The 239,588-nt window shown below is 43.3% G+C and overlaps 1 protein-coding gene across 2 annotated transcripts; it reads right to left on the reverse strand.

Moving 5' to 3' along the window:
- Positions 1 to 9,934: 9,934 nt before the first annotated feature.
- LOC120929099 (regulator of G protein signaling 7 binding protein) lies at positions 9,935 to 166,154 on the reverse strand. 2 transcript variants are annotated; one of them, XM_040340319.1, is made up of 6 exons: positions 165,671 to 166,154; positions 157,254 to 157,420; positions 28,974 to 29,104; positions 26,909 to 27,053; positions 19,016 to 19,086; positions 9,935 to 10,832 (listed from the first exon to the last, which is right to left on the reverse strand). In XM_040340319.1, the coding sequence occupies exons 1-6, from the start codon at positions 165,821 to 165,823 to the stop codon at positions 10,741 to 10,743; spliced, it is 759 nt and encodes a 252-aa protein (XP_040196253.1). In that variant the 5' UTR covers positions 165,824 to 166,154; the 3' UTR covers positions 9,935 to 10,740. The 2 variants fall into 2 exon arrangements, with proteins under 2 accessions (XP_040196253.1, XP_040196262.1); XM_040340328.1 differs by lacking the exon at positions 165,671 to 166,154 and adding an exon at positions 161,307 to 161,337.
- Between the last annotated feature and the right edge of the window lie 73,434 nt (positions 166,155 to 239,588).

Below are 239,588 nucleotides of genomic sequence, written 5' to 3' on the forward strand. Positions count from 1 at the left end.
CTTGTTCCACTGAGGTAGATGACTGTGCTGTCAGATTTCTTGTCCCCCTCACCACCATCATACACTGTAAATTATCTAAAATCAGACCTTGCTATGGCACCCACTGCTTGTTTCCATTGCCAAATGTAGAAGATGGGCCAGTAGTGTCACCTCTGGGGAGTCTGCAAAGGCAAGCAAGGCAACCCAGCCAGCTCACAAGGGCTTGTGGGTAGTTTATGTTAAATTCTGAGAAAATGACTGAGCCATTGAGTCAACAATCCAAGAAGATTAATTTGCAGAAATGGATATGCTTTTTGAAATAAAGGGATGAGTGTGACTTCTGGGGGATGATATGAAGTCAACAATCGGACAAGATTAATTTGAAAAAATGTGCATGTTTTTGGAAATAAAGGAGAGAGTGTGAATTCTGGGTAGATGACCGAGTCAATATGTCCACAACGGGAAAAGATTCATTTGGAGAAGTGGGTATGTTTGTGAAAATAAAAGGAAGAGTGTGACTTGACTTCTAGTAAGATGACTGAGTCATGAAGCCAACAAATCGAGAAGATTCCTTTGGAGAAAGGGGTATATTTTTAGAAATAAATTAATGAGTGTGAACTCTGGGAAGATGACTGGGTCATGACATTAACAATCACAGAAGCTACAGAACCATAGAGATGACTGGTGACCAGATGGTCACAGTCATCTCTATGACCATCGGAGGACCGGGCGCGACGTTATGATGTCACGCCTGGTACCCGGAAGTAAACAAAGCCGCAATCGGCATGTGTCGGAGATTTTTTTTCCACCGATTTCATGCTTGTAAGCCTGGAGGAGAGATGTGGGGTCTTATTGACCCCACATCTCTCCATAAAGAGGACCTTTCATACTGATTCCTATTACAAGGGATGTTTACATTCCTTGTAATAGGAATAAAAGTGATCAAATTATTATTATTTTTTTTAAAAAGTGTAAAAATAAAAAAATTAAGTAAAATAAAAATAAAATTAAAACATTTTTTTTTTCAAAATGCCCCTGTCCCCGTTATCTCGCGCGCAGAAGCGAACACGCATGTAGGTCCTGCCCACATATGTAAACGCCATTCAAACCCCACATGTGAGGTATCGTTGCGTGCGTTAGAGCATGTGCAACAATTCTAGCACTAGACCTCCTCTGAGACTCGAAAATAGTAACCTGTAAAAAATGTTAAATCGCCACCTAGTTTTGCGCCATTCCATGAATGTGCGCAATTTTAAAGCGTGACATGTTAGGTATCTATTTACTCGGCGTAACATCATCTTTCACATTATACAAAAAAATTGGGCTAACTTTACTGTTTTGTTATTTTTTAATTCCTGAAACCGTTTTTTTCCAAAAATATGCGTTTAAAAAATTATTGCGCAAATACCGTGTGAGAAAAAAGTTGCAATGACCGCCATTTTATTCCCTAGGGTGTCTGCTAAAAAAAATATATAATGTTTGAGGGTTCTGATTAATTTTCTAGCAAAACAAATTCGATTTTTACATGAAGGAGAGAAGTGCCAAAATTAGCCCGGTGGTAAAGTGGTTAAAGGTCCTTATTTCTTCTGAGAAATCCTCACTTCCTGTTCTTCTGTCTGTAACTCAACACCGTAATGCGAGGCTTTCTCCCTGGTGTGGAGAAAGACTCTTGAGGGGGAGGGGCGAGCAGGAAAGTCAGGACACTCTCTACTTAACAGATAGAGAAAGGAGCTGTGTGTTAGTGGGCATCCTGACACTCCTGCTTGCCCCCTCCCCCCTCAAGAGGCTTTCTCCACACCGGGGAGAAAGCCTCGCATTACGGTGTTGCGTTACAGACAGAAGAACAGTAAGTGAGGATTTCTCAGAAGAAATAAGGACATTTAAAAGCAAAATGGAAGGATGAGGTAAGTGAAGGAGGACTGCACTAAGGTAAAGGAAGCTATTTAGGGAAAAAAATAATGAAAGTTTTTGTGTCTGCAGTTCACCTTAACCACGTGATGCCCGCCCACAATCAAATGACGGAGGGATGGTGCGGCTCTTGTTCTGGTTGGACGTCATATGAGGGCGCCCCAGAATGGCCGCTGTCGTGCACCCACGGGGGCGTGCAGCACGGCAACCATGGCCGCACCGTGTTGCTAGGACATGGCGCGACCCAGTTCTCTGTAAAGAGCCGCGGCTCTTTAATCATGTGATCGCCTGTGTTCAATCACAGCTGGTCACATGTAAATACGGAAGTGCCATGAATCGGCTCTCCTTGCCTCACACTGACAGAGTGTGTGGCAAGGAGTGGAAATCAGTGGCATCTCCTCGCAGGGGAGGCCTGGGCAGGTAATCAGGTCACTGATAATCAGGGCACTGATAATCAGGGCACTGATTACAGGAAGGGGCTTTCCTGTAATCAGTGCCATCAATCAGTGCCCATAAGTGATGCCAGTCAGTGCAGCCTTTTAGTGCTCATCAGTGCCTGTTCATCAGTGTTGCCCATCAATGCCAATCAGTACCGTCCATCAGTGCTGCCCATCAGTGCCACCTATTAGTGCCCATCAGTGCGGAATTTTATTGCCTCCTCATCAGTGTCACCTAATTAGTGCCCATAAGTGCCGCCTCATCAGTGCAGCCTGTCAGTGCCCATTAGTGTAGCCTCATCAGCACACCTCAGTGAAGAAATTAAATTACTTATTTACAAAATTAAGGGCCCTTTCACACTGGTTTCACACGTTTTTCCCGCATTTTTGCCGCGTTTTTGCGGTAAAAATAGCGCTATTAAAACGCCCATAAAACGCTCCCCATGCCCCCTCCATTGAAATGAATTAAAAACCGCTGTAAAAACGTGGTAAAAAGGCGGTAAAAACGGAGCGTTAAAACCCCGTTTTTACCTCGATTTTACCAAGTTTTTACCGCGTTTTTAATTCATTTAATGGAGAGGGGCATGGGGAGCGTTTTAATAGCACTATTTTTACCGCGGCAAAAACGCACCAGTGTGAAAGGGCCCTTACTGTCAGAAGCTGAAAAAAAAATTGGTATTTTTTTATTTTTTTTATTAAAAAATAAAGATCCCAGTAGTGATTAAATACCATCAAAAGAAAGCTCTATTTGTGTGAAGAAAAATATATAATTTTTTTTTGGGTACAGTGTTGCATGGCCACGCAATTATCATTCAAAGTGCGAAAGCGCTTAAAGCTGAAAAATGGCCTGGGCAGGAAGGCGGGTGAAAGTTACAGGGAATTGAGGTGGTTAAAGAGGCAGATTGGGCCCGGGGATGATACCATTGGCAAGAAGACACTTGTGGAGCAACAACAACAGGCTTCAAAGGAAACGTTACCTGAAGGTTATTTGTAAACTTTCCACCATAAACTCAACAAAATGGTTTGTAAAATGTGAAGTAAAATACGATATAATCCTTTGATTTCACAGGCAGGCACAATGGCCCACACTATTAGCCAACAATGTGAAAGCATTATGGAAAGTGTGCTGGAAAATAATTGTGACTGTCACAAAAGAATAGACACATGTGAGCTAATGTGAGCTAATGGATTTATTTAACAGCGTAATATTGAACTGAACCGCAATCACTGAGATGAATGTCGTCACATGGATTTAAAGATTGCTTAGAAAGCATCATTCCCTGGAACTCTATGATTGCCTGAATCATATTTCCTTAGAACTTGGAGCTGTCAAAAGCAACACAGCTGCTATTAAATTAATTGAGAAAAGTGAACACTAAGGTTAGTTTGGTAGGTCTATCTATACAAGTATAAAGGAGCCTCCAGCTTTATTCAAATAAATATTTGATTAACAGCAGCAGGAGCCAATGGCTCCTGCTGCTATCAATCTGCCCAATCAGGCGGGAGACATCGATAAAAGAGCCCCTGCTCTAATACACATCGCTGCATCAGATCAGGCTGAGGTAAGAATAGAGGGGGGAGAGGGGCTGATACAACACAGAAGGGTTTTTACCATAATGCATTAAAGGAGTTGTAAAGGTTCATTTTTTATTTTCTAAATAGGTTCCTTTAAGTTAGTGCATTGTTGGTTCACTTACCTTTTCCTTCGATTTCCCTTCTAAATGTTTTTTTTTCTTTGTTTTTTTTGTCTGAATTTCTCACTTCCTGTTCCTCCTCAGTAAGGTGTTCAGTAAGCTGTTCTAAATGACTTTCCACCGATCGGATGATGGTGGAAAGCTTACTGAGGAGAAACAGAAAGTGAGAAATTCAAACAGAAAGAAAAACATTTAGGGGCAGATCCACAAAGAAATTACTCCGGCGTATCTCTTGATACGCCGCGTAATTTCAAATTTTGCGCGTCGTATCTTTGTTTTGTATCCACAAAACAAGATACAACGGCATCTCGGCTAGATCCGACAGGCGTACGTCTTAGTACGCCGTCGGATCTAAGCTGCAATTTTTCGGTGGCCGCTAGGTGGCGTTTCCGTCGAATTCCGCGTTGAGTATGCAAATTAGCTATTTGCGGCGATCCACGAACGTACGTCCGGGCGGCGCATTGTTTTTACGTCGTTTGCGTTTGTCTTTTTCCGGCATATAGTTAAAGCTGCTATTATGAGGCGTACTCAATGTTAAGTATGGCCGTCGTTCCCGCATCCAATTTTGAATTTTTTACGTTGTTTGTGTAAGTCGTTCGCGAATAGGAATTTGCGTAGAATGACGTCACCGTCGTAAGCATTGGCTGGTTCCGGTTTAATTTTGAACATGCGCACTGGGATACCCCCACGGACGTCGTTTACGTCAGGTCACAACGTATTTACATAAAACACGCCATTACAGCCATTTGAATTCCACGCCCTTACGCCGCCAGAGATACACTACGCCACCGTAACTTACGGCGTAAATTCTTTGAGGATTCAAAATAAAATAAATAAGTTACGGCGGCGTAGTGTATCTTAGATACGCTGCGCCCGGCGCAAAGGTACGTAGATCTGCCCCTTAGAAGGGAAATTGAAGGAAAAGGTAAGTGAACCAACAATGCACTAGCTTAAAGGGTCACTATAGGATTTTTTTTTTTTTTTTTAGCTAAATAGCTTCCTTTACCTTACTGCAGTCCTGTTTTCATGTCCTTATTGTTCGTTTTTGCTATGATGTTGCTGTAATCCTTCTCTGTTCTGAACAGTCTGTTTCCTGATGAAAAAAGTCATGGGAGCTTTTTCTCTGTGCCACTAATCAAGGAGGTGTGATTACTGTGTGTCTTAAACCCCTCAGAACCAATCACTTTCGTTTTACAAACCATCACTGCCCTCTATTGGCTCTGTGTCTCTGTACTTCACAGAAGCATGAACAAGCATGCATAAACGAAACTGAAACTACAGGCACATTATATGATTGATTTTTATCTATTTTTAATCATTTTCAAAAGGAATCAGTTAACTATTATGTCTCTATACCCTGTAAACAGTCATTTCAGCAAAAAAAAAAATTCCTTTACAACTCCTTTAAAGGAACCTATTTAGAAAATAAAAGACAAAACCTTTACAACCCCTTTAAGGTAAAAAAAACCTTGAGGCTTTAGAACCACTTTAAATATTTGACATGGCAGTATAGCTGCTAAAATCTTTAAAAATGAGTGCTAAGTGGTGGCTTCTGCATTACTAATGCTCAGTGTTGTATTATTATGTTAATGTTAAACCCCTTAACTGCTTAGTTAATGTGGCGCCTATCACTCCAGACAGTTTCCTACACTGGAAACGTGGTTCTCTGGAGGGTCTTAGACCTTGATCTTCAGGGGTAACCAGAGCACTCAAAGACAAGCCAAGAACACATCTCACTTGCAAACAGTCCCCTGCTTGTTGCAGCCACTGACATCAGCGCTTGATCCCTCAGCCTTAACCACAGTAAACTAGAGGTGCTGCCTCAGCCCAACTGGCCTTGTTATATAAGTGAGTTTTACATTTGGGTTCCATGGCTTTGGACCTGGAAAGCGCTCAGTGGCTAACAGTACACAAAGCTCTTTTAAACGCCACAATGCACATCTATGGCTCTGCACCCAGAGAACGCTCCATGGCTAGCTAACACAGTACACCAAGTTCTGGAATGTTACTCAATATGAAGCTCAGTGCCCTTGCGTCACATTCCAGGCTAGCCTCACACGTCAAGTTCAGTGAGGTCCAGGTACAACCAACAAAGTTTATGCTAAGGAGCTGCCAGTCCAGATAGCTATAGAAACCAATTCAAGCAGCTGTGTAGCAAGGAGTTTTGATTGAGGTCATCAGGTACAAAACACCAGTGGTGCGAGACGAATCTTGATTGAAGTCACAAAGCAAAAATAATGAATTTTGATTCCTTTTGTCCTACCTCATTATACCCTTAAAGGGGTTGTAAAAACATGTTTTTTCCCTAAATAGCTTCCTTTACCTTAGTGCAGTCCTCCTTCACTTACCTCATCCTTCCATTTTGCTTTTAAATGTCCTTATTTCTTCTGAGAAATCCTCACTTCCTGTTCTTCTGAATGTAACTACACACCGTAATGCAAGGCTTTCTCCCTGGTGTGGAGAAAGCCTCTTGGGGGGGGCGAGCAGGCAAGTCAGGACACTCTCTACTTTGCAGATAGAGAAAGGAGCTGTGTGTGTTAGTGGGCGTCCTGACACTCCTGCTTGCCCCCTCCCCCCTCAAGAGGCTTTCTCCACATCAGGAAGAAAGACTCGCAATACTGTGTGGAGTTACAGAAGAACAGGTAGTGAGGATTTCTCAGGCCTTGTAAAGACGAGCGAACATGTCCGATGAAAACGGTTCGCGGACCGTTTTCATCGGACATGTCCGCTCGGAGATTTTGGTCTGATGGTTGTACACACCATCAAACCAAAATCCCCGCGGACAGACAGCGCTGTGACGTGGCAGTGACGTTGACCCCGCCACGTCCGCAAACCCAGAAGTTCAATGCTTCCACGCATGCGTCGAATCACTTTGACGCCATGCGCAGGTTCTCGGGCCAGCGGACATGTCCGATGAGTCGTACTGACCATCGGACATGTCCGACGGACAGGCTTCCAGCGGACGAGTTTCTTAGCATGCTAAGAAACTTTTGTCCGCTGGAAACCTGTCCGCTAGGCCGGAAAATTGTCCGGTCGGCCCTACACACGACCGAACATGTCCGCGGAAACTGGTCCGCGGACCAGTTTCAGCAGACATGTTCGGTCGTGTGTACGAGGCCTCAGAAGAAATAATGACATTTAAAAGCAAAATGGAAGAATGAGGTAAGTGAAGGAGGACTGCACTAAGGTAAAGGAAACTATTTAGGGGGAAAAAAAATTCCTTCACAACCCCCTTAAGGGTTATACTGTTTCGTTGGGTCCCAAGCCCTACTCGGTAGAAGTCATGGTTGTCAGCACTAACAGTGGCCAAAAAAACTGAAACAGGAGTAGTTTAAAATGAATGGCTCTAAATGTAATTCTGTGTTTGAGCTACACACCAGTGGTTCTAGATATGCATTTGGCCATTAGATTATGAGGAAATGATTGGCATGACTCTACCCATTTTCCTGAAATGAGGAAAGATTCTCTTAATTTTGGAAAGTGTGATTCATAATTCTGAAAACTGCCCTTTGGTTCTATGATTGATCTGCCTTAACCCCTCACATCTTTGTAAAAATGTATTTTTCCCTCTTTCCTCCATAAGCATAACACCTACAGTGCCTTGAAAAAGAATTCATACCTCTTGAAGTTTTCCACATTTTGTCATGTTACAACCAAAAACGTAAATGTATTTTATTGGCATTTTATGTGATAGACTAAGACTAATAGATTAATTGTGAAGTGGAAGGAAAATGATAGATGGTTTTCATTTTTTTTTACAAATAAATATCTGAAAAGTGTGGCATGCATTTGTATTCAGCCCCCTTTACTCTGATACCCCTCTAACTAAAATCTATTGGAACCAATTTCCTTCAGAAGTCATCTAATTAGTAAATAAATTCCACCTGTATGTAATTTAATCTCAATATAAATACAGCTGTTCTGTGCAGCCCTCAGCGTTTTTTTAGAGGGCCTTAGTTAATAAACAGCATCATGAAGGCCAAGAAACACACCAGACAGGTCAGGCATAAAGCTGTGGAGAGGTTTAAAGCAGGGTTAGGGTATAAAAAAATATCCCAAGCTTTGAACATCTCACAGAGCGCTGTTCAATCCATCATCTGAAAATGGAAAGAGTATGGCACAACTGCAAAGCTACCAAGACATGGCCGTCCACCTAAACAGACAGGCCGGGCAAGGAGAGCATTCATCAGAGAAGCAGCAAAGAGGCCCATGGTAGCTCTGGAGGCTGCAGAGATCCACAACTCAGGTGGGAGAATCTGTCCACAGGACAACTATTAGTCATGCACTCCACAAATCTGGCCTTTATGGAAGAGTGGCAAAAAGAAAGCCATAAATCCTGACCTAAATCCAATTGAGAGTCTAAGGCAGGACTTGCAAATTGACTTGCAAATTGATGTTCATGGACACTCCCCATCCAATCTGACAGAGTTTGAGCTTTTTTAATTGTTTGTTTAGTTATGGTGATTTTGTTACTCAGATGGTGTGGATTTTACCATAAGGCTGCCATTTCAGATGGGAACCATTTAACAGTCTAGATGAAAGTGAAGCGCTCTCCTTAATTGTATACGGCTGACTGCCCCTTACATCAGCTGGAGTTACCCAGAGACTGTTTGGATTAAGTATACTTAGGTTGGGCGTTGGTTTTTATCCATGCTTACTTTTACCCTTGTCCTTACACACAAACCTTTATCTTGTTTTGCCTTTGTAATATATTTAGATGTCTACTATCTTTATGATTAAGTACCACCAATAATAATATTTTGTATGGCTGCCCTGCTGACCACATAGATGTTATGCTGGCATCCGCCATTGCATCACTGTCTCTATACCGGGTTATTTAAAAGCAATGTGTAAGTGGCACAGATGATAAATATGATGTTAAATATGTTTTTATATTATTAGAGTCATATATTCATTTTTAACGTGTTTTTTTTTTTCAGTTCGGCCAGTTTTACTTGCTACTAGGATATAAAGGTTCTGAAGAAGCTTATGGATGTGAAACACGTCGACCTCTGTGTATATTTTAGCAAAGATGATTGTGAATTGAATTTATACAGTATATGGTGTATATTGGTCTAAAGGGATTATAATCCTGTTGTCAGAGAAACACATTGTGAAGAGTCATGTTCTACTACCATTTGAACGCTAGATGGCAGCAAAGTTGACAGTGAAACACTCACGCACCACATAACTTCCTGGCTGTCTCTAAAAGCGCAGGAAGTGCTCAGAGGGATTGCTGGTTTGTCTTTAGCTTCCTGTTTCCTGTGACTTGTTCCTGTGTTTGATTACCTGCTGTGACCCGGATTGCCTCTGACTCTGCTGATCTTCTCCTGGACCTGACCTTGGCTTGTATTACGGACTCCGCTTGTCTCCTGTGTTTGACCCTCGGCCTGTGACCTGGTCTTTGCCTCTTATCTCCTTGCCTTGACCTTTTGCCTGTGACCTGGACTTGCCTTGTATGTTCCCTACACCTCGGGCTGTGTTTGGACTATCTTGCCAGCCTGTGCTTGACCCTCAGCCTGGTTTTGGACTATCTGATTAAGTTCTTCCAGCAAGCCACGCACCTGCCAGTTTGACACAGCTGCTCGACCACTTGAAAGACCCTGATACAAGTCTACTTGAACCTGCTGGGTAGCCTGTGCGCTTAGTCGCAAATGTGAACCGCTCTCAGCCTCAGTAATTACTAGTCTGCCTGTGATACCTGTGTTGTTTTAAAAACATTTTTAAGCTTTGTAATAAAATGCTATATATTATTTATATATTTATGTGTCTGTCCTCTCTGGTACCAATACAGTCCGGCATACATGGTCTTTTGAGGTGAAAATAATAATGGACGAGGTATACCAATATAACCAATTTTCTTCTTTATATTTGTGATCTAAAAAAGAATGTTAGAGAAAAACAAGGCTCACACAGTTTAACTAAAAAATGTTTTATTAACAATGTAAAATGTAGGATATTTTACAATCAGAGCTAAGTTTGGCATGCCCTATCAGTTATAACACTATGTGCAGACACCATGCTTTAACGTTCTATTGTAACAATATATGATAAGTTGTTCTTACTAGGATATGGGGATATATTGGAGGAAGGAAGGAGGGGACTGAATACACTACCTTCATATATATGTGTAACATTTTCAAAATTGTGAAAATCACACCATTCAAATGGAAGGAAAATACTGATGATCATCATCAAGCTTACAGTAATATTTACAAGTCAGATACCTAGTTTTCATCCTCGATATAACAGGTTAGAAACTTGGCTGAAGTCTTGGACTTAATCCTGGTGCATTGTGGAAGACTAATTATGATTAAGACAAAAAAATAAAATACAAACCAAGGTACAGTTATTGGCCTTTGATAACATCAATAACAATTGCTGTCACCATCTCCATACGGAATCTTCATTGCGATGCTGATGGGATGCTTTCCCTATAGCACAATACTAGGACATCAAAGCAGTTTGCATATTTTATGCTTGAGAACTTTAAGTGTTCATAAAGTCTGTTTGGAAATGTTCCATCCAGTCACTGACAGTTTTTGGACCAGTTCATAGGTCAAACAATGTCATTTGCTTCCAGGACCATAACAAAAGTTCTGAAAAAGGCAGTTTAGGCAACACTGAATACATAATGGGTCAACCAACCTCAATACGATATATGACAGCAAAGGTCAAATTATAACGTATCTGTGGAAATAATGGCTTTTCTTTATTATTTTTTAACTGGTGATGAGGCAACACAATCCAAAGAATTTTCGCTTTCTTCTTCTGACAAGTGGGTATGGTGTTAAGTTGAGGAGGCTACTGTCGTCTGCAATAAAAACATCAATATAAGTATTAATCATCATAGTAAACACACTAGATAATAATTCCTACAAAAAAAAAAAAAAACTTTAGCCGTTAAAGTACGCTTTAAAAATTAAAATAATCTTACTTCTGGTCTGTTCCATATATTTAAAATATTCTAGAAAACATTGCAGAATCCCATCAGCTGACGTTTCTATTAAAACTCATAGGCAGAGTAGGAACATCTTCCTGCTATAGTCACATAATCGGTCTATGGTTGCCAAGTGTTCTTTATCTCACAAAACAATCGTGGGATTTCAGACCTAGGACACCGCAGAGTGGCAGTGGGGTGCTGAAATACTCTCTCTGCACTGTACTTATGCCAGACTTTTGGGCAGGAGATCACTCCATAGTCAAAGTACTATGCCAGCTTCAGCAAAGAGGCAGCATTGCAAGAGCATGTGACTGGAAAGTAAAAACTGAACACTAAGGCTTAGGCCCCATACACACGAGAGAATTTATCCGCGGATACGGTTCAGCGGACCGTTTCCACGGATAAATCCTCTCAAAGATTTCCGCAGATTTCGATGCGATGGAGTGTACACACCATCGCATTGAAGTCCGCGCGGAAATCCTCTGGCGATGACGTGTCGCGCCGTCGCCGCGATTATGGCGCGGCGACGGCGCGACGCTGTCATATAAGGAATTCCACGCATGCGTCAAATCATTACGACGCGTGCGGGGAATCCCTTTGGACGGATGGATCCGGTAAGTCTGTACAGACGAGCGGATCCATCCGTTGGAATGGATTCCAGCAGATGGATTTGTTGTGCATGTCAGCAAATATCCAATCTGCTGGAATCCATCCCAGAGGAGATTTCTCCGCGGAAACAGATCCGCTGGCGTGTACACACCATAGGATCTATCCGCAGAAACCCATTTGCTGGGATTTATCTGCGGATGGATTCTATCGTGTGTATGGGGCCTTATTCTTGCTTCCACTGACACCAACAATATGAGGCTTAGTTTATTCCACCTGACACCAACAATACAGAGCTTATTTTATCCTAGTGACACTGATTGGCTTATTTTCCTCCCACTGTCACCAATGATTGGCTTATTTTCACCCATATGAATAGGCTCCTATATCTATGATTGCCTATTTTTCATTTATAATGACATCAATCATGGGGTTAATTTTCATCCCACTGGCACCAAAGATGAGGCTTATTTTATGCCACTGATACCAACAATGGTGCTTATCTTAGCAAACTGACACCAATGATGGGGCTTATTTTTATCACCATTGACCCCAAAGATGGGGTTTAATTTTACTCTCACTGACACCAACAATGGGACCTATTTTACTCACAATAACAGCAATAATTGGACTAGTTTTACTCTCACTTTTTCTTCTGTTTTCCTTCCAGGCCTGGTTTTGATTAACACATAGAAAAACATAAGGGGACAAGAAGGGCACTGTAAGCCACACAGTTTGAAACCTCACCAATGTTATCAGGCATGTCCCAGTGTGTCTGGTGGGTCTTGAGCCACATTTACCGTATTTATTGGCGTATAACACGCACAGGTGTATAACTTTAAGTGGGAAGTTTCAGGAAAAAAACTTTCCACAGCCCCCTGCGTATAACACGCAAGCACAGTTTACCCTCTATTTTCAGGGTAAAAAGGTGAGTGTTATACACCAATAAATACAGTACCTTCTCTGACCCTTCAAGAGTCCCAGGATTCCTAACCTAGCAAAAAAATCTAGAAAGTATAAAAAGTATAAACAGCAATGAATGTGATTGCATAATCGAGCCAACTCCAGGAAAGTAAAAAAGTCCACCCTTGCAGTGTAGGTCTGGGACATGCGGTGAGGTCAGTGGCTGGTGAGGCAATGGCTAGCGAGAGCAATAATTCTAGCACTAGACCTTCTCTGTAGCTCTAAACATGTAACCTGTAAAAATGTTTACAGCGTCGCCTATGCAAATTTATAAGTAATGAAGTTTGGTGCCATTCGATAAGTGTGAGCAATTTTAAAGTGTGACATGTTAGGTATCTATTTACATGGCGTAACATCATCTTTCACATTATACAAAAAAAAAGGGCTACCTTTAGTGTTTTTTTATTTTCTTATTCATGAAACAGGTCTATAAAATTGCTGCGCAAATACCGTGTGACATAAAAAGTTGCCACAACCACCATTTTATTCTCTAGGGTGTCTACTAAAAAAATATACATATATATATATATATATAATGTTTTTGGGTTCTGAGAATTTTTCTAGCAAAAAATGATGATTTTTACATGTACTGTAGGAGAGAAGTATCAGAATTGGCAAAGGGTTAATTACCATAAGTAAGTAACATACAAATAATTATTATATATTGTTTTTAAGGTAATTTACTATATTTTCAAAAACTGTACTGAAGCAGATGGCTTAACGAACAAATTGCTGAAGTTTGAAGTTATAGCATCAAACCAGTAATTTCACAGGAAATAAATGAATAATAAATTATTATAACATATAGCATATAAATATATGATTTAGCTTGATTTCTAACAGTACCTTTTCAACAGCAGCAGATTCTCATTCTCCCTCTTAACCGTGTGAGAAAAACATGGGATTGTGGGTAAATCTTATACTCATAAACCCATGTTTTTTCCTTGTAGTTAATAGGGCGCGGGCTGGAAAGGAGCATGTGTCTTTTAGACACATGCCCCCTTCTATGACACTGCAGTGAGAGGCGTGCCTCCCCTGCAGCATTTTTATTGGACAGCTTGTTCCACTGGGGCTTTACCATTGGTCCAAGACTCCAAGCCATCCATTGAGCTCAGTGCCTCTGACAAGAAATGAGGAGAGGCACTGTGAGCTCATCCTCTCAGTCTTCTGCAGGCAGAGTGTGGCAGCTTGTATTTAAACTGACTGCTCTGTATGCAGCTTCTGACAGGCTGCGCAAGGAGCCACGTATCTCTGGAACCATTGTTTATAGGAGCCCCAAATTTTAAAAACTGTTTCTGTGGGGTTTCTGTGACCCCAGGTTGCCAAGTGACGTCCTTGGTGTAGGTGTGGGAAGAGAGGAAGAAATAGCCTCTTTCTCTTACTTTATTCCATGTTCCAGACAGCTCAGGGGCTCTCTTTCTCCACACCTTGACATCATCACACATCATACAAGGACATTAACCCTGTATAGTATGATGAGGTTGCTGGAGTATGACCATAGTCAGTAACTTACACAGAAGTTGAGGGGGTACAGTTACAGCGATGGAGAATGCCTACAGGAGCAAGGAATAAAGAATAGCTGGGTACACACAGATTGAGATTTCTCCAGTTCAGCAGGGACCGGATGAATTTCAGTCTGTGTGTAGCTCCCCCCCTGTTAGAGAGAAGCCAATTATTAAATCAGCTTCTGTCAGACATGACTGCTGGAATACCTTGTTCAATCAGCGGCTTGCAGCCAATCAGTGGCAGCACTAATCAGGGTATTCTGACTGTGGGGAGTCCCCTCTGTCAGAATACAATGTGCAGGGATGCTAGTGTGGTGGTACTACATGCAGTAGTAAGTGGCAAGTGTGTCCCATACTGGGGCACATGTCACAGGCCAGTCCAGTCCAGAGACCATTAATCATGATGGCAGACAACAGTGTGTGCATGGAACAGCTCCACCACAGACTCGCCACCTCCGAAAAAATGTCAAACAATTGCATCTGCAGGTAAAGTGAAGGCACGTGCTTTCTGGGACGAACGTGGCGTTATTTATGTGGATTTTCTTCCCTGTGGTGCCACTATCAACAGTGAATATTATTGTTGTGTTCTGAGTGATGTGCATATGGGTCTGCAGAAAAAAGCGGCCTGGTTTGATCTCTAAGGACGCCCTGTTTCTCCAGAACAATGCACAAGCTCATACTGCTCACCGCACTAGGTGTGCATTACGGCAACTTGGCTGGGAAGTATTGCCACATCCCCCTTACAACCTGTACCTCGCTCCCAGTGGGACCTGTTTGGACCCCTAAAAGAGTTCCTTAGAGGTCAGCAATTCAACACTGATGACAAAGTGACTTAGGCTGTCCTAGGATGGTTCAGGCGTACTGACAAAGCTTTCAATGCCAAAGTTTTCCAGGCATTGCATAAATATAGCAGGGGATTATTTTGAAAAATAAATGCTGTTCCCACTCCTTGAAATTTTTCCTTTTATTATATAAACTCAAAAGTCCCGGTTTCACTTGAACACCCCTAGTATTTTTATTTAAAGAAATCTAAGTACAAAAGGTGAATCGGTTGAGGCGTATAAACTGATATTTGGAGATATCCAATACAAATCTCTCTAGGTCAGATTTCAAGCCATTATTTGGTTTGCTCGGTCCACGACACCCCTCCTAATGCCGCGTACAGACGGTCGTTTTTTGTGATGAAAAAAAACGAAGTTTTTGAAAACGTCATTTAAAATGACCGTGTGTGGGAAAACGTCGTTTTATGTCTTCTGAAGAACGACAAAAAAAAAATTCGAACATGCTCGAATTTTTTGTGTCGTTTTTCAAAACGTCATTTTTTTTGTCAATTAAAATGATAGTGTGTGGGCAAAACGACGTTGAAAACAACGTTTTTAAACCCGCGCATGCTCAGAAGCAAGTTATGAAGCGAGCTTCAATGGAACAGAGTGCCGTCGTACGTGCTGAACGTAACCGCACTTTGCTAGAGCATTTTGAAAAACGATGGTGTGTAGGCAACGTCGTTTTTGAAAATGAAGTTTTTTTTCATCACATAAAACGTCATTTTGTTTCATCACAAAAAACGACCGTCTGTACGCGGCATAAGACTTATCTTAACATATTTTTTAGTCCCAAACATAGTAAAGAAAACAAACATACACAAAACACTATACATTCCCTTTCCAAGCAGTCTTAATGGGACTGTTGCTGTTATGAAGACGTACAATTGTCTTGCAATCAAAGGCTAATATCTTGCACTGAGTCCTTTCCAATGTATATTGCCAGTGCCTTACAACTTGTATAACTATATAAAAGCAGACTTAGGATTATGATTAGGATTATGAGAACATGCTGGGAATCACCACTTCCTCTGCAGTTGGGTGCCAGCAAATGAAGCCACCCTACTCATACCATAAAAAAAGCCTTTTATTCACTGGTACAAAAACCCTTTTCATGATTCTGAATGAGGATAGCAGGCGTTGCTGTCGTTTTATAGTGGCCTACCACTTAATGACCCCTTGTAGGGCAATTTCTAGTGATTTTTATATTGCACAGATTATTAGGGAAACCACAGTTCAGCCATTACTGTGCTGTTAGAACAATGTATAATGAAATCCCATTAAGAAGTAATTCACTTAGCCTACAGTTTGGGATGATGAACTATCACTGTGTACTGTGATTTATTACATGGTGTTGCAGTTTTATTCACCATTAAAAAATTCTGGAACCTCAGGTGGTAAGTGATATAATAAGATATCATTTTTATCCTTCAATCATGTAGTACTAATTTATCATTTTTTACAGTGTACATAGAACCATTCACATAAGTTCTTATTAACCTGCCTATAGTCCAACATCCTTTTTACAGCCATACATACCAGGGCTGATTGGATGAAAGCCGACCAATATTTTTTGCATAGTGGGAGAACACTGAAGTACCCACAGAAAACCCAACAAATGTAGAAGTCACAGTTAAACTTCACGACAACTCTGTCCCTGGTGGTATTTGGATCCAGAACCCTAGGAATGCAATACATTTATGGCCGGAGTCTCGATGATATCAGTCCCATGCATGTGCGTGAGCCCTTGTTTATGGCACTAGGAGGTCCGACACGTTATGACGGACCTTCAGAGTGCATGCGCTGGTGACATCACCAGCTGCATCCAGTGTGAATATCTCCGACACCAGGCATCACTAAATGGCGGACCATTAGGAGCCGGCTCTTCGTCACCACCACCGCGGTCATCACAGCAGCCACAGGACAATGCTAGACAAAGCTTGGGAGACAAATTAGCTATGGATGGAGGGCGGGGACTGCTGTAGCTTTCAAGTGTCCCAGCAGGTGATTGGATGTTAGGATGAAGGGCCATCTTAGCAATCAATCACTTGAAAAGTTAACTCTGGCTGCTCCTGCCCTTCATCCAAACTGCTGTATCTCCCATTATCTAGAGCTGCCCTGCCTCCTGCTCTCTATTCTGTGAGAAAGGTAGGAGAGTGAGGGGCAGAGCTTAGGGAGCTACAATGTGAATGGGACGACAGATTTAGTGGGAGTCTGTAATGTGAATGGAGGGCAGAGCCATATGGGCTGAGTGGAGCTGCACTGTGAATAGGGGGACAGAGCTGTGGGGGTCGGTAATGTAAATGGGGTGGCAAGGCTGAGGGGGGCTGCAATGTGAATGGGGGGGTGCAAAGCTGAGTCAATTTAAATGGAGGGGAGGACAGCTGAAGGGGGCTGCAATGTGAATGGGTGGCGTAGCCGAGGGGGGAAGGGGGGCTGCAATGTGAATGGGGCGTAGCTTAGGGAGGCTGCAATGTGAATGGGGACAGAGCTTGGGGAGGGGTAAAATGGGGGCAGAGGACCTTACTGTAGGGGGAATGTGAAGGTGGGGGCAGAGTACACGACTGAGAGGGGGTCGGTGTGAATGGAGGGGGACACTACTGTGGGGGGGGTGATGTAACGGGGCAGAGGATACCACTGTCAAGTGAAAAATTTTATGTAAAGGGGGATTGAGGAAACTGATTGAGGAAACTGATTGAGGAAAGGTTTCATAGGAGGGGCTGTGATGTGAATAATCGCACAAACAGGCGATTCATTCGGACCTTGGCTATAAGAACATTTTACAGATTGGACCTCCATGAATTTAAATTCAATACCCCTGCCCTAAACAGTGCAAGATTAGGAGATATTCACTGTACCTATAGGTAAGCTTTATTATAGGCTTTCCTGTCAGAAAAGTGACTTTACTGTTACTTTAAACCAGGCATGTCCAAAGTCCGGCCCGGGGTCCAATTGCGGCCCGCGTTCCGGTTTAATGCGGCCCCACTGGTAGTTTGGATATATATGTCTTTTGTAGCCCCCAACAAATCCGCGAGCATCGTGCATTTCGAGGCTGCATTCATGTAAATGGCGAGGCTGCATTCATGGCAATAGTGAGGCTGCATTCATGGCAATAGTGAGGCTGCATTCAGAGATTGCATTCATGCCAATGGTGAGGCTGTATACATGGCAATGGTGAGTCTGCATTCATGACAATGGTGAGTCTGCATTCATGGCAATGGTGAGTCTGCATTCATGGCAATGGTGAGTCTGCATTCAGAGGCTGCATTCATGGCAATGATGAGGCTGCAAATGGGCACTGATTAGGCTGCATTGATGGGCAATGACCCTTATTTTGCTTCACAACTCTTTATTTAAAATTACATTTTCTTCCTTAAACTTCCTTCGTGCGTGATATACGCCGATAAATATGGTATATCCAAATAACACGCCCAAGCTCATTCTTAGAATCTTGACCACACACAGCCAAAAAGGCATGACAATTCTTGTTGGGCAGTGTATTAGTTAATTTGCATTTAATTTTAATGGTTCAAAGAATGTCAGGCAAAATGGTCGACCCACACGCATGTTCACTTCATCAAATCTGGCCTTCTTTGAAAAAAGTTTGGACACACCTGCTTTAAACCCTCCATGGAACGTATGGATGGATGGAAAATACACACAGTAAAAACCCTGTGCCCTTTTCTGCAGATTGGCTATCAGTGCCAAGACATTTTGTAGCATACAATAGTATTTAGTATGAATTGTAATGTCTAATGTAGGGAGATCTTGGAATTGTACAATAGGGCTCATACTGCTGGAATATCTGAGAATAAGCCAACTTTGGCAAGTAACCTGCTGCCATCCATATACATTTGTAGAAAAGTTTATTTCGCAACAAGGAAAAAAGGTGGAATAATTCAGATCCATCCCCTCCCCTATTTTCCAACCAACAATACTGGTAAAAGTGATGCTATCGCCATCTGTTAAAATATATATGAACTAACAAGAGTATTTTTTTAAGCCAGCAATCAGTTAGAGGGAGTGGGATGAAGAAGGGTTAATATTTTCCCATAGATAGGCTTTAAGGACCTTTTGCTGCTTGTTAAGAATACTGAATGTAAATAATTTAGTGTCTGTAGTCTGGGCACAGGAGCAGATTAGGAAAGTCAAATCTTACCTTGGTTTTTTAATGGCAAAGGCATGGTCTCCCTGAGTTTGCTTAAGAGGTTTTTCATTTCCCTCATGTCTCTGAAAGAAAGGAAAATATCTCCTTGAGTTTGGAATTCCATTCATATGCAAGATGAAGATTTTCTTGACGCCATGTGGAGTTGCAAAGAATTTAAAGTAAACCTGTACTCTGTCTAATGAGTGCTTGGTAGCCTACCCTTACTCACCACCATTATAGATACTTTTAGCCAACTGTCTAAACTGGGAAAGGCTCAGATTGTGGACTGGTTAAATTGAATATACCAGCCTATAAATACCCATAATTTACTCAAGAACACCTGTCATTGCCCCCTACCCTTCTTCTCTTGTTTCATTTTCCCCAATTTTCTACTATTCCATTTACATGTATATTTCATAATATGATTTGCTAGTTGACATATGTGTTTCACATAAAAAGATATGTACATCACTCAAGATGAGTTGCTCATAACAAGTTCCACTATGAAATCCAAGGGTAATGCTCTGGCTCAGTGATCTCCAAACTGTGACCCTAGGGCCGAATGGGGCCCTTTGCTTGCTTTGGGCCCATGGGGCACTGTTCCCCCACTGACACCATTGGTGAGACACCAATCTTTCCACTGACACCAATGATAGGGCACTACTCCTGCCACTGACATAAACGATTAGGCAATATTTCTCCCACTGTCACCAATGATAGGTCACTATTCCTCCCACTGTCACCAATGATGGGTCACTATTCCTCCCACTGACACCGATAACGGAGCACTATTCTTTTCACTGACACGAATAACGGGGCTCTATTCTTCCCACTTACACAAATAACTGAGCACTATTCCTTCTACTGACACCAGTGATGGAGCACTATTCCTCTCACTGACACCAATGATGGGGCACTATTTCCCCCACTGACACTGATGGCTCGGTGGTCCCACTGACCACCAAGCCCGAGACATAGTCTATTTCCATTAATGTAGGGGCATTTTCTACCCCCACTGGCCACAGTCCAGCCCCCCGTAAAGTCTGAACAACAGTAAACTGGCCATTTGTTTAGAAAGTTTGGAGACCCCTGCTCTGGGTCATTGTATTCCAGAAAATTAGTCACAGAAATACCTCACTAAACTCCGGGCTACAGCAACTTTTCTTATTCAATAAATATTAGCAAGGGCAGCACAGTGGCTAAGTCTGCTTTCACATTGCAGCGTGGAGCCGCGGTGACGGTATAGCCGAGCTATTTGTAGCGCGGCTATACCGTCGTGTTTACCGCAATATTCGGGCGGTATTACTGCGTTTTCCCATTGATTTCAATGGGAAGGCGCGGTATAGGAGCGGTGAACACACCGCTCCTATACCGCGGTAAAGATGCGGCTAGCAGGACTTTTGGTGCGCTCCTGCTAGCGCACCGCTTCAATGTGAAAGCCTTCGGGCTTTCACATTGAACACTGCAGGGCATGATTTTTCATGCGGTATAGCAGCACTATTTTTAGCGCTGTACCACATGAAAAACGCCCCAGTGTGCAAGGGGCCTAAGTAGTTAGCACTTCAGCCTGGCAGCACTAGGGTTGTTGGTTCGAATCCCAACCACAGCACTACCTTCCTGGATATTGCATGTTCTCCATAGGCCTAAGTGGGTTTCCTCCAGGTATTCTGGTTTCATTCCACACTCCAAAGACATGCTGGTAGGTTAATTGGATCCTGTCTAAATTTGCCTTAGTATGTGTATGAATGTGAGTAATGCCACATACACACAATCGGAATTCCTGACAAGAAAAGTTTGATGTGAGCTTTTGGTTGGAAATTCCGACCGTTTGTAGACCCCATCGGACATTTTCTGTTTTCCTACGCATGCTCGGAATCACTGAACTTAGTTTTTCTCGGCTCGTCGTAGTGTTGTACGTCATTGCGTTCTTGACGTTCGGAATTTTCAACAACATTTGTGTGACCGTGTGTATGCAACACAAGTTTGAGCTAACATTCCGTCGGGAAAAAATTCACGGTTTTCTTGTGAATGTACAATATATTATATATATATATATATATATATACACACCGGTATATATATATATATATGTGTGTGTGTGTAAAGTGCTGTGTAAATTGGCAGCACTACATAAATAACTGTAATAATAATAGGGGTCACCTCCAACATGGACCGTGTCAGAGGTGATCCCTGCCACTATTTAATAGGTAAGAAAAGTTGCTGAAGCCTGCATTGCAGTGACCTATTTCACTTTCTGATTGACATATTTTCTAGTGGTTTTTCAAATACACCTACCTCTTACATTAATAAACCACGTTCCAGATAATAATCTTTTATTTTTATATTCTGGTTTCAAAATTGTAACCTTGTCACAACATGTACATAGTGGTATTGGTATATTCTCATTGAACAATATTCAAAAATTGATCATACAAATATGTTATTTGATTATATACATTTTTTATTCCCAATAAAAATTTGAAAATAAGTGCAAAATATTAACAATATTTAAAATGATTACAAAAACCATGCAAATACTAGAAAACTGCTTTTGCTTATTTGTGCCCAATGCAATTAGTGTTCCTTTGAAGCTAAAAAGTGCAACTTTCTGCACACTGTGAAAAATAAAGACCCAATATCCAACAATCAAATGTTCACTAATTTGTAAAATACAACACATTTTTATTTTTAATATGAAGCTCCATCATGTTGGATCTAAAATAACAAAGCAATTTACGCTTTCAGATTCCCAAGCTGAAGAAGATGGTAACAAAATCTTGTAAACCCAAGTGTTTTAACAGGGAAGAAAATCCTCAACCACTAAGGGCAACCGAATAAACGTCTTGATCAACATTCTACTGTGCATTTTTTCTTATAGTGTTACTAAACCCACAACAGAAAAAAAATCAGTGTGTATATGTAGTAAAGCATGCTTGTTATACTCAATGTGGAACCTAAGGGGTTAAGCCTCTGAATTATCTGATCTTCCCCTTCTTCCACAATCCCCAATCTATCTGCTGATAGTACAGCGCCTCAGGGGCAAGCTGCACATGCTCAGTTTGGTGTGTATTGCTAGGGAGGGTGCATGTGATCAGCACAAGGCCAATCGGCACTGTCCAGACAGAGGGTCAGGGGTCCTGCAGCTTCATAGGACAATCAGCTGAGAATGAAAACTACTCCTACAAGCTTTAACTAGACACTGATAGAAAGTCACAAGACTGCTGTAAACTACTGATGAGAAAAGGTGTTTAAGTTTATATTTACTAAAATAATTGCATTTCCATGTTCCGTGTACTGTGGGAGACCAGATATAGTGAATGCAGGGTGCTGGGTTTAGTAATGCTGTGTACACACGATAGGTTAGTCTGATGAAAACGGTCTGATGGACCGTTTTCATCAGATCAAACCGAACGTGTGTGGTGGGCCCCATCGGTTATTTATCCATCAGTCAAAAAAATAGGAACTTGTTTTAAAATTATCTGATGGATAAAAAACCTATAGAAAAAAACGATCGTCTGTCTGTCCATCGGTTAAAAATCCACGCATGCTCAGAATCAAGTTGACGCATGCTTGGAAGAATTGAACTTCATTTTTTTCAGCACGTCGTTGTGTTTTACGTCACAGCGTTCTGACACGATCGTTTTTTTAACTGATGGTGTGTAGGCACGACTGACCATCAGTCAGCTTCATCGGATAACTGATGGAAAAATCCATCAGACTAACCTATCGTGTGTACAGGGCATAACACTTTAAGAAGGAAAAGGAGGTGGGCTGGGGGGATTTATTTTTCTAAAGATGAACATTTACTTTGAAGTGAGTGTCACGTACAGTACACCTAAATTATTACCTGCAACAAAAGACGATACTTGCCTCTCTATATTACTATAGAGTACAGAAGTGACGTGCGGGTCAGTGGGAAGGACCACTAAACACAGCAGGGAACCAGGAGATTGATGCTCCCAGGTGTGTTGGCTTCTGAATAGACTTCAAGCAGTGACTCCTCTTTATCAGAGCAATGTTTGTCAGTGCAATCAGTGGGAGATGTAACTATTTACATTCTTTGCAGGGAACTATGGGCCAGATTCACAAAAGGGATACGACGGCGTATCTCCCGATACGCCGTCGTATCTCTGTTTCTATCTATGCGACTGATTCATAGAATCAGTTACGCATAGATATCCATAAGATCTAGTTTCCCGTCGCAAAGTTAGTCGTCGTTTTGGGTGCCCTAACTTTAGACAGCAAACGTATTGCTGTCTAAAGTATGGCCGTCGTTCCCGCGTCGAAATTTAAAAATGAACGTCGTTTGCGTAAGCTGTCCGGGAATACAGAATTACGCTACGCGCGTCACCCTTCCAAAAAATGACGTCACTGCACGCAAAGCACGACGGGAATTGCGAAACGGAGCAATCGCAGTAGGTCTGGCGCGGGAGCGCGCCTAATTTAAATGGCACACGCCCATTTGAATTGGCCCGCCTTGCGCCGGACGTATTTGCGATACACCGCCGCAAGTTTCCAGGTAAGTGCTTTGTGGATCGGGCACTAAAACTGGAAACTTGCGGCGGTGTATCGTAAACGGGTTACGTTACACCGGCGCTCTTGCATGTGAATCTGGCCCTATGGGCCATATCCACAGAGCAAGTACGCCGGCGTATCTACTGATACGCCGGCGTACTTTCAAATTTCCTGCGTCGTATCTTTAGTTTGAATCCTCAAACCAAGATACGACGGCATTTGGATAAGATCCGACAGGTGTACGTCTTCGTACGCCTTCGGATCTTAGATTCAATACTTCGGCGCCCGCTGGGTGGAGTTTGCGTCGTTTTCCGCGTCGGGTTTGCAAATTAGCGATTTACGACGATCCACGAACGTACGCATGGCCGTCGCATTTTCTAACGTCGTCTGTAGTCGGCTTTTTCCAGCGTATAGTTAAAGCTGGTATTTTGCGGCGTATAGATAGACTTGCCATGTTAAGTATGGCCGTCGTTCCCGCGTCGAAATTTTAATTTTTTTTTTTGCGTAAGTCATCCGTGAATAGGGATGGACGTAACTCACGTCTAAGTTAAAAAAATGACGTCCTAGCGACGTCATTTAGCGCAATGCACGGCGGGAAATTTTGGGACGACGCATGTGCAGTTCATTCGGCGCGGGAAAGCACTTCATTTAAATGAATCACGCCCCCTAATCGCCGTTTTGAATTCCGCCGCCAGAAATAGATATATTGTTTTATTTCAGTTTAAAGCCCAACTCTGGGAAACATAAAAATTATTACTTGCAGTTAGACATGTGCACACTGAAATATTTCCTTTTGGAATTTCGTTTTCTTCTGAAAAATAAATTTATTTAGTTACTCCCGAAATTCGTTTTTATTTATTTAGTTTTTCGTTAAAAAATGCATTTGTCCGAAAATCCTAATTAATTACGATTGAATCTGTCATTGAAGGCTTATGGTGTCTGTCGAATGTTCTAAGAAGATTCAACGTAATCTTAAAAAAAATGTCGAATCTTTTCTCTCTATGTCGACTCTTCTTCATGTCTCTATAATGTCGAATCTTTTCTCTCAATGTTGAATCTTTTCTCTTTATGTAGAATAATATTGGACAAATAGAGTTAAGGTTAGGCACATTCGACCCTAATGAAAACGAAAATAAAGCATTTGTTTATGTCGGATCTTTCGGTTTTCGTTTTCTGTGCTTTCGTTATCGTTTGTTAAAAAAATAACGAAAATACCTGAAATTCGGACGAAAATGAATGCACATGTCTACTTGCAGTTTAACTACTTGTTTAGTCTAGGGCAGTGGTCTCCAAACTGCGGCACTTTGCTTGCTTTCATCTGGCCCTTGACGTACTATTTCATCCACTGATACAAATAATGGGGCAAAGTTCCCCCCCACTGACAACGAGGGGCCCAAATCTCTCAGCTGACACCAATGAACGGTCACAATTCCTCCCAAAGACACCAATAATGGGGCAAAATTTTGCCCAATGATGGAGCACAATTTCTCCCAACGATACCAACAATAGGACATAATTCCTCCCAATTACACCAGTAATGGGGCATCATTTTTTTCCCAATGATGGGGCACAATTTCTCCCAACAACACCAACAATAGGGCCCAGTAATACCCATTGATGGCACACAATTTCTTCCAATGACACCAATTCCTTCCAATGGTATTTTGGAAGGAGTGCAATCCCTTCCACTAACACCAATGATGGTGCACAACTCCCCCACTGACACCAAAGATGGGACCTTGTTTTTTCCCACAGACGCTGGGACATTTTCTACTTCCAATGGCCACTGTCTGGCCCTCCTAAAGTCTGAAGGACTGTAAAATGGCCCTTTGTTTAGAAAGTTTGGTCTAGGGGAAAGTGTTTGCACTTTAACTTACCGATCCTTGGATCCCCCACACTCTGGTGGTGGACTGTCCCTCAGCATCATCACATCCCAATGCAGGAATATAGACCCTGCATTGAGCTTAATGAAGTCAAGGCCTTAGACCGCTGGAGCATAGGGGAGATCTTCTTGCAGCGAGGACTGGTCTAGAAGGGCGATGGAGGTAGGCAGATCTTCTTTTCCACGTCGCCTAGACCAGTGGTCATCAACCCTGTCCTCAGGGCCCACTAACAGGCCAAATGTTATGTATTACCTTGGGGAGATGCAGACTAGAATACTGCAATCACTGAGCAGCAAATGATATAACCTGTGATGTATTTCAGTTATCTTGCAGACCTGGCCTGTTAGTGGGCCCTGAGAACATGGTTGATGACCACTGCCCTAGATCTAAACAAGCAATTAAAATTGTATTAAAGGTTCTTTTCATAAAAAATAAAAAATAAATAAACATGTCATACTTACCTGCCCTGTGCAATGATTTTGCACAGAGCACCCCTGATCCTCTTCTTCTGTGGTCCCCCGCCAGTGCTCCTGGCTCCTCCTCTTCGGCAGGTGCCCCCACAGGAAGCTGTTCCTGAGCCACCTTGTCCATTGACACAGACCGGGTGGCTAGGCCCCGTCCTGCTCTTTGTCACAGTATTTGATTGACAGCAGTGGGAGCCAGTGACAAATGCTGCTATCAATCTGCCCAGCTCATCACTGGATTGTGAATGGGCTCAGGTAAATATAAGGGGGGCAGGGAGGATTCTGTCACACAGAATTTTTTTTTACCTTAATGCATAGAATCCATTAAAGTAAAAGACATTTAGGCTTTAGAACCACCTGCAGTCCAGGCACAGCCCCATGGCAATGTATAATTTTAAGTTTCCCAGAGTTGTGCTTAAAGGGGTTGTAAAGGTTCGTTTTTTATTTTCTAAATAGGTTCCTTTAAGTTAGTGCATTGTTGGTTCACTTACCTTTTCCTTCGATTTCCCTTTTTTCTTTGTCTGAATTACTCACTTCCTGTTCCTCATCAGTAAGCTGTTCTGGCTGACTAACCCCCAGCCAGAACTGCTCGGATGATGGGGGCAAGTTTACTGAGGAGAAACAGGAAGTGAGAAATTCAGACAGAGAAGGGACATCGAAGGTAAGTTAACCATCAATGCACTAGCTTAAAGGAACCTATTTAGAAAATAAAAAACAAACCTTTACAACCCCTTTAAAAGCAAACCTGTGTTTTGTCAATGTAGGAACAGAAGACTTTATATCCCCCTCCCCAGCATATACATACTTACCATTCCTCCTCATCATTCCAGATAGGAAGCAGCATGTGATATGTTCCACAAAACAGTCATGTTGCTTTACCCTGAAATAAACCTACCACAGACCTGTGTAATTCAAAATTACCAAATGATTATAAAAATATACAAACAGGTTACTTTTAATGAAAATTGCATATCAAAGGAATCCGGTATATATAGGCATTGAAAGTCATATCCAATAATTAGTGGCAAAAGCAGTCCATGTACCTCTCTGTGTTGTCAATGTCTGTGGAAATCTGCCAACACTGCTGGACATCTACTGGGGATGATGATGTGTCTTCTAAGATTGGAACTTCAGAACTCTCATCCATTTTGTAGTCTATTATCTTTGGACCAACACACTGCTCTTTTCCTTTAGAATAAGAACACAATAAAATAATATGTATTTAATGGCATATGTTTTGTGGAACATTGTGTTAGAGAACTATAGCTAATTCATCGAAGTGGAAACGTTCAAAGTTCAGAACCTGAATAGGTTTGCAAACCTGAATTAAAGCGGAGTTTCACCCAAAAGTGGAACTTCCACTCATCTTATTCCTCCCCCCCCCCCCCTACGGTGCCACAATTGGCACCTTTCAGTGGAGGAGGGACAGGATACCTGTCTATGACAGGTATCTTTTCCCACTTCTGGGAGTCCCTGCCACGGAGCTGTGACGTCACTGCGGGGCTCCCTCCTTCTCCTCTGGCCGCCGGGCCAATAGGAGGGAGAAGCGGGCCTTGCACATGCGCAATAGGGTTCCCGGCGTGAAGCCGAAAGGCTACACTGCCGGGTTTCCCTACCCGCAATGGCGGCGGAGCACCAAGTAAACATCAGCTGTGGGTGCCGACATCACTGGACTCCAGGACAGGTAAGAGTCAATTTATTAAAAGCCAGCAGCTGTGGTATGTGTAGATGCTGACTTTTAATTTTTTTCAAGGCCGAAACACGGTAAAGATAGATGAAAGAAAGAGGGCGCACAGGCCTATTACTTCATCCCACAAATTTTATTTAAGATAGAAAAAAAAGAAATTGGTACTACTCACAAACACAGATAGTATAAGCGCTCATTAGGCAACTCAACTTGGCTGCACTCCCCCAAATTCTCTGATCATTCGAGCATAGGGGAGGACTTTACTAGCGCGTTTCGAAGACACGTCCTTCTTTATCAGAGACCTCTGATGAAGGCGGTATCCCTCCGGGAATCTGACAGGCTGGGGATCGCATGGGGGGGCGGAGCGGTGTTGGTGAAATTGGGGCAAGGCTCAGAAGAGAAGGCCAATATGTGTCGAAAGGGAGGAAGAACTGTGGCTATGCTAGGTTATCAACTCTTGCCGAAGCGATCAAATTACCTACCTAGTTCAAAGGCACATTGCAAGTGAATAAAACTTGTTTATGGAAATGGGAAACTAATGCATTTAAGTAGTAAGCATCTTTAAAAATACTTGATTTTTATGTGTTTTTGCTTTTTTAAGTTGGTGACATGGGGCGAGATCCACAAAAACCCGGCGCAACGTATTTTTTTCCATTTAAGTTACACCGCCGCAAAATCTCTACCTAAGTGCCCGATCCACAAAGCACTTACCTAGAAATTTTGAGCGGTGTAACTTAAAATCGTCCGGCGCAAGGCGTTCCTAATTTCATGGGGTTAGTCCCATTTAAATTAGGCGCACTCCCACGCCGGACGTACTGCGCATGCTCCCGACGTCATTTTCCCGTCGTGGTTTGTGCGGTTTTACGTTACGCCGAGTTTTGTGAATCGCGCCGGGTAAAAAAAGTTGCGTCGGGAAAAAAAAAAGTTACGGCGGGCAAAAAAATAAATAAAATAAAAAAAAAACCAGCGTCGCGAGAAAGAAGGGTCTACTTTTACAAGGTGTAAACAGTTTACACTTTGTAAAAGCAGCCCTAATTTTACACATGCAACTTAAAACTTACAGAGTAAAAACGAAGCTGAAAAGCTTTGTGGATCTCCGTAAGTGCTAATTTGCATACCCGAAGCGGCATTTCGACTCAAAATGCCCCCAGCGGCGGATGCGGTACTGCATCCTAAGATCCGGCAGTGTAAGTCCCTTACACATGTCGGATCTTCTGCCTATCTATTGGAAACTGATTCTGTGGATCAGTTCCAAAGATAGAAACAGGGATACGCAGGCGGAACAGCAGATCCGCCTGTGTATCTCTTTTGAGGATCTGGCCCATGGTCTCTATAATAAATACACAGCCATTCTACATTCACCCCCTCCTTCACAGCTATACAGTTACTAATCTGACTACTGAGAAACGATAAGAGGTTACCTTTCCGCTGGTACTGGAGGGAGCCCAGAAGACACATAGATTTCAGCATTTCAGTTGTATACATTTCTAGGCAGCACTGAAGCTGGATATAAAGTCTGCAGATCTCTGGGTGGATCTCCCCATCTTCTGCTCTAAAAAAATATGACACATTAGAAAAGGTTACAGCATCAAATACAAGTGTCACAAGTCATATGCAGCACAACCTTTTACTGATAATGAATGGAACAGTTACCTGATACATACAGTGCTTTAAAAAAAGTATTCCTACGCCTTGAAATTTTCCACATTTTGTCATGTTACAACCAAAAACATAAATTTATTTTATTGGGATTTTATAATATAGACCACTAATGGCGAACCTTGGCACCCCAGATGTTTCGGAAATACATTTCCCATGATGCTCATGTACTCTGCAGTGTAGTCGAGCATCATGGGAAATGTAGTTCCAAAACATCTGGGGTGCCAAGGTCCACCATCACTGATATAGACCAACACATGGTGTCACATAATTGTGAAGTGGTAGGAAAATGATACATGGTTTTCATTTTTTTTTTTTACAAATAAATATCTGAAAGGCATGGCATGCATTTGAATTCACCCCCCCTTTACTCTAATGCCCCTAACTAAAATCTAGTGGAACCAAATGCCTTTTGAAGTCACCCAATTAGTAAATAGAGTCCACCTGTGTGTACTTTAATCTCAGTATAAATACAGCTGTTCTGTGAAGCCCTCAAAGGTTTGTTAGAGAACCTTAGTGACCAAACAGTATCATGAAGGCTAAGGAAGAGCTTCGGCGTGTTCGCACACTCCATGTTCAGAGCCCGCCAGGAAGTCGGCACCGTGCTGCGCTAATCACAGGCAGGGAGACATTATCCCGATGCTCGGCTGCAGAGATCGGGAAATCTCTCCCTGCCTGTGATTAGCGCAGCACGGTGCCGACTTCCTGGCAGGCTCTGCACATGGACTGTGCGAACACGCTGGAGCTCATCCTTAATGAAGGCCAAGGAACACACCAGACAGGTCAGGGATAAAGTTGGGGAGAAGTTTAAAGCGGGGTTAGGTTATAAAAATATATCCCAAGCTTTGAACATCTCACGGAGCGCTGTTCAATCCATCATCTGAAAATGGAAAGAGTATGCCACAACTGTATACTTACCAAGACATGGCCGTCCACCTAAACTGATAGGCCGAGCAAGGAGAACATTAATCAGAGAAGCAGCCAAGAGGCCCATGGTAACTCCGGTGGGAGAATCTGTTCACAGGACAACTATTAGTCGTGCACTCAACAAATCTGGTCTTTATTAAAGAGTGGCAAGAAGAAAGCCATTGTTGAAAGAAAACCATAAGAAGTCCTGTCTGCAGTTTGCGAGAAGCCATGTGGGGGACACAGCAAACATGTGAAAGAAGGTGCTCTGGTCAGATGAGACCAAAATTTACATTTTTGGCCTAAATGCAATACTCTGTGTGGCAAAAAACTAACACTGCACATCACCCTGAGCACACCATTACCATGTGAAACATGGTGGTGGTGGCAGCATCATGTTGTGGGGATGATTTTCTTCAGCAGGGACAGGGAAGCTGGTCAGAGTAGATGAGAAGATTAATGGAGCCAAATACAGGGCAATCGTAGAAGAAAACCTGTCTGCACAAATCTTGAGACTGGGGCGGAGGATCACCTTCCTGCAGGACAACAACCCTAAACATACAGCCAGAGCTACAATGGAATGGTTTAGATCAAAGCATATTCATGTGTTAGAATGGCCCAGTCAAAGTCCAGACCTAAATCCAATTGAGAATCTGTGGCAAGACTTGAAAATTGCTGTTCACAGACGCTCTCCATCCAATCTGACAGAGCTTGAGCTATTTTGCAAAAAAGAATGAAAGAATGGGCAAAAATGTCACTCTCTACATGTGAAAAGTTGGTAGAGACATCCCCAAAAAGACTTTCAGCTGTAATTGCAGTGAAAGGTGGTTCTGCAAAGTATTGACTTGGGGGGCTGAAAACAAATGCACGCCACACTTTTCAGATATAAAATATAATATAAGATACGATAAGAAAAATTAAAAAACATTTATCATTTTCCTTCCACTTCACAATTATGTGCTACTTTGTGTTGGTCTATCACATAAAATCCCAATAAAATATATTTACGCTTTTGGATGTAACATGACAAAATGTGGAAAATGTCAAGGGGTATGAATACTTTTTTAAGGCACTGCACCTGATATATAACTGGATATAACAAGAATAATGTTCCACCACTCTAAAATCCTAATGTACATGGCATAGCAAGCAAGCAATTCAGATAATAATAATAATAATAATAATAATAATAATAATATGCCATGCCATCCACCTGCCCAATGGGAGCATTCATATTGGCCACTGAGGTGCTCTTTTTTGTCAGTGGTGGAGGTGATGGGTAGGCAGAATTATGTTGAGTTGAGCCAAATAGTTCAGGATACCGAACCCTAAGGCCCCTTTCACATTGAGGAGTTTTTCAGGCGGTAAAGCGCTAAAAATAGCGCTGCTATCCCGCCTGAAAAACTCCTGCACTGCAGACTCAATGTGAAAGCCCGAGGGCTTTCACACTGAGGCGATGCGCTGGCGGGAGACAAAAAAATCTCCTGTCAGCAGCATCTTTGGAGCGGTGAGAGGAGCGGCGTGTATACCGCTCCTTCACCGCTCCTTCCCATTGAAAACAATGGGAACCGCGGCAATACCGCCTGCAATGCGCCTCTATAGAGGCGCATTGCGGGCGATATTAACTCTTTATCGGCCGCTAGCGGGGGTTAATACCGCACCGCTAGCGGCTGATACCCGCGGCAATTCCGGCGGTATAGCGCCGCTATTTTTAGCGGCGTTATACCGCCACCGCAGCTCCCGCCCCAGTCTGAAAGGGGCCTCAGTATCAAAGTCAAATCAGGACCAGGTGGGCGAACAGCAGAGGCTTTTCTGGCTAAGAAAGGTAATAGATAATTTGTGGTGCTATTTGGCTACCTGGTCTTTTTAAAGATGATCTATTAGAATTTTTATTTTAAGGTTTGTCCATGTTCTTTAGTAGTTCATAACCCTAGTTATGAGGTTTGACCTGCCCCCTTCCCTTTTGCCACGGCTGTTCTGACAACAGCTATGAAGGAGATGACTGATTAAAAGCTGTGACTTGCCCCAGCTGTGAGCACTTTCCCAAGACAAGCAACGGCAAGGGTAATGCAAAGAGAGGGAGGACATGTCAACCTCTGCATTCCTCTTGCTTTTGCTTGTCTCGGTAAAGTGCTCACAGCCAAAGCAAACTACAGCAATAATTCAGCCATCTCCTTCATAGCTGTTGCCGATCAACCATGACAGGAGGGAAGAGGGGCAGGTTGAACCACACAACTAGGGTTATAAAGCAATTAGAAACCATGGGAAAGAAGTATAAAAAACATATATAATGATAAATATTCTTTAAGGAAGCTCAAGAAAGATGAAACAGCTGTATGTGGGTCAAAACTCAAAATCCAGAAAATATATGAAGCAAAAGGTTAGAGCTGGGAGCATCACCTGCGTACACATGACCTTTGTCTCCAGTGATCTAATAACTTGACTAATGTTGGCCATAAACAAATGATCTATTTGAATGACTCTTCAAAAATTTAGACAATACGATAGAATCTAAGAATTATCAAAAAGACACTTGCTAGGGTTCATTTACTAAAACTGGAGAGTGCAAAATCTGGCGCAGCTCAGCATGGTAGCCAATCAGCTTATAACTTCATTTTGTTCAATTAAGATTTGACAAAAAAAAAAACTGGAAGCTTATTGGCTACCATGCACAGCTGCACCAGATTTTGCACTCTCCAGTTTTACAAAATCAACCTCCAAGTGTTATCAATTGATTTGAAGCAAAACTGATCAATTTAATTGAAATTATACTGTCTTGACCGACAATCTAATCGAAAAGTAGATGAATCAGTATGATTGTTAAATTTATGGTGCATCAGACCATCTCTTCGATCTTGTGAGTGTATTTTTTCACCTGGACAGTTAATCAATCGACAATATGATCATACGTATATAAAATCATTGGCCCAGATTCAAGAAGCAATTGCGCCTGTGTAACCATAGGTTACACAGCGCAATTGCTTACTTGCCCCGGCGTTACGAATGCTCCTGATTCAGGAACATCGTAACGCCGACTGCAGCCTAAAATCTGCGTGGCAATGGGCGCTCCCATTGTGCTCAGTGTATAGTATGCAAATTGCATACTAACACCGATTCACAATGTTGCGCGAGCCCTGCGTACGCAATTTACGTTGTTTCCATACGGCGTGTTTAGCGTAAGGCTGCCCCTTCTAATAGCAGGGGCAGCCAATGCTAAAGTATACCCGTCGTTCCCGCGTCGCGACGTTCGAATTTTACGTAATTTGCGTAAGTGATTCGTGAATGGCGCTGGACGCCATTCACGTTTACTTTGAAGCAAATGACGTCCTTGCGACGTCATTTGCCGCAATGCACGTCGGGAAAGTTTCCAGACGGAGCATGCGCTCTACTCTCGGCGCGGGAGCGCGCCTAATTTAAATGATTCCTGCCCCATACGGGATCATTTACATTAGGTGCCCTTACGCAGGGCAAGTTTACACAGCGCACACGCAATTTACGGAGCTACTGCTCCGTGAATCGCAGGTAGCGCAGTAAATTTGCGGGGGCGCAGGGCAAAAACACTGCCCTGCGTCTCCGCAAATAAGGGGCAAATCTACCTGAATCCGGGCCATTGTGTATATAGCCCCTATAAGACTAGGAATAGATGCAGGAAGACAGATGTACAAGATCAGATTCATAAACATACAGTAGAAAATAGAAATCAATGCAATGTTTGGGGCCCGTTTACACGTATAACTGCGATACATTTTTCACGGCACCCCAAAAGCACAGAGAAAATAGTTTCCATTATATTCTATGAAAATAATTACATCAGAGCACCGCATTACAGAAAAGGGCAGTGTGTTTTTGAAAGATCCTGCTTACATGGTCAATGGTATTGCACTAAAAATGCAACACTTGTTTTTATTATTGGACTTTTATTTGCATGACTATGATTTCAGAGGACAAAATTGAAACACGGCATAAAATCACTTGTAAAACACATGCGAAAGTTGCATATGTGTCTTCTGATGTGGTAGTGTAAACCAGGCATTAGCAATTTCAAGAACTGCACTTGGCCTATGTGGTCACATACTTGACTTTTAGCAACAACAAAAAAAAAACTCCTAGAGATCTCTAATATAGCTTCAAAATTACAAGCTACCGCAAGCAGTACATTTTGCTTTATGCAATGTCCTTTCCTAAATGTATAGGAGGAGCAGAGATGGGATTTTAAAGGTGCCAAACACATTTAAATACATAAAACAGTACATTTTATTGATGAAGAAATAGCAGCACTCTTCTGGTGTATTACACACCATACTCCCAAACAGTTCAAAGGTTTTTGCACCCTGTAACAGGCGAGTCCAATAATGAACCTTCTCCATTGAGTGTCCTTTGAGGATTTAACAGGTGTATAGCTACGCAAAGCCTACACCACAACATGTGAAACCGCACCCCTCAAAATTTGCACTTACCAGAATTCCAGAATATTTATGCCTTTGGGTTACGCTAAATTGGAATTTTCACCAGTCTCAGTATCTCGAAACAAAGGCATACAGACCTCATAGCTTAATCCAGTTAAGGCGATCCTTAGATTTCCTGTCCGTGGTGATTCCCGGGTAGAGTTCGTAGCTGCCGGCAGTCTCTGCGTGGTCACGTTCAGATGCGTTTCGTCATTCCGTCTTTGTCAACAGGATTGCCTTAACTAGGTTACACTATGGGGTCTGTTTCCCTTTGTTACAAGATACTGAGACTGGCGAAGATCCCAATCCACAGTGATTATATAATGAAAAATATATGACCAAAAGGCATATATATTTTGGAAATCTGATGAGTGCAAATTTTGAGAGGAGTAGTTTCACACGTTGTGGTGTAGGCTTTGCGTAGCTATACCAGGTGTATAGCTACGCAAAGCCTACACCACAACGTGTGAAACTACTCCTCTTAAATCCTCAAAGGACACTCAATGGGAAAGGTTTATTATTGGACTCTCCTGTTACAGGGTGCAACAACTTTTAAACTGTTTGGGAGAAGAGCGCTGCTTTTGCTTCATTGATTATAATTATTTGTGATCTTTTTAGGCATATGAGTTATTGTTTATCTATTATGATTACAGCGGCTGCTTATATGATTTTACGTGATAATTGATTTTACATACGGTAAGCGCTGGATCAGTGATTTATTTGCTTCTGGGTTCATTAGTAAATTTAATTGGGGACAATTAAAACAATGAAAATTTCATATAAAACCAACATAAAATATCCATCCATACAGTGATGATGCAGTAACTCGAATCTATCGTTTCTTAAAGAGATAAGAACTGCCTCTTTGTAATTACCACTGAAATGCAGCAATTTTTGAAAGTAATGCCGCGTACACACGATCATTTTTCGGCTTGTAAAAAAACGAAGTTTTTCAGCCTCTAGAAAAAACTTTGTTTCCAACTTCATCATTAAAACAACGTTGCCCACACATGATCGTTAAAAGAAAATGCTCTAGCAAAACGCGGCGACGTACAACAAGTACGTCGGCACTATAAAGGGGCAGTTCCATGCGGATGACGCCACCCTCGGGGCTGCTTTTGCTGATTTCGTGTTAGTAAAAGACGATTCGCGCATTTCAGTCTGTTACAGCGTGATGAATGTGCTTACTCCATTACAATCGGTAGTTTTACCAGAACGAGCGCTCCCCTCTCATAACTTGCTTCTGAGCATGCGCAGGTTTTTCACGTCGTTTAAGCCCACACACGATCATTTTTTACAACCCGAAAAACGACATAGTTTAAAACGTTGTTAAAAAATGCAGCATGTTCGAATTTTTATTTTTTGTCGTTTTTCAGAACCCGAAAAATGATGTGAAGCCCACACACGATCGTTTTAAATGACATTTTTTAAAAACGTCGTTTTTTCAATGCCGAAAAATGATCGTGTGTACGCGGCATAATACAATTATCCATTTCTTGACTGTCTTCTTTAAAGTGAGGTATATTGAACTATTGAATTCTAGTTGCAAAAACAAGAATGCTACAGAAAAAAAGAGCAAAGGACTGGAGGGTACACAATGCAATAATAAACTTCTACCACTAGATGACGATGTATGCTTGATAAACATATTACAGGCACTGCTTACAGGAAGAACATTTTCCCCCCAGAGTTGGAAATGTAAGCGTAGGCTTTATCATTGATTCATGTTCATAAAATGATTTTACAGTTTTCATATAGCAAAGATACAAGTCATACAGCTTACCCTGCAGGTACCTGCTGGTAATTGCAAAGGAACCATTAAACATGTACAATAATAAGGTAATCTGCACTTGGCATTCATTAAATATGAGCTTCATACCCCAGTCTGTTTTGTCTTTTTGTGCCAACAATTCATACAGACAGTCTCGCTGTCACTAGATTTGTACTAAATATGAAAATTAAAGTGAACTCCAGCCTCACCTTCAGTCTTGTACAGTTGCTCCTGTTAGAAACCATGGGGCCGCATACTGCCCACCTGGCAGGGCCCCGCTCCCTCCTCCTCACCCCCCCAGAAAATATCAAATTATATTTTTGCAAAAAATACACTAAAAGCATCTCCATCCTAAACAAATCCCCTCATTTGTTCACAGCAGTTCCCGGAGATAGAGAAGAGGAGGGAAACTGGAAATGCTGTGGGAAAAAGGGGTGCATGGGGGGCGGAAAGTAGGGATATGGGTTTATGGATGCTAGAACTGATCCCCCTTTAGCACAGCTGGAGGGAGAGGAGGAGAAGCCGGAAGCACTGCACAGGGAGGCAGATGAGGATCAGTGTCTGCAGCAAGGCAGTACAGCTGTCCCTCCCGTTCAGCGGGCCCCCCTTTTAAACTGATGGGGCCCAGGGTCCAGTACAGGAGGGCCTGGTTGCATAGCTCCCAACTGTCCCTGATTTTGAGGGACTGTCCCTGATTTGGAGCAATGTTCCTCTGTCCCTCTTTCCTCCTCATTTATCCCTCATTTTGGTCTGATCTATATAGTTGTATATAAAATTTACTTTTTAGTTATCAAAAAGTGTATTCCAGTGCTAAACCTTTCATCTGATTTATAAATTGCTGTATTTGTAAATTCAGAAAGCCAATATAAAAGGAATAGTAGTGGTAAAAAAAAGCACTTGTGAGTTTAACCAATCTTTTTTTGCAATTTTCCTTTAACCACTTCCGTACCGGCCCATAGTCATATGATGTCCACAGAGGGGATCTCCCATCCCTGGTGGACGTCATATGACTTCCTGGGCTTTGTGAGGGGATATCTGAATGATGCCTGCAGCTAGAGGAATCATTCAGATATCATTGTTTGCCGGCAGCGATCCTGCGCACCATAAGAATGATCATGGCGGCGGTTCCCTGGCTTGATCATTCTTATGGGCGGCGGGAGGGGACATCCCCTCTCGCCGCCATCCGGTGCTTCTCCGGGCTCCCCCGTGCCATCAGGGGCCCAGAGAAAGAATCGTCCAGCGCCTTATGGGAAGCAAAGAGATGACTGGTAACCAGATGGTCACCAGTCATCTCTATAACCGTCGGAGGCCCGGGTGCGATGTGATGTGTAGAGATGTGGGGTCCTATTGACCCTGCATCTCTCCATAAAGAGGACCTGTCACACACTATTCCTATTAGAAGGGATGTTTACATTCCTTGTAATAGGAATAAAAGTGATAAAAAAAATAAAAATGTAAAAAAAAGTGTAAAAAAATAAATAAATAAGTGAAATAAAAAAAAATATATATATTTTTTTTTAAACGCCCCTGTGCCCGGTAGCTCGTGCTCAGAAGCAAACACACACACATAAGTCCCGTGTCCCGTTCAAACCACATATGTGAGGTATCGCCGCGTGTGTTAGAGCATGTGCAACAATTCTAGCACTAGACCTCCTCTGTAACTCTAAACTATCTATTTACTCGGTGTAACATCATCTTTCATATTTTACAAAGAAATTGGGCTAACTTTACTGTTTTGTTATTTTTTAATTCATGAAACCATTTTATTTCCAAAAAAAAGGCGTTTAAAAAAACCGTGCAAGATAAAAAGTTGCAATGACCGCCATTTTATTCCCTAGGATGTCTGCTAAAAAAAAATTCTGAGAAATTTTTTAGCAAAAGAATGATGATTTGAACATGTAGGAGAGAAGTGCCAGAATAGGCCCGGTATGGAGGTGGGTATAAAAGCCCTGTATTAAAGGGGTTAAGGGGGTGTGGTAAGGGGTGTGTCCTATGCCTGCATACTTTTGCTGATAGGTGTTCCTCATTCCCATCTGAAAAAGTTGGGAAGTATGTTGGTTGTACAGGCTGTCCTCGTATACTGAAATACCATGCACTGATTTCACTGCACATTGTGAGTTCTTCACAGTGTGCTTTAGAAGCTGTACCAAGTCAGAGAGAACTTGCCTCATTTTGTGGCTGGAATCCAGCATCATCTATCGCTTTCCTTCCCAGCCTTACTGAGAATTGCCTCCAGCATACGGAACAAGAAAAGTGGTATTGTGCAACATCCATGCATACATTGTGGGACCATATACTGAAAACAACATCCATCATATAAATATTGTGGAATACACCAGAGCGTTGTCTTGGGAGCAATTCTCTTTAAATTCATAAACCATACCGAGGTTGGAATAAATAGTTCAATCTCAGTCTGCTGATAATACAAAGCTAAGCAGGGCGCTAACTTCACAGCCGGATATAACAGCTTTACATGGGGTCTAGCAGCTACATGGCAGATGAGGTTTAATATAGAAAAATGTGAAGTAATGCACTTGGGAGGTAATAATAGAAATGCAAGTTACTTGATAGAGGGAAAACCTCTGGATGGAAAAGGTGCAACAAACAAAGCCAGCGGACTATTATTGTGCATTACAAAAGGACTCAAGTGATAAAAGTAGAATTCTACCACTGTACAAAGCTCTGTTTCGGCCACGTCTTGTGTATGCTATCTGGTTCTGGTCACCAAATCTTCAGGAAGGACAACCTTAAACTTGAGAGAGTCCAGACAAGGACAACAAAGCTAATAAGGGGGATGGAGGACAGGAACCACTACAAAACATTAAAGGGCTTGTAAAGGTAATTTTTTTCCCTAAATAGCTTCCTTTACCTTAGTGCAGTCCTCCTTCACTTACCTCATCCTTCCATTTTGCTTTTAAATGTCCTTATTTCTTCTGAGAATCCCTCACTTCCTGTTCTTCTGTCTGTAACTCCACACAGTAATGCAAGGCTTTCTCCCTGGTGTGGAGTGTCATGCTCGCCGCCTCCCTTGGACTACAGGAGAGTCAGGACGCTTTCTACGTTGCAGATAGAGAAGGAGCTGTGTGTTCGTGGGCATCCTGACTCTCCTGTAGTCCAAGGGAGGGGGCGAGCACGACACTCCACACCAGGGAGAAAGCCTTCCATTACTGTGTGGAGTTATAGACAGAAGAACAGGAAGTGAGGATTTCTCAGAAGAAATAAGGACATTTAAAAGCAAAATGGAAGGATGAGGTAAGTGAAAGAGGACTGCACTAAGGTAAAGGAAGCTATTTAGGGAAAAAATTGTACCTTTACAACCCCCTTTAAACTTATTCCCCCTGGAAAAGAGACGCTTAAGAGGGGATGCGATCACAGTATACAAATCTTTAAATGATGACTCTAGCGTTTAGAGGAAACAGTTTAACCCCTTGCTGACCCTGCACGCCAATATACGTCGGCACAATGGCAGCGGTGGGCAAATGGGCGTACCTGTACATGTCCTTTAAATCGTGGCATTGTGGGCGCGCGCGTCACATGCTCCGTGAACGTGCCTGCGGACTCAATGTCTGCCGGGGGCCTGTGATCGTATCACGGAGCGGCAGAACATGGAGATTCCTATGTAACATGACAGGGATGTACTGCTCCCTGTCATCGGGAGCAGTGATCTCTGTCATGTTGTAGTGAGCCTATCCCCCTTACAGTTAGAATCACTTCCTAGGACACACTTAACCCCTTGATCACCCCCTAGTGTTTATCCCCTTCCCTTCCAGTGTCATTTACACAGTAATCAATGCATTTTTATAGCACTGATCACTGTATAAATGAAAATGGTCCCAAAAATGTGTCAAAATGTGTCCGCCATAAAGTCGCAGTCATCATAAAAATCGCAGATCGCTGCCATTACTAATAAAAATGCCATAAATCTATCGCCTATTTTGTAGACGCTATAACTTTTGCGCAAACCAATCAATATGCGCTTATTGCGATTTTTCTTTACCAAATATATGTATAAGAATACATATCGGCTTAAACTGAGAAAGAAATATGTTTTTTTATATATTTTTGGGGGATATATATTTATAGCTAAATGTAAAAAATGTTGCTTTTTTTCAAAATAGTTTTTTTGGTTTATAGCAGAAAAAATAAGAACCAGAGAGGTGATAAAATACCACCAGAAGAAAGCTCCATTTGTGGGGAAAAAAAAGGATGTAAATTTTGTTTGGGTGGCACGTAGCACGACTGCTGAATTAAAGCGACGCAGTGTCGTATTGCAAAAAGCGCTCTTGTCAGGAAGGGGGTAAATTCTTCCGGGGCTGAATTGGTTAACCTAACATCTCTAAAGAAGGCCACACAACAAAGTTATATGAGAAGAAGTTTATCCTTAAACTGCATAAGGAATCCTTGACTGTTAGAGCAGTAGGGATGTGGAACTCCCTTCTACAGTTGGTGATGTCAGTGAAGAATGTAAATGTAAAAAAAAAAATTGAGCTATGGAAAATGTAAGTGACATTAATTTAGATAGACGATGGTTAAAGATTTTAAGTTGAAAAAAGTTTGGTCTTTACCTGGATTGTAATTTTTTTTTTTGAAAGAACAGGAGAATTGGGCGCTGGCAAGCCAAGCTGGTGCACACAGCGATTGCACTGAAATGCAGTAGTTCGCACCCACGCATAGCCATTCGTTTCCCATGTGGTGCTTTTTGACAGCCCATTCATTTGAATAGGCTGCAAAATGCATTGAACCATAGGAAAAGTAGTATTAGCACTATTTTTAAAAACGCACTGCACCAAGCCGCATAGAACTGCTTTACCAGGTGAACTGGTGCCGCAAACGCACTGCATTTGCAATCTGTGTTTGGGGTGCCATTAACAATTCATTGGCACTGGCATGCAGCTCACAAGGGCAGTGGGTTTACCTGCAGTGCGGGAAACGTGCACGGAACGCGCCTTTCTCGCACTGCATTCTGGTGTGAACCAGACCTTGGTGTTTCAGAATACTATTCTGTGTCCCGCAATGTATGTCCAAGAAATGTGAGTTTACATTGTTTCATTATTCAGCCCATTTAATGCACAGTTTGTCCATAGTGAACTACTGGGGTTATATTGTATCATTATTACACTTTAAATTAGAATTTTCTGTATCTTAGTGATAGAAATTACAGAATACTGGGCCAGATTCAGGTACAAATACGTTACGCTGCGGCGGCGTAACGTATCCCATTTACGTTACACCGCCGCAGGTTTACAGCGTAAGTGCCTGATTCACAAAGCTCTTACCTGTAAACTTGCGGCGGTGTAACGTAAATCCGCTTGGCGCAAGCCTGCCTAATTCAAATGGGGCGGGCACCGTTTAAATTAGGCGCGTTCCCCCGCCGAACGTACTGTGCATGCTCCGTCCGGCAAATTACCCGACGTGCATTGCGCTAAATGACGTCGCGAGGACGTCATTGGATTTGACGTTAACGTAAATGGCGTCCAGCGCCATTCATGGACGACTTACGCAAACAACGTGAATTTTAAAATTTCGACGCGGGAACGACGGCCATACTTAACATTGGCTAGGCCACCTAGAGGGCAGCCTTAGTTTTACGCGGCGTATCTCGACGGAAACAACGGAAATTTAGAGCGACGGGTAAAGCGTACGTTCGTGAATCGCCGTAACTAGTCATTTGTATATTCTACGCCGACCGCAATGGAATCGCCACCTTGCGGCCGGCCTAGAATTACATCCTAAGATCCGATGGTGTAAGTCAATTACACCTGTCGGATCTTAGGGCTATCTATGCGTAACTGATTCTATGAATCAGCCGCATAGTTACGACGGGCGGATCACAGAGATACGACGGCGTATCAGGAGATACGCCGTCGTATCTCTTTTGTGAATCTGGCCCACTGTGTTGTGCATGTGCCTACTTGTCAGCTGCATATTGTCCTTGACTTATGCAAATCATTTGGAAGATATAGTAGTCTGATCTCTCACTTGACAAGAATCAGTGTATGAAAACTGATGTGATGAATCTGGCTACTTTATAGACATAGAAAAAGAAATATATACACACATGTACAGTGTCTTGAAAAAGTATGCATACCCCTCAAAATTTTCCACATTTAGTCATGTTAAAACCAAAAACGTAAATGTATTTTATTGGGATTTTATGTGATAGACCAACACAAAGTGGCACATAATTGTGAAGTGGAAGGAAAATGGTAAATAGTTTTCATTTTTTTTATAAATATGTGAAAAGTGTGGCGTGCATTTGTATTCAGCCCCCCCTAAATCAATACAAAGGCCCGGATTCACGTAGGAGATACGACGGCGTATCTCCAGATACGCCGTCGTGTCTCTGAGGCCCCGTACACACGACCGAGGAACTCGACGTGCCAAACACATCGAGTTCCTCGGCGAGTTCAGTGTGGAAGCCGCCGAGGAGCTCGGCGGGCCGACTTTCCTCATTGAACAACGAGGAAATAGAGAACATGTTCTCTTTTCGGCCCGAAGAGTTCCTCGACGGGTTCCTCGCTGAAAAGTGTACACACGACCGAGTTTCTCGGCAGAATCCAGCTCCGACCGAGTTTCTGGCTGAATTCTGCCGAGAAACTCGGTCGTGTGTACGGGGCCTGAGTCTGAGGCGTTGTATCTTGACGCCTGATTCAAAGAATCAGATACGCCAGAATTTGTATAAGATACGACCAGCGTAAGTCTCCTACGCCATCGTATCCTAACTGCATATTTACGCTGGCCGCTAGGGGCGTGTACGCTAATTTATACCTAGAAATATGTAAATCAGCTAGATACGCCTATTCACGAACGTACGCCCGGCTGTCGGAGTACAGATACGCCGTTTACGTGAGGCTTTTTCCGGCGTAAAGTTACCCCTGCTCTATGAGGCGTAGATGAGGCGTACCAATGTTAGGTATGGACATCGGAACAGCGTCAAATTTTTCACATTTTACGTTGTTTGCTTAAGTCGTTCGCGAATAGGCCTGGGCGTCATTTACGTTCACGTCGAAAGCATTGGCTTTTTGCGGGTTAATTTGGAGCATGCGCACTGGGATACTTTCACTGACGGCGCATGCACCGTTTGTGAAAAGCGTCATTTACGTGGGGTCACAATAAATTTACATAACACACGCCCACATCTTCCACATTTGAATTAGGCGGGCTTACACTGGCCTATTTACGCTACGCCGCCGCAACTTTGCTTTGTGAATACTGCACTTGCCTGTCAAAGTTGTGGAGGCGTAACGTAAATAGGATACGTTACGCCCGCACAAAGATGCGCTCTCCTACGTGGATCTGGCCCAAAGTCTTTTTGGGGATGTCTCTACCAGCTTTGCACATCTATAAAGTGACATTTTTGCCCATTCTTCTTTGCAAAATAGCCCAAGCTTTGTCAGATTGAATGGAGAGTGTCTGTAAACAGCCTTGCAACAGATTCTCAATTGGATTTAGGTCTGGCCTGTGACTGGGCCATTCTAACACATGAATATGCTTTGATCTAAACCATTCCATTGTAGTTCTGGCTGTATGTTTAGGGTCGTTGTCCTGCTGGAAGGAGAACCTCCGCCCCAGTCCCAAGTCTTTTGCAAACTCTAATGCCCTGTACACGCGATCGGTTCATCCGATGAAAACGGACTGATGGATTTTTTCATCAGATATCCGATGAAGCTGACTTTCATCAGTCTTGCCTACACACCATCAGTTAAAAAACCGATCGTGTCAGAACGCGGTGACGTAAAACATAACGTGCTGAGAAAAATTAAGTTCAATGCTTCCAAGCATGCGTCGACTTGATTCTGAGCATGCATGGATTTTTAACCGATGGACGTGCCCACAGACAATCGTTTTTTTCTATTGGTTTTTTAACCATCAGATCATTTTAAAACAAGTTCCTAGTTTTTTAACCGATGGGGCCCACACACGATCAGTTTGTCTGATGAAAACGGTCAATCAGATCGTGTGTACGCGGCATAACAGGATTTCTTCTAAGATTGCCCTGTATTTGGCTCCATCCATCTTCCCATCAACTCTGACCAGCTTCCCTGTCCCTGCTAAAGAAAATCATCCCCACAACATGATGCTGCCACCGCCATGTTTCACGGTGAAGATGGTGATGTGCAGTGTTAGTTTTCTGCCACACATAGCATTTGCTTTTAGGCCAAAGAGTTAAATTTGGTCTCATCTGACCAGATCACCTCCTTCCACGTATTTTCTGTGTCCCCCACATGGCTTCTCGCAAACTGCAAACAGGACTACTTACGGCTTTCTTTCACTTTTTTTCTTGCAACTCCTCCAAAAAGGCCAGATTTGTGGAGTGCACGACTAAAGCCCTGTACACACGATCGGTTTGTCTGATGAAAACGGACCGATGGCCCGTTTTCATCGGACAAGCCGATCGTGTGTGGGCCCCATCGGTTTGTTTTCCATCTGTGAAAAAAATAGAAAATTTTTATAAATTTTCCTATGGATAAAAAAAACGATAGAAAAAAACGATCGTCTGTGTGGAACTCCATCGGTCAAAAATCCACTAATGCTCAGAATCAAGTCGACGCATGCTCGGAAGCATTGAACTTAATTTTTCTCAGCACGTCGTAGTGTTTTACGCCACTGCGTTGGACACGGTCAGATTTTTGACTGATGGTGTGTAGGCAAGACTGATGAAAGTCAGCTTCAACTGATATCCGACAAAAAAATCCATCGGAATAGATATCCGATCGTGTGTACAGGGCGTAACAGTTGTCCTTCGGACAGATTCTCCCACCTGAGCTGTGGCATTCTGCAGCTCCTCCAGAGTTACCATGGGCCTCTTGGCTGCTTCTCTGATTAATGCTCTCCTTGTCCGGCATGTCAGTTTAGGTGATTGGCCATGTCTTGGTAGGTTTGCAGTTGTGCCATACTCTTTACATTTTCAGATGATGGACTGAACAGTGCTCTGTGAGATGTTCAAAGCTTGGGATATTTTTTTTATAACCGAACCCTGCTTTAAACTTCTCCACAACTTTATCCCTGACCTGTCTGGTGTGTTCCTTGGCCTTTATGATGCGATTTGTTCGGTAAGATCTCTAACAAACCTCTGAGGGCTTCACAGATCAGCTGTATTTATTCTGAGATTAAATTACACACAGGTGGACTCTAATTACTAATTAGGTGACTTCTGAAGGCAATTTGTTCCACTAGATTTGAGTTAGGGGTATCAGATTATAGGGGGGCTTTTCAGATATTTATTTGTAAAACCTTTTTTTGAAAACCATTTATCATTTTCCTTCTACTTCACAATTATGTGCCACTTAGGCCGCGTATACACGATCAGTCTAAACTGATGAAAACGGACTGAAGGACCGTTTCATCGGTCCAAACCGACCGTGTGTGCCCCATCGGTCAGTTATCCTCCGGTCCAAAAATTTAGAACTTGCTTTAAAATTCAACCGATGGACGCCTAACCGATAGGTCAAAACTGATGGTTAGTACGCAAAAGTATCGGTTTAAAACCCACGCATGCTCAGAATCAAGTCGGCGCATGCTCGGAAGCATTGAACTTGATTTTTCACTGCACGTCGTTGTGTTTTACGTCACCACGTTGGACTCGATCATTTTTTTAACTGATGGTGTGTAGGCACATCAGACCATCAGTCAGCTTCATCAGTTAACCGATGAGAACGGTCCCTTCAGGCTGTTCTCATCGGATGGACTGATCGTGTGTATAGGGCTTCAGTGTTGGTCTATCACATAAAATCCCAATATAATACATTTACCTTTTTGGCTATAACATGACAAAATGTGGAAAATTTCAAGGGGTATGAATACTTTTTCAATGCACTGTATATAGCCTTTCAGTGTTTGTTACCTTAAAATATATTGTTAGCTATGTGTCACTTAAATTATCTTTACCTTATACATGTTATTCATTTACATATTTTCTTTTTTATTTTGCTAATAAATGGTTGATCAATGGTTGTTCTTGCCAGTGCCCCTTTTTCCTTGTTCTAAACTGAACACGCAAAGCATGGAAGCCAATCCGTGCTTGCATGGTCAGTTTAGTCATAGCCATGGCTTGGCATACAGAAAGCGCACAGATTGCCTGCATCTTCTGTAGTCGGTTCTGCAGCCCAGCCTTGCACTGTTGATTGACAGCATCTTCCAGTCCTAGCCTTGCTGTCAAACTGCATCAACAAGTACAGAACTTTTTGCCATGCCCACCAGTCGTCCGTGTGCGCTATGCGTAGGAATTGTGATCACGTGACCTATGGATACAATTTAAAAAAAGGCATATAGACATTGATTTTATGATTTTTATACGTTGATTTATAAAATGTCTGTTATTACATGCTTGTCTTTTTTAGTAGGTGTTGAGCCTTTACAACCACTTTAACCATGTAGTTGGGAATCTGCATGCTGTCCTCACGAATAAAAGCCTCTTGTACATTTGTGAATGAAGAAGTTGGAATTCTTCTTTTCAGTCTGAACTCCAGAACTTTCCATAAAGATTTGTGTTCATAACTGGTGACTGGGTTGGCCATGGAATACATATGACTTCATTCAGGAGTTTAGCAGTCAGTGTGAAGATAGTTCTGAATATGGGAACATAAGGAGGGAAAGGTTTGCACCATTGCATGAAGCTGGTCTCAGAAAATGGCCTCTCAGAAAAAGATATCTGCCCATACCATTGAAAGAAATCTATGGTCACAGCATACACTTTCATTTTATGTCATCAGAATTATAACAGCAATACAAACAATAGTTATATTTGACAATCCAATATAAGCTTCCTTGAAAAATCTCATTTTATGTTGTGAGTTCTGCCTGCCTGCTTGCCATCTGCTTATCTGCAATTACTTTCAATTTCTAAGGACTATATATCCCATGGTACCTTGCTGCCTGTAGGTAGTGATTTCTGTATTGATCAGTGGCGGCCCGTCTATAGGGGGCGCTCGGGCGCGGCCCCCCCCCCCCAAGCTGTAAAAAAAATGTCTCTGTCTTTACCAGCAGAATACGAGTGAATAGCTGGGGGCAAAGGTGAAGCAGGACCCCCCCTCCCTTCACAGTCAGTTTGATCCGACATACAGACTTGAAGCTGTGTGCAGTGCTGCTCCGGAGCGGAGTGGTGCAGCGGGACTCGAGAGGAGAGCAGAAGGGAGGGGGGATGGGGGACTGCTGATCGTAGCAAATGCTTCTCCCATTCACCACTAAATATCTCTCTCTCATCTGTCTGTCTTATCTATCTATCTCTCATTCTTCCCCTTAGACCCATGGTTTATCTGTCAATCTATCTATCTATCTATCTATCTATCTATCTATCTATCTATCTATCTATCTACTTAGATGTGCCTGATTTAATTATCAACCATATGAGTTGCTAAATGTTGTACCTTCATTAAATGTCACCATATTGCTACACTTAGAGGCGCCTCGCTTCTCTTTTATACTCAGTTGTGACATGACCTACTTTTATATCAAGACGTCGCTAGTTTTTACAGTAAGTCAAAATGTATTTAAAAATGTTGCTTGTCTTGCAAAACGCTCTCAAACCAAGTTACTCTCAATCCAAGGTTTTATTGTATATGTAAACGTATAAATGTGCCAGGGCCAACATTTTGACAAAAATTTCATGGTGGGTTGGGTCATATCTGGGTAATTAGTTTAATTTAGAGGTAGGTATGGCCTACAATCTCATAAGCAAACCACACCTTTTAGTGCAAACTCTGCTTTATGGATCTTCATAATACCGGTAGTTAGCAGTTGGCAATACACATTAGAGGTAATTTGCTAAAGGAATAGGTACTTTTCATTTTGAAAACTGATTTGCTTAAACTAAAACAAGGCAATATTTACTTAGTAAATAAGGTTAAGATATTTTCACATCAATCATCACATTAAATGCAAGAAAAAAAAATGAAAATTGAATTCAACATTCATCTTTCTTTTTTACTCAGATGTAAACAGTCTTTATTGAAATGTAATATACACTTTCCTGTGAACATTCATTATAGTGGTTTAGTAGGAACGCTCTCACTAACTTCTGTAGCTGCAGGCACTGGGGAGCAATTTATCCCCAAAGTTCACAGCAGAAGCACCAAAGTCATTAATTCCTTCTTAGCAGCTCAGCTCCCCCTCCCAGTGCAGGTTGGAAGGCTTCTGAGTCACTGATTGAAGGGTAAGCCAGCCTCAAGTTCCACTTTAAATACAAACAATACACTGTTGTGTTTAACCAGACAAAGCCTCAGAACCCAAGCTGTCTTGGAAAACCAGTTTAGTTTTAAATCCTTGTGGAGACCTTGGATCAAACACTATTCACCCCCTGGTTTGGTTCACTAATTTCTCCCTGAGAGATTATAATATACAACCAGCTACTATGATTACCTTCACCTGATTCTCTAACCATTGGTCCCCCTGGACATTTCTTTCTCTCTCCCCCCGTGCTCTATCCCCGCTACTAGGTTTAGGCCGCGTACACACGGTCGTTTCAAACCGATGAGAATGGTCCGACAGGCCATTTCCTTCGGTTCACCGCTGAAGTGGCCTAATGGTCTGATGTGCATACACACCATCTTTCCAAAAACTGATCGGGTCAGAATGAGGTGACGTCAAACACACGACGTGCTGAATAAAACTAAGTTCAATGCTTGCAAGCATGCATCGACTTGATTCTGAGCATGCGCGGGTTTTGAACCGATGCTTTCTGTACTAACCATCGGTTTGGACCGATCGGGCAGCGGGCCATCGGTTCGATTTTAAAGCATGTTTTAACATTTTGGACTGAAGGACAACAGACCGATGGGCTATACACACGGTCATTTTGGACCGATGAAACTGAACCTCGGTCCATTCTCATCGGTTTTGTCTGACCGTGTGTACGGGGCCTTATTCTTGTTAATTATTATATACCAACAGTAATAGAAGATGCTTTTCATGGTTGGGATTTTTGACCTTCGCACCAGAAAAAGCCAAGCCAAGAGAAGGAACCCAAGTTTAGCCCAATTTATTCCCCCAGCTATTCTACAGCACATTAACTTGCCACCCTCCTTCAAATCATTCTCTGCAGCTATTACCTTTTGTACCACCACCCCTCCTTTTAGAATGTAAGCTCTACGAGCAGGGCTCTCCTGTCCCTTCTGTATTGAACTGTACTGTAATTGTGTTGTTCCCCCCTCATGTTACATAATCTTATCCTACAATCCGCTAGGTTATCTATTTTCATTTAAATTTATAAGAGTTACTTTCCTGAATGATTACGCCTCTTTTTACTATACTATTGTACATGTTCTGTTAATGGAATATCTATTTCTATTATATTACTGTACACGCTTTGTTAATGGGATTTTGTTGATAATTATAAAATTCAATAAAATATTTGAAACGGAAAACCAGTTTAGTCTCTCTAAAATATCACTTCTAATGAGGGGATGTGTTGAGTGTTGATGTGTTGAGCTTATTTTAGTCACTGACACTCATGTGACTGACCCAGTGACTCATTTAGGTATCTGGGTAATTTTATCTGAATACTAAAATTGCTAAATAAGCTTTGCTTCTTTTTAACACGACATGTTATATACGATTGTTGCCTTGCAAAACTCAGATTGCCTGCCTTATCATTATCTTTCTTAATCAAAGCTCTTCGGAAAAAGGAAACTGTCATCCCAATTACAACGAGTCAGCAATATAATTTAAATTTTTTTTTTTTTTTAAATGTAGCTTTGCATAAATCTCAATGTTGTATTGTTAACTGGGGGCTTAAATGGGTCTCATGAGTCATCATAAAGAATATTTTCTGCATTGAAAAGAGATCAAAGAACTAATGAATATTCAGGCATTCATTTGGTTACGCATTAGGAGGAATAAAAAAAAAACAAAAAAAAAAACATAAAGATGAAAGTATTAAATCAAACTGTATCAGCTGTGTCTGTAGGCGAAAAACTGCACAGCTGGGAAATAATTCAAACCATTGCTCTACCTACATATAGAAAGATCATAAAGTGGGCACAACAATGATATGTAGGACACAATAGATGTGTTTCTGGGCTGGTATTAGATGAAAATATGTATACAATAGGTACGAATTAAAAGGTTAGGGGTCAGTACACAGACAAAGGAGTCAAAGAAGGAGATTTATACACCTGGGTTCCTGGAAGCACCCACCTGCTAGACTTTCAATTTATTTTACTCCCTATTGTGTTCACATTTAATTTACATTGCATTGAAGGCAAAAGCAGCACTGAGACGTCTATAGAAAAAGGGGGAGTAGAAGCAATAAATGTATTAGGGGGGGGTTCATAGCAAGCCACCAGCTTACTCGATAACTAAAAGTTTGACTCTATTAAAAAAGGTCTGATTTCAGCAGGAATTTTTGGCTGAAACCGAACCTGAAACGCACCAAAAAAAGGCACACGTTTTTTCCGGCACACCGCTCCGGACCTACTGTGGAGATATGTGAACCGGCTCCATAGAGAGCCAGTCACATTCTCCTGCTATGCGAAATGAATGCGGGGAAACGCACATTCAAGTAGCATAGGTGTGAATCCGGCCTAATTCTTTGTGGCATAGATTCAACAATGTGTTGTAAACATTCACCATAGATTTTGGTCCATATTGACAAGATAGCATCACGCAGTTGATGCAGATTTGTTGGCCGCACATCCATCCACAATCCCACATTCCACCACATCCCAAAGGTGGTCTATTGGATTGAAATCTGGTGACTGTGGAGGTCATTGGATTACAGTGAACTCATTGTCATGTTCAAGAAACCAGTGGTGAGGTGATTTGAGATTTGTAACATGGTGTATTAGCCTGCTGGAAGTAGCCATCAGAAGATGGGTACACTGTAGTCATAAAGGGATGGACATGGTCAGCAATAAATCTCAGGTAGACTGTGGTGTTTAAACAATGCTCAATCGGTACTAAGGGGCCCAAAGTATGCAAAGAAAATATCCCCCACACCATTACACCACCAACCTGAACTGTTGATACAAGGCAGAATGGATCCATGCTTTTTTGTTGTTTATGCCAAATTCTGACCCTACCATCTGAATGGCACAGCTGAAATTGAGTCTCATCTGACCAGGCAACGTTTTCCCAATCTTCTATTGTCCAATTTTGGTGAGCCTGTGTGAATTGTATCCTCAGTTTTCTGTTCTTAGTTGACAGGCGTGGCACCTGGTGTGTTCTTCTGCTGTTGTAGGCCATGTGCTTCAAGATTCGATGTGTTGTGCATTCAGAGATGGTATTCTGTATACCTTGGTTTTACAAGTGGTTATTTGAGTTACTGAGTCTGCCTATTCTCCTCTAACATCAACAGTACTGGAGTGGCCTAGCCAGTCTCCAGACCTTAAGGAGAAGTCCAGCCTGGGCTTGTTTGGCTGGACTTCTCCTATGGGTCACAGGATTGCAACTAGTTTTGCACTCCTGTGACCCGTTTTCAGCGGAGAGCGGTCTGAAGTCCGCTCTCCACTGACGTCACTGGAATCAGTCCAGGCAGTGCATCATCCCAACATAGGAAGTCTGAATTCGCTAGCTGCCTGGACTGATGGCAGTCTCAGCCTCTCAGCGAGTCCGTCCCTCCACAGCTCAGTGCTCCAATGAGCATGGAGAAGCAGAGCAGGAGAGATACTTACTGACAGGCAGTGAGAACCGAGCCATAAGTGATGTTCGGTGGTTCGGTTCTCAGTGAAGAGGCAGCGGGAGATAGATGCAGCATCAGTCCAATGCTGCATCCACCTAGGGAAGTATGAATAATAAAAAAAAAAAAACATACTTCTCTTATAATTCCATAGAAAATATGTGGAGAGAGCTGAAGGTTCAGGTTACCAAATGTCAGCCTTGAAGCCTTAATGACTTGGAGAGGATCTGCAAAGAGGAGGGGGACAAAATCCCTCCTGAGATGTGTGCAAATCTGGTGGCCAATTACAAAACACTTCTGACCTCTGTGATTGCCAACAAGGGTTTTGCCACCAAGTACTAAGTTATGTTTTGCGAAGGGGTCAAATACTTATTTCACTCATTAAAATGCAAATCAATTTAGAACTTTTTTGAAATGCGTTTTTCAGGATTTTTTTGTTGTTATTCTGTCTTTCACTGTTAAAATAAACCTACCATTAAAATTATAGACTGATCTTTGTCAGTGGGCAAACGTACAAAATCAGCAGGGGATCAAAAAATTGAAGGCCATGCGTTTGAAAAAGACCTCCCTCAACAACCTCCCATATAATCACAGACACCAAACATTTTTCACATTTAACCACTTGAAATAGTACAATGGATAAGGTGTCTTCTATGGACAGGCAGTCTCTATATCAGTTTCACAGGAACAGCCAACTTCTTCAGTAGGTAAGGGGAACTAGAAAGGTAAAACATAGCAAGGCAAAGTTCAAAATAATAAGACATGGAATTTATATATATATATATATATATATATATATATATATATGGAGGGAGTAGTGACGTGCTGACGTCATCAACGAGCGGTCCTGAGAGGACGGGTGTCCGTTAGCAGGCTGGCTTCTTTCTTATGCCAATGCTTCGTTTTTTTCTATGTAAGTGCAACTTTTTATCAATAAATATTGATGTTTTATGTGATTTACACTATGGTGAGCCTTTTCTGTTTTTTTTGGTATACGTGGCTGATGCACGTCCATAAGCTCTGGAGAGACCGAGGTATACCAACTTCTAGTGCACATCTTAGTTGCAACATTCAAGTACCCCATTGTGAGCTGAAATTTCCCACATTTCCAGGATAAAGGCCCTGGTTGGGTTGATAGCCGCAAGCTCGTTATGCTTGCCTTCTGGTAAGCACGCAGTCTATGTGGTAGAGGTGCACACATCTGTTGTGGTGTAATTTGTGGTATTTTCACCGATTTCAACTATCAAGGCACATCTCTACTGTTCATTGGACTGATTATGCTTAATAGTGTGATGGTTCAGTGTTTATATGTTTTGAAGTAGTTCTCACTATTTTCATTTGTATAAATTTATTAGCGCAGCACCTTGTTGTTTAAATTGTTATTTTAGGTGTGTATTTTACCTAGAGCTAGCAACTTGTTCTTCACTAATTGAGTAGCGTGTTTTTTTTCTTTATGTATATACTTTATCACCACATAAATCAAAATTATGCTCACCAAGCTGGGACAGTTTGGCTCCCCACAAATAAGGGGGTGGGGGGGTCAAACACCCACGCTGCTTTGAACAGCAGGGGATCCCCAGCCGACAGGTCCCCTGATAATCCAAACAGAGTCCACTCCATGTACCGTTATGCCGCATACACACGATTGAGTTTTGCCGAGAAACCCGTCGGGAAAACTGAGGACCGGCTTGGTCCCTTTTCCCCCATGTATACACGGCCGGTTTTCCCAACAGGTTCTCTTGGTCGAGAAAAACAGCTGTGTGTAGGCTCCCTAGCAGTGTTTCCCTATGGGAAAACTGGCGAGCAAAAAAATGGCGCAATTCGCAACGAGAAAAATTTAGAGCATGTTCTAAATTTTCTCGTCATGATTCTCTGCGGTTTTCTCATCGGGAAAACTGCTGGAGAGCCTACACATGAGCGGTTTTCTCATCCAAGAGAAAACATGACAGTTTTCCAGACAAGAAAACTGATCATGTGTACGCGGCATAAGAAGTTGGCAGTCAGTGTATAAGGTAAGGAAATCAACATGGCGGCAACTGTCAGACTTCTGGGGACGTCTAACAGCTGATGTGTCAACTTCAGATGTAACAAAATCTAACAACATTTTTGGGTGGAGTGACCCCTAAAAGTGCATCTCTAGCTTAAAATTGTTCTTAGGACAGATGGACATTTCCAAGACTTGATCTGCATACTTCAAGGCTGTTTCAGCAGATTTGCCATGTTTTACTGGAGAGTGGTTTTAGTTCATTGATTGTTTTTACTTGGCTGGAATTGTTCTTTTAAGCTTTTCAGAGTTATATTATAAAACAAAAACTGGAGAAGAATTTACACACTGCTGAGTAAATGGCTCCCTGTCATCCCTCAGTTTCATCTGTCTCATCAGAATAATGGGGTGTAGTGACTGTCCTGATCATTTGGCTCTGTTACCCATGAACTATGCAGTAATTTCATTAGAAGTAATACAAATATATGGAGAGAGACAATTCGGAAATCTCCAAATACTTTAACTGTTCTTAGAATGGCAAACAAAAAAAAAATGGGTCACTTAGCCCGTAGCTGGGAGGGGTGAGCTTGCTGTAAAAGGAAGAAAAAAGAGAAAATGGTAAAAAAAAACAGACCCTGTTGCTGTGCATTGTGGTGCAAAGTAAGTACAACCCAAGTGTGTTGCAACTCATCTTTACAGAGAAGCATAAGCTTGGCATTTTTCATCGGCCAACACTGAAATTGCCAAGCTCAGATGGGTTAAGGGAGAAGCAGCCAATTGGTTGTGCTGACATGCAAGGAGCATGCTGACAAGAGAGCAGAGAAATGGTGAGATGACCACCAGTCACAAGAGGGACAGGACCTATACGGGCTGTCCGATCAGTTCTGTCTGTCAGTTTTTCAGGAGGACCTGATTGAACCCTCCACTTACCCCTATGGAGCCGCGGATGTCAGTAGTGTCATGTACACACAGTGAGCAGAGACAGACCTGTCATCCACCTTCTCAGCAGGGATCAGCTGAGCAAGCGGAGTCCATCAAACATAGGTGCCCGTGTGAAAGAGGCCTTACAACAGCAAAAAAATGGCTGTGCTGTCTAACAGAGCTGTGTAAAACTCAGGACTGGATGTACAGAAATATTCATCCTATGGCCGGTAAAAACACTGTCATATACTGTATGCATTTCATCTGTGCAGTTAGCTTTTGGGCTGGAGTTTAGCTTTAGGCTATAACCCCTTGTCTATCAAAGTACATTTATAAACATCCTGGTACCCAAAGGATTAAAGCAAGCTCATGGCTACATACAAGAGCTTGCTGTTGATTTTTAGAGGCAGCAAAGGACTTTAAGGTAACTGGGCGAATATAATACTTTTATGGGGCTCTGAAGGTGCATCCCACCGACAGCACCCGTTTTGGTTCTCTGGCTCTGCCATTCCTCCGAGGGGCCTGGGACTGCGATAAATGGCTGCACCATTGAGAGCAGGAGGTGATTAGGGAACATCTGTTCCTTGATCCCCCCCTGCAACTAATGAACCCAGAAGAAACATGTATTACTGTACATCACTACCAGGTAAGTCTACTGACCGCTGTCAATTCATTGCATGCTTGTAAGTGCCTCTGGATGTGTGAGCTTTCTCCAAGGCCTGTTGTGCTGCTGATTTACTGGTAAATACAACGTTCCTTGCAAATCAGGACTGTGTTTACTGCTTGCCACACCACGCTGCACCTACTTAACAGGCTTCATTGTCAATGACCACCCAAGGGCTGAAGAAGACAATGGGGACCCAAAAGAGGAGGCAGAGGTGACAGTGTGGAGAAAGGAACGCCGACTGACAGTCTGAATTGTACACCCATCATTTTAAAAGTATGTCAGGGGGAGTTTTAGTTTAGCATGTAGTTAAGAAAAAAGCTTTTTACATTTATCAGCCAGTCAAAACATTGGGGTTGTATCAGCCCCAATATATGGGATTACTTTTAGGTCTATCTGGTTCATCTTCTGAAAAACTTCACCTAGCTAATGTGATGATAACATACACAGAGGATGTGCTAATGAAAGATTGCAATTCCTCAGTTAAATTTAAATGTGAAATCAAGTTTGCACAACATTCTAACACCTTAGACTAACATGTTTTCTATATACCGTTCTCCGTGTCCAAACAGAGCATCGGAATATTTCACTTATTTAATTATATATTAGATATGCTTTTTTTTAAGGCCACAAGTACAGACATGTGCAGATTGAGTAGCAGATATAGATCTCAAGTGGTAAACAGTAGATCTAAAACTGAAAGCTGGCCAAAAATGGATCGAAATGTGGCCGATTCGGCAGGGATCGGCTAAAATTTGATCTATGTGTGGCCACCCCTATTCGATTTCTGTGGAACAGAAATTGTAACGGTAGTGGCTGCACTGCTGATCAATGCATTCTAACAGCAGAGAGTACTGCTGTCAAAATATCATAATGTACTATTGGGACCACCTCAAATGTGTGGATGGATGAATCTGTTCCTTTTTTTCTATTATTGGCTGGCTAAAAAATATTTTCATCTATGGCTAGTTTTACTGGACAACATCTAGGTGTTCATTTAAAAAGCAGCAGTATGGTCACACTGTGGCATATTAACCTCTTGCTTACCACTTGCCGGCATTCTAAATGTGGGCGCCTGACTGTGGCTTCACAGCCAGGCACGCACTGCACATGCGCGGGCCACGCTTCATGCTGTAAAAAGGCTGGGTGATCTCCTGGGACCTGTGACATGTCCCAAAAGATTGCAGGGAGGGAGGGGTGAGAGGTGAATTTCCTTCCGGAGCTGCAGAGCCAAAGGAGGAAGTGGGAGCTGGAAGCCCATAAAAACTGGGTGCCCGCTCCCTCACAAAAAAAAAATTATGAGCCAAATGTGGCATATGAGGGGGTCATCACTTATAGTGGAAGTTCCATTTTTGGGACATTTTTGAGAAATACTCCATCACATGCATAAAGCCAACCTCCACTCAAATGTGAAAGTGCCACTTATCCACACCCCCAATTTGTATTTTTTTAAATAATTTACGGTCTTGAGAACCCTTACTAAAACCAACTCATCAGGGGGGCTATTAGGTAAAATACCCCTTACATTGGTGGTCAGTAGGAAGAATGTACCATGTGACAGTGTGAGGCCTTGCCAATGTGAAAATGTATGAGAAAATGACACAGGGTTTGCACATATGAAGACTACAGTACTTCAGAATGTAATTTCTGAGTGGAGAAAGGTGGTTTTTCATCTTTCTCTGGGTTTTGTCATTTCTAAATCAGGGTATGGAGCTCGGAGACTTCAAAATGCAGGAGGGAAGGAGTTTCCAATCCTGTACCCAGGTCTTACCAGAAACCAGCAGGCTGAGTGGGCAGGTGTTCACAGCACTTATAATGTAGGACCTGACAATAGCTCAGAGGCTGAGCTCCACCTGGGACACAAGAGATCTCAGAAAAGGGCTCAGGAAGATCCCAATTCTGTCCCGGGAGTCATAGATGATGTACGGGGCAGCCAGAGCATGTATGCCTGCACAGCGCACATGCAGTCGGTGAAAGAGCAGCAAGGAACATTTATGCTCTTGTTGATGATGGGAACACCTATGTGGGAAACTGAATTTCTGTCTGAACTTTTCCATTTTATTAATAAAAGTGGGCCAGCAAGCCCTTAAACAGCATTTTTGAAGTGGATTGAACTCACTGAACTAATTGAAAAATCTGTTGTTGAGGAGAAGAGTGATGGGCAGTAGAGATTGCTGCTCTACTGACGCCAATACAAGCCTGGATTTTTCAGGTATTGCAATTGGGGGCTTATTGAGACACCATTTGATCATTTTGGTACTTTTTGAATATCTTGCTGATTTCTTTACCCTTCTTTGATGAATAGTCTGAATTTCAAAGTGCCATCCAAAAGCAATATTTCTACGCTACAAATCTGGTTATCCAATAAGCCTGTTGTCCTCTCACTAGGACACTTCAGTGTCTTCATATATTTGTAACAAATTCATATTGGGTTGATCTTTAACAATAAGCATATACGTGGTGGGGACTATCTATCCCTCAGTGGCTGGGGGTGTGGGTACTTTTGTGGGGTCCTCTTTGGTTCGCCACCCCACTGGGGATCACAGTAGCAGAGGATAAGATTTCTTTATGTAAACATCAGTGATGCGGTTTTATATGCAACCCCTCTCACCTTGACGGATAACCATCTTTTGACTTGTAATTGCGCCTGAAGGGCTAACATTTGTGTAAATTGGAAACGCGTTGAGCTAACATGATCTTCATCAAACCAAAGTGTTGATCAGATGGTTATTTGCCATGTCAGCTGCATCTTGTGTTTATAGTGTATTGTGTTATGCTATATATGTTTAACTTTGTATAATAAAATGTACTCTTTTATATAACATTGTAGTGATTTATGCCCTCAAAAGTCCCATTTAGAGGGTTTGTTTTATTGTGAACTCACTGGAAAGCACAGACACTGAGCCAAAACCCACACAACACCACGCCCCCTACAGTAGTGGCCAGAATGCCACCGTTGAATACAGAAAAATATCTTTATTGTCACGTTACTGGTTTTGCCTAGATGGGCTGTTTTTTTAATTTAAAGCCAAGCAGGTTTTTTTTTCAATAAAGTATCCTCACAGCACAACAGCAAGGAACTAAAGATAAAGATAACCCTTTTTACCCATAGTTTTCACAGATTGCAATGAGTAGCATAAATTAGTAATTCATAGTGAAGTTGCAGTTATGAATGAAACTCTATCACCTAAAGTGTTACTAATCCCACGACCCTGCATTCACTATATCTGGTCTCCAGTGGCAGCTAATTTTTTTAAGGGGGCAGCCAGTCTGGCCGGTCGGGTCCAAAGCACTTACCCCATCTATGGAGGGCAGTTATTCACCCGGGGGACAGGCGGTGTGCATTACAGGTGGTGGGCATCATGGGCGGCTTCCCCTACCCCTGCTCTTCTCCATGGGCATCACAGTGGCTTCTGTCTCCTCCTCGGCGGACAATCAGACCCCTTCTCCTATCAGCCAATTGGGAAATGGGTCCCACTTCCTGATTGTCCGGGAAAAGAATCAGTGTGAAAATAGCAAATAGTCATTTGCTATTATCACACAACTGGGTGGGCTCTGCTAACCGAGCCCACCATTTTTTAAGCCTATTATAGCCTCTGGCTCTAATCACGTGCTTCAAAAAAACACCCTCCCATTGAAATTTATGCATCCGCCATCCTACATGGGGGCCGGATGAATGAATAGGGGAGCAGGACCTGTGCACCCTTAATGGATGGTCAGCCCCTGCTGGTCTTTCATAGTACACAGAACATGGAAATGCAATTATTTTAGTAAACTGCTGAATACCTTTTCCCATCAGCCGTATGTATCATCCCTGTGACTGCTATCAGTGTCCAGCCGAGCACTTGTTAAAGCTTGTAGGAGGGGTTTTCATTCTCCTCTGACTGTCTTTTGAGGCTGAATGGGTCTTGTCTTCCTACAGTATCTGAAACCAGCTATGTTTGTAAGATGATATATCGTCATAGGTCCTCATTCACGTGTATCTATGACAGCTTCTCTAGTCTTAGCATATTGAATATCATACTAGGACATAAATCTCAAGACTTAGGGTTTTAAATCACTTAACAGACCTCACTCTAAATTGGAAATATGAACTTTTTCTTTGAATAGGATTCTAACTTGGAGAAACTTTCGAGATGGAAAGAGATTCATTACAGAAATAAGTCAAAAGAGCTTACCTAATCTAAACACACCTCAATCTTGGCAAGAGCAGTGGATAGCCGCTCATTGGTAAGTAGTGCACATTTCACCACTCCAATCAAAGGAGTTATGTGACAGGATGTAAAAGCCATCTTTGGCTCACCCATATATGACAATATTATGTTCTCTGATAACTGCATACTCTGCTGGCCTGAGCATGACAATGTATGTAGAAGAGATACGGATATTAGAATTATTAATCCCGTTTTCTCTACCTACTTCCCTCATTTATCAGGAGGCAAAAACAAAAAAAAGTATTGACTCAAAATTTTCTCCAGCAGCTAAAGGGGACAAAGATTAGCTGCTAATGCTATGAACTGCCTGATAAGGTAGGTGTTCTGAACATTTTACAGTGGAGAAACTAAACTGACCTGAGTTGAATAGATTAATGGAGAAGCAACAAGAACGACGTTCAGCAGTCCATCACACTCTCAAGGGCAGAGTATTTCCCTTTTCAGACTGGTTGTCTGTACAGACAGAATAATATATTCATTTCAATGCGGTTGCTGCATGATGATACTGCATCATGATGTAATTTAGACGTATAGGGAAATTTGGTATCTGGCTACCGTACAAAAATTACATTTGTCCAACCTCTGATGTAACCATGATGACCCGCCGTCCTATGGATCCCATTTCCCTATGTTAAGTGTGGAAGCTGAGAAAAGTGTAATATCAGACACTCTATTCATCAGAAAACAAAAAACAAAAAAACAAACACATAATGCAGGTATGATAAATGGGCCAGTCCCCCATAATTCTACAACTACTTATTACAGAAAAAAATCAATTGTCAACCATATTTTTCAGAATCCCCTCCTATAAGAGCCTGGTCATATCTAAAGAATATATTTCCTTGTGTATCTGCCTTACCCCGAAAGCTCGTCCATCAAAAATTATATGTTAGCACAAATAAAAGTATCACGGACAGTACTCAATTTTCTCTGCTAGAAATCTTAAAATATGACATTAAGTCCTACTTTGCATTGCCTTAGTACACACACTAAATGACCGTTAAAGTGCATGTATGGTCACATTTTTTTTTATCATTTTTTTGTTGATAGAGTAGGGAAGTGTCAAAACTACTAGCAGGTTATATTTTGCTGTCTGGGAGGTTTCTCTTCACTTCCAGTTTTTGTTCCCACTAGAATATTTCAATTCACTTCTTTCTCCCACGACAACTTATAAAATGTATTATAATTATTATGACTATGGTCACCAGGAAAAATATAATTGTATAGTAACCCTTCTTCAACCCTCCCAAAACCCCAAAAAAGTTTGACTGTACTTATACTTTCAACTAAAGGTTCCTATATGACAGTCTAAAAAAGTCTCATATTTAGTTAGTATGTGATGCTCAATCATCAAAAAGTAAATAAAAACGTTCTTTACCGTTCCTGACCAAGCTAAATCCTCCTTCATTTGTACTGTTTTTAAGCTCTCCCTGAGCAAGAGCTGCAGGATCAGGTTAGTAGGTAAGTATACACATCTTTTTCATACAGACTAGGAAGGCTAGGTGGGGAGAACATTTTTAAGAATAGTCAGGCTTAGGCCAATGATGGCGAACCTTGGCATCCCAGTCGTTTTGGAACTACATTTCCCATGATGCTCATGCACTCTGCAGTGTAGTTGATCATCATGGGAAAAGTAGTTCCAAAACACCTGGGATGCCAAGGTTCGCCATCAATGGCTTAGGCTTTTCTTTCTGCAGCCCTTTTATTTAATTTAATTTAATGAGGCCTTAGTTCTACTTTAAGAAACTAATCTAGAGATGGAAAAGATGGAAAAGTGACTGGGAGGAAGTATAACACTGAGCTAGTTTGTCCTAGTAGACGGTATTATTAGATGTTATTAATCTAAATTTTATTAGAGAGAACACACCTAAGGTATGGGTTCCCAAGGGGACTTTGACTCTATAATACAACCAATACAATACATTCCAGCAGACCGAAAGCTAAAACCAGCCCTTTTATCCCAAGCATCGTACACAGACCAGATGTTGGGATAAGAGCCAAAGGAATGACTGTTTATTGAACAGAAATACAGGTTTTTATACACTTCAAAAGTAGGGCAGTCACCACATGAACAATAAAACCAAATATTATCCAAAATATCACACAATGGTTAGATAATGAGGTTGAGTTGGCATAAGGCTAATCCCATCATGTAGGAACCTCCAAGAGGATTAGCCAACAGACAACAACAAGAGGTGACTCAATTAACATTGGGAATTCACACCTAGGAGGCATACAATGGGAGAGACACACTTAACAATAAACACATGACACCTTAACAAAAAGATTATAGCAGGAGACCCCACAACAACTCATACAGCCTGGCAACAATCTACAACCCTGAATACACAAAGTACATTACGCATGCTGTCTTTGGGTGTTTGGCTCTAACTTGTGTAATCTGTCCACTAGACAAGTCATCAGAAGACAAAAAATGTTCCAGCAGTCTGAAAAAGTGAGATTAATTTATCTTCATAAATTTCTTGAGGCATATTTTTGATAAATATTTCTGTCCCAAGAGAAGGGGTCTCTCCAACCCTGTCTGCAGGAGGGCCACCCTATTTTCTCTGACTATTGTTAACCTGTACAAGATTAATGTTACACCTTTCCATCTACCCTAGAAGGGAAGTTGTATTGTCCTTATTCAGAGAATTTCAGGACTTGCTCTCCGTGTTCATCACGTGGTTGTCCATCATTAGAGGCTGATCTGCTCTCCATGAGATCAGATGCTGAATTGAGCTATTTTCCATGCTCTGACTGGGAGAAGCAGACAAAATGCCTGGTCTCTTCCATGAGCTATAATCAGTGGGTAGGAGGCAAGCCCCTAGTCTCCTCCAAAAGCCCCTGTCCCGGTTTGGTCTGTCACAGGAAGCACTATTAGTTACTGTATGTAACATAAGGCATTGCCTCAAAACATGTATATGCAATAGGGGGTCACCAGTAATAATTTCTCATGTCAAGAGGTATCTAGGATGATGTAACACCTACCTAGGGACAGTTGGTACACACTGGCTTGATTCTCTAAAGGGGTACATACTTAAGGAAAGTGAAGACACGCTGTTCTATAAAATACAAAGGCAAAAGTGTGAAGAGTAACTGCTTAAACTGTGTAGGTAAGTGTTCGACAACGGCTCTGAATTCAGTAAGATGTGACTTCACACATAGGCTTCCATAGCCCAGTCATTGTTAGTGCTCCCTCCTCTCCTCTGCAGCAGCCATTCACTGACACAAGGGGGCTAGATCTGTGGGATCAAGAGACTGTAACGAATTTGATAAAAAATTGTATACAGATCTTTTTTATACAGGTTAGGCAGGAAAGGTAGGAGGAGAGGGAAGGGAACATTTTTAAGAACAACTCTAGTTAAAGTGGTTCTAAAGCCTAAGGGCCAGATTCTCAAAAGAGATACGATGGTGTATCTCAAGATACACCGTCATATCTCTGTTTTTGGCCCCGGGTATCTATGCGTATGATTCCTAGAATCATTTACGCATAGATACGGCGTAGATCCGAGAGGTGTAAGTCACTTATACCGTCGGATCTTAGATGTAATTCTACGCTGGCTGCTAGGTGGCGTTTACGGTGATTTCTCATTTGACTATGCAAATGAGCTTGATACGCCGATTCCCGAACGATTTTGCGCCGCCTCGTCGTCGTTTACGTCGTTTTCGTAAGCGTAAGGTTACCCCTGCTATATGAGGGGTAACCTTACGTCAGTCCGCCGTATGCCATGTTAAGTATGGCGTCAGGTCAGCATCATCTTTTTCCGTCATTTACGTCGTTTTACTAAGTCGTTTGCGAATAGGACTTTACGTCGGCTTCATTGATGTATTCAGTCGTGAGCTGGAGCATGCGCACTGGGCTATTTTTACGGCCGGCGCATGCACAGTTCGATCGGCGCGGGGGCACGCTTAATTTAAATACAAGCCGCCCCCTTTGAATTACGCGGCCATACGCCGGCCATTTACACTACACCGCCGCAAATTACAGAGCAAGTGCTTCGAGAATACGGCACTTGCTCCAGTAAGTTGTGGCGGCGTAGTGTAAATGGCTTACACTACGCCGCCGCGGATTCTATGTGAATCTCCCCCTAAATATATATATTTTTAAATGTTTAGGCATCAGTATTGGCCCCTAATCCCCCACCCCCTCCTTTTACTTACCTGAGCCCTCATTAGATTTATCACCGTGCACGTCTGTAGCTCTTTTCTCCCCCCACTTACATGTCTCACTGGCTGTGCTGGGGCAACAGGAGCCATAGGCTCCCACTGCTGTCAATAAAAGTCAGCGACAAGGGAGCTGGGGGCTGGGATGAGTCCTGTCTGTATCAATGGATGCGAGCATGCGCAAATGCCCCCAGGGTAAGCTGTTTCATGAGGGCACTGGACACTGAGCAGGGGCCAAGAGCTCTGGCGGGGAACCCGAGAAGAGGAGGTTGGGGCGCTCTGCAGAACAGATAAGTATTGACTAAAAATGTATTTATAATCACTTTAAGCTTTTTTTTTATACTTTATCGCCACATTTTGGAGGAAATATAGAAAATCAGACACTTATTTCAATGCATTCACCTACATCTGAAATATGACTTTTGGCTGTATTAGCCCTATAGCGGCAATGTTTTTTCTATCTTTGTATGCCAAAGAAACAATGTTTCATAGTCAGAGCTTTTCTTCTAATTAGTTGAAATAAATTACATCTTTTGAATGCTAGCAATCCCATTTGCAAGCTGCAGCTTGGCAACGCTTGACCACTGCAGGGGAAAGTCCCCTCCTCTGTCCGGCGATAATGATTCAGCTCTGAAGACACCGCATAAGAGATATTTTACATCCTGCAGCTGTGAAAAATGCAAATACTGTCATTCTAAATTTTAAAAGCTAGATCAAAACCAAATTTGACTGCCGATGTCAAAAGAGAACAAACAAAAAAAAAATCGAATTCTTTGATTCACTTTCCCAGAGTTTGAAAGACAAAACCTGATTGGTTACTCCAGGTGGCAGCTTCACTATTACTTTGTATTGTGCTGGTTTGCTTTCATAACCAGCCTTCAGTGCATTCATTCACTTATCTAAAGTGTGCTTTAGATACACCTATGCCCTGTACACACGATCGGTTCAACCGATAAAAACGGACCGATGGATTTTTTTATCAGATATCCGATGAAGCTGACTTTCATCGGTCTTGCCTACACACCATCAGTTAAAAATCCGATTGTGTCCAACGCGGTGACATAAAACACAACGAAATGCTGAGAAAAATGATGTTCAATGCTTCCGAGCATGCGTCGACTTGATTCTGAGCATGCGTGGATTTTTGACCGATGGATTTCCCCACAGACAATCATTTTTTTCTATCGTTTTTTTAACCATCAGATAATTTTAAAACCGGTTCTAAGTTTTTTCACCGATGGGAAAAAACTGATGGGGCTCACACATGATCGGTTCGTCCGATGAAAACCGTCCATCGGACCGTTTTCATCAGATGAACCGATCGTGTGTACACGGTATCACTGTTCCTTTACTCCCCCACTGCTCCGTTCAGCGCTGAGTACTTCTGGGTATTCAGGATCATGTGAAAAAGGCAGAACTTAGTAGATGCCAGGGACAGCCAATGTCACCTCCAGAGAATAGCAGCCACCATTTCTCTTACAACAAGTACTTTGAATTTAGACAAGGATGTGTTTATCTGTACGGATAACTGCACATTTAAATGGAATGGTAAGGCTATAACTGTGAGAGGGTATACTGCAAAATGTTAAATATAACCCTGCGCATCCTTTGTCTAGAAACATTACGTAGCACTGTTTGGCTTGTATGGAGATTGTTTTTATATCCTTTTGGTCTCTGTACATACTCAGTAAAGAAAGCTGACTCAGAAATTGAAATTGTGGGGAGAAGCCCGTGTTAGGTTCACTTCAGCATAGGCGTGCGGCACAGGGTGTGCCAGGTGTGCCTGGGCACACCCTAATCACCCTGTGCAGCGCAGATTTCCCCTACTGCCCTGGCTCCCCCCATAGTGCTCGCTCCTCTCCTCTCCAACTGGCTGCTGCTGCCGGCACACACAGGATGAGAGGTGAAGGGGCCGGTAATCATGTAATTTTCTGGCCCCTTTCTGAATGAACACAGTGAGAGTTGGTAAGGTGTGTTTGAGCTTTAGGGTGCACACCCTAAGGCAATAGGATGCACACCCCTATGTAGGCTTGTAACTAAAGAGAATAGGCAAAGCAACATTGAACTTTAAGAACAACCCACCATCCATAAAACTCACCTCCCCATTACTCTGCCTGAGTGCTTAGAACCTGGTCTCTCCAGGTATGCTTTGTAAGCTCTTACACCATCACATTCAGGGCTTACACATTGCCCCTAAATAGACAAAGTCTGCAAGTCGTTTAAAATATGGCCGCGAGACTGGTGACCAGAAAAAAACATTTGAATCAATCTTACCTTCGCTGAGATCCCTTCATTGGTTGCCGGTAAAAGACAGAATCACTTTCAAGGCACTATGCCTATTGCATAAGTGTATTCAAGGAAACGCCCTTCAATATCTACGAAAAAATAAAAGCCCATAACTCCGCATTCTGCGATCCGCCAATCAAAACCAAGTCCAGAAACCCAAAGCGAAATACAAGTTCAAAGGAGTTCGAAGATTCGCAGTCCAGGGACCTCGGCTGTGGAATGCACTACCAACCAACATCAGACTAGAGCCGGACCACTTGGCCTTCAGGAGAAAGATCAAAACCCATCTCTTCTGTGGTCAAGGGGTTCCTTACCCATGGAATGGATACAGCGCCCAGAGGTGATTCAGTTCGCATGTGTTGCGCTTTACAAGTTTCTCCCTCACTCACTCACTCACTCAAAGTGAGAGTCTTTTTAATAAAAGAGGACTTGCAAGCAAGTAAAAAAAGGATTATCTTGTCAAGCCAGATATACTCACCTAAGTCCTTCCTCCAGATCCTTCACTGGAGTTTATGGGTGTGGGGGAACGCCAATACAGTGGTGTGACATAGCCCAATATCACAGATCCCCTTCACTCAAAATCAGTCCTCTTCTGAATCCTGAGAGGACCCAAGCTGATGTACATCCAATAGGAACTGCCCACGTCATGTAGGCACTGAGTGGAAGGACTCAAGTAGTAAATAAACAGAATAAGAGAAGACTTGGGGCAGGAGGGGTGGGCAGAGGTTAAACTTATCCTGGAGAGGGGCTTTAATATTTACCACAAAAAAAACAAAACAAAAAAAAACAGAACACTTTTAGTTCTGAGACAAGCTCTGTACTAATCTCATCCTTCCTTTTCAGCCTTCCATTCGAACTATAGCTTGTCATACATGTAAAGTTCCCTCATTTAGCCTAGTATGGATGGATGAATCTGCTGCAACCGGCTACTGTATTCTGACAGGTGGCATCCGCAACTCTCAAAATACCAAAAAAGTGACTCACCTGTTCCTTCCATTTCTCTATCAAAGTTTGTTGAGCCAGGTGGTGTCGGCAAGGCCACTTGTTAGTTTGAGCTACGTATGGCTAGCTTAAATCCACATGTGTCCACATGGTAAAGGGGTAGGTATGATATTCTTAAAACAGAAGTAAGAAAGAATAAAAATAACAGGTGCTCAAATCCTTGAAATACGAGTTGTAGTTCCAGTGGTTGTATTTCTTACTAGTAAAGCTAGAATTTCACTTTCATGGCTTTAGGCCAAACAATTTTAAAAAATTCTAGTTTTGAAAAGAGTTTTAGGGCTTGTTCATTCATGCGTTTGACAGGTGGTGAGGAGACAATGGGGTTGATTTACTAAAGGCAAATCCACTTTGCACTACAAGTGCAGTGCAAGTGCATTTCACAGTGCACTGAAAGTGCACTTTCAGGTGCAGTTGCTGTAGATCTGAGGGGGACATAAAAAAACAGCATTGGATGATAAAATCAGCAGAGCATCCCCTAATTTCAGAGCTTCCCCTCAGATCTACAGCGATCTACAGCGACTGCACTTACAAGTGCACTTGTAGTGCAAAGTGGATTTGCCTTTTGTAAATAACCCCCAATATGTTGCCTCCTCACCGCTTGTTTTAACCCTAAAAATGCTACCACATTGGATCTGTGTTCATTGCACTGCAGTCCCATTCACTTGAATGGGTTGCTCTCGGCGTGTGATATTAATATTATATATTTTTGTTGCTGTTTGTGCAGCCATTGAAGATATTTTACCCTTGTCCAATGAGGTCACTGACACAGGAAAAAACATGGACACATACACTAATAAAGGACAGAAAGAGAGAGAGTTTGGTCAGGGGGGACTCTGAATGAGGCCAATCAGGATATAAAACACAGTATATGGGTTCCGACATAAAAGGGAGAGTTAGTTGGGGACTTTGAATGAGAAATGTATACCAAAAAGCAGTCTTAGCTTAGTCTTTATATCCCATATGCTTACTCTATATAGTGATTGGCCTCATTCAAAGTCCCCCCTGTCCAAACTCTCTCTCTTTCTGTCCAAATTTGGGATGGAGGCCAGTTACTTATGGTGCCTTGGACCACATCATTCTCTCTTACAGTAATAAAGGAATATTTATACGTAAAGAAGGGAAGGGGTATAATATTCATGTTTTGTATTGCTGGGGACGTTTTCTCTCATACTTTGGTTTACACTACTGTAATGCGACTTTGATGTGATTTACAGTATGATTATGTGGTTTGACTGATGCAACTTTGCATAGTCTATGGGGCCAAGCAGCACTTTAAATTGCATCAAAGTAGTGCAGGAACCTTTTCCCAAATTCGTACTATTCGCATTAATTCGAATGGCACCATTTACAACAATGCGATTCTGTTTGACACAAGTTGTATCAAAAGTCGTACTAGTGTGAACGAGGCCTTTGCATGGGCATGCTCTGTGCCTTTCACCATAGGATTCATCACCAGATCTCCTGCTGATGCAAAGCATGATAAAACACATGTCACATTTGTGAAATATGTGCCTGTTCAGTATTCTGCTGGGCTGCTAGGCTGCTGGATGCAGGGCCGGCGCTACCACTAGGCGAAGTAAGCAGCCGCTTGGAGCGCACTACCACCTAGGGCGCAAGCGCCAGCTGCGAGTGGGACAGATCAGCAGGGGGATCGGAGCACACTGAGAGCTCCAGAGAGAGAGAGAGATGAGCTGGGCGTATCACAGCCAGCTCTGACATCTATCCCCTCCCCTTGCTGCCCACACAGCCAGTTAGAGGAGAGGAGCTGCTTTTACTCCTCCCCTCCTCTCCTTGTGTCTGCCCCGCCCACTCTCCCCGGCATACAGGGGATGTGGGCGGGAATTTTTAAGCACAGCAAACAGAAGGGAAAGATGGAGGAGTGTGATATCCATCCAGTGAGTGAGTACACTGTACACTGATGTAGGGGTGGCCTTCATTCCCTTCTCTCTCTCTCTCTCTCTCTCTCTCTCTCTCTCTCTCTCTTCACCTTTCTTTCTTTCTCTCTCCCTATTATCTGTCTATCTATCTGTCAGATTATCTATCTATCTATCTATCTATCTATCTATCTATCTATCTATCTATCTATCTATCTATCTATCTATCTATCTATCTGTCAGATTATCTATCTATCTATCTATCAGATTATCTATCTATCAGATTATCTATCTATCAGATTATCTATCTATCTATCTATCTATCTATCTATCTATCTATCTATCTATCTATCTATCTATCTATCTATCAGACTATCTATCTATCTATCTATCTATCTATCTATCTATCTATCTATCTATCTATCTATCTGTCAGATTATCTATCTATCTATCTATCAGATTATCTATCTATCTATCTATCTATCAGATTATCTATCTATCTATCTATCTATCTATCTATCTATCTATCTATCTATCTATCTATCTATCTATCTATCAGACTATCTATCTATCTATCTATCAGATTATCTATCTATCTATCAGATTATCTATCTATCTATCTATCTATCTATCTATCTATCTATCTATCAGACTATCTATCTATCTATCTATCTATCTATCTATCTATCTATCTATCTATCTGTCAGATTATCTATCTATCTATCTATCAGATTATCTATCTATCTATCTATCAGATTATCTATCTATCTATCTATCTATCTATCTATCTATCTATCTATCTATCTATCTATCTATCTATCTATCTATCTATCAGACTATCTATCTATCTATCTATCAGATTATCTATCTATCTATCTATCAGATTATCTATCTATCTATCTATCTATCTATCTATCTATCTATCTATCTATCTATCTATCTATCAGACTATCTATCTATCTATCTATCTATCTATCTATCTATCTATCTATCTATCTATCTATCTATCTATCTATCTATCTATCTATCTATCAGATTATCTATCTATCTATCTATCAGATTATCTATTTATCTATCTATCTATCTATCTATCTATCTATCTATCTATCTATCTATCTATCTGTCAGATTATCTATCTATCTATCTATCTATCAGATTATCTATCAGATTATCTATCTATCAGATTATCTATCTATCTATCTATCTATCTATCTATCTATCTATCTATCTATCTATCTATCTATCTATCTATCTATCTATCTATCAGACTATCTATCTATCTATCTATCTATCAGATTATCTATCTATCTATCTATCAGATTATCTATCTATCTATCTATCTATCTATCTATCTATCAGATTATCTATCTATCTATCTATCTATCTATCTATCTATCTATCTATCTATCTATCTATCAGATTATCTATCTATCAGATTATCTATCTATCTATCTATCTATCTATCTATCTATCTATCTATCTATCTATCTATCTATCTATCTATCTATCTATCTGATTATCTACCTATCTATCTATCTGACTATCTATCTATCTATCTATCTATCTATCTATCTATCTATCTATCTATCTATCTATCTATCTATCTGATTATCTATCTATCTATCTGACTATCTATCTATCTATCTATCTATCTATCTATCTATCTATCTATCTATCAGATTATCTATCTATCTATCTATCTATCTATCTATCTATCTATCTATCTATCTATCTGTCAGATTATCTATCTATCTATCTATCTATCTATCTATCTATCTATCTATCTATCTATCTGTCAGATTATCTATCTATCTATCTATCTATCTATCTATCTATCTATCTATCTATCTATCTATCTATCTATCTATCTATCAGACTATCTATCTATCTATCTATCTATCTATCTATCTATCTATCTATCTATCTATCAGATTATCTATCTATCTATCTATCAGATTATCTATTTATCTATCTATCTATCTATCTATCTATCTATCTATCTATCTATCTATCTATCTATCTGTCAGATTATCTATCTATCTATCTATCTATCTATCAGATTATCTATCTATCAGATTATCTATCTATCAGATTATCTATCTATCAGATTATCTATCTATCTATCTATCTATCTATCTATCTATCTATCTATCTATCTATCTATCTATCTATCTATCTATCAGACTATCTATCTATCTATCTATCTATCAGATTATCTATCTATCTATCTATCAGATTATCTATCTATCTATCTATCTATCTATCTATCTATCTATCTATCAGATTATCTATCTATCTATCTATCTATCTATCTATCTATCTATCTATCTATCTATCTATCAGATTATCTATCTATCTATCTATCTATCTATCTATCTATCTATCTATCTATCTATCTATCTATCTATCTATCTGATTATCTACCTATCTATCTATCTGACTATCTATCTATCTATCTATCTATCTATCTATCTGATTATCTATCTATCTATCTGACTATCTATCTATCTATCTATCTATCTATCTATCTATCTATCTATCTATCTATCTATCTATCTATCAGATTATCTATCTATCTATCTATCTATCTATCTATCTATCTATCTATCTGTCAGATTATCTATCTATCTATCTATCTATCTATCTATCTATCTATCTATCTATCTATCTTTCTTTCTTTCTTTTTCTCTTTCTTTCTTTCTCCTCCCTTTCTTTCTTTCTTTCTCCTCCCTTTCTTTCTTTCTTTCTTTCTTTCTTTCTTTCTTTCTTTCTTTCTTTCTTTCTCCTCCCTTTCTTTCTTTCTTTTCTTTTCTTTCTTTCTCCTCCATTTTTTTCTTTCTTTCTTTCTTTCTTTCTTTCTTTCTTTCTTTCTTTCTTTCTTTCTTTCTTTCTTTCTTTCTCCTCCCTTTCTTTCTTTCTTTTCTTTCTTTCTCCTCCCTTTCTTTCTTTCTTTTCTTTTCTTTCTTTCTCCTCCATTTTTTTCTTTCTTTCTTTCTTTCTTTCTTTCTTTCTTTCTTTCTTTCTTTCTTTCTTTCTTTCTTTCTTTCTTTCTTTCTTTCTCCTCCCTTTCTTTCTTTCTTTTCTTTCTTTCTCCTCCCTTTCTTTCTTATTTTCTTTCTTTCTCTTTCTTTCTTTCTTTCTTTCTTTCTTTCTCCTCCCTTTCTTTCTTTTCTTTCTTTCTTTCTTTCTTTCTTTCTCTTTCTTTCTTTCTTTCTTTCTCCTCCCTTTCTTTCTTTCTTTCTTTCTTTCTTTCTTTCTCCTCCCTTTCTTTCTTTCTTTTCTTTCTTTCTTTCTTTTCTCTTTCTTTTCTCTTTCTTTCTTTCTGTCTTTCTCCTCCCTCCCTTTCTTTCTTTCTTTCTTTCTCCTCCCTTTCTTTCTTTCTTTTCTTTTCTTTTCTTTCTTTCTCCTCCATTTTTTTCTTTCTTTCTTTCTTTCTTTCTTTCTTTCTTTCTTTCTTTCTTTCTTTCTTTCTTTCTTTCTTTCTTTCTCCTCCCTTTCTTTCTTTCTTTTCTTTCTTTCTCCTCCCTTTCTTTCTTATTTTCTTTCTTTCTCTTTCTTTCTTTCTTTCTCCTCCCTTTCTTTCTTTTCTTTCTTTCTTTCTTTCTTTCTCTTTCTTTCTTTCTTTCTTTCTCCTCCCTTTCTTTCTTTCTTTCTTTCTTTCTTTCTTTCTCCTCCCTTTCTTTCTTTCTTTTCTTTCTTTCTTTCTTTTCTCTTTCTTTTCTCTTTCTTTCTTTCTGTCTTTCTCCTCCCTCCCTTTCTTTCTTTCTTTCTCCTCCCTTTCTTTCTTTCTTACTTTCTTTCTATATATCTATCTATCTGTCAGATTATCTATCTATCTATCTCTCTTTCTTTCTTTCTCTTTCTCCTTTTTCTTTCTTTCTTTCTCCTCCCTTTCTTTCTCCTCCCTTTCTTTCTCCTCCCTTTCTTTCTTTCTTTCTTTCTTTCTTTCTTTCTTTCTTTCTTTCTTTCTCCTCCCTTTCTTTCTTTCTTTTCTTTCTTTCTTTCTTTTCTCTTTCTTTTCTCTTTCTTTCTTTCTGTCTTTCTCCTCCCTCCCTTTCTTTCTTTCTTTCTTTCTCCTCCCTTTCTTTCTTTCTTACTTTCTTTCTATATATCTATCTATCTGTCAGATTATCTATCTATCTTTCTTTCTTTCTTTCTTTCTTTCTCCTCCCTTTCTTTCTCCTCCCTTTCTTTCTCCTCCCTTTCTTTCTTTCTTTCTTTCTTTCTTTCTTTCTTTCTTTCTTTCTTTCTTTCTTTCTTTCTTTCTCCTCCCTTTCTATCTATCTATCTATCTATCTATCTATCTATCTATCTATCTATCTATCTATCTATCTATCTATCTATCAGATTATCTATCTATCTATCTATCAGATTATCTATCTATCTATCTATCAGATTATCTATCTATCTATCTATCTATCTATCTATCTATCTATCTATCTATCTATCTATCTATCTATCAGATTATCTATCTATCTATCTATCTATCTATCTATCTATCTATCTATCTATCTATCTATCTATCTATCTATCAGATTATCTATCTATCAGATTATCTATCTATCTATCTATCTATCTATCTATCTATATTTCTTTCTCTTTCTCCTTTTTCTTTCTTTCTTTCTTTCTCCTCCCTTTCTTTCTTTCTTTCTTTCTTTCTCCTCCCTTTCTTTCTTTCTTTCTTTCTTTCTTTCTTTCTTTCTTTCTTTCTTTCTTTCTTTCTTTCTGTCTTTCTCCTCCCTCCCTTTCTTTCTTTCTTTCTTTCTTTCTTTCTTTCTTTCTCCTCCCTTTCTTTCTTTCTTTCTTTCTTTCTTTCTTTCTTTCTTTCTTTCTTTCTTTCTTTCTTTCTTTCTTTCTCCTCCCTTTCTTTCTTTCTTACTTTCTTTCTATCTATCTATCAGTCAGATTATCTATCTATCTATCTATCTATCTATCTATCTATCTATCTATCTATCTATCTCTCTTTCTTTCTTTCTCTTTCTCCTTTTTCTTTCTTTCTTTCTTTCTTTCTTTCTTTCTTTCTCCTCCCTTTCTTTCTCCTCCCTTTCTTTCTTTCTTTCTTTCTTTTCTCTTTCGTTCTTTCCTCTTTCTTTCTTTCTTTCTCCTCCCTTTCTTTCTTTCTTTCTTTCTATCTATCTATCAGATTATCTATCTATCTATCTATCTATCAGATTATCTATCTATCTATCTATCTATCTATCTATCAGATTATCTATCTATCTATCTATCTATATTTCTTTCTTTCTCTTTCTCCTTTTTCTTTCTTTCTTTCTTTCTTTCTTTCTTTCTTTCTTTCTTTCTTTCTTTCTTTCTTTCTTTCTTTCTTTCTTTCTTGTGTATGTGTCAGGTAAAGGGGTCAGTGTGTCAGGTGAGGGGGGGTAAGTGTGTCAGGTGAGGGGGGGTCAGTGTATGTGTCAGATAAGGGGGGTGTCAGATAGGTCACATGTGTTGCAAGGGCAGAGTAAAGTGATGTCAGGGGCGCAGCGGGGAGGGGGGGGGGGGCGCAAAATTAGGATTCGCCTAGGGTGTCAAAGATCCTTGCACCGGCCCTGGCTGGATGTAAATTGTGTGTTTGCATCAGGCTACCACACCTCCCAACTTTTTGGGATGAGAACGAGGAACACCTATTAGCAAAAGTATGTAGGCACAGGATAACCCTGTGCCATGCCCCCATAAAGGTGAATTCTGTACAAATAAATGATTAGTTAAAGCCACAAGTACTTGTTTTTACCACTACTATTCCTTTATACTCGCTTTGACATTTACAAATGCAGCAATTTAGAAATTGTATAAAAGATTTAGCATTGGGAAACACTTTTTGAAAGATAAAAAGTGCATTTTATATACAACTATTTATAGATCAGACCAAAATGAGGGCTGTCCCTCATTTTGGTCTGATCTATAAATAGTTGTATATAAAATCTGTATCTGTATATCTCATCTGTATGAGGAGGAAAGAAGGACAGAGGGACATTGCTCCAAATCAGGGACAGTCCCCTCCCCCCCTCCTGCTAACCTGGAGCCCGGCGATCACCCGCACTGACAGCTCATATTGACGATGTACCAATCCGGGGATTTGAAATCTCGCTGCTTTCTCTCCTCTTCGCCCCACCAGTGACAGAACGGACTACGGGCCCATGTGACGGTGCCGACCAATTAGAATGCTCCTAAACATACTCCTGACCAGGTACGTTTTGGGGATTAAACTGCTGGGATTTCTAATGCCCGGGACCAGTGAGGTGGCGATTCATTGGGGGTTTTGCTAAGTGCACTTAAAATTGAACTTGGAAATGCAGTTGCTGTAGATCTGAGGGGTAGATCTGAAATGAGGGAAAGCTCTGCCTATTTTATTATCCAATCATGTGCAAGCTAAAAAAAAAAGTTTTATTTTCTTTGCATGTCCCCCTCGGATCTACAGCGACTGCACTTCCAAGTGTACTTTCAGTGCAATTTCAAGTGCACTTTGCACTTGTAGTTTGCACTTATATTACAAGTAGATTTGCCTTTCGTAAATAACCCCCAATGTCTCCTAGCGGGTGAACGCCACGCTCCAGGTCAGTGGGACTGGGGGGGGGGGGGTGAGGAGGGTGTCCTGTGTAAGTTCACCTTACAGATTTTTCTGTAAAGGTGAACTTACCCTTTCATTTATTTTATTATATTTTTTTTATCACTTTTATTGAATGTAAACATGATGATGATGATAACAATTAAGCATGATAAGTCCTCTTTATGGAGAGATCTGGGGTCTAAAACCCCAAGGGCCAGATTCTCAAAGGCGTTACGAGGGCGCAACACCATTAGCGCCGTCGTAACACCTCATCTGGCCCCGGGTATCTATGCGACTGATTCTCAGAATCAGTTGCGCATAGGTACCCATTAGATCTGACATGCGTAAGGCTGTTACGCTGTCAGATCTTAAATGTATTTTTTTTTCCCGCCGCTAGGTGTCGCATCGTCGCTTTTCCCCGTCGTCTATGCAAATGAGGTAAGTACGGCGATTCCCGAACATACGCGAGGTCGACGCAGCGAATTAACGTCGTTTGCGTAGCGTACCCGACGCGTAAGGTTGCCCCTGCTAATTAGCAGGCGCAACCAATGTTAACGATGGCCGTCGTTCCCGCGTCTAATTCAATATAAATTACGTCGTTTGCGTAAGATGTCCGTGAATGGCGCTGGACGCCATTTACGTATACATCTAGGCAAATGACGTCGGGGCGACGTCATTTAGCGCAATGCACGTCGGGTAATTTACCCGACGGAGCATGCGCAGTACGCTCGGCGCGGGAGCGCGCCTAATTTAAATGGTGCCCGCCCCATTTGAATTGGGCGGGCTTGCGACGAGCAATCTAACGCTACACCGCCGCAAGTTTACAGGTAAGTGTTCTGAGAATCAGGATGTAAACCTGTAGACCTGCGGCGGTGTAACGTAGATCTCATATATTCCGCTGCCCAGGAGCAGCGCGAATGTATGAGAATCTGGCCCCAAATCTCTCATCTACCCCTAAAAGTAAAAGAAATAAAAAAATGTCTTTTGCTTCAAGAAAGGGGGGGGGGGCTTCTAAAAGTGATCTTGCAGCAAATCTGAAAGCTGGCTGCCTGAAAAAAGAAAAATACCGGGGTTATGGCATCTAGCTGCAGTCATAACCATGGTATTTAAGGTAAAAATGATGATGTATATGTAAAGGTTGGGCGGTCAGCAAGTGGCTAGAGTTTAGCTTTAACAATGGTTTATACATATCGGATAAATCAATAGAGAATGTAAATGTAAGTTACTTTAGTATAGTTGCCTTTGTATAGTTGCCCAAACACTTTGGCACGTATTCCTATTGAAAAGTATTAAACAGGCACATCTACTTGCATGAATTAGACAACATTCACCCTGATGATTCATGATCGTTATGATGTGAATCTAAAGTGTGTGCAGAGGACAAATGCAGATAGATATACATCAATGAGGATTAAAATTCTTAGTTGCAATGCGCAGACTGTGCAGCATATGTGGACTTAGACAAGTAAGTGGGATTGCACATCGCAGGTGCCAAAAAATAAAATCAATGATTCACGGTTTAAAAATGCTGAATGTTCTAAAACGATCGGTGCCAGCGAAATAAAACACTGACCATTTTATCAATATGATTACTCATTGAATGATTTATAGAAATCTCAACAATACATACATATAGATGTTTAAAAACAAAATGACGCGTATGATTTAATTATGGATGTTTTGGTATTTGTAAAATGTCATTTATATTTTACAAATCCACCGTCTTGGGAAAAAAGCAAATATAACATACTGCAAATGTATAACATACAGTAAGCGAGTATAACATGCTGCAAATGTATAACATACAGTAAGCGAGTATAACATGCTGCAAATGTATAACATACAGTAAGCGAGTATAACATACTGTAAATGTATAACATACAGTAAGCGAGTATAACATGCTGCAAATGTATAACATACAGTAAGCGAGTATAACATACTGTAAATGTATAACATACAGTAAGCGAGTATAACATACTGTAAACAAAATGCAAATGAAAAGTTCTGGCCACTGACTTTTCTTGTTTCCTGGTTCTGTAAAATAATTCTTCCCCCGGTGGGGTTGCCTTAAAGTGGAGGTTCCCCTAAAAAAAATTTCTAACAATACATTCGGAAGACTGGTTACACTGTGGTTAGGCTGTTTTTTTTTTTTTTTTCGTACATACCTCGATATCGCCGTTTCATCCCTCGGCTTCCGGGTATGATTCTTGCTGGACCTAGTTGATTGACGTTCCTCCGACCGGTGCATACTCCGACAAAAGCCGAACGTCATTGCGCAGGCACCGTATAGAGTTGGCTCTATACGGCGCCTGCGCAGCGACGTTCGGCTTCTTTCAGGAAATTTGTGACGTCAAGTATGCGTCGGTCGGAGGAACGTCAATCAACTAGGAACGCCCAGACCCGAAAGAATCATACCTGGAAGCCGAGGGATGAAACGGCGAGATCGAAGTATGTACAAAAAAAAAACAGCCTAACCGCAGTGTAACCAGTCTTCCGAATGTATTGTTACTTTTTTTTTAGGGGGAACCTCCACTTTAACTCTTCATTATTTGGACACAATACAGTACACTTCTACCACTTGTAAGGAAGAAAAAAAGGGAATGTCTCAACAGGATTGAAAGAGAGATCACAGAAACCTCCATCCTTGTCGGACTTGAACTTGACTTTTACTAATGTGAATGGAGAAAGGGGGTCGGAAAGTGCAGGCACAATGACAGGTTTCGAAGCTCATATTAACCTCCACAGCACCAAAAGATTACTGTTGCAGGAGTATAGGGACAGAACATTTAAAGCGGAGGTTCACCCAAATAACATTTATATAAGATCATATTCTTTATACTTCCAACATGTACAGTATGCCCTTTTTTTGGCTCTACATACCTTATTATGGCTATTTTCCACCCGGCTTCCGGGTACTCACTCCCGCGGTAGTAGGCGTTTCTATGCAGAGGCGCAATGTCACCTGGGACTTCACCCAGATGATTGACGTCCTTGAGAAAATTAAATTCATTAAAAATCGTAAACAACTTTTAATGAAAACGTAATACACACTCACATTTCAGATTTCCAGTAAAAATATTAGATGCAATAGCTTCTCCACTCCCGGCCGAGAGCGGAGATGACGTCACCGACGGCTCACAACTTTCCTCACGCGTTACGTGGCTGGTCCTATAATTAAGTGGCGTGACCAGCCACATAACGCGTGAGAAAAGTTGTGAGCCGTCGGTGACGTCATGTCCGCTCTCGGTCGGGAGTGGAGAAGCTATTGCATCTGATGTTTTTACTGGAAATCTGAAATGTGAGTGTATATTACGTTTTCATTAAAAGTTGTTTACGATTTTACACTATTGTGAGCGTTATTCCTCCTTATATGTACCTTGTGGGAGCCATTGGTCCAAGGAAAGAGGGGCTTGAACATTGGCTAAACACTGCAGTTGTGGAGTGAAAGTGGCCTGCAAACGTATTGGGGAAGAGAAGCTGCGGCCAGTAGGACTTTATTAAGGCTTATTGTAAGCCTCTTAGGCCCCATACACACGAGAGGATCGATCCGCTGGAATTGATCCGCGGACCGGCTCCAGCGGATAGATCCCCTGGTGTGTACGATCCAGCGGATCTGTTTCCGCGGATTTTTGTCCCCGGGGATGGATTTCCAGCAGATCAAAATTTCTTGACATGCTAAGAAATCGATCCGCTGGAATCCATTCCAACGGATTGATCAGCTGGTCTGTACAGACTCACCAGATCAATCCGTTCGAATCCATCCCCCGCATGCGTCGTAATGATTCGACGCATGCGTGGAATTCCTTATATGACAGCGTTGCGCACGTCGCCGCGTCATTGGCGCGACACGTCACCGCGGACGGAATTCCGCGGGGATTTTGATCTCATGGTTAGTACAACCATGAGATCAAAATCCGCCAGAGGATTTATCCGCGGAACCGGTCCCCCGGACCGTTTCCGCGGATAAATCCTCTCGTGTGTACCCGGCCTTAGAGGTGAGAGGCTGGTGATACTGGTCACTCTGGAGTGGAGCACGTTTTGTTTTGAGCACTGCACTTTGAGAAAATCCTGTGGACATTTATTTAATTATCTCTGGGCTGCATGTTTGGAGTTTGCCCCGGATTGTTATCTTTGCACTAATACCTCCATTATTGCACATTGCATGAAGACTTTCTATCATCCTTTCTTACCACCTTTGGACTTATTTGCATCTATTTGTAGTGCAATTTAAATACTTTCTTGATGCACTTTATTAGCACTAATCACTTTGATTATGCACTTTATATTTATTGTTTATTGCTGCACATTTTTTTCTGACAGGAATGTTATGCATTTATCACATGAAATTTGCATGGATTGTTTCTGTGTGATTTATAGATTATTGCATTATTTTCATTGATGTTATCACTGCTTTTATTTATTGGTTAGCATTGGATTTTGTATTCATTATTAGTGAGCACAATGCACTTTACTAATATATTGCTAGTTATCAGTATTGTTATTTATTAGCAAGCGCCCCAACACCCCCCATTCCTCAAGGTCAGAATGTGATGTCTTAAAGGAGCAGTAAAGGAAAAAAAATTGCTGACTGTTTACAGGGTATAGAGACATAATAGTTAACTGTTTCCTTTTAAAAATGATTAAAAACAGATAAAAATCAATCATATAATGTGCCTGCAGTTTAGTTTAGTTTTTAAACTAGTTTCATGTTTCTGTGAAGTACAGAGACACACAGAACAAAAACAAACAAACACAGGGCAGTGTTTGTTTTAAAATGAATCTGCTTGGTTTTGAGGAGTTTTAGACACACAGGGCCATATTCTTAAACAAGTTACGTAGGCGTATCAGCAGATACGCCTACGTAAGTCCGTTTCCTATGTTTAAGTGTATTCTCAAACTGAGATACACTTAAACATGCCTAAGATACGCCGGCTTGCGCCGTTGTATCTTAGGCTGCAATATTTACGCTGACCGCTAGGTGGCGGTCAGCATAGAATATGCAAATGACTAGTCACGCCGATTCTCTAACGTACGCTTGCCCGCGGTAGTGTTTTAACGCCGTTTCCGTAAGCGATACGCGGCGTAAAGATAAAGATGCCCCCTAGGTGGCGTACTCAATGTTAAGTATGGCCATCAATCCCGCGTCGAAATTTCAAAATTTAACGTCGTTTGTGTAAGTCGTCCGTGAATGGCGCTGGACGCCATTTACGTTACAGTCAAAACAAATGACGTCCGTGAGACGTCATTTAGCGCAATGCACGTCGGGTAATTTACCCGAAGGAGCATGCGCATTACGATCGGCGCGGGAGCGCGCCTAATTTAAATGATCCACGCCCCCTGCCAGGATCATTTGAATTAGGATGGCTTGCGCGGGTGGACTTTACGCGCCGCCGCCGCAAGTTTACAGGTAAGTGGTTTGTGAATCAGGCACTTGCCACTTAAACTTGCGGCGGAGTAACGTAAAGTACATACGTTCCGCCGCCTTAGATGTATAAGAATATGGCCCACAGTAATCACACCTTCTTGATCATGGACCACAGTGAGAAGCTCGCATGAGTTTTTTCATAAGGAGCCAGACAAGCAGGAAGTGTGGAGATCAGAGAAGGATTACAGCGACATCAAGGTAAAAACGAACAATGAGGACATGAAACCAGGACTGCAGTAAGGTAAAGGAAGCTATTTAGCTAAAAAAAAAAAATTCCTTTAGTGACCCTTTAAATTATGGACAATGCCTGGAGAGGAAAATTCTATAATTACAGGTACAAAGGAACAGAAACACAAATGTCAGCAACAAAAGTGTTAAAGAGATAAATGGAGGAATGTTGGAGCTGTGATGGCACAGTATATAAAAATAAATATTTATCTGGAATGAAGGAAGATTCAGAGCAAAGTGGGAGGAGGCTGAAGAATGTGACAGTTATAATAGGAATCAACATAAATAGCAACGGAAAGCCATCCAGCAGAGGAATGAGTAATGTGAGGTCAGGGCTAGTGACTTTCTAAGCCTATTTACACCACTTGTAATAGAACTGCCATTGATAGTAAACTTGCTTGTAAGTGCTTCAAATTGCTTAGTAATACAGACTGAAAGAAGACACATATTCATCGGGTTCAACCATTAGAAAAAAATAAATAAAACCCTTTAAAAAGCCCCTTGGGGCCCATGCACACTATGTATTACATTAACACAATACGTCAGCATGCATTAAAGCTGATCTCCAGCCTTTCCTTCAGTCTTCCACAGTTGTATAGACTTCTCTCCTTTATCGAAATTGCTCACACAACTTCACTGCACACCATAAGCATCTCACAGTGTGCATTAGAAGCTGCAGCAAGTCAGAGAGAGCTAGTCCAATTTCCTGACTGGAGGACATCCAGCAACATCTAGATACTAGCCCTTTCTTCCACAGCCTTATTGTCCCTGGTCCACCCTGTTCACGCATTGGATTTCAGTTCTTTCAATGAGGAACACTCAGCATCATATGTGGGTGCTACCATAACTACCTGTTTTCTGACCAGCTATGATCTGTCTGTATGCCATGTCACTGAAACTAAAACAAGGTTTGTCATGAAAACAGAAATTGTTTAGTTATTCATTTCAGTAGCATGATGATAGGGCAATGGAGAAGCTTTACTAAACCCAGGACCCTGCATCCATTATATTTGGTCTCCCACACTACACAGAACATGGAAATGCAATACAAACTGCTAAATACCTTTTCTCATCAGCAGTATATAGCAGTCTTGTGACTTCAGTGTCTGGTTAAAGCTTGTTTGAGGAGTTTCCATTTTGCTCTAACTGCTCTATGAGGCTGCATGACTCCTGACTTTCTGTCTGAACAGTGCTGATTGGCCCTCTGCTGATCACATGCACTCTCCCCCGCCCCCCCCCAAAAAACTCTCTCAATACACACCAAACTGAGCATGTGCCAAGTGCCCCCAAGGATCTGTACCATCCCCAGATGAACTGGGGACAGTAAAAGGGGACAATCAGAGAAGACATGATCAAAAAGCCTTTTTTACACAATGCACAGGATTAACCCTTCAGTGAGTATTTACTGCATATACATATACATATGTCATTGGATTTGATTGACAACAGCGGGAGCCAATGGCTCCTGCTGCTATCAATCTGTCCAATGAGAACCCGAGACAACGGCTGGAGCTGCTGGGCTTGTTCTCATCGCTGGAACAATCGGGTTCAGGTAAGAAAAAGGGGGGCTCTGGGGGGCTGCTGAGATTATAAAACTTTTTTAATGTCATGAGGACAGCAAAAAAGCCCATATAAAGTATGGTCCGATTCCATATTCATTCCCAATGGGCACTGGATAAATCCCTAAAACAAATTTTTACAATCTATTCCTTAAAAATATTAGCAACCATTTTTGTGCTGTTAGAAATGCATCCAACTCTGCCCTAAAACAGTCTGCTGAATCTGCTAGAACCATTCGTAAATTATCATGGCCTTATAACAAATAACCCTTTGTGAATGCAGAGGTTAAACATCTGTTCCTCTAGCTGCAAGAAGTGCCCAATTATGCTTCATACCGAGTGGGCCATTTTATATGAGATTCTCTTATCCCCATCACAAATCACCACTTCTTAATGGCGATTAATTCAGTTTAGTAAATCTTTATTCAGGGTATGTTCACACCAGATACAGTGTGACTGCATTGGGTGGCTATTCCAGCGCAGCCCCACCGGTTGGACAAGGCAAAATGCCTTGTCTCCTATGTGCCTGGCTTACATCACTGCATCTTAGTGGTATGCGGGCAGCCGGGCACAGTGTGCTGAGAAAAAGTAAAGCATGCAGTACTTTTTCTCAGCGCAGTGCAAAGCTTTGTTGCAACACAGCGCTTGGTGTAACCCAGTCCTCATAGCTAAGTGCTACCTCTCTTCCTATTAAAGTCACCCCTCTTTGGCCAATGCAATGTAAAGAAAAATGTTCACTTGGCCCCCTCCCACCAACACCCCACCCCAACAGAAAATACTTACCTTTCCTATGCTTCCCACCAGGGCCAATGATAGGGTGGGACCACCAGTCCTCCTGTAGGGGTCCGGACACACAGGGGGGCCCAAACACCAGAGGGAAGGAGGGGCAATTACAGGATACCCTGTGCGGCTCTCTGCAGCAGCTGAAAACCCTCCGCCCGACCTCACACAGCTTCTCTGTTATCTGTGTGTCTGCCAAGAATGATTTTTTATATATATATATATATATTTTATATATATATATATATATATATATAATTTGAGGGGGGGCCCTGTCAAGTAGGCTGTATGGGGCCCCGTGATTTCTAACAGCAGCCCTGCTTTGTTCATCCATGGAGATTGGAGAACGAAAACCTTGTGTAATCTCCAAACCCATGTTGCCAGAGCACACCCAGGGCTATGAACTCCTTCCCCAGCCTCATGCGACAGTGCTGGGCCAATCAGGATGTACCTAGAGCTATCACAGGGCAGAGAGGGTAGAAGTCAATTGCTCCCCTATTCCCAGGGCCAAGGAAAGCAGCGTGGCACTGAGGGAAAGCTGAAAATTTGATTCTGGGGGTTGGAGAGTTTACTGAACCTTTTTTATTCATTTTAAGGTGCTCCCTTAAACAGAGTAGATCATACTTACCAGTGAGTCCCACTGCCTTTGTCACCAATTTGACTCTCTTGAATGGTGGTAAACAAAAAACTTCCATACCCGACATACTTCCCTGTACGGCACATGAAAGACCAAAAATAAAATGCCAACAATGAAAGGGACTTTATTCATCTAAAATTGATCGATTAGATCCAAATGTGCATGATATTCCAGCCTCCAATGGCCTATTCCCTATCCTCTTTTTTCACAGCTTACCGTCCTCACCCATATCCTTCAGTATAATACTTTTTTTGTATCTATTATACTAAGGGTACTTTTCAAAATCATGCATTTTGATAAAGTCTGGGGGGCCCAACGACATATACACAACATGTTCTGTGTGTTCAAAACCCCCACTTTCAGGTTCTGTGAAGCAATGAAAAAGCAATGAAAAAAACTCCAACAATATTCCATACGAATAAAAGAAAGTGTCAGTTGTATCGCTCTGCCAGATCCAACCGAGTAAAAAGATCGTGAGGGATATTGGTGCCAAACTATGTAACTCCAGCAGCTTGTACTTAACACTTCTACTTATGTCAGATTCCTGGGTCTCTGCCGCGTTTCACCCACCGGATCCTACATCACTAGTGTGCCCTCATGTCCAAAATCTTGCCAATATAAAAAAACATGACAAAGTGAACCTTTGCTATGCCAATATAGGGCAAATCAACAGGTTCAAACCAGCCTCTGCAGCAGTGTACACTCACAATGCCTCCCTGCGCTCATAAAAATACCTGCTACTTCCTGGTGTAGGGTGGTAAGTGACCTTCCTCCAGGTGACAGTGCTAATATTCAGCAGCAGTGTCTTGATCATTTTGATATTTGTGTTTCCCTTGTCCCTTGCAACTCTTGTCATATGACCTCCTAATAATAAATATAGACCAAACTGGGGCCGGGGGCTGGATGCGGCCCTTTGGGTGCCTTTATCTGGCCCTTGGGGCACAAATCCTCCCACTGATACGAGACACAATTTTGCCATCTAACACCAACAATGGAGCACCATTTCTCCCACTGACACCAATAATGGCACACTATTTCTCCCTATGATTCCAACGATTGGGCACTATTCCTCTAACCTAATACCAAATGTGGTAATGTTTACTCCTACTGATGGCAGAAAAATGTCCACTCCCACTGGCCATGATCCGGTGATCTGCCAAGCTTGTTCCAGCTATGGTATTTGTTCCACTTAACAGCTGATGATCAGCTGTTGCGTTCGGCTATTTCCGTAGCCTGCTAATGCGCATGCCCGGAGTCTGCGCAGTCGGTTGTGGAACAAGCTCGGCGATGGTCATCTTCTCCTCCTCCCTCCCTGAGGCCTCCCCCGCCCGCCCGGGTGCTCGCTGACTGGTGCCCTGGATGGGCCGCTCTATTGTGAGTCAGTGAGCTCCTCCTGCTCTGTCAGCCCCATAGAGCCGCACACAGCCCCCCCTCTAGGATCCGTTTCAAACCCGACGTGCTGCACCATAATAAATATACAGTGAAGCATACAGTGAATAAATATACAGTGAATATGCAGTGAAGCTTTCCGTCCTCCCCTGTTGACTTTTGGTACGCTCCACAAGCCGGGTTTCCTGTCTCAGCAACTAGCTGCCGATTCCGTGTTCCACAGCTGACGATCAGCTGTTTTGTTCGGCTATTTCCGTAGCCTGCCCGTAGCCTGTTACTGCGCATGCCCGGAGACTGCGCAGTTGGTTGTGGAACTTCCCCCGTAGGGGAACATTGAGGACAAGTCACCGGCCCTCCTAAAGTCTGGACAGTAAACTGGCCCTTTGTTTAGAAAGTTTGGAGAAAAATTTCAGAGATGCAGGATCTGTAGCACCATACCAACCAAGAGGACCAGCTACAATTCCCTGAAAGCAGGACTTAGAACTTGAGGAGGAGGCTAATGCCGTTGACCGGACAAAAATAGAGAACCTGCTCTAAATTCCGACGGAAAAAGTCAGATGGGGCATACACGCGGTCGGAATATCCGATGGAAAGCTCCCACCTGACTTTTTCCATCGGAAATTCTGACCGTGTGTACGCGGCATGAGAGTTACGTGCTGCACCAGATCACCCAACAAATAACTACACCTGTCCAAGAAAACTAGTTTACTAGGGCAACCCTTTAATCTACCCTCATTTGTAAGGTGTGAAAAGGTACTGCACAACAGAACATCCCCAGCTGCTGGATGGATAAATAAATTCTAGAGCACGGCGAAAGCCGATTTGTCAGGGGAATAGGAAGCAGGTTACAACAAAGCCGCAGCATCTCTTAGTAGTAATGCTATCTCTGCCTTTGGACAGGCAATGCAATTTGAAGGGATCCATATCAAAAGCTTGAAAGGATGCAAGCTTTTAAGAGAAATAGGATCCTCTGGGGCTGAAAGGTTTGCAAATTAAAGCAAACAACTGTAATATTATATATAGACTACTGTATGCATCCAGCTGACATTGAATATAAGTTTGAACAAATAAATCAATGAGGTTGATCTACGAAAGGCAAATAGAATGTGTATAGGTAGATTCAGAAAGAGTTAGGCTGGCTTATCAGTAGATAAGCCGACCTAACTCAGAATCTACGCCGACTTATGTTTAAGTGTATTCTCAAACAGAGATACGCTTAAACATATCTAAGATACGACGGCTTGCGCCGTCCTATCTTAGGTTGCAATATTGAGGCTGGCCGCTAGGTGGCGCTTCCATTGCGGTCGGCGTAGAATATGTAAATTAGTAGATACGCCGATTCACGAACGTACGACCGGCCGATGCAGTACATTTACGCCGTTTACGTAAGAGATACGCAGCCTAAAGTTAGAGCTGGGCCCTAGGTGGCGTTGCCAATGTTCAAGTATGGCCGCCGTTCCTGCGTCGAAATTAGAAATTTTTACGACGTTTGCGTAAGTCGTCCGTGAATAGGGATTTACGTTGTTTACGTCCACGTCGAAATCAATAGGCCCGTGCGGCGTACTTAGCCGCAATGCACACTGGGGAGTCTAGGCGCCCGGCGCATGCGCAGTTGAAAAAAAACGTCAATCACGTCGGGTCAAGCCTCATTACCATTAAACACGCCCCCTCAGACAAATTTGAATTAGGCGCCCTTACGCCGCTGTAACTTAGCAGGCAAGTACTTTGAGAATCAAGTACTTGCCTCGCTAACTTACGGCGGCGTAGCCTAACACGCTAAGCTACGCCGCCGCAACTTTGCACCATTCTCTCTGAATCTACCTAGTAGTTTTCAGGTGCAGTTACACTTTGTAAGGGCATTTGCTTCAGAGCTTAGTAAATCAGGCAAAGCTTCTCTTTGCAAAGAAATCCCAATCGTGTGCAAGGAAAATATGTATAAAAAATACTCATGAGAGTACAAATGTTGACATTTGAGAATACAGCTTACTTGCATGGTATGGCTGTTCGCTGAGTCATTGTAAATAATGAAAGAACAAAATGGTACGGCGACCCGGTTTCCATTCATCGCATATTTCCATCGTTGCCAGACACTTGTTGGTGGGTTAACAAGAGAGAATTATTTACATATATGGTTTGATTGTCAAAAAGTACATCCCTTTTGGAAATCCATCTTTACAATATACAGTACAATGATAATTACACTGATTCCCTTTCACCAATCCCGGACATAGCACTGGTCTCGGTACTTCCTGGACCAGTCAATTAGTCCCAGGTCTTGCAGCATTTCCTCTTGGCTGGCAGACAATTAATCTCCCAATACTGGAAGTCCATTGTTACCCCTCCTTTGGTGAAATGGGTTGCTCAATTTAATGATATTATGAGAATAGAAGAATTACTGACACCTCCCCCAAGTTTTTCGCTCTGTGGATGGGGGTGGATTCAAGGCGATCTCAAGCCGACTTCAGAGGCGACTTGCAAAATGATTTCTGTATTGAAGTCAATGCAAGTCGCCCCGAGTCGCCCCCAAAGTCGTACAAGAGCCTGTTTCTAAGTCAGAGTGACTTGAGTCGCTCCTACTAGAACGGTTCCATTGAACAGAGCGGATCATGACTTGTCAGGTGGCTGAGTCGCCTGACGAGGCGCCCCTGTGTGAACCGGCTCTTACTTATTATTATTATTATTATTATACATTTCTTTTTTGTATGTCTCCAATAGCTTAACTTTACTATGTTCTTGTGGTCTATTTAACCACCTCAATACCGGGCATCCCCTTCCTGCCTAGGCCAATTTTAAGCTTTCAACGCTGTCGCAATTTGAATGACAATTGTGCGGTCATGCAACGCTGTACCCTAACAACATTTTTATCTTTTTTTTGAGACAAATAGAGCTTCCATTTGATGGTATTTAATCACCACTGGGTTTTTTATTTTATTTTTTGATAAACAGATGAAAAAAGACTGAAAATTTTGAAAAAAAATATTGTTTTTCTTCTCTTTCTGTTACACAATTTTGTATATAAGTAACATTTTCTCCTTCACTGATGTGCACTGACAGGCTGCACTGATCAGGAGGCACTGATATGCAGCACTGATGGGAACTGATAGGTGGCACTGATATGTTAAAGGGGTTGTAAATCCTCCTGTTTTTTCACCTTAAAGGGGTTGTAAAGGTATAAAAAAAATTCCTAAATAGCTTCCTTTACCTCAGTGCAGTCCTCCTTCACTTACCCCATCCTTCGATTTTGCTTTTAAATGTCCTTATTTCTTCTGAGAAATCCTCACTTCCTGTTCTTCTGTCTGTAACTCCACACAGTAATGCAAGTCTTTCTCCCTGGTGTGGAGTGTCGTGCTCGCCGCCTCCCTTGAACTACAGGAGAGTCAGGACGCCCACTAACACACAGCTCCTTTCTCTATCTGCAACAAAGAGAGCATCCTGACTCTCCTGCTCGCCCCCTCCCTCCTCAAGGGAGGGGGCGAGCACAACACTCCACACCAGGGAGAAAGCCTTGCATTACTGTGTGGTGTTACAGACAGAAGAATAGGAAGTGAGGATTTCTCAGAAGAAATAAGGACATTTAAAAGCAAAATCGAAGGATAAGGTAAGTGAAGGAGGACTGCACTAAGGTAAAGGAAGCTATTTAGGGATTTTTTTTTTTACCTTTACAACCCCTTTAATGCATCCTAATGCATTACTTACCCGAGCCCTGGAATGTCCCACGGCGAGGACGCGCTGTCTCTCTGCCCGGGGTTCTCGGCTCTTGATTGGATAGATTGATAGCAGTGCAGCCATTGGCTCCTGCTGCTGTCAATCAAATCCAATGATGCGGGTGCCAGGGGGCGGGGGTGAGTCCTGCATTCGATGGCTATGGACGCCGAATGCTGGACACGGGAGCGCACCTGCAAGGAAACCCCCCTGGAGTGCGCTTCTCCTAGGGAGTTATCTGATGTGAAGGGGAGCCGGAAGAGCCGCCGGGGGACCCCAGAAGAGGACGATCGGGGCCACTCTGTTTAAAACGAACTGCAGAGTGGAGGTAAGTATGACATGTTTGTTATAGAAAAAAAAAAACTCAAAAAACAAACCTCTACTATTACTTTAAGGACACACTGAGTCTCCGACTTGATTCTCAGAATTTATATTTCATAGCTTGTGCATTGGTAGCATCTGCTCATACGTGATGGTCGGTGAGATTGCCTTTTTTCTTTTTTGGTCTCATGGCTTCAGTTGTTTTGATTATATATATATATATATATATATATATATATATATATATATATATATATATATATATATTCTTTTTATATATATATTGGATGTTATACTTAAATGACTATGCAAATATTAGGCTAAATCTAAGTTCACTTCAAACCCTATTTCCAACAAGTAGAGTTTGTATCCTTGCATAAGAACACCAATAGTCACTAAAATGTACATCAAACCTTTGTGGCTGAAAGACGCCAATAAAGAGTAAATCAAATAAGTCATTGTCATTTATATCACCAAGCCAAGCAGGGATTGCACTGTACTCTCACAGCGCGATGAAGGTTTGTATGGTACAGCAGTATGTTGATTGCCCAGGGGTATTTTTCAGTCCTAACCATCAGTGCTTAATGTACCATGTCAGCTGAATGGATGGAGAGCCCAACTGTCAGGCTTTGTATATGTGCAGCTTCTCCCTCCTTTCTAAAGTGTTGCAATCCACTTATATTCGCTAATGAAGCACTGTACAAAGAAGCTGCGCTACTGGAATGTTGGCTTTGCTCACAGGCACAGTAACATGAAAATCCAAAATGTAATGGATGAATAGGCAGTGTACAGCCACTCAATTTATTGCAGTCGGTAGAGTTTTCTAAGTTGTCATAATCAACAGCCTATAATTACAAAAACAAAAAATATAATAAAATAATTAAAAAAACATAAATAAAGAGCGTTCTAGGTTACCTGTAGATGTATTCAATCTTGTTTTTGATGAGTTATGCCCCGTACACACGATCGGAATTTCCAATGGCCTAAAATCCGATGGAATTTTTCATCGGAATTCCGTTCAAGCTGTCTTGCATACACACTGTCAGACCAAATTCCAACAGTCCAAAACGCGGTGACGTAAAACACTACGACGAGCCGAGAAAAATTAAGTTCAATGCTTTCCGAGCATGCGTCGACTTGATTCTGAGCATGCGTGGGTTTTTTCTCCGTCGGAGTTACACACAGACGATACGAATTTCCTATCGTTTTTTTTTTCCATCGGAGATGTTCTATTTCTAAACACAGATGGAAAAAAGTTTGATGGGGCCCACACACGTTCGGAATTTCTGATGAAAAAAGTCCATCTGACTTTTTTCATCGGAAATTCCAATCGTGTATACGCGGCATAAGAGATGACGTTCATATCATTTTTAGGGTGTGGCTCACGATGCATATTTTTGATCCAATTAGCACTCTCTAGGTTTTATAGTCTTTCTGCTGGTTAGTGAGCTGTCAATGAGTCAATGGCTGTCACTGAGCCAAGAAACCGAGAAAACACATTAGGTCCTCCATCTGGAGGTGCACAAAAGTGTGGCTGTGGCATGCTTTGTGTCAATATGCAACGCCAGGTTGAAGTGGCAAAAAAGTGGGGGGCCCCTGAGTGACATAGCATCAATGCATCACATGCTCACCCCCCATCCCTTCAACAGATACGTGTATAGACTTGAAAGTCTCACTGTTATGCTGCGTACACACGGACGGAATTTTCGACAACAAATGTTCGATGTGAGCTTGTTGTGTAGGCTCCATCGGACATTTGCTGTTGGAATTTCCGACAACAAATGTTTGAAAGCTGGTTCTCAAATTTTCGAGCGTGTGCACACAATTCCGACGCACAAAATTCCACGCCTGCTCACCCCCCATCCCTTCAACAGATACGTGTAGTGGCTTGAAAGTCTCACTCTTATGCCGCGCACACATGATCAGAATTTCCAACAACAAATGTTCGTTGTGAGCTTGTTGTGGAAAAATCCGACTGTGTGTATGCTCCATTGGACATTTGCTGTCAGAATTTCCGACAACAAATGTTTGAGAGCTGGTTCTCAAATTTTCCGACAACAAAACTTGTTGTCGGAAATTCCGAGCATGTGTACACAATTCCGACGCACAAAATTCCACGCATTTAGAAACACACACACACGAGGGAACACATTTAACCCCTTAAACGCCCCTAGTGTTAACCCCTTCCCTGCCAGTGACATTTACACAGTAATCAGTGCATTTTTATAGTACTGATCGCTGTATAAATGTCAATGGTCCCAAAAAAGTGTCAAAAGTGTCCAATCTGTCAGCCACAATGTCACAGTCCTGCCTAAAATCGCAGATCGGCACCATTACTACACAGTTGAAGGTAAATCTAAAGGAAATGTAATAAAAAAAATTGTATGGTGTATGCATAGCTCCCAACTGTCCCTGATTCTGAGGGACAGTCCCTGATTTGGAGCAATGTCCCTCATTTATCCTCATTTGTCCCTCATTTTGGTCTGATCTATAGGAGTTGAATATAAAATGCACGTTTTAACTATCAAAAAGTGTTTTCCAGCCCTAAATCTTTCATCTGATTTCTAAATTGCTACATTTGTTAATTCCAAAAGCCAACATAAAGGAATAGTAATGGTAAATAAAAGCACTTGTGGGTTTAACCAATTTAGTTTTTTTGTACAATTCTTCCTTAAGGGTGTGTGGCAAGGGGTGTGTCCTATGCCTACATACTTTTCCTGATAGGTGTCCCTCATATCCATCTCAAAAAGTTGGGAGGTATGGGTGTATGGCCAGCCTAAGGTTCTCTAAAGTGGAGGTTCACCCTAAAACAATTATCTAACATTACATCCAGCATACTAACGACAGTATGCAGGTCTTTTTTTTTTTTCGCCGTACATACCGTTATATTCTTATTTTCTCCCCAGCTTCTGGGTTCTGATTCCCGCGGGACTGGGCGTTCCTATCCCTGGGTTAGATGATTGACGTCTGGTGAAAAAATTCCCATGGCGCACAAGGCGCGTCACCAGTTTTCCGTAAATAGCCGACCTGCGAGTCGGCTCTATATGGCGCCTGCGCAGTCAGCTCTACGACTCGCAGGTCGGCTATGCATACTGTACATGTCATTAGTATGCTGGATGTAATGTTAGATAATTGTTTTAGGGTGAACCTCCACAAACCTCTGATGGCTTCACAGAACAGCTGTATTTATACTGAGATTAAATTACACACAGGTGGACTCTATTAACGAATTAGGTGCCTTCTGAAGGCAAATGGATCCACTAGATCTTAGTTAGGGGTATCAGAGTTAAGGGGGCTGAATACAAATGCACGCCACACTTTTCACATACCGTATATACTTGAGTATAAGCCGACCCGAATATAAGCCGAGACACCTAATTTTGCCACCAAAAAAGGGAAAACGTATTGACTCGAGTATAAGCCTAAGGGTGTCCATCTGCATGCCTCACTGTGCCTCACTTTGCCTTACTGTTTCCATGTGCATGCCTCACTGTGCCCATGCCTCACTGTGCCCATGCCTCACTGTGCCCATGCATCACTATATCTATTCCTCACTGTGCCCATGCCTCACTGTGCCCATGCCTCACTATGTCCATGTGCATGCCTCACTGTGCCCATGCCCCACTGTGTCCATGACTAGACTGACATTTAACATGAGAGTCTATGGAAGGGGTGACCGGCTTTGGAAAATCGTTGTTCCCAGGCCGTAGGTCCCCGGGACAACAATCTTTGCACACTTGTAGGGGAAGAGTGGGGCTACATGTATGCCAAAGTCCGGGAGATCAGGCGCAAAAAGGTAACTCGAGTATAAGCCGAGGGGGGCATTTTCAGCACAAAAAAATGTGCTGAATAACTCAGCTTATACTCGAGTATATACAGTATTTATTTGTAAAATTTTTGAAAACCATTTATCATTTTCCTTCCACTTCACAATTATGTGCCACTTTGTGTTGGTCTAAAATCCCAATAAAATGCATTTACGTTTTTGGTTGTAACATGACAAAATGTAGAAAATTTCAAGGGGTGTGAATACTTTTTAAAGGCACTGGTATAAAAAGCACCCATGGGAAACAAAGATCCCAAATCAAGCAGGTACAGTCTATATATCTGCTATCTGTACCATCGCATGGGTGAAAAATAAATGAATAAACATGCCTATATGGAAATTTTGCTATACGTTAGTATTCATTTTTTCTGTATATGCTTTCTATTGCCCCGTGATTCTTCCTGCTGTAAATTAGGTCACATCTCTAACTTCATTATTCTAAAGACCAGTCTTTCATTAATGTATTCAGATGGAACTCTCAGAAGGTTCTGCGGAGACAGAGCGAATCGAATTCCCGGAAATGCACTACAAGGCTGCCAGGCACTGGATATACCTGGGAGACTACTGCAGCTGCCGGCTTCCAAACACAAACCGAACAACTGGATTTCTATAAGGACATGACTTAAAGTTATTAGTGACTAAGAGGACCTATTTCATTAGGTCTGTTATTCTAAAATACAGCAGCACCTGAAACACAGCATAAACTAGACATATGGATATGGTGTGCAAGTTAAATCCATCGCCAAATGAAATAAACACAAGTGAACGACCTTTAAGTTAAAGCATTCAGTAAACACAATAGCTCTTTGCCTGAGAAAGCCATTACATAAATTGGTCCGCAAGGAAATGCATTCAGTCGCTGCAGAAAAAAATCGCACACGATCAAATTAAAGTGGGGGAAATGCCGTAATCCAGGGAGACGCATGCCTGTTACCACACCTAACCTATTAGAAAAAAAATCCCTAGGATGTGTTAGTATTTTTTAAAAGGGTACTTATTTTGCAGTATATATATATACACTGAACTTCAGTTTGAACTTCAAGTCGCCTTCATCACGTTTAGATGCCTGAATGCATTGAGTTGCTGCCATGTGATTGGCTGATTAGCAATTTGTGTTACCAAGCTATTAAACAGGTGTACTTCATAAAGTGGCCAGTGAGTGTACATGTGTGTGTATATGTATAGATATATACTGTATATGCAGAGGTGTAGCCTAAAGCTTTAGGGCCCCGATGCAAAAGTTGACCTGGGCCCCTTCACCCTACCGCCCACCACTTCCACTGTGCATGCAGATACCCCCACTGCATGCCAAGATACTCAAAGTGGCTTAAGAGTTTCGAGCTTTCAGAGTTCCTCCTTACAAAGGACAGGCATCACCGCTCGAGAATCAGAGGACAGGGACCACTGGCAGGTCACTTGGCAGAACTCCTTTCCCATCCCAGCACCAGGGATGGACTGGCCATTGGGACTACAGGGAGTTTCCCGGTGGGCCGATGGCTCAGTGGGCCGGCTTCAGTGACAGCGGACTGCCGCCCCCCTCCGCTCCTCTGTCTCTCCCTCCCCGCAGTGCCTGGGTGGAACAAACTAGCAGGGGGAGGACCAGAGGAGCAGGGGGGGTGACAGAGGAGCATGGGGGAGGGGACAGACAGCTGACTCAACAGCTATGGCCTGGGAGTTTATCACTTCTTCCTAATCGTGTCCCATATGGGGGTCACCAAACTGATTCTTTGCCCCGGGTGAAATAAAGTCTAGCTTCCCCACTGATACTGCCTATAAGAGTACCAGTACCAACCGTTCTACTTTAATAAAGTAGAACGGCTAGTGGCTAGTGAAGGGGGAGAGGGGGCTTGGGTGGCCGGGGGGGGGGGTGCGGAAGTTGTCCGGCCGCCATGGGAGAGACCTGTCAAAGTGGGCCAGTCTGGATGAAGTCCAGGGCCAAATTTCTGTCCCAGTCCAGCCCTGCCCAGCACTGTATATAGCTCCTCCCCCCCACACTACATAGGGTTAAATAATCCCAGCTTGTGACTAGGAGACACTAAGGCCCCGTACACACGGTCGGATGAGAATGGACTGAGGTTCAGTTTCATCGGTCCAAACCGACCGTGTGTATAGCCCATCGGTCTGTTTTTCTTCGGTCCAAAATTTTAAAACATGCTTCAAAACCGAACCGATGGACCGCTGCCCAATCGGTCCAAACCGATGGTTAGTACAGAAAGCATCGGTTCAAAACCTGCGCATGCTCAGAATCAAGTCGACACATGCTTGGAAGCATTGAACTTCGTTTTATTCAGCACGTCGTGTGTTTGACGTCACCGCGTTCTGACCCGATTGGTTTTTGGAACGATGGTGTGTACGCACATCAGACCATCAGGCCACTTCAGCAGTGAACCGATGAAAACGGTTCGTCGGACCATTCTCATCAGTTTGGTCCGACCGTGTGTACAAGGAATCAGTGGTGTCTTACCTCACCAGTGACATCGGTCCCATTGTGGTTACAAGATGGCACTCTCCTCCTCTTGCCTCACTGAGCTTGTTTACCATTCCATGCACACAGCACAGACACTTCCCGATCCTGGGCTGTTCTCACCCCATGCTCCTCTCCATTTAGGAAATGACTCACAGCTTCTCCCCAGCCAATGAGAACGGAAGGGTGTGGACTGTGGAAGGCAAAGTGGAAGCCCAGTACTGGAGCGTGGCTGTGGGGCCCTAGGGCAGATCGGAGCTGGACTTTGTGGAGGATATGATAATATGACAGGGAGGCGGGGTTGTGATTGTGACACCTGCAACCCCTTATGCTACGCCCATGTATATATGTGTGCGTGTGACACACACATATATATATATATATATATAGATATACACACACACACATATACACTCACTGGCCAGCCACTTTATTAAGTACACCTGTTTAATGGCTTGGTAACACAAATTGCTAATCAGCCAATCACATGGCAGCAACTCAATGCATTCAGACATCTAGACGTGATGAAGGCGACTTGAAGTTCAAGCCGAGCATCAGAATGGAGAGGAAAGGGGATTTAAGTGACTTTGAACATGGCATGGTTGTTGGAGTATTTCAAAAACTGCTGATCTACTGGGATCTTCACACTCAACCATCTCTAGGGTTTACAGGGAATGGTCTGAAAAGGGGAAAATATCCAGTAAGTGGCAGCTGTGTGGACAAAAATGCCTTGTTGATGTTAGAGGTCAGAGGAGAATGGTTTGAGATGATAGAAAGGCAACAGTAACTCAAATAACCACTTGTTACAACCAAGGTATGCAGAATACCATCTCTGAAGGCACAACACATCAAACCTTAAAGTAGTTGGGCTACAGCAGCAGAAGACCACACCGGGTGCCACTTCTGTCAGCTAAAAACAGGAAACTAAGGCTACAATATTGGACACTAGATGATTGGAAAAAACGTTGCCTGGTCTGATAAGTCTGGATTTCAGCTGTGACATTCAGATGGTTGGGTCAGAATTTGGTATAAACAACATGAAAGCATGGATCCATCATCCTGCCTTGTATCAACGATTCAGACTGGTAGTGGTGCTGTAACGGCAGGAAGGATATTTTCTTGGGCTTCTTAGTACCAACTGAGCATCGTGTAAATGCCACAGCCTACCTGAGTGTTGTTGCTGATCATGTCCATCCCTTTATGACTACAGTGTACCCATCTTCTGATGGCTCCTTCCAGCAGGATAATGCACCATGTCACAAAGCTCAGATAATCTCATCACTGGTTTCTTGAAAATGACAATGAGGTCACTGTACTCCAGTGGCTCCCACAGTTACCAGATCTTAATCCAATAGAGCACCTTTGGGATGTGGTGGAAGATCCGCATCATGGATGTGAAGCCAACAAATCTGCAGCAACTGCGTGATGCTATCATGTCAATATGGACAAAGATCTGAGGAATGTTTCCAACACCTTGTTGATTCTATGCCACATAGAATTAAGGCAGTTCTGAAGGCAAAAGGGGGTTCAACCCGGTACTACCGGTAGGAAGGTGTATCTAACAAAGTGGCCGGTGAGTGTATATATATATATATATATATATATATATACACACACACACACACACACACACACAACACACACATATGTATGTTTTTTCACGTTTTTGGGGTTTATATTTCCGCACCTTAAGAGGGGCGTTTCAGGGGGCAATACAAATGTGGCTAAACCACCTTTCTTTACAGCTCCCGACCTGCAAGAGTAAACAAGCCTCAAGCCATAATGAAGGAGGCATTCTTGGCCCCCAAAACAAATTACATTTCAGCCATGAAAAGCATTTACTATGAAAGATATTGGATGATAGAACCTATTTTTTTGGTACAGTAGAGAAAAGCTAGATCCCCTGTTTTTATTCACTAGCACACCTTTGTATAGTGATAATCTTGTCCTTCATTTACACAAAGCAACAGACATCACAGGTCGTAATCCTATGATGCATTTTGCTTAATGTTAATCCACAAATTCACTACAGTACTTTACACAAACTGTGGACAAACCTGCATGGAGTGTGCTGGATACAATACAGCTTCTCTGTAGCTTTTAATGCTCCATTCACATCTATGCGACAACGGCGTACGGCGTACGCGGCGTATTTTGCCGCGAGTGTGAAACTTTTTTTTTTTTTTTTTTTTGACAAAGCGTTCCCATTGCTGTCAATGGGCGAACGCCAATGTCGCCTGAAAAAAAGGGTCCTGGACTTTTTTTCAGGCGACAGGCGTTCGGCGTCTATGAGATGTGAACCATCTCCATAGACAGCAATGGGAATTCTCCCCTCTAGCGGCAGAAGCGTCCGGCGTCGGGCGTTTTGTCGCATAGATGTGAATGGAGCCTTATAGCTGTCTGTGTCTTTTTTTGCCTTACTTTCTTTCTGATCAAACCGTGACAGGGCTTATTTACACTTGCTTTGACTTCATCAACACACATTAATGCTCCTACCACTTCAACATGATTTTTTTTTGCTTCGGTGATGCTTCAGTGGTGCTTTTTTGAAGCTTTAATGAAACTGTCAGGAACCACAAAACCAGGCAGTTAGAAATAAATAATTTAATGTAATAGAAAAAATTAAGAGTTCAGGAATCTAGTCAAAAATAGAAGCCAAGACTTGGAAGCCAGAGTGGGTAGTCAGACAAGGCAGGATCAGAGAACCATAAGTCAGCCCATGCCAGGAGCCAAAAATCATAAGCAGGAATAAGAAGAGAAGTCAGCCAGGCTGAGTCATACACAGGAACACAGCAGGAACACACTGGAGACATTGACCACGCGAGGGCCACGGAAGGAATGAGCAAAGCTGTTTAAATAGCGAAAAGGGGCTGGCTGTAAGCTGGACTAATGGAGGCAGAAAATTGTAACCAGGAGAATCACAGTGGAAACAATGAATGGCTGATAATTAACCGACAGCTGAGCAGCCTCTGTGCACTGAAAGAAAGAGCTCATAAGTAAAGTAAATAGCAGGAGCCCAGCCCTGACAGAAACTTTGCAAATGCCCTGTGTGCATTTTGATATCTGTTGATACCCACAATACCTCCAAAACAAAGCGAAGCTAAAGCTGAATTAAAGCCTCTCAAAAGCGAAGCAAAACAAGGTGTAAACAGGACTTTAAAGGGGTGGTTCCCCCTTAAAACAAATTTCTAACAATACATTTGGAAGACTGCTTACACTGCGGGTAGGCTGTCTTTTTTTTTTTTTTTTTCGTACATACCTCGATATCGCCGTTTCATCCCTCGACTTCCGGGTATGAGTCTTGTGGCGGTGGGCGTTCCTAGTTGATTGACGTTCCTCCGACCGACGCATACTTGACGTCACGACTTTCCGAAAGAAGCCGAACGTCGCTGCGCAGGCGCCGTATAGAGCCGACTCTATACGGCGCCTGCGCAATGACGTTCGGCTTCTGTCGGAAAGTCGTGACGCGCAGTATGCGCCGGTCGGAGGAACGTCAATCAACTAGGTCCAGCAAGACTCATACCCGGAAGCCGAGGGATGAAACGGCGATATGCGATATGATCGAGGTATGTACGAAAAAAAAAAAAAAAAAAGCCAGCCTACCCGCAGTGTAAGCAGTCGTCCGAATGTATTGTTAGAAATTTATTTTCGGGGGAACTACCCCTTTAAGCTAACCATTTTATTTAGTGACAGGTGCTTTGACTGGCATTCAGAGAGCCATGTTATGAAGCCCTAAGTGAGCAAAAATCTCTCCAACAGAGGCCCAGATAGGTGTAAAAATATGGCTTCACCACTTTTCAAAACTTTACATTTTAGTCTGATGTACACTTTAATAGAATCAGTTCATTTTCCCATTAAAGGTAAAATCCCCTCTTGAAAGAAAAACCCATTGCCCACTGATGTACACTTTCAACCAGCTCCCCTGCCTCTCTGCCTGACATCTTCGATAAATACCTCCCAGAATGCATTTGTCATGGTTATGCAGTAATGTTTGTCTGTCAGCTTTCCTCTCCATGTGCTCAGATTAAGAGGCCAGCCACTCTCACCTGGCTGCTTAAGTAATCTCTCCTCTAAGCATGGCTCCACCCCAGGCCCTATCAGGGAACTCTATATTAACCTGTGCACTGCAAGCCAGCCTTGCTGATCAACATTGTTTGTTAATCTATTGTGTGTTTGGTTTCCTGCTTGCCGGGTGCTCTACGTCTGTCTCTGTTTTACCGATCTTGGCTTGTTCTCGACTATCCTTGCCTGCTTGTGATCCTGACCTCTGGCGTGTTCTATGTTTATCCTTGTCTGCTAGTCACCCCGACCTTTGGCTTATCCTCTTACTATCTCTTGTTATCCTGGTCTGCTGCTTCCTCTCTATCCTTCTGTAGCCTACTGTGAGTGTGAGCTGGGAGACTCTGGGGGCAGCGACCTGGAGCCAGTTGCAGCACAGTCCATCCTCACCACTAGAGGCTCTGGTGAACACCTGCTGGCTCTTAGACTCCACGCCCTGGGGAATCTTATGCTCTAGCTCCCTGTGGGATCCCTGTTGGTGCTCCAGTGGACCTGCCTCCCTTAACCACCCAGAGTTCCATCCGCAGCAGTCAGCCATAGGGTCCACTACCTTAGCGGTGCACTCCTGACCCCAACGGTCTGCATCTGGTCTCAGTTGACCTGACAGCATTGCTTAGTCCAGGGTGTCCAAACACTAGTCCCGGATCATTCTCACATTAAGGGAAGGGAAAATTTAACCTTTGGTAAGCTCCAACACCAGCCAACGATGGAGTAATAGGGGATGCAGAGTCAAAGGGTACAGGATACTTCTTACAATGATACCAGAAAAGGTAAACTGACAGCCTGATGGGTTTTACTTCCTCTTTTTTCCCCTGTAAAGTAAAAGCATAATGTGCCACTTACCTGCAAACAAAGCCTGCGATGTCCACAATGTCCCTGCTGATGGCTGCATCCATCTTGACCCCTCTTCCTTCCTGGTCAAGACGCATGCGCGTTGGAGCCACCAGTCACGGCACAAGCTCCTTAGAAGCGGCACGACCGTGCCCTTTCTTCAGTGTGCAAGTGCCGATGACGTTGGCGCAAGCGTATATGGTAAATATCTCCTAAACTGAGCAGGTTTACGAGATATTTCCAGTACCTACAGGTAAGCCTTATTATAGGCTTACCTGTAGGTAAAAGTGGTGTAACTAGGTTTACAACCACTTAACAGGCAAGCAATAAATATAAAAAATATATACAATGTGTGCTTTATGTGGCCAGAAGGTCAGTTTTTACACAATTTCTTCCAATTTTACTAAAGGATTTGTAAAATATTAAATTGAAAAAGAGTTGAACTTTTTGTGCTGCCAAGGGATAGTAAGCATGTTTCAAGCTGAAGTATTCGTCAATGCCGCGATATGCAAATGTTTGGCTCACATTTATGGAAGACAGAAAATAATCACATAAACACTAATGATGATTAGACATCTGCTCTTTCAGAATCCGTCCAAATTTGTTTTGTGTGTTTATAAAAAAAAATTGTAAGATTTAGACTGATAAACTGGCACAGAATATAGGAGCCACGCTGAAAGGCATTCAGTGACTATACAGCCATTGTAAAAGAGTAGAATAAAATAAAATGTTCAAATAAAAAATGCACACTTTTATCCTGTACTGATATAATTTTTTATGACTGAAAAGTAATGATTCCAATTTCTGTAAAATATAACAGATTTGTAAATTGGTGTAAATATAACAGATTTGAACACTTACATTGCAAGTGTCTATCTAATGGTCCCAAATTGCACTTTAGATATGATCTATTATTATTCTTATACAGCATTTATATAGTACCAGCAGTTTTCAGATCACTTTACAACATGAGGGCAGACAGTACAGTTACAAAACAATTTAATACAGGAGGAATCAGATATATACAGTACAGTAGTTGAAGCCCGATTGAAGTCACAGAAGTAGATATGCAGTCATTCCCAAAGCTTTAAACACAAGGATTTATGTATACTATATCCTTCAGTCTTAAGCCGTGTACACACGATCGGTTTGTCCAATAAAAACAGATCAATGGACTGTTTTCATCGGACAAACCGATCGTGTGTGGGCCCCATCGGTCTTTTTTCCATCAGTGTTAAAAAATAGAACATGTTATACATTTTTCCTATGGATAAAAAAACGATAGAAAAATCCATTCGTCTGTGTGGAACTCCATCAGAGAAAAATCCATGCATGCTCAGAATCAAGTTGAAGCATGCTCGGAAGCATTGAACTTAATTTTTTTCGGCTCGTCGTACTGTTTTACGTCACCACGTTTTGGCACGGTTCGAATTTAGTCTGATAGTGTGTATACAAGACTGATGAAAGTCAGCTTCATCAAATATCCGACGAAAAAATTCATTGGATTAGATTCCATCAGATATCCGATCGTGTGTACAGGGCTTTATAAGACTTTCAACTTCTCTGGGGACCACGTCTGATGCTCAAAGTCTTTTTTACATTACATTTTCTTGGGTACGTTTATACCTAGGTAGGTTGCCAGGTCTTTCCTCAACCCTGTCCAAATGTTCATCCTTGGGACTGACATGCACATAGCCAAATTTGTCCACACATACTAGGGCCAATTTAGATAGGAGCCAATCAACATACCATCATGTTTTTAGAGAGTGGGAGGAAATCAGAGAAAACGGAAATAACCCATGCAAGCACAAGGCTAACATGCAAACTCCATGCAGGTAGTGTCCTGACCGAGATTTAAACTAAGGACGCCAGAGCTGAAAAGCAGTAGTGCCAATTACTAAGGCCATCTAGCTGCTGTGCCTCCATCCCATTGTTGCAAAACCTTGTTCCTGATGATGTACCCTAAATGGTGGTACCACTTGGGGCCGCAGTTGGCTGATGTCACAGAGCAATTATGTCAGGAACCACCGAGATTCCTGACTGGAAGCTGGCTCAGCCTCTTGGTCCACTTCTAAAAGCCCAAGGCAGACGCTCCAGCCCCATCTACAGCCCAATGATCCAGAGTGCACTGGAGGGGCAGAGCAAAGATTGGTGACTAACAAGTCACTGCTCTGCTTAGAGCGGACTGAGGACATGATCATGTGATCTCTCAGTTCTCAGACTTAGAACTGTTGGGGGACAACTGGCAATGTCACATCGACGTGAGCCCAACCCAAAATATAGTTTATTTTTATAATATAATTATAATTATATTATAATAAACAATAAGCATAAATATTGAGATACTTTTTCTTCAGAAAAAAATGCTCTGAACTTACTCCAATGCCAGTCATATGATCAACTGCCAGAAAGATGGTCACGTGGTGTGTGTGTCATTGTTTTGGAGAAGTTACTGATTAGCTATATGACAATGTAAATAGTTTTCCAGAATTTGGCTACATGACTAGCATCAAAGGGTAAAACAGAAATTATTGGAATAACTGATAATGGTTGATAAGAATTGGTTAATAGATGTTGAAATTGCTGGAATTAATTGTTGCAAGCTATAATCCCTGCCTGGACCACATATGCTGTAATATTTTTTTATTTAGCACAGCAATGGCCCCATTTTCTCATGCTTACGTGTGAATTGGTCCAGAAGGTATTTTAAAACATTTGAGTGCTTGGTACCAGCAACCCAAGCCAAGACTCTTATGATAACAAACACCTGATCCTTGTTGTGCTTTGGGACTCACTGCAATGCCACAGGGCTCGTACAAAACAAGTCTCTGAATTGCTGGCTGTTCAGATTCCTTAAAGTTAGTTACAGTAATAAACGCAATGCCTTGCTATTCTCCTCACAAACTGCAATTCTTCCCCTGTGATCTGATATCATAGTTTCAGCATATGAAGTTCTACCTGACTCATTAGGATATACGGTCATGTGTACCCGTCCATGGAGTCATTGCACCAGGGCCTCCAGATATTCATGGGCCTACCACCAATGAATAGGAGCCATTGTACATAGGAATCTGTGTGCAGATTCTGATGTGTATTGTGAAGCATTCCCTAATGCCGCGTACACACCATCACTTTATGTGATGAAAAAAAACGACACTTTCTGTGAAGTAAAAAATGACGTTTTTGAAACTTCAATTTTCAAAGACGAAGTTGCCTACACACCATCGTTTTCTCACAATGATCTTGCAAAGTGAGGTTACGTTTTACCATTGAAGCTTGCTTCATAAGTAGCTTCTGGGCATGCGTGGATGAAAAAACGTCTTAGAAAACTATGTTTTTTGCTACACACGGTCAATTTCTGTGAAGTAAAAAGTGCACTTTTGAAAAACGACACATAAAATTGAAGCATGCTTCAATTTTTTTTGGTCGTTTTTTACAAGACATAAAACAACGTTTTCCCCCACACACAGTCAATTAAAGTGACGTTTTTAAAAACGTCATTTTTTTTCATCACATAAAGTGATGGTGTGTATGCGGCATAAGGCCCCATACACACGAGAGGATTTATCCGCAGATACGGTCCAGCGGACCGTATCCGCGGATAAATCCTCTCGAGGATTTCAGAAGATTTCTATGCGATGGCGTGTACACACCATCGCATTGAAATCCCCGCTGAAATCCTCTGCCGATGACGTGTCGCACCGTCGCCGCTATTATGACGCGGCGACGGGCGCGACGCTGTCATATAAGGAATTCCACGCATGCGTCAAATCATTACGACGCGTGCGGGGAATCCCTTTGGACGGATGGATCCGGTAAGTCTGTACAGACGAGCGGATCCATCCGTTGGAATGGATTCCAGCAGATGGATTTGTTGAGCATGTCAGCAAATATCCATCTGCTGGAAATCCATCCCAGGGGAGATTTATCTGCGGATAGATATCCGACGGAGTGTACACACCATAGAATCTATCCGCAGAAACCCATTTGATGGGATTTATCTGCGGATAGATTCTATGGTGTGTATGGGGCCTAAGGTTTGGATCCAATTTGGAAGCTTTTCCTAAGGAGTGCATCGAATTTTGAATTCAACAATATACTTGTGCAAATTACATACAGTATATGATGGAGGCAAACAATATGTAACTATGCTTCCAGGTCCATACAATGCACATGTTTTGATCATTTTAATATCTTAAAGCAGGGTTGTTTAATCTTTTAAATCTCCTAGGCCACATTGGATGAAGAGGAATTGTCTTGGGCCACATACAAAAAACACAAACATTAAGGCCCCATTCTCATGTCGTGATTTTCAATTCAAAATAGCACTTCAATCGTGGCAAAACACACCACGCGTCATTCTTTCTTAATGGCACCTCAATCGCGGTGCAATTTTGCCATGATTGTTGCGAACCAATTGCTGCAAAACACATCATGCAATGCTGTTACCCAAAAGAAGCTCCTGTTTCTTTTTGGGCGACAGGCATTGGATGATGTTTTTTGCAATTGCCACGTGATTCTATTGCATGACAACCGTTATAAAATCGCACTGCATTTGAGGTGCCATTAAGTTTGAATGGCACCCAAACATGCGTGGTGCGTTTTGCCACGATTGCAGTGCAATTTGGAACTGCAAGCAAAATCTCAGCTGTTTGGCCTGCGATTTAAAATATGAATGAGGCCTAAGGATAGCTGATGAGCAGAAAAAGTCAGGTAGATGATTGAATTTCAACTATCTGCTGTGTGGTCAGGCTATGCTTGTACAGTGCTGGGATGGGAGACAGCTAAGCAAAGTGTCAGGGGTAGATGGGAGGTTAAGGACAGGGGGGCCTTGGGGGGGAGCGCAACTGAAATCAGATCCCCCCCATAGATTCGGCCAAGCAGCACTTACTTGGCTGGTTTTAGCTAGCGGGAGTCCCTGCATGTGGCGCCAGTGCTACTGTAAACACAGCATCCCTGCCATCCCTTCAGACGTTCCTGGACCCTGCTTGTATGTGCCAGCCACCACTGCAGATGTTATGCCAAATATGGCATCCCTCCAGATGTGTATACTTATAGCTGTAAGCTTAAAATTATACGTTGAGCTGCATGTAAAGTTCTCTTGGGCTGCATGTGGCCGCTGTCTTAAAGCAATAAGAAAACCCTTACATAAGTGTAGCGCCTGTGTACTTTTCGTACAGGTGCTATATTAAATTTAGTGGGGGGATGAGAAAGTTATGTTGCTCTCATTCATTTGATTTGTTAAATTTGGCTGTCGCCAATTCTGAATTGTCCTGTGGGTCAGTCTGTACTCCAGAGATGCAGTTTCATTTCTGGACGGCAGGTGGCGCCAGAGGGGTCCAGGCGGAGCAGCTTCTTCCCAGCAGCCAATTGGAGGAGTTTTCCCTTGCGGGGCATGCTGGGGAGGGGTATTTCTGTGGCGGAGGCCGTTGTTTCGGGGTTCTTCGCGGGTTCCTGGTTCCGAGTGCGGCACCCACCTTTAGGGTGTGAGCAAATCACAGGCCCCACCACTATGGCCTACCAGGCCGGGGTCACGTGCTACGCAGAGTTCCTGACTCTAGGCTCTCATAGCCCGGAGCGACTGATGCTGACAGGGGACACCAGTGACTTACTGGGTTCCCATCCTTATTGAGAAGATCCCAAGCTGGGTGCTGTTTGGTGGGGGAATCGGTCTGAGGAGAACCCAGAGGCAGGTGATCCAAAAGGGCTTGAACAAACCATCGGGGATCTGGGCACCGGACACTGACAGGTTGCATTCAGGCTGTCAGTCGGTGACCCCAAAAGACATACTGGGAGGATTCGCTCTACCTTTCAAACTTTCAAGCACTAGGCCTGTGGCAGAGGTCTTATCTCAACATCCTAATTCAGTTAGAGCCAAGTCTGTGGCAGAGACTTGTTCCTTCCCAGAAGTTCTAAGTGGCGCTCTGGCTGCCAGACCTGTGAGAGAGGCCTGTCCAGGGGCACTTTACCCACTCCGGCTGGAGTGGCAACGAGAATTGTGATCTTTATTCTAAGCAAACATTTACGATTCTCATTTTATCTAGAATCGTGCAGCTCTAGCCGACATGGAGAGGTGTTTAGGCAGAAAAAAAAACAAATGCCTCAAAAAGCTGCATTTTTCTATGCTCAGTGTGCTTGAGGCCCTAAAATAAGGTGAGCTCATTTAGCCTTGCATGGGAATGGAGGGACAGTCCACAAGCTGGAGCATAGGGGAGAAGAGGAGTGTGCCAGCTGCCGGGGTAGCAGAGGATTGGGTAAGTAAAACTGATTTTTCCAGTACCCTAGACCTAAATGAGCATTTAACCCTTGCCGTGTAGAAAATCCCCACTGCACAGGAGAATTTTTCCATTGCCCGATGTTAGGCTAAATAATAAAAGCATAAACGCCCCACCATTTTTTCATTGCTCATTACTTATTAATTATATGTCTGCTATTTTTTTGTTTCATATTGAGATTTGCAGATGCACATTAAATTACTACTGCTGGCAACATGGATACAAAACAGCCTCAGGACTTTAATCCAAGCACTATTTGTTAAGTCTTTTTAAGAGCTTCTGAATCCTGGGGCACCCAAACATGCAAATACTGATACTTTCTACTAGTGTTGAGAGCTGACATGTACCCCACCCCCCCTTCCCCCATGCATGTTCCTATTATCCCATTACTATGATGAGCAGCCTTACTAGCTAATAGGAAGGTGCAAGATATGGAAGCAGGGCTGGGTTTTTGTTAGGAATGGTTGCAATACAAAAATTATATTACCCTAGTATTCAGGCTTCTTTAGGTGTTTGAGAACACCTTTTAAAATGAGTATAGTGCTGCTAAGCGCTTACATTGTACCTCTTGCACCAGTTTTCTACCATTACAGTACTGACAAGTGTAGCAGTAAGCGTAGCCATCAGGGAGCGCTGATGTGTTGCTATGGCTATTTTTATGATTTTTATAGCATACATATAAGAATGATGCATTTTAGTTACATGTTTTTTAGAAGCTAGGCTTCCCCTATTTGTAAGTTAATTAACTAGTTGGACTGGTTCGTGAGCTCGGGACAGGAATTGAAGCTACAAGAATTAGGGGAAGAAGAAAGAGTACTGAAAGTGAGCTGACATCTGAACAGCGGGACCGCTTTTACTCTATCGTTTGGACTGGTATGAGGGCATTGCTGCTATTGATCTAGCTGCTAGTAGAGACTGAGAAATTAGGAACTGGCCATCTAAATATCAGACTTTACCGGGACTGTACTTATGTGCAACACTATAAAGATTGGGCCCAACATTAGCCAGCTGAAGAACTAGCACTAAGGACTGCTCACCAAAAAGCTGCCTCACAGGCCTATTGTCCATAGTAAGAGGTACCTCTTTAGGGAGTTTTAAATATCATCTTTGCCATTTATATAGAGGGCACTCTAAAGTGGTTATAGCCTATGTTTTACAGATGAGTTATGGCAGTATTAATTATCATTGATGTTACTGTTTTCTAATGCCATTGCTTATTGCTGATTTAGTGGTTTATCAGGTTTACTGAACTTCATTCTATGCTACCATAGCCTAGTGAATATATTGTCTAGTGAAGTGTGATTAACCTAATCCTTTACTTACTCATTTATGTGCATATTGCAGTTTACTAAAACCTGTGACAATATATTGGGTTCATTTACCACCAACCAGTCTGGTGTTTGCTTTTTGATACTGAACCTTAGTTGTGTGCAGGGTATCAATATCTGTGCTCCCAACAGCAGTGCAGTATCCATTTCCTTAACCTGGTGTGTCAGAGGGGCTAAGGTTATTCAGCGAGTTGAGGCAAAATAACATAGAACCCAATATACCATGCGGCTCCTGTGGGGGTAACGCTACATAAGGCACTGTGTAGATGTGATATATCTGCTCATTTGGCCATACACAGTGACACAAGCACACATGGTAAATGACAAAAAAGGTCTTGTTACCGCTAACTACACAAGAGGCAGATTCTAATGCCACATTATATGTTCCAAAGGTGGGGGGCATGCCTAGTCATATGCAAACATCACCTTTATGAAAAATCCTTAAATGCCTAAAACTCCCCTTTGGAACTAGACCACAGTCTAAGACCAAGGAGTTATTGTTGCACTCGGAATGATGGGCGAAAGAACCTTGCAATGCCACTGCTTATATCACATTATACAGTATTTACCAAATGTAGTCATATATGAGTAGACTGGTATTATTTTACCTGTGTCACAAACATTCCTCTTTGGATCAGATTTATAATTTATACAAAGGGCTGTACTGAAAAGCAAACATTGTTGCGAAGGACCTTGCTTGTTTTTCAGATTTGGTGTTTACAAGATTAAAACATTTTTTTTTTGCTAGAAAATTACTTAAAACCCCCAAACATTATATATATTTTTTTCTAACACCCTAGAAAATAAAATGGCGGTCATTGCAATACTTTTTGTCACACCGTACAAGCGCACTTTTATTTAAAAAAAAACACTTTTTTGAATAAAAAAATAAGACAACAGTAAAGTTAGCCCAATTTTTTTTTATATTGTGAATGATAATGTTACGCTGAGTGAAATGATACCCAACATGTCCCGCTTGTGAAATGGTGTCAAACTTTTACCCTTAAAAATCTCCATAGGCGACGTTAAAAAAATTCTATAGGTTGCATCTTTTGAGTTACAGAGGAGGTCTAGGGCTAGAATTATTGCTCTTGCTCTAACGATTGCGGTGATACCTCACTTGTGTGGTTTGAACACCGTTTTCATATGCGGGCGCTACTCACATATGCGTTCGCTTCTGCGCGCGAGTTTGACGGGGCGCTTTAAAAAAAATGTTGTTGTTTTCTTATTTATTTTTATTTATTTATAAATTTTTACACACAAAAAAAAAAATGGGTCACTTTTATTCCTATTACAAGGAATGTAAACATCCCTTGTAATAGAAAAAAGCATGACAGGTCCTCTTAAATATGAGATCTGGGGTCAAAAAGACCTCAGATCTCATATTTAGACTAAAATGCAAAAAAAAAAAAAAAAAAATTGTCATTTGAAAAAAATGACAACAATAAAATATGCCTTTAAGAAGCATGGGTGGAAGTGACATTTTGACGTCGCTTCCACCCTGCTATGCTATGGAGACGGGTGGGGGTCATCTTGCCCTCACTCATATCCCAGCCGAGCAGGAGGAAGAACCCGATCGCCTCTGCCGCTGCCGACGGCTCCGGTAAGCGGCGGAGGGCGCGGGAGAGCAGCAGGAGGGGGGGCCCCTCTCCCGCCGCCGATAATGGTGATCTTGCGGCGAATCCGCTGCGGAGACCACCGTTATCGTTTAAAGGACCGCTCACTGAAAAGATGGATATCTCGGTTGTGGCAGCGTCTGCTGCCGTTACCGAGATATCCATCTTTAAAAAAAATAAGGTATATATACGTGAGCGGGCCCTTAAGTGGTTAATAAAAAAATAAAATAATTAAAAAGTAAATAAACTACACAATGTTCCAAATGTGTATTATGCATAGAATGCAAAATCTCATTGTTCTTTCAGAGGGGAATAATCTATTAAGTGGAAAAATAAATACGCATTGCATAGTACAGGTACATTTTGGAATCCAGTATTGCATTTAAATGCTTGATTATCTAAGCCACTAAATTATTTACCCAAAACTTAAAAAAAAATGTCAAGAGATCATGCAGTTACTAGTGGACATAGAAAAATGGATTTACAGAAACAAAGATCAACACAAATGCTCGGCTGGGATATGAGTGAGGGCAAGATGGCCCCCACCTGTCTCCATAGCATAGTAGGGCGGAAGCGACGTCAAAACGTCACTTCCGCCCATGCTTCTTAAAAGGCATATTTTATTGTTGTTCTTTTTTTAAATGACACATATTTTTTTTTTTGCATTTTAGTCTAAATATGAGATGTGAGGTCTTTTTGACCCCAGACCTCATATTTAAGAGGACCTGTCATGCCCTTTTCTATTACAAGGGATGTTTACATTCCTTGTAATAGGAATAAAAGTGACCCATTTTTTTTTTTCGTGTAAAAATTAATAAAATAAATAAAAAAAAATAAAAAAACAACAAACATTTTTTTTAAAGCGCCCCGTCCCGTCGAGCTCGCGCGCAGAAGCGAACGCATACATGAGTAGCGCCCGCATATGAAAACAGTGTTCAAACCACACAAGTGAGATATCACCGCGATTGTTAGAGCGAGAGCAATAATTCTAGCCTTAGACCTCCTCTGTAACTCAAAAGATGCAACCTATAGAATTTTTTAAACGTCGCCTATGGAGATTTTTAAGGGTAAAAGTTTGACACCATTTCACGATGTTGGAAAAGTTTTCTATGTGCATTGTGTGACTATTTATAAAAATGTAAAATGGAGTCCAGTTTCTGTAATGGCTTCTAAGGACACGTTGCTTTAGCTTGTCTAGTTCTATTGTTTGTTTTACTTCCTTAAATCAAACGTTGCAAAGAGACACTGTGATTGGCAATAAAGCTGTTTGCGTCATGAGCCACCGGTGGTCTTTAAGCCAATAGTACACTTTCTGTTGACCATATAAGAAGGTCATACACCTCGTGTCTGTATGGGGACTTTTGCTTTTTCACTTAGCATGTAGATTTCCATCCAGTTGTACCGGTGCAACTGAAATAAAATTATCTTGCTTCTGGAACACTTGAAGTTTGACTGATCACAGGGGAAGAATTATCCTATCAACGAGCAGGACATGTTGGGTATCATTTTACTCAACGTAACATTATCATTCACAATATAAAAAAAAATTGGGCTAACTTTACTGTTGTCTTATTTTTTAATTCAAAAAAGTGAATTTTTTCAAATAAAAGTGCGCTTCTAAGACCGCTGCGCAAATACGGTGTGACAAAAAGTATTGCAATGACCGCCATTTTATTCTCTAGGGTGTTAGAAAAAAATATATATAATGTTTGGGGGTTTTAACCACTTGCCGACCGCGCACCGTCGAAATACTTCCACAAGGTGGCTCTCCTAGGCGAGAGCACGTAATATGACGTCCTGCCTATTAGCCACCACTAGGGGCGCGCGCGCGCGCGCCCCCCGCTCGCCCCCGACTCCCGTGCGTGTGCCCGGCGGGCGCGATCGCCGCGGGCACACGCGATCGCTCGGTACAGAGCGGGGAACGGGAGCTGTGTGTGTAAACACACAGCTCTCGTTCCTGTCAGCAGGGGAAATGCTGATTTTCTGTTCATACAATGTATGAACCGAGGATCAGTGTTTCCCCTAGTGAGGACACCCCCCCCCCACAGTAAGAACACACCCAGGCATACTTAACCCCTTCCCCGCCCCCTAGTGTTAACCCCTTCACTGCCAGTGGCATTTTTATAGTAATCCAATGCATTTTTATAGCACTGATCGCTATAAAAATGCCAATGGTCCCAAAAATGTGTCAAAAATGTCCGAAGTGTCCGCCATAATGTCGCAATACCGAAAAAAAAATCGCTGATCGCCGCCATTACTAGTAAAAAAAATATTAATAAAAATGCCATAAAAATACCCCCTATTTTGTAAACGCTATAACTTTTGCGCAAACCAATCAATAAACGCTTATTGCGATTTTTTTTTACGAAAAATATGTAGAAGAATACGTATCGGCCTAAACTGAGGAAAAAAAATGTTTTTTTTATATATTTTTGGGGGATATTTATTACAGCAAAAAGTAAAAAATATTATTTTTTTTCAAAATTGTCGTTCTATTTTTGTTTATAGCGCAAAAAATAAAAAACGCAGAGGTGATCAAATACCACCAAAAGAAAGCTCTATTTGTGGGAAAAAAAGGACGCCAATTTTGTTTGGGAGCCACGTCGCACGACCGCGCAATTGTCTGTTAAAGCGACGCAGTCCCGAATCGCAAAAAGTACTCTGGTCTTTGGGCAGCAATATGGTCCGGGGGGTAAGTGGTTAAGTAATTTTCTAGCAAAAAAAAACTGTTTTAATCTTGTAAACACCAAATCGGAAAAACAGGCTCGGTCCTTCGCAACAATGTTTGCTTTTCAGTACAGCCCTTTGTATAAAATTACAGATCTGATCCAAAGAGGAATGTTTGTGACACAGGTAAAATAATACCAGTCTACTCATATATGACTACATTTGATAAATACTGTTTGTCTACAACCCTGGTGCCCAAGACATTGGAAATCGCAAATAACACCAACAATATGGGAATGGGTAGTAGAGATTATAATGCGGATGGAAGAGCTGGTATGCACAGCAAATGGGAAGTCTGGGCCCCCTGGGTGGAGTTGCTGGAGTCTCCTAAGATGTTATCTTTTCTGTAATTGTTGGGATCCTGTCTGTTTGATGCTATATTTCATTCATTTTTCTCTTTCCCCTTATTTTTTTATGCGTTGTTTGTTGTTGTTTGTTTTTGTTTGTTTATGTCTTTTTTTGGGTTTGGCATTGGTAGCGAATATGTTGGCACGTTATATTTAGGTGATTTTCTATTTTCTATTTTGTGAAAATACAAGTGGGAATGGAAAATATAAAATCTGGTTAATTTAAGAAAATTTAGGCCAAGGTCAATAAGCAAAATTATTCCCTTTTCTTTCCTTTTTTTTTTCCTTTCTGTATTGTTGTTGTACACTGCCATTCTTTCCAATAAAAATATATTAACCAGACATGCGATAAATAGTACTTCATCTGCGTCAAGTTCACCTTATAAGGAATTCCACCTAGAATAAATTGTTACCTATTTATTTATTTTTTTCTCTTCACTGACAGCCTGAGAAAATACTCAATTATTATAAATAACTTCCATTAACAAAAAATGATCTCAGGCTGTCTGATATATGTTTTCCCTTTCAGTTTAAATTGAAATGCCTTCTGCATGCTTTATGGAGGCTCTTAAATAATTGCTAATAAAGAGCAGACAGGTTCCTCGCTCCAGTGTACTGTATTATGAAAATTCATTTACATCTAACTCCAGAGCTTGGTGATAATCTCTTACTCATCTGCTCATGTGCCCCAAGGTAACTCAATATGTTTATTTAATTGCACAAACCTATTAACTAAATGGTGTATAATTTATTGGACAATAACATGGATGGTTGATTAATCAAATGAGAAAAATGCAACAATCACTCATTAAATACACAAAGTGTACTGGAAGAAAGGGAGAATATAACTATTACATAAGCAATGTAATGTATATTTGAGCATTCACTGATTAAATTCTGGCCTTTAGAGACACGCCAAAGCTCAAGCTACCAGGCACTACAGAGAAAGTGAACCTGTACAAAGAGCTGCCAAAGCATGCCCAGTCCACTCACTAAATACTTAAATGTTCCAAAAGGACATGGCATGCTCAGTATACAAGATTATTAGTTATGGACAAAATATTATCAAAATGTGTATGTATGTAATATGTATATATATATATATGAACATTGTGAGAAAAACAATCAGCGCCACAATACTAATAAATTACTCCTATAATGACGTGAGGAAAAAAAACACAACAAAAATAACCCACTAAGAGCTGGTTCACACTCAGGCGAGTCGCGTCCCATTCTATGCAATAGAACCGGTCTAATAGGAGCGACGCAAGTCGCTCCGACTTAGAAAAAGGTTCTTGTACGACTTTGGGGGCGGCTCGGGGCGACCTGCATTGACTTCTATACAGAGGTCATTTTGCAGGTCGCCTCTGAAGTCGTCTTCAGGACGCCTTGCGGAGTTGCCCCCGAAGTCATGCCGCCTAAGTGTGAACCGCCTCTAAGGGCCAGATTCTCGTAGACTGGCGTATCTTCGCGGCGGCGTAACGTATCTGATTTACGTTACGCCGCCGCAACTTACACGGGCAAGTGCTGTATTCTCAAAGCACTTGCTCCGTAAATTGCGGCGGCGTAGCGTAAATCGGCCGGTGTAAGCCCGCCTAATTCAAATGTGGAAGGGGGGGCGTGTTTTATGTTAATCAACTGTGACCCGACGTGATTGACGTTTTTCACGAACGGCGCGTCCGTGGAAATCTCCCAGTGTGAATTGCTCCTAATACGCCGCAAGGAAGTATTGGTTTTGACGTGGACGTAAATGACGTCCAGCCCCATTCACGGACGACTTACGCAAACAACGTAAATTTTAAAATTTTTGCCGCGGGAACGACGGCCATACTTAACATTGGCTGTGCCTCATAGACCCAGGGGCAACTTTACGCCGGGAAAAGCCTAACGTAAACATTGTAACTTTACTGCGTCGGCCGCGCGTACGTTCGGGAATTCGCGTATCTAGCTAATTTGCATACTCGACGGGGAAATCGACGGAAGCGCCACCTAGCGGGCAAAAAAAAATTGCAGTTGAGATCCGATGGCGTAGGAGACTTATGCCGCGTACACACGGTCGTTTTATGTGATGAAAAAAAATGACGTTTTTAAAAACGTTACTTTAATTGACCGTGTGTGGGGGAAAACGTTGTTTTATGTCTTCTAAAAAACGACCAAAAAAAATTGAAGCATGCTTCAATTTTATGTGTCGTTTTTCAAAACGTCAACTTTTACTTCACAGAAATTGACCGTGTGTAGCAAAAACGTCGTTTAAAACAACGTTTTTTCATCTGCGCATGCCCAGAAGCTACTTATGAAGCGAGCTTCAATGGAAAAACGTGGTGGAACGTAACCTTGCTTTGCTAGAACATTGTGAGAAAAACGATGGTGTGTAGGCAACTTCGTCTTTGAAAATTGAAGTTTCAAAAACGTCGTTTTTTACTTCACAGAAAATGTCGTTTTTTTTCATCACATAAAGTGATGGTGTGTACGGGGCATTACGCCTGTCGGATCTAATGAATATCTATGCGTAACTGATTCTAAGAATCAGTCGCATAGATACGATGGCGCTAGGCAGAGATACGACGGCGTATCTGGAGATGCGCCGTCGTATCTCTTTTGAGAATCTGGGCCTAAGTGTCTACACAGCTGCTGAACACTTATAGTGATACACCACACCTACTACAATAATAATTTTGTGAAAATAGTGCAGCGCTGCGTATCTATAAATCTTATATAAACAAATAATTAAACAAACAATTTATGAAAAAAGAAAATAAATAAATTATAATAAACAGTTCATGTGTAGGTTTCCAAAGCTGTCACCGCTGTGAAAAATCCTATTTAAATGGATCCAATATTCAGTGCACACCACCACCTGCTAAAATGCCTGCTCACCTCAAGGATGAGTATAAAACTCATAGACAGATCACTCTAGGGGCTAGATTCAGATAGATCAGCCGATCTTTAGATCTGTGTAATCTATCTGATTTAAGATCCGCCGCCGCAAGTTTTAGAGGCAAGTGGGTAATTCACAAAACACTTACCTCCAAACTTGCGGCGGCGTATCGTTAATCCCCCGGCGGAATTCAAATTCCGCGGCTAGGGGGAGTGTGCTATTCAAATCAGGCGCGTCCCCGCGCCGATCGAATAGCGCATGCGCCGTCCGGAAATTTTCCCAGGATGCATTGCTCCAAATGACGTCGCAACGACATCATTGGTTTCAACGCTTACGTAAATTACGTCCATCCGTATTCGCGAACGACTTACGCAAACAACGTAAAAAATTCAAATTTTGTCGCGGGAACGACGACCATACTTAACATTGGCTGCGCCTCATAGAAGCAGGGGTAACTATGCGCCGGGAAAACCCTTACGTAAACGTCGTAAAAACACTGCGTCGGGCCCGCGTACGTTCGTGAATTGGCGTATCTCGCTGATTTGCATATTCTCTGCGTAAATCAGCGAGAACGCCCCCCACAGCCATTTTTAAATTGCAGTTAAGATCCGACGGTGTAACACAGTTACACCTGTCGGATCTTAGGCATATCTATGCGTAACTGATTCTATGAATCAGTCGCATAGATACGACCGGCCTAACTCTGAGATACGACGGTGTATCAGGAGATACACCGTCGTATCTCTCTCTGAATCTGGCCCTATGTGTCCACCACGATCAGTCCACTTTACCAATGGTAACAATTCCTACAGTCTCCAGACTGCACCTCTGTGTGGGTAATCAACGTATAAATTGTCTCCAAACACCACCTTCCTCCATTCGCTTTTTAATAATCAATTGCACTTAAGGACATGAAACAAAAAACATAAATACCATACTGTTCTCTGCTTTTGAATTTATTAAAAAAGCCCCCCTAAAAAGTTACACTTACAAGAAATAACAATAAAAACAGCATGTATCAAATCACCAGCTCAAGCTCATCCACCGCAGATCTAGACCCACGGTTCTTCGCTTGACATCACAGGAGGAGTCTTATCTGTGATGTCAAGCGAAGCACTGTGGGTCTAGATCTGCGGTGGATGAGCTTGAGCTGGTGATTTGATACATGCTGTTTTTATTGTTATTTCTTGTAAGGCCGCGTACACACGGTCGGACAAAACCGATGAGAATGGACCGAGGTTCAGTTTCATCGGTCCAAACCGACGGTGTGTATAGCCCATCGGTCTGTTGTCCTTCGGTCCAAAATTTTAAAACATGCTTCAAAACCGAACCGATGGCCCGCTCGGTCCAAACCGATAGTTAGTACAGAAAGCATCGGTTCAAAACCCGCGCATGCTCAGAATCAAGTCAACGCATGCTTGGAAGCATTGAACTTCGTTTTATTCAGCACGTCGTGTGTTTGACGTCACCGCGTTCTGACCCAATCGGTTTTTGGAATGATGGTGTGTACGCACTTCAGACCATCAGGCCACTTCAGCGGTGAACCGATGGAAATAGCCCGTCGGACCATTCTCATCGGTTTGGAACGACCGTGTGTACGCGGCCTTAGTGTAACTTTTTAAGGTTAGGCACAAACATGAAAGCAGAAATAAAATACAGTGCACTGACGTGTGCAAATCAGCTAAATTCAGTAAATCAAATAAAGCATCTATAAAAGTCTACAGTCCAACAAAAAAAAAAGAGAAAAACTCCCGATAATCAGGCAGAATCCAACACTGTGCAATCAAAACAAAAGCAAGGGTGCAAACCTTCTGCATCAAAAGGTGATTTAATGAAGAAGTGGCCAAAAACAAAATGGACATTTTCCGACTCATCAATGGCAACACGTCCAGCATCAAACCCAACAGACCATGGACAGTGGTGTGGATGTGTGGAAGGTATAACCACCAGCAGTTATCTCCACAGTGAGGGATAGTGCCTGTTAGATTTTGGTGTTCTTGGTTGTTAGGCACGCCATAGAGAAGGGTGAAATAATTTTTTGTGTCATTACTATGGTAATGCATTTCAGGACTCAACCCCTTTCTCAAGCCTTTGTTGGGCATAATGTCGCTACTGGACTCCAGTATTGCCTTTTATGTGCCGCTGAATGCTAATTTTTAACTCGTTTTAACCACTTACTTACTGGGCACTCATACCCCCTATCTGCCCAGACCAATTTTCAGCTTTCAGCGATGTCACACTTTGAATGACAATTGCAAGGTCATGCAACACTGTACTTAAATACATTTTTTTATATATTTTTTCACACAAATAGAGCTTTGTTTTGGTGGTATTTAATCACCACTGGGTTTTTATTTTTTGCTAAACAAAGGCAGAATAAAAAAACGTTTTATATATTTTGTTAACGTTTTTTGCAAACAGGTAATTGTTCTCCTTCACTGATGGGCACTGATGAGGCGGCACTGGTGTGTGGCACTGATAGGCAGCATAGAGAGGTGGCACTGATAGGCGGCACTGATCAGGAAGCACTGATGATGATGCACTGATAGGTGGCACTGGTGGGCGGTAATAGGTGGCATTGTGGGCACTGATTGGCAGCACTGGAGGGCACTGGAGGGCACTGATTGGCAGCACAGGAGATCCCTAATGCCCCGTACACACGATCAGAAATTCCGACAAGAAAAATGTGTTTTTTTTCTGACGGAATGCTGGCTCAAACTTATGTTGCATACACACGGTCACACAAATCTTGTCTGAAATTCTGACCGTCAAGAAAGTGGTGACGTACAAGACGTACGACGGGCCAAGATCAATAAAGTTCAATAGGCAGTTCGCTCTTCTGCTTGATTCTGAGCATGCATGTTTTTTTGGGCGTCGGAATTGCATACAGACGATCAGAATTTCCAATAGGATTTTTTTCCGTCGGAAAAATAGAGAACCTGCTCTCAATCTTTTGTTGGCAGCACACACACAGTCGGAATTTCCGTCCAAAAGCTCACATCAGACTTTTCTTGTTGGAATTTCCGATCGTGTGTACGCGGCATAAGGGACCGATGTCCCTCTAACAGAAGCCGGTTAATGGCTTTCTTCTTTTCTTCACGCTGACAGCGTGAAAATAAAAAAGGCCGGAAGCAAGCTTCTGTTTACTTCCATGATCACATGGTAAAGGGCCCGTTGTCATTGACCCTTTACACTGCTCTTTGGTCAACCAAGTCCCAAGTACACTGATCCATGTACATCTATGAACGCCCTACCTGCATTTTAAGCCCGCAACGTAGCCATCTTTCAGCTATAGCGTGGGCACAAAGGGCCAGATTCTCAAAAGGGATACGCCGGCGTAACTGCTGTTACGCCGTCGTATCCCTGTTTCTAACTATGGAACTGATCCACAGAATCAGTTTTCCATAGTTAGGCAGAAGATCCGGCATGTGTAAGGGACTTACACTGCCGGATCTTAGGATACAGTACCACATCCGCCGCTGGGGGCATTTTGTGTCGAAATGCCGCCTCGGGTATGCAAATTAGCACTTACGGAGATCCACAAAGCTTTTCAGCTTCGTTTTTTCTCCGTAAGTTTTAGTTTGCATACGCAAAATTAGGGCTGCTTATACAAAGTGTAAACTGTTTACACCATGTAAAAGCAGACCCTTCTGTCCAGCGACGCGATTTTTTTTTTGTTTTGAATTTTTTTTTCGCGCCGTATCTTTTTTTTTTTCCCGACGCAACTTTATTGACCCGTCGCAATCCACAAAGCTCGGCGTAACGTAATTTCGCGCTATGCACGTCGGGAAAATGACGTCACGAGCATGCACAGTGCGCGCCTAATTTAAATGGAATCGCCCCCATGAAAATAGGAACGCCTTGCGCCGGCGGAATTTAAGTTACACAGCCAAAAATTTCTAGGTAAGTGCTTTGTGGATCGGGCACTTAGGTAGAAATTTTAAGGCAGTGTAACTTAAATGGGAAAAATTAAGTTACGCCGGATCTTTGTGGATTACCCCCAGTGTGGTTAAATCAATTCTACATTAACCCACTTTTTGATGCACAATGTTTGCGCTCTTACTTTTCTTCTGTTGTCAACATTTTTCCTGAATGTCTATCTCTGCATACAATATCGTTTTTTTAATACGTAATTGTCTGTTCACTCTTTTGCTGACAACCACCAATAAGAGAATAGAATTCTATTATTGAATTAATATTGATATTATTTTTATGTGCGTGTTATCAACAAAAAATTCTTTACAAATATGTCTGCTCTTCTGTAAGTACAAAGGACTGGTTGCCACAATGTCATACAAACTTGGATGTTGAGGCACTCATTGCTTACAATAGAGCCCCTAGAGAGCAACAACAACCGAGTAGGTGCAATAAAACTTGAGTACTTGGTGACCTGAGCAATATTTGGCATATTAGATATGGAACATTGACCCAAATATTTGGCTACAAAAACCACTCATAGACAGATAGAACACGGGTGTCACAATGAAAAAATGGACAACCCATATGATGAACATTGTCTTAAAGTGTACCTCCCATACACCCAGTGAAGTGAACAGTCTCAGATCATACACAGGGATGAAACAAATCTCCCTACATAGGTTTTACATTCATATCTGCTGTCTTCACATTTATATACTGTTTAGAAAGTTCAGATCGTGTTAGGAGATTTTTCTCTTCCTGTTTAACACAGAGTGTGATGTCTGGGAATACAGCCAAGATAGATAAAGTTGCTGATTGGAGAAAGGGCACACACCCCCTCTCATCATAGGCTGAGACTCTCAGGCCCTGTACACACGATCAGTCCAAAACGATGAAAACGGACTGAAGAACCGTTTCATCAGTCCAAACCAACCGGTGTGGGCCCCATCAGCCTGTTATACTTCGGTCCAGAAATGTAGAACTTGCTTTAAAATTTAACTGATGGACTGGTAACTGATAGGTCAAAACTGATGGTTAGTACGCAAAAGCATCGGTTCCAAACCCGGGCATGCTCAGAATCAAGTCGACGCATGCTTGGAAGCATTGAACTTAGTTTTTTTCAGCACGTCGTCGTGTTTTACGTCATCGCGTTGGACTCGATCAGTTTTTGAACCGATGGTGTGTAGGCACATCAGACCATCAGCCTTCGGACCGTTCTCATCGGATGGACTGATCGTGTGTACAGGGCCTCAGAGGTGTTTTTTAACAGGGCCAGCTCCCTGCTAATCTCTTTTAGCAACCTCCCCTGACAGGAATGTCTGGCTGCTTTTATCTGATGTGTCCAAGAATTAGTCAGGAGTTATCAGGCTGATAACAGAGGAACGGTTCAGGAGAGAGCTATGGGACATAGCTCTTTGAAGAGAGATAACAAAACACTGCAGATACTGTACATGTGCCCAGCTCAAATATCATGAATTGGGTTTACATCCACTTTAATTGAAAATTAAAAAAAAAACATGAATTTGACAAGGTGGGACTTTTGACATTTCTACTGATAACTAAACACAAAGCTGTGACACCATCACCCCAATACACCCTTTATTAGTTAATAAAACTGAAGAAAAAAAAAAATATTACGTAACTGCACCTTTCTTTGCAGTCTTTAAAGAATAACTGTACTTTCACATGAGTTGCTGACCCTGTTTGACATCTTGTTTCTGAAATCATGCCGCTGGCCATGCCTGTACAATTGATTGTAATAAGCTTCTTTGTGACCATCTCCCTTGTGACTCCACTATGGTTCATTATAGTTTCCATTCAGGGTCCATTCTTTGTGTGCAATCAATGCCCTTTTTTTGTGCGTTGATGCGCATTGCATTAAGACACACTGGGCCGGATTCAAAGAGATTTGCGCATTTATTACGGAGGCGCAGGGCAACGATTTTGCCCTGCGCCCCCGCAATATTTTTGTGCTGCCCTCGATTCACGGAGCATAAGCTCCGTAAATTGCGCGGGCGCGCCGGCAAAATTCCCGGCGCAAGAGCACGCAATTTAAATGATCCCGTAGGGGGCGGGAATCATTTAAATTAGGCGCGTTCCCGTGCCGAGCGTAGAGCGCATGCTCCGTCGGGAAAGTTTCCCGACGTGCATTGCGGCAAATGACGTCGCAAGGACGTCATTTGCTTCAAAGTGAACGTGAATGGCGTCCAGCGCCATTCGCGATTCACTTACGCAAACTACGTAAAATTCTAATTTTGCGACGCGGGAACGACGGGTATACGTAACATGGGCTGCCCCTGCTAATAGCAGGGGCAGCCTTTGCGCGAAAACCGCCGTACGTAAACAACGTAAATTGCGTACGCAGGGCTCGCGCAACATTGTGAATCGGTGTTAGTATGCAATTTGCATACTATACACTGAGCACAACAGGAACGCCACCTAGCGGCCATCGCTAGAATGCAGCCTAAGATATGCGGGCATAAGAGCCTTATGCCGCGCAGATCTTAGGCTGCAGTCGGCGTAACGAGGTTCCTGAATCAGGAGCACTTGTTACGCCGGGGCAAGTAAGCAATTGCGCTGTGTAACCTATGGTTACACAGGCGCAATTGCTTCTTGAATCCACCCCACTATTTGCTTTGGATGGGCTCTTAGCAAACCTCTACGGATGAAAAGACCTACCTGCGTTGTTTTTGGGTAGCACATTGCATCGCAACATAATGCTTATACATTCACATGCTTCAGAGTTCCATTGCATTGTTGGACACCTGAACATATGCATTTGGGTTACATTCAGAATCACAAAGGCATGTATACATTGTAATTGCGTTGCTATAATGCATGTTAAAAGATGTGATACTAGTTAGAACATTTTACAGTTGAGGTAAAGAGAAAATACTTTGAGAATATGCATTATTCAAATGAACAGTAGCATCAAAGATACGCATTGAATATTTGTGCTCAAGCATTTTCTGGGTCACTACAGCATAAAGGTTAGCATTTTCAAACACTGTCCCTAATCTTTTTTTTTTCTTAAATTAAGGTATACTAAAATCTCATATTTTCAAGAATTGTTACGGGTTACAAATATATTTTATATGTAGCACTCCCCCCGTAGGATTTGCTGATGTCAGGGCTCCCCGCTGCTGCACAGCCAGTCACACAGCATTTCCTTCTTGCATCCAGACACAGGTATCAGTCATTGGCTTGTTTTAGTTGTTTTATTAGGGGGTGATAACTTGGATTGGGTAAGGGGGTTAAGGAATGCCCAACTTTAAAATGTTCAGGGGCAACTTGCTCCTTCTTTATCGATGCTTCTTTTTCCCTCCTTCTGCACAAACTTGGTTCCCTATGTAGAGCTCCCGCTGGATCACTCCTGGAGTAACTAACAGTCCTTTTTTAGCTCATCAACAGCCCATTACAGGCTAGGAACATGGCATCCCTTAACAAAGTAGCACATGAACAGCATCTCTCACCACCTTCTGCTTTCTCGCAGACACTGAGCCCAGTTCTACTGCTGCAGAAATGCTAGCCCACCTGGCTGCCACCAGCCCACATGGCTGCTATCTCTTCCCAGTCCTCCCGACTGACACACACATGACTCACCCATGGCAAGATTGGATGAAGACTTGACACACCGCTGTCTTATAGAGAGCGCTGCTACAGTTGGTAGTCTTTCCCCTTGTCTGTCCCTGCACTGTGCTGCTCTACTCACTGTCTCTCCTTGCTCCTACTGCCTCTCCGGTTAGGGTTCCTCCAACTGCCTCCTGTGGTAGTACCTTTCCAGGCCAACCTCCCAAGCTTCAGCCTCGGCAGGGGTCCCTCAATGGCCACCGACAGACTCTCCTCAGCACTGCTTCTCCATCTTCCACCTGACTCCCCTGCGGGCATGACTCATGTCTATTTAAGGGCTCCTTAGTTCCCTGCCAGGCCCTCATCCTGGGGATTGGCTAAGGGCCCCTAAATATTCAAGGCAACTTCTCCTAGCATCCAGCCACTATCTTCCAGAACGTTCTCAAACAGTCTAGAAACAGGGGGAGGCACCAGAGAGCTGCCAGGAATAGTCATCCAGCCCTGACCTCTAATAACCCTGACCCAGATTCAGTGACTCAGGTTTATCCCTGGGCCCGGCCAGACTATAGTTTGCCTAATCTAATTCTAGTAGCACACACTAGAAGGTGTTACATATTTATAGTCAAAGTATTTAAAACATTGATGTTTTAATTTAAGGGTGCATTCACATGGGTAAAGAGGGCCATATACCGTAAAAAAGGAGTGTTTTTCTATGTTTGGGAGTCACATAATGTGCCAAATGTTGCTCAGGTGTGGCGTATAGCCGCCTGTATACGCTGGGAACTCCACATCCAAGTGTTTTCAGGAGTACAGGGATGGATGGGCAGTCCTGTGCCCAGAGGTGCACATCTGTGCCTGTATGCAAGTAAACGCTGGGATGTGCAGATTACCAGCATACAACCACGGCCTGTTATTGATTTGTACAGGTGACTGTATGGGACAATTGTGACTACAGGCACAGAACATTTGCTGCTTTATTATGGTGGATGGCCGCTTCCTGTGTGAATGAACCTTTGAGGCCCCGTACACACGACAGAGGAACTCGACGTGCTTGGCACGTCGAGTTCCTCGTCGAGTTTTGGGATGAAGCCGCCAAGGAGCTCGGCGGGCCGCCTTCTCCTATAGAACAACGAGGACAACGAGAAAATAGAGAACATGTTCTCTATTTTCTCGTCGAGTTCCTCGGCGGCTCCATCGAGACAAAACTGTACAGACGACAGAGTTTCTCGGCAGAATCCGGGTTTTGACCGAGTTTCTCGGTGAATTCTGCCGAGAAACTCTGTCGTGTGTACGAGGCCTAACACTATCGTTTTTCCCTGGTGTCTTTTTTCTTATTGTTTTGTAGTATAGGTTCAGTTTGTGTTCAGTTCTATCATTAGCAGCTCTTATCTAGCTGACATGTGTGGAATCTAGTTACATGCCTGTGTACATCGGACCAGCCGAGCCCATTGTCTCTATGTCTATACATAGCCACTGATTAGGATTCCTCCAGAAACCAGGGTACAAAAAAAACTATGATGTGAAACTGAAGTGTTCTCAAAGCAAACCTCTGATAAAGTAAAAGGTTTATAGTGTAGCTCAGCAAGCAGCCCCCATGTGCAGTGGCGGCTGGTGGGTTTTCTTGGGGGAGGAGCAAGAAAACACACACACACCCCCCCATCCCACTGTTTGCCAGTGCAGGGGCTCGGCTCCGAGTCCTCTTCGCCATGGCGGCTTCCAGCTCCTCCCCTCCTCCTCCTAGGCATCCAATCGATCGCTGTTTTTTCAGCCAATCGGTTGCCCGGTGTCAAAGACCAGGCCACTTTTTGCAATTCGGCACTGCGTCGCTTTAACTGACAATTGCGCGGTCGTGCGACGTGGCTCCCAAACAAAATTGGCGTCCTTTTTTCCCCACAAATAGAGCTTTCTTTTGGTGTTATTTGATCACCTCTGCGGCTTTTAGTTTTTGCGCTATAAACAAAAATAGAGTGACAATTTTGAAAAAATTTAATATTTTTTACTTTTTGCTTTAATAAATATCCCCCAAAAATATATAAAAAAAAACTATTTTTTTCCTCAGTTTAGGCCGATAAGTATTCATCTACATATTTTTCGTAAAAAAAAAAATCGCAATAAGCGTTTATTGATTAGTTGCGCAAAAGTTATAGGGCCAGATTCTCAAAGGCGTTACGACGGCGCAACACCATTAGCGCTGTCGTAACTCCTCATCTGGCCCCGGGTATCTATGCGACTGATTCTTAGAATCAGTTGCGCATAGATAACCATTAGATCTGACATGCGTAAGGCTGTTACGCTGTCAGATCTTAAAAGTAATTTTTTTTCCCGCCGCTAGGTGTCGCATCGTCGTTTTCCCCGTCGTCTATGCAAATGAGGTAAGTACGCGAGATTCCTGAACCTACGCGCGTCCGACGCTGAGAATTTACGTAGTTTTCGTAGCGTACGCGACGCGTAAGGTTGCCCCTGCTATTAGCAGGGGCAACCAATGTTAACTATGGCCGTCGTTCCCGCGTAAGACGTCCGTGAATGGCGCTGGACGCCATTTACGTAAACGTCTAAGCAAATGACGTCGGGGCAACGTCATTTAGCGCAATGCACGTCGGGTAATTTACCCGACGGAGCATGCGCAGTACGCTCGGCGCGGGAGCGCGCCTAATTTAAATGGTGCCCGCCCCATTTGAATTGGGCGGGCTTGCGCCGAGCGAATTAACGATACACCGCCGCAAGTTTACAGGTAAGTGTTCTGAGAATCAGGATGTAAACCTGTAAACCTGCGGCGGTGTAGCGTACAGCACATACATTACGCTGCCCAGGAGCAACGTTAATGTATGGGAATCTGGCCGATAGCGTTTACAAAATAGGGGATAGTTTTATGGCATTTTTCTTAATATTTTTTACTAGTAATGGCGGCGATAAGCAATTTTTATCGGTACTGTGACATTATGGCGGACACTTCGGACACTTTTGACACATTTTTGGGATCATTGGCATTTTTATAGCGATCAGTGCTATAAAAATGCAATGATTACTATAAAAATGCCACTGGCAGTGAAGGGGTTAACACTAGGGGACGAGGAAGGGGTTAATCATGTTCCCTGGGTGTGTTCTAACTGAAGGGGGGGGGTGGACTGACATGGGTCATTTCCCCCCTCTGACAGGACCGGGAGCTGTGTGTTTACACACACAGCTTCCGGTTCTCGCTCTGTAACGAGCGATCGCGGGTGCCCGGCGGTGATCGCGTTTGCCAGTCACGCGTTCGGCGAGGTGACGTATAGCTACGTGATCTCGCCCAGCAGAGCCGACCTGCCGCCGTATAACTGGTCGGCAAGCAGTTAATGAATATACCAGGTGTCAAGTCCTGGGGGAAAAAGTGTGGGAACTCCCACCCAAGATCCACTCCCCCACCAGTAGACATTGCGAAGGTCTGCCGCGAGTTATCACGGGATTTAGAAAGAAGCAAGTTCTTTCTAAATTCTGCGATAACTCGCATCAGACCTCCGCAATGTCTCCTGGGAACAATGACAAAAGCTCCCAGGAGACATTGTGGCATTGAGGAAGTGACGGAATACCTGATGAATCCATATACAGGAAGCGGCCAGTAACATAAAGGATTACTAAGGTTCGCCTGCCCCTGACAGTGCCTCGAGCTGGGCATCGCCGCTTAGTGAAGGATTGGCTCGGGCGGCTCGGCTGCTCTAGTCCTGCAAAGGGAACTGAGTTCCTGCTGTGAAAAAAGTGCAGGAACTCCGTTCCCACGCATTCCCGCAGGACTTGAGCCCGGGAATATATCCAATTTCTCACCATGGTTTTGGTGTTTTGATACGACATCCAAGTCAGACCAAACTATTCTGGCACAGAGTTTGCCCCTCACCCGGCTGCATTCAAAAATATTCGCTTTTCAGCCTGTTTGCATACACAAGCTGATTTCCTGTAATTTAGGGCAAGCCATTTTAAATGAACTTATTCCATCTAATAAGACACATTGCAGTAAGAGAAAGGAAGCTACTTAGAGGATGGCAGCCTTCCACAGAATATTGATTACATCAGCATAACCAGAGTTTCCTCTCTTCCTCCCAGTAATAGCTCTTTGATTTTTGAAGGGAAGTCAAGGTATTAAAAGAGAAATCTTAGTGAGGGACTAGAATAACATAACCAACTAGAATACCTTTTTTAAATGGAATTTTCACCTTTCGGGGGAAAAAAAACATACTAGTGTAGCGCCCTGCTCCTGAAGAACAGGCGCTGCCTCAAATTTAATGGGGGGTCTGAGCTGTTATTTGGCTCAGACCAGAGTGATTAAGTGCAATTTAGCCTCTGTTCTAGCCATGACTGTGCCGGGAGTGATCCACCATTGATCGCCTGGGGGTTTTATTACCACTCCAGGACAAGGGTGGCAGCAGTCAGGTCATGGTACATCGAGTGTCCCCCTCAGCAATGTGCATGCTTGGGAGGGGTACTTAAGGGACAGACCCCATTGGTGTGGGGTCCGTTCGCGCCTCGTGGCCGGAGGTGCTGGCCCGGGGCTGTGGCTTCGTCTGGTGGGCCCAGTTGTCTGACTGGTGCCCGTACCGCAGAGGTGATCCTGTGCTGTCTGTCCTGCGGGAGGAAGCCACTTGATGAAGGAGACCAGGGGAGGACCTATCCTGGTAAGGACCATGCAAGAGGCTGGTACCTTAGGAGAAGGCCTGGAAACTTCATCCAAGGATGCACCGTACACCGGGTCTAAAGGTTCTAGCGAGAAAAGCTAAAGAGATCCGGGTGCTGCTGAATCCTGTGGCAGAGGATTCCGGACCAAAATATCTCACTGAGTAAAGAAGGTCTATGGCAGAGACTGTACTTTATTTTGTGCGCCATCCCGGCTGCTAGGTCAGTGAGAGGGACCTATTCGGGTGAGCAATACCCACTCTGGCTAGAGTGGCGATGAGAACTGTTTGCTGGAAACAGGAGTGTTTCCTTAATTTGTGACTGTGCACCTTACTCCTCTTTTCTATTCTTTTTGCCACCCAAAATCTAAACCAGCAGCTCCTTCGGGGGTAGTGCTACACTAGGAATTTAAATTAGGATCTGCATGAGTCATGTATTTACCTCTCGCAGACTGTGTCTACGTTACTCTGCATAGAACTGCCTCTTATCGGTTCGTCATCTGAGGGTTCCCTATGTGGACTCCATCTACCCACGGAACTCCCTGGAGGCATCTCTCATGCCTCCCAACATTTTGAGATGGGATAGAGGGACACCTACTAGCAAACGTAGGTAGGCAAAGGACACGCCTCCTGCCACACCCACTTAAAGGAGAATTAACCAAAAAAAGTTAATTAAATTCACAAGGGCTTTTTTTTACCACTGCTATTCCTTTATATTGGCATTTTGAATTTACAAATGCAGCAATTTAGAAATTGGATGAAAAGTTTAGCACTGGGAAACACTTTTTGAAAGATAAAAAGTGCATTTTATATACAACTATATAGATCAGAACAAATAAGAGGGACAAATGAGGAGGAAAGAGCGACAGAGGGACATTGCTCAAAATCAGGGACAGTTGGGAGCTATGGCATCTCTGCCTCCTGTTAGGGTTGCCACCTCTTCTTCAAGCCAAATCCGAACACGTTAGCCGGGCATGGTAAAATTAGATTTTTAAGGGAAAATGCTGTGGTATCTGGTGTAAAGGGAAACTCTGATGTAAGGGGGTTTCTGCTCACCAAATCTCCCACTTACATCAGAGTTCCCAGCTTCACCCCTTAAATTAGGGTTCTCAAAGCCCCCTTACATCAGAGTCCACATGGCACCCCCTTACATCTGGGTCCCCCTTACCTTAGTGTACTCACTCGCTTAGAGGCAGGAAAGAGAAGGGAGGGAGGGGGACGGGGGAGAATTTGAACACAGACACTGGATGGTGAGCTCACTCACCCGAGGATGGAGGCTCAAGCCCCATACACACTATCAGTTTTCCTGATGGTTTTCCCTTCAGGTTTACCAAAACCATCTAATATGAGGTCAAACCGTAAGCATTTCAATTTGAATGCAATCAGGCAGGTCCTTGTACTACATGGTTTTGGTAAACCTGAAGAGAAAACCAGCAGGAAAACTGATAGTGTGTATGGGGCTTTAGGCATCTTTCATCCTTCATTTATCTGCTAGGTGCTGAGCTTCAAATTTCCAGTCCACACATCCCTTTCCTGTGGCACAGCATGCCAGGGATAAGAATAAATTGAACTCCCATAGACTGGCATGTAAATTGCCACCATCCCTAGTGAATCAACAATAGGATTTACCTAGAAAAATTGGATTTTGTGGGCAATACAATAAATACAAAGAAATATAGAAAAATATATAATTTATTACAAAGAGTATCAATAGCACCAAAACCACACAGGTGGTAGACAATTTAAAACAATATACATGAAAGTACATGAGCACATGAACCATGATAAAGATAACTGCATGAGAACGCGTTTCGAATGTGTGAATTAAAATACAATCTTCTTCAGAGATAGCAGTATCTATGTCCATGCATTTGCTCAAAAGGAAAAAACAGTCCCCCCTTCCAGGATTCTCGCCAAGGTCCACCAATCCTCTCACAGCATGAACAAAAAGATTGTATTTTAATTCACACATTCAAAACACATTGGAACTAGCAACTTGGCATCTTTGGGAACCTGGACGTTGTTCTTGGGGTTCTCATGCAGTTATCTTTATCATGGTTCATATGCTCATGCACTTCCATGTATATTGTTTTTAATTGTCTACCACCTGTGTGGTTTTGGTGTTTTTTGATACTTTTTGTAATAAATTATATATTTTTCTATATTTTTTTTGTATTTATTGTATTGCCCATAAAATCCAATTTTTGAGGTAAATCCTATTGCAGCATGCCAGGGATTAGAGTGTGGGTGGGCAGACATAGGGGTAGGAAGAGGAGGAGCAGACCAAGCCCTCTCTCCTCTCCTGTTTGTGTATGGGGGGTGGGCCCGTGTGCACACCTATGCACTCTGCGGTTATGGTGATTGGTCCATTCTGAATATTGGAAATGGAGAAATCCCTCTAAGGTTGGGACTATAGTGGCACTGGTCAATAAAGTCAATAAGGTAATAAAAAATATATCAAATTGTATTTCAAACTGTAATAAAACTGTAACAAACGCTTCGACATTGGAAGCTTATGTCGCATGATGTGTGAAAATCAATGTTTCCCTATGAGAGCCTTCTTAACTGGTCCCACACAAGTCGGTCCGACTTTGAAAATGCTCCCTGTACTACTTTGGTCTGACTTTGATCCTACTTCAGCCCATTGAATATCATTAAAGTCGGATCAAAGTAGGATCCTTGTCCTTACCGTCTGACTTTTGACATCCGACATGGTGATTACAGCAGCAGTAAAAGGAATTTATCTCACACTGGGATTGTTTTGATTGGTCAGACTATCACAAAGTTGGATCTAAGTAATATCCTGTTCATTCAAGTTGGATGGATGTAGGACCAATGTAGGACCGATATAGGACTGATGTCGCAGAGCAAAGTAGGATGAAAGTTGTATGACTGTTGTGTAGTATCAGGCCGGGTTCACACTAGTACGACACAACAGTAGTACGACTTTCATCCTACTTTGCTTTGCAACATCAGTCCTACATTGGTCCTACATCCGATTGAACAGGATACTACTTTTATCCGACTTTGAGATAGTGCACTTGTTCTTCGACCAATCAAAACAATCTCAGTGTGATATAAATTCCAAAATAGCAAAAGCAAAAAATACACCAGGGATATTAATGATTTTAAAAACGTTTTTAAATGGCAAAGCCAATTGGGACATCTTGACCCTATTTCTACTTACTCCACGCCAGAGAAAACAAGCAGGATCAACACACCCCATGGGAATCCCATAGCAGACCGTAATGTAACATATAGGCTCCCTCAGACTAATAAAGAAACTTATAAAAACAGGATCGATTTGTCGAGACATACACGACCCAATGAAGGATATAACAACCCCAAACAACAAACTCCACAAAGAGGACCACCCCAATACAACCAGACTCCACACAATGGGTGGAAAAAACCTAATTGGAAAAATAACAAGAAGCTGCACAATGGGAACAATTGGAATAGACCACCATATGACCAACGTGAACAGAGAGGTCCCCTACAAGGTGCATACGGCTACCAAAGTAGGAACCCTGCACCCTATTATGAGAATAATTACAGAGAGAGAGACCACTGGGCCCCCCACCCCATAGACATGACCGTCCGTATGAACAATACCCCATACATACCTACAATTAATATGCCCCTCTGAGAGACTATCCAGAAGACGACAGAGATGACAGATACCACCAGACCTACTATCAGGATCTTTTTTAGGGAAAGGAGCAGAGAACCATCATCCACTGAGGACGACAGACGATCAAAGAGGCTGGAGAAGAAACCAAGGAAGATGAGAGGACGAAGATCCGGAAAGAGAGCACAAGCAAAAAAGAGAATAAAAGGAGAAGGCATTTTTAATCTAAGCGGTACCCCACTGAACCAGGAAGAGGTGAGTTCTTGAGAAAGGCTTAAAATACGCACCCACCAAAAATCTGGACAAATTCCAGACCTACATAGGAATTCAAAAATATGTAAGGAGTCTGAATATCAAGAAATATATTAGTAATCCCTACAAACCACAACCAGCTAGGACGCATCAGGAAATTGTCCATAGTTCACTAAGTAATAAATCAGTTTTTAACCCCCCGGTCAACAAAAAGTATGTCGATGTTTTCAAGAAAGTTGTCTTAGAAGATCTGAAAACTCTGAAAATCAAGAAACGTGAAGAACCAAACTTCATGAAAAGTGGCATCAGAAAACTGAAGAAAGTTCATACGACCAGCTGACAAAGGAGGAGGGATTGTGATTCTAACAAAGAACCAATATAAAGAAAACATGACAAATCTACTCAAAGATGCTAATACCTACATCAAACTATCCAGGAATTCAGTTTTTAAATGTAACAAAGAATTAGAATTGGTTGTACACCTTTAAACAAAAATGGGGCAAAATTTTTAATCCCAGAAGCATGTCGGACACCCAGTATTTATTCATTACCAAAAATACACAAGGGTAAGATAAACCCTCCCCCCAGACCTATTGTCAACGGGATAGATTCCCTCACTTTAAGAATGGGACAATATATTGACAATTATTTACAACCTACTGTAAAGAAAACCGAAGCTTACCTAAGAGACACAAAGCTCCAGAATACTCCAGATCTTGGAAGAATTACTAAAGGACAGAGGTCCATGGATCTTAGCGGCAGCAGACGTGTCCTCGCAATGGGGACTAAGGAAGCATACAGAACTACCATGCCCGCAAAGGAAATATCTAATTAAATGTTTTGATTTCTGTCTCAATTTTTTTTATTTTTGGTATGACCGGAACTACTACCATCAAACAACTGGTGTCGCAATGGGTGCCAAATTCACACCAAGTGTAGCAAGCCTATTCATGGCGAAGTGGGAAGATACCCCCATCGAGCTTGTAATTTTTAAACGATACATAGATGACATCTTTATCTTGTGGAAAGGAGAAGAAACACGATTGGTACAATTCTTAGAAAACTTGAATGTAAACGATAGGAACATCAATCAAAACAATCCCAGTGTGATATAAATTCCTTTTACTGCTGCTGTAATCTCCATGTCGGATGTCACAAGTCAGATGGTTAGGACAAGGATACTACTTTGATCCGACTTCAATGATATTCAATGGGCTAAAGTAAGATCAAAGTCGGACCAAAGTAGTGCAGGGAGCATTTTCAAAGTCGGACCGACTTGTCTCGAACCAGTTAAGACGGCTCCCATAGGGAAACATTGATTTTCACACGTCATGCGACATGAGCTCCTAATGTCGGAGCGTTTGGCGTACCAGTGTGAACCCGGCCTGAAACACCATGTATGGCTCCATTAGCTAGGCCACACTTTAGCTTCAAGAACAAGCAATGGCACCCTGAACTGTCCCTTGAAATCCTTAAAAAGCCTTTCCTTTCTATGACATCAACTTTGATATTGTTATGCTTATTGAGTACAGCATTTACTACAATTACATGAAAACTCATAAATATTTCAACAAGCTCTTCAATACAAACACAATCTAGGCATGAATTACCACTTTGTTGTTCTTTCTCATCCTCCTGGGAGAGTTGGAAATAAACCGTGAAACGCTTATTGAGAAATATTTTAATCTGGTAAATTCAAGTGTGTCAGTAGTCAGAGGATTAACCTGTCATGCTGCATATCTGCTGGCTAGTGGCTTCAGCTTTCATCTTATGTGCCGCAGGGACAAGAGCCTGGCTGCCAGCTAATGTACGGCTGGAAGCTACTACTTTTAGACCAATCTGGTACTGAACAGATAACTATGCCAAGACATTAAACTACTCTCGGCCTAACTCGACAGCGTTCGCTAGATACTGAAATCTTATTTATCATACATAGGCAGGATTTTTCCTCATTGGCAATCTATTTTAGATATATTGTGCATTTATTCTATCTATAGGACTTTCCTTGGATCTCTAAGAATAGGAATGGCAGTTGTTACCCTTCTTATTTCCAGTTATAAACATTTCCAACAGATTATAGACAGGTTCTGTAAAGTAGACCCATCCTAGAAGAAAATCTGATCTCTTTTTAAAATGCTAGTTTTCTAGCTCTCCTTCCTTATCCTTTGACTTCCTATTGACACCCCCATTTGGCCAGTGAAGCCACCCTTCACCAACTGATGAGCCAATGGTAAAGCATAGAAGGTGGGCGAGGGGCAGAACAATGATGTGATCAGTCTGTTGTTGCTCCTTCACTGTGCAATCTGAGAGAAAAGGTGGAGTGGTGACTACGTTTGCACCGATATCGGTATGGATAATAAACATTTGCACAAGTACTTGTACTCGTGCAAATGATCCGATACTAAAACCGATACTTTTTGTGTGGTATGGTGCGATTCGAGACCACAAAATGGATGGGCTCAAACCGCACTGCAAATAATGTGTGAACCCAGGCTTGTCATAGTGACTTGGGTTCACACAGGAGCGGTGCCGGAAACCGCATGTGATTCGGACAGGAATTGCACAGCATTCCTGTTAAAATTACATGCGATTCGTTGCAGTGAGATTTGAACCCATGCATTTTTTAATGGGCTCAAATTGCAGCGCACGAAAAAATAGGTATCAGTAATTGGTACCAAACTTGATAAAAAGTGTCGGTACTTGTACTAGTTCTTAAGAAAACAGAATCGATGCTTCCCCGGTGGGAGGATGCACTGGGGCTGTGTTACTTAAAGCGGAGGTCCACACAATTTTTTTTTAAAAAAGCCAGCTGCTACAAATACTGCAGCTGCTGACTTTAAAAAAAATGGACACTTACATGTGCCAAATGTGACACCGGAGGGGGGGGGGGGGGGTCCGAAAAGCAGAGGTTCACTTTTTGTGTGGACCTCCACTTTAAAGTGATACTAAAGAATAATTTTGTGCTTTGCCAATCAATGCTGCCCATCAATGGCTGTGGGTGGGTTGCAACTGAGGGCTACAGGGATCATACCCACCCAGAGATGGAAGTGTGACACCAGCATGTCACAGCTACCTGTTAGTAAACTGCCATATCTTATTATACATTTTTATTAGATATGGGCTGTTGGTACCTTTTGTAGAAGTTTTATATACCAACCATGCAGAGTTCCTATATCTTCACCACTTTGGGGCTAACATTATTCTCTCAGGACGTTATTTAGGTACAGCATAAAAAAAATGTAAGTATATAAAAAAAAATGATAATGGTTTTAACCATTCCCCATCAAACACTAAAATGAAAAGTTTGAACTGAGGTTTAAATATATCTTAGATTTTAGAGTTTAGGGTACATTTTTATATATAAAGCCCATCCCTGGGAAAAGTAACAATCTTCCCTTGCAGTGGGCTGACCCTACATTGAAAGGGTTAAATGCTTGTTCAAGTCTAGGAGGCCACAGAAATAACTTTTTTCTTACCCAGTCCTCTGTTCCTTTGGCAGCCAGCGCTCTTCTTTACTCCCCTATGCCCCAGCAGTAAACTGTTCCCATTGTTCCCAATGTCCTATGCAGGGCTATGGGCTTTGACATCATAGGACCTACAAACGCCAGAGCACAGGGCAGAAGAGGCTGCAGGGCCTTACAGCCTGGATGGAACCTTTGCGAATGGAGGATCGGGTAAGAATGTCCCCTAGACATAAATGAGCATTTAGTTCATGCAGTTCGAGGGCAGCTCTACTGTAAGTGAGATTTGTTTTTCAGAGTTCAGCTTTAAGGGTTCAATTTAAGTATTAGATTAAAATGAACCTGTCAGGCTTTCGATATTTAAATATTTACTATGGAACAATTTAGCCTCAAAGTTCAAAACAGAAACAGCCCCCTTTCCCTCCTTGCTTCCTCCGGTAGCAGGGACTTAGCAACCTGCAAGTCTTCTATAGTAAATAAAGTGCAGGTGCTCTAAGTTGTTCAGAAACTGACTGCAACCTGACTTCATATATTCAATTAGATGAAGTGGAGATTGTGGCATCACTGCCCCTTCTATCCATCTTTTTCAATGAGAGAATGCCTTGCATGCATTGAAAAAAAATACAAGGTATTCTATGAATGTGGTCAGTGTGCAGAATGTAAGCCAATTAACACAGGACATGGAAGATAGCATCTATAACTGTAGTATCACTGACTACCACAGCTTATGTCAGCTTCCCCAGCAGACCCTCGGGTATGAGGCATGCATACTTACATTGGTCAAAGCTAGACCATAGGAAACAGTGATCACTGAGTAATTACGTTTTCGATAAATCGTAGGAAAAGAGGACAAGAGTGTAGAACACCACCACTAAATTTCAAAACAACCAACTTTCCTGAACTATGCTCCATACTACATGATACTGAATGGGATCAAATTCTTGCAACAAAACACTGAAGAAAAGCGCAAATGCTAACCTCTTGTCCACCGGGCCCATTTTGGCACTTCTCTCCTTCATGTAAAAATATTTTTTTTTTTGCTAGAAAATTAATCAGAACCCCCAAACATCATATATTTTTTTTTTAGCAGACACCCTAGGGAATAAAATGGCGGTCATTGCAACTTTTTTTCTCGCACAGTATTTGCGCAATAATTTTTTAAACGTTTCATGAATTAAAAAATAACAAAACAGTAAAGTTAGCCCAATTTTTTTGTATAATGTGAAAGATGATGTTACGCAGAGTAAATAGATTCCTAACATATCACGCTTTAAAATTGTGCACACTCATGGAATGGCGCCAAACTTCGGTACTTAAAAATCTCCATAGGCAACGCTTTAATTTTTTTTACAGGTTACTATTTTCGAGTTGCAGAGGAGGTCTAGTTCTAGAATTGTTGCACACGCTCTAACGCACGCGACGATACCTCACATGTGGGGTTTAAACGGTGTTTACGTATTTCTAGCTTCTGGGGGAACTACATCTATGTCCAAAGATAAAAATGTGTTTCCTGGCATCATTTGTACTTTGATTTTCAATACTTGTGCAATTATGTCATACACGCCCTTCCAGAAAGCAATTCATTTTGGGCAGGACCAGAGTATGTGGTACATTGTTCCCACTGCTCCACAATCCTTCAACAGGTGTTAGAGCTGTGCGGGGGAAATTTGGCTATTCTGTAGGGCGTTAGATACCATCTAAAAATAATTTTCTGTGACACTTCCCACAGGTTAATACATTTGGTTGCAGCGTACGTCATGCGAAGCGCCTGTCCCCACTGATCAAGGAGAAGTCTAGATCCCTCTCCCATGCAATCATATGGGAGGTTTTGGACATCATGTCTTTGTTACCGTATTCATCGGCGTATATCGCTCACTTTTTTGCCCTGAAAAACAGGGCAAAATCGTGGGTGCACGATATACACTGATACCCGCTTCCCGCGCTTTGTTCGAACCACTGCGCCGACATATACGCAGTACAATCGGGTATAGTCGGGCAGGCTCGGCTCCTCTCGCGGTCACGTCGTGTGCGTCCTGTACGTCGTTTACGCGAGAGGAGCCTAGCCCACCCGACTATACACGAGTGTACTCCGCTCGGTATATGTCAGCGTAGTGGTTCGAACAGAGCGCGGGAAGCGGGGATCGAGCGGGGATGGCCGCAGAAGGACGCCGGACGGGACGAGGCTGCCGATGGAGGCGCTGGACGACGGGCAGGACGCGATGGACGACGGGCAAGACACCGCCGAGGGGCATTCAAACTGTAAGTATTTTTTTTTTTGCAGAAATCTTCCTTCAAATTCGGGGGTGCGCGCTATACGCTGGGGCGCGTTATAGCCCGATAAATACGATATTTAACAGATCTTTAATCTTGGTGGTAGGGTTAGAGTAGTATTGGAGCACCCGCCAAGGTAACTGTATTGATGGTTTCAAGTCTGAGCGTAGTAAGTGTGTGATCCTGTGATAAGTGTAGAATTCTAAATTGGACAAATTATATTCTATTTGTAGTGTTCAAAAGGTTTTAGGAGTTGGGCCAATCAAGTCTATTTATTCCCTTTTCCACCCAACTTGAGATGTGCAAGTCTGGGATGATGTGGGCTAAGCTATAGGTAGGTAGAGAAATCATAGAGGTGATTAAGTCTCGAGTAGGCGTGGTCAGTAATGTTGACGAGGCTTGAAGAGATGCTTCTATAGTAGGAGAGAGTGATGAGTGTGAAAGTGTGCGTTGCGAGTGGGCTAGAAGAAAGTGATAAAGGTCGTCTCCTTTAATTAGTATTTTTTCTAATTCCTTCCACCTAGTGTTGGGGCTTTGAGGGAACCATGTCTTGAGTTGTGCAAGTATTGATGCAGTGTGATAATCCTTGAGTAGCACCAATCCAACTCCCCCAGCCTTCCTAGTGGTGGTCAGTGTAGAGAATGCACACCTTCCTCTCTTCCCTTGCCAGAGATATTGGTTAACCACTTGCCGTCGCCGCACCATCATTATACGTCCACAAGGTGGCTCTCCTAGGCGAGACCACGTAAATGGACGTCCTGCCTTTAAGCCGCCACTAGGGGCGCACGTGCGCCCCCGACTCCCGTGCGTGTGCCCGGCGGGCGCGATCGCCGCCGGGCACACGCGATCGCTCGGTACAGAGCGGGGAACGGGAGCTGTGTGTGTAAACACACAGCTCTCGTTCCTGTCAGCAGGGGAAATGCTGATTTTCTGTTCATACACTGTATGAACAGAATATCAGTGTTTCCCCTAGTGAGGCCACCCCCCCCCCCCACAGTAAGAACACACCCAGGCATACTTAACCCCTTCCCCGCCCCCTAGTGTTAACCCCTTCACTGCCAGTGGCATTTTTATAGTAATCTAATGCATTTTTATAGCACTGATCGCTATAAAAATGCCAATGGTGCCAAAAATGTGTCAAAAATGTCCGAAGTGTCCGCCATAATGTCGCAATACCGGAAAAAAAATCGCTGATCGCCGCCATTACTAGTAAAAAAAAATATTAATAAAAATGCCATAAAAATACCCCCTATTTTGTAAACGCTATAACTTTTGCGCAAACCAATCAATAAACGATTATTGCGATTTTTTTTTACGAAAAATATGTAGAAGAATACGTATCGGCCTAAACTGAGGAAAAAAATTTTTTTTTATATATTTTTGGGGGATATTTATTACAGCAAAAAGTAAAAAATATTATTTTTTTTCAAAATTGTCGTTCTATTTTTGTTTATAGCGCAAAAAATAAAAAACGCAGAGGTGATCAAATACCACCAAAAGAAAGCTCTTTTTGTGGGAAAAAAAGGACGCCAATTTTGTTTGGGAGCCACGTCGCACGACCGCGCAATTGTCTGTTAAAGCGACGCAGTCCCGAATCGCAAAAAGTACTCTGGTCTTTGGGCAGCAATATGGTCCGGGGGGTAAGTGGTTAATCATGGACTGAGCTTTCAGAAAAAATATGTTGGGCACTGGGATTGGAATAGTTCCAAACAAGTATAAAAATTGTGTTAGCAGAACCATCTTAAAGGCTGCGAGCCTTCCTGACCAAGACAATTCTGTTTTTGCTAAATCACAGAGTTTGGAATGAAGAGTGTCTAAGAATGCGGAATCATTTTACTTAAATAAATCAGTTGTCTTAGGTGTTAAGGTAATGCCTAGATATTTTATTCCCGTGTTGGTCCATATGTATGGATATAACCGTTCCAGTTTCCTGGTTTTTGAGGGGACATTACAGTAATACCCAGAATAAATGACTTAGTATCGTTTACTTTGTAGTAGGATATACCATTAAACAATTTAAGTGTTTGGTGTATTGTTGCCAAAGATTTCTCCACGTCTGTGTTCACATGTATGACATCATCAGCAAACAAGCTAATGGTGTGTGCCGATGATCCAAACCATCATCAGCAAACAAGCTAATGGTGTGTGCCGATGATCCAAACCTAAATCCTGTGATTCGAGGGTGATCGTGTATGTAACTCGCCAGAGGTTCCATAAGCATATTAAAGATTAGCGGTGAAAGCGGACACCCCTGGCGAGTTTCATTTGTAATATTAAATAGAGTGGAGAGCACCCCTGAAGTATAAACCTGAGCAGATGGGTTAGTATATAGAGCCATAATTGCTGAAAATATAGTGCCATTGAATCCAAACTTTTCCAACACCCTTGCAAGATACCCCCAATGTATCTGATCGAACGCCTTCTCTGCATCCAGGGCTAGGAGCAGAGAAGGCGTTCCCTTCAAATTAGCTTGATTCAAATCATTATTTAACAATGAGATCGGACGAAAATTCTGAGGTAGAGAAGGTTCCTTCCCTGGTTTGGGGAGGGCAATAATAAGCGCTTTCAACATTTCTGAAGGGAAGGAGGAGGAGGCAGCTGCAGCATTAAATATATCGGTAAGGTGGGGTGAGAGAATGTACTTAATTGTTTTGTAATACTCTCCTATGTATCCATCAGGACCCGGGGACTTGTTTAAAGGCATTGTGTCAATGGCTCGGGACACTTCTTCAGATGTGAAGGGGGAATTGAGGTGTAGAAGTTGTGTTGGAGTCAGTTGGGGAAGAGATACATTCTTCAGAAATTCCTGTAAGGTTTCTGGTTTTGGTTGGGTGGTATGTGGATCATTTGCTACATTTTACAGAGATCCGTAAAAATAATGACTGAATGCGTCAGCAATATCTTGTGGATGATATTGTTTTTCTTCAGTAAGCGGGTGTAATATGTATGGTATTTTAGATTTGTACCTGCATCCCTGAAGGCGTGCTAGGAGCTTACCCGGAGGAAACACACTTCAAATTGGTAGCATAATAGTATAATATTACTCCAAGGGTCAGTGCAATTAACCCCTTGATTTCTGCCAACTGTTGGTGGGGATGTGGATATGCTGGAACTTTTGCCCACATTTGATGGTAATGCATACATAAAAGTTTTATTTGACAATCCTAGACATTTTTCAGATCGGTTGCATCAGAATCTCTTTGGAACCATGGCCATGTCTGTTCCATGTCAAATTATCTCCTCTTGTTTTATTTAAAAATAACTTTGATCCCATACCTTATTAATACTGCAAAAGTCGAATTCTGAAACACTGGAGATCAGTGTAGAGCCTAACTATTGGAGAATGGCAGGAAAGGATCAATCAGATTTGTTTCAAATAATTGAAAAACATTTCCATAGCCCAGGGAACACGTTTGGGTTACATTTTACTATATCTTGGACTGTTGGCTAGAATTGAAAAGATCAGTAAACTGTCTTAAGTGTCACCCTTTAAACATACTTATCTGATTGTATAGAAAGTCTTGTGTACATTTACAGTCAACCTTATCTCATATAAGTTTGGATATAATACTACAAATTATTTAATTTATTTGCTAGTTTGTGTTAGGTGCAACTGTCCAACCCTCCCTACCCAATCATAAGGGTTTCTACAGTACAATATCCAGCCATATGACCCTGTTTAAAAAACTACTGAAAGCTTGTTGTAGACCCTCATATTAACTTGTTGTTACATCTTGAAAATCCAGTTAAGAAGAGAATTTAAAAAAGTAGGTAACTGCTTTAATGTCCATAGCCTGGACACAGGTTCAATTGACATTCTCAGATTAAGGTGAGGCTAAGGGATAGGGTTACGGTTAGAGATAAGTTAAGGCATAATGGTAAGGCTAAAGGATAAGGTGAGGTTATGGTTGAGTTATTAGGCATAGGTTAAAGTGAACCTGTCCAAAGCCGGACAAATAAGATGAAAAAATACATAAGTAAAGGATACCATCTATGGATTTTTTTTGTCAAAACGATCAGTAAATCCAGAGATACTGGCAGCTAAATTTATATGCAAATCTAGCAAACTAAAACCTGGCTCATCATCCTCAAACTTCTGAGGCTCTGTATTCGTCAATGAGGCTTTCTTTCCATTAAGGTAGCACAAGCGAATGGAAATGGTTCAAGGGGCAACGGGTTCATGCTAGACTTCTACAGGACAAGTTAAGTTCTGTGCATAGGAGGGGAAAAGGGAGAGGGAGGATAAGAGGAGACCCGACCATAGGGGTATAATTAGGGGTAAAGCTTACCACAGCAATAGAGTCTGTGGGTGCATTGGAGGAAAGGGCCAAATAAGAAAGGAATTCCTGGTGTGGTGCATGCAGGTGGAAAAGATGAATTAAAGGACGCTGGCTGGTGCGAGTGCCTAAAGGGTCATGGGGGGTGCTATATCCAGGGTCACTGGTAACTAACCAGTATAGTGTCAACCATGGAGGCAACCATATTGATGACAGGGAATGCATGAACTTGAATTGATAGGCACCCTTAGGAGTCCCCAGGGCACTGCAACCCACATCAGTCCTCTCACTGCCTAACTAACCACCAGGACGAGATCCACGCTGCTCATCCATGGGCTCATCCTCCAATGCACTCACAGACACTATTGCTGTGGTAAGCTTTACCCCTAATTATACCCCTATGGTCGGGTCTCCTCTTATCCTCCCTCTCCCTTTTCCCCTCCTTTACCTCACCTTCCCTTTCCTCCCCTTCCCCTCCTTTCCTTCCCGTTTACCTTCCCTTTCCCTTCCCCCCTTTTTTCCCTTCCCTCCCCTTCCCTCCCCTTTCCCCCGCCCCCCTTCCACTTACCTGACCATAGGTTTATACATTTATTTATATATTTATATTGGTTTTTCAATCAACTGTATGTCCTTTATCCAGAGATTGACCCATTATCCCCCTTGTCCGCCGCGGGGGGGAATTATTTGGGCGGCCTGCCTCCGCACCTGTTTTATTACTCATCGGGTAAGCTATCACTACCGATTTCTATGTCATTTTTATTTATGCTGAACTGTATCATATGATTTTTTTGTGTTATGTATCTTATAGATTGGCTATCCTGAAGAAGCGGTATCCCCGCCAAACTAGTAGAGACTTCGTCCAATCTTTGATCTGTATGATTGTCTTGTAATTTTTTATCTGTAATAAATCCCTGTTAATGCAACTGCTATTATTCTTCCTTATCAGTACCGAGATAGGCCACCAACATTTGGGTGGGCATGCCCCTAAGTCTAGCTTCAGCAACTATTCTTTTGCCCCCACCCTTCCTCTCTTCTATAACTGGATGAGTGTCTTTTATAGCTGCTCACACTTATACCTTAAAAATATATTTTGACCAACTTAGAAAATTGTGGGTAAAGAACAGAAAAATCAAGTATTTAAAAAAAGTATTTGCATTGTTTTTCAGTTGCATTAATTATTTTGTATTTTATATTCACTTTCAATGTGCCTTTGAACTTTGTAAAGTGCCCTACTCCAGTAGAATCAATTCCCTATTACACCCCCTTTTGTTTACATGCCATATCCCTCTCCTCTTCTGGAAGGGTCCAAATACTCCCTAGGAGGTAGCTTTTTCCTTCCTTACATACATAACTCTCTCCTTTTCTGGGAGTATCTAATTACTCTTTATGTTGGTCCAGCTCCTCCAGTAAAACAACCTAAAATGCAAGGCATTTTCCCTTGTATCTGACTTGTTTCGGAGTCTGCCAGCCATGTACGCAACTCCTTCGAGGAAATATTCTGAGGTGCTAAATGAAAACTGAGTCTGTCACACCTCATATTTCTATACCCAAAACTGCTGTTAGTGCCATGGTAAGCATTAAACAGAAGCTCAAGAGAACAGAGACATTCTTAAAGCAGAAGCAAAGAAAAAAAATACCCATACAGTGGGGCTGGGCCCGCACTGCATGGGTTAATTGCAAATTTTTTCCTAGGGCAGGCATGTCCAAAGTCCGACTTGTGGACTATTTGCGGCCCGCATTTCGGTTTGAAGTGGCCCCCAAGTATATCCATCTGTAGCCCCCAAGCTCGAGCGTGTTCTGTTTTTTTTGCTGTGAGTATATCTATCTTCTTTAGCTGAACAAATCCCCAAGCGCCACGCTCATTGTTAGGATAAGCCGAGGCGCGTGGCTTGGCGTGTTGCTGGTGCATGTTCAGAAGTCGGTGTGCCAGAGCCACTATGATTCTGACAGTGTGCAAAGCCAATCACAGGCACTGTAACTATTTCCGATCTCTGCATCTGCGGACTGTAGATGCAGAGATGGGGGAAATGACACAGTGCCTGTGATTGGTGGTGGTGCCTGTGATTGGTGTTGGCTTCCTTGTGGGCTCGGGCACATCGACTTGTGAACGCACCCCAGCAACATGCCCAGCCACACGCCCGGCTTATCCTAACAATGAGCATGGCGCTCATGGATTTGCCAGGCTAAAGAAGATAGATCACAGCAAAAAAAACAACACGCTCAAGCTTGGGGGCCACAGATGGATATACTTGGGGGGCCACAGATAGATATATATGTAAATTCCAAGTGGGGGCCACATCAAACCGAAACGCGGTTCCTTCCAGTCAGTGAGAGGCGCTGGTTGGTTTGGCTGGCTAAAGAAAAGATTATTATTTAAAGAAATAACAAATGCTCAAGCTCATCTTTACCCCAAGAGGTGCTTGAGGATTGGTCAGAGGCTAAAGAAGAGAGAGAGAGAGAGATAGAGGTGTGTATATATATATATATATATATATATATATATTTATTTTTTTATTATTATTATTTTTTTGGGCATTTTTATATGTTGCGAAATGAATAGTATGCCATTTGCAATAAACTTTGCATAAAATATTTAATTTGCATTTAATTTTAATGGTTCAAAAAAAGTCAGTCAAAATGGTCGGCCCTCACCCATGTTCACTTCATGAAATCTGGCCCTCTTTGAAAAAAGTTTGGACACCCCTGGCCTAGGGGATTAGACAGTTGGAGATATACTCCTCCCAGCGCAAAAGACCAGTCCCTGCCACTTCTACCGTCTAGTGGTCTTGTGCCATGAACTGTCCCCGACGTCATCACGCCCGTAAGCAGGAACAGTTCACCACAGGACATGAGGGAGCACCGTTTTCTGAAAGTTTAAAGGATAGGGTGAGTATAAGCTCTGTGCTTACTCCTAGACAAAAGGAGCAGTTAACCCATGCAGTGTGGGGTGTTTTGAGTTTAAAGTGGAGTTCCACCCATAAATATAACATTACATCAGTAGTTTTAAAAAAATGTCATTAGTCCTTTACGATTTTTTTTTTTTTTAGATGCCTTCAAAGTGTTGTTGCTAGGCAGAATAATTAATCTTCCCACTTCCTGCACCTAGGTGCTTAATGCTTCCTAACCTACACCGCACAGACTCCTGGGAATGTAGTGGGTGTAACTTTACAGGAGTCTGTGCACTCCCCAGTCTCAAAGAATCATGTGACTTGGACAGCTCAGGTGCTGAAATCTGATCTGACACTGCTTGTGCAGCACTGAGCATGTGCGAGATCTGCAAGGCTGAAATCCAGGAAGTCATACAGTCTGGCTTCATGATGCCCACACTTAAGATGGCCCCAGTCAATTTCTATTTTATAACAAAACAGACCTTAGTTTACAGACTAACTTTACTAGAATACATTAAGCTTGTGTATTACAGGGGTATTTATATTTAAAAAGTGAAATAGTGCCTGAAACTCCGCTTTAAAGGAGTTGTAAATAAAAAACATTTTTTTGCTGAAATGACTGTTTACAGGGTATAGAGACATAATAGTTAACTGATTCCTTTTAAAATTAAAAATAGATAAAAATCAATCATATAATGTACCTGTAGTTTCTAGTTTCGTTTTTGCATGTTTCCTGCTTCTCTGCTGTACAGAGCCACAGAGCCAATACAGGGCAGTGATGGTTTGGAAAACTATACTGATTCTTCCCCGCGCATGCGCCGTTAACATTTGCGGCAGACTACAAATGAAACGTTTAGGAGATATTTCCACTACCTACAGGTAAGCCTTATTACAGGCTTACCCATAGGTAGAAGTAGTCAAAAGCGATTTACAACCATTTTAATGTATCTAAATCTTCAAGCACATATAACACTCTCCTCCACCCCCCCCCCCCCCCCCCCCCCGCTGACAATCCTGCTGTCCAAAAGCAGGGGAAAAGCCTAAAAAAAAATAAAAAAATAAAAAAAAAGGATGCATCCACCACATCTAAGAATTAGTAAGCTGCAATATATTAAATATTTGCTTCTGGGTTTTGTACAGCTTTAAACATGATATTTTACATGTTCTAGACATAGTAATATCCTAATTACTGGAAAAGAAATCAAGCACAGCAATTTTTTTTTTGTTTTCACATTTTTGTCTGTTTTAAAGAGACATTTTACTACAAAAGAATATGTAGTTTTTTTCAAACATTCATATTGACCATTGTTTACATATAAAATGTTTATTTCTGTGCATCCATTCCTTGGTTTTGTCAATGTTGCTCTTTAAACTAGCTGTTGTATTGTTAACAGAGACACATGCGTTTCTAAAGCTGGCCAAAGAGTAGTAAATTTTTGGTCAAATACAACAAAATCATTATCAAACTTGCAAGTAATGGTCCATGTTATGCGGAAAAAAAATTATTGCTTATGTACTGCTAAAATGGAAAATATCAAACTTATTTTCCGTTACATATGTTACATAAATACATGTGTAAAGCATTGAGGCCTAAGGCTGCATTCACACCTAAGCGCGGCGTTTTGTACAGCGATTTGCCGCGACAAATTGCGGCGTTTTTTTACCGCAATTTGCCGCGTCAAAGCGCTGCGTTTTACCGCGGTTTTCGCTGGAGGGGCGATTTACACATTGTCGGCTATGCCGAACGCCTAAGCCGCCTGAAAAAAAGGGTCAGGGACTTGTTTTGAGCTTCAGGCGTACAGCGTTTCGGCGTTCGGCATGGAGATGTGAACCATCTCCATAGAGAACAATGTTAAATCACCCCTCCAGCGTATTTTAGGCTGCAATAGCGTCGGGCTTCAGGCGTTAAAACGCCTAGGTGTGAATGGAGCCTAATGCCCTGTACACACCATCACTTTATGTGATGAAAAAAAACGACATTTTCTGTGAAGTAAAAAATGACGTTTTTGAAACTTCAATTTTCAAAGACGAAGTTGCCTACACACCATCGTTTTTCTCACAATGTTCTAGCAAAGCGAGGTTACGTTCCACCACGTTTTTCCATTAAAGCTCGCTTCATAAGTAGCTTCTGGGCATGCGCGGGTGAAAAAACGTTGTTTTAAACGACGTTTTTTGCTACACACGGTCAATTTCTGTGAAATAAAAGTTGACGTTTTGAAAAACGACACATAAAATTGAAGCATGCTTCAATTTTTTTTGGTCGTTTTTTAGAAGACATAAAACGACGTTTTCCCCCACACACGGTCAATTAAAGTGACGTTTTTAAAAACGTCATTTTTTTTCATCACATAAAGTGATGGTGTGTACGGGGCATTAGTCCCACACACTGCAGTCTATCGAAATTTGGAAGTCTAAGGCCTCTTACACACGATAGGATAGCCAGAGGACAATGGTCTGAAGGACCGTTGTCGTAGGTTAACCGATGAAGCTGATTGATGATCCGTCACGCGTACACACCATAGGTTAAATAACCGATCGTGTCAGAACGCGGTGACGTAAAACACAACAACGTGCTGAAAAAAACAAAGTTCAATGCTTCCAAGCATGCGTCGACTTGATTCTGAGCATGCATGGGTTTTTAACCGATGCTTTTGCATACTAACGATTGGTTATGACCTATCGGTTAGGCGTCCATTGGTTAAATTTTAAAGCAAGTTCCTATTTTTTTAACCGAAGGTTAAATAACCTATGGGACCCACACACGATCAGTTTTGACCAATGAAAACGGTCCTTCAGACCGTTGTCCTCTGGTTATCCTATCGTGTGTACGAGGCGTAATGGTGCCCATTGACATCTGATGACAGTGTCCCAATATGGCCAGACTGGGTGGGTGATGATCCAAAATATTTGGAGCAGTGGTGAGGGGGTTAGAACCACTGTCAGGCTTTGATTTCTATTTTTTCCCCTGTTAGGGAGATTTAATTTTCATAATTGTCCTGATTACCATATCACCAGGAAAGAAAGTGAGGATAAATTCAAACCTTTGAGTTGTCAACAGAATAGGAATGAAGGCACTTCGTCTCTTGGGCCATTTAGTTACACAAATATCGGAGCATGAAGAATTAGCTTTCAACACCCTTCTTGGACCACTTGTCCCTACTAGAAGTAATTCATATAGATCCCATTGTGGAATCTATATACCTTTTTCTTAATATGAATCCTTACTGGAACTCCAGGAGGTCTCTTTATTGGCAGCTTAACACAATGTAATTATAGGTATCCACTATCAGCAGGGATGCTAAAAAAACACCAGATATTCTCTGAATGGTGGTGGTACCAAGACCTCTTGTTTTCAATGTGCAAAAACCACTCAAGCAGGACTTGGAACATTGCAACTTTTACTATAAGTAACATGGACAACTACAGTAGTTTTCAGCATCCCCAGATGCCTTCCAGATATTTCATATGGATAATTAGATTGTGCCAAACTGGACTACCATACTTTGGGAATAGAGGCAATTCCTGGAGTTGAGATTTGAAATGACTTCCCAATCTTGTCCCATGCACACTTTAAAGCAGCATTCAACCCAAAATTGATATTTTAGTTCTACACAAAATAGATTCCAGGTTTCATTTGTGTGATATGAGCTTGTGGAGAGGGATCGCTCACACAGAGACTAGTTGAAGTAAAAGTCCTTGTATTTGGGTAAGTAGCAATAAGGCAGATTACAGTGACACTTGTAAGGACTAGTATTCTGTTGTTATACAGCATATATTCAAGTAGAGCAAACGTGCAGTCATTAAAGTGGAAGTTCACCCAAAATGTAAAGTGCTGCTTTCCTGTCTCCCCCCCCCCCTTTACAAGTCTTGTCACATACATTTTCTTGGGGGGTCCTACCTAGTTTTCATAGGTACCTGCTTCTGATTCCACTTGGGTCGCCACCCTCCTTTTCTGCCCGCAGCCTCTTGGGATATGTGACAGGTCCCAGAAGGCTGTAGGACCATTCACAAAGTGCAAAGAGTCACACTAAAGATGCTTGCACCGGGGACACGAAGACTGGTGAAGAACCGGCCCTGGAGAAGATGGCGCTGGACCCAGGACATGCAAGTGTCCTTTTATTAAAAGTCAGCAGCTACAGTATTTGTAGCTGCTGACTTTACATTTTTTGTTCCTAGGGTAAAGATCTTCTTTAAAGCGGACCTTCAGTAATTTTTTCAGATGTCTTCTCTGGGAGGGGCTGTGATCTCCCTCTGACGCCAGAGGGAGATAACGTGGCTGCTCGTCTCCTCCGCAAAAGACACCCATCGGAGCTGGAAAGCGGAGTCACGTGACCGGCCTGAAGACAGCTGATATACAGTATTTACATTGCTCGTTTTTTAAATAAAACATACACAGTGTGCTATGCCAGCCTCTAATAGAGAGGCTGGCAGTGACAAAATGTATATTTTAACCACTTAAGACCCGGACCAATATGCAGGTCCCTTTTTGCGATTCGGCACTGCGTCGCTTTAACTGACAATTGCACGGTCGTGCGACGTGGCTCCCAAACAAAATTCGCGTCCTTTTTTCCCACAAATAGAGATTTCTTTTGGTGGTATTTGATCACCTCTGCGGTTTTTATTTTTTGTGCTATAAACAAAAATAGAGCGACAATTTTGAAAAAAATTCAATATTTTTTCATTTTTGCTATAATAAATATCCCCAAAAAATATATAAAAAATACTTTTTTTACTCAGTTTAGGCCGATACGTATTTTTCTACATATTTTTGGTAAAAAAAAAATCGCAATAAGTGTTTATTGATTGGTTTGCGCAAAAGTTATAGGCCCAGATTCTCAAAGACTTACGACGGCGTATCTCCAGATACGCCGTCGTAAGTCCGAATTGCCGCCGTCGTATCTATGCGCCTGATTCATAGAATCAGTTACGCATAAATTCTGCCAAGATACGAGCGGCGTAAGTCTCCTACGCCGTCGTATCTTGGGTGCATATTTACGCTGGCCGCTAGGTGGCGCTTCCGTTGATTTCCGCGTTGAATATGTAAATGAGTAAGATACGCCGATTCACGCCGATACGTACGCCCGTCGCAATTATTTACGCCGTTTACGTAAGACATACGCCGGCGTAAGGATAAAGCTGGTCTCTAGGTGGCGCAGCCCATGCAAGGTATGGACGTCGGAACAAGCGTATCTTTTTACGTTGTTTATGTAAGTCGTACGTGAATGGAGCTGTGCGTAGGTTATGTTCACGTCACAGGCATTGAGCCGGCGTATCTTTGGGCGTAAATACGACGTGATACTGAGCATGCGCGCGCATGCGCCGTTCGTTCGGCCATGCATCTACATGGGGTCACGCTTAATTTAAATACAACACGCCCATGACCTGCCTACTTTGAATTACGCGCGCCGCCGCCATAACTTAGGACACAAGTGCTTTGTGAATACAGCACTTGCCTCTCTAAGTTGCGGTGGCGTATCGTAAATAAGATACGCTGTGCCCGTACAACATTATGACGCCCTACGTGAATCTAGGCCATAGCGTTTACAAAATAGGGGATAGTTTTATAGCATTTTTATTAATCGTTTTTTTTTTACTAGTAATGGCGGCGATCAGCGATTTTTTCGTGACTGCGACATTATGGCGGACACATCGGACACTTTTGACACATTTTTGGGACCATTGTCATTTTCACAGCGAAAAGTGCTATAAAAATTGATTACTGTGAAAATTACACTGTCAGTGAAGGGGTTAACCACTAGGGGGCGCTAAAGGGGTTAAGTGTGCCCTGATTTGTGTTTCTTACTGTAGGGGGCATGGCTGGATGTGTAACGCCACTGATCGTCGTTCCCTATGACAGGGAACAGACGATCAGTGACAAGCCACAGAGAAGAACGGGGAAGGTTTGTTTACACACACCTCTCCCCGTTCTTCAGCTCCTGTGACCCGATCGCAGGACACCGGCGGCGGTCGGGTCACGGAGCTTCGGACCGGATCGCGAGTGTGCCGCTGGCGGTGCGCACGCGACCCACAGCTGGGCACTTAAAGGGCAACGTACCTGTACATGCTTGTCCCAGCCATGCCATTCTGCCAACGTATATCGCGATTGGCGGTCCACAAGTGGTTAATATTAAAATAATAACGGCGGATTCTACGTTTTTTCACCGATGGGAAAAAAAACGATGGGGCCCACACACGATCAGCTCGTCCAAAGAAAACAGTCCATCGGACCGTTTTCATCAGATGAACCGATCATGTGTACAGGGCATTAGTGTCATCCTTGCGATGCTTCTGAGTTTATTCAGAATTGTCAAATGCTTTTGACCTGCAGGCAGTTGACCTCCATCTGACTTGGTGAGGTTTACTTGAAGGTTTTTATCCAAGTGGCTCATAAACTCGCAAAATGTAAATGTTACTTTGCAGGGTGGCCCACCTCAAGGAGTATAACACCTTCTTATTCACTAGCTCTTCCTGCCAAAGCAATTTACAAAGCAATTTCACTGGTTCCTTCTATACATGTTGACTTAGGCCCCAGCCTTTGAATGTAGAAAGCACACACAGGCCAAGGCCTACCGTAGCAAAATCCTAAATGGCCCAGAGACTGCCAGTTGTTTACAATTATGAAACAGCGAAGACTTAACGCTTCAATACATGATGACTGCACATTCTTTGATGCTCATGGAACAATGCTGCTACAAAGATCTCCAGTCATGTGAGGATAGCTCATTGGAAGTATGGTACTATACCACTATAATATGAATATATCCTTTGTGAACATCATCACACAAAATCTTAGATGATCACAAACCATGCCTCCAGTCCAAACTCATCTAAAACCGATACAAGCTTTTGGATGGTATGTCTTGAAATTCTGAGGAAAACTTGTTCAAGTAAAGCAAGACCTTTCCAAAATCTCTGTGCTATCCATAATTATATTAGCATAGCCATTCTCAATGAAATAAGATCACTAACACCTCATGGGGGTGTGTTTCCAGCACATAAACATATGTAAAAGGAACAATACAAAAGATAGTTACAGCCCAGTGTCCTTGCAAAGACCTGTTGTAACATCTCTGATGTTTCCCTGTACAGAACGAGCGCAGCTGAGCCTTCTACAAGCAGCTGCGCTCCGTTCTGCAAGACATCTGCGTCATTTCCGGTGCGCGGACGTTTGCGCTCCAGCGTGGAACGCGGAAGTGCGACTCTGCCTCCTTCCTCGATTTCCCCGCGAATTAGGGGCTATTTAAACTCCTTAGAGATGGCGGTAGGGTGTTCGGTTATTTTGTCGGATCCCTGTCGCCAGTCAAGGAACACTACCTCCCAGCACCGAGCCCTGGAACCACTGCTGCACTCCTCTCCAGCCAATATCCATACCTCAGATCTCTACCTCTCTAATCCACATGCTGCATGCCTGCTTGTTACTACACCCAGCCTCAGCTTGACAGGAGAACCATTGCTTCCAGGATTCTTGGACCCTTTTACCTAGCAACTACATTCATCCCCTGGTGAACAACTACTATCAGCTGAACCGCAAGTATCTTGAATTACGATAGTTCCCTGCATTGTAACCAGATATCTGTTGTCCTCAAGCTGTTGGTATTGTACTAATGAATGCTGATCCTTTTGGGCTCTATTCTAACCACAAACTGAGGGATTGTTTTCTATAGATAAAACTACTCCATAATATTGTGAATTAACAATACGACTGCCAGAGTTTAAATACTTGCTGCATACAGACTTTTCTCAATTATACTGTGTAGCAAAGTTAATACAATCTGATTTCATCTTGATTTTGACTTTAATACCATCTCCATACTTCAGCTCCTGCTGGGATAGCTCATATACTTTTATACTCACATGAGGTTGTGATGATTTAACCCCTAAACTTTCTGATACATAAGAGAGTGCATTGGTGGTTTACCCTGAGAAACCTCTTTCTGCTGAGTTCCAATCATACCTGTTATTAATAAATTCTCAGGAGTGTTACATAATAACCGAACCCTATAAAACCATACAAGATAGTAACCATGGATCCAGCAGACCTTGCTAACCACCTAGTTGGACTTTCACAAAGAGTGGATAACCTCACTACTACTATGAATGAATTACGTTTTGAAAATGAAGCATTACGCAACCAAAACCTTGCATTACCCCGAGAGAGACCTGAACCTAAGGTCTGCCCCCCAGAACCCTTTTCAGGGGACCGGAAAATTTTTCGCCAATTCATTAGTGCTTGCCGTCTCATGTTTGATTTACGCCCCCGCACCTACCATTCAGACAGGGTTCGTATCCTTACACTTATATCCTACCTAAGAGGAGAACCTAGAATATGGGCTGATGCATATGTGGAAGAACATGGTGATTTATTGGGGGCTTTCAATACATTTTTGGATGAGATGTCACTTCTATATGAAGATCCAAACAAACAACTTACTGCAGAGAACTTTATCAGGAGCCTCAAACAGGGGAAAAGACCCGTAGAGGATTTTATTTCGGAATTCAAGTGTTGGAGTAGAGAAACACAATGGACAGATATTGCTCTTCGTAATCAATTCAGATTAGGACTATCCGAATCTATGAAGGATGAGATAGCTCGTGTAGAGCTTCCTCCATCCCTTGAGGACCTCATGCATTTATCCCTTACCATTGACCGACGTCTCCGTGAAAGGAAGGCTGAACGCTTCAACACTTATCTTCCCCCACAATTCAGAAGATCTAAATCTCCCCCAAAAGAGGTTCCAATGGAACTTGGAGCTGTCAGGGCTCCTTTATCATTTGCTGAGAAACAACGCCGCAGAGCTCATAACCTCTGCCTCTACTGTTCCGCTCCAGACCACATGGTCTCCACTTGCCCACTCCTTAAGAAGAATTCCGAAGGTAACTTTTTAAACATAAGTAAGACTAATCCAACAGGAAATACTACTAATCGTTTTGTTTATGTCACTCTTACCTTACAGTGGGATCAAGAAAGACTTAGGATTGATGCAATGGTGGATACCGGCGCCTGCGGAAATTTCATTGATTTAGGAATTGTAAAGTCTAATAAAATTCCTTGTATGGTTAAACAAAATCCTCTTTCTGTCACTTTTATTGACGGTTCAAGTTCCATTTCGGGCCCTATTTCCTCTCAAACCTCACCCCTACTGGTCACTTGTGGCAATGACCATACAGAGACTCTTGTCTTTGATGTCATTCCATCTCCATTGTTTCCAATAGTCCTAGGATTACCTTGGTTAATACTCCATCAGCCAACTTTCCTTTGGACTAACCTCTCACTTAATCTAAATTCTACATATTGCCAGGAGAATTGCTACCCTATTCTTTCGATTCTGTCCACAACAGTTGACTCAATAGATCTCCCTAACTATCTACAAGATTTCTCAGATGTTTTTAGTAAAACCAAGGCAGAGATTCTTCCGCCCCATCGTATTTACGACTGTCCTATAGATCTTATTCCTGATACTCCTGTACCAACTGCACGTATTTATCCTCTATCCCAACCAGAACTTGTACACCTGAAGGATTACCTTGATGAAAACTTGAAAAAGGGTTTTATCAGACCATCCACATCACCTGCGAGCGCAGCTATGTTTTTCGTTAAAAATAAAGATGGTTCACTACGTCCGATCATTGACTACCGTCGTCTCAATAGCATCACTATTAAGAATCGCTACCCTCTTCCTCTCATTCCAGAACTCATCGAACGTCTTCAAACTTCAAAAGTTTTTACAAAACTAGACCTTAGGGGTGCCTATAACCTGATCAGGATTCGTCCAGGTGATGAGTGGAAGACCGCTTTCAAGACTAGATACGGTCTCTTTGAATACACTGTAATGCCATTCGGTCTGTGTAACGCACCCGCCACTTTTCAGTGGTTCATAAATGACATTTTCCGAGATCTGCTTGACATCTGTGTTGTGATATACTTGGATGACATCCTGATTTACTCTGATACACTTGAGGAACACACTAAACATGTCCGTTGGGTTTTGGCCAGGCTCAGAACGCATTCTTTATATGCCAAACTAGAAAAATGCGTTTTCAGTCAGTCAAGTATTTCCTTCCTTGGATACCATATTACTCCTCAGGGCATCCAGATGGAACCCTCTAAAGTAGAATGTATCCTCTCCTGGCCAACTCCCAACTCTAGGAAGGCCCTTCAACGTTTTCTCGGTTTCTCAAACTACTATCGCAAATTCATCAAAGATTTTTCAGCAATTGTCAAACCATTGAGTGCCCTTACTAGCACAAAGATACCTTTTACATGGTCAAAGGAAGCCCAGATTTCTTTTGACACTCTTAAACAATGCTACACTTCAGCTCCCATCTTACAATTACCCAACCCACAATACCACTTCACTGTGGAAGTAGACGCCTCTCATTATGCTCTTGGAGCTGTACTTTCTCAACGTCCAAGTCTATCTGAACCTCTACACCCAGTAGCTTTTTTTTCAAGGACCTTGTCTTCAGCAGAGAAGAATTACCCCATTGGTGAAAAAGAACTTCTTGCAATTAAAGATGCACTACAAAATTGGAGGCACCTATTGGAGGGTAGTAAACACCCAATTACCATCCTTACAGACCACCGTAATTTACAGCATTTGAAAACATGTAAGACACTCTCTGCCCGTCAAGTTAGGTGGAGTTTATTCTTTGACAGGTTTAATTTTTACATATCTTATAGACCTGGTTCACAGAACATCAAGGCTGACTCTTTGTCCCGCATGCATGAAAACCAGAACACTGAGATTCCTCCTCTATCTATAATTCCTTCAGACCGTTTCATTGGAATCTCCTCGTCTTTTAGACAGTTAATCTCACAGTCACTCTCCAAAGATCTCTCTTGTCTACCAAAAAATCTTACCAGACTACCAGATGGAGTGTATACTTTCAATAATAAGATTTTCGTTCCTCCTAAATTACAAATTACACTTCTCAAACATCTTCATGATTCACCATTAGCCGGCCATCCCGGAATCAATAAAACCATCCATCTTGTTAAGAGAGACTACTGGTGGCCTAATATGATTAAAACAATCCACACTTATGTTAATTCATGTGAGATTTGTGCTCGTAACAAGCATTCTAGGAGACCCCCTTCTGGTCTACTCACTTCTATTCCAGTGCCCAACAGACCGTGGGAAGTTGTGTCGATGGACTTTATTGTTGAACTCCCTAAGTCAATACCTGATACGTTGGAAAGGTTATGATCAACTTAATGACTCTTGGGAGAATTCTTCAAACATACATGCTCCTCGCCTGATTAGACAATTTCATCTTAGGTATCCTAATCGCCCCTCTCTTTCTAGGAGCACTGTTGGTGCCCCCTTGAGGAGGGGAGTATGTAACATCTCTGATGTTTCCCTGTACAGAACGAGCGCAGCTGAGCCTTCTACAAGCAGCTGCGCTCCGTTCTGCAAGACATCTGCGTCATTTCCGGTGCGCGGACGTTTGCGCTCCACCGTGGAACGCGGAAGTGCGACTCTGCCTCCTTCCTCGATTTCCCCGCGAATTAGGGGCTATTTAAACTCCTTAGAGATGGCGGTAGGGTGTTCGGTTATTTTGTCGGATCCCTGCCGCCAGTCAAGGAACACTACCTCCCAGCACCGAGCCCTGGAACCACTGCTGCACTCCTCTCCAGCCAATATCCATACCTCAGATCTCTACCTCTCTAATCCACATGCTGCATGCCTGCTTGTTACTACACCCAGCCTCAGCTTGACAGGAGAACCATTGCTTCCAGGATTCTTGGACCCTTTTACCTAGCAACTACATTCATCCCCTGGTGAACAACTACTACCAGCTGAACCGCAAGTATCTTGAATTACGATAGTTCCCTGCATTGTAACCAGATATCTGTTGTCCTCAAGCTGTTGGTATTGTACTAATGAATGCTGATCCTTTTGGGCTCTATTCTAACCACAAACTGAGGGATTGTTTTCTATAGATAAAACTACTCCATAATATTGTGAATTAACAATACGACTGCCAGAGTTTAAATACTTGCTGCATACAGACTTTTCTCAATTATACTGTGTAGCAAAGTTAATACAATCTGATTTCATCTTGATTTTGACTTTAATACCATCTCCATACTTCAGCTCCTGCTGGGATAGCTCATATACTTTTATACTCACATGAGGTTGTGATGATTTAACCCCTAAACTTTCTGATACATAAGAGAGTGCATTGGTGGTTTACCCTGAGAAACCTCTTTCTGCTGAGTTCCAATCATACCTGTTATTAATAAATTCTCAGGAGTGTTACACCTGTGAGCAACACTTTTCTTCAGAGACATAATGAACATCATGAATTAGCTGCTTGATTATGAATGAAGGGAGCAGTGTTTCCTACCCGGAGATTGCTGAGAGTTTTTGGTGCGCTTGCAGAGCCATCTCACAACCTTTGGTTCGAGTTTTCTGCATTTCGGCCCGTAGGGAGGGACAGCTTACTGACACATCCCCGATGGAAATGACTAATTCACGGTACAAAGCCACCTGGGTGTTGAAATCCTGGACAAGCTGGAAAAATACATCATCACTGTCAGAAAACAGCATTTCTCTCAACACTTTTATCATCAGAGCTCTAATACACATGACCTTTCTGACTACTTACTATCATGACATTAACCCCTGCGGAGAGCCGCTTAAAAATCAAACCAATTAGGTAGCTTTCAACAAGGGTTAATCTTATACTATTAAGTAATGAAAAACATCATATGCAACCAAGCTCATGGGCATCAAATCCATTTGGGATCGTTTTAATGGCTTAATAGCACAGGATTAACCTCTTGTTCACATCTTCGACAACCAGTATAAAACCAGCAATACAGAGACGGTCAACAAGGGGTTAATGTCATGTCAATTAGGGATTTAAAGGTCCAGTGTAGTTGAGCCCTTTCTGCTAATAAACAACTGCATACATAACATAATATTTAATATAAATAATATAGCACTCCATGACTAAACACAGTTTGCATTTGATTACAAAGACTTCTAAAAGAAGTGAAAATATGCTACAATGCAATAAATGCAAAAACAATTATAAATGACATTGGCTGTTCAAATTATGGTTCAAGAACTGGTCATCATTCTTCATTGATTATTTACCAAATAAAGCAACCAAGGCTGTTTTAAATGCAAGAAATTGGGAGCTGCAGCATGGTGCACATAAGGACAATCCCCCCCCCCCCCCTCTGTAGGCTAGACAGTAGAGGTGAGAACATCCAGGTGTCTACAGTGCAGACCAGGAAATTGTCCTACATACATAACAATCAGCCAGTCTTTCGCTGATGAGGTTTGCTGCAAGTATTTTCTGTTATCCCCATCTGATCTGTGATCCCCGTCATCTTGCCCTTGTATTCATTGTTTGTTTATTAGGATCACCGAAAGTTCATAACACCACTGCTGCGAACAAGTGGTCTGGACCAGGGCCGTTTGAAGGAATTTGGGGGCCCCAAGCAAAATGGGGGCCCCCAAGCACCCCCCCGCATGCAAAGCCTACGTTAACGCTACACTAATTTTTTTTTTCTATTCTTGCCTCCCGTTCTTCCCTGTAGGCTGCCACTGTAGCGTGGCCGAGCTCCTCTTCCCCCTGCCTCTTCCCCAGTCCCCTATGAGATAGTGCCGGGTACCGCGCGTGGTACAGGAGATTCAGTTTCCTGTCTTTCCGGCCGGACTGAAAGCAAGTGAGCACTCAGTGAATCTCCTGTACCACGCGCGGTACCCGGTCAGACTGTCAGGACTCCAGGTGGAAGGAAGAGGAGCTCGACCACGCTACAGCCTGGGAAGGGGAAGTTGGGGGCCCCAGGCCAGCTCTGGGCCCCAAGCAATTGTTTGTTTTGCCTGTCCTGTAGCGACAGGCCTGGTCTGGACACTACCTGAGACCATAAATGAGGTAGTACAGGCACAGCGGTGGTGATGTGGGCATACATGTCATGTAGTGTCAATGCAGTGATACTACCAGCACACTGGTAGAGATGAAAGGTTGGTTGCTATGGATGTCTCGTAATAAGGAATCAACAGTTGCTTTAATTTGTCAATCATAAACATAATCCTAAGCCCACTTTCCAGTCATCTCATTACTATCAAGTCTCCATGGGTCTGATCTTATATTAGATATAAAGACTTTGATGGAGAATAAACTTATGGGATCTCAGAACTATAACACACCTGGTAAGGTGGAATCTATTGAAGCCTTTCTGAACCATGATTGTGTGCAACTTAAGGGTTCCTCCAGAGGCTTCTAGGGGTTCCTTAGGTAATGAGCAATTTCTGCTTCTCAGATATGTAACCACTGACACCAAAGATCTTTTTAGTTACTTGCAAGGGTTGTAATCTTCCCACTGACCAATATAAAGGCCATTCTTCCAACTCACCATCAATGCAAGAAGAATTCTTTAAGCTGACCATCAATTTATGGGGAGTATTTCTCCTACTGACCACCAATGTAAAAAGAATTTATCCCACTAACCACTGACATAAGAGGTGCAATTAATTCTCCCACTGACCACCAATGTAAGGAGCATTCTTCTCAGGGACCATGTAAGGTGACCATTCCTCCCACTGGCCACCAATGTAAGAAGCATGCTACCACTGGCCACCAACAAGGGGAATTCCTCTCACTGAACACCAAGAGGCATTCCTCCCACTGACCACCAACAAGGGGCATTCCTCCCACTGGCCACCAACAAGGGGTATTCCTCCCACTGGCAACCAACAAGGGGTATTCCTCCCACTGGCCACCAACAAGGGGCATTCCTCCCACTGGACACCAACAACGGCATTCCTCCCACTGAACACCAACAAAAGGCATTTCTCCCACTAACCACCAATAAAAGGGATTCCTCCCACTGATCACCAACAAGGGGCATTCCTCCCACTGGCCACCAACATGGGGAATTTTTCACACTGGCCCCCAACAAGTGGCATTCCTCCAACTGAACACCAACAACGGCATTCCTCCCTCTGAACACCAACAAGGGACATTCCTCCCACTAACCACCAATAAAAGGGATTCCTCCCACTGACCACCAACAAGGGGCATTTTTTTTTACTACCTCTTTTGCTCCCTGCAAAGCCTGCAAATTAAAAGCATAATGGGCTAGTATGCATCGCATACTAAACCATTATGTGACACTTACCTGCAAAAGAATCCAGCGCTGTCCCCTGTGCAGGCTGCGTCCATCTTCTGGCCCCTCTACCTTCCAGGCAATGGACTGTGATTCGCCGAAGCGGCGTGACATCACTCCCACAAATGCGCACGGGAGCCGCCCTTAACAGCACAGGCTAGGGAAGAAACGGCACAGAGTATCGTTTCTTCCCAGTGCATGCGCCGTTTACATTATCGGAGGACTACAAGTGAAATATCTCCTAAAAGGCGCACGTTTAGGAGACATTTCCACTACCTATAGGTAAACCTTATTCTAGGCTTACCTATAGGTAGAAGTCACAAAAAGGGTTTACAACCACTTTAAAGACAGCTAAAAAGATATTTGGTGTCATGCTGCTGGCTTTGCTAAGTGGTGCTGAACCTTGAACTCTGTAGGCATCATCAAATAGGTGGTTCATCAGCCACAGTTCAAGGAACCCTTAGAAACCTCTGGAGGAACCCCTGGGTTCCACATAACCCTGGTTGAGAATGGCTGGTGTAGCTAAAGATCTAATACATAAAAGCCATGTGCCCTTCACATACACACAGGCAAAATTATGCAACTTGACGCCGTTTGTGTAACAGCTTACATATACCTGTAAGGTTGAAGTGTGCGTTAGCACTATGGGGCATTTTGGAAGACCATCACTGTTTACACATGTATTACAATGTGTGCATTTGTCCTCAGTACCAGTGTTTCATATTTTAGGCACTACAGTACTTGTAAGCCTGCTTAACAAATTACAAAAAATTGGTTTAAATAAGTGCATGGAGTTTGCATATTCTCCCCGTATGTGTTGAGATTTACTCTAGTTTCCTCCCACACTAAAAGATATGTTGATGGGCTAATTTGCTCCTATGTAAATGGGAGCCAATATGTGTTTGTATGTAAGATATAGGCCTTAGATTGTAAGCTCCTTTAGGGAAGAGACTGATGTAAATAAATAGTATGTGAAATGCTGAGTAAAATGTCAGCACTATATAAATGCCTTTGGTAAATAAATCAGTCCAGATAAGAAAGGATTACCTAACAATAGTAGCAGGCAAACCCCACCGCCCTAGACTCTCTTGGATGCAGTTAATGGGTTAACCCTCGTGCAGCTTTAACCGTCTCAACTCGCTGCCTCTATCTGCAATAATAACACTAGCCTGACGCCCAGCTGCAAGTTCTGCAAGACACATTTGTCAGTGCTGAAAACAGGGAATGGTGTAATGTCATGATTCCATTACACACCAGTGCCTTCACCCATTTAATACCTGCAGGTGTCCATAGCAGGGGGAAGCCAGGTTCAGGAGGCAGAGTGTGGAGGAGCTGGCTTGCCATCAGTTATATACCCTAGGCAGCAAGTGGAAATGTGTGATGTGGTTATACTGCAGCCTGTTAGCAGCAATGGGGCGGTGTTAGAAGGAAATTGGCATCCCTGGATACCCCAGATGTACTATAGTGTTTGAAAAGAAGCCTTGTGCAGGTGTAAAGAAATATGGACCCTGGCTGAGAGTGTGCGGTACCCTGGTCATTGTGACATCTTTAAAGAAGGGGGCCATGGTGGATTATCATAAGGGCAGAATAAGCAGATGCTCCAGGCCTCAAACTTTGCAGTTGGGGTGGCATAAGCAGGGCTTTTTTTCAGGGGGAACTTGGGGGAACTCAGTTCCACCACCTCTGGCTCAGACCCTTTGGTGCCTGCTCACCACAATCACTTGTAACCACAGAAGTCTGGTTTCTGTGTTTACAAGTGACAGCTCTGCACTCTGTGTGTAACCCCCTGAACTCTGAATTCTGTATGTAATGCAATCCTGGTATTTAATGCCCCTTTAAGACCCTTCTACTGTTTGTGAAATCTGAACGGGGTCGTGGTTGAGTTCCTGCACCTATTTTCTGAGAAAAAAAGCTCTGGGCATAAGGATGCTAAAAATGTTCTGCACTTCTGTACTATTTATAGTAAGTCAGTGCCAGTTTTGCAAGTTTTTCAGAAGGTGGCCAACAATAGCTGCCCCTACGTTCCTCTCATGAAAGGTTCCCTTCAGGCTTCAGAGTCATACACAATCAGTATGCAAACTCCCTGTGACTGAAATTATTGCTTGTATATTAACTGTCACCATCATAAGAGTCATTTGTAAAGAGTATACCACTGCATATGATCCACTTCAAAAGTAGGGTTCCAAATTCTTTAAAATCTCTTTACAAATATATATATTATAGCAAAAAACATGATGTCAACCCTTATAGATGGTGTCATTAAACGAGTGGGGCTAATAAATTAAAAACAGCCCATGGCCCTCAGTTGTCTTTAGAGTAATCACAGATCATACACAAATGGTATGTAAGCCCTTCCCACCTGGAAGCATTGCTTTTATATTATCTGACATTATCATAAAAGTAAATGTGTAAATATACCGCTGCATAAGATCCATTTCACCTATGCATGATCCCATTCTAGGCTAACCCTTATGCATGATCCCATTCTAGGCTAACCCTTATGCATGATCCCATAGTGCACCAACCGTTATGCATGATACCATTGTGCACCAACTGTTATGCATGATCCCCTTGTAGGCCAACCCTTATGCGTGATCCCATTGTAGGCTAACCCTTATGCATGATCCCATTGTGCACCAACTGTTATGCATGATCCCCTTGTATGCCAACCTTTAAGCATGATCCCATCGTACAATGACCTTTATGTATGAAATAATTGTATGCCAACCCTTAAGCATGATCCCACCGTACACCAACAATTATGCATGATCCCATTGTACGCCGACCCTTAAGCATGATCCCACTGTACGCCTACCCTTAAGCATGATCCTATTGTATGCCAAACCTTAAGCATGATCCCATTGTACGCCTACCCTTCAGCATGATCCCATTGTATACCAACCCTTAAGCATGATCCCATTGTATGCCAACCCTTAAGCATGATCCCATTGTATGCCACCCCTTAAGCATGATCCCATTGTATGCCAACCCTTAAATATGATCGCATTGTACGCCGACCCTTAGGCATGATCCCATTGTATACCAACTCTTATGCATGATCTCATTGTACGCCGACCCTTAAGCATGATCCCATTGTATGCCAACCCTTAAGCATGATCTCATTGTACAGCGCCTCTAAGCATGATCCCACTTAACGCCGACCCTTAAGCATGATCCTATTGTACGCCAACCCTTAGGCATAATCTCCTGGTACACTGACCATTACACATGATCCCATTAAACTAGCAGAGGGCCCCATGGATTAAAAAAATCCTGGACCCACAGGTTTTTTAAGATAATCAGATCATACAAAAGTCATATGAAAACTTCTGTACCATTGTATGCCAATCCTTATGCATGACCCTATTGTACCCCCAACCCTTATGTGTAATACCTTTGCATGCTGACCATTTTGCATGATCCCAATGTATGCTGACCTTTATGCATGACTATTGTACGCTGAACCCTATGCACGATCCCATTATAAGTTGAACCTTATGCATGCTCCCATTAAACTGTATGGAGGAGTGGGATGGGGGGTGTTATGAATTAAAAACAGCCTGGGCCCCACAGTTTCCATTAAGATAATCAAAGTTCATACACAATTCATGCGCAAACCCATGTACTATACCTATTGTATGTTGACCCGTATGCATGATTCTATTGTATTCTGACCCCATTGTACCCCAACCCCTGTGCATTACCCCATTGTACGCTGACCTATATGCATGATGATCCTATTGTATGCTGACCCTTATGCATTATTCCATTTTAGGCCGATACTTATGCATGACCTTATTGTACTCCAACCCTTAAGCATGACTCTGTTGTATGCTGACCCTATTGTATGCCAACCGTTATGCATTATCCCATTGCATGCTGAACCTTATGCATGATCTTGATATACTGGTGGGGGTGGGGCATGAATTAAAACCAGCCTTGGGCCCTCAGTTTCCTTTAAGATAATCAAAGATCATATACAATTTATATGCAAGCCCCTGTACCATACCCATTGTATGCCGACCCTTATGTATGTTCCCATTGTACTCTGGCCCTCATTCATGATCCCATTGTATGCCAACCCTTGTGTATGTTCCCATTGTACTCTGGCCCTCATTCAAAACCCCACTGTACCGTGACCCTCATGCATGATCCCACTTTATGCCAACCATTATACATGACCCCATTGTATGCAAACCCTTATGCATGATCCTATCAGAAGCTGAACATTATGCCCGATTCCATCATATGCCAACCCTTATGCATCCGGATATACTGGCAGGGGGGAGCCATGAATTAAAACCAGCCTGGGGCGCAGGGTTGCCTTTAATATAATCAAAGATCATATACAATTCATATGCAAGCCCCTGTACTATACCCATTGTACACTGACCCTTATGTATATTCCCATTGTACTCTGACCCTAATGCAAGACCCCACTATACCCTGACCCCACTATACCCTGACCCCATTGCAAGCCAACCCTCATGCATGACTTCATTATATGCCAACCCTTATGCATGACCCTGTATGCCAACCCTTGTACATGATCCTATTGTATGCCAACCCTAATGAATAATCTCATTGTATGTCAACCCTTATGCCTGATCCCATCATATGCTGACCTATATGCATGATCCCAATATACTGGCAGGGGGAGCCATTAATTAAAACCAGCCTGGGGTCCTCAGTTCAAATATTATATACAATTCATTTGCAAGCCCCTGTAATATACCCATTGAATGCTGCCTTATGTATGTTGCCATTGCACTCTGACCCTCATGCAAGACCCCACTGTACCCTGACCCCATTGCATGCCAACCATTGTGCATGATCCCATTGTATGCCAACCTTATGCATGACCCCATTGCATGCCAGCCCTCATGCATGACCTCATTGTATGCCAACCCTCATGCATGATGACCCCATTGCATGCCAACCATCATGCATGATCTCATTGTATGCCAACCTTATGCATGACCCCATTGCATGCCAGCCCTCATGCATGACCTCATTGTATGCCAACCCTCACGCATGATGACCCCATTGCATGCCAACCCTCATGCATGATCCCATTGTATGCCAACCTTATGCATGACCCCATTGCATGCCAGCCCTTATGCATGACCTCATTGTATGCCAACCCTCACGCATGATGACCCCATTGCATGCCAACCCTCATGCATGATCCCATTGTATGCCAACCTTATGCATGGCCCCATTGCATGCCAACCCTCATGCATGATTCCACTGTATGCCAACCTTATGCATGACCCAATTACATGACAAACCTCATGCATGACCCCATTGTACACCACCCCTTAATTTTGATCTAATTGTGTGCTGACCCTTACACATTACACTAAGGGGTCCCCATGAATTAGGAACAATGGTACAACAAGTCCACCTTTGAGTTGAGATTGAGATAAGGACATTAGCTTCAGATGAGTGACACCCCCCCCCCCCCCCATGCATGCCCATACTACCCTACCACCTATGTGAGCACTATCAGTCCACCCTGGACTTTTCAATGTAGTGCACGTGATGAGAATGGAGAAGCCGGTGTGATGGGGGGGGTGCTGGGAGTGGTACTAGAGCAAAACCATGTAGAGAAGGTTTGGGGTGCTGCCCATCTACCCACCATCTTGCAGTGGTCCAGGGCTCTCTGGGATTTGAGGGTGCTCTCCGAGCTCCCCCTGCGATCAAGGTCCCTGGGGAGAGATTTGCCGCCGATCTGGAAGATGGATCCCTGGGACCTGGGGCGATTGTTGCGCCCATTCGGTGCAGAAGTCATGCATACACATCCAGCAAGCAACGCCAAGGCGATGGATGGGAGGGAGCGGAGAGGTCCGCGCAGCCACTGTCACTCCGGATCCGGGAGGGGGATATGGACAGACACAGGGAGGGATGGATGGATGGATGGGCTCCTCTATAGCAGCAGGTACAGGTGCACCATGGCTCCGATCTCAGCCCTGCAGTGCCATCCTTCCATCCCCGATGTCAGCACACACAGCGATCTGCTGATGGCAAGGACAGGGGAGAGGTGCCATCCAGGACCGGCCGCTCATCGGTCCCTGATCAGCATGCTGCTTGGCCTCCTCTATAGGATCGGTGCTCTTCTCCTCCTTTATTGATGGGGCTCCTCTCCTCTATGGGATCGGGGCTCCTCTATGGATGGGGCTCCTCTCCTCCTCTATGGGATCGGGGCTCCTCTATGGACGGGGCTCCTCTATGGATGGGGCTCCTCTCCTCCTCTATGGATGGGGCTCCTATATGGATGGGGCTCCTCTATGGATGGGGCTCCTCTCCTCCTCTATGACTGAGGCTCCTCTATGGATGGGGCTCCTCTATGACTGAGGCTCCTCTCCTCCTCTATTGAAGGGGCTCCTCTTCTCCTCCAAGATCCTGGGAGATGCTGCTGGGTGCCACTGGAGGAGAAGGTTGGGAATCTGGCAGACTGACGTGCTTTAGCATCACAGCACATTGATAGGATGGGAATACTAATGTGATCTATCCATCCAGTCCCCTACTGTTTATATACTTATCCAATCAAACGCCCAACAACATCAATGGCAATATTACTTCATAGGGTTCTATTATTAGCCAGTGTCTGTGGAATAGAGCATGCAGCCACGTAGGGAGGCAGGCTCTGCTAAGGTGAGCTGTCAATGTGGGGCTCAGCCAATCACAAAGCGACCCTGGGGGGGGGGGGATTAAGCTGTGTGCAGGTGGCTGGAGACACACATACACTGATCAGTCATACTTTTATAACCACTCACAGGTAAAGTGAATAATTGATTATCTCTCTACATATTAGGCAGCAAGTGAAGTTGATGTGTCAAAAGCAAAAAATAAAATAAAATGGGAAGCGTAAGGATTTGAGCGACTTTGACAATGACCAAATTGTAATGGCTGGATCAGCGGTCTCCAAACTGCAGCCCAGGGGCCTTTGATTGCTTTTATCTGGCCCTTTTATCCGCTGATACCAACATATTCCCCCTTCTGTCTATTATGAATGCTGCTGCTAGACTAATACACCTTACTAACTGATCAATCAGTGACTGCTGCCCCTCTCTGCCAATCCCTTCATTGGCTTCCACTACCCCACCATACAAAATTAAAAGTACTAACCACAACATATAGGGCCATCCACAACATCGCCTCCAGCTACATCACCAACCTCATCTCGCCCAAATCGTCCTCTCCGCTCCTCCCAAGACCTCCTGCTCTCAAAGACTCCCTTGTTACCCCCTCCCATACTCGCCTCCAGGGGGCAGATTCAGATAGAGATACGACGGCGTATCTCCTGATACGCCGTCGTATCTCTGAGATCCGACGGTCGGATCTATGCGACTGATTCATAGAATCAGTTACGCATAGATCTCCCTAAGATCCGCCAGGTGTAAGTGACTTACACCGTCGGATCTTAGGCTGCAATCTCCCGCTGCCCGCTAGGTGGCGTTTCGTGTTTTACTCGCGACGAATATGCAAATGAGGAGATCCGCCGATTCAGAAACGAACGCCCGCCGCTTTTTTTTTTACGTCGTTTGCGTTCGGCTTTTTCCGGCGGATAGTTACCCCTGCTATATGCGGCGTATCCTATGTTAAGTATGGCCATCGTTCCCGCGTTGAGTTTTGAATTTTTTGAATTTTTACGTCGTTTGTGTAAGTCGTTCGCGAATACAGGTGGACGTAATTTACGTTCACGCCGAAACCAATGACATCCTAGCGACGTCATTTGGAGCAATGCACGCTGGAAAATTTAGCCGGCGGCGCATGTGCAGTTAAATCGGCGTGGGGACGTGCCTGATTTAAATACTACACTCCCCCTAGCCGCGGAATTTGAATTCCGCCGGGGGATTTACGATCCGCCGGCGCAACTTTCGAGGCAAGTGCTTTATGAATACAGCACTTGCCTCAAAAACTTGTGCTGGTGGACGGTAAATAAGATGGATTACGCGGATCTAAAGATCCGCTGATCTATCTGAATCTGCCCCCAGGACTTCTCCAGAGCCTCTCCCATCCTCTGGAATTCCCTGCACCAGTATGTCAGCTCCTACCCTGTCCATGAAAACTCACTTATATAGGGAAGCTCACCCCACCTCCACCTAAGAACTGTATCCGAGTCATCAGAACACAAAGCACATCACAGTTGCACATGGGGCTGTTCAGCCACAGATCAGTCAGGGTGCCAATGCTGACCTGTGTCCACAGCTAAAAGTGTCTACAATGGGCACATGAGCATCAGAACTTGACCATAAAGCAATGGAAGAAGCTGGCATTATCTGATGAATTCAAGAATGGTTTGAGGAACACAGCAATGAGTATGAAGTGTTGACATTGCCTCCAAATTTTCTGGATCTTAATCCAATCAAGCATCTGTGGGATGTACTGGAAAAATGAGTCTGATCCATGGAGACTTCATCTCACAACTTATAGGACTACTGGATCTGCCACTGATGGCTTGGTGCCAGATACCAGGGGGATAAAGGGGTACTCTGTTGGGGATACCTGATGTAAAGGGGGATTCTACTGGGGACACCTGAAGTAAGGGGTTACTCTGTTTGGGGATACCTGCAGGGCCGGATTAACAAGGGGGCTGATGGAGCTGCAGCTCCAGGCCCCTTTCTCAAGATGGGCCCATTTGCCCAAAAAAAAAAAAAAAAAAAAAAGAATTCTTAAAAAAAAAAAGCGAATTTGGGGGGTTATAGCTTGACAACCAGAGGTCACAGAAACCCCACATTTGGGGGGTAGGCATGGGAAGAGCTACCCCACAACTGGTTAAAATATGGGACGGCTATCATTTATTGTTCCGGAGATACGGCCTGCTTGCACAGCCTGTCAGAAGCTACATTCAGAGCGGCCAGTATAAATACAAGCTGACACACTGCAGCAGACTGATAGGATCACAGTGCTTATAATAATTATTTGTATATTACTCATGGTAATTGACCCCTTGCCACCCAGGCCAATTCTGACACTTCTCTCCTACATGTAAAAATCATAATTTGTTTTTTACTAGAAAATTACTCTATGGTGGTCTTTGCACTTTTTATGTTGCACGGTGTAGAGCTGCACGATTTTGGCTAAAATGAGAATTGCAATTTTTTTGCTTAGAAGATAGATCACGATTCTCTCACGATTCTTGCGGCATAACATCATCTTTCACATTAAAACAAAACAAAAAAATGGGCTAACTTCACTGTTTTGTTTTAATGGGTTTTATTATTCATTGAAGTGGGCAAATGCAGTGTGACATAAAATATTGCAGCAATTTCCATTGTATTCCCTAGAGTCTCTGCTAAAATATATATAATGTTTGGTAGTTCCAAGTAATTTTCTAGCAAATAATATTGCTTTTTAACTTAAGAAACAAGTGTTGGACTTTAAGTGGTTAAATTTAGTTACAATGTTAGTTAGTTACAATGTTTCATTTTGTTTACAAACTTGGCGGACTGCCCAGATGTTTTCTTTACACACAGAAGTGTATCCCTTTGATCTAAGAAGTGTTAGTTACAATGTTTCCTGTTAAAAACTTGGCAGACTGCCCAGATATTTTCCTATGACAGCTGAAAGTCTCTCCACTTGTTATATGAAAGAATCAGCAAACTCTGTATTGGAGATCGTCAGGGGGGTTGAATCAAGATCACAATTTTTTTAACGATTAATTGTGCAGCTCTAGCACGGTATTTGCGCAGCAATTTTTTTTAAAATTTTTTGGTATCCTAAGCGATGCTTTACATTTTTTTTAGGTTACATGTTTAGAGTTACAGAGGAGGTCTAGTACTAGAATTATTGTTCTCGCTCTAACGATTGTGACGTATGTAACCTGTGTGTATCTGGCTCTGATACTACCAGTGCCTACACAGCCACTGACTAGTATCTCTCCCCAGCCTGTCACCACACACCCTCTCACCTGCTGACCTGTGGATGGGGGAATCACTCCTGCAGTGTTATTGTGTTCTGCCAGTGAGTACAATGATCAGTGTTGCTAACTTTAGCTGGCAGCACTGATTGTTTTGGGAAAAACCGTCTGGTTGTACTCAAGTTGATTTATAGATTGACTTGTGTAAAACCAGCTAGCCCATACATAGATTGACTATGGCTGGTCTCTGCATAATTGGCGTAATTTCATTCCATGTATGACCCGCTTAACCACTACGCAGTGCCTAAATATCCTTCCACTCCTGTACATAGTGCTCACTGTCATACTCTCCACACTCCTCTCCTGTACATAGTGCCCACTCTCATACTCTCCACACTTCTCTCCTATACATAGTACCCACTGTCATACCCTATACACTCCTCTCCTGTACATAGTGCCCACTGTCATACCCTCCACACTCCTCTCCTATACAGAGCGCCCACTGTCATACCCTTCACACTCCTCTCCTGTACATAGTGCCTGCTGTCATACACTTCTCTCCTGTACATAGTGCCCACTGTCGCACCCTCCACACTCCTCTCCTGTACATACTGCTCACTGTCATACCCTCCACACTCCTCTCCTATACATAGTGCCCACTGTCATACCCTCCACACTCCACTCCTATACATAGTGCCCACTGTCATACCCTCCACACTCCTCTCCTATACATAGTGTTCACTGTCATACCCTCCACACTCCTCTCCTATACATAGAGCCCACTATCATACCGTCTACATTCATCTCCTGTACATACTGCCCACTGTCATACCCTCCACACTCCTCTCCTGTACATACTGCCCCATCATACCCTCCACACTTCTCTCTGGTACGTACTACCCTCTGTCATACCCCCACACTCTTCCTGTACATACTGCCCATTGTCATACCCTTCACACTCCTCTCCTGTACATAGTGCCTTTTGCCGTACCCTTTGCACTCCTCTCCTGTACATAGTGCCCACTGTTAGACCCTCCACATTCCTCTCCCTCACCTGCACATACTTCCCACTTATATACCGTCCATAATCCTCCCCTATGTCGCTTACCCACAAAAACAGTTCTTTAAAATTATACTGAATATCCTCAATGTTACCAGCTCTAGAATGGACACACTTTTGTTAGTTCAACTAAAGGAAATCTCAGTTCTCATACTGTATTTGTTCTGCCCCATTATTAGTACTCATTTAATTTTGTGATTACTACTATGATGTATTGAGGAACATCGGGGATCTCAGCTACTCTAAATATAGCACTTATATAAAAAAGTGTCCCTGAAAATATTTTTTAAATGTTGGCAACTGTGCACTTAGGCACTGCCCAAGGGCCACTGGGTCAGTAGGGGGCCCCATGAGAGGCTCCTGGGATCCTGTGATAATAAAGCGGTAGTAAACTTTCCTGACATTACTACTTTTTAGAGGCCCTGGGGTAGGTTATGCCACAATGTACAAGTATGCACAGCATATTAGCACATTAGTGTACACTTAAATTTTCAGACTGAGCCCTCCAGTGCTGCGCTGTGATGAATCAGGCGGGGCCCGGGCGCTTCCATCTTCACCCGGTCTTCCTTCTGGGTTCTGTGCCTTTGGTCACTTGCCTTGGCCGGGCTGCGTTCATGTCATTCCCACACATTTATTTATTATTTATAAAAGGCCCCACCAAAATCCTCAGCACCAGGCCCATGATGTTCTTAATCTGGCCCTGGATACCTGATGTAAAGGGGGGCTCTATTGGGGACACATGGCCTAGATTAAGGCTTACATGTAGGTGCTGGAAATATCTCCTAAACCTGCATGGTTTACAATTTACAATTGAGATGAGCGCCGTTGTCTACGGTGTATGCACCATAGAAAACGGCGCAGACGCATTTTAGAAACGGTGATTGTACCGTTTCTAAAGGAAGGTCATGCCGTGACCGGAGTGACGTCACACAACTCCGTCCAGTCACCGAGCTGGAGTTCACGGCCCCCGGATGGAAGACGGGTGAAGAATGGACGTTTCCTGCATCAAGGGACAGTGGTGATATCGCAGGCTTCGGTTTCAGGTAAGTAACACATAACGGGCTACTATGCTATGCATAGTAGCCCATTATGCTTTACAGTACCTTTGCAGGGAAATAAAGAGGAAGTAAAACCCATCAGGGTTTACTTCCTCTTTAAAGGGCTCATTCACACTACTGTATAACCAGTGAGCTGTATTGATCTGTGCCAGGAATCTTTAAACTTTTCAGCACATCATAATTTTTACACCTTCTGTACTTGCAAACAGGAAAAGAAAAACAGTTTTCTGTATATGAATGAATAAAATTGAAATTAATAAAGATGATTTAGTTGGATCGATGGGATTCAGAACAAAAGAAAAAGAACTGTAGCGCCCTGCTCCCAATTAATGGGGCGCTATTATAAATTTAGGGGGCGTCTGAGCCAATAGTTGGGCTCAGACTTTACCAATTTCATGGAAATTAGCCTCTGTTCTGGCTATGGTTGTACTTGACGGAAGTTTTCCCTTGTTGCCTGTAGTTGGCGTTATCACCTCAGGCCCATGTTGGAACTGGGGCGAACCATGGTGTGTTAAGTGACCCCTCTCGGCAGCAGCCCAGTGGGAGTGGTGCCCCGCTGTGCATGCTGGGAAGGGATACTTAAGGGGCAGACGCCATTTTTCAGGGTCCTTCGCCTCTTGGCGCGAGGCACAAGTGTGTGATTTTCAGCCCCGAGACCACGTTTGTCCGAGGCTGCATCTCAAACGAGTAGGCCCAGCTATGCTGGCTGGGGCCTGTTATTCTAAAGGGGATCCCAAGCTGTCCATCCAAGTGGGGGAAGCTGCTTAACTAAGGAGACTGGGGGAGGACCTGCCCTGGAGCAGACTAAGCAACGTAGGCTGGTGTCTCGGGATAGACCTGGTGATTTTGTTAACAAGGGGTCCACTACTCAATGTGTCTTACAGCCCACCAGATCGGCTTAAAGGCTCTTTTGCTGTGAGGCAGGAAGTTTGGGACTGAAATCCTGTGGCAGAGGATTCCCGGACTATCCATCTTTCGCTCTCAGACAGTCTGTGGCAGAAACTGTTCTCATACTGTTCGTGCATCATTCCGGCTGCTAGGCCATGTGAGAGGGGTCTATCTGGGTGAGCAATACCCACTCAGGAGTGAGTGGTGAATACTGGAACTTTAAATACTTTTTGTGCATTCTGTACCGCGTACCTGAACCTTCCCCTTCTCTCTATACTCTCTACTTCCTTCTCAAGTTTTATGCAACAAAACTAAAACCTAACAGTTGAAGGTTTTACATCTTATGTGGACATTGCAATTTCTACAGACTTTCTTCCCTGGGCAACGAACTTAGGCCCGGTACACACGGGCAAACATGTACGATGAAACCGGTCCGTCGGACTGTTTTCACCGTACATGCCTGCCAGAGGGCTTCTGTACGATGGCTGTACTAACCATCGTACAGAAGTCCGCGCGTAAACAATACGTGGGGCGTGTCCGCGTCGTCGCCGCGACGATGACGCAGCAACGTGGGCGGGCCTGCCATTTAAAGGCTTCCACGCATGCGTCAAAGTCATTCGACGCATGCGAGGGACGGCGGGCGCTCGGACATGTACGGTAGGTCTGTACTGACGACCGTACATGTCCGAGCGGGCAGGATTCCAGCGGACGGTTTTAAAACATGTCCAGGAATATTTGTCTGCTGGGAAAAGGCCCGGCGGGCAAATGTTTGCTGGAATTCGGCCCGCTCGCGCCTACACACGACCGAACATGTATACTGAAACTGGTCCGTGGACCAGTTTCAGCATACATGTTTGGTCGTGTGTACGGGGCCTTAGAGGTAACGTGTAAGGCCTCGTACACACGACAGAGATTCTCGGCAGAATTCACAGAGAAACTCGGTCAAAACCCGGATTCTGCCGAGAATCTCTGTCGTCTGTACAGTTTTGGCTCGATGGAGCCGCCGAGGAACTCGACGAGAAAATAGAGAACATGTTCTCTATTTTCTCGTTGTCCTCGTTCTTCTATGGGAGAAGCCGGCCCGCCGAGCTCCTCGGCGGCTTCATCCCAAAACTCGACGAGGAACTCGACGTGCCAAGCACGTCGAGTTCCTCTGTCGTGTGTACGGGGCCTGCGACCCAATATAAACCAGCAGCTCTTTCGGGGGTAGTGCTACAAGTGGGGGCTCGTCCGGGATTATTTGCCGTTGCCTCTGACAACCGGATTTATGTGTTTCGCTTTATTGAAAGTCTGCAACCAAGGACGTGTTGGACTGTGCTTCAAAAGAGAGAGAAGGGGGCGTGGCCGAGCCGAGCTAGGAGATGGCTGCCTGATTACTGAGCTCCTGCCACCTCAGAGCTTTTGCGACCATTAGCGGCGATTTATACATCTACACCGCAGCCCAAAACATGGGTACAGCATCGAGGCAATCATCAGCCTCCCGTTCCCGCTCCCCTCGGGAACCGAACGGTACGGCGGACCACAATATACCCGAGATGTTCCGGGCCGGCCGAGGGAACATGGCGGCGTCTCGTCAGGGACAGCGTGAAGGCCGCTCGCACACCACCACCTCACCACCACAGCCTCAGGAGATCATCCTGTCCGAGGCGCCGCTCACCTCCCCCCGAGGGCTCTCGGGGGACCGGAGACAGTACAGGCTCCCGTGGTAGCATCCGCTCCCATCACCATATCGGACCTGAAAGCCGTGGCAACGGACATAAAGGAGGCGCTGGCGGCAGCCATAGCGGATTTGCGCCTGGACTTCAAGGCGCTGGACGAGAGGGTGACAGTGACTGAAAACACCCTGGAGGACCATGGTCTTGTCCTCCAGCGCTCCACTCGGAAAATAGATGATCACACTCTACAGCTCCGAGAAGTAAACCGCCATCTAGAGGACCTCGAGAATCGAGGACGTCGCCATAACATTCGCGTGAGGGGACTACCGGAGACAGTGGAAGGCGACCAAATTGAACGGGAGGTGACCGGCATCTTTAACTCGATCCTCCGGAGGCCCCCGGACACTAAGATCGCCATAGAGAGGATCCACAGAGCGCTGCGCCCTAGGGGCCGAGACACCGACCCCCCCAGAGACATCGTGTGCTGCCTCCCTGATTACTGCCTGAAAGAAGACATATTGAAGCAAGCCCGAGGACAACGTCTCCAGCACGAGGGTACCCCGGTCCAACTATTCCAGGACCTATCGGGGATCACATTGAAACATCGGAGAGACCTCAAGCCTATACTGGATGTCCTCAGAGCCAAGAACATCCGCTATAAGTGGAGGTTCCCCTTCTGCTTGGCGGCCTCGCACCAGGGCCGCACTGCACTACTGAAAGTCCCGGAGGACCTCCCGCAGTTTTCCGAGACCCTGAAACTACCGCCTGTTGCAGTCCCGGACTGGTACGCAATGTACCGCCGCTCGGTGGGTCGCTGGCCCGGACCCCAGGCGGAAAAAATGGAGACACAGCCCTCAAATCCCCGTAAGAGGCGCTCCCCCTCAGCTTCCCGCGCTCCAGCTATCGCGGGGGGGCCCAGACAGGATTGCGACCCGATGTCTTCCCCCGGAGCGAGGAGGGCCCGGAGAGACTATTAACTGTGCCATGTTTTGCATACCCCGTTGCCCACCTCGTTATGGGCGATTTTACTGCCCTGTTGCCTTGTTGGCTGTTTGATCGAGAGGCTTAGACACCAGAGTGAATGAACTGTTTCCTTTGTTCCAGACCAGTTGACTGCCCATACAGCCTCCGGTGGACAAACTCGCCACACCACACGCTCTGGATCCATACCCTCCGCCTCCCTCCGGAGGAGGACGAAGCTGATTGGACCACCCGGAGAACGGGTGGATGCCTTTAGAATAGCCCGGCCCTTGTACTACAGAGTCCATGATGCACCGCAACTTCCAGCACCTCCGGATATGATGCCCGACATCCCCTCTTCCGGCGCAGCGTGAGATGATCACTTCCGGCGAGACGACAGAATAGCAACAGCCCCGGCCCTGATGCCGGAGACGCAACCCCTGGGAATTGGGCCGCTTGACTTGTTGTGCCCGGCATTTCAACGTTAGTCCGGCTGCACCTTGGGAACTGTAACCGCGCTCTCTACGGGGTCCATCCGACCCCCGACTTACCTATTACCTCGCCTGGACTGTAGCATATGGACACGCGGGGACTCCTCCCCCCCCCTCCTGAGGGCCTTCTCTGAGCCACATACTGGACGGCTGTCGGCGGCCCAAGCACTAGGGAACACGATCAAACTCTCCGCAGAGGGCAGATCAGGCGCCTCACAAACCGCTCCCGCACTTGGGAGATACAGACGCAGTGGAGGGGTGACTGTGTGGCTTTGACACGTCGCTTTCTGATGTAAACGGACTATCCCCGCCCTGAGGAGTGCCCCCCACGAACTGACACGAAGCAGGACACCGAGGAAGGCCGCGACACAGAGGGGACAGACGCCAAGATGGATGGAGCGGGCTGTAGCCCAGAACCTGGGACTAATGCACGCCTCACTTATGCCTCCGGTTTGAAACTATCCTGTCACGGGGTGGGGCCCGGAGGCCGAGGTAAAATGTTAGAGGGCAGCAATTATATTGATGGCTAGGTCTAAAGTTATGCAATGTTGCTGTTTGTCGAATTCGGAGGTGTCCCCCCCCCCAGACCCCCCCGCACCCTCCGCGGCTTCGGCTGGGAGGGGGTGGGATCGGCCAGGCTGCCCCGATGTTTGGGGTGGCGGGCCGGGAGCTGGGGGAGGGGGGGGGAAACACAGATACGCCCGATGATATACGGGCTTGCTGGGCCTCGGAGATGCAGGAATACAGGGCAACGCATAGGGGGGACCCCCCCTCTCACCGATAGCACTTGCCATTTGGAGCGCTAGATACCTGGGCGTCCCTTAGAACGAGTGCCCTCTAGACACCACCCCCTGCGATACAACAGGGCTCACCGCTTTGAGGTGGCGGACTACCCTCAGGCATATCTGACACATTGCCTATTCTCACACCGACGGACATCTCCCGGTGAGGAATCGACCAACCCCCCAGCGGTATCGGGTGGTGGGGCCCAGGCCTACCCTTAGGCGTGGGTGCCCCATTCGGCCGCAACAGACCGATTTCGTATTACATAAGGAAGGTGGTGGGACTCTATCCCCCCCACCAAATCGGTGATCACCCTACCCCCCTTCAGAGGGGCTACTCAGATAAGCCCACGCGACCCAACCCCCCCACCCCCGCCCCCGTGGGTTGTAGTAACGCCCTGCCCCCCCCTCTACAGTAAGTCGGAAGGGTTGCAGAAGTTACCGACAACCACCCCCTTGCCCTCTGACCCCTGGGGACGAGCTTGGGGAAACCTATCTACTGCCTCACCCCTGTCCCGCCACAGCCCGAGCATCCCCTCCTAATCCCAATACGACCTGGTAACCGATAGGACACACACTATGACGGACTTGACTAAGGCAGATGCCTGCCCTGTGCTGAGGGTGATTTCCTTAAATGCACAGGGTTTGAATCTTCCAGAAAAGCGAGCCCAACTCCTTTTGGCTATGCACCGAGCTAAGGCGGACGTGGTGTTTGTACAAGAGACGCACTTCAAGTGTGGTGCTATACCCAAACTGCACAACTTTCATTACCCAACAGCATACCATGCCACAAACGCGCAAGCCAAGACTAAGGGGGTCTCTATACTGTTAGCCAGACACTGCCCCTTCACGATCGTAGATACATTAGCTGACCCGGAGGGTAGATACCTACTGCTGAAAGGCTCCTACATGCATCATACTGTTACGCTGGCTAATATATACGTACCGAATACACGACAGGTGTCTTTCTTCAACTCGGTGGCAGACATACTGACCCCCTTCAAAGCTGGTACTTTGGTATTGGGTGGCGACTTTAACGTGCCCCTCAACCCCACGCTAGACACGTCCACAGGCACAGTGTCTACCCCGTTCAGGGCTCTGAGACGGATTAAAACAATCCTCCAGGACCTCCTCCTGCACGACACGTGGCGCGCCCTCCACCCTACCGGGAAAGATTACACATTCTACTCGGCACCCCACGACCGGTACTCCCAACTCGACTATTTAATGATCAGCCAGGAAGATTTACCCAGGGTGACCTCTGCGTCTATCGAACCCATGTTCCTATCCGACCACCACCCGATCTCGGCGACAATTTCCCTCCCCCCTGCCGCCCTCGCACAAGGGTATGGAGTCCTGTCCATCCTGTCCATTTTCTGGACAGGACGGCCCCGAGCTCCCAGTGGTCTAGGCCCTGCTCCCCCTTTGAGAGCCTATGCTCCAATAGGGGACCGCAGAGACACCTTATATCCACTATATATGGCCTACTGTTCCACACACACTCTTCTAAAACTCATTGGGCCAACCCTCTCTCCCTAGGGGATATAACCGGTCCCTGGCCATGCACATGGTGAACGCTGCACGAATGTGCATCCCGAATAAATGGCTCTCCCCGCATCCCCCTTCCATCGCGGACTGGTTCCACCGTCTCCAAAAGGTGATAGAGATGGAGGACCTAATACACCAGGCGAATGACAACCCAGCAAGGTTCAATGAGACTTGGGCCTGCTGGAAACATTTCACATCGACGAATGACTATCGGAAGGTGTGCCCGTGACAACCCTGCCCTTGCAAAATCGCCTCCTACTCCCCCCCACAGGGCTGTGGCGGAACATCCTTTCCCCATAACCTCCCCCCAGGCAGAGGAGCGATGACTCCCTGAATAAGACTAATTACTTTGTAGGTCAGAGGGCCTAGAGGTTACCTGAAGCACACATACACCCCCTAGGATAAGATCCTCTCGCTACTGGAAACACGGTGGTTGCCACAAACGACGTGCACCACCGCTTTCAGCCTGACCCGTGGTTCATAGGATCTACTGGTTATCATTACCATTGTGCAGGGTTGTTTATCGCTGTTCATTAATATTTGATTGTGCACTCGACCTAGATGCAATACTCCCCATGTTGTTACTGCGGTTTTTTCTAGCCTATGTTATGTATAGCGGCTGCGCCCGCAAATGTCAGCTCTGAGAGCACCTGTTAATTTTGAAAACCTCAATAAAATTCTTTGGAAAAAAAAAAAAAAAAGAGAGAGAAACTGGTTAAGGGTACAGATCACTTTGCCACCTGTGTGGGCTGTGGGTGGAGACAGAAAAGAGAAAAGCCTGCGAGCTACGTGCCAAAAGAGCAGCAAGGGGAGGAGTTCCCGCCAACTGCGTGAAACACGTGTGTATGTTTGGCGCCAAGACCAGAAGTTGCCAGATTGAGAGAGGAGATTGAGCGACATGTCTTCTTTTTCTTGGGCACCAGCCATGTCAGGGCCCAGGTTGTTATCCACGCCAAATGCTGTGGGTGCCACATCATCCAGAGCCTTGCTTACAGATAAGGGGATCTGAATGAAGCCCCGGGGATGCTTCACTCTCTACACAAGCCGTGTAGAGCCGTGATGTGGAGGCCCTGGGCATGTTATGCCCTGGATGCGAGGGGCTGATTGTACAGCTGCGTCCATTCGGACGATGCCTGTCCTGTGGAGAGTACCAGTTCGAGGTGGAACAACCCACTGCCCCCCCCTGTGCTTATCGGATATATTGGATTACAGGCACCGTAACTCCAGAAGAGGCCGCCTTCGCCCCTGCAGTTCAGCCTGCACGCACTGCATCTGCTGCAACAAGTGAGTCCGGAGTCAATGTCGCTGCCACTACGGAGCCTCGAGTGGACACCACAACGGATGCTATTGCTACGACATGTACCCCCTCCCACCCGTGAAACGGAAGGTGGAATACGTCAAAGCCTCCCGCGGCCGCGGTAGAGACTTTCCCCAGCACCTCCCGGAACCGGACCTAGTGAGCGGTGATGTACCTGGGAAGTCCACGCCAGGAACCGGTAAGGAGACTGGGGAGAAAGTTACTGAGACTGTTCGCATCTATTTACCTGCGAAAGAGTGGGAGGATTCAGAGTAGTGATGGACGAACATCCGACGGGACGGTTCGCGAACGCTAACCGCAAACTTTCGTAAATGTCCGCGAACCGCAAGTTCACGGCGGGCCCCATTGATTTTAATGGCAGGCGAATATAAAAAACCTGCTGGTCATATTTGCAGCCACAAAATACTTACTAGCTGTGCACAAATAGTCCCACAACATGGACACTGACCTACCAGAAGTATTAAGTGAAAAACAGGATACATAAGTAAGTGCCAGCCATTACAAGCCCCAAAAATTAGCCGACAAGCGTTCACCTGACAGCAAACAACTATGTATTCTGTGGCTGGAGGTACATTAAAGGGTTTGTAAAGGATTTTTTTTTCATCTTAATAGCTTCCTTTACCTTAATGCAGTACTGTTTTAATGTCCTCACTGTTCGTTTTTGCTCTCAAGTTGCTGTAATTCTTCTCTGATCTCCACACTTCCTGGTTGTCTGTTTCCTGATAACCACAGTGCTGGGAGCTTTCTCTCTGTGGTCACTAACTTCAAGGAGGTGTGATTACTGTGGGGCAGATTCAGATAGATCAGCGGATCTTTAGATCCGCGTAATCTATCTTATTTACGATCCGCCAGCGCAAGTTTTTGAGGCAAGTGCTGTATTCATAAAGCACTTGCCTCGAAAGTTGCGCCGGCGGATCGTAAATCTCCTGGCGGAATTCAAATTCCGCGGCTAGGGGGAGTGTATAATTTAAATCAGGCACGTCCCCGCGCCGATTTAACTGCGCATGTGCCGCCAGCTAAATTTCCCAGCGTGCATTGCTCCAAATGACGTCGCTAGGAAGTAATTGGTTTCGGCGTGAACGTAAATTACATCCATCCGTATTCGCGAACGACTTACGCAAACGACGTAAAAATTCAAAACTCGGCGCGGGAACGATGGCCATACTTAACATAGGATACGCCGCATATAGCAGGGGTAACTATCCGCCGGAAAAAAGCGAACGCAAACGACGTAAAAAAAAAGCGGCGGGCGTTTGTTTCTGAATCGGCGGATCTCCTCATTTGCATAATCGTCACGAGTAAAACACGAAACGCCACCTAGCGGGCAGCGGGAGATTGCAGCCTAAGATGCGACGGTGTAAGTCACTTACACCTGGCGGATCTTAGGGAGATCTATGCGTAACTGATTCTATGAATCAGTCGCATAGATCCGACCGTCGGATCTCAGAGATACGACGACGTATCAGGAGATACGCCGTCGTATCTCTATCTGAATCTCCCCCTGTGTGTCTAAAACCCCACAGCACCAATCAGTTTCATTTTCCAAACCATCACTGCCCTGTATTGGCTCTGTGGCTCTGTACGAAACTAGAAACTATAGGTACATTATATGATTGATTTTTATATTTTTTATCGTTTTTAAAAGGAATCAGTTAACTATTATTAGCCAGATTCAGGTAGATAGGCGCATTTTTGTGGCGGCGTAGCACAGCTCATATGAGCTACGCCGACATAACATAGAGAGGCAAGTACAGTATTCACAAAGCACTTGCTCCCAACGTTGCGCCGGCGTAACGTAAATTTGAAGGCGTAAGCCGGCATAAGTGTAAGTGGGTGTGACCTTATGCTAATGATGGCCTGAGCGTGGAGCAGTGGCTTACGCCCGGCGTATCATCAACGGAGCATGCACAGTGACGTGGACGTATGATCGCTTCCCTGTGCGCATGCTCACAACTACGCCGGCGCAACTTCCTGGGATATGCCGGCCCACTGGCTTACGCCCAGCGCATAAATACGCCCAGACATGCGCCCGTCCGACGTAAAACTACATCCTGCTTCCCCCCCCCCTGAAGCAAGGTACTTTTGCTGTGTGATGGCTGCTGTGGATTCAGAGAAGGACAGGAGGAAGAAGAATTTCTCTCCAGAGGAGAAGGCAGTCCTCATCTCTGCCATAGAGAGGTTTGACGTCTTCCTCCATGGTGCCCAGAGTCGCTAAACCAGCCGGGCCAGGAAACAGGTCATCCTGGAGACCATCGCCAGTGATGTCAGTGCCCTTGGCAATGAGTCCCGGACCTACAAGGACATTAATAAAACAATTAATGACCTGAGGTGCCATGTTCGGGAGAAGGTGGCCGCCATCAGGAAGCACCAGAGGGGCACGGGGGGGTGGACCACCATGTGATGTAAGCTTGACCCCGGAGGCAGAGGTGATTGCCCGGTGTCTGGAGAGGGAGCAGTTGGAGGACCTGGAGGGCTTTGATTCCCTTGATCAGGCCTCGAGGACAGGTAAGTGCTTTTTATCCCCCATTCGGTGTGTAGCATGTGAGGGGGGGGGAAGGGAATATGTGACAAGTGTGTGGGTCCACCAACATGTGAATGCTTTGTGTCATCCACAGATGTGCTGGAGGGAGCGGGGCCATCTACTGCCGGTGGCAATCCCACGCCATCATCCCCGGAACATCCTCAGCCTGACCCCCTGGGAAGCCAAGATCCAGCGGTGGAGGGGAGTGGCCACACCTCTCCTCTCGAGGTGGTTGAGGAGGAGACGGTGAACCTTGCTCAGGTTTGCCTCTATTTAGAGGAGTCCGCTGTTTTGTCTGGGCCCTCTCAGACCTCCCCCCCATCAGGGCAAGCCCCTCAGACTCAGCCCCCAGCAGGGGAAGCCCCTCAAGGGCCTCCCCATACTCATGGTCCCAAGCATCTTCTGCCCCCAGGAAGGCAACGCGGAATACCAGGGGTGTTCCGGATTCCCTGCAGGACCAAATTGCAAGGGACCAGGCCCGGCAGACCCACCATATGGGGGAAATAGCCGGGGACCTGCACCGGGTGGCAGACAGCCTGGCCTCCTCAGCACAGATTTAAAATGGCCTGCAGGATGTCAGTGGCAATTGCGCTGCAGTGGTCACCTGCCTTGGGGAGCTGCAGGCCACCACAGCAAACCTTGTGTTAGAGGTTAAGACCCTGACTGTGGCGGTACACGCCAACACGGCTGCCATCCAGGAGGAGGGGAGGCAGCGCCAGCAGCAGCACAACATCACCCGCCAGCTGAGAATGCAGGCACAGACCAATCTGTTCCTCAGCCGCATTAACGTGGCATTAGAGGGCAGGCAGCCATCACCTGCCAGGAGTGGCAGACCTGGGGATGAGCCACCTCCAAATGCCCCACCCCCCCACCCGAGGCTCCCCCCAGGCAGCTGAGGAGCCAGAGCCGTGGCACCAGGCGCAGTCCACGTCAGGGCAAATGAGTGCCTTTTTTTTCTGTTGTGCTCACAGTATGAGCTTCTTTATGTTTTTGATGTGCTCAGGTCATGAGTTTTTTTATTTTTTTCATGTGCTCAGGTCATGAGCTTATTTATTTTGTAGTGTATGCACACGGTGAGAAGTGCAGGCTACAGTGTGACTGGTGTGTGAATGTGGGGGTGACATACCTGCCAGCAAGGTGTGTCACCCTGGGTCGTCGGGGAGAAGTTATACCCACGACCGTGTGAATGTGGTATGAATGGACAGCGACACCATTGGGGCCTTGGCGCGGCGTTGGACTTGGGCTAATCCAATGTGAGGTGGATGTGGTGTGTGTGAGCTAGGGACCACAGTGGTGTGCATGCATGCATTGTCCGTGTGCCACGATGAATGTGTGTGTTTAACGTGCAAAGATGCCTACCACGAGGCATCTCCTGACTGCTCTTCCCTCAGCAGACCGGGGAGCCTCGGTTAGGGGGGGACTGTCTGGTTAGGGGGTCAGGTCATCACATATGTCAATCCCCAGGCCCTTTCTCATGGCGTAGTTGTGTAGCATGCAACATGCACCGATGATCTGGCACACAAAGTTTGGGGAATACAACAGGGTCCCCCCGGACTTATCCAGGCATCGGAAACAGGACTTCAGGAGGCCAAATGTGCGTTCCACCACTGCACGGGTACGTATGTGTGCAGCATTGTATTTTCTCTCTCCTATGGTTTCGGGATTCCGGAATGGAGTCATGAGATGGGGCCCAAGTGCATATGCCGAGTCACCTGGAAGGGAAAAGACAGGAGGATGTTAGTCGTGAATGTGCCCCTCATGATGTCTGCATCATGGGGGCGGACAGTCATGCCTGACACCCATGTCACTCACCAACCAGCCAGCTGTCCCTGTACACGTTCTGTTCGAATTCTGTTGGGATGTGGCTTTGACGGTATATGTAGCTGTCGTGACTGGCCCCTGGGTGTTTGGCACGGACGTGCCATATGAGGCATTGGGCATCGGCTATCACCTGTACGTTGATGGAATGCCACTGCTTACGATTGCGGTATATGTGCTCTGTGGCACGGGGGGGGCCGTAGTGCCACATGTGTGCAATCAATGGCCCCCACGGTGCGTGGGAATCCTGCAATTCTGTAGAAATCCTGCATTGCTTTCTGCCGCAGATGCTCATGGGTGGGTCTGATGATGTGGTGGGACATGCATGTGAGGATTGCAGGGACAACCTGGTGCACACATCTGCTCATGGTGGATTGTGACATCCCAGCCAAGACTCCACTTGTACGCTGAAAAGATCCACTGGCCAGGAAATGCAGTGTTGCCAGTACCTTGACTAGTGGCTGCACTGCTTGTGAGCGTTGTGTCTTGCTGGTGATGTTATCATGCAGGGCTGTGGCTAATTCCAGGATGGCAGCAGGGCTGAATCTGAAGATGCGATACACCTCTGAATCACCCATGCCAAAGACGTTCATGCGCGTGCGTTATATCCTCTCCAGTGCCCTCCTACATGCCTGTGGACACATTAGTAGTGCTATGACCATAGCTGCCCCTGGCATGTTGGCAGACAGATGTGTTGTCCTGCAAGTGTGGTTGCTCAGCTCGTCCGTAACGGTGCTGCTGTAGCTGCTCTCCAGCTGACGTGTGCACGTCTGGTGCTGAGATAAACCAGCTTTTTGATGGACTAACTTGCGTAGCCTGCGTCGGGCACAAGTACATTCGTGAATCGCCGTATCTCCCTCATTTGCATATTTGAGTAGGAAATCAATGGGAGCGCCAGATGCGTCCAGCGTAAATATGCGCCCACGCTACGCCGGTGTAGGAAAGTTACGTCGGTCAGAAGAAGCCTATTTTCAGGCGTTTCTAGTTCTGTGGGTACGGCGCATAGATACAACGGCGCATATTTACACTTACGCAGCGTATCTGTAGATACGTCGGCGTAAGTCTTTCTGAATCCGGCTATATGTCTCTATACCCTGTAAACTCCTTTAAGCTATTCACCGGATACAGAAGTAAGTGTCGGCCATTACAGGCCCCAAAAATTAGCCCACGGCCACAGGCGTTCACCTAACAGCAAACAACTTTGTATTCTGTGGCTGGTGGTACATTAGGCATTCACCGGATACAGAAGTAAGTGTCGGCCATTACAGGCCCCAAAAATTAGCCCACGGCACAGGCGTTCACTTGATAGCAAACAATCTTGTATTCTATGGCTGGTGGGACATTAGGCATCACTCCTCGCAACAGGAGTTTTGGGGATCTATACATAATTTCTGCGTCACATAAAGAAAGGTGTTGAGCTAATAAGCATGGACGCATTACAACATGCGACCAAGGCTTAGCGTTTAAAATTAGTTCAAGGTCAATATCCCAATACACCACTACATGCAGGTGATTATCAGTAAGGGACCCCAGGCGTCACTCCTAGCAACAGGGGTTTGGGGGTTCTCTACATCATATCAACCTTAGCAAGTAGAGATGTATTTAGGCCACTAGGGGAGATGCTATGAAATAGCATCAACCCCTAGCATAGAAAAGTTAGAGCGAACATGTTCAACAATTAGGACAAGGCCTATAAGTATTTTATACTTCTGTCAAGCACGTAGTAGATTGTATTTGTAGTAACAAGTATTAATTGCATACGAGAGATAGTGTAGCTCAGGTACTTTGAGGATACACGTATAATACACAAGTTGTACTGGCAACTAATAGAAATGTATGAGAGGCAATATAGCTCAGGTACTTTGAGAGTACATATAGTATTATAGAAAAAAACAAGGGTGCAATCAGCGCAAAAACACCAATGAATTCCCTCCCCCAATAATGCAAGCTGAACACTGACAGGATATTCACAAAATCCAAAAAGGTACAAAAAAGGTACAAAATATATAGAAGAAATAGTGCAGCGCAAAAATCAATGTGAATATATATAAAATATATATAAAATTATGTAAGTGACTTTATTTATCACTTACATAATTTTATATATATTCACATTGATTTTTGCGCTGCACTATTTCTTCTATATATTTTGTACATATAGTATTAGTAGTAACAAGTATTAATTGCATATGAGAGGCAATATAGCTCAGGTACTTTGAGAGTACATATAGTATTTGTAGTAACAAGTATTATTTGCATATGAGAGGCAATATAGCTCAGGTACTTTGAGAGTGCACATAGTATTTGTAGTAACAAGTATTAATTGAGTATGAGAGGCAATATAGCTCAGGTACTTTGAGAGTACATATAGGGCCAGATTCACGTAGGAGAGCGTATCTTTAGTTGGGCGTGGCGTATCCTATTTACGCTACGCTGCCGCAACTTAGACAGGCAAGTGCAGTATTCACAAAGCACTTGCTCCGTAAGTTGCGGCGGCGTAGCGTAAATCGGCCGGCGTAAGCCCGCCTAATTCAAATGTGGAAGAGGTGGATGTGTTTTATTAAAATGAGGCTTGACCCCATGCAAATGAAGCACCGATCGTATGGCGCATGCGCGCGCATGCTCAGTATCACGTCAAATTGACTCCATAAGATACGCCAGGCCCAATGCCTGTGACGTGAACGTAACCTACGCACAGCCACATTCACGTACGACTTACGTAAACGACGTAAAAAGATACGCTTGCCGACGTCCATACTTTGCATTGGCTGCGCCTCATATAGCAGGGGTAACTTTACGCCGGACGTAAGCCTAACGTAAACGGCGTAGCGGGCGCAAGTACATTTGTGAATCGGCGTATCTACCTAATTCACATATTCGACGCGTAAATCTACGGAAGCGCCCCATGCGGCCAGCATAAATATGCACCCAAGATACGACGGCGTAGGAGAATTACGCTGCTCGTATCTTGGCCAAATCTATGCGTAACTGATTCTAAGAATCAGGCGCATAGATACGACATCTCACATTCGGACTTACGACGGCGTACGTGGAGATACGTATTAATTGCATATGAGAGGCAATATAGCTCAGGTACTTTGAGAGTACATATAGTATTTGTAGTAACAAGTAGTAACAAGTATTAATTGTGTATAAGAGGCAATATAGCTCAGGTACTTTGAGAGTACATATAATATTAGCCCACGGCCACAGGCGTTCACCTGACAGCAAACAACTTTGTATTCTGTGCCTGGTGGTACAATAGGCATTCACCGGATACAGATGTAAGTGCCGCCCATTACATGCCCCAAAATTTAGCCCACAGGCGTTCACCGGACAGCAAACAACTTTGTATTCTGTGGCTGGTGGTACATTAGGCATTCACCAGATACAGAAGTAAGTGTCGGCCATTACAGGCCCCAAAAATTATCCCACGACCACAGGCGTTCACCGGACAGCAAGCAACTTTGTATTCTGTGGTTGGTGGTACATTAGGTATTCACTGGATACAGAAGTAAGTGTCGGCCATTACAGGCCCCAAAAATTAGCCCACGGCCACAGGCGTTCACCGGAGAGCAAACAACTTTGTATTCTGTGGCTGGTGGTACATTAGGCATTCATCGAATACAGAAGTAAGTGTCGGCCATTACAGGCCCCAAAAATTAGTCCCCAAAATTTAGCCCACAGGCGTTCACCGGACAGCAAACTACTTTGTATTCTGTGGCTGGTGGTACATTAGGCATTCACCAGATACAGAAGTAAGTGTCGGCCATTACAGGCCCCAAAAATTATCCCACGACCACAGGCGTTCACCGGACAGCAAGCAACTTTGTATTCTGTGGTTGGTGGTACATTAGGCATTCACTGGATACAGAAGTAAATGTCGGCCATTACAGGCCCCAAAAATTAGCCCACGGCCACAGGCGTTCACCGGAGAGCAAACAACTTTGTATTCTGTGGCTGGTGGTACATTAGGCATTCATCGGATACAGAAGTAAGTGTCGGCCATTACAGGCCCCAAAAATTAGCCCCCAAAATTTAGCCCACAGGCGTTCACCGGACAGCAAACAACTTTGTATTCTGTGGCTGGTGGTACATTAGGCATTCACCAGATACAGAAGTAAGTGTCGGCCATTACAGGCCCCAAAAATGATCCCACAACCACAGGCGTTCACCGGACAGCAAGCAACTTTGTATTCTGTGGTTGGTGGTACATTAGGCATTCACTGGATACAGAAGTAAGTGTCGGCCATTACAGGCCCCAAAAATTAGCCCACGGCCACAGGCGTTCACCGGAGAGCAAACAACTTTGTATTCTGTGGCTGGTGGTACATTAGGCATTCACCGGATACAGAAGTAAGTGTCGGCCAGTACAGGCCCAAAAAATTAGCCCACAGGCGTTCACCTGAATTTGAATCAAACATGGTCATTCAGTTTTATAAATGTGAGGTAGTCAACACTGTTGTGAGCTAGGTGAGTGCTCTTATCTGTCATGACCCCCCCCTTCTGTGCTGAACGTCCTTTTGGACAGGACACTGGATGAGGGGCAAGCCAACAGTTCCATTGCAAATTGTGCAAGCTCTGGCCAGAGGTCAAGCCTGCCCACCCAGTAGTCCAGGGGTTCATCACTTCTCAGTGCGTCCACATCGGCCGTTAACCCGATGTAGTCGGACACCTGTCGGTCTAGGTGTTCCCTGATGGTGGATCCGGAGGACAGCTGTTGATGGGTCGGCTGAAAGAATGATCTCATATCATTAGTGACCAAGACATCTTCAAACCGCCCTCTTCTTGCAGGAGCTGTTGGATTGGTACCCGAAACTGTTTCTCTGTGAGTGGAAATTCCTCTGCCAGCGGACGCAAAAGCAGAATGCAACATTTCTCGAAGCAAGGCCTGGAAGTGCTGCATTCTGATAGCCCTCAGTGATGGTGGTAACATTTCCGCCATGTTTTGTTTGTATCGGGGGTCTAAGTACGTTGCCACCCAGTACTGGTCCTTGCCCTTTATGCTTTTTATACAGGGGTCCCTCTTAAAACACTGGAGCATGAAGGCCCCCCAAACCGCCCTCTTCTTGCAGGAGCTGTTGGATTGGTACCCGAAACTGTTTCTCTGTGAGTGGAAATTCCTCTGCCAGCGGACGCAAAAGCAGAATGCAACATTTCTCGAAGCAAGGCCTGGAAGTGCTGCATTCTGATAGCCCTCAGTGATGGTGGTAACATTTCCGCCATGTTTTGTTTGTATCGGGGGTCTAAGTACGTTGCCACCCAGTACTGGTCCTTGCCCTTTATGCTTTTTATACAGGGGTCCCTCTTAAAACACTGGAGCATGAAGGCCCCCATTTGCATTAAACTGGAATCGCTGTACTGGCCTGGCTCCTGCTCATCATCCAGGATAATGTCGTCCTCGTTCTCCTCCCCCCCATCCACGGACAACACCAGGGATCCCAGAAAGGTTTAAAGCATGCTCTTCTTGCTCCTCCGCCTCAGCCCCGGCACCATCCTCCTCTGACTCCTCTTCAGACTCCCGTTGTTGACTTGTCTCAGGTGGAGTAGCCCCCCCTGGGAATTCATCCAGCATTGCGACTTCCTCATCTTCCTGCTCCTGCTCCTTGACAGCTTGATCAATGACACAACGCAACGCAGAAAGAAGGCGTAAGGTACGATGTCACTGATGGTGCCCTGGCTGCGACTGACCAGTTTGGTGATCTCATCAAATGGCCGCAGAAGTCTGCATGAGTCGCACATGAGCAGCCACTGGTGCGGTGCAAAAAAAAAACAAGCTCCCCAGAACCTGTCCTACAGCAGAGTTCGTACAGGTAGTCGTTAACTGCATGTTTCTGCTGGAGCAGCCTATCAAACATATACAATGTTGAGTTCCATCGCGTCGGGCAGTCACAAATAAGATGTCTGGCGGGCAGGTTGTGTCACCGCTGAATGTCAGCAAGGCGAGCCATGACCGTGTAAGATCTTCTGAAATGGGCCGAGATTTTCCTGGCCTGGAGCCCAGGGTATTTGGCAACGAATCGCTGCACGACCAAGTTTAGGACGTGTGCCATGCATGACACGTGTGTAATTTTTCCCTGTTTCAGCGCGCTCAGCAGATCGGCACCGTTGTCGCACACCACTTTACCAACTGTCAAATTGAGCGGTGTTCGCCACTGATCTGCCTGTGAACGCAAAGCTGAAAGGAGTACAGGACCAGTGTGGCTCTTGTCTTCCAGGCACAACAGACGCAGCACAGCATGCCAACGTCTCACCTGGCATGTCGAATAGGTTCTGGGGATCTTGAGCGGCGCAGCGGAAAAGACGGTAGCATCGGAAAATGAGGAGTCAGCCGAGGAGAGGAGGGTTGGTGTAGGAGGAGTAGAAAAAGAGGCAGGCCTGCATGTAATCCGTGGCGGTAAAACCAAATCTACATGGGTGCCACGGGTTACATGCTTGACGGCCGTCAGAAGGTTCACCCAGTGGGCAGTGAAAGTTATATACCTTTCCTGCCCGTGTTTACTAGACCACATGTCTATGGTCAGATGTATCTTGGCACCGACACTGTGTGCCACAGATACATTCACTTGCCGCTGAACATGGCCATATAGCTCTGGGATGCCCTTCTGTGAAAAAAAATTTGTTCCTGGGACCTTCCATTGTGGTGTTCCAATGGCCACAAATTTTCGAAAGGCCTCCGAGTCCACCAGTTTATATGGCAGTAGTTGGCGGGCTATCAGTTCCGACAAGCCAGCGGTCAACCGTTGGGCAAGAGGGTTATCCGGCGTCATCGTTTTTGGATTGGTACCCGAAACTGTTTCTCTGTGAGTGGAAATTCCTCTGCCAGCGGACGCAAAAGCAGAATGCAACATTTCTCGAAGCAAGGCCTGGAAGTGCTGCATTCTGATAGCCCTCAGTGATGGTGGTAACATTTCCGCCATGTTTTGTTTGTATCGGGGGTCTAAGTACGTTGCCACCCAGTACTGGTCCTTGCCCTTTATGCTTTTTATACAGGGGTCCCTCTTAAAACACTGGAGCATGAAGGCCCCCATTTGCACTAAACTGGAATCGCTGTACTGGCCTGGCTCCTGCTCATCATCCAGGATAATGTCGTCCTCGTTCTCCTCCCCCCCATCCACGGACAACACCAGGGATCCCAGAAAGGTTTAAAGCATGCTCTTCTTGCTCCTCCTCCTCCGCCCCGGCACCATCCTCCTCTGACTCCTCTTCAGACTCCCGTTGTTGACTTGTCTCAGGTGGAGTAGCCCCCCCTGGGAATTCATCCAGCATTGCGACTTCCTCATCTTCCTGCTCCTGCTCCTTGACAGCTTGATCAATGACACAACGCAACGCAGAAAGAAGGCGTAAGGTACGATGTCACTGATGGTGCCCTGGCTGCGACTGACCAGTTTGGTGATCTCATCAAATGGCCGCAGAAGTCTGCATGAGTCGCACATGAGCAGCCACTGGTGCGGTGCAAAAAAAACAAGCTCCCCAGAACCTGTCCTACAGCAGAGTTCGTACAGGTAGTCGTTAACTGCACGTTTCTGCTGGAGCAGCCTATCAAACATATACAATGTTGAGTTCCATCGCGTCTGGCATTCACAAATAAGATGTCTGGCGGGCAGGTTGTGTCACCGCTGAATGTCAGCAAGGCGAGCCATGACCGTGTAAGATCTTCTGAAATGGGCCGAGATTTTCCTGGCCTGGAGCCCAGGGTATTTGGCAACGAATCGCTGCACGACCAAGTTTAGGACGTGTGCCATGCATGACACATGTGTAATTTTTCCCTGTTTCAGCACGCTCAGCAGATCGGCACCGTTGTCGCACACCACTTTACCAACTGTCAAATTGAGCGGTGTTCGCCACTGATCTGCCTGTGAACGCAAAGCTGAAAGGAGTACAGGACCAGTGTGGCTCTTGTCTTCCAGGCACAACAGACGCAGCACAGCATGCCAACGTCTCACCTGGCATGTCGAATAGGTTCTGGGGATCTTGAGCGGCGCAGCGGAAAAGACGCTAGCATCGGAAAATGAGGAGTCAGCCGAGGAGAGGAGGGTTGGTGTAGGAGGAGTAGAAAAAGAGGCAGGCCTGCATGTAATCCGTGGCGGTAAAACCAAATCTACATGGGTGCCACGGGTTACATGCTTGACGGCCGTCAGAAGGTTCACCCAGTGGGCAGTGAAAGTTATATACCTTTCCTGCCCGTGTTTACTAGACCACATGTCTATGGTCAGATGTATCTTGGCACAGACACTGTGTGCCACAGATACATTCACTTGCCGCTGAACATGGCCATATAGCTCTGGGATGCCCTTCTGTGAAAAAAAATTTGTTCCTGGGACCTTCCATTGTGGTGTTCCAATGGCCACAAATTTTCGAAAGGCCTCCGAGTCCACCAGTTTATATGGCAGTAGTTGGCGGGCTATCAGTTCCGACAAGCCAGCGGTCAACCGTTGGGCAAGAGGGTTATCCGGCGTCATCGTTTTTTTACGATCGAACATTTGGGCCACGGTAGCCTGCCTTTTTGCAGAAAAACGTGAGGAAGGCATGATGGAAGGTGGAGTGGAGGACAATTGTGAACATAGAGGGGAAGGAGAAGGAGAAGAGGCTGGATGGTGAGAGCCTGGAGTTTGGCTTTGTGGGTTCTGATGGCGTTGCTCCCACTGGGCTCGGTGATGGGAGGCCAGGTGCCTTCTTGAGGCGGTCGTCCCTAGGTGAGTGTTGGGCTTACCGTGACTTATGCGTTAACCGTAAAGGCTGCAGATGGCAACACTATTGTCTGCAGTGGGCACGTTAAAAAAAGTCCACACTGCGGAGCCATGGGCCGGCATCCTGGGAGCGCCAGATGTGACCGTACATGGTTGTTGGCTCGCTCCTGATACATTAGGAGTCTGGTTTGTCCCTCCTGTGCAATGTAAGTTTGGCCTGCTTCTCCTCCCTATCTGCTGGTCCATCTCTCCCCCTGAACTCCCCTCCTCTTCCTCTCTTGTGGGCACCCACGTGACGTCTGTAGTCATGTCATCATCGACGTCACCTTCCCCATCACTAACAATAGAGATCTTGGAGTAGGCAGCAACAGAAGGCACCAACCTCCTTGGGCTGATCTGAGTACTGTCGTCAGACTGCTGAGTGCCGGCTGTTGCTACCTCCCTTTCCTAATCCAATGCCAAGAATGGCTGCGCATCCGAAATGTCTTCTGAATGGATCGGAAAATAATTCCTGTGACTCAAGCGGAGGGTATATGGTGGTGGTGGTGGTGGTGTTGGTGGCGAGCAACTCAACCAAGTCTGGTGCATCCTTTGATGTAATCGAACGAACATTGTGCTTCTTTCCACTTTGGCTCCGGCCTGGTGCTCCTGCCCTACCCCTACCACCCCTGCGGAAGGGCCTGCCTCTTCATCTGCCTGTAATTTTTTTAATGACCCTGTGACAACAAAAGTCTCTAGAGAAGCGCAGTATATGTGGAAGAAGATATATAACAAAATCTGACGTTTTGGGGGGCCACTGGTTTATCGCACCAGTTATGAAACTTTTTTTTCAGGATTTTTTTTTTAATGTGTGTAGCAGAGGTAATGCAGCGAAAGAGGCAAAAATTCAGCAGTAACCAAATACACCGCCAGTCACAATGCTGCACAATACAAATCCACCATAATATGCTTTCTATATTCGAAAGTATATTATAAATGTATATTACACCTATATACTGCAGAGGAAGTAGCACACCTATACCAGTGCTTGAAAGGACTTTTGTGGACCTGTTAGGTAGTGATTTGTGTCGCTAAAGTCTGTCCCTGCTGGAAACGCCAACCTCTCCCTACACTGACAAAAAGTATATGAATGTATTAGACACCTATATACTGCACAACAAGTAGCACACCTATACCAGTGCTTGAAAGGACTTTTGTGGACCTGTTAGGTAGCGATTTGTGTCGCTAAAGTCTGTCCCTGCTCGAAACGCCAACCTCTCTGTAGCAATGTTGGATGGGGAAAAGGAAAGAAAGATCAGAGATCAAGTGGTTAATCAATTGTGGCAGGTTTTGTCCATATACAATCTCCCCATAATTAACTGTAGGAATCGTGTTATTTTGATTGTGAGCTGTATTGGTTTTCCGCCAGAGATAATTACATTTTAGTCTCATCTGACCACCTAAATGCACCTTGAAAAATTCTGAGGCCACGTGGAAAAAAAGAAGTTATGGTCAGATGAGACTAAAATTTAATGATTTGGTCTCAACACCTAACGACATGTCTGGCGGAAATCCAGTACAGCCAAATAACATCCAATATCCTTTACAGCAGGGACTGGAGCACTTGTCAGGATAGAAGGAAACATGAATGGGGCAAAATACCACCAAATTATTGAGGACAATCTGCTGCCCTCTGCTGAAATATGTGGTATGTATATTATGGAAGTATTTATGGGAGTATTTATATGGAGATGATGCTAGGTGCTTAGATAGATGGAATCAGACACAGCTAACTACACTTAGGCCCCGTACACACGTCCGAGAAACTCGACGGGCAAAACACATCGTTTTGCTCGTCGAGTTCCTTGTGAAGCCGCCGAGGATCTCGCCGAGCCAACTTTTCCCATTGACTAAGGAGGAAATAGAGAACATGTTCTCTTTTTGGCCCGACGAGATCCTCGTCGGTTTCCTCGGCGAAAAGTGTACACACGACCGGTTTTCTCGGCAGAATATGTCTGCCATCAAGTTTCTGGCTGAATTCTGCCGAGAAACTCGGTCGTGTGTACGGGGCCTCACTGTTTCTCACCTTTTCTTACTTTTTCAATATCTTTGCTTGTATTATGACAGTGGTGTGTGCATACTGTGCTATATATTCATAGGAAAATGGCAGACATCCTGCTATAGATCTACATTGTGTGGCCTTATAAGATCCAATTACTCGCTCATCAGATTATATTCACATAAACACTGGTGTATCTTTATTTATTATAGGAATACAACTGGCTAACATACTATCCACTGGCTAATGTACATTTTATTTGCCAGGCTTCTCTATGGGTCAGAATATTTTTTTTCTTGGTTTCCTCCTCTAAAACCTAGGTGCGTCTTATGGTCAGGTGCGTCTTATGGTGCGAAAAATAAGGTAAGTGATTTGGGAGGGATTGATTCTCAATCCTGTGGACCATGTTTTTGTGTTGCCTTGATAGGTTCACTGATGCGTTTAGCTGGACCAAGCTGTGTAGAGAGTGTGTTTATGTGTCAGCTCAGGGAGCCAGGCTAACTGGCAAACCTGGAGGCGGCTGCCCGTCTGCCAGTGCGATAAGAGCCTAATAATGCATCAGCTGACACCAGTGCTGGGGGTTAATAATGCGTTCATTGACACCAGTACTGTTGCTTTTGAAGTTTGAAAGTTTGCATGCGGCCCCCCATGGGATATTAAAACTTGTCTTGTGGCCCTCAGGTAATTTGAGTTTGAGACCCCTGACGTAGAAGAATACATATCGGCCTAAACTGTTTTAAAAAATTGGAATATTTCTTATAGCAAAAAGTAAAAGATATTGGGCTAGATTCAGGTAGCTGCGCCCCTTCTTACGGCGGCCCAGCGTATCGTATTTACGATGCGCCGCCGTAAGTTTGAGAGGCAAGTGCTGTATTCACAAAGTACTTGCCTCCTAACTTACGGCGGCGTAGCGTAAATGGGGCCGGCGTAAGCGCGCGTCATTCAAATGATGTTGAGGGGGCGTGTTTTATTTAAATTAGTTTGACCCCGCGTTCGTGAAAAAATCCCAGTGCGCATGCTCGAAATTCCGACGCAAATCGTCATTGCTTTCGACGTGAACGTAAATTACGTCCAGCCCTATTCGCGAACGACTTACGCAAACAACGTAATAAATTCAAATTTCAAAGCGGGAACGACGTCCATACTTAACATTGGCTGCGCCACCTAATAGCAGGAGCAACCGTACGCCGAAAAAGCCTAACGTAAACGACGTAAATAAATTGCACCGGGCGTACGTACGTTTGTGAATCGGCGTATCTAGGTAATTTGTATATTCTACGCCGAAATAAATTTGAAATTTGAAGTAAAAGCTACCTGAATCTAGCCCATTGTGTTTTTTTCAAAATTGTTGCTCTTCTTTTGTTTATAGCGCAAAAAATTAAAACCGCAGAGGTGATCAAATATCACCGAAGGAAAGCTCTTTTTGTGGGAAAAAAGGACATCAATTTTGTTTGGGTACAGCGTCATACGACTGCACAATTATCAGTTAAAGCGATGCAGTGCCCAATCGCAAAAAATGGCCTGGTCATTGAGCAGCCAAATCTTCCGGGGCTGAAGTGGTTAAAATAATCACATTTTGTTGCCTTGCAGCCTGAAATGAAGGCAAACAGAGTTTTTGTTTAATACAGCTGTATTTACTAGTGCAACTTATAACACCCAAGTTAAAGATATAACACCAATATGTCATAAAAAAGAAAAAGGATCACCCCCTTGTGTCAGTATTTTGTTGACCCACCTTTTACTTTAATTACAGCCTTTAGTCTGTTGGGATATGCCTCTCTACTAACGTTGCACATCTAGGGCCAGATTCAGATACATTTGCCCTGGCGCAGCGTATCAGTGATACGCTACGCCGCCGTATCTTACCTGGCGGAATTTCGAATCCACAGCGATTTCGCGCCGTAAGATACGGCGGCGTAGTGTGTTTCTGGTGGCGTATTTGAAATTGGGCAGGTAGGGGGCGTGATTCATTTAAATGAAGCGCGTCCCCGCACCGCTTGAACTGCGCATGCTCCGTTTTGAAATTTCCCGCCGTGCTTAGCGCGAAATAACGTCGCACCGACGTGATTTTTTGAACGTCGACGTGAGTTACGTCCTTTCCTATTCACGGACGACTTACGCAAAAAAAAAAAACATTTAAAATTCGACGCGGGAACGACGGCCATACTTTAACATGGCAAGTCTAAAGATAGGCCAAGAAATAGCAGCTTTAACTATACGCCGTGAAAAGCCAACTAGCGACGACGTAAGAGAATGCGACGGCCGCGTGTACCTTCATGAATCGCCGTAAAAAGCTAATTAGCATACCCGACGCAGAAAACTACGCAAACTCCACCCACCGGGCGCCGAAGTATTACACCTACAATCCGAAGGCGTACGAAGCCGTACGCCTGTCGGATCGAAGTCAAAATCCGTCGTATCTTGAGGATTCAAACTAAAGATACGACGCGGCAAATTTGAAAATCAGTAGATACTCCGGCGTATTTCTTCTGTGAATCTGGCACCTAGACTTTGCAATATTTGCCCACTCTTCTTTGCAGAACTGCTCAAGTTCAGTTAAATGTGATGGTGAACGTTTGTGGATTGCAATCTTCAAGTTATTCCACACATTTTTGTTTTTTATTCTTCAACCACTGTGTGGTAATTTTTGCTGTGTTCTTTAGGTCATTGATATGTTGAAAGGTAAACCTTCAAAAAAGGAACAAATTATTTTAAATTCATCCTCCCTCCTGTGAAAAGACTAATTTGTGCATAGGTGTGCCTAGCCTGCACATGAAAGCATAGTTTGCACATGTGAAATATTATCACCACAATCGTTGTGAGAGGAGTATTTGTTCTCATCACTAAACTGTAAGAGCTTTTAAGTTCCACTTGACCACCTGTAGGTTACGCCCCCTTTCTGACCAGACCATATTCTGCTATTCAGCGCGCTACAGCTTTAACTGACAATTGCACGCTCCTGCGATGTACTACCCAAATGAAATTTATGCCCTTTTCCTGGTGGTATTAGATCACCGCTGAGTTTAAAAAATGTTTGTCATTGAAAACAAAAAAAAACAGTTAAATATAAAAAAATAAAATTGTTGTGTTACCTGGCTGGACTTTACCAGCTTGCGGACCTGCCGTATGTTTACTATAGGCGGGTCCGCATCCGCAAGTGGTAATGCTTTGCCAAAGAAACAAGAAAGGAAATTTACACCATACACAGTTCACACAAGAGCATAATTAGAAAGGTGGACTGGACATCTATTTACTCAGCACAATCCTGTTTTTATATTTTATTGTGCACCAAAAAGCATACGTTTTTCTTAAAATAAATGTGGTTAATAAAAAAAATTGTAAATCTTGTGCTACGTGAAAAAATGCACCTAATTCAAAAATTCCATTTACATTGTTTCATTCTATGGGTTCATTCTACATTTGTTTCATGTGTTGATGTCATTTTCAGATTGTAGTTTAATTATGGAATTGTTTCTCTTTTTGTTTTGCAGCGCCACAGCACGTAAACGCAGGCAGGTGGGATGCAGAGGGAAGCAGGTTCCTCTCCTCCCCCATGAGACGGAGCTCCTAGCGGGTGTAGGGGAGGATGAGATCACCCAACTCCTGGCTCATCATGGTTGGTGTCAGCATTGCATTGTGCAGGACATTTTTTTTGTCAAGCATATCATTTACCATGTTGTGTTTGATTTTATTTAAAGATCGTATCCAGGCCAAGCGCTGAAGCAAAAAAATTGTTAGAAGATACAGACACATAAATAAAATTGAGAAGAGACCCTATTATAGAGTACACAAAATAACTGAAAATACTCCTAGATCAAGCTCTAGTGGATGCATTTCTCACAAAAAGCGAGTACTATTTACTCTATAATAGACATGCAGCCACTCCGCACTTTTTTCACATCGTTAAAATGCATAAGAGTGAGGTAGATCTCCGGGCAGACCCATTATCGCTGGGATCGACATTATCTCCAGCAACTTGGGATGCCATATCGACTTTTCTTTCAAGAAATAGTGATTGGCCTCTCCTTTGTAAGAGACTCTAGCCATATGTTGGAAATTGTATCTCATTATGAACGGAAGCCCAGCTATAGATGTCTCTCCTTGGATGTGGCCTCTCTTTATACATCTATTGATCACACACATGGTCTAAGAAGCAATCAATTATTATCTGTCTGATGATGGTAAACTGAACTCCCTGCCAGCTAATTTTTTTTGGTTTGTGTAGGGTACTCCTTTACACACAACTATTTCTCTTATCTTGGGGAACATTACTTACAGACCAAGGGCACGGCTATGGGGGCCAGATTTGTCCCAGCTATGCAAATTTATTTATGGGCTATTGGGAGAAATTGTCTATATGAAACAATAACCCGTTTGGGGCAAACCTGGTCCTCTTCGTAGGGGCATTGATGACATTCTTATTATTTGGGACGGACCAAGAACTTAATAATTTTCTTAAATACTGTAGGAACAACCCTTTATTGAGTATTGAATTCACTCATGTCATCGATGAAGATTGTTTAGTTTTTCTTGATCTGAAACTTAGGAGCAATTCGGATGGGAATATCCTTTCCAACACCCATTCTAAACCAAGTGGGGGTAACTCCTTCTTGCATGCCAACAATAAACATCATCCTAGATGGATCAAGAATGTCCCCTATGGACAGTTTTGCCATCTAAAGCGCACTTTCACTAAGAAGGAGGATTATCTTGAACAAAGTGAGCTTCTTAGGAGGAAGTTCCAGAAAAAGGGGTACAACTCCACTCTTATAGAGATTGCTTTCAATAAGTATGCAGCTCTATACGATAATCCATTAGAGTATGCCCAACAATTTCATCATTAATTCTGACACCTCTCAAGTCTGTTTTTCCACTCAATACACGAACAAGGCTTTTGAGATACAAAGTATATTAACCACTTAAGCCCTGAACCATTATGCAGGTAAAGGACCTGGCCCCTTTTTGCGATTTGGCACTGCGTTGCTTTAACTGACAATTGCGCGGTCGTACGACGTGGCTCCCAAACAAAATTTACGTAATTTTTTTTCCGCAAATAGAGCTTTCTTTTGGTGGTATTTGATCACCTCTGCGGTTTTTATTTTTTGTGCTATAAACAAAAATAGAGCGACAATTTTAAAAAAATGCAATATTTTTAACTTTTTGCTATAATAAATATCCCCAAAAAATATATAGAAAAACATTTTTTTTCCTCAGTTTAGGCCGATACGTATTCTTCTACATATTTTTGGAAAAAAAATCGCAATAAGCATTTATTGATTGGGAACAGACGATCAGTGACAGGCTCACTAGGAAGCACGGGAAGAGGTTTGTTTACACTTACCTCTCCCCGTTCTTCCTCTCTGTGACCCGATCGCGGGACACCGGTGGCCATCGGGTCCACAGGGGCGGTCACGGAGCACAGGCGGCGCGCTCGTGACCCACGGCTAGGCTTCTTAAAGGGGACGATGTGGTATACACTGCGCTGCCTGAAATATGCAGCTGCTAACACGGCTAATTATGAATAAAAAAGAAAAATCAAAATGTGGAGAGAAAAGTGTAGCGCTTAATATATAAAGTCCATATGATTGGATTCCACCAAGTGAATGGAAAGTTGATCACAAATGATCAAAAACGTGAATATAAAACCATATAGTCCATATAAATGGATTCCACCAAGTGAAAATAGATCAACGCAGGAGATGCTGGTATCCTCCTTGAAGTGATAATAACTGCCACCAGTAGAAATTAATGCTTACCAGAGATAATGGACTTGTGGGGTCGTATGTCACCAGAAGTCAATTTAGGCTTATAAATGAAGCTCCTTTTTCATAGAGGCAGACGGCATGTTGGTGTGCACATCCTGTTCTCTGATGGAAACGGCTTCAAAGGAAAGGAAGGCTTACAGTGTAAGGAATATTCCTGAACAATATCCAATAGTGTCAGTGGTATAAAGAGATAAAAGAGAAAAGTGGCCACATAGCGTAATCTTGTATGATAAAAAGGGTTTAATAAAAACAGCAATTACACTCACATGTAGGCTGTAAAATCACACGTGTATACACAGGTGAGGCGGCAGTGGAGACGACCCGACGCGTTTCATATGAGAATACTTCATCTAGGGTGTCGCTCCACTGTAGCCCCCTCCAATATATAGGTAAAAACAGTAATTGCCCCAATCAGAATGAGAGTCCAACCTACCGTCATGACAAGGCGATGAAAACCATCCATTTCCGGTATGTGGAAACATGGCAGTGCGGCGTGCGCTCCAAGCCTCATTATGATGTGAATGGCCATGTAATTACCCGCGAGAACAGGATGAAAAAAAGCCGCGAGACTATGGGATCCTGTTCCCAGGTCTCGGTAATATAAACAGCGCAATGTGAAATCTCAACCACGCCCCTGGGTGCTGACGTGGATATACCATCCACGTCAGCACCATCACGCTGCGGTAGTGGAAAGTCATAGGTCGGGGCTTGTGTGTCACGTGATGGTCACATGTGCAAACACCAAGCGTAGCCTGATCACGTGAATTCTATTCCCCAACCATCCGCTCCTCTGAACAGCTGACGGTGGAACGCGGACACACGCCGACACGGGGTGGAGGTTCTCTGTTTGCACTGACGAGCCTGCAGACCCAGTGCCGGGATGGGCACTTTTTAGTGTAAGTGGTCACTTGGCCCATGTTTTGTTTTTATAAATTTTAAATAAACTGGTTGCACGATGGAACTGCCTTTCTGTTTCATGTCTCATCTGTGAAATCTTTGGAGGAAGAGGTGTCTATGTTAGCAGCTGAGGACGCACCGTATGCTTGCAGGCATTAAATCTGCACAAGCGAGTCTGACCTTCTTTTTCACTAAAGAGGTCCAATCGCTCTGGTAAGCGCATTACCATTTACCAACACTTTTGGGTGTCGATCGCTAAAATGGTGAAGGAATATATAGAAGCACAAATTATATGAGAAGATTTCTGCTTGACTACTTTTGATTACACAGTGGAATCGCTATTGATTGTGTTGGTGCATTCACCCTATCTTGGGTATTTACGGACATTGATAACATTCTATTAGACATTTATATAATTGATTTTGGTCTTTGTGGGTCACATTACATTGTTTTCAGAATTTAATTTCACAGGATTGTACTTTTTTCACTGAATATCATATTTGTGTACACAGGTATTAGTTCATCCATATCACTGTTTTATATTTGTTTATACATAATTGTATTCACCACGGACATTGCAAAGTGACCTTTACTCCACTTCTCAATAGAGCCCCCTATCACCCTATCATTCACTAAATAGGAGCTTACCACTCCATTTCCAGGGGAGCAGCTTTTATTTACCTACTTTAGGTATTTACTCACAAAAAAAAGTTTTTGGGCGCGAAAATTATATTTTTTTACCATCGATGTGAATATGCAACTGCGCTCCAACCATAATCACAAAGCGACGCCGATAGCGTACATGGATTGTAGGAAGGGCAAATAATTAGGGACTTAATAGAAATATATCATTATGTTTAATAAATGACAATATTAAAAATTGTAATTAAATTATATTACAAAAAACAAAATGGAGTTATAAAAAAGTAAACATAACACAAAAATGGGTCCATGCAACTAGAATAGACGTGAACCCATGAGTATGTGCATGAAAACGTAAGGTATTAAAACATGCTCGAAGCACATGTGATTGTGCGATGAGCAAATAGATTAAAAAATCTTTGTATGTATTTATTCCTAATAAGGAATAGATAACATGGAACTATTAAATATAAGGTGTTGTGTTTTATACACCACATGCCGATATATGTTGGATTCTCATAAATGGGTGCTTATGTCATTTAACATCCCACATACATATAAGCAATCAATATTATAATAGAAACCTTGGACGCTAATGATAGATGGTAGCACAAAATTCCCCCCCCCCAAAAAACAGGAAGGGGGGGGGGGAGAAAAAATGATGTGTGGTGAAAAAGTAAATTATGACTGGTTGATGAAGGCATTGATGTCCCACTCGACATTCATACCTAGCGGAGAGTAAGACTGGAGCTCATAGATCCAGTACGTTTCTAAGCGAGAAACTCCTATGGTCATGGCACCACCCCTCCATGGAGGGATGAACCTATCAATGATGGTAAATTGAGTGCCTTTAGGATCTCTATGGTGATGTTGTTTGTAATGTCTGGGTACAGGATGTTTGATATCCCCACTTTTGATTAAAGAAATATGCTCGCCAACCCTAATCGCAAATGTGTGAATGGTACGGCCTACATTTTGCTTGCCAGGGCAAGTGATTAAATAAACAATATACTTGGTCTCGCAAGTGCAAAAAGGTTTAATTGTATACTGTTTAGATGTTACGGTGGACAAAAATTGAGTGATCTTCCGTTTACCCAACGCATTATGTTGGCATACCTACCATTTCGTGAAAAAAAGAATTGCGAACAGGTGGATTAATAATGTTCGGAGCGATACGGCTCTGTAGTGAAGGCACACCTTTAAAGACCACCTTGGCTTGTTCTGGTAACAGAGGGCCCAAAACATTATCCCCCCTAAGGATGTTCCAATGCTTATTCATGATGTTCTTAACCTGCTTATATTGAGTTGAATACGAGGTCAGCATGGCAAAGTTAAAGCTCTCGTCTGCGACTCGTTTAGGTTTGACACACATCTAAGATTTTCTATCTAGCGTAAGAACTTTCTGAAGTTCAAGCTCCACGTCTGAGACAGAATAACCCTTGTCTATGAATCGTGACTTTAAGATTTCAGCTTGAGCTAGGTAAGTATGGGTGTCAGTACAGTTCCTGCGAAGCATAAGAAATTGGCTTTGTGGAACCGAACAGAGCCAAGATGGATGGTGGCAACTTCCCATAGGGATAAGGCCATTGCGGTCTGTGGGTTTGAAATAAGTTTGAAAATTTAATTTGCTATTGATTATTGATATTTCTAGATCCAAAAAATGAATCTTGCTGCTACTGAATTCATATGTCAAAGAAATACCTCTGTCGTTTGAATTCAAGCCATCAAAGAATGACCCCAAAGATTCGGGACTACCCTTCCAAAGGAGGAGCATGTCATCTATGTATCTGGCCCAAAAAAACAGAGATGGAAAGTTTTGGGCATAGACGACATCCTCTTCCCACTTGACCATAAAAAGGTTTGCGAGGCTGGGTGCGAATTTAGCCCCCATAGCAACTCCGCGTTGTTGTAAATAATAACGTTGATTGAACCAAAAATAATTTTTCTTTGTTGCAAAATCAATCGGCTCGATTAGATAATCGCACTGAAATGAGGCAAGTGAGTGCTCTCTAGCCAAAAAATGTTGGACTGCCTCGATCCCCAAGTGATGGGGTATACATGTATATAACGAGGCTACATCGGCTGTAGCCATAATGTAGCCATCCTGTATTTCGAGGCCCTCTAGTAGACGGATTGTATCCCCTGTGTCCTTCAAATATGAAGGTGTCTGTCTTACAAGAGGTTGAAGATAGTGATCTATATACCGGCCTATACGTGAGGTGACAGAGTCAATGCCACTCACGATAGGCGGGCCAGGTGATTAAGTGGGATGTTTGTGTATTTTGGGAAGAAAGTATATAGTGGGAATTCTGGGAACTTTGGAAACCAAATATGCACTCTCCTTTTTGTTGAGAATTTTAAGATCAAAACCCTTATCAACCAGGGTTTGAAGTTGTTTTTTATACACATAGGTGGGATTATTGGGGATTTCCACATATGTGCCTGGCTCACTGAGAATGCGTTGCATCTCGGTCTCATATTGTGCTTTGTACAGAATGACAATGCCCCCGCCTTTATCTGCCGGGCGGATGACCAAATCCTTGTTATCACACAAGGATCTGAGTCCCTTGTTAGGCAGAGGCTGGTGATATGGACGTTTTTCAACTAATTGTGATAAGTCCTTCAGAACTAAATCTTTGAAGACTTTTACAGCTGGGGCTACAGGTACTGGCGGATTAAAAAGTGACAGATTTGACAGTCCGGAATGTACTGTGCCAGAGTTGGCAGCGCGGTTATCAATATTATGAGTATTGGAAATCATGTATCGCTGTATATTAATTTTTCTTATATATTTCTGGATGTCAATAATATGTCAATATGATCTGCTTTCAGGCCCCCTCAAAAAGTAAAAGTCTTCAGCCATGACTTACTGGGAAAGCACCCTACAGATTTCCATACCTACCTCCCTCTGACACCAGGCAATTTGTGCTTCCACTACCTTTTCCAGGAATATTTCCCACTGGGAAACAATGATGAAACTCTTGTACCGCTGGTACTACATACCCATAAGACTGGCCCGCATCTTCCCGACTCAATCACGGAAATGTTGGAGAGACTGATTAATGGTAATATTCTCCATATATGATGGGAATGCCCGTCCATTGCTCCATATTGGAGGAACATTTCCACTCTCATTCATGATATTACCCAAACTCCTAATGCACTGGTCCCGCAGATGGCTCCCTTCGGTTTAGGACTCTCGTCATGGCCCTCAAAATTTCACACTGTAATTACACATATACTCTTTGCCGCTCGCCTGCCCATAGCCCGACTCTGGAAACAGACCTCTTCTCCCACCCTTAGTATGGCCATTGGCACCATCAATGATCATGCTCATATGGAATACCTCTTTGCCAAAATACATATGAATATTGATAAATTCCACCAACAATGGCAGTTCTGGTTATCAGACCCCAGAGCTCAACTTAGTACCTAGCCTGCTGCCTAGTCAACCCCTGATTAGCTATCACACGTCCCCACGATATCTATTATATTTTACCTTTAGTTGGACCGTATAGAGCCATCCGGGTTTTATGGCTCTATAGTAATAACAAAATCATATTGATCAGCTATACCCTTGACACAAAATAGATGGTCTACCCTTTTTATCCCTATATCCTTCCTCTCTCCTCAGTCTCTGATCCCTCCCCTCAGGGTACCCCCCGATAGGACGGTTAATGGCATTTCTGACCCTACATTCCTTATTGTTGAAAAGTACAATACAACCTGTTCCTGCTATTCTTCTATTTACATATATATTTTCATGTATTCATGTCTTAAAGGAAGTGGGCCCCACCTGCTTAAATGTCATAGGCATTGTTTTACTCTTTATATGTTAAAAGACAACAATTTCAATAAAAGAATGATGGAATAAAAAAAAACAATCCAAAACTAAAGAATTTTTTTTTGTTACATTTAGTTACACTTTCTTTTTTTTTTCTCGTTTAATTTTATTTTCAAAATATAGACGGTACAGTCGATTATATACAACAAAAAATCATTATATTGCATTACACAATGACATATTCAGTATTACAATCTTTCAAACAATACTGTGGTCCAAATCAAAGAGTCAATCAATAGTCAGAAATAAGGAACACAAAAAAAATCACATGTTTTTGTAAACCATCTTAACTGAAGTCGAGTAAATACCCGTACATTCTCATGCCTTACCGTCCCCTAAATTTTGTTCAAATCCATTGTAACCAGTATTATGAAATACACCAGAAGTTATAGTATTCAACTCCATAAATATGGTAAATTCATGAATAACCCCCCTACATTCCGCACGCTATATCTGGGTCGAGTCGTTTCAAGGGACGCATAGCGCCTTCTCCATCTATTTTTCCTTCCAATTCCAAAACAATATCCTGTAGCGAATTAGAATGGATAAAATTAAGAAATAAAGAACGGGAAAATAAACAAATACTATGGTATGCTTATACATACGATCTAGGGAAAGAATATTTTGATAATATAAAAAATTATTAAACAATTTATCTAAAAATCAATTTGAGAAATCGACTACATCTCTAATATCCACTCCTCAGATTCCAGGAGATAAAAAAAAACTATTGCCATCAGAAATTTCAGTATACCTAAATTGACTAAAGAACGCATCCATATGGATAAAATAAAATTCTATATGAAAAAAAAAAAAAGGAACCAAACCATAAATAACACATCTATGTAAAGAAGGTTCCTTGTGTTATTCATACAATAAAAAAAAATAAAGACATTTAAACCAAAAGAAAAAGAGAAAGGAAAAGCAGTTGAGAACGAAAAAGTAAAAAGAAAGAAGGGTAGATAGCCTACCTGCCAAAGCATACAGCAGTAAGTAGCGAATTGCTTTTCAAAATTCACATGGTATTTAAGATACCCAAGTACTTCAACCATGGTTCCCAAATCTCATTAAACTGATTATCAGAATCTAATAGAAAGCCTATTCTCTTCTCTTGTTCCATTATCCAAGTGACTTTCCTTTTCATATATAATATCGAAACTGTCGGTTTTTTCCAAGCAGCTGCTATAGAAATCCTGGCTCCTATCAGAATAAATAATATTAGTCTTCTGGTAGACTTATGAGCATGTGGTATAAGTCCATTCAGTAAAGCAATCGCTGGAGACTGATGTATATTACAACCAGTTATACGTATCTTTGGGCATTCCCACCATATATGAATCATAGAACCAACCCCCTGACATCCTCTAAAGCATAGAGGTGACAAAGAAGGATAAAAAGTGGCTAGTTTCAAGGGTACCAAGTACCATCTAGTAAAAATCTTCAAATTAGCCTCTATAAGTGAAACATTTGTAATGCCCTTCACGGATCTATCAAAATTAGAATACCAATCTTTCAAATCCCAATCAACCTGAAGATCCCTCTCCCATGCAATCATATGAGGTAATTTTTGATCATTAGCGGCAAGTGCTTTATATATTACAGAAATTCCTCCCCTCCTTCCTAAGGCCTGGTCACATCTATATTCATAAGCGGTCATACATCCTGATATGGCCTTATCCGACCAAAGTTTTTGAGTAAAATCATAAATTCGAGAGAATCCCGGATTTTCAGAGGGTGGGAGATCTAGATTATCTATAAAATATTTTTCGGAAAGGGGACCCGAATGCGAGAAAAACGTCCAATGCGGTACACCCCCTTGTCACGCCACCATTCAGAGGATTCCCCCTGAACTGTAGAGGCAAAAGCAGGGTCCCTGAACATGTCAGCTAATGGGTGACCTTTGGAGATCAGGGAAGGATTATTTCTAAGTGAATCCCACAGAACCATGGCTTGAGACAGAGTAGGTGACATAATAGGAGGCCTAATCCTGGGATTGGTCCATAATAAACTTTCCAACGAGTAAGAGGGAGTAACCTGTTCTTCCAAACCAACCCAATCAGGGCGTTCTCCTAGGATGTATACATCCGAGAGTTGAGCTAATCTAGCAGCCTTGTAATACCACAATAAGTTTGGAAGACCAAATCCACCCTGTTCAGGTAGATTAAAAAGAGAGCGTGAAGAAACACGTGGGTTCTTTTTATTCCAAACAAATCTGGTAAGTTTACTCTGAAAGGTTTTCAAATGGTTCATCTTTATTGGTATCGGGAGCGGACGGAATAGATATAAAATCCTGGGCAAGAGAGTCATTTTAATGGAACTTATCCTACCCATCCAACCTATATTATGTGAGCCCCACTCTTCCAGATCAGATTCAAGTTTCTTGTACATGGGAGGGTAGTTGGCCTGATAAAGGTCTTCAAATTTTGAGGTCAGATTCATACCTAAATATTTAATGGACGTTGCGTTCCAACAAAAATTATAATTTTTCCGAATGAGGGAAACCATAGACTTAGAGAGTGACACATTAAGGGCCCTGGATTTAGCAATATTGGGCCAGATTCATGTAGATTTACGGCGGCATAACGTATCCCGTTTACGTTACGCCGCCGCAAGTTTCCGGCATAAGTGCTTGATTCACAAAGCACTTGCCTGTAAACTTGCGGTGGCGTAGCGTAAAGCCGTCCGGCGCAAGCCCGCCTAATTCAAATGGGGCGTGTACCATTTAAATTAGGCGCATTCCCGCGCCGAACGTTCTGCGCATGCTCCGTTTGGAAATTTCCCGTCGTGCTTTGCGCAAAATTACGGCGCCCCAATGTGTTTTTTGAATGGCGACGTGCGTAACGTACTTTCGTATTCCCGGACGTCTTACGCCAAAAAAAATAATTAAAAAATTTGACGCAGGAACGACGGCCATACTTTAACATGGATGGTGTAATTTTACACCATCTAAATAGCACACTTAACTTTACGACGGGAAAAAACGACGAAAGAGAATGCGACGAACGTGCGTACCTTCGTGGATCGCCGTAAACAGCTAATTTGCATACCCGAAGCTGGAAAACGAAGCAAACTCCACCCAGCGGCCGCCGGAAAATTACACCTACGATCCGAAGGCGTACGAAGCCGTACGCCTGTCGGATCTATGCCAAAAGCCGTCGTATCTTGGTTTGAGGATTCCAAATCAAGATACGACGCAGCAAATTTGAAAATACGCATATTTCTGCTGTGAATCTGGCCCATTGACTCTAAGGCCTGAAACTTCAGAGAATTTATCCAAAAGAGAATATATTGCAGATAAAGAAGAGATTGGGGAGGTTAAGAATAGCAAAATATCTTAGTTACACTTTCATTTAAAATCCAGATATTTATACATTTGTAGATTGTTTGCTCACCCATAACTTATCTATCCCAGCCAAAGTGATTTTGTATGTCTATAATTTCCTAGGAAAATAAACAGAACTGGAAACATGTCTACATGATCTATAGTTTCTCCGAAAAATCCCATGGTTCCCATGTACTGTGATCAATAATAGAAAAATGCACTAAAATGAGAGCGCCAGCTTCTTTATAATTAACCGTAGACACTTTTTATTAAGTAGTTTTTCACGATAAAAGTAAATGTTCTTTGTTAATGTATTTCCAAATAAAGTGCACATACTATACCACCCTCCCCTATGCCATATGTAGGTGTAAGAAAAATGATTCAGTTACATGTTCCTTAAAAAAATCTAAGTACAGTATGTTTAAATAAAGTACCTGCAATTGTCTTTATATTATCTTTCTGCAGTGCTCACCTTTAAGGGAAACTGAATGATATCCAGCGGAAGCGATCAATTCAGGTAGCTGTACTTAGGAAACTGGAGTATGATTAGAATGACGTTACGCTGTATATTATATTATTATACAGGATTTATATAGCACCAACAGTTTACGCAGCGCATATTGCGCATATTACGCAGCGTATATTGCGTGTGTGTGTGTAGATAAATAGATAGATGTGATTCTTCACTTCCGGGTAGGGGGCACACCGCTTCTGCTATGATTGGTCACAGCAGAAGCTGATCAGCAGGTGCCGGCCAACGGATGTCTGTTGGAACCCGCTGATTGTTGAGGAGATATGTAAACAATACAGTTCTCCATCCTGACAGCGGAAATGTGATGGATTTTCTTTCTTTGCAAAGCAGGGAATTAAATCCATCACATCCCTTAGTAAAAACAGCAAACCTAGTACACACAAACACTGATAAGGCACACATTTAACCCTTTGATCGCCTTAGGCCTCGTACACACGATAGGTTAACCAGAGGACAACGTTCTGAAGGACCGTTTTCATCGGTCCAAACCGATCGTGTGTAGGCCCTATAGGTAATTTAAACTTAGGTTAAAAAAATGACAACTTGCTTTAAAATTTAACCGATGGATTGCTAATCGATAGGTCAAAACTGATCGTTAGTATGCAAAACCATCGGTTGAAAACCCGCGCATGCTCAGAATCAAGTCAACGCATGCTTGGAAGCATTGAACTTCGTTTTTTTCAGCACGTCGTTGTGTTTTACGTCACCGTGTTCTGACACGATCGTTTTTTTAACTGATGGTGTGTACGCACGATGGACCATCAGTCAGCTTCATAGGTTAACCTAGGACAACGGTCCTTCAGACCGGTGTCCTCTGGTTAACCTATCGTGTGTACGAGACCATAGATGTTTAAGGGGGCATAGACTCCAAAGAATAAGGTAAAGTAGTATAAAAGTACAAAGTTTATTAATACCAATAGTAAAGCGATTGATGAAGTATTAAAACATGGACATATTAAGGCTGCTACAGTAACTACATAACGTGCAAAAAATAAAATGATAACCATAATTAACTGTCAATGTTACAACCAGAACAGAATACACAAAGCGTTTCAAAAGGATTGCGTGAATCTTCTTCTTCAGGGGTAAGTGGTTATATATACACAGTAGTATCTATAGTACAGAAAATTAAGAATAAAGGGGAAATACAATTAGAAATGTACACAGACATCTTATTCATAGAACAGTCTTGTTTTAGGCACCGTATTTATCGTATTTTATTTGCTGTTTTGCTGTATGGTTTTGCTGTATTTACTGTTTATGTAATTTGATGTACTATATGAGAGATGTATATTTTGTTATGATTGTTTGATTTATACTGTGTACTTCATAGATTTATCCTCCTGAAGAAGCGGCCCCGAAACTGTTGAGGGTTGCATAAATCTGTGAACAAATCTCTAACCAGTAACCTGTTTAAGTCTACAAGTATTTCATTACTGTATTGACCTCCCCCCACAATTACTTTGATACTTTATGTATATATATACTTGATTTTATATGTAAAAAATATATATTATATTAAAATTGAACTCGTTTTTGTTACTGAGATAGTCCATTTCTCTTCTGAGGGTTTAGTAGGACAGCTTTAGCAACTGTCCCTATCTCCCTTTTTTTCTTGCTTACTGAAAGTAGTATCAACAGACAGATGTAGAAACAGCTCAAAGATAACAGCTCTGCTGATATAATCAGATGGTATATAGATGAATAAGCTACAAGAGAATGAAATAAAACAGAGAGGGGAGCTGATTAGAATTAGCAATATCAATAAAAATGGTGGTTGCAGGCATGCAGCCAAATAAGTTACTTTATCAGGATTTCTCAGAGGTAGAAACCGAGTGCTCCGGAGGGTGGCTTGCAGTTAGCTGCCCAAATTCCATCTGCCTTAAATATGCTAGGGAAAAAATGAGATCCACTGACGTATGTGGTGTCATGGCGACCGGGACACGTTCCGCCTCATCACGTCAGTGTCATTGGCTGCCTTTGTATGCCGGGTTGATAGGAAGAGAAGGGGCCAAATTGGACAACCCCATCTAGAGAACAAACTGAGAATCACATGGCAGCTTACAAAAGGAGAACAAGACACAAATCAGTCAATTGCATATATCCAAAAAGTCATGATTGAAAAGGTTAATGTCACGGTATACTAGACATTAGTAATGAGACATTCAAGGGACTGTATGACAATTAAAAACTCATAGGAAAAAAAAAAAGAAAAAAAAAAGAACATAGGTAAGTGTTTCTGAGAGACAAGTAGAGTGGACGCAATTTCAATAATGAAAGAATATGAAAAAGCATTGATATCAATAACATACTTAATTAGTAGATTTATGGCCTCCCTGATTTGAAACCTTCTAGGAAAGGTCTGAATGATACAGAGTCATTCAAACCTGGGGGGCAAGTTGCATTAAGGCGTAATACCCACCTTTGCTCATGTTGAAGGTAAATTTTATTCCAATCTCCTCCTCTCAAGCCTGGGTGTATCGGGATTGCATGTTTACAATTACATGCAATTTTAATCTCCCCTGGTTAGACATGTAGCCACGACACACAGTTGGAATTTTCTCAAAATATCCTTCCTAATTTTGGATAGGATACACTAAGGCATTACCTCCACGCCTCCCTCTTGACGCCCACTTTGTCAGGGATCTAATTTCCACCCTAGCATATTTAAGTCAGATGGGTTTGGGCAGCTCAACTATGTATTTACTGTAACCACATTAATATGTCCATGTTTTATTACTGCATCAATCCCTTTACTATTGGTATTAATAATCTTAGTAATCTTGTATTACTTTACCTTTTTCTTTGGAGTCTGTGCCTCCTTAAAGTCCCATTAGACTTTTTATTTTTTTCTGGTATTCAGTAAAGGAAATCATCAGAGGCAGAGAACACACAGCTAGAAGATCCCACAATGTCACTGCACATTCCTGGGTCCATGAAACCCATGTGGCAGGCTTGGAACTGCACAGTGATGTTGAAAAAGTATAGTGACAGCTAAGAGTAAGATCCAAGCAAAAGATGATTAGTCATGCACATCACATAGGAGTGGGGTGCAATTTGGAATCTTTGCCACTGGTTGTCAGCTGTATATTTCTTTAAGAGCAACAGAAAATAGTGCCGTCTGCCTGGTTCTGTTGTCTGTATAAACCTCAATATCAGGGCTGGGTTGAGGGGTTGGCAGATGAAGCAGCCACCTTGGTCGCTTTAGCAGGAAGGGGTTGCAAAAAGAGTAGGACCTACAATCTATGCTGCTGAGTGAGCTATAGCCCAAACATGGAGCAGGGTACACAGTGGCATTTTTGCCCTAGTTTGCAAAGGATCTTGTTCTAGCACTGATCCAGATTTGATGAATAGAAATACAAATGATTTTAAATAGCCTCCATATACTGTACATATTTTATTTCAAAATATATTTGCCAAGTGCATTCTGCTCCAGAGTCTTTGGCCTCCTCCAAACCTTATGCTATCTAATTATTCACAAGGATGCAAGACTGGTCCACCCACAAAATTAATGATGGGCAGTTTTTGAAAGAAACCCTCCATCCAGTTGTTGGTTAATGAGAAAATGTCCAGCACCCTCAATAACTCCCAGTCTTCATTTTTTTAAATTTGGGAAACATGGCTCAACTATGCCCTACCGTGCCTGGACCCAAATAGCCTGAGCATGCTATAATGCCTTTACATGAGCTTCTGACCCAAGTCTATGGGAGATAGGCCCTCTATCCCCAGCTCTTTGGTATTGTCTTCCCACCTCTGCATACTTTGCCTTTCCTTTCTTTTCTATTTCCTACATTGTTTTTTACCTGCCTAGAACGCCTATGCAAACTCCCTGGCATATAGTCATTAAGCATTTTGATAATGTGCGTTTTGACATTTGTTATGAGAATCTATGCCTTAGAATATTTGATTTATTTTACTTGCTTTGTATGACATACTGTATATTCCTGTCAATACTACACCTGTGTGGGCTAATTGTATGCTTCACTCTTATCATGCTGTATTCTTCTTGTTAAAGTATTCTTCTTTAAAACAATAAAAAAAATTGAACCGAAAAAGATATTTGCCTATAATACAGCTTTTAATACCAAAACTTTAAACGTAAATTTCTTGTGGAAGCAGATTTTAGCTATTTGGTAATATGTAGGACAAAGTCGAGCTATGTAACATGAATTTGTGCTAAGAACCTGTGACTGGATATGTGTACAATCTAACTGGAGCAATCTTTATGAGAATGAGGAGGAACACTAAGCACTGGTACAATATAAACCCTTCCTATTTCTTCCACCAGCGATACTCTAGCAGCGTGCAGTGTAATTAAATCTATGCACACATCAGTGACTCCAATTCTAGAAGAAGAATTTCAAATTACATACAGCTTGTTTTGGTTGCATTGTGTTGTTATGATCTTGAGGATTAGAAATCCTCATGATGTGATGTACTTCGCTGACAGTTTTTAAAGCGTCAGCCCACCCAAACTGATATTTTGGTTATGGGTACATTATGGTAGATGAATCCTATTACCTCTTAACAGCTCCAGTGGTCAGAGCTTCCCAGCGTGATTCCTGTCCATCTTCCTGTAACTAGAATCGCAGTATTCCCGTTGTTGTTGGGGAGTTATACCCTGCCATATAGCAAGGTAAAGAGACTTAGGCCTCGTACACACGATCGGTTAACCAGAGGATAGCGGTCTGATGGACCGTTTTCATCGGTCCAAACCGATCGTGTGTAGTCCCCATAGGTTATTTAACCATCGGTTAAAAAAAAGCCATCTTGCTTTAAATTTTAACCGATGGATTGCTAACCGATAGGTCAAAACCGATCGTTAGTACGCACAACCATCGGTTAAAAATCCACGCATGCTCAGACTAAATTAGGGGACGGGAGCGCTCGTTCTTGTAAAACTCGTGTTCGTATTGGAGATGGCACATTCTACATTTTTAAAACTAGTGCCTCGTTTATTGCAGCGCATTTTTTTCTTCGTTCTATTGCTAGAATAAAGACGTTGTTTTGCTGATGGTATTCTGACTATACTGACTTCTTTTTTTGTTTGCTTGTGATCTCATGAATATTTTTTTTTTCTAAAGCCAGATCTCCGAAATAATGTGTTGCACTCCACTTTTTTTTTTTTACTCAAGTTATCACAACATCCCCCCCCCCCCAAGGAGGTTGTGTCCTTTGTTAATTACACATTGTATTTCGGAAATGTTTGATGGCTATTCACCAGAAAAACACAATAGACAAGAATTTAACTTCAATTAAATGTCCATTTTATTCTGGATAAATAAAAAACAACATGAAGGGCAACAATAGTCATATATATGCAGACTTTGGACACCAAAGGCACATTCCACCATGATAAACAACAAAATCAATAACATCAGGAGTCCCTCTAATTTGGGTCACAATGTGCTCCCCAAATCTCAGATATCAGAAGCAGCAGCAGATGTCATACATGACCCCAAGCTGTGGTACTACAACAACCTCATTTTTATGGCAAATCAGCTTGAAGCCAGGGAATCACTTTCTGATCTTCCTTGCAGCCTTCCTTCCACGGCTCCTTGCATGTGGTGAAAATTTGGCAGCAGGAGGAGGAGACTGGGTCGGGTCACTGAATTGTGTGGTCTCAGTCAGCAGGCCCCTTCTTCCCCTCTGTATCACAGATGCTATCAGATCCTGGGCCAGGCCCCTTTGTCGCTGCTCAATTTCTTGCAGCTCGTTTTCAATGTATGAAGCTGTAGCCCTCAACAGGGTTAAGGGGCCCCTCATGATTTCAGCTGCCTCCCTAATAATTCGCAGAGACTCCTCCTCCAGCTGGGACATGCGTTTCTGTTTTTTTGTTTGACGCATCTGGAGGGGAGGCACCTGTGACACAGTGCTGCCCCTGGGCCTGGGCACCTGCTGACTGCCACTCACCCCTTCCTCCTCCTGTCTGCCACTCACCCCTTCCTCCTCCTGGCTGACATATTCCTGAGCCTCCTCCTCTTGGCTGATCTCTTCCTGTGTCTAAAAAAGGGTTTTTTTTTTTTTTGCTTCATCAAACACACACATTTTAGAGCTCATGACTGTTGCATTTTTTTGGGTTGTATTTTTGGTAAATTGAAGAGACTCTCATTCTGAACCCTGCAGTTGGCATCCCTGTCACTATATTTTCTGCCCACAACTTTTGTTTGGGTTTTCTAGCTTTCGTTTTGGTTCCAAAAACATCTCGTTCAACCAAAATTTCTTTGAGGCCAAGAAATCTGTTGTAAACTACTATACCTGACTGTAGATGTGCAGATCTGGCTCCTCAATCTCAGCCTGCTCCTTGGTACCCTCTGCAGGGGTGGGAGGAACAGTGGAAGGAACACTGGAGGGAACGGTGGAGGGAAGGGTGGAAGGAAGACTGGAAAGTGATTCTCTGTCCTTGATCTAATCGTCCAGAAAACTGAGGTGTTTATAGTACCACAGCTTGTGCTCCTGTACATCATCTGCTGCTGATCCTGACCTCCGAGAAGCACGGACCTGTGTTAAACGCTTCTTGTAAGCATTCCTCATGTTATTGATTTTATTATTTATCATTGTGGAAGTTAGCTCTGGTATCCAGGTATGCATATAAGTGACCAAGTGGGCAATTGTTGCCCTTCAAACATTCTTGTTAGAATAGGATGTATTTTTGATTTCCCACAGGTTTTTTAAAGTGCAATAATTGTCGATGAATCGCATCATATTCTCGGGCAAACAAATCCTCTGCCAGGGCCCATTGTCGCTCATCCTTTTTTTGCAGCTGGTCAGCAAGGTAGGTGCTGTAGTCCTCAACATGGTTGACCATGACCGCCCACTGTAAAAATACGTCCTGTTTTTAAAGATGGATATCTCGGTAACGGCAGCAGCTGCTGCCACAACCGAGATATCCATCTCTTCAGTGAGCGGTCCTGTCAACGATAACGGCTGTTTACGCCGCAAGATCGTTGTTATCGGTGGCGGGAGAGGGCCCCCCTTCCCGCCGCTCTCCCGCGCCCTCCGCCGCTTTCCTGCTGTGTGGGGATGCGAGTGAGGGCAAGATGGCCCCCACCCGTCCCCATAGCATTGCTGGGCGGAAGTGATGTCAAAACTTCAGTCCCGCCCATGCACTTAAAGAGATATTTTTTTGTTGTCATTTGAAAAAATGACAACATTTCCATTTTTTTAATATGAGATCTGAGTTTTTTTTTACCCCAGATCTCATATTTAAGAGGACCTGTCATGCTTTTTTCTATTACAAGGGATGTTTACATTCCTTGTAATAGGAATAAAAGTGATACATTTTTTTTTATTTCAGTGTAAAAAATTATAAAATAAATAAGAAAACAAAAACATTTTTTTTTAAAGCGCCCCGTCCCGACGAGCTCGCGCACAGAAGTGAATGCATATGCGAGTAGCGCCCGCATATGAAAATGGTGTTCAAACCACACAAGTGAGGTATCGCCACGATCGTTAGAGCGAGAGCAATAATTCTAGCCCTAGACCTCCTCTGTAGCTCAAAAAATGCAACCTATAGAATTTTTTTAAACGTTGCCTATCGAGATTTTTAAGGGTAAAAGTTTGACGCCATGCTACGAGCTGGTGCAATTTTTAAGCGTGACATGTTGGGTATCATTTTACTCTTCGTAACATTATCATTAACTATCTAAGACCGCTGCGCAAATACGGTGTGACAAAAAGTATTGCAATGACCGCCATTTTATTCTCTAGTGTGTTAGAAAAAAATATATATAATGTTTGGGGGTTTTAAGTAATTTTCGAGCAAAAAAAAACAGTTTTAGTCTTGTAAACACCAAATCTGAAAAACACCTTCTGTCCTTAAGTGGTTAAGGGGGCCCTCATGATTTCAGCTGCCTCCCTAATGTCCTTCAGACACTCTTCCTCCAGCTGGGACATGCGCCTCTGTCTTTTTTGTTTTTTGTTTTAAAAGAAATATTGTCTAGCATAGCAATGGCCCCCCTACCAGTGAAGTACTCAATGTATATATCACGGGCATCTCAAGCAGTTCGGGGGGCCAATCCAGTACGGCCAGTGTCCAGGCCAGTCAGGTTCTCAGATGATTGTCTGGCCTCAGGGCCAATGTTTGAAAGGTAAGTCTCTGAATGCCTGTGCAAAAAAATTGGAAAAATGCAGCAGGAAAAGTGACAGTGTTCAGTTTATAGTCCGCCATGTGGATGGCTGTCTGGAACAGGTGGAATTGTCTGGCCATTATGAAGGCATTCTCAACAACCCTCCGGGATCTGGCCAGATGTAAACAGACTAGGCTAGGTGTGTTTGGGCCTAGGATAGCATGCTGGACAGGTTAGTAAAGGGAAATATGCATGTAGGCCAAAAAAGGAACATTGAAAGCTTAGAACATGCATGGGGACAAAGGGGACATTCACAGCATATTACAATCGTGGTAATTAGGGAATGATGCAAGAAATACAATACATTAGCATACATTAAAGACATATATAGATTGTGATGTGAAAGGAGACAACTTACCTTAATATAGACCTTCTGTATCACTTGTATGATGGCAGAACACTTAAAACAGAAAGCATCCAAGTACAGCAAGACCTGTAAAGAACGCACTGAAAAACAGAAATCGAGCGGACAGGAATGCTCTGCAAAACAGATACGACCTGACTGCAAGCACTGAAAAACAGATACAAACCCACAAGCACAAACTGAACCCGAGAAAACGATCTGCAAAGCACAGAAATCTTAAAAGCGCGAATCGGCTCGAAATGAACTTTTACTAACACGCGGTAACACGGAATCAGCAAGAGCAGCCCCAAGGGTGGCGCCATGGTATATGACCTTCCCCTTTATAGTGCCGTTGTACGTGGTTTACGTGACCGAGTTCTGACCCGATCGGTTATTTAACCCATGGTGTGTAGGCATGACGGACCATCAGTCAGCTTCATCGGTTATCCTATGACAACGGTCCTTCAGACCGTTCTCATCGGATGGACTGATCGTGTGTACGAGGCTTTAGAGACAACACTAAAAGCACCAAATCTTCACTTTTGGCATCTACAAGAGAGCAAAAAAAGGTTTTGAATGATTTAGCTCACTAGCCTCTACTCAGAAAAGAACATTTGGATTTGGAAGAACCAACTGTGTAGTATGACACCTGGGGATAAATACATTTTCTAACACGTCACACTTTATATGTAGAAAAATTATTTTTAAGGTGGTGCAGTGGTATTGTATGCAGTGTCTATGGGTGGTAGGTGGTCTTGTATGCAGTGTCTATGGGTGGTATTGTATGCAGTGTCTATGGGTGGTAGGTGGTCTTGTATGCAGTGTCTATGGGTGGTGGGTGGTCTTGTATGCAGTGTATATGGGTGGTAGGTGGTCTTGTATGCAGTGTCTATGGGTGGTCTTGTATGCAGTGTCTATGGGTGGTATTGTATGCAGTGTCTATAGGTGGTAGGTGATCTTGTATGCAGTGTCTACGGGTGGTAGGTGGTCTTGTATGCAGTGTCTATGGGTGGTACCATAGAGTGTGTCTGGGTCCAGGCCGATAGATCACACACCTCCCGGTGCTCCTCTCACACTCGCTCCGGTGTTCTAAAATCAAACTGCAAGTCTTCTGCGTGCGGGCCAATGAGCGGCGAGCAGAGGTGAGTGCCGGCCAATGAGCGGGAATGTGGAGGTGGAGTGGATGACGTCAGTGACGGGTGCTGTGCTGAGTGTTACAGAGTGTGGTCGGGAATCAGGCGATCCAAGTTCACACTTCAACTAGTTCTCCCGCCAGGATGCCTTGCCTCATGCCTGCCTGGGTCGCAGAGGGGAAAGCTCCTCCCCCGTCCTTCTCTCATTTGGTGAGCCTGAGTCCGCCCCGCCTCCCTACATCTCTGCGTCTCTGGATAGGCGGAGGGGGTCCACAATCTCAGTCAGTCAGTGAGTGCTGCCTCAGCTGCTCTGCACTCTGCAATGTCTATGTGTCCTGCACCGCACACAGTAGTGACGATGAGTATCAGGTGGGCCATTCACAGGTCCTCATACACGGACAGGTGGCGGGCCCCTCGGACTGGCGGAATTACAGGGCCCAGTCGCAACTGCGACTGTTGCGACCCTGAAAATTCCGCCACTGCTTGAAACTATACTCTTGCAAGAAATTAAGTCTCTTGAGGAAACCTCAAGAAAATCTCATTTGAACCTTTGGAGCCTCATTGAAGTCACTAACTTGATCACACAAACTATGCCTTTCCAGCATACTGTAGCTATACAACTATGGAATCATTGTTCAGCGCAACAAATGCCCAGTTAAAGTGCACAAATACTACCAGGCTTCTTCTGATTTATGTTGGAGATACAAGGTAAACCTGTTAGGTGGAGTTGTCTAGTGATCCCTTATGGATCAATATATTGTACTTTTTTTAACAATGTCACTCGATAGTTTGTCCCTGGCCTCATCAAAACACAAAAGGTTTTATTACATCTTTTCAGAGCAGCTAGGCAAAGCTCCCAAGCACTGGCGTATGTTTCAAAGCCTCAGAGGAGATTGAGCTACTTTACCAAATTAGCATAACAAATGATCATCCTCTCCATCCAGCTTAGCCATGGTACCCAACAACTGAAATTTTTTTCTTTCTCCCTTTTTTTTATACTTCTTTGTCCCTTTGTATACAGCTTTTCTTCTTCTTATGTTCTCCTATTTTCCAATTTTCTCTTTGTCAGTACTTGTTATATACCCAATATACAGTATATCTACATTATTTATATCCTTGAGAAGCACATTTTACAGTACCTTCTAACTGACTCATAAATAGTAGGAGATAAAACATTTGCATCCACATTGGTATACATTACTGTAGATTACGATGTTTTTGTTATGTCCATGACATTATATGACGATGCATACCTATGGATGTGACATGCTATATTTTCTTATGTATTCACTATGATCTGCTGTAACCTAATTTCCCTCCCAATTTTTGTAAAACTTCAAAAAATTTGTTTGCATAAAAAAATATATGGAAATTTAGGACCCCTGATTGTTGTAATTTAAAAAGACTTCCTCCATTTCCCCTTGGATTTTTCCATACTCATTTTCAGGAAACTTCATTCAGTAGTTTAGCGATGGGAGTGCCTGTAATCAATAGACTTTTATAGCCTATTCAAGATACAGTATGTTGTATTCCTGAGCAATTTACATACATGTTTTTAATTAGATAGTAGGGTCATTCCCATTTTCTACACATATGGTAGCTGCTTACAGAAAACATAGGGATAGCATCTGATATATTGTAATATATTTGTGATCTCTTACCAACTATAGAATTACAGAAGCAGTAAAGATGCATTTAAAAGTCTGAAATTTTTCCAGATCTTTCAGTAGAGAATCTAATGCCATGTAGAATAAAAGAGATTGGTCCTGAGTGGGTCTCCCTGGAGGCTCAGGCGTGTTCTCCATTAGCTATGGACCTTGTCCTGTGGACATCCCCTAAATACCGCAAAGCGATTTTGAGTCCAACACTCTCTCATTCCCTTAATGTTTGGGAAATGGGATGTAGAAGATGGGCTCTAAGGTCAGCACATACCCCAGTGGCCCCCCTGTTTGGCAATCCTCGGTTTCCTCCGGGCAGGCGTCCCGACGGATTTAGATGGTGGGTCAACAAGGGATTATTACGGATAGGAGATTATTTTGACCACAGGGGAATACGCCCGTCATCATATTACATAGACAGCTTGGAGATGCCTTCCTCGGAGAGTTACCGCTTACAGCAAATTCAGCATTTTCTCCGTTCGTTAGAGAACAATGGGTCCGACTTGACAACGCGCACTGCCTTCGAGAGTAGGTGTGTGCAGGACTCGGCTCTCCGGGGGGGCATCTCTACGCTCTATAAACAGCTGACCACACCTCTCACTAGGCTCCCGTATCAAGTGGCATGGGAGAGGGACTTGAACATTAGCCCTGAGGCGGGGGATTGGCGTAGTTGGAGTACAAGAATTCATAAAGGCATCCTCAATGTGGCTTTGATAGAGGCGGGTTACAAGGTACAAGCCAGATGGTACTTGGTGCCGGAGCGACTCTCCAGAATGTATCCTGGTGTCTCATCCTCCTGTTTCAGGGGTTGTGGGCAGGTGGGCACACCACTTCATGTGTGGTGGACATGCCCTAGGGTGCGTCGCTTTTGGATCAGGGTCCACGCGCTTATTCTTTCGGTCACAATGGTGAATATCATTAAAGACGCCTCAGTCGCCCTCCTAAACAAACCAGTGGATAATATTCCCAGACATGCCCAGACTTTGATATTTTTTATTTTTTTAGCTGCTAAGATAGCTATTGCGACAGCTTGGAAAAGCCCCATTGTAGACTTAACATTGCTAAAACGGAAATTAAACTGGATCATGTTAAATGAGAAAATAGTGAGCGTTTTAAATGACAAACAACCCCTTTTTGAAAAGACGTGGTCTCCCTGGCTCACTTACTTACAGGCCCCTGCGACATAGAGATGCCTTTTCAGTCGATCGATCAAAGATTCCCGGATGGACACACCCTTCTCTCTTCTTTCTTCTCCTGTTTCTTCTTTCTTCTATCTCTAGTGCCTTGCCCTTGTGGATTCTCTGAATTACCCCCCCCCCATCCCCCCTCCCCTTTTATTATTTTTTTTTTATTTTTATTTTTTTAAAACCTAGACCTTTTCTGTAGTGTTGGGGACTAAGGACTCCCCTACCGGGGTCATTTAGGTTTAATATATGCTGAAGGTATCTTACTTGTTATGATTTTGAGCTGCCCAGATCCTCTAGTTGTGAGTTTACTCGACCCTGACTCCTACGAAGTGACTCAGCTATCTTAACTATCTGTAAAATGTGTTGTCTGATGGAGAATTTGGGCTCCGAGGGACTTCAATATCTAAATATTGGTCATTGATTGGCCTTCAGTATTAGTTATGTTATGTAGAGGGGCCGCAATTCAGGATCCATCCCTCAATTTGGGTCAATAATGGTTCTATATTTAGTATAGCAAGCATTTGTAGTAATGTGATATTGTCTATATGCTTGGATGCCTGCTCATATGTTACCCAGTATCATTTTCCCTCTTACTTTTGTTTGTTATGATTGAAATTATTATTTTTTTTTTTTATTATTATTTTTTCTCTGATTGTTTTCCCCCCTTTTTTTTTTGTTTTACTTTCCTTTCCCCCCTTTTTTTTCTTTTTATTACGACTTACTATGTGCAGAGCATGCGAGGATTGTTCGCTGCTCTCTGTGTTGACGCATATAATCTTTACTTGAAAAACAAATAAAAATCATTGAAACAGAATAAAAGAGATTGGGGGTGGGGTAAAACTGAGTTATGAATGTTTCCTCCAGCCAACCAGTAGGAGTTTTTTTACCACTGGTGCATGCTAGGGAAAGATATAAATATTTGAGGTCAGGAAGAGGTTACCAGTCTGCTGTGGCATTGGATCAACCAGTCGTGAGAAGCAGTGAGTGACATGGATGGTGAACTTAGGTGAGTATAAAAGAGCTTACAAAAAGTATTTCTTTAAAAAAACTAAAAGGCTGAAGGGTGTCTAGAGCATGGGAGAGATAGGAGCAGAAGAGATTAAGCTTTGCTTGTGTTTTTACTGTCCCCTAACCACTCCCTCTTACCCTGCTAATGCAGCAGACAGGGATGCATACATGCCACAACCTCAATGCTTTATATCATGGTACAGCAAAAGTTATCCCCCATCACATTCTCATGCTCAGCAGGCAGTACTGCCCACTGAATGTCACACATTCACTTGAATGGGGCTGCAAACACACCTCCAAAGCTTGCAATGCATGTAGTTCAGGCTCGTTAGGGTTTTTAGGGCTTAAAATAGGCAGTGAGGAGGCAACATAACTCCTCCTCACCACCTGTCAAATTCTCTCTGAAGATCAATTCACTGTAATCCACTCCTCAGAGGACTAAAACATGTAAGAATATCCTTCACAATGCCTAGATAGCAGCTGTGAGAACTCAGTGTAAAAATAAACTATAATGAAATTGGGCCAGCAGAGCCCCCTGAAAAAAACTGATACATCCAAAAATGGGGAAACATGACATCCCTTCCCTCATCTACCACAATGCAGAGATAGTGGCCTGGGTGATCTTTTGACAGGCGGAGGGGAAAGCGTATATGCATAGCCATTGAATTATGGACTTTTTCTGAAAGATAAAACTTACAAAAGAGTTTCTGAGAGCTCTGACAGCAGATCCAAATAAAGTGATATTGATCCTCCAATAATGTACTGTACAGTTACAGTAACAGCAAGAACAAACATGTATAATCTTCTTTTTTGTCTCAGGACCCACAGAAAAGTCCATATACAGTATACTGACAGTAAAACGTTATAAACAAGTATTTTTTTCTCAACAGTCTTAATGAGCAATGAGAGTTCTTGGTTGCCTTTGTATGCCTTGTAGAACATGTGACATTTAGCCTGGATTTAAAGGAAACTTTTAGTCAAAGATTTCAAAGTTGCTTTTGCTGACTTATCGTTCAAAGAACACCAGTTTACCTAGCGGTTATGCACAGCTGATAAGAATAAAAAGAGCAGCTTGATACATGGACTGGTGGGCATTGCTGGACAGCAGTAACTAATTTTTAAAGTTATTTAAAGTAATAAGTGAAGCTAAAATATCACAAAGGAGGTTGGTCTTTGAGGTGCTGTTTTCAAGGGTGCCACCATAAGGTCAGCTGTATGACCCTTTTAGGTCCCTTGTGCGTGGGGCCATTCAGCTGCAGTGTGTCTCTTAGTGTCTATGGTAGGCTGCAAGTAGAAGGGGCTGAATGCTGTACCAAGTAGTACATATGTTTAGGGCCCTGTGTATTCAGGGATATGGTCCCAGGTAGCAAATTTTTATTTGCAAATTTTTATTTGCAATGTTATACTGTATATATATATCAAATACTAGCTGAATACCTGGCGTTGCCCGGTCTTCCTATCTTAACCTTTTGGGGAGGAAAATCATAGTAATATAAATATACCCATCTTTTATATAAGGGTGTAGGTAAGGGTTAATTTAACTGTCATATATTTTTATTTGGCATATAAGTAATATGTGTACCAGGTATTATTGAAATATCTCCAGGCGTACAGAAGTTATGTGGGAACATACATTTCCCATTGATTTGCATGGGACTTTAAACAAAAACCCCGACCCTCACAAATGGGGGTAGTTAAGGGATAAATTAACTATCCTATAGTTTACGTGGACATATAAGTAACATGTGACCAAGTGTTATCGAAATATCTACAGCCGTTTGGAAGTTATGAAGTAACATGTATTTCCCATAGAGTTGAATGGAACTTTAAAGAAAAACCCCGACCATGGCAAATGGGGGTGGGTAAGGGTTAAACCACCTATCCTATGTTTGTTGCTGACATATAAGTAACATGTGTGCCAAGTTTCATGTTAATATCTTTAGCCATTTGGACGTGATGCTGGAACATACATACATACATACATACATACATACACACACACACACACACGTTGAGTTTTATATATATAGATATATCAAATGTATATGAAATACTACAAACAGTGCACCTATAAAACACTATAAAAAAAGGCGGTGAAAAACAAAAAATAAAAACATTATAAGTGTTGGCCATGCAGGGCACATAAAACAATGACAGGGGGACTCCCCTCACCCCAGTCCCCCTGTCATGCTGCTACAGCTGTATTGGAGTTTTTGTGTTGCTAGGTGCAGCCAGTGTCGATCCTGACCTCCCTGGGGCCCTAAGCAAAGTGACATGTCACATTAAAGTTGAGAAGCAGGGGGGGGGGGGGGCTGCCGAAAATTACATGTCACATTAAAGCTGAGAAGCGGGGGGGGCGCTGCCGACAGTAACATGTCACATTAAAGTTGAGAAGTGTGGGGAGGGGGTGTTCTGCTGTCAGAAATGACAGTGAGCTGAGAAGTGAGAAGCGGGGTGACGGGGCCTCTAGTAATTTGGGGGGCCCTCCGCAGCTTTGCAGGGCCCTAATCGGCTTGCATAGTGAGCCTATAGGGTGGATCGGTCCTGGGTGCAGCCAACCACAAGAGATACATTTTCCTTTTTGGGCCCAGACGCCTCAAACTCCATAATGGTCACAAGGTGTTACCATACATTCAGAAACATCAGAAACATAAGAATGAGACGTCAGAGGCCAAAACAAAAGATAATCTCATGTGACTTGAAGTTATATGTCCAAACATGAAAAATATATACACTGTTGTATGAGCACATTTATAATAGAAGTGTAGGGACAACCAACAATAAGCCAAATATCACTAGCATTGGTAGAAGGGGTAGATAGCCAGCTCTGCCAGACTCTATCAATATTTTCCAGACTCCCTCTGTTGAAGTAGTTAGACTTGTAGAATGGTACCATAGAATTAAACAGGTCTTTCCAAAGGGTAATGTAGATGCAACTATGTTTTTGCAGTGTAGGATTACCACCTTACAGGCATAAAATGGGGGAATACTAAGCAGTGTTCTATGAGCTGTGGAAGAAGCAACCCCATCTACCAATCCTAACAAACAAACAGACAGAAATTGTTAGGGTGATTGTAATGGTCAAGACATTTGAGACCCAGGTAGAGAAATAATGGGCCTGATTCTCAAAAAAGCTGCGTAACTTAACTTTCAGCAGTTAAGTTACACTGACTTAAAATCTCTACCTAAGTGCCCGATCTTCAAAGCACTTACCTAGAAATTTCAGGCCGTGTAACTTAAGTGCCGCCGTCGCAAGGCGGTCCTCCTCTCCGGGGGGCGTTTAAAATTTAAATGAGGCGCGCTCCCGCGCCGGCCGTACTGCGCATGCGTGTGACGTCATTTTCCCGACGTGCAGCGCGCGAACGTAATTAACGCCGGGCGGCTTTGAGAATTGCGACGGGACACTAAAGTTGCGACGGGTAAAAAAAAAAATACGCGCCGGGAAAACAAATAATTATAAAAAAAAATGACAGCGTCGCTCAGCATGCATTCCTGAGAGGGAGAACTCCATGCCAATTTTCAAAGAAAAAAACGGCATGGGTTCCCCCCCCCAGGAGCATACCAGGCCCTTAGGTCTGGTATGGGTTGTAAGGAGACCCCCCCACTCCAAAAAATCGACGTAGGGGGTCCCCCTACAATCCATACCAGACCCGTATCCAAAGCACGCTACCCGGCCGGTCAGGAAGGGAGTGGGGACGAGCGAGCGCCCCCCCCCCCTCCTGAGCCGTGCCAGGCCGCATGCCCTCAACATGGGGGGGTTGGGTGCTCTGGGGCAGGGGGGCGCACTGCGGTCCCCCCCACCCCAGAGCACCCTGTCCCCATGTTGATGAGGACAGGACCTCTTCCCGACAACCCTTGCCGTTGGTTGTCGGGGTCTGCGGGCGGGGGCTTATCGGAATCTGGGAGTCCCCTTTAATAAGGGGGCCCCCAGATACCGGCCCCCCACCCTAAGTGAATGGATATGGGGTACATCGTACCCCTACCCATTCACCTGGAGGCAAAAAGTAAAAGTTAGTAAACACACAACACAGCTGCAAGAAATCGGACTCTTCCAGTCTACTTAAATGTCCTACACATGCTCTAATATTCTCCTGGTCTACAGCTGGGAGTGAAACAATATGTTGCTACTATCTAATGGATGGGTGTCTTTCTTAATTCTGTGAGTAATATTCTCCTGGTTCATAATTGGGAGCACACTTTCTCTAGATGCTATCACCTAGAGAAAGTGTCCTCTGCCAAATCAATGCTTTGGTGTTTTTGGGTTATCCCATACCACATTTTCCTCCCCAGTTTCAGCAATAAATAAAAAAAAAGACATCCCCTAGAGTAATTATTGAGCCGGAGTGAGTGAACTGCTGTTGTGTGCCTTGCTGCCTCAGCCCTGCTATGGGAAAGAACCTGTTTTACTCAGCGGCTCCTATGGGGGTAGCACTACTCTTGAACTCTATCATTTGCAAGCTCAGAAATAAGCAGTGCATATACACATTAATTGCAGTGTGAAAATGTATAATACTATAAATAATCTAGAGTATACTCTAGGATAATGACAAGGATTTGGTGAAATGTTCTCTGAGAGGTACCTTTTAGCATAAGTAATAGATGAAGGTCTCTGTGTAGCAGCTATAAAGGGACAGTCTTTAGTTCTTACTCTTCAGCTGGCTACCGTTGGGGCCCAGTTGCACTGTCAGTGCACATGAGACTCATCCTAGTCAAGCCTGCAGGCAGCAATAAGGCAATATGCCTGTATGGTCAGTTCCTAAAGGGCACAGTCTCTCTCTAGCAGCAAAAAAAATCCCCACAGTAGTAGCTCATCAGTCCCAGACATATTGCAGCTCACCATATGGTCGAGACAGCGATTGGTCTACTCTCTGCTCTGCACCCAGGTGACTCTGGCTGTTGGCACTCCCATACTTGACACTCCGCATACCGCTCTGGCTGCTGACATGCAGCAGTGATGGTGCACACTGGACAGCAATGTGCACTCTCCAGTCTCCTTCGTGGCAGAAGGAAGTGTCCTGTAAAGTTTGAGAACATACAGCTCTTTCACCTCCTCCTGGCAGTCTCTCTCTGGGAAAAATAGTTCAAAAGCTCTTGATTACAGTAGAGTCTCTCTCCTGTAAACTATGGTTCCCATAGTGCAGTGCTGTCTGACTTAGTCTGTTAGAGTCCTCCTGATATATGGTATTTAGGTGATATTGTTTTTTACGGTGTAACGTATTAAATAGTCCCTTTGTGGAGTATTTATGTTTTATGTGAAGAGAAAGATAAAATAAGTGCTTCAGTTTGTACTCAAGTGACTAATCTAATATCATTCAGTTAATATAGATTATTACCTTTACAACTTATATATTGCAAACTATCTACCTTTTATATTAGAAAGAAATCCTTGAAATACTTGAACTCCAGTCAAGGGCTAATGCCTAGGCTGAGGCGATGCTATTATGAAACACACTAGTAGATGCTGCTCCTTTTAATTGATTTACCTGAACATTAATATAGTATAGGAATACAAGGCCATGTGCAGGATCTACTTGTTTAATCATTGGGATTTAGGACAGATGAAGGTCCTTCAGTGCATCAGTGTTTCCCTGTTGGATGCAATAAGACATCAAAGTAAAGCAGACATATGTTTTGTGTTTTAGAATGGAAGGTGCTTGTAAATAGGAATAGGGGAAGATTAGAGCCACACTCACATCTGGAAATTTGGGATTGCGAGCACAATCGTTGTAATTCTGCCTGCAACTCTAAATAGTTCTGCATTTGTAGCAAAACGCACCAATGCAAGTTTGCGTGCCATTCATTTTTAATGGCACCTGTGCAGTTTTGCCACGATTGAGCCTCATAATCACAGCAAACTGTATCGTGCAAGGCTTGTCACCCAAAAGAAGCGTCTGCTTCTTCTTGGGCGACAAGCTTCACGCTATGTGGTTTGTCGTGATTCCCAAGCGACTCTGTCGCAAGACAATTGCGGTAAAAATCACACCCCATTTGAGATGCTATTAAAATGAATACCACCCAAATGCGCGGAACATGTTTTGCCATGATTGTAGTTTGATTTAAATTTGTTGGTAGAATTGTGACGATTTTGCCCGCGATCCCAATTCACCAGAACGGGGCCCTAGTAAAACTGATTCACTCAGAACCTGGTGCAACTGTGCATAGTAGCCAATCAGCTTCTAACCTCAACTTGTTCAAATAAACTTGGAAGCTGATTGGTTTCCTGCAGCACTGCACCAGACTTTGCACAGTGAACCATCACATGCTATAGTTCAGAATGATAATTACACCAAAACATATTGTTTTAAAATCATACATGCATATATATAGTAGGAAGACTTTGCAATAATACAAATTCATAACTCAGAATAGTGTCTTTCTATGGTTGACCTACGTGATTTGCTGAAAAAAAAAGACTGTTGGTAGCAGAAGCATTCTGTAAAGGAGAAATATGTTATTGCTGTGACAGGGATACAAAGCTTTCATTATCACGTCTCCGGATGGAGAGTGGCGTAAAAGTGGTGATTAGTTTTTTTTTTGCAAAGATCTCTCTCCCTGCTAGAAACCTTTAAAAGGTCATTGAGGTCAAAATAAGTTACAAACATCCCTAATAATAAAGTAATGAAGAAATGTTTTAACACCACAATATTCTCATATGCCCCAGACACTGAAAGATCTTCCTTAAAGCGGTAGTTCACCCCCCCCCCCCCGACACATTTTACCATCGAGACAGGCATTGTAGCGCGAGCTACAGTATGCCTGTCCCGATTTTTTTAACCCCGTACTCACCTTGTAGTCGTCCATCGTAGATTCCGGCTCCCGCGGGGAATGGGCGTGCCTATGGAGAGGGAGGATGATTGACGGCCGGCCCTGGCACGTCACTCTCCCCGAAGACAGCCGGAGCAGGTCTCGGCTCTTCACGGCGCCTGCGCACAGGCTATGCGCACGTGTCGTGAAGACCAAGCCTATTTCGGCTATTTCCGGAGAAGCGTGACGCGCCAGAGCCGGCCGTCAATCATCCTCCGTCTCCATAGGCACGCCCATTCCCCGGAATCTTCGATGGACGACTACAAGGTGAGTACGGCGGTAAAAAATTCGGGACAGGCATACTGTAGCTCGCGCTACAATGCCTGATTTTAAGGTAAAATAATAAAAAAAAAAATTTCCCGTCGATAGGGTGAACCCCCGCTTTAAAGGAAACATGTGAGGTTCCAAATATGGGAACTACTGTTATTGCCTTGTTTCTAAAAAGTGCAGTTCTGGGGCTCTAATCTTGATCCTAGATTTACCCAGTAAGCCATTGACCTGCAACAACCATTCAGGCTATATGATTCTATCATCGCTGACCTTGAATGTACCCACTTTGCTCATCGCTTTGCTAGCAGTTCTGCATTGATTATTTCTGGCTTGTGTACCTGTACCTGCCTTGTTTGAGGAAAAACATCACAAATATGTAAGTATTATTTTATAGTTTTGTTTTAATTTATTATATGCCTTTATTAATTTATTTTCACTTGAAAAGAGGTAATTAAGGGGGAATGTGATCATGAAAACATAAGTGGTCCATATAGTGAACTTGGTGTAGAGTATTTACTAGCCACTAGTCACTGCAAATGACAAGGTGTCATGGTCTGGAGTCAGGCTCAGAGGCCAGTAGCAAATTCAACAGGAGGACAGCCATGCAGGAAAAGGCATCCAGCAAGACACCACTTCTGCATGTGAAGGAATGCTGTCTCCTATAGCAACAGTCTTTAACAGTTCCTAACACAGTGTAACAATTCCTTCACTTCCACTACAATCACTTCTTGTAGTTCTTCAGCTCACTGAGCTCCCAGTCTTTCACTAGACTACATGATCAACTGCCACTGAATCCCCTGAGCTCCTCCAATCTTCACGGTATTATCTTCCTCAAGCGTCACCCTCGCTTCTCTGCTGGGTCCCTCGCTTGACACTCAAGATACTTCTCAAGATTTACCCCACTGGCCTGCTCGGTCGCTGGCTTGACACACAAGGTGGCTCTGCAAACGTCACCTCCACTGGCTGGGTCCCTGGCTTGATACCCGCTGTTTTCCAATTCTTCACATTTCCCGGTTGGTGAGAATACTGCTCCGGTACTTTCTTTAGCTACTCACTGTGGTCCCTGGTAATAAGGTGGTTGGTCCCTTAGTAGCAGCTTCTCCTCTACCTCCAACCACGACAGGATCTCCAACCTGCAGAACCGTCACTTTTGGTTGGACTGCAAGCCGCAATCCCAACCCTGCGCTGCTCTTTAGCTTCTGGATAGGCCCTCAGACAGTCTAGCAGCCAGATATGCTTGGGACAGGCCCAAACTCTGGCCTAGCAGCCCAGGCAGTACAACACAAGTCCACCCAGACTGTCATCCAGGTAGTACAGAACACGGATCACCTGACTTCACCCAAATATATAGGTTCTCCCAGCAGGCCAAGGGATTCAAGAAAACCCTGCCCATTGGCTGAGATGCCCCATATACCCATAATCTGACCTTGCATTGCCCTTCTCGTATCTAATGCCACCAGGTACTTGGCCACCTAGTGGCAGAAAAGAAAAGTGCAACAATGCAAGACTTAGGGAGAAATCAATTGATCCATAATAATTAGCCAAGGTAGCTTCTTCTGGCAGGTAAATTTAGTAGCAACCCTGTCTAAACTCCAGGGTACAACAGACTCTAATACTAGTTCTGGCCGGCTCAATGGTTAGTGTTAAAAAAGAGCTGGATGCATTCCTAAATGCCAACAGATAATTGAATACTAATATGTATATGTAATAACACTGGATATTGTTGATTGAGGGAATATTCCATTACCTGCTGGGTGTTGAGGAAGGAATTTATTGCACTATGCTTTATAGTTTTTTTGCCTTCCTCTGGATGAACTATGGGCATAGGATTTAGCATATAGAGGGTTTCTATGTGTAGCGACTGTGTACTTATCAGTACAGGTGCTATGTTTAAATTTAGTGGGATGAGAGACTTATTTGCTCTCATCCATGTTGATTTATTTAAATTTGTCTGTCGCCAGCCCTGAACTGTCCTGTGGGTCATTCTGTGCTCCAGGGATGCCGTTTCATCTCTGGATGACAGGTGGCACCAGAGGGGTCCACGCGGAGCCGCTTCTTCCCAGCAGCCAATTAGAGGAGTTTTCCCTCGCGGAGCATGCTGGGGAGGGGTATTTCTGTGGCGGAGGCAATTGCTCGGGGTTCTTCGTGGGTTCCTGGTTCCAGGTGTGACACCCACCTTTAGGGTGTGCGCACGTCACAAGCCCCGGCGATATAGCCTACCAGGCCGGGGCGCACGTGCTACATGGAGTTCCTGACTCTGGGCCCTCATGGCCCGGAGCAACTGATGCTGCAAAGGGGCCCCAGTGATTGACTGGGTTCCCCATCCCTCACCAAGAAGATCCCAAGCGAGTTATGCTGTTCGATGGGGAAACGGTCTGAGGTGAACCCGGAGCCAGGTGATCCAACAGGGCTTAGACGAACCATTGGCGATCTGGGTGGCCGGACACTGACAGGTTGTATGCTGCAAACTGTCAGTCGGTGACTCAAGGACATGAAGTCTACCCGAGGCAGATTCAGGCTGATCATTAACCGGGAGGATTCGCTCTACTATTCACGCTCTTGATACATTGGGCCTGTGGCAAGGGTCCGTTACCAATCCAGAAAATCCAATAGAGCCGGGTCTGTGGCAGAGACCCTTCCCTCCTCAGAAAGCTCTAAGTGACGCTCTGGCTGTCAGGCCTGTGAGAGGGGTCTGTCCAGGGGCACTTTACCCACTCCGGCTGGAGTGGCGACGTGACAAGTGAAATTATTGGAGGCAGGACTGCTTCTTCTATCCATAGCCTGAATCTGTAAAGTTTATTCTCTTTTCACCAATCTATACTGCCTACCTCAAGTTGACTGTTGGTCATGTTGGGCCAGAAATAAAGCATTGAAAACGCCAACCAACAGTCTGGAGATTCCGTTACTGCTCTCATCACCATCATTTCCCCTGGACACATCACGGAGATAACTTAAATACGCCGATCCCGAATCTAACCAGCGGCTCCTCCGGGGGTACCGCTACATATGTATTTATTCAATTTATTTATTTCTATTAGTTAAACTACAAGGACTTGTGTCTTTTTTTTCAATCTAACTATGAATTTAAATAAATGTAATGTTTGTCTTTCTCCTTTTTACTTGTCAACCCTGAAGATGGGGGATCTGGTATACTCCAAAAAGCATTGCTATATTTTTTCTGGTTTTATCAATGAAAGACTGAATCATAACGTTTAGGTTGTATAACTGTTTCAGGCACTGCCCACCCACCACATCCCGGGACCTAGCCTGAACCTGATCTCACCCTTTCCTCTGTAATAATTCTAGCATTACTGAGACCAATGTTGATTGCCACCTGGTACCTTTTTCAGCTTTTCTGTTGTTGACCTCAGCCTGATCATAACTAGGGATGAGCTTCAATTTCGAGTCGAACTCATGTTCGACTTAAACATTGCCTGTTCGCCCATTCAGCGAACAGCGAACAATTTGGGGTGTTCACGGCAAATTCGAAAAGCTGCGGAACACCCTGTAAAAGTCTATGGGAGAAATCTAAAGTGCTAATTTTAAAGGCTTATATGCAAGTTATTGTCATAAAAAGTGTTTGGGGACCTGGGTCCTGCCCCAGGGGACATGTATCAATGCAAAAAAAGTTTTAAAAACGAAAGTTTTTTCGGCAGCAGTGATTTTAATAAAGCTTAAAGTGAAACAATAAAAGTGAAATATTCCTTTAAATTTCGTACCGGGGGGGGGGGGGAGTGTATAGTATGCCTGTAAAGCAGCGCTTGTTTCCCATGCTTAGAATTGTCCCTGCACAAACTGTCATTTCTGAAGGAAAAAAGTCATTTAAAACCACTTGTGGCTATAATGAATTGTCGGCTCCCGGCAATACAGAGAAAATGCATTGGAAGTCATTGATCAAAAAAAAAAAATGCGTGGGGGTACCCCCAAATTCAATTACCAGGCCCTTCAGGTCTGGTATGGATATTAAAGGGGTTGTAAAGGTAAAAAAAAAGATCCCTAAATAGCCTTCTTTACCTTAGTGCAGTCCTCCTTCACTTACCTCATCCTTCGATTTTGCTTTTAAATGTCCTTATTTCAGGAGGGAGGAGTCTGTAGATGGCGCGGTCAGAGTGGAGGAGTAGCTAGACACGGACGCCCGCACCTCAGCCCTGCTCTGAGTACACGCTAGGACTGGAGATGTTCGTGAGCCGGATCCCCCGCACCCTCCACTAGGGCATCCTCCGTCCCCCCCCTTCCTCCGTCCACCCTCCCGGATTGAAGCCCGTGCCAGTAGCGTGTCTCTCAGAGAGGTCACGCGCAGCTTCCTCGGCTCCTGGCCGGATACACTGCGTGGTGTGCGGTGCGTGGCCGTGATAGGACAACGCATTGGAACGGCGTGCAGGGAGCTGCAGAGGGGAGTGAGGACCGGAGCCCCTCCCGGCGGCATCAGCTGTGCGGTGGTTTCTTTCCCCCCTGGAGCGTGCGGGCTGCTGAGTTGTGGAGGTGTGTCGCTCCGCTCCGTGAGAGGGGGCTGAGGGGAGACACAACGCCAGCCCTGCAGCCCAGGAGAAAAATCATGAGCTGTCATGAATAGCCTGCCCAGAAACAAGGTGAAACAAAGTGAAACCCATTGCAGCAGTTTTTTTTTCCTTACTTTGTTAGAAAGCTGCTAGACCGGTGAGTACATTTGTCAGCCTATTGCTTACTGCACACACCAGAATGGTGAGTACAAATGTCCATCTTAAGAATTAAAGACTAAAAAACGAAAATATATATCAATGGGGCAATGTTTCTGAGAAGAATGGCTACTGGAAGTAACTGACACAACATAAAGGGATATAAGCTCATTGAATTTTAAGTGTTTGTAAAGAAGCTGGCATTTTTTTTTTTTTTGGCGGCATCCCCTGGACATTTTTCCTCCTCCCTATTCGGGACCAAGTAAAATACAGGGAGAGTTTTTTCTCAATAGAATATATGCAATATATATTGAACTCTGTTTAAAAAAGATAATTTAGAATCTATAATATACAATATACAGATGCGTCGGCAGAGAACATGACTTAAAGCGGGGGTTCACCCTATCGACGGGAAAAGAAAAATTTTTTTTTTTTTTTTTTTTTTTCTTTTTATTTTGCCTTGGGGTTGGGCGTTGTGGCGCGGGCTGCAGTGTGTCGGGGGGGGGGGGGGGGTGAACTACCGCTTTAATATTGGTGGATACAATGGTAAAAGTATAGCATATAGTGTAATTAATCAGCCCTATTTGAGCCCTGAAACCGGTATAAGGAGGACCTTAAGACTGACGGGCACTGGAGACTGACAGAAGGAGGGGGTCAGAGCACGTGTTAGGCGCATTGAATATCCTCAATCTACAGCTAAAGACAAAGAGTAGAAATACTATAGTAACAATAAACTCTGATATAAGAAATTGCAAAAGGTTCTGTCTCATGTAGTATACACTCCCCATAACCGCAAAACGGACTTCTTATAAAATACCGGCAAAGTGTGCAGTTATAACTCAGGCGCTGCAAGAAGCACGGGTAGACATCCAGGACTATTGTAGGACCGACAGGGGTGAAGGATGACCACAAGGGGAAAAGGAGTGAGAGGTGGGGCAATCCCAAAGGTCCCCCGCTTAAGTCAAAGCCCAGGCCCGATGTGCAAATTTGTGACCCATGGGACAAATGGAGAAAACCAGCAAATAGAAAAACCAACAACTGCCAGAGGAGCTCAAGTAGAGAAGGAAAGAAAAAAAGATAAAAAAAAAGGGGTCACTAATACTTTGGCGGACTCAGACACACTCTCAGAGTCACTCTTAGAGATTAGATTAGATCAAGATAGAGAAACAGACAAAGATAAAGAAATAGACCTCGAACGAAGAAATAAGGATGAAACGCAGGACATGACACTGTTGCCAACAAAAAGGGAAATGGAAGGAATGTTCGCGGCCTTAGAAAGATCACTCAAATCGCAAATGGAAAAAATGGAGAGAAACATGGGGCATATACTGGAAAGAGTGGAAGAAGTGGAGAAAAAAGTCGATTATAATGTAACCTCAGTTAAAAAATTAGAGGACGAAATAAAAGCATTAAAAATAAACCAACGAGAACAGGCGTATAAACTAGAAGATCAAGAAAACAGGGATAGAAGGAAGAACATAAGAATACGCGGAATCCCAGAAACGACACAAGCTGAGGATCTCCCAGAAATAATAAGAAAAATTTGTAATCCAATATTAGAGAGAGAAACAGCTTCCCCACTAAAAATAGAACGTGCACACAGGATAAGACGTTCTAGAGAGAGAGTACAGGATTACCCAAGAGATATTATTGTGCGATTTGAAAGCTGGGAAGAGAAAAACCAACTATGGAGAAAACTGAGAGGGAAGTCGCCATTAGAATATGACCAACATAATATTCAAATATACCAAGACCTGTCACAAGAGACGTTAAAAAGAAGAAGAAGCTTAAAACCCCTGTTAGGAATCTTGCAGGAACATGGTATACAATACAATTGGGGATTCCCAGCCTGCCTAATAGGCAGGAAAAACGGTATCTCTGCAAGATTGAGGTTCTTAGAGGAAGTTCCAGAATTTTGTCAGCGATTAGATATCCCAATACCACCAAAAAAAGATTAATAATGTTGAAACGACGGCGGAGAGGGGGGGGGTGGGGGGAAGGGGGGACAGGGAGGTTCAAATATAGTAAACAACGGGAGCAGGGTGGGGGAGAGGGGGGACCTGGAGAGTACTCCTTCCCCAGTTTCCCATTATTGGGGGACAGGAGACCGGGCTAAAATAGAATTCCACCTTAGCCAGAGGAGCAAAAGAGCGCCTGGAGCGCCAAACAGGAAAAGCTCCAAATGACCAAAGGGTCAAGGAAGGAAGGGGGGGGGAGGGAGGGGATGAGAAAGCCCCATACGAAGATCATAGGGGCAAGGCATGAGTGGCGGGGGGGTGGAGAAGGGGGGAGGGGAGGGAGAGGGGGTTTGGGTGGGGGAGGGGAGGGGAAGATTAGGAAAAGGGACTTAGATCTGTGTGTCATGCAACAGGAAAAAACAAATGTACTTGAGAAAGATAGAAGGGAAAAAAAAAAAAAAAGAAAGATATGACAAATATAAATTTCTTAACATATAATGTAAGAGGTCTCAATTGCCCGGAAAAAAGGCATATGGTATTAAGAGAGGTTGAAAGGTACTCAGCTGAAATAATTTTTTTGCAAGAGACTCACATAACATTGGATTCTAATGTTAGATTGTATTCTCGGGCAGTTCCCACCTGGTACTATGGGGACTCTCCAAAGAAGAGAGCCAAGGGGGTCGCCATAGGAATAGGGAAGAACATCTCTTTCACAGTAGAAGATAGGAAGGTGGACCCGGAAGGCCGCTATTTGTTTTTAAAAGGAATACTCCAAGGGAAAAAATACACGTTAGCAAACATATATTGCCCAAATAACCAACCACATAAATACCTGAGGGGGATCTTGAATGCTTTAATGGATTTTAAATTTGGACATGTAATACTCGCAGGAGACCTCAACCTTTCAATGGACTATCAACTTGATAGTACGTCCGGGGCACAGAGGCGAAATATTAAACAGCTAAGAATATTAGGAAAAAAAATGCACAGTTACTGTTTAATAGATCCTTGGAGGATTACATATCCAAATAAAAGGGACTACACCTATTACTCTTCTGTGCATGGAACATACTCAAGACTGGACTATATAATGGTAGACCACGAGTTACTGGAAGAGGTAGTTAAAACCTCAATAGGGGTAACCACAATCTCAGACCACGCTCCGGTAATAGTGAAAATTAGATTCAAAGAGATAGAGCAAAGAAAAGGAACATGGAATTTAAACGAAGAACTTATAGAGGACAGCGAGGTAAATAACATAGTGAGAACTGACTTGGATCAATATTTCACTCTTAATAATACACCTGAAGTAAGGGTAGCTACTGTATGGGAGGCCCACAAGGCATACATTAGAGGGAAACTAATTTCGATAGGAGCAGGGAAAAAAAAGATAAGAAAATTAAACATGAAAAAATTAACAACTGAACTATTTGAATTGGAGCAAACGCATAAAGAGCGAGGAGAAAGTAAAATATATCAAGAAATTGTTGTAAAGAGGGCCCAGCTCAGAGACTTGATGAAGATTGAAACAAGGGACATATTCAAAAACGTTAGAAAAGAGAGGTATAAATGGGGGAATAAACCAGGGAAATATTTAGCGAGAATATCCAGGGAAAAAAAAAAAAAAAAACTACATAGAAAAAATAAAAAATCAAGATGGCCTTATGAAACATAAGACGTCTGAAATTGCGGAATCTTTTCGGACTTTTTACAGCTCATTATACTCTATAAGAATCAATGAAACTCAAGAGCAGGAAAATATTAGAAAAAAGAAAATTAGGGAATACTTAAAAGAAGTGAAACTACCTAAAATCTCTCAAAACGATATTGAATTCTTAGAGGCTCCAATAACTCAAGATGAGATATACAGAGCTGTCCAGGAAACACCTTGCGGTAAGAGCCCAGGCCCTGATGGCTTGCCGATTATATATTACAAAAAATTTAAAGAACTCCTGGTCCCAGAAATGTGTAATTATTTTAATAAAATAGGAGAGGAAGAGGAAATAAGAAAAGAATCCCTATTGGCAAATATTTCTATTATCCCTAAAACAGGAAAAGATGGAACCCTGTGCTCCAACTATCGACCAATCGCACTGCTAAATGCAGACCTGAAGGTATATGCGAAAATATTGGCAACTAGGATAAAAAGTTTAATGCCGCAATTAATAAACACAGATCAGGCAGGCTTTGTAACGGGCAGAGAAGGGAGAGATAATAGCATAAGGACCCTGTTGTTGTTACAACATGACCCAAAAAAGAAACCCCCAGTCGTACTCATGTCTTTAGATGCCGAAAAAGCATTCGATAGAGTCGACTGGGGGTTTATGATGGAAACCCTACAAAATATAGGCCTGGGACCAAAGTTCATGAAATGGGTAAAGAATTTATATAGCCACCCGACGGCAAGGGTGAAGGTCAACGGGAGTATGTCGTCTGTGTTCGAAATGAAAAATGGAACCAGACAGGGGTGCCCGCTCTCACCCCTCCTATATGTAATAGCTCTGGAACCGTTGTTAGCAAAAATCCGGGAAAACCCGGATATAGGGGGGGTGAGAGTGGGAGATGAAGAACACAAGGTGGCGGCGTACGCAGACGACATGCTCCTATATTTGACCAAACCTAGGGTCTCCCTCCCTAATATCATAAAGGAAATAAAAAGATACGGTGAACTCTCAAATTTTAAAATAAACCCGATAAAAACAGTTATTTTGAATTTGGGG

Source organism: Rana temporaria, chromosome 1 (assembly GCF_905171775.1).
Source record: "Rana temporaria chromosome 1, aRanTem1.1, whole genome shotgun sequence".
NCBI lineage: Eukaryota > Metazoa > Chordata > Amphibia > Anura > Ranidae > Rana > Rana temporaria.

What these genes read in the sequence shown, in the direction of transcription:
- LOC120929099 (XM_040340319.1), bottom strand. Translation starts at nt 165,823, where the DNA reads ATGACTTCTGCACCGAATGGGCGCAACAATCGCCCCAGGTCCCAGGGA. An exon ending in AAACTCTCAGCAATCTCCGG is followed by an intron (nt 29,105 to 157,253) that starts GTAGGAAACACT and finishes ATATTTTTTTAG; the next exon opens with AGCAGAAGATGGGGAGATCC. An exon ending in TTTGCCATTAAAAAACCAAG is followed by an intron (nt 10,833 to 19,015) that starts GTAAGATTTGAC and finishes TTTTTATTGCAG; the next exon opens with ACGACAGTAGCCTCCTCAAC.